This window comes from Stenella coeruleoalba (genome assembly GCF_951394435.1).
Source record: "Stenella coeruleoalba genome assembly, chromosome: 16".
Taxonomy (NCBI): domain Eukaryota; kingdom Metazoa; phylum Chordata; class Mammalia; order Artiodactyla; family Delphinidae; genus Stenella; species Stenella coeruleoalba.
The window spans coordinates 80,541,769-80,830,126 of record NC_137162.1 but is presented as its reverse complement, the minus strand read 5'-3'; the positions used below and the strand labels follow the sequence as shown (position 1 = coordinate 80,830,126).

The window sequence follows — 288,358 nt, the reverse complement described above, 5'->3', positions numbered from 1 at the left end:
TGACGTCACTCTGATGATTCCATCACACAGAAGTAAGAGCTTATCCGATTGGTGATTAAAAGGTGATACGTATTTCAGGCAAACCATCTTTAAGTAGATAAATCTACGAGTCAGTTGAAAATGGGATGAGATTGCATCATGTACATGACCTTTAAGAAGGTAGTTATACTTGAAACGAGGACTTTCTACACGCTATTCTTTCTTCCCCACCTTCTCCATCGTGAAATGCTACATAAACAGGAAACGATGTGCCTCTAACAAAAAGTGTACTCGCAGGAAAACCCGAGAAGTATATGTGTACGCGAGGGTCTGGGTGTATGCACGTAGACGGGCACATGCTTTTATATGAAAGAGAATGTTTATGGAATTTAAAACATGTAATATGAAAACACTCATCTAGACCATCGCTTTATACAGAGGTACAGAAAGTACATGCTTGTCTCCTCGTTTGGTCACAAATCTCCTCTTGAATTTTTTTAAACCCCAGCATCTCTAATATAAAATCTGACTCAAAAACACCAGTTTGGTCCAGATTTCTCTGACACAGGCTGTGAATCATCCTATGAAACGTCTGTGAAGTTCTGCAAATTTCCCCAGAAACAAATATATGTATTTATTGATAATAGTCCCAGGAAACGGAAGTCTCTATAAAACCAAAAGTGATTTGTTTCCTGTATGCCCAGTTTCTGTCTCTCCAATCTTCCGAGTCTCTTTGTGGGGATTATAAGAAGAAGCTGTCTCCAAACCCATCTACTGTTCCCCCGATAACTGTGCCCCACGAGTTCCGGGATTTGAGGGGAGTGGGCAGGGTACCACTTTGGTGGTTTGCAGATGCTGTCCGTGTGCTTTGACTCCCTCTCCCCCTGGCCTCCCCGAAGCCCAGGGGCACCTTTCTTTCTCCAGTGAAATGTTCACAGCCATCCCACTTGGCTTTCTGCCCGCTTCCACCTCCTGTCCCTTGCCCAACCACCTGACTATCCAGGACACACCCAGGTCTCCTGCAGCCCCACCTCTCCTGGGGTGTGACTCACCATGAGAGATGCAGCTCTTGAACGAGAGGTGCCCAGAGCACTCAGTGGCTCCCATCAGCATGTGGTGGTGGTGAGCACAGCAGGGAAGCATCAGAGAAATGACCGGTGTGGTTCGGACCACTCTCCCTCCTTCCTGAGTTCCAGACCAAATCCTGCATGATGCCAGCCAGTCCACAGTAGATACGAAGCAGGATGGATGTCCTGGATGCCAAACCATCTGCGAGGCAGCTGGTGTGGGCAGGAGAAGCCATCGTCAAAAATCAATATGACTAGGAAGCTTGTCATTTCTCTCTAAGAGTATTTTAACGTTTGAAATTATGTGTGTGGTGCTTGTTTGGGTTGGGTTGCTATTCTAGACACTCTTCCTCTCTCTTTCAACTGTACCTTTCAACCAAGTCTCTTTCTAAGAACCAAGAGACTTCCAACCCGTCTCCTTAAGGGGTCAGCTCTTTCTTGCAGAGGTGGAGGCAACTGGGATTGGTCTCATCTTGTCACAGCACTGAAGGAAATGCTCCAAAGAAACAAGGGCAAGAGGCAGGGCCTGCCTGATGGACTAGTCGATATTGACCAGCTGCCTTTCTCCTGTTTCACGCCTATAACTGAGAAACGGCACTGAGCCGGGCCTGGATAATATCTCTGCAAACTCTTTTGAAGCTAATGAAAACCGTCTACAGGACGTTTCCGGAAGAACTGTTTGCATGCATAGTTAATCCTCAGAGTTGTACGTTCTGAGGGTAGAGCTCCTGTCTGCTCCTTCTTTGAAACTCCCACGGTATCTAGTCAGTCTTGACTCAAAATTCACTTGACTGTGCTGCTCTTAATGCCCACCGAGGCCCATACTTACTTGAAACTCAACTTTGAGCATTTCCTTTTCTAGGGAACAAATTCCATTTCAAACCCCTCTTCTAATTCCTCGTCTGCAATATGTGAATGATAATAGTACTTACCGTATACGGTTACAGAGTGGATTGTGTAAATTCTGCACGTGAACTTCTCAGCACCATAGACAGCGTGGCGCAAGATGAGGACTCGGTAAGTTCAACTAGTATTACGGTTGCAGCTTCTGACTCCTGGCAGCCTTCTTGTAACAAGCCACTCACCTAATGCCCCTATTTCGTATTTCCATGAGACAGGTTTGACTGCACGTCATCTAAGTGAAGGACATGCATATATTAGAACTTCGGGGTCGGATCGTTCTTCCAGGGATATTTAAGATGGAAGTTTGGGGGAGGTGTCGTATCTCTGATGCGCTAAGAGCTGTGAAAGGAGAGCCCAGAGGGACCTTTGAGGCTGCTCCGAACAGCAGCTGTTCTTTGTTTGCTGGGTTTAAGAACATGGGCTCTGGTTCCTGGACCTCCTGTAGATCACAGGGCTGTGAATGATCTCCTTTCTCCAAATGTCACCACGAAATATGGTGTCCTGTCTTCTGGACATCCTGTCTTGAGGCAGCGTGGCTTTGTCATTTTAAGCTGTACTTTGGTACCAGCTGGTTGTTCCGTTCCTTTTGGGTAGAGTCAGAGTGTAAGGCTCAGCTCCCTGATGGACAATTATAATTTGTCTAACTACCTGCCTATGAGGAAACATTTGAGATTGTGTTCAAAGCAAGGACAGTTATCTTGTTGTTGGACTGGATGTATGGCCTGGAACTAATCAACCCCGCTCTGGAGGTCTCAGGTCTGAGTCATCCATCAGAGTGTTTTATATTCGAAGGCTGCCAGGCATGGCTTCGAATGGACAAGAGTCCTTGACGAGAGGCCTGGCTTCTCCTACTGCCTTCACTGCTAACTTGCTCTGGACCTAAGCCCTGGAGGACGCACCTGGAAAACTGAGGTCAGACTGCTTCCCCGGTGCGGATGTGCAGAGGGCCAAGAAAGACCAGGAGGGCTTCCCTGGTAGCGCAGTGGTTGAGAGTCTGCCTGCCGATGCAGGGGACACGGGTTCGTGCCCCGGTCCGGGAAGATCCCACATGCTGCGGAGTGGCTGGGCCCATGAGCCATGGCCGCTGAGCCTGCGCATCCGGAGCCTGTGCTCTGCAACGGGAGAGGCCACAACAGTGAGAGGCCCGCGTACTGCAAAAAAAAAAAAAGAAGGACCAGGAGCTCCATGGAGAAAGTAGAACTGAGAAGTTGTGGCTATGCAGGATTTTTCTTTTACAAAATCATCTTCTTCGCTTGGAAGTTTATAGTTAATCCTTGTTTTCCCCCAACATAGAGTTTCGTAAAAGGGAAAAAGTATCTGTAAAACAATCCCGATTTTCATTCTCCTGGGCTGAGCCACTCTAGTCCTAATTGTTGGCTATGAGGGGCCAGCCCCTGCCTGGGTCTCAGCCAGATTCCCAACAAGAAAGAAAAAGGGAAGAGAGTGAGGAGCCAAGGGCAGGACAGGCTCTTGCTAACGGGTTTGTTGCCTGCAGGTTCAGACCTGATTCCTCAAAGCCACCTGTCCCAAGGTGTTTCTCTTCAGTTACCGACGGGCTGTGATGAGGGCAAAGCCGTGTTGTTCCCTGGCTGCCCCTCCTTGGAGAGTGGGAGGGGCCAGGGTAGATGGGAGGGGCCCAGGGCAGTAGGAGAGGCCAGGACAGGTGTGAGGGGCCGCGGGGCAAGAGGGGCTGTGCCCTGGCAGCTGGAGCCCTGGTAGCTGTGGCATCAGCTCTCCTTTGTTTGACAAACCCTTCGGTGTCTTTGGAATAGACAACACGGAGAACTTCCGGCTGAGTTAGAAACCCCGCGTCAGGGTATGTGAGCAGCGGAACAGGCCTGCGTCTTGGGGGTCTTGGGAAAGATCTTGTCCGGGGAGGCAGTGCTGTGTCGATGTGTATAATTCATCCAACGTCTAAGTCAGCTGGAGCACGCTCCCGGGTGAGAATACTGGAGATAGTTAATAACCAGCAAAATCCTGGCAGATGACAGCAGCTGCAGCTGAGCTGATGAATTAAAATCTAAGTGACAGTGGCAGAAGCTGGAGAGAACGCTGCAAATGAAGCCGAAAGGGGAGCACGCTGAGGGAATAGACCCGCCTTTTATAACTGCAGCACTCTCAGAGGCGTGCCTGTCCAAGCCTGCAGGCTGCCGAAGGTTAGAGAGCCGTGGGCGGTGCACTGCAAGCTGCGGCCAGGCGTCTTAGGACGCAACCCTGGGCCTGAAACGTCCAGACCAGGTCGGGTCCTGCTTTTGCCTTGTAAGAGCTACATGACTTTCCACACCTACTTGACCTCTCTGGGCCTCGTGTTTACTATTTCCAAAGTGGGGGTAATAATACCTTCCAGACAAGACTATTGGGAGATTAAAATGAGATAAAGTGTGTGAAATCATCAGAGCTATTTTGGCTTCAAAAAACGGGACTCCCACTTTTAAGCAAAATGGGGAATTTTGTAAAAGGGTGCTGGAGGATCTCATGCACGCTAACTGAAGGGAGAGCAGCCACGCCCAAGAGCTCCTAGAACCAGAGGCTGAAACGCGGCCAGAACTTTCTCTTCATTTCTTACCTCTCTGCTGGGAGGCTTCATCTCTTTCTCTGGAGACTCATTTTCTGCACATGTTGGAACCCGAAGCCAATGACAACCCAGCTTTCACATCCACTGTTTCGTCAACAGAGAGAACTGACTCTGCTCCCCAAAATTACAAGGAAGGCCTCTGGTTGGCCCATCTTAGGTCAGGTGACCAGCCTTCACCCAATCAACTGTGGCCAGGAGGACAGGGACTGTGAACTATGGGCCCTCCTGCAGGAACCGCATGGTGGAGATGGGGGCGGAAAACATCCCAGAAGGTGGAGAAGTGGGGCCAGAGGGTGGTGGATGGACAGGCAATAGATGTCCACCCAGGGCTTTGTAAATTATAAAGGGCAGTTCCCATGTGAAGTCTTGGCAACGGCTACAGGACAAACACCCTCGATGCTGAGAAGCCCTTTAGAGTCTGTGTGCCCAGAGGCAGGCAAGCATCCGTCTCCATTTCCTGGCCCTAAGAAGATATCTGTTCCCTGCACTTGTGGACTCCTGCCTCGAAGCAGTAGCTTAAAACTTTCTGAGCTAGAGTTTGGCACCCATTGAATGCGAATACCCCTGGGAAAGAACTAGGAAGAAATCTATAGTCTGAAGGTCAATTAGCATTTGGACCGACACACTGAACTTGAACGTCAGTCAGAAAAGACTAGAGGTTTGTGCTTCAATGGGAGGAAAATGAACCTCTTAATAGACTACACTCTGCGGCCAGGGCAGATTACGAGAGCCGTGAGTCTGACTTATTTAGCTCTGGACACTTCACTGCCGTGGTTTATTATCTGGCTTTGCTGCTCCCCTTCCAAGAGCTTTGCCTACTCATGAAATAAACGGTCTGCTCTGCAAGCGGAGAAACAGGTGATGGGGCCGTTCTCGGCAGGGATGGGATGGGGGGAAGAACACCTTCTAACTGTAATTAAGGCTCAGGGAGCTGGGGTTCCCCTTCCACAGTGCACAAAGTGTTCTGCATTTCTCCCCGGTTCTAACTTCTCACCTGGCAGCGTTCGAGTTTCTCTGAGCTTTCAGAGTGTAAGTTGGCTTCTAGGTTGGCAGCGAGCCAGCCCCATCAACCTTGACCTCTGTTTCCTCTGGTGTGTGCTCGGCATCCCCTAGCAATAAATCCTTCGTAATTAAATAATAGGAGGCAATCCTTAAAATGCTAATCCTGTCTTCATCAGCGCTGGAGAGTCTGGGCCACTAAAACTGAGTAATTGTTTCCGTAGACCAAACGCAGCTGAATTAAAATCTCTGTTTGTGCCGATCTGGTATCTCTTTCTAGGCAGGAAAACACCAGGCGCAGACAATGCGTTTTGTAGGCCTGGCTGAGGATGAGCAACTGGGTTTCAACACCTCAAGTCTGAGGATTCCGTCTGTGGAGGAATTTGATAGGCCTTGGCTTCATAAAACCTCGGTCATTGCTTTAGAAGGAGCAAGTCTGGCATTCTGCCCATCTAACTCCTGCCCTGCAGCCTCAACAGACAACAGGAAATGGGATTCATGCCAAGGAGGGGCGAGGTGCTGTGACACTGACACCTGTTCCGTAGTAAGTGGACTGAAGCAGGAATTGGGAACTTTAGGTACCTGTGCCCATCCCACCCATCCACCGAGGCAAAAATCTGTCCCTAGGAGACTGTTTGGACTCTTTTGGACTTTATGTGATCACTGGAAAATATGAGTGACACGGGCATGGGAGTAAAGGAGAAGGAGTAAAATAAGAGAGAGCTTGGGGCACAGAGGGAGGCACCAAGGTCTAAAAACAAGACGTGGAGCCACCAGAGCACAGGAGAGAAAAGGCCCCATGGCCCTAGGCTTGACAGTCTGTGGACTGGGCTGGTGGTGCTGACTCTGACTTCCTAGAGAACTAACTTGCTTGCTACCCACATCCTTCCTAAAGGGCCACTTTTCTGCTCCGTGACTCACTGGACCTCTGCAGCTTGCTCTGCTGATGACTCTGGACCCTGGTCTGAGGTTCCGGAGTTCTCCAGATGGCAGGCATCCCAACAACACTCTCACTGGGACTTATCTGCATGTTTCCCTCAGTGATGCCTGTCTTGGTCTGTTTGGGCTGCTATAACAGAATATTATAAACTAGGTATCTTATAAATGACAGAAATTTGTTTCTCACAGTTCTGGAGGCTGGGAAGTCTAAGATCAAGGCTCTGGCAAATTCCATGTCTGGTGAGACCTTGCTTCCTGGTTCATAGATGGCTGACTTCTCACTGTGTCCTCGCAGGGTAGAAGAGGTGAGGGAGCTCTCTGGGGCCTCTTTTATAAGGGCACTAATCCCATTCATGAGGGCCCCACCTTCATGACCTCATCACCTCCAAAGTCTCCACCTCTAATATCTTCACGTTGGGCATTAGGATTTCAACATATGAATTTTGCAAGGACACAAACGTTCAGACCATTACAATGCCTAAAAGAATGCATATGTATCCAAGAAAGAACCATTGAGTTAATCTCAAAATCAGAGGCATCTGTGTTAAAACATAAATTATAAGTGGAGTTTAAGTACATTTTATTTTTAAAATTCAAATATATATTGTGAAATTTAGAAGACATATTGATGGTTAGGACCAGAAGCAGGCCTGGGTTGAGTGAGGAATTTTCTAGATGGGAAAATCAAGGGCAAAATGAGAACTAGGCAGCCAGAAAGCAAAGTTAATGCATCCATCACTTCAGAACTTCATAGTTAATTCTGCTTCTCCACGTCAAGCTCCACCGTCAGTACTCTAGGGCTTGGAACAAATGGGGGGTCGTATGCCACATCAAAATATTTACAAGTTTTAAATTAAACTAAAAAATGGATGAATAAAAAAAGTTCTCCCCTTCTAACTTGACCACTATTCTTTCAGAATGACTTGGAATTAGAAGAAAACATAGATATGACGTTAGATCAAGCAATGGTGTCTTAGATGTGGCACAAAAGCACAAGCAACAAAAGAAAAAAGAGATAAATTGGGCATCATCAAAATTAAAGGCTTTCATGCGTTGAAGGACACCATCAAAGAAGTGAAAAGACAACTCACAGCATGGGAGAATATATTTTCAAGTCACATATTTGACAAGGATCTAGTGTACAGAATTTATTTTTTAAAACTCTTATAATTCAAAAGTAAGAAAACAAATAACCCAGTTTTTAAATGGACAAAGAATCAGAATATATACTTGTACAAAGAACAAATACAAATGGGCCAAAAGTATGTTAAAAGAGGCTCAACATCATTAGCCCTTAAGGAAATACAAACAAAGCCACAGTGAGGTACTATTTCACACCCACTAGGTTGGTTCTGATAAAAATAACAGATAATAACAGATGTTGGTGAGGATGCAGAAAAATTGCACCCCTCGTATATTAGTGATGGGAATGGAAAATGGCTCAGCCACTTTGGAAAAACAGTCTTGAAATTCTTCAAAAGTCAAACTTAGAATTATCATATGACTCAGCAATTCCACTCGTAGGTATATGCCCAAGAGAAGTGAAATCACAAGTCTACCCCAAAAGTAATGAATGCTCCTGGTAGCATTATTCACACTAGCCAAGAGGTGGAAGAAGCCCAAATGCCCATCAATTGATGAGTGGATGAACAAAATGTGGTATAATGAAATGTTATTCAGCCACTGTTGAAGTACTGATACATGTTCCTACATGGATGAACCTTGAAGACATTATGCTAAAATAGAGACGCCAGTCCCCAAAAAACCACATGTTGTACAATTCCATTTGCATGAAATGTCCAGAACAGGCAAATCTGTGGAGACAGAAAGATTGGTGGAGACCAGGAGGGTGACTACTAAAGGGTTAGGGTTTCTTTTGGGGCTGACAAAATGTTCCGGAATTAGACAGTGATTATGGTTGTAAGACCTTGTAAATATAGTAAAAACTTCTGAATTGTACAGTTTGAGAGGGTGAATTTTACAGCATGTGAATTCAGTCTCCATTTTTAAAATGTCCTGGAAAGCTGGGTTCTAGTTTAGAATCTGCATCTCCATTCCCCTCCCCTCGTCCTCACATCTTCGCTTCTCTTCCCGTACGTGGCTCTTCCTCTATCACCAGCATCCTCACGTGCACCCAGGTGAACACCCCTGCCCACGTCCTGGTTCTGTCCACACCCCCAAAGCAGCCACAGCCTCTGACCTAGTGAGAGCACTGGCTGCAGAACCTGCCCAGGAGGATGGCCCTGGACGTGAGTCCAGAAAGGCCCTAAAGTAAGTGTCAGTGACATTGGAGCAGGGGATTCTGGTATTTGGGTACCTGGAGTGTGGTGAGTGATCGTGGGGTCCAGGTAGGCAGGCAGTTCTCTTGGTCCAGAAGACCCTTTCCCTGTGCAAAGGGCACAGGTGCGTTAAGTGATGACCCGCGTCCTTTTGTGCAATGGGCAGCGCCACTGGAGGCACTGAAGGGAGGTATTGGTGCTTTTGTTAATAACATGGCAGCAAGGGAAAAGGTGATGGAGAGTTTTCAAAAACTACAGAGCAAGGAAGGCAGCCATTCTCCAGAAGGGTCTACTGTACTGATGCCCTGGGAGCCAAGCTCAGCACATCCTGAGGAGCTGAGAGAAGGAAGCGCAACCCCTTACAAATAAAAGACCGGGGGCAGCACAGGGCCCAGGAGGGCGGGTCCAGGGTAGCAGCCGGGAGGTGGCAGGAGTGGAGGCCGAGAACTTGAAGGCATGGGCTGGAGCTTTGTGGGAAAATAGAGGGATGCAAGCCTGAGGATTCAAACATGTGCTGCTCGCCCCTCGCCTGTCCTGCCTGCCTGGGGACGGTTCCGCTTGCCCCCTGAGCCCTTCCTCTGGCCTTCACAGAGGTCCTACCCACCGCCTGATCAAAAGCCCAGACGGGCAGTCAGTTTCCCTGGGTGAGATAGAAGAAATGAGGGTGGGGTTGGAGGCAAGGCGCCCTGCATCAGCGCCACTCGGGCTTTTGGAGCAAGAGCCGTGGCAACCATCTTCAAGAGCGATCACAGACTCTTTATTGAGCAGAACACTTAGGGAGAGAAGAGATAAGAGCCGCATCCTGTCCAAAGCGTCCTTTTCTCCCCAGTTGTGTAGAGTGTGAGGGTCGTGGGAACGGTGCCCCTGCAAACTCGAGCTATACCTCCTGAGTTATAGGAAACGCATTCACACAGGAGCCCTGGAAGAGAGTGGCAGCCCTTCCTCTTAAAGACGGAGCCCGGCTTTCCCCGAACAGAGGGGACCAGGGCTTTCACTCTGGTTCTGTTCACATTGGCAGCCGCTGTGCTGGCCAGTGGGAGAGGGGTTGAAGGACTGTCCCAGGACTTCCATCAGCCCCCCAGCCACCAGGAGCAGAGGCTGGGAAGCTCCAGACCAGCCGGTTCTGTGGACGGTTCCTCGCTTTGCTTGGCGCCCCGGTTGTCTTCCATCCCGACGGTGTGCACGTCTGCTGAGGTTCATGCTGCTGCTGTGATGAACATCCAACCAACCTGAGTTTGAATTCGCGCCCAGCTACTTAGCGTCGATTTCCACATCCATAAAGCTGGGAAAAATAATGATTAACATAGGGGTGCTGTGAGCTTTCCGTGGGATTCTGAATGTAAATCTCTTAGCCCAACCTCTGGACAAGTGAAATACTGGAAAACTGATGAAGAGTACGACCATGTTGGTGATGGGGGCGGAGAGGTCGGGGCCAGGGCAGGCGTCCATAGGCTGAGCCCTGGCTGGACAGCCACAAGCAGAGTGGGGAGTGACTGCTAGGCTCCGCAGGTCTCATCCACTCGGGATGTGCCGGCTGTAATTACTTCTTGATGGGGAAGTTTCCTTTCCAAGGAAAAACCAATCCTCTCTTTAATTTAGTGCGAATTCATAGTATCAAGAGGGTTCGGGGGCCGATTTTAAAGTAGCTAATTGGGAGCATTGTTTCCAAGTACTCATTTCCAAATGGAAAGCTAAGAGTCTATAATCGTTCGAGGAGCTTCTGAAACGTCTCGGCTGCTGCGTCGGGCTACGGTACTACCTGCATTGCTCACAAAAGCTGTCTTCTCCAAGTATTGTGCTTTTCAGCGCCTTGTCTGTGTGGCCAACCCCCCTTGCCCCCTCCCCCAGCCCAAGCACGGATGTATTATAGCTCAGCTCCAGCCACGTACGCGCCACCTACTCAGTGTCTCCGCAGCACACACACACACACACACACATGCACACACACACTCACACGCACACACACACACTACAATGGGAAGCTAATGCTGATCCTGGGCTTTCTGGCTACGGTGCCACATGCAGGACAGACATAGAGGAATGTGCAGCAGACACTAACGCACACATCAGCTCTCCCACTAGACATCAGGTGTGCCCCCGCCCCACTTCTGTCGTTCTTGCTGTGTTTGCGTGAGCGCAGGGCAATGACGCCAGGTGTGTGGGGAGGTGGGACGGGGGACACTACAGAAAACGCAGGAATTCAGATGGTTCAACATCTTGCTATTCTTTCTAAACTATCTCCCATTCAAATTTGGGGCTAGGTGCTATTTTCGGAGCACTTAGCATGAAACAGGAATGATGAATTATTTGGTGCCAGGGACGGAAAAGAAAGCAGGACCGTGTAGGTAAAAATATTGCTGCTGTGAGTTACGGGGCTTCTTTATGCTTTTTCTCTTCTTTCAATATTCTTCCAACTTTTTCTCACTTCTCTTCAAGAATTTTTCTCACTCCTGGTACTTAGTCTTATTTTTATCTTTCCAAAGTTTGTTTCGTAATAAATAACTTTCCCTCCAATGGTGTGCTCTTAATGAGCCCATGACGACTCATGCAACAGAATTTCTTCAGCACCTACCATGTATCAAGTACTGTGGCCATCAACTGGCCCCAGGCCAAGGAGGCCACCCGGTTGTTGGGGGGACAGATGGTCATGGATCTGCCCTGGATCCGTGGCAGGTTGGAGGCCCCCCGCCCCAAACAGATCGACACAAGCACAGCCTAAGTCTGGGTAGGTGTTGGGCAAGGCTTCTGAAGATTCGCTTAGGGTGGTGTGGGTGAGTGATCCTTTCTTAGTAGGGAGCCCTTGGTCTAGCACCTAATAAAGAGTATTCGAGAAGCAGGGTAGTGGCTTTTGCAGCTAGGATGTCTGGATTTGAATCCTATCACTGCTACAGGCCACATGGGTGACCTGGGGTAATTTATTTCACCCCTCCAAACCCCCATATTTCTCCTCAATAATATGGGAATGATAATGGAGCCTGTCTGACAGGGTAATTGTGAAGATTAGTTGAACCACTCTATGCCAAGTGCTTAACAAAATTAGCTGCAATAATATTAATGACAAAGTGCTGTTATAACAGCAATAATAACAACTCAAACCCTATTCAGGATGAGGTCTGTGGTCAAAGATGGGTCTTTCAGGAGGGGAGCACTTGGGACTTCCAGAAAACTGTTACCAACCAGGGTTCTTGGCCTCCTTAATCAATAGAAATTGTTAAGAGGCCAGACAAGAAATTCAGGCAAAGCTTCACTGGGTCTGCGGCTGCAGCAGGGGGAGGGAGAACAAGTTACAGGTTCCCTGGTTTGCTTGCTCCCTGAGGCAGGGGGTGAGCTTGTTACTCATAGGGGGGTGAGGGTAGGGGTGCGTCCAGGGGTCGGGCTGGAGACGTGGCTTAGGTGTTTTGCCCACCCCTTAGGTGGTGTTGTGTGCAGGGGGCGTGCGCAGTGCCCTGCTTTTACTCCCAGCTCTTCAGAAGTGGCAGTTGGGTTTTTTAGTCTTTTTGTATTTTGTTGTCCATAATTTGCCCCACCTGTGCATGCCCGTAGCTATTTTTAGTCCCTTATAGTTTCTTTGTATTTTGTTGCTCAAGGAGACCTTTGTCCAGGTGCAAGCACCGCAGCAAAGGGTCCCAGGTCCCAGGTCCCAGCCTGTCTCCAAAGGAGGCCACTGGATCTGGGCGAGGAAGTCAGACCGTGAGGCTGACCAGCTGGCTCGCAGAGGCAGGTGTTCTGTTCCCAGAATGGTCGTGAGAGGGGACTGAGGATGCAGGTGGAAGATAGACACTCAAACCAGTGACCCAGGCAGAAGGCCCAGACGAGTGCACAGGCTACTCACAGAGGCCTGGAGCAGGGGTCCAGAGCTTTCGTTACGGATTCTACAGCAGAGACTCGCTGAGGATGTGTGAACAGGAGTGATCAAAGTGAGGACTTTAAGCTGAGAAGAAAGAAAGTGAGACTATGAAGAGCTTTCAAGATGGTAGAAGCTATAGAATGACAGTCCTCAGGGGACAGAGAGTGGTTGGCTTCCGGATATGAGAGGGAGTGAGCTTGAAACAGGGAGGTGGGGTCAGAAATCTGAATGCTTGGAACTGGATGCTGGAGGATCTGTGGTCAAGGGCAGTGGAGTGGGTGACTAGGGCGGGCTGGAAGGTGGACAGGGTCATTGTCAGGGAGAAGAACGTCGGATGAAGTGTGTGTGTGACGTTGGCGTCTCTAGGGCTGATGACAGGAGTGCTCGTGGGGGAAAGACGGAGACATGCTCACATTTTGGGTCCTCGGGAGAGGGCCAGGTCCGCATTAACTGGAAGCTAAGGGAATGTTCATTAGGAAGCCGAGGCTGGAGTGGGGATGCTGATGAATGGCCATGATTCCCGGAGTGCAGGGTTTGCGTGTCAGAAGCCTGGAAGCCTGAGTCAGATGGGGGGATGACCCAGCCACAGTGAGACAGTGAAGCTCAGGTTCTTACAGCAACTGTGGCCAAGGGAGCTGAAGGCCGGTTGAGATGAAGCATGGATGGAAAATCAGTTCTAACTTTATTCTCCTTCTTGGCACTGGTCTTTCTGCAGAGATGAGGAAGGAAAGTTGGAGATGGGAGAGCTGCAGAAAGGATGGGGGCAAGGTGGCCTGACTAAGAGCAGGAGAGTAAACTTCCTGTTGCAGGGATAGGGCCATCTTATCAGGACAACTGGGGCTCCAGGGTCAGCACAGACTTGCCGGGGGGCCACTGAGTGCCAAGACCTAGAGTGGGGACCATGTGTGCAAGGGCAGCTAGAAGATCCCAGGATGCCCCTGTCTAGGGAAGTCCCTGACCACTGTACATCTCGACAGGAGGAAGACTGGACCAGTTCTGCTAAGACTGCAAGAGGTGGGCAATGCCTGCCACCCACATATGCTCTGGTCCCTGTTATAGGAGGGACCAGAGCATATGTGGAGATGGGGACCTAGCATTCTGCTTCCCCATCTCCTCAGCACAGCCACTCGCGTCTGTCTGCATGTTGGAAACAACAATGAATTAAAACAAAAGATTAATGCTGCGGGCCTAGTGTATTTATATGCTCAACTTCTATGGAAACCCAGCAGGTAGTAAATCAGCCAAAAACCATACTGAATAACTCCTAGTAAAACCCAGTTTACTCACCTGCCAACCATGGAAAAGTTGGTCACGTTGTCACAGCAGCCCCATTCACTGCAGACCACTGTAACTGCCCTAGACGTAAGAAATACATTTCCCTTTCTTTGACAAGGATGGTGCTCTGAAAATAAGCCATGAAATAGCCTAGAAACAACATGCCTGTGGTTAATAATAGCGCTAGATTACTTTATCTGTCATATACTCCACATCCGTCTACTTGGTAGCTGGCATCACTCCTGAATTTTTAACCAGAGTCCTCATAGGGCAGAGAAAGGAGGCAAATGACGACCAGCTTGTAAAGGAAGATGTAAAGAGCAGTGCCCTTCCTTCCTGGTTGTTAAAAGCAAGTCATTTGGCCTTAGCCTTGGGGGGAGAGATTAGCTGTCTGGATCACATCTTCTCCAACACTGATTGTACTGTTAGGTTTCCTGGGGACCTTTCTATATCATGCCCAGCTAGCTCAGCGACTGGATTGATCTGACTGAAATGATGGGAAAGCATTCATTTCTACCTCATTGATTTCAGCACTCTATTGTCTGCCTAGCGTTTTCTCCAACTCTGCCCTCTTTCATCAATAAGTTGCTTGTTCCTGAGAAAATTCCCGATGCTCTCGCGCTGCTTTCTAGATACAAGTGCACTTTGATACAAGACGTGTGAACCGGAAGGGCTGAGCACTGGGGAAGAAGCCAATGATGCTGGTTACTGGGTAATTTAGTGCCTACTTCCCTGCCTCTTGCATCTTTTTCTTTGCTGTATAAGCATCAATTGTTTCAAGGGGGTGAAATGCTTTTTGCTTCCGATCAGAGCAGTAGAGCTGGTCTAACTTAAAAGTTCCCATATCTCTTGGGTGACAAAGAACTGGAAAAGTTGCACAGGGAAAACCCCAGAATCCAGGACTGTGAGAGGGGCAAGGAACTTGGGGTCTGCGTCCCACTCCATGACTGGCGTAAGTGTCCCAGGATCCAGACCCTTCCCTCGGGCTCCGATGATTCAGAGGTGTCAATGCTGGGTTTGAGCTTGTCTGCAAATAGGCCACACCTCACAATCAATTCACTCATCTAATTAGTTGCACGCTTTTGTTTGCTGCAGACTAGCCTTGTTTCCGGGGCTGAACTATGTCTCTTTAGAATCCTTTCACAGTCATAAACAAGAGGAGGTGAATTGTGCAGGCCTCCCCTTTAATGGGTGGGAGCCAAGGTTGGCTCGATATTTTAACAAATAACAGTTCTTTGCAGTATTTCTCAAATTAGGCTGGGAGGATATATTCTCAGAGATCAGAATGTTTGAGAATGAGTTGGTCCTACCGTTTTCTATTACTATTTAAAAAACTCAGCATGTACTTTCTGAGATCGTCAGCTCGTGACTCCAGCTTGGTTTCTATGTTTCGTGTGGTTCATACTTAGACACTAGCACTGCGTACATTTGTTTCCCTAACTGTCCACCAGGTGCCATTCCTCATATTTTCTAAGGTAGGCGCTCATTTTCTCCTCACAGCAACCCTGCGGGATGGCTATGATCATCTGCATTTTACAGATGCGAAACAGGCACAGAGGTGTTAAGTGACCTGCCCCATGTTACACAGCTGGGAAGGGCTGGAGCTGGACCCAGCTGGCAGTCAGGCCTCAGAGCCAGTAGCTCTTTTTTTTTTTTTAAGTTTTTTTTGTTTTTGTTTTTTTTGAAGATGTTGGGGGTAGGAGTTTATTAATTAATTAATTTATTTTTGCTGTGTTGGGTCATCGTTTCTGTGCGAGGGCTTTCTCTAGTTGTGGCATGCGGGGGGCCACTCTTCATCGCGGTGCGCGGGCCTCTCACTATCGCGGCCTCTCTTGTTGCGGAGCACAGGCTCCAGATGCGCAGGCTCAGCAGTTGTGGCTCACGGCACTAGTTGCTCCACGGCATGTGGGATCCTCCCAGACAAGGGCTCGAACCCGTGTCCCCTGCACCAGCAGGCAGACTCTCAACCACTGCGCCACCAGGGAAGACCCAGAGCCAGTAGCTCTTAACTGCTTTGTGATTTTGCCCTTCCCGCTGGTAGCACGTCACTTCTGATGTGGTGTTTCTCAAACTGGGCTCCACAGAAACCAGGAGATTTGTGGGTTCGTATCCAAAGTTATGGAAAATTGTTTTTCTCAGAGTATATCTGTACATTCTTTAAATTTGCAAAAGCACGAGCTTTGTGATAATACCGTTTGGGGTTCAAATTAGACAAAGGTCTTACTAGTTATCAGATCTTAGGCATGTTTCTTTATATCTCCAGCCTGTTCCCTTCTCTATTATAATGGGACACTGGTCTCCCTTGTGGGGTTATTCAGAGTTTGTGTCAGAGTTATGTCAGAGTTTGATGTGACAGCATGTGTAGAGTACCTGGCATACGATGTTCAGCGAGGCTCTTCCCTCTTCCTCTCCATTCCCCCACCCCGTCTTCCTCTTGTCAGCTGGGTGCAAGGTCTGTGCTAACAAACGTGTATCCTGAACTGGTAGGACTGCCAAAGGAGAACAATCATTAGCTTCAACAGTTACTGCTCTCAGTACGAAGGATGAACCATTTACAGTGGACCCCTGGTATCTGCAGGGGATTGGTTCCACAGATCCCAAACTCTGCAGATGCTCGAGTCCTGTATATAAAATGGCACGGTATTTGCATGTAACCTACGGGCATCCTCCCATATTCTTTAAATCATCTCTGGATTACTTATAATACCTACCACAACATAAGTGCTACGTAAAAAGTTGTAAACACAATGTGAATGCTCTGTAAATAGTTTCCGGCATGCTTCAAATTTAAATTTTGCTTTCTGAACTTTCTGGAATGTTTTCTTTTTAAAATATGTTAGATCCCTGGTTGACTGGGTCCACTGACGCAGAGCCCGTGGATGTGGAGGGCCACCTGTACACAGAGGCGAAAGCATTCGAGGTACCGGCCGGATCATTCCAAAGAGACACTTGTTTGCAGACAGCTGTAAAGATTAGCGAGGCTACCGACAAGAGGAAAGATGCCCTGTCCTATTCTTCCGGGAGATAAGAGACAATAACTCGTTTTGGTTTTTGCCGTAAAACTGTGGTGTGTCCTTGGACCGAGCCTTCATTTTATCTCTAAAATGAGAGAATTTTAGTAGATCGGTGGTTTCACACTTTTTTTTTACACCCAGAACACTTTCATCAAAAAACACTTATGCCCCTCAAAGCATTTTGTTTTCATGAAGCATGACGACTTTGACCAATTCACAGTGGCTCTCTGGTCCTAACGGAGAGAAGGATTCTCCGACAAGAGAGAACTCTGTGATGGATTAGCGATGTCTGCCAGGGGCGCCAAGGGCAGACAGGCCTCCCAGAGAGTATCATCCTGTCTGGGAGAAAACTATGATAAACAGGTAACAGGGAACATTTCAGGCTCGACCAGGCAGAGATGCCTGGCTCCAGTTTACTCTGTTTAGCAAACCATTTTGCTACATGAGCTTAGAATTCCTCCTAGCATCTATTAGAGTCTTTGGTGCTAAATCTTGGAGATAAAATACAAAAAGCTATACAACGGTTGAGACTTTGAGAAGAATTGGGTGGTTAATTACTAAAATTGTCCCAAACAAACTCAGCAGAGAAAGTGAGACTAATATCCTCTGCATCGGAACGTTCAGCCCAGCCAATACAATATCGTTTTCTGCCTAAAGCCTCACTTTAATTGAGAGACAAGTAATAAATTAGGCTTTCAGGAAACAGGAGTTACTACCAGATCATCATATCTGGCTGTGGAATGTTTAGTCTTCTCTTGCAGGCACCTGCTTCATGTAATTGAGTGTCTTGTGGGATGTTTTAATAGCCTTTTTCTAAGGGATGAATAATGTCCACTGTATTGCTCCAGGAGCAAAAGAGGCCACAGCTGGGCAAGATGCTTAGCAACTGTTACTGTGTTGAAGAGATTTGCCAAACTCAGCAATCTGAGGCAGTCGAAATCCATCATTGTGGTCACGAGGTGCCTCTGTACCAACTAGGATGGGGACGCTTCACCGACAGGAAAAGAAAAACCCTTCATTAAAGTCCTGGGGAGAGACCTGCCTACATTCTCAGCAAGCTACGGCACTCAGCACCCTCAGAATGAGGTACAAGCTCCTTGGCCTGTGTACAGAGTGTTTGTTTAAGAGGACTTGCAAAAGATGAAGGGGCGGTAACCCTCAGCAGCTATCCTCAGACGGCTGCAAATTGTATTTTAACAGAAAAGAAGAGAAACAAAAGCCCTCGGATGAAGACCAGTTCACGACATAAGTGCATGGTTTATAAGTATACGCCAAACTTAATGTTAGAGAATGCCACCTCCTTTATCGAGTTACTTGCAATGTTGATCCTAAAAAGATAGCTCCAAGCCAATGAAACTACTCATCTGAGGTGTGCTGGACTGGACAAATGTTTTGATCTCATGAGAGTATGTGGAACCATAAGACATTAAAATGCAAAAAAAAAAAAATAAAAAATGTCGTTCTTCCTGGATAATCCAGTATCTTAAGCAAGTTACTCTAGCAAAGCCAAGATTCTAGTTCTTATCTGTAAATTGAGAGGGAGGCAATGGGAAGTAAAAATGAATTAAGTGATTTAAGTCAGTGTTTTCAAGTATTTAGGTCACAGAGTATTTACAAAGGGCACACAAATATCTTGTGACCTTGAAGATTAAAAACAGGCCTCGCCTTGGAAATAGATGCCACTATTTTTTTTTCAAGTACATGTTAAGTGCCGTTGTTGTTAGGCAGATATGAAAGTCATCACGCTCCTCAGCTGTGCGTCTCCAATCTGATGTGTTTGTCCTCTTCCATCTAATGCCTACTCTCCCATCCTCTCAGTCAGCACATGGAAAGGTGCCCAGCATCCACAGCCTTGCTCAAGTCAAAACCACAGTGAAACACCACTTCACAACCATGAGAATGGCTGTAATAAAAAAGGCAACAGCAAATGTTGGCCAGGTGTGGAGGAATTGGGACCCTCACACCCTACTGGTAGAATTGTGAAATGGTGCAGTGCTGTGAAAAAACAGTCTGGAAGTGCCTCAGAAAGGTTAAACACAGCGTTACCACAAGACTTAGCAATTTCACTGTTAGTAATATACTCAAGAAAAATGAAAACACATGTCCGCTTTTACACAAATGTTTATAGCAGCAGTACTCATCATAGCCAAACCTGGAAATAACCCCAGCAGTCCATCAACCGATGAATGGATAAATAAAATGTAGTATATTCATATAATGCAATATTATTTGGCGATAAAAAGAGATGAAGTTAAAAAAGAGAAAACGCAATGAAGTTTGGATACATGCTACGTGTGGTATGGGTGAAGCTTGAAAACGTTATTCTAAGTGAAAGAAGCCAGACATAAAAGACCACATGTTGTATGATTCCGTTTATATGAAATGCCCAGAATAAGCAAATTTCTGTCTCTATGGAGACAGAAAGCAGAACAGTTACTGCCTAGGTCTGGGGAGCTCAGGGGAAATGGAAAGTGATTGCTACTGGGTGTGGGATTTAGGGGGGTAATGAAAATGTCCTAAAGTTAATTGTGCTGACAATTGCACAAGTCTATGAATACATTAAAAATCATTCAACTGTACACTTCAAATGGGTGAACTATATGGTATGTGAATTATATCTCAATAAAACTATTATATATGAAAAAGAAATAACCCAGAAAAAAACCCAGAATATTAATAGCCTAGACTAGATGATTAGAACGAGAAATCAATGGATTAAAAAAAGAGGCAAGAAACATACCATTAACTCAATATGTGATAAAATTTGTACTCCAAATCAGTAGTGAAATAATGAAATTATTTCATCAATTAGTTGAATAAATTATGACAAAGAAGTTGGCTAATCATCTGTGAAAGAGAAATAAAGTTAGATACTATGCTCACCGTATATATAAAAACAAATTCCAAATGGACAGAGGTAAATGGACAGCAAGTATTTAAAAACAGGCAAAAAAAACTCATCACATAGAAGGCCTTTCTAAACAAGAAATAGAACTTAAGTGTTCCAAAGAAAAAGGGGGGCAATTCTGATTACCTGAAAATCACAATTTATGACAAAAATGATAAAAAGTTTAAAAATAAGCAAGACTATTAAGAATATTGCTATGGACAAATGTTTAATGAACAAGATATAGAAGGAGTTTTTACAAGTCAATAAATAGAAGAAAAATAAAAAATTTTAGAAAAGATAGGAGCCGGTAATTAACTAACATAAAGAAATTCATATGACCAATAAGCACGTGAAAATGTATGCATGGAAGTTCAATATAAAATACAAATTTCTTTTTTTACCTATGTGACTGGCAAAAATTAAAAAGACTGAAAATACCTAATGTTGATGGAAAAAGATATTCACTCTCATACAATGTTCCTAGGAGATAAATTATTTATCTTTGAGGGATCAAAATTTGGCCATGTCTATATACTTTTGTATTTATGCCATCATTGTAGTTCCACTTTAAGAATCTAGTCAAAAAAAAAAAAATACCTGCACAGGTGCACAAAATGATAAGTAAAGATAATTGCAACACTGTTTGTACTAATAAAAAATTGGAAACAAACTAAAGGGACTATTGCTGGTGGATTATTGCATAAACTAGGGTACATCCCTACCACGGACTATCGTGCAATTGTTAAAGTAATGTATACTGAATGGAAAGACCTCCAAGACACATTCTTAAGGAATGAGAAGCAAGTCTGAAAACAATAAGCATGGAAAGGTTCCATTTATATAAAATGTCTATGTAAATATACAAAATGATTAGTAATGCTAACACAATTACTGTGGGGCATGTGATATAAGGGAAACAGTCCCCGTACTCAGTACTTGTTTGTTTTCAATGAATACATATTTATGTATCATTTAATTCATTTTAATTGATACTTAATGAGGGACGCTGGTTAGATTAATTCTCAGTTTCTTTCCAGCTCTCCCCATCTGTGACTCCATATAGGCGTCCGTGGCTGCTGCCTCAATCTGTGTTTGTCTCTGCAGAGGCAGGCAAGAGAGCCCTGCCAGCACTAGACTTTCTGACTTGAGGTCACCTCCGATCTGATAAAATACACAGGTGGTTAGCAATCTCGCTTTAACCAGTGCCTTCCAGAGTAAACGTATCCGGTTGTAGGTCAGACTGTGAGACAGTCATCTTACCTTGGCATCAGAATCAAGCTGCGTGTTGGACGGTATAAACCAGGAGATGGTCCACAACGTGGTGCCTGTAGGCTGAAGAGAGTGCTGGCTTTGGTTTTCTCTAGCTGGATCACCTGTGCAAAACTGGACACGCACGTGGACCTGCCAAAGAGGAAGCCATGGGCTGGGGGATGCGGGGTGCTGGTGGCCCTCCCCACCTGTCCGTTAGCCTTTTGCTGCTTCAGAGGACAGATGGATTTTAGCAAGAGAAAGCAGAGGGCCATCCTATCTGAGAGCATCAACTGTGTCCATGGAAGACTCTTGGGCGGTGTCGCCAGAAATCTAGGCGAGATGCAGAGACCCTGGACCCACGAGGTACACAGACCATCTTGGTTAGGAAACCGGTTGCAAAGAACAGAAAACTTCTCAAGATATCATTTCGCACTTCAATGCATAAAATGTAAAGTTACATCTGGGCCACACAGAGAAGAAAACTGAAACATGAAGGTTAGGTGTTGGGACCTACCTTGCCCTCCCCACCCCTTACTCTCTCCTCACTATCTCACAGACACACACACACACACACACACACACACACACACAGCCCTCTTATAGCTTCTGAGGGCCCAACTATTCTTTCTCCTTCATCCTTCCTCTTCCTGCCTTCTGTCTGTCCATCCATCTGTCTGTCTGACTCTCTCTTTCTCTCTCTCACTCAGTTGGCCTCTGCTTTCAAAAGTCCAAAGTAACCATTCATTTCAGGTACGCACCATGATCTCGGCTTTCGATATCCCAATTCTAAATCAGAAGTGAAAGGCCTGGTTGTCTCAGAGCAACCTAGGAGTCGGCCCCGACCTGGTCTTAGTAATTGCGCCTCGTCTTAGCAGTAAGAAAGCCAGAAGAAAGGCAGGGCAGCAAGAACCGCGGGCAGGCTGGACTCGGATTCTCTGGGAGGAAGGCCATCGTTGGAAAACGGCTGCATCAGGCAATACAATAGAGTCTCAGGGGTTGAAAGGGCACTTGGAGCAACACAGCCTCCTCCCCAGGGTCCCCTGCGTGACCCTCTTCATGTTTGCTGTTCAGCCTCTGCCGGAGCGTTCCAGAGACAGGGCCTCCCTGCTGTAGGTCATCCCGGTTTAGAGCAAGTCTGACCAGACCAGGGTCCTGGTGCGGATTCTGAGCCCCGCCTCTGTCTGCCCAGCAGCCCTTCACTGTACACTCCCTACTGGAGTTACACCAACTCTTGAGAGTTATGACCATCAACTCTTGGAAGACTCTGTAGGGGCATATGCCTAAAAGCTGTATTTCCGCAAATCAGTGTGAAATCAGTGAAGAAAAACCCCCCTTCTGTCTACGCAGTTCTTCCACCTCTCTGTTCTGACTCTTTGGGTCACTTGGTGGACTGTTGGTTTAGCTGCTGAACTGGAATTCATTAACTAACACAGTCATTCATTCATTCAACAAAGATTGACCACGTGTCTACTAGGTGGCAAGTGCTACAGGCAGGCATGCAGTGTGACCAGAGGACATGTCTCTGCCCTCAGGGAGCTTGTGGTTTATAAGGAGAAAGGGGTTAGAAAAAGAACTACACAGTGTCCATTGACAGAGGAATGGATAAAGAAGATGTGGTTCGTATATATACAATGGAATATTACTCAGCCATGTAAAAGAATGACATAATGCCATTTGCAGCAACATGGATGGACCTAGAGATTACCATACTAAGTGAAGTAAGACAGAGAAAGACAAATGTCATGTGATATCACTTATATGTGGAATCTAAGAAAAATGATACAAATCATTTACAAGATAGTAACAGACTCACAGACATAGAAAACAAACACAGTGACTGAAGGGGAAAGGCGGGGAGGGATAAATTAGGAGTTTGGGATTAACAGATATGCACTACTATATATAAAATAGATAAACAACAAGGACCTATTGTATAGCACAGGGAACTATATTCAAGACATTTTAATAACCTACAATGCAAAAGAATCTGAAAAAAGGCATATATATATATATATATATAATGTATAAGTGAATCACTTTGCTGTACATCAGAAACATTGTAAATCAACTATACATCAATAGAAGAAAAAAGAGAAAGAGCTGCACCATCATTCATGGGCTGAAAGGGTTGTGAAGGAAAACCCAGGGGCTGGGAATGGTAGAAGAGGGGGACCAGCCCTGTCTGAGCGATCAGAGCATCTTTTCTCAGGAAGTGGTGCTGAGGCTGCGCACAGCAGCAGGAGGGATAAGTCACGGCGGAAAGGGAGGCCTTTCGGGACAGGCTCGGGAGGGGCCTGTGCAGGGCCCAGAGGCAGAGGGAGTTTGACCAGCTTGAGGCGGGAGGAAGAGGCCGGTCTGGCTGGAGGTTAGTGAGTGACAGGACGGGCCGAGGGAGGAGGCCTCCAGCAAAGCCTGCAGGGCACGGGGCAGAGAAACGGGGAGGCCGCTGCCAGGCTCCAAGCAGGAGAGTGGAAAGGTCGTATTTTTATTTTTAAAAGCTCACTCTTGGGCTTCCCTGGTGGCGCAGTGGTTGAGAGTCCGCCTGCCGATGCAGGGGACACGGGTTCGTGCCCCGGTCTGGGAGGATGCCACATGCCGCGGAGCGGCTGGGCCCGTGAGCCATGGCCGCTGGGCCTGCGCGTCCGGAGCCTGTGCTCCGCAACGGGAGAGGCCACGACAGTGAGAGGCCTGCGTACCGCAAAAAAAAAGAAAAGAAAAAAAAAAAAAAAAAAAAACGCTCACTCTGCTGTGCAGAGAAAATCAGTAAGAAGGCAGGGTGGGTGGGAGAAGCGCAGGTAGGGGGTATCGTGCATCTCCAAAACGGAGACGGTGGCTGTTTGGACCAGGAGGGTTGGGAACAGGAGAGACCTCAGAGGTGGAAAAAAGTCAAAGTCAGTAGATTTTGTGGTTTTTTTTTTTTTTTTTTTTTTTTTTGGCCATACCGCACAGCATGTGGGATCTTAGTTCCCCAACCAGGGATCGAACCCGTGTCCCCTGCATTGGAAGGTGGAGTCTCAACCACGGGACCACCGGGAAGGTCCCCTTTAAGTTATTTTGAAGGCAGAGGACTCTGTGATTCTTTGGAAGGGGAGGGAGGGAGGTACGTCATATTTATTGACGCAGAGAACGATAACAGTGTAGATGTGTCATAAATTCACTGTGGGACCCAGTATGTGAGAGATACTCAGGAAACATCCAAATACAGGTGTCAGGACTCTAAAGGGAGAAGATGCCTAAGCTGAAGCCTGGGGTAGTTCTAACTAGAATTCTGCGGGCAGCCTTTACGGGATTGCTTGGAGCAAACTCCATCTCATTCAGGTTCTCGTAGATAGTGTCATTCTTCACTCTTCTGTAAACGTGGAACCATGACAATCAAAATGCAAACAATTGTTTAGTGAATAAACCATCTTGAGTAGATATGTTTCTCTTTGGCCTTTTGGGAAATTGAGACAGTTTCACAGCTCAGCCCTCATGTCACCATCACGCTACCATTTTATGACACTTTCCTCCTTTCTCACCAGCCTTTGCTTTCCGTAATCTGTCCATGCGAATGAGTTTCTGGGCTCTGGGGCCTCCTGGGGGAGTAGGCGGTGGTTCTGTGGCCGCGCCAGCAGGACTGATTTCTAATTAGAACCCAGTCTAGGAGTGAGGATGTATGCGAGCCTTGCTCTGATGATTAATAGGAACACCTTCAAAATCAGCTGATCAAAGCCCATCTGCTCAGAGCTGCAGCCTAGGACAAGGGCTGGTCCTCAAAGCCTCGTTCCCGTGGGTTGAACCTGAAGCCCTCCGCGGCAGGGTCAGGCCCCTGGGTTCAGGACTCTTCACCTCACACCACACTGCCCCTGCTCTCCTCTCATCTAAGCCCACAAGGGAAGGCAGGCTGGCTGCAGCCTGTCTCGAAGGTCCTAGAGCCACCAGGAGCTGATGCAGATCCCACCTGGGTGCGCCCAGGATTTTGCATTTACAGTGACTAAAGGGGATCCCCAGGCAGGGGACTCAGACTTGCAGGCTTGCCTTGGGCATGTCTCTATTTTCTTCCCTCACCATGCTAGCCGGGACTGGCCACCAAGGCTTAGATGAGTTGTCACACCCTCTCCTGTCCCACTGCACCCCTGGCTCCTACTCACCCTGTAATATTTTGTTCAGAAGGTCCCTGGCCCAAAGAAACCTCCACTCATCTCCATCCAGCCTCAGGCAGCCCCACTGTGGGATGAGCAGCTTCTCGGTGGCTGTGTCTGTATTTGTGCGCAAACAGACCTGGAGCCCTGGCCCTGGGGGTCTGTGCCACAGCCCAGCTTCACAAGGGAGGGCCCATGGGACTCAGAAGGTGGCTCCCAGGGCTACCCGCCAGCAAAGGGAGGAGTGAAGGTAGAAGCCGGCCCACAGGTCACGGTGGCGCTCAGATGGGCACTGCCAACATCTGTCTCTATGACTTTCCTTTTTTGGACTTTCTATGCCTGTCCTGACCATGTTCGGAAGGACATGGTCCTTGTTTAGGTACATTGATACATCTAATTAGGTCATAGACCTCTCTGGCCTGGTTTCCTTTCAGGTTCTTGTGAGAGACTTTACATAGTTCAGTTCTGGGCTGATTTCATGATTGGAAGAGCATTTCTCCAAGAGCCATCTTCAGGCTGATTTCACACATTCCAAGAAAGAAAACTCTGGGGACTGATTGCAATATGTGATTTCTTTGGCCAAGATGTCCCAGAATCATAACAATTTCCGCTGTCCTAGGAAACATCCCTCATCACTCTCTCCAAGTGTGGGTCCCAGAGGGGAGAGGAAAAAAAGATTGATCTAAAGCCCGTAGACTCCAGACCTGCCAGGGAGGCCATGTGTCTTCAAGGACCTCTGGCAGCCACGTTTGCGGTGTACACAGTCCCAAAAAGAGATTAGGAGAGAAGGTTAGCATGAAGCATGCTAAAACACACATTATTTTAGCAATTTCCACCTCACAATTAGGTCCAGTTGTACAACATGGTTTTGAGGTCAGTACTTTGCAACTCAAAACACGAACAATGTTATAAAAGTCACGCTACATAACTGTTCCCCCAAACCTACTTCCCTTTCCCTGGAAGATCCAGCTCCGGTGATGAGCAGCTCATGCAGGGATTACGCAATTATCAGAAAGATGAAAGCACCAGGGCAGAGCACAGCGGCCAGGCAAGTGGCACAGAGGCTCCAGGACCCTGGCAGCGAGGCTTCCTCCCGGTGCAATAAGAGGTCGAAACTGGCCCTATGCGCAAAATAAGGATGCAAAGGCGGGGTGTCTCCTGTGGCGTCAGCCCTCGCGCAGGTAGGCAAGTCTTGCCGTCATCGTTCCACCTCCAATGTCAGCGCCCAGGTTCTTCCTTCCCGGGCTCATACTGCCTGCTTGAATATCAGTTACAGAATCAGTCGGGATGAGTGTGGGGTCTACGTGGCAGAAACGCCTAACTAAGCTTAATCAGCTCTCGTGGAAGAGAAGTGCTGGCGGTTGCAGTGCAGACAGCGGGGGTCCCGCCAAGTCCCCCAGCACCCAGATCCCTTCAGCTCTTTGCTTATCCATCCCGAGCACGTGCTCCGGGTGGGGCGGGGGGAAGGGCATCTTCTCCCACACTGTCCACTCTGGCCACTTGCATCTCACTGGCCAGAGTACGGTCACACGGCCATAACTAACTCCAAGAGAAATGGAGAGGTAGGCTTGAAGCTGGGCACATTGCCACCCACGTGTGCCCAGGGTTCTGATCCTGCGGAGGAAGGGGAGAAGGGTTGATGTGAGCACCTAGCAACCTCTGCCACAGCAGACATGTGACTGTGAGCCCTTACGTGAACGTCACTGGCTACAAACGTGGTGATGATAACTCCTGGTGTTACCAAGTCCAAGCGCAGACTGCTCACTGCACAGAAGGCCAATAACTTGAGAGACGAGCCACTTTATTGGAATCCAGCAGACTGAGAAGGTGCTGGACCAGTGTCCCAAAGAACCATCTTACTGAGTTAGTATTCAGGCTTCTTTTATACCGGAAGGGGATGGGGTGTGGTAGGTTGTTGCAGACTTCTTGGCATTGGAATCCTTTGTTTTTGCAGCTGTCAAAGTGGGTCAGGTCAGGATGTTCCTGTAAACCTCCAACAAGGCAAGTGTTATTCTCTGTTGTGCAACTCTTTACCTCTATGTGAGTGGAAAGTGTTACACCTTTAAGGTCAGAGCCTTGAGAATGGGCTACCCTGTGTATTTCAGGCTACAGGCAACATTCTTAACTTGTAGCAAAAGAACAGAATACAAAAGTTAAAGAAACAGATCCAGTTTGGAGTCAGATTTGTTCTTCCCTGTTACGGTGCAGAGCTCCAGGCTAAGTGTTTAAGCACACGCTCTCTTAATTCTCATAGTGTTGCTGTGAATTAGACGGTTATTATCCCAGTTTAGTGATGTGGAAACCGAGGCCCGGAGAACACACCAGTAGATGGCAGAGCTGGGATTTGAATACTGCAGGTTTAACTTTTCTGCCCTGGGACCAGCAAAGGTCTGAATATGTAGTGGAGCCAGTCCGTGCAGGATTTGGGGCTGCCCCGGCCCATGGCCACAGATGTGTGGGCTTCCCATGGCTGCATTCACACGTGTCCGTGTTAACCCCAGGGATGGGGGCTTGCCCTTGTGCCAAGACACGCTGGATGGAGAATCTGACTTTCTTCAAGTCCCCTTGCTGCAATTTTGCTCTCATTACCTCACAAGGTGCCCCCGTCCATCCTGCTTTCTTTTAGTGTCGACATTGTTGGTTTCAATCATGTCATTCTAATGCCAGGCATAGAAAAGGCGCCCAGCGGAAGCACCTGCCAGATTAGGAAGGTGTTGCTTTGCCAGCAGATGTCAGAGGTCAGAGCTGAACACAGTAGACAGGAGGTGAGCTGCCGCGGAGGGCAGGGAAGCGAACATCCCTTCCACGGTGGTAGAGCCCTTACGTAGATAGTGTTGTAACCGGTCTAACCCCACATCACCCCTGTGCGGTGGGGCTATGACCATCCCCACCTCGGAGCAGAGGGTTGCCGCCGATTACTCAAGGCCACTCAAGTTAAAACACAGGAGAGCTGAGTCTTTCTACCACCCAGAGAATCCAAGATGGGGAGTCAGGGTCAGGAGAGGGGACAGGGGACAGGCCAGGGGTCACAGCGGAGCAAACACAGCCAAGTCAGAGCCAACAGCCAAGGTCAGAGTCCAAAGCTAGAGGCTAAGGCTGACCAGGTCACCAGGGCATGAGAACGAATGCTGTGGCCATGTGGGAAGGCTGACACTGGGCCCTCCGGCCACCTGCCTTGGGACAGAGCTGATCAATACACTGGCGTCTGGGGGGCAGACAAGCCCCTCCCCATCGCATGTGGTGCTGCAGTCTGGGACCAGGCTGAGTGGGCCCTGGAATCCAGTCCCGGTGCTGCTGGCCCAGCTGGGGCTCTGACCCGAGGAAGGGGCCTTTCCTAGCGGGACACGTTTCCTAATTCCTACAAAGATGCCTCGGAGGCCAGCGGCATCCTTGGAAGCAGGTGTGTCCACCAGAGGACACTGCGTTCCCCGAGGCCTCACCTCGGCACCTGGTTCCCACCCCAGCACGCACATAGATGTCTCCTGGGGATACGAGTCAGAGACTCTGAGTGAGAAGGGGCCTCACGGGACCTGTGCCGGGCGTGAGTCCCTCCCTAAATGCCACCTCCTGAGGGGGCCTCCTGAGGGGCTTAGACGCTCCCTCTGCTGGACTCCCAGCCCTTCACCTGCCCTCTGGTGCTACAGCCTCCGGTTACTTGTGCATGAGCCCTACCTTCCCAGCATCCTCATGGCCTGCCTGCCTCTGTACCCTGCAGCGCATCCAGCCCAGGCCTTGGAAGACGAGTACTGAGAATTCCCACTGCCCTTTCTCTGTGACCTTCGGCTTCTCTGGGGCTTCACTGATCTTCCCGGCCAGATGGAAAGGACTGAATCGACTCCCTCCAACCCCCTCCCACAACGATAACATGATGATCCTAAGAGACTTTAATCACAGAGCCAACGAGCTCCTACTACTGGCCAGACGTCGTGAAGACATCGTATCATTTAACCTCCACCACGGGACCATGCGTTTTGTGTTCCTATACTCACTGTGCAATGAGGGACCAAGAGCTCAGGGAGGGTAAGTGATTTGTCTAGAGACACACAGCAGAATTGAAACTCAGTTTTTATGCCAAATCCCAGTATTTCTCTCTTTTTCCCACATAGCATCATTATTTCAGTTCACAATAAACCTTTTCTTGAACATCTAGCATAATGCTAGGCACTGTGGGTCCAATGATAAATAAGATACGATCTCTGCCCTTAAAATAATTTTGCTTATGGATTCTAGCAGAGAAAGATCATCTGAGTGGAAATGATAGAATTTTATGAGTGTCAGCAAACGCACGATCAAGCGCGATGGCCTCTGGAAGTTCTCCGTTCGCTAACGGTTCACAGCCCATGATTACAAACGGCAGACTTCCCCCGCCGCGCCAGTGTCAGGAGTGCGGTCCCTGCCTGTCCAAAGGCACGGCCAATGCTCGCAGGCTGGGTCCTGCAGACAGGAGCTCGGTCAGAAGCGGGCGGGCCTGCGGGGCTGTGTGCACAGTTGCTTTGGAGCTGCCTGGGGCTGGGTGACGGAGGGAAGACGACGGATGTTCCAGGTCTATCCTCCTCTCCATCCCACCCGTTGCACCCCACCAGGGCTGGTCCCGGTGACAGCGTCGGTGGAACTTCTTCTGTAGACATTTCGCATCGTTCCAAACTTTACCCAGGGACTCTCTTTACAGAACAAATAGCAACTGGGCTGCTTTGTTCAGCGGGGGCAGGCAACAGAGAAAGAAATCGGAGCCAGGACTCTAATCCGCAAGGTTACACTGGAAGCAGCCCCAGGCCAGTTGTCAAGCAGTTTCATGGAGCTGAGACTCTAGTTGCTATGTGGCTGCACGGGGAGCTCGCCCTCTGCTCCACGCCTCGTTCTCACGGCCCCTGGAGCTCTGCAGAGACCTTGGCCGTGAGCAGCTAGCCCGCCAGTCTGGGGATGAGCTCCAGGAGGGGATGGCGGCAGAGTGTGCGCGTCCAGGAGGCTGTGGGCAGGTCTGAGGCTTGGGCACAGCTGCGCTCCTGCGGGGCGGGGGTGTGGACTGCTGGCTGCCCAGCTTCTGCAAGGCTGTTCCCTTGCTCAGACGTGGCCGCATGCATCTGTCCCAGGGGCTGGTCATGCGCTTTTCTGTCTTCTAGCAAACAGACAATACCTGGAAAGGGAAGTACTTTGGACGGCAGGGGAAAGGCTTGGGTGGGGCCTTGGGTCAAGCTGGGGCAAACTCCCCATTGACCAGCAGACAGGGGTCCAGGCTGTGAAACTTTGCCCCTGGTTAAATGTCTTTGAATGAGGGAAGGTACAGGACAAAATGACAGCGTCATCTGGGGAGGGGTTGAAAGAGAAAGTGGGCGTAGAGGGAGGCATGCGGAGGTGAAGTGGGAAGATGCATGGCAGACCCTGGGGGCCTGGAATCCGAGGGCACCAGCTTCCTGGGGGAAGAGGGGGACTCAGTAAGTGTGCAGCTGACAGTCAGCTTTTCCTGGACCTTGAGGACGCAGGAGGGGGCCTGGGAACTACCCTGCTCTTCACACCTGTGCACTCGAGCAGGTGCGCACAGACGCCCCGACACACACACCGACACGAGCACACACGGGTCCCCCTGGTTCCAGGGGTTGGTAAGCTATAGACCAGCATCTCCAACAGAAATAGGATGCCAGCCAGCTACGCAATTTTAAATTTTCTGGCACACATGTTAAAAAAGTAAAAAAAAACCCAGATACAATTCATTTTAATAATATATTTTGTTAATCAAATATATCTACAGTATGATCAGTTCACCATGTAATCAAAATAAAACTGATTAACGATCTATTGCATGTCTTTCCACGTCACAAAGTTGTGACTCTGACGAGCCCACTGAGAGAAGAGCTGAGTTCTGATGCTCTGCGGGTGTCACCAGGACAGATCACTCATCCATCTGCACCACGCTCCCTGTTTGTAAAACGAAGGGCTCAGGCCAAGGGGACACCTTGGGCGGGATGAATTAGCTCTAGAATTCGAGCAGCCCTCCCAGGGCTTCAGGAGCCTCCCACCGTCAGCGGTGGCTTCGGATGGTTGCATGGAGGGAAGAAAATTATGGGGAACACTCAGAATGTTCTGGAAAGCCAGGTTTCCTGGGGAAAAAAAGCCCCGATTTATCAATGCATGATGTAGATGCCCCCACCCTGGCCCATCTCAAGCTCATAACAGCCATCTTGCCGAATTCCCAGAAAGCCTCAGCTGGCTTGTAGGAGGCAAGGCAGAGCCCGGGGCACCGCGGTGAGCTCACTCCTGAGGCGGAAGCCCGTTGGTCACGGTGAGTGTCAGGGTCAGCTCCACGGGTGTGCGACCGTGAACGGCGTGGGGCGTTACTACCCTGTGGTCATGATCTTAAAATGCTTAATGACTTAAGTTTTGAATTTGTGTTTTGTAAGTGAAGTCTAGTGGGGCAATAAAGCATGTGCTCGCGTGGTTACCAGGGGATAAGGGTGGGAAGGGAGGGATACATTGGGAGATTGGGATCGACATATATGCACTACTATACATAAAATAGACAACCAACAAGGACCTGTTGTAGAGCACAGGGAACTCTACTCAATCGTCTGTAACGGCCCACATGGGGAAAAGATTCTAAAGAAAGAGTGGATATATGTATACGTATAAGTGAATCACTTTGCTGTACAGCAGAAACTAACACAACATTGTAAAGCAACTATACACCAAAAAAAATTTTTAAAACCTCAAAACCCATGTGTCCTCTTGACTCCAGTTGGTCCGTCTCTTGCTGCCTCCCTGCGATGGGGCTTCAGACACAAGCTCCCCCAGCCCCTGGCACCCCAGATGCCAGCTGGCCTCCCCCAGGTGCCCTCTCAACAGCCGCTGCCATCTTCCCACCCAGCGGGGACCTGAGCACAGCAGGGGGGAGGCGTGGCCTGAGACGGTGACAGCAGGGGACCCTGTGCAGGCGAGCCACCTTGATCCTGGCACCGAGCGTGTCTTGGCCCAGAGGTTGCAGTCCCTTGGGGGCTGCCGTGGGCTGGGCCATGGTCCCTCACTGCGGTGTCTGGCAGAAGGGGGGACCCTGCTGAGCCCCAGGATGGGGACCCCAGGAGCCTGTGAGGGTCTGCACTCACCCAGGGGATATCCCCCTGTTCAAGGGGGTGACACTCAATAGCAAATACAAAACAACATGGCAGGTAGTGAGAGAGGGAGAGGAGGGGGAAGGAAGGAAAAGTTCTCAATTGTAGTGTCTTCATCAGCACATTTTCCCTACTGTTTGAACAAGGAGACCTGCATTGCCACTGTGCACCGGGCCTGCCAGTTATGAAGCCAGCCCTGGTGAGCGCCGCTGGGCCCTGACCAGCAAGGGAAGAAGAATTCATTAGGCCGGCAGGTGCGTGGGATCGAGTGGCCACATGCCTACGTTCAAGGCCGAGTTCCAGCATGTAAGGCCCCTCTTTTGCCTTTTTATTTTCATGTACCTCCGTCCCCCACCTGCACTTCACATCCATGTCATGAAGTTCTCAGAGGTCCATCCAGTCCATTCTCCACCCATTAACCGACGCTTATTTATATCTATGAACAAGCATATTAAAACTCCTTTGTTGTTTTGTAGTGTTTGTTTCAAATTATACCCGAATGGTATTGTGATGTTCTGCTCTTCGTTTTTCTTCATTCTGCATTACTATTGTCCTTTTGAGGCCCAATTATTGGCTCTGCAGACCTAGGTTATGCCACCCGGTTGCTTTGATTGCTGGCGAGGCTGAAAACCTCTTCATAGACTCACTAGACTAGGGTTCCCCCGCTGTGATACGCCTACTCAGATACGTTGCCTCCTTTTCTATTCATCTTTTTCTCTGGTTAATTTGCCAGAGTTCTCTACATATTTAAAATACCAACGTTTATCTGTTATAGAAAATGGCTAGAACTTATCCCAGATAATATTTTCACCCGTCTTTTTTTTTTTTGTCTCAGATGCCGGTTACAGAACAGAAATCTTGACTTTCTTTCTTTTTAAATATATATATATATTTTATTGATGTGGAGTTGGTTAACAATGTGTGTTAGTTTCAGGTGTACAGCAAAGTGATATATATTCTTTTTCAGATTCTTTTTATTGGCCATGCCATGTGGCATGTGGGATCTTACTTCCCTGACCAGGGATCGAACCTGTGCCCCCTGTGATGGAAGCATGGAGTCTTAACCACTGGACCACCAGGGAGGTCTCTCTTTTTCAGATTCTTTTCCCTTATAGGTTATTACAAAACATTGAGTATAGTTCCCTGTGCTATACAGTAGGTCCTTGTTGTTTATCTATTTTATATATAGTAGTATGTATATGTTACTCCCAAATTCCTAATTTATCCCTCCCCCCTTGACTTTCAAATTAGTGAAATCAATCAAATTTTTCTCTTCTGGCTTTCCTTTTTGTATTTTGTTTAATAGAGCTTTTCCCAGTCAAGGTTATAAAGAGAGTCACCTACATTTCCTTCTGGCTTTATAGTTTTCTATAGTTTTCAATCTACTTTCTAGCTTTCTAGCTTCACCCATTATATTTAAATAGGTTCGTGAATCTGGAGTTTTTGAAATTTTAATTGTGTGAAGTCCAGGATTGGCCTTCTACAATTCTACAACTTTACACAAGGATAGAAAAAGTGGGCAGAGCTCCAAGGAGCCCACAGGGAGGGGGGCTGGGACTCAAATAATGAATCAGACTGAATGCCAAGTGAGGAGCTGTTAACAGCCTAGGATGTGGCAATTAGACGCTCCTACAGCATCCCTATGCAAGCTAAGAATTCCCAGATAGGATTACCTTTTTTTTTTTTTTTTTGCGGTATGCGGGCCTCTCACTGTTGTGGCCTCTCCCGTCGCGGAGCACAGGTTCCGGACGCGCAGGCTCAGTGGGCATGGCTCACGGGCCCAGCCACTCCGCGGCATGTGGGATCTTCCCGGACTGGGGCACGAACCCGCGTCCCCTGCATCAGCAGGTGGGATCTCAACCACTGCGCCACCAGGGAAGCCCAGGATTCCCTTTTATTCGAAGCTTCGCTTGTAACCAGGTCTTTGTCCCTTTGGGCTTATATTCTGTCATCCTCTGATGTGCTAAGCACTTGACGTGAGGCCCAGGGATGCCTGGCCTGCCTGTCCGCTCTCCACACACAGATACCCGTGGACACCCACTCGCTGTGAGCCCTGGAGGGCTGCCCCGTCCCTGGCACAGGCTGGATTGCCACTCCCCATTCCTCACCCTCCTGACTTTTGAGGACATTGGGATCTGCTTGTCTGCAGCGGCTCTGGACTCTGCCTTCAGTCAGGTTCCCTTTAGCCCCACAAAGGAGTCCCAGCAAAGAATTGTTACATGATTGAACCTGAACTCCAGGGGCCTCAGAGGGTCCTGGCTGGAACGCCGTGCACTTTCCATGGCCTTTCTGAGTTGTCCACTGACTGCCTTAGCTCCTCGCTCCTCTCCACAGACATCCACCCAGCACCTAATACTTGGTGACAGGATGCTAAGAAAGAGGCAAGAATTTGAAGAAGCAGCTCACATGCTGGTTGCAAAGGTTCACGCATGAAAATACGATCTGATAACGGTGACAGCCGCGGCAGTGCACCGTCAACGTGCATTTGCTAAGCCCCTGGCATATGCCGGGCAGGATTTTCGGCACTGAGACAGAGGATGGGGCAGGGGCCCCCCGTCTAGAAGGGGTGTGTAATGCTATTAATAGCTAGCTTTTATTGAGCGGTTCCTTGTGTGCCAGGTACTTTTCTAAGTGCTTCACTTGTCTGTACTCTTTCTATTATCATCCTTCTTTCGTATGTGGGGAAACTGAGGCCCAATGAGGCCAAGCAGCTGTTCCAAGGTCACACGGGTCCTGTATTTGAATCCAGGAAGCCTGGCGCCAGAAGCCCTGTGGGGTGGCCCGTCGGAAGAGACCTATGGTGAAGGAGCCCAGAGGGGAAGATATACTATTTTCTAGAATTCAAGTGTCTTCCTGGCAGCAGTGCCAAAGTAAAGGGGCACCCGGGACACATGTTAGCATGTGTTACACGCAAATGGGCATCCCATAATCTCATCTCAGTTTTTGGCGTGACAACCGTCAGTGAGGCACCTGGTCTGTGTCAAGGGACGTGCCAGTTGTAAGGGATAGAAAATGTGCTGCGAACTGGACAGTGGGCACTTAATAGCGTCTGTTGAAAGAACGAACGATTGAGGTAGTAACTGAATAAACGAGAGACAACGTCTCTTCTTCAGGTAGGCCAGCCAGGTGAGTGATATCACTGTGGTCCGTTTGATGGATAAAAGGCAGCGGAATTGCACAGAAGTGCTTGTGACTGGCGAAGTCGACAGAGGGATGTGTCAGGGGCACTCACGTGCAAAGTCATTCCTGGGCATGGCTTTGAAGGAGGAGCGTGAGGTCGTTGGGCGGAGAAGATGGGAGGGGACGTACGAATGACGTCGTGGTGGGTTTAGGAAGCCGGTGGGCACGTGAGGGGAGGGAGGCAGGGTTTTATGCTGAAGCCTTCCGGTTAGGTGCTGGGCGAGGCAAGACGGACGTTTCACAATTCCCTCCCGCCTGCAGCGTGGTGCTGGGGGCCACATGCGGGTGGGGGCAGAGCCCGGGACACCACTCAGGAGCTGGGGGCCGGATTCCAGGAAGGCAGTGGCGGCAGTGATGTTTGCGAGAGAAGATGGAAACGTGAGGACACACTTTCTGGGGTGGGACATTAGAACGACCACTACCACCGCAGCGTCTCTTGATGATGGGCTAGATGTAGCCAGCGAGGAGGTGCTGTGACCTAGGCTGACTCCCGGACTTCTGGCCCGGGTACCAGGCGGACGCTGTCACCCACTGAGATGAGGATGGGAATGCAGGGCGGAAGCTACTTGGGGAGGTGGTGGAGGGCAGTGCTGGGGCTCCTGTCTAGTGATGATTCTCTCCTCTCCTGCAAGACTGCAGCCACCCCTTCTCTTTCTCTGTGTGCTTTGGGGGAAGCTGACCCAGGGCCAAGTTCCAGGGGGCCCTGCAGGTCATAGCTCAGCCCTGCCTGCTGTGATGAGCCCTGAGACGAAGATGTGGCCCAAGTTGTGCAACTGAAGTAAACCTTCTGAGTCTTGCTTGATCCTCGGGGAAGACATGTGTCTTGCCTCTCTCTCTCTCTCTCTCTCCCTCTCTCGCTCTCTTTCTGGGGCAGCCACCCTGGGGGCAGGAGAAGAGTCAGCCTCACGAGGAGGTGGACCTCCTGAGCTAGACAGAGACACGTACAGGAGTCAGGGCCTTGGGAGCGTGGCTGTGGCACCAGACGAAAGCCCTTCAGAAACCTGTCCGACCTTGATTCCCTGTTCTGTGAGCCAAAAATTCCCTTAGGGTTCAAGTCTGTTTGAATTGGGTTTCTGTTAATTATAACTGAAAGCATCCTAATTGACACAGAAGAGCAGACTTCCGGTTGGGGAATCTGGAGCTCGGAGAGGGAATTGACGTAGAGATGGAGAACCAAGAAGCAAAGCCTCCGCTCTCAGCGAGAGGAGCCAGTGAGCTCGCGGAAGCAGAGGGTGGTTTGTAGAAGTGGCTTCCACACCACCGGAGGCTGCAGGGAAGGCAGTAGGGGAGCAGTGGGAAAGGTCTGGAAATCCTGTAAGGCTTATAAACCGCCCTGCACCAGGGGCTGGCACGTAGAAGGTCTATAACGCAAGGTGACTCTGCTTAGAAAAATGAAATGTCTATTTGTTTTGGTAGCTGGTAGGCCCCTGGTGGCCCTCATGAGAGCCGTCAGGGTCGAGGGTAGCGGTGGAAATGGAGGTTGGTTCCAGGGCACCTCGGGTGGACCTGTAGACAGCCAGGGAGACTGCCTCATCGTCAAATACAGATCAGACAAGGAGAGAAGAAAGGCAGCTATTAGCAAAGGAGTTTTTCAAGATGAGAGAAGGCAAGCGACGTGTACAAGCTGAGTGGAAGGAGACTGTAGCGAAAAAGAGGGAGAAGGTGGGGATGGAGGGTGCCCTTGAGAGAGGTGGTGGAAGCTGGGATGGGGCGCCTGGGAAGGGTGCTGGCCTTGGTGGGGCCAAGGGACCTCTCACCTTGCCAGGTGGGAGAAGGAGGAAGGTGGGTAGGAGTGAAGGGAGCTCAGGATGGCAGGGAGACGGGGAGGCCAAGGCCGGAGGGCGTGGCCAGAGGGGGCTGTCAGAGCTCACGGCTTCCAGGGGGAAGCAGGTACATCCAGGCGTGGCCTTGGCCGTGGGTAGCTGCCGTGGGGAGGAGATGAACCTCGCAGGAGGCAGAGGCAGAGATCATCCTCCACGCGCCTGCCGCAGCACCAAATACACCCCCCCACACACGCAAACACACACACGCCGTTCTCCCATCCTCCCGGCGTGCACCTGCCCGGTCTCACCTCTCACCCACCTCCCGCCCTCACGCAGGGAGGCAAAACACATTGAAAAGGGGTGGGTAGGAAGGGGAGCCCCTGAGGATGTCACACGTTACCTTCAAGTACTTGGGGTGGAGTGTTAGCCCCTTGGAGGGACAGTTCACTGCAGAGGCTCCGCAGCCCAGGTGGCCAGTCCGCAGTGGACAGACCGAGGAACGAGGAGGAGAGGGCAGTGGTCCAGGCCTGCCGGCCGCCATCCCCACCGAACGGAGCTCCTGTGGTTCGAGGGGCTTTTCACCCGGCTGCACGGCAGCAGGGTCCCTGGAAGAGTCGCCGCTGGCCGTACAAGCAGGAAGCCCCGGTCACGGCTCGACCTGCTCTAGACCACTGCTTCCTGCTGTCCTCGCGAAGTCCGGAGAGTCAACCTCAAAGCCAAGTGCACTGAGCACACAGCCCAGCTGATGTGTTAGATCCCACCTGGGGGGCAAGCCAGGAGCCCAGCCCCAGGAAGAGAACCCTGTCTCAGTTTCCCCGATATCCAGTACCCCTTCTGCTTCTCACCTGAGCGTGGACGCGTCAGGAGCTGGTCCCTGTAGCAGCTCCACCCATTCGGCTCCAGCTAGCAGAGGCGATCCCACGGAGGAAGCCTGGAAACGTCCCTGCAGAAGAGCTGGCTGAACTACAGTGCGGGGTATGCGGCCGGCCTGGTTGGCGCAAGGCCGAGCAGCGTGGAGGTGATCCAGTGGCCTTGCGTGGAGCGGCGCAAACAGGAAACAGCCTGCCTGTCATTCCTGGGTCCCTGGAGCAACACGGGAGCCTAGGGAAACCAGTGCTGGACACCTGCTGGAGCCAGGCACAGGCCCAGATCGCTTTTGTTTCGCCAGATTTAAAAATTTAAAACTTGGGGGAGGGGTGGGAGCGGGAAATGCTTTCACTGCAGGTGTTCACTTTGGCATGGGACACGGGCTGGCATCCCTTAAAATGAGTTGGCGCCTGGCTGGGAAAATGCATTGTTGCGTCTCTTTGCAGCCCCATTCCCGGCTCAGCGTGCCCCAGCCGGCCCTGCCCTGGGGCGGTTTGCAGGGAGCCTGGAGCTGGGGCTGGGAGCCGGGTCTCCACCCACGTCCTGGGTTCTGTATGGGGAGAGGGACGACCAGCCATCTGCAGTTTCCCAGGCCCAGCCTCCCTGTTTTAACCTGGCCCTGAGCGACTCAGGCTGGGCAGGGGCTGCGGGCACTCAGAGCTGGTACGCAGGGGGCGGCCCAGGTGAGTCTCACCTGCCCAGGAGTGGTGATGCGGCTCCCTGATGCTGGGCACTTGGGCTGCCTTGGGGTTCCCAGCTCAGTGGTGTGTCCTGCCTGCCTTCCACAGTCCCACTGGCTTTCTGCTGCTGCTGCTGCTGCCCAACAAGTCCCAGGAGACACACAGCTGGGCTGATTTACAACCATCTGCCCGAGAGCGTGGTTTCCACAGGGCCGCCCAGCCTGAAAGCAGCCGTCGCCAATATAGGTGTTTGTGGGTTTGAATTGAGAAATTAGTCCATCATCTTGGTGCACTCTGCCAGAAAACGAAAATGACTTTACAGCAACTGTACTTCAATGAACACACACACACACACACACACACACACACACACACACACGTATTCCTATTGGACAGCACTGGTATATAAGATGCATTTTCTTTCTTTTCTAAACATTATTGCTGCAGGATTGATTTTTATCTTACTTAAGTATCACTCATGCTCTCAATTATTCTTTAAAGATTGTCAATGATATTCTGGTAAATTCCTCTGTACATTGCCAACCACCTCGGTCCAGAGGACAGACATGATCTAGAAGAGTTGGATTAGGTCATAGGATCATTTCTAGAATTCTTAATTTGATGACCTCAAAAAGATGCTAATTCTATTACTTTCAATACCCTTGGTTATTCTGTTTGACAAATAAATCGTCAAAACAGGGACGAAAGGACTTTTTATGAAGTTCACCCCCATATTTTGTTTGTTTGATCTCTGGCGCCCACAGTGTAAGATGTTCTCCTATCATGCCTGGAAAGAAAGCCTACCGTTGTACTTCTCACAGCAGCAGGTGGGAGATGAAATGAGGACCAGACGAGTCGTGGGAATGAGGACTGACCAGCTGGCGTTCCTGGCATCCGTCTTTGCCCTCAGCCTCCTCTCGGCAGACAGCGCTCGGTCGGTCCTTGTGTTGTGAGAGACGTCACGGTGAGTCGTGAGTCCTCTACTGAGAAAGACGTCTCTCCTGAAGCACCACCCCCTAGACGCCAAGGCTGTCTGGAAATAGTCTGTGGCGGGGGAGGAAGAAGAAGGGGGAAGAGGGGCCATGGTCACGGGAGGTGGTTAGGAGTTCTATTTCAGTGGGATGAGCCATTCACGTCACTCATGGAACAAAGCTCCCACAAGTACTAGCACTGTACTTGAGAATATTATCCATACATTATCTAGATCCTAGATGTTGCTGACATTGTTCCTTCCAGGGTTTTCTGATATTTGACAACCCCTAGGCTCAGCTATCACCCTTAAAAAGCACAGGCTTGGGCTTCCCTGGTGGCGCAGTTGTTGAGAGTCCGCCTGCCGATGCAGGGGACGCGGGTTCGTGCCCCGGTCCGGGAGGATGCCACGTGCCACGGAGCGGCTGGGCCCGTGAGCCATGGTCACTGAGCCTGCGCGTCCGGAGCCTGTGCTCCGCAGCGGGAGAGGCCGCAACAGTGAGAGGCCCGTGTACCACAAAAAAAAAATTAAAAAAAAAGCACAGGCTCCTCCAGGTGGAAAATGGACAGAGGGCATCTTGAACAAGAACTCACTGGGAGTCTCAGCTTCCTCAGGCCAGGCTCTGCCCCTTCTCCTAACCTCAGTGTACGAACACTCCTGGTGAAGGACAGCGGGGTACGCCATCCGTGGGGTGACGTAGCCTGTCCAGGCAACTATTTAAGAGCATTGACCTCTTAACTTCAGAACTGAGTCACGCCCTAAGCAGTGGGCTCGGCCAGGGGCATGTGGACACTCCTCCTACTTTCTGTCCCTGCCAAGGCCGGTGAGCGGAAAGGAAGCAGAATCTGGGGGGAGTGCACATTAAAACTCTGCCCTCTGCTTGCGTAGCAGTCAAGGGCACTGACAGCTGTTCCGCGGCTCTCTCACAGCCAGCCAAGGCCGAGCACTGGACACAGAAGCTCTGTGAAAACAAAGACTACCTGATTAGCCCCTTGCTAACTGCCCACGGCACTGTTAACCATGACCTCTCCAGGTATAAGTGTCAGTAAGCGAGTCAACACGAAGTCCCAGAGGCTCAGAACAGAAGTGGTGGGCGGGGTGGGGTGGGGGCTGACCCCATGTCCTCCATGACCACAGATTCCATCTTCCTTTCTGGCTGGGCTCTGCCGGCTTGGGTGCAGGGCTGAGCTGGGTATTTCTCCTTTTGGAAGAACAGGAAACTGGGCAATGCTCCTACACCTCTGCAAGGGTGATGTGGGAAGCTGGAGAGCCTCGAATCTGACCTGTTCTACATCTGTGCCTTGATTTTGCTCAAGGGTTCAACGGTCAGGTTGGAAATCACCACGGGAGCCAAGCTGTTAGCGGGTTCGGTAGGATAGAGTTTATGATTTCAGGCAGTGTTGAAAAATTAGGATTTCCCCGAAGATTCCTCGTCTCAAAGCTATCCAGTGATGCTTCTTATTATTACTTCCTTGTCTTGACCGAACTTGACCGAGATTAATCAAATCTTGGGTACAGATATCCTTACCCAAAATGCAAACAGTGCCCCCAATTCACAAACACAGCACTTCCTTTGATACAGCTGAAGAATAACCTTACTGCAGACCGTGTTATAAAGCTGGCCTTTCCTGGGTTCCCAGCCCTCAGTCCATCCATCCAGCACGAGTCCTCTTTTCTATAAGGTGAAGCAGGTGGTTCCTTCCAGCTCTGTGGCTCTCCTTCCTTCCAGTTAGTACCAGGGCCTTCTCATAATGGCCTTTGTTGTTTCTTCCTTTGAGGCATGGTTTCCAGGCTTCGGAACCCTCAAGCGCCCCCGAAGCTGTTCATCTTTAATCCCTTCCCCTGCTGCCCTGGCATCTGATCTCACCCTTTAGCTCATCCAACCTCCTTATCCTACCAGATGCTCCAACGGCAGAGCTAACTGTGAACGTTTAGGGCCTGGAGCAAACCTTTCAGAATCATTCTTCCTCCGCTCTGCATTAATTACCAAATTAATCACTCTTTGGAGAGAGGGCTTCTTTCCTCGTTGCTTCTCCCGCGGGCCTCCGGAGCACAGCTTCTTGGAATGACGTCTGTCTGAATACATGGCAATCGATCAAACTCTGGCTGCTTCCTGACATCTAAAGAGCACCCTGGTAGTGTTTTATATTTTCCCGCATTTGTTCCAACAAGTCTTTATTTTTGGTGAGCCGGAGTTTTCTGGGTTCTCTGTGCTTATCCATCTCAAGTCCCTGCAAACTCACTCATTCATGTTCCCATCCCTAACCTTTTAAACAAATGTATTTCTTTTTAATTGTGGCGAAATACACATCAACTTGACCATTTGCACCATTTTTAAGTGTTCAGTGCCGTGGCATTAAGCGCATTCATAGTTTGTGTGATCGCTGTTATCCTCCATCCACAGAACTGTTTCCATCTTCCCAAACCGCAAGCCCATGTCCATGAACAACAGCTCTCCAGCCCCCTCCCCCAGCCCCTGGCACCCGCCGTCATTCTGCTTTCCCGTGTCTATGAATCTGACTTCTCTGGGTACCTCCTGTAAGTGCAATCACACAGTAGTTGTCTTTCTTTTGCTGGTTTATTTCACTTAGTGTGATGTCCTCAGGTTCATGCATGTTGCTCCCTGTGCCAGAATCTCTTTCCTTTTTTAGGCTAAATAAAATTCCGTAATAGGTATATACCATGTTATCCATTCAACCATCAGTGGGCACTTGGGTTGCTTCCCCCTTTGGTTCCGGTGAATCCTGCGGCTGTGAACACGGGTATGTAAATATCTGAGTTCCTGCTTTCAGGTTTTGGAGGTAATGACCAGAAGCGGAATTGCTGGACCACATGGTAATTCTGTTTAATGTTTTGAGGAACCACCATACAGTTTTCCATAGTGGCTGCACCGTTTTACATTTCCGTCAACTACAGGTAAGAGTTTCCATTCCTCCCCACCCTGGCCAACACTTGTCCCATCCCTATATCCTTTTCATTTACGATACAATTCATCACAAGGTGTAATTCAGGAGAGGGCAACGAAGTCTCAGAGAAGAATGAAGATAACGGGTTTCTGGAAGAGGCAACAGTTATTGCAGGAGGGCTGGCTGTGTCATATTTTCTAAGCAAGGTATTGCAAATGGTCATATACGTGGGCAACTATGTTTATAACTAAAATATACATCATAAGTTAGATGTTCACATCTATAAATGTAATGTATTTAGACGGTAGAACCAAGCTCATTCACCCAAGTAGTTCTTTGAACAAGTGAAGGTGGGAATCTTGGAGGCATCTTTCTGCACATGGCTACGTTCTTGGACAATATCTAAACAATATAATTTCACACTTGGAAATCAGTGTCACCGGCAGGAATAACCCTCATACAAACATGAGACAGTAGACAATTAGGGTGGCCAAGTTTATTTAGTTCAATTGTACATTTCAGGGCAAATCATTTAAGAGGTTCCTGCTTTGAAAGAACAGAACAAGAACCTGTTAAATTAAGAAGAAACACTGGATTTCAGAGTTCAGCTCGACAATGAAATTAGTACAAGCGGTGTGTCCCTCCTAGGCTTGTCTCTTGAACTAGGTCACTGCCATGCTTCCCTCTACTGACTCAGCAGCTCAGAGATGAAATGCTTTTAGAATGATGCTGGTTGAACAATGAATGGCCTTTGGATTGTTTAAGTAAGGCAACTATACTCCAAAAAAAAAAAAAAAAAAAAAGAGTAGCGACGGAAGAGAACCAAGTAGGAGTCAAGGGGTTAAACCCGCTGACCCCTGTGCCCTGCTATAGGCCGTGTCTCCTACTTCCCCGAACAACGCTATCTCGAGGTCTCGAGCGCTTAATTTACAGGGATGTAGAAGGCCCAGTCTTGGAATTCTCCATGCATAGAAATGGGCATTGTGGATTTCAGCCTGCTGTTTGGCAAGCCCTCAGCCCAGATGGGGTTCAGTAATGACTCCTGCAAGGTGTTTAATCAGATCCTAGAAGAGCCCATGACTGCCGTGTTTAATTATTCCGATTTAATGGAGCATTCAGCTGGATCCCACTTGGTTTGCGAGCAATGATTACGGTCACGGGGAAGAGGGGCCGAGGACCCAGACAGACACCCGGGACCCAGTGATGCGCTACGCAGAGATGGAGGAGCTCTGCCAGGGTCTGACATCTCCAGCTGCAGATGTGTATTTATAGCCGTTTTCTCCGAGTCAGCACCGATTTAGTCGAGGCAGATGATTTACTGAAACGCTACGGCTCTGAACCTCCTCCTGCACACGTCCTTCCTCCCGACTTCACTGCACAGGGAAAGGCTGGGGGAGCAGCCGATATTCAAACAACAGAACTTCTACTCCAGCACCTAACGGCCTGATCAATGGGTGCTGATGACCAGGACATTGGGAGTCTAACCCTTCATCGTGTTCTTTAATAAGCGGGCAAAGATACTTGCATGTCAAAGGGGCAGGTTATTTTTTATTTGCTCCTGTGAAAAACCAAGCTGCTCTGCAAATTTTAGGTAGGTCCCTGATATGAGGGCTGGAAAACAGAGGGTGGTATATTTCAGAGTCTGCAGACGCTAATGGTTGCATCAGAATTTCGATTGTAAGGATTGAATGGGGCAGTGAATTGTCTTATATTAAGATGAACTGGAGGGCGCTTAAAAGATTTTTTCTTAAAGTAACTTAAAGGCCCCGAATCTTATAAAAAATGCAAGAATGTCACCTTTGGAAGTGACGCTCATTTAAACCTTTTGTAAAATTCACGAGGAGATTTTCTTTGGGCTTAAGCTTCTGCCTAATTCCTGCTACTGAAAGTCAGGAAGCTTGGTCTTTGGGTTAACTTGGAGGTCATAGGTCAGAAACCCAACGCATTCCTTGGATTTTGCGGGTTTCTTACCATGTTCCCTCGCTAAGGAGCATAAACAAACACATTTCTCTCCCACCTGCCTCTAATCAGGTGTTCAATTAAATCCAGTCGACTGTGTCTACTCTCCTTTCTGCTAGTGACTAGCATGCCCAAACTGTGTCGGCTAGAACTAGGGAAATGCTTTTCAACTTGTAAGCGCCGAATCCACACACGCTCAAGTGAACTGGAACTCTTTCTTACTAACCAGTCACCCCAAAGAGCAAAGCGTCTGTAAAAATTTTCATCACCTCCTCCCGCACACCCCCAATCTTGGAAATTCTCAGGAAAAAACACTGGCTTGATTTCAGAGGATCTGAGATGACTTACTAACCTCCAGAGGTTGGGACTACAAGTGGTGGGCCTTTGCAGCTCAGGAAGGCGTGCGTGAGTGCAGTTCACAGTGACTGCGGCAGAGGCGTGGGTTTGCCATAGATGGCCGCTCCTTCTAGTGACCCACCATCCTTGTTGGAAAGAGAGTAGGGTCAGCTCTTCAAGAAGTCATATTCACAGCTTCTCCACAACTGGAGATTGTCGGTCCATCTAAATTTCAGGTCTGTTCTCTCCTTAAACTGCCGTCCAGGCTTCCCGGGCCAACAGTTTACATAATGTGGAGCAAGACACGTTAACGTCCACGTGCTCGACACCTAACCACAGTCACAGTTCCTGAAGAAATCTATCAAGAGCATGATTCTTGGGCTTCCCTGGTGGCGCAGTGGTTGAGAGTCCGCCTGCCGATGCAGGGGACGCGGGTTCGTGCCCCGGTCCGGGAAGATCCCACATGCCGCGGAGCGGCTGGGCCCGTGAGCCATGGCCGCTGAGCCTGCGCGTCCGGAGCCTGTGCTCCGCAACGGGAGAGGCCACAAGTGAGAGGCCCGTGTACCGCAAAGAAAAAAAAAACAAACAAGCGTTTTGAATAGATATCTCTTTGGTCTTGGGCTCTGCAGAGAAGCAGCTATGGTTTATGGCTTCATGAGTTTGACGGAGACTTCGGTTAATGACATGTCATCAGTTTCTGCATTTTAATGGGCTAGCAGGACAGCCGACTCCTGACATTTCAGAGATAATTGTGGTATCAGTAAAGGCAGGACTGTATTTTTACGCTCTCCACCCCTGCCCGATGTAAGTTATATTTTTAACGATAAACCTGCTCCTGGAGACTGAGAAGAGCAGGATAAAGCCTCTGAAATACGAATTAACTTTGTCACATATGAGAATGGCCTGAATACATAATAGATCACTGCCGATGGTTAGAAAAAACCTGCTTGATATCACTTATTATAAAATAGAAATGATTTCTAGTAGATACATTCTAATATTTAATTAGTTGGTACCCAGGAAGTCCTTGCAGAAAGTCAACATGTTTAGCTGCTAAGGGGGGTACCTTTTGTGATTAACAGTGTCTACGAGGACGCCAAGTTGCTCAAAACCACACGCACTAAGGGGAACACGACACAGGGATTTTCTACAGGTTGGCTGTTCACTGGAAACATACGTTTGAAAAAAGTCGAGCAGGCCAAAAGGCATGCGGCCATGTTCTCTGGCATGGCCACCGGCAGACTTGAGAGATGATTCATTCTCTGCTGGTACAGACTGAGAAGTATTTCTTCAAAAGAACCCTTCTGGTCTGTAGGTGTGCCCTAGGGAGGTGGGATGACTCTCCCTTCAGCTAGGTTTGGGCCAGGTTCCTTTGTTTTCTCGAAGCGACGTCAACCTTGGTATCCGCTTGGTTGCCCTCGGAAGCAAATGCTTCCATCCCTGCCCAGGGACGCAGAGCTGCACGCAGGCCCTGGCCAGGACACACAACTATCCGTCGTTCAGCTTTTACTGAAGGCAAGAGCTGTTTATGGCAAACTGTCTGGTGAACATGCAGTCCAGTGATTCCTCTGAAGTGTAGGGCTTATCCCTGAACCAAACCTTTCCCTCCAGTCTCCCACTCAGCAGCAGCTCCGTGGGTTCTATCTGCGAAGACGTTTTCAAGTGTGACCCAACTTCTTGCCCCCATCTCATCTGCTCGCATCATCTCTCACCTACATGGGTCTTCCTTCTCTACTCTTTCCCTTATCCCAGGCGTTGGTCAACGATGCTAGCGAGTCGCCTGCAAGCTACAATGGCTCTTCCATCTTTAAAGGGCAGTAAATGAGAACTAAACAGGCAACAGACAGTATGTGACTCTCAAAGTCTAAAATATCGACTGTATGCCTCATACAGAAAGTCTGCAGGCCCCTGTTCCATGTAACTCCTTCTGCTTTCGGAGTCAGAGTAAGCCTTTAAAACACAGGACGTATAATAAAATAAACAAACCAAACAAAAATAAAACACAGGACACATTACGGTGCTTTCCTGCTTCAACAGCTTCCTTTTGACTTAGAATAAAATCCAGACTCTACCATGGCCTAGAGTTAATGATCTGGCTTTTACCTGTCTTTTCTAACGTCTCCTTCTTTCCCCATCACTACCTATTTTCCCTATATCTTTTCTACAGACTCGGGGCCTTTGAACTTGTGTCCCCTCTGCCTGGAAAACTCCCGCCAGCTCCCTCTGGCCTGCTCCTTCCCCACCTTCAGAAGTTTCCTACCCACGGAGGTCTCCCCAAGCACACTGTCTACACCTCTGTTCCTCACCTGTAGAGCGGGGATGATCTAGGTAGCTGTCCTTTAGGGTTGCCGTATAGACACAACGGACACAGAACAGGGCCTGGCCCACGGTAACGAGTCAAACAATGTCAGTTATTACTATAGTTACTACAGTATAATTTTAATAATAATTAAGGGAGCCCATCCCAGGCACTGTTTATTTCTTTGAGTTTCAAATAATCGGACGCCTGTCTCCCCTATTAGACTGTATGCCCTGCGATGACAGGGCCCAGCTGGTCTTGATCACTGATGGCTCTTCCACTCCTGGCAAGTGCCTGGTTCACGGTGAGAGGGAGAGCGAGGAGGGAGGAAGATGCCTACCTGGCCCACGAAGCCCTGGCTTCCTGAGAACCCGCAGTCCCTGGACGTGTCCTGGAGGTGCGCCTGTATCTTCTGCAGGGGTGGCTTCAGGAAACGGCCTCATGAAGCCTCCCGCTCTATCCGCTGCAGGACCGTTTAGTTTTCAATACGCCGCTCATTTCTAACGCCCACGTGAGAAATCCCTCTGAAAGGTAAATTCTAGGAATCGCTCTGCTTCCTCCAAATTCTTGATACGGTTTCTGTTCTCGGAAGGTGGGGAACTTTGTACCGTGATTACTGTGGTTCCCTTCCCACTCTGGCTCACGTTCTGTCTTCTTTCTGTCTCACCTTTGATTCAAGTTTGCAGTTTACTCCTTCCTGATTATTTTTCAAATCCCTATTACTTTATTGCATTTATTTTCTTGTAAGCAAGACCAAATGCTTTGCTGAATTAAAAATTAAAAAAAAAATCAAAATGAAAGGCAATCTTGGGTAAATCACTTGACTTTAGCCTCCGTTTACTGAGCTGTAAAATGGGAATCCCGGCACCCACCTAGTAAGGATACTGTTAGGATTCAATGAGATCTATGAGAAGTGCAGAGGACAGTGTCTGGCACGTGGCAGCCGTTAGTCAGTACTAGTAACTTTTTACTTTAAATCAGGTTGGGATTCTGTAAGAAGGCTCAGTAGTACTCAGTACAGATTAAGGTTCTAAATTACCAGGAATAAATACTCATACAGTCAGATGGTGGACATATGAGAACCCCAACGTCTACATTCACCTGACAACACTGTTCCTTGTGTGGACTCTTTTAAACATTTATTAAAAAAGCAAAATGTACGTTCATCTCAAATAGAACAGTTAAAAATGGTAAAGCAATACAAACAACTTGTTACTAGCAGCATCCAGTTGTTAGAAGGAAGGTCCTGCCCCACTCCTCACTCTGCTTGGGCAAGCTCAGCCTTTGCTGAGCCCGCTGCTACCTACACCGCCCTCCAGAGTAGTGCAGGTGAAACCAACGTTTATAAAATTAACAATTTAAGGTTAAATAAGCTTAAATAAGGGTGTTAAATACAAGACACTTCATCGAGGCTTCTGTACAAAGATAAAACAAATTTGGCATCGTACAAGCGATTCTGCTGGCTCATGGCACACAGGGGAGCTCTCGTAAGTAAGCAGGTTGACTCTTTTTTTTCAACAGAGCATTAACTATACAAAAGTGAACTAAGAGTTGAAGTAACTACTCAGTGAGCCATTTACAAGGCATATGTATCTTTTCTTTTCTTTTCTTTTTTTAATCAGAACACTGTTAATATTCAGGCACCGTTTGCTCCTGCAAATAAATAAGTCTCTAAAGGAACGGCATTTGAACTCGTGTTAGACACATCAGTGCTTTTTCTGTCCCCCTCCCGACACGGCTTTTCCAACTATTTCCCCTGCCTCTTTCTTATTGCTATGATAATGTGGCTGTAGAAATAAAAACTACTGTACATCCAAAAAAATAGAGCACCTTTAACATTAAAGTATATGTCTGATTATTTGTTCTCATGTTTATTTTACAATTCTAAAGCCCAAGCTATGGTCAATTGTTTTAATATCTCTACCAAGTCACCTGATATATAGGACATAAAACCCAACCCTCGTCCCTCAGGAGGGAAGCCCACGCAGAGCTCCGTTTCAGCAGAGCCTCAGAGGGCCACACTGACACCAGAGTTTACATTCATCTCGACACCAGCGTTACATTCATCTTCACGAGCGTTGCTCTCCGCGGTCACACGGCGGCTCCCTGTGCTGCTGGGGGCGTGGTGCTAGACAGAGTGGGACAGCAAGCACAGCTACGGTGGGCTGGAAGCACAGCGAGAAACCACATGTTGGCGACTGTGAAGGGACCCCGGGCTTCCCCGGGGCCCCTGGTTGGGCGGCGCTCAGGTTACGGCTTTTTGTCGATGGTGTTGAAGAACCACTCCGTGAACTTGCGCAGCTGGGCCGTGGCCGTCTGCGACTCCTCCTGAAGCCGCAGGTTGTCCTGCCTCAGATGCTGCACCTCGGCCTGCAGCACGGCCTTGTCCTGCTTTTCCTGGGGGAAGGGGGTGGAAACAGATGGTCATGCATCTGCCGGACACGCTCTCTCCTCCCAGCTGCGGTCCGAACGCTTCTACCCTTTTTTTTTTTTTTTACTGATTTACTTATTTATTTCTTGAGGCGAGAGGGAATCTGATTGCCCGCTCTAGTTTCTGCCAAAAACAGGGGGGTGGGGACGAGTAACTCAGAATATTCTTTCCTTTCATCCCACTTTGTTCCCAGCAGGAAGCGAGACAGCTGTTATACGGGAAGGTGATTAACCACAGTCTATACTATCCTCTCTCTGAAAAAGGGGGCCTGGGAAAAGGTATAGCCTTGGACAGGAGGGCAGAGCTTCCCGGGTGCATCTCCTTACTGGACAAGTCGGAATCAGCATAGCCGCTGATCCTGGGCTTGTTTATCACGAGCTCATCTCATCTTAAAGCTTTCCTGGGACAGTGTATTTCCCTAATGACCTTCAAAGGGTGCCACTAAAAACTATGTACAAATTATCAAGATGTTTCAGGGGCTTCCCTGGTGGCGCAGTGATTAAGAATCCACCTGCCAACGCAGGGTACACGGGTTCGAGCCCTGGTCCGGGAAGATCCCTCATGCCTCGGAGCAACTAAGCCCGTGAGCCACAACTACTGAGCCTGCGCTCTAGAGCCTGCGAGCCACAACTACTGAGCCCACGTGCCACAACTACTGAAGCCCACGCGCCTAGAGCCCGTGCTCCACAACGAAGAGTAGCTCCCGCTCGCCGCAACTAGAAAAAGCCCGCACTCAGCAATGAAGACCCAACACAGCCGAAAATAAATCGTAATAAGAAAAAAAAAAGATTTTTCATAAGAATCAGACCTGGAGTTTCCAATAGACAGTAACAGAAAACGTACAACACAAGTTTGAGCTCCCAGACGCTGAAAGGGATGTCTTGCCCCAGACAGAGAGAGGGGGGTCACTGTCACAGTGGCGGTGGGAGATGACTTGATGGCTAACTCCACAGATGCACCTGCAGCCCTGTGCCCACGGCCGTGCGGGTGAGCCGGGGGCTAAGACTCTTCAGGAGACTGGCCCCCTCGGCATGTCTGGCCCTGCCCTCGAGCTTTGCTGCTATTTCCTGTCCCTTCTCACCTCTCGACCAAAGACACCGGTCCCAAGTGGAGGCTGGTGTTAGAACTCATTGCTGACTCAGCCCACTCCCCTCAGTCACAAGAGGTTCAAGCTCCTGGCCGCCCCAGGCCCCAGGGCTCTCATTCCCAACACGGCTCAGACATCCCCAGGGCCCTGCTGCGGCTCAGCTGCCCACCTCTCCTGACCCCTTGACCCTTTAACTCCACCCATGGAATGCATCCTGTGTCACCGAAACCTGCTAATCTCTCAAGCTTTTCCCTGGATATTCCCTTTATCTTCAGCTAGACATGAGTCTTGACTCTCTCCTGGGGACAAGGGCTTGTTCTGAAGAGCACAGGGCCTGGAGGCTGCCAGGTCAACACCTCGCCCCGGCTGCCCGGTGCAGGTAACTGCTCTCCCCTAAAATCCCAGCTCCCGTGAGAAGCCTGACATGGGCTGTAAGACCTGCCACCCCTGCTCTTTGCCATGGTTGACTATATCTCCACTCCCTCCCATCATGGAAGATTCTAGAATGTGGTTCACCTTTCGTCTTTCCTCCTCCATCCCTCATGCTTATTGATGATCTTAAGACGCCGTAGATGTTCCACCTGATTCAGTCTCTTTGTGACCTCGAAGACTGCCCTCCTCACCTCCCCTCCTGGGGCCATTTCCTGTACCTTGAAGCTATTACTGATAACCGCATATCTTCCTAAATGCTTCAAGCTCCCACTGCCTGACCACCACCTCCTGTCTTTCTAAAATAATTTCTCCAGTATCCACCCCTCCAAAAATGATCTAATCTACCAATCTTACCTTATTGTCAGCGTCCACTGACACCCCCGTGATGACATTATTCCTTCTCACCCACCTTAGACTCCGAGTCCCTCAGTTTAATCACATCCTATACACACTGAATGGTCCTTGTCTATCGCTGCTGGTCTTAATTCTTGTCTGAAATCGAATATTGGTTAAGTTCAACTCTCTAACTTTTCTACACCTACATCTGGAGACAGGGTGACCAGCTGGCCCAGCTGGTCTGGGACGTGCTTAGTGCCAGCTTTGAAAGTTCTGTGTCCTGGGAAACGCTCCGTGCCAAGCAAGCTGGGACAGCTGGTCACCCACACTGGAGGAAAACACCTAACTTATGCCGCAGTCTTACCAAATACATCTGGTCCAATTATCCTCCACTCTACACCTTACCCTCCATCCTTAAATCCCTCACCCTCCTTCCCATCGCTCACCCTCAGCTCTGGAATAAAGAAACAACCAGAGGGGAACTTTGCCAACTGTCTCTGTTTGGACTGCAGCCATACCTTGCTTTGCAGATACCAGTGTTTTACAAATTGAAGGTTTGTGGCAACCCTGCACCGAGCAAGTCCGTCGGCGCCATTTTGCCAACTGCATCTGCTCACTTCATGTTTCTGTGTCACGCTTGGTAATTCTCCCAATATCCCAGCCTTTTTCATTATTATTACATTTGTTATGCGATCTGTGATCTTCAACGTGCTGTAATTGTTTTGGCATTGTTTAGCATAAGAAGTATTTTTTAATTAAGGTATGTGCATTGTTCTTATAGACATAATGTTATTGCACACGTAACAGGCTACAGTATACCACAAACATAATTTTTATATGCCCAAAATATTCATGTGATCCAATGTATTGTGATATTCACTTTATTGCAGGGGTCTGGAACCAAACCTGCAATATCTCTGAGGTAGGCCTGTACTTGTATATGAATGCACGTGTGCACGCATGCACACGGACACACACACACAGACACGCACACACACACACAGACACGCACACACACTCTGCTCTGGTAACTATGTGTGGACGGTCCTTACTCCCATCCAGGCCAGCTCCCTCCTTGTTAGGCTCAGGACATTATTTCCCTCCCAAATGGATCATCTCCACCAGCGTTCATGCCAGCTGTCACCTCTCCCTTCTTCCACCAACAAAACCCTCCCCACGGCCCCTCCCGGCCTCACCATCACCCTCCAGCTACAGCACTCCATTCCATTTCCCCGGATAGCAAAGCGGCTACTGATAACACGGTGCTGATCCAAAAAGAGCTCAGCAAATGTCTGTGGAATGAATGACTTCACATCTTTTGAGGACCAAGCTCGCACAGGGTGATGGGCAGAGCGGACGCTGACTCAGTAGGAGGAAGCAGCTTGGGGAGCCCAGGCTTCCTGACAGCCACTAACTCTTCTTAGGTCAGCTCATAAATGTTGGTGCAACTGAAACTCACTGAACTGAAAAACGCTCGCCTGCTGCATTTCTGCCTCATCCTGAAGACTGGCCATCCAGGGCTCAACCTCATTCAGTCCTATCTACAGGACCTTGTGTCCCCTACAATGAAATACAGCAGCTGTGGGCAGGAAGATGGAATCAGACCTCAGGAGTCTCCGTTTCCATTTACTGTTGGGTTTTGACTAGGGCAGTTATCTTTCTTGAGTGTCTTTTTTTTTTTTTTTTAATTCCTAATCGTTAAAAATGGTTGATTGTGTGAGAGAAAGAGTTCGGAGCACGGGCTTCCAATCGACTGCTTTACCTTCCGAAGGTCGGTCTGCAGCTGCCGAAGAATCAGCTCCAGCTGGTTCACTTTCCCGGTCAGTGTGGATGGAGACCGCCCTCTAGCAAGGAAGGAAAGACTTAGAAAGACCCAAGCGCGCTGAAGTCGACACCGCAGTCGAGAGTTTTCGTTGGTAAAGTTTTCACGTAAAACATTCTATGGTGCGCTTAGAGCCCCGCAAGGAAATAAATAAGATTATGTCAGATGTCGAAAGTGAACGCACTGCTGCTTTGGTGGAAAAATCCCTCCTGGGTCGCTTTTGATTTAAAAGGGGATTCAGAATCTCTACAGGCATACACGTTGGTAAGAAAGCAAAAGATGGGTGATCGAAATGCAATTAGCAGCTGAGATTAGGCAGACCAGAACGACGTCCTGAGAACCAAATATAGACTCAATTTCCCCAAATCTGCCTTTCTCTGTTAAGGAAGTATCAAGAGGCTCATCACCAAGATGAACATGCAAGTTGTTGATAACTCGAGTTGACAGAGAGGTTGGAATTAGGCGTGGGTGACACTGAAAGAACATACGCTCTGTGGGTGACGAGCACGCCGAGAACACGGGTAGAGACGGCTCGCTCTCGGCACCCCTCAGTGGGAGCCGTGGGGCTGGGGGCGGGACCAGGGTTGGTGGGCGGGAGCGCGCCCTCGGCAGATGGAGGACGGTCAGCGAGGTACCCCCGTCTGATGCCGCTGCAGTGATCAGGCAGCAGATGCTGACCGGGTGTCACACCCTCCCACCCGGCCCGAGAGCCGCACCGCCAAGGGCACTGACTACACGTCTTGGCAGGACCCTCCCGCGGAGCACAGCAGTTATGCTGCCAAGCTCCATCCACCCGGCAGCGCCCGCTCGGTCCTTTCTCTGGGTCCTGAAGGGCTGGGGAAGGCAGGTGGAAATGGTTTCCTGGCTGTGGCCGGGGCTGAGCTGAATCCCTGTTAACAACTGGGGCCCGGGACACGGGAGGGAGGCGGTCCACAGGAGACACATACCCAGCGGCGTCCATGAAATCTTTGCCACTGCCAGGATCGACACATAAAGGCAGCTCCTGGGCCCCTTCCAGGTCCTGCTCGGGGTGCATATCTGTCAGGGTGCAGAAGGAGGCCACTCTCTGGTCTGGGGATGGGAGACACACACAGAAAGCAGCATTAGCAATAGCCGCCAGGCACCGTTTCTTCGTGGAAATGAATAGTTGCTAAATAAAACCTTCCCCTCCCCCCAGTCAGTTACTGCCCTGTGTGAAACAAAACAAAGAAGAACAAGCTCAGGCAAGCTGCTGACAGTCGCAAAGCATTCAGACCGGCCGTCCTTCTGGGCTGCACGGCACACTCACGTCACAGCCGGGGGAGCAAGGAGCAGACACTGGATTGGCTAGAGCCAGTCTTTCTTCTGTCCACGTCCCAAGAAATGCCCAAGCTGCTGGCTGGGCGTGAAAGAACGGCGTCAGGGGACGACATGACTGATTCACAGAACCAAGGAGAGGGACCTCTCCTCAAGCTCTCCGCGAAGCCGGAGAGCTTCCTCGAGACACAATGGCCCGGACACGTCACCCTGTGCGTCCCCGACCCTCCGTGCTTCCATAACCATGCAGACGTGCAGACAATGAAACAGAAAGAAAAGGTTACGGAGGACGGAGACCCCACGAACAGCCCCAGACAATCACCTAGATAGGACGTGTGGTGACAGAGTAGCCCAAGTTCTTCATCTGAGTCAAGACCTGAAATAAGATTTAGAATTTTCTTTTGAACAGTGATATCTCTCTTCACTTGAGAGCCTCTGGGGGCCCACATCAGGCTCAGGTGATGGAAATACAGCTGTGTGTGTGTGTGTGAGGGGCACGTGTGTACACGTGTACCAGTGTGCACATCTGCATGTAAGTGTGTGTACACATCTGCCTGTGTGCATGTGTTGTACCAAGCCAGGAACTGCCCCGAGAGACAGCATAGTATTATGCATCGCCAAAGAGTGTGGAGAGATGGTACGTTTCACGTGTCCTGGTCCTGGCCGGACGCACGGCTGCCGTGACACAACAACGGTAAGTGGCGTGCCACACACGTGCCAATCCAGCCGCAGGAAGGCGTGACCATTTGGGGTTTGCTTAAATGACCAGCTCCCTGAAGGTAAAGATAGTGGTGGTGAGAGAGATTAGCTGCACATTCTCACTAAAACCCTTAGAGGAAGACCTGCAGTGTTTACAGCAGCAAGAGCAACGATCGGCTCGACTAGCCCTCCTTAGCACGGGGCCATTTCTGTTCCTGGCACCAGTGACTTCACATCAAGTGTCTCAAGAGCTAGGCAGGAAAGGGAATGTGATGTTCTTCAGAACGGGAACCAGACTGGCCCAGCTCTGGATGCTGAGCTCTGACACAAGAACGCTGGCCCAGAAACGCTGAATGGCACGCAGAGAAATCCTGCTTTCAAGCAAAAGGTACAGGGGAGGACCAGGGACACATCTAGTCATCCACCACCCACCCCCCGCCCCCTGGTACCCGAGCGCAGCCACACTTGGGATCCGAGGGATCCGGCAGGTGCGTTAGTGCTGCAGTGGCTTTTTCATGTGATTTGATTAATGGCTGGGAGATCGCACCGGGGGCCGTGTCAGGGGCGCTCTGATCTTAATTTATCCCCCTCTGTCTCCCGCTGGCTGCTGGACGCCTCTCCTAATGAGGCTACCTGCTCGTCTGGATTCTGGAGGGTCACGCACATCCCGTTAATCAGAGAGGATGGCGGAGGGGCCGGGGGCACCCACAGAGTCCGGGCCCTCTCAGAGCCGTGCTGAGCACCCCGCCTGATCGACCGTACAGCACGCTCCCCAGCCATGTGTCCCTTTCCTCTGTCGTGACACCTCAACACCCGTGACAGGTACGCAGGTGTCCTCAACCGACATTCCTGTAACTTTAAGGGGCCCTTCTCCACGCTTCGCACCTTCTACAGGATGAGAGACCTTCTGTAACTATACATTCCTGAGACACAACCAAGCTCCCAACTTGGTACAGACTAGTAGGGGTTTTGCATCTGATGAAACAATTTGTAATTTAATTAAGATGAACAGCATAACTCGGGCACTGCCTACTTTTACACCTGATGGCAAGTGACCAGCAGAGGTGGGCAGGAAGGATGGGGCACACAGGCCGGGGGTGAGTGGCCCTGGGGAGGGGTAGAGGGTCTGGTCTACCGGAGTGTCCAAGATAACCCTCTGTTCTGTGATGGCCCCAAAGCAGGGAATGCTTCCCACTTAAAAAAAAAAATCAACAGCAGAGGCATTTTTTATTCCACAGTGAATTTAACTACGGACCAAAAGGAGTGAAAGAAAAGAACTTATTCTTCTCACTTTTTAAAGGAGTCTCATTGACTCATCCACATTTTATGCAACCCAGTAATAATCTGGTTAGCTTGTATCTTTCTTAATATACTTGGTTCTGATGGTCAAGTCTAAATATCTCAATGAAAACGTCTTAGCTCGCTTCATCTATTTTTACCTTAATTGACAGAGTACCCACATATTTGAAGAAACAGAACTTGCTACTGGCAGTAATTCAAACATTCTTTGGGGAGAAACAAGGTCCCACCGGTCAGGAGGCAAGAAGCCAGAAATAGTTTTGCCAACAATGTAATTTCACAAAGAGGATTTCACTTGGAATCTGAAAAGCCTGGGAGGTTGAAATGCAACCAGAAACCTACTTGATTAAGTACAGACACTAGACTCCTTTGTCAAGGAGCTAATCTTAGTGACAAGTTTCCAGTGGGCGCTTTCTTCCTCCACAGCTGACTTCTGTAATGATAAATATTCAGTAACCAAAGTGATCACTGACATGGAACCGAAAGGCACAGACAAAACTGTAAGAAAAGGGAGGCTCGGAGTATGAACTCCATGTAACTGGTGAGCAGTTTCCAGTCACCCACACTGCTTGGTTTTTCCCTTTCTGTTCTTTCCCGTGCAAGCAAATCTGGCTAAGAGGGGCCATAAGGGCATGGCTTACACGTGAAACAATCCTTCCCTTGAAAGAACCTTCAAAAAACCTGATTTCAATGTCCGTTTCTTTTTTAAAATTTATTTTTTTGATTAGTATAGTTGATGTACAATGCTGTGTACCAGAGTGATTCAGTTTTATATACATATTCTTCTCCATTATGGTTGATTATAGGACGTTGAATATAGTTCCCTGTGCTACACAGCAGGACCTTGCTGTTTACTGTCGGCTTCTTATTTTAGTGCATCTAGCGCTAAACGAGAGGGTGAACAGTCAGCAGACTATTCCGTATCAATCTAGAGCTGACAGGGCACAACAGTGGCCTGCAAATAACCCCTTCGACTCCAGGCAAGCTGCGTGGAGCAATGTCAGAGACCCGTAAGTCCAGGCCTGAATCGGGAGGGACGGGTGCTCTGATCAACTAGCCATGTCTGCCGAGGGTGCAGAACAGGAGAATGTATGCCCGATGTATGCCATACGAGACACGCGGGTGTGAGGCTAAATTAAACTAAACCCATTTCCACAAATGAAGCTGTTCTATTATGTCTTTGCTACAGCTACAAATTACAGAAGAGCTGGAGCTCTCTAGCTACAGGTAGAAAATCACAGGTTCTGTTTCTGACAACTGGGCTTATCCAATTGTAGCTTATTTAACTGACCGCCAGGAAAAAAAACATTTTTAAACATAAAGTACCTTGGTTTAGCCTTTTGCAGTCTACTGATGAACGACGCAAGGTAATGGTCTAGAATCTGAGTAATGAACAAAGAAAAGCTCTGGATTTATTCTTTAAGATACAAGTACTGTTGTCTGGTCCGCAACAATTTTCCTACTTTTGAGAGAATTTAAGTGAATTTACTATAGTAAATTAACGGTGCATTTTTCATCTAAGTAGCTGTCATTTTTCTTTTCTTTCCTGTTTTTTTAAACCTTAGGAGTCTTACCGTATGCACCATTTTGTTTATGCTTATATGCATGCAGTGATTAAATAACAGTAACTAACAACTTCATCAAATTTAAGCTGAAGCTTCAGAACCGAAAAAGTTCTCACCATAAACATGTAAGCTTATTGAGCTCTGTTTAAGAAACCAAGGGCAGTGTAAACTTCCATTTTTTCAGAAAATGCACTTATGTGGAATATTTCATTCCCATGGCAGTGCCTGACAAATGAGTTAATTCTGCACGTGTCACGAGCACACACATCCACTTGCAACAGTTACCACCAGCGGGAAAGAGCTGAAATCCCGAGGGGAGCAAAGGCCTGTGGGGACGCATGCAGGACGCTGACACGCAGAGTCTCCAATCACCAGTTTATAACGTTGCCTTTGACACCTGTTTCCACTTAAGACAACATCATCCACTCAACAAATGCCGGAGAACACACCAACTGGCAACCTCTGATATTTTGATAAGAGAACTACTTTAAATCCTAGAACTTTTAAAGACACTCCACTCTTCCCTTCCCCGGCTTCACTGTCCGCCCCAAAGCTACCTTTGCTAGTTGGGTTTGTTCACTTGACCATACTGGGGGCATGGGACCGCTCTCTGTCATTCGGTCCCTCTATACTTCACATTATTTTATGTCATGAGGGAAGTGACAGATGATGGTCTCAGTGCCTAACATTGATGACAGGTGTTGTGTAGGAGTTCTGATGGGCCGAAGGTCACATCTCACCCTTCCCACCTAAACATAACAACTGCCCAGTGACAACAAGCCAGAACTGGGACTCGGCCAGTTTTCCAACCTGTCACAGGAGAGGGCAGTGAGGGGCACGGGCTGTGGTGGGAATCGCACTTGGCACTTGAGTCACCTTCTCTCTCCCAAGCGTGCGAAGGAGTTCTCAATGTTTAGACACTGGTTTTTGGAGTAGAGCTGCGTTACCTGTCTATTCACTTACTAATTAATTTTGAACAATGCTGCAGAGCATTTCTCTGTTGGAAGCTTTTCTGTTCTTTTATGAGATTGCTGGTCAAAGGGGGGGTACATTTTCTGGCTCTAGTTACGTACTGTCATATTGCCTGAACACAAAGATGGATCCTTTTATAATCTTTATAACGATACCAGCTGTGAGCATTCTTCATAGCTCTCCAGAGCTGCTGCGTCGTTTTTCATACTCAAGAGATGTGAGCTGGTACCTCGTTACTGTTTGCATTTACATGTGTGGTTGAACACTTTTCAAGTCCTTATCTACTGTATGATCCATCTTTTGGACTGTGCGACACAGGACTTGACCGTTTGCTTATCGGGCGTTTGGCATTTCTGGGGGGTCATGTTCCTTCATTCACTGGAGATACTCCGGTTTCATCCATCACATTTATTACAAATCTTTCCCATGTTCCCCTACTTCCCCTTTTATGTTAATGTTCTCGTCCAGGTTCATAAAAGATCTAAATATTTAAATACTTTTATCTGGTCATAGGACGTTTTGTATGTTCTCTCATTACTCCATAATTACGGCACTGGCATGCTTCCAAAACATTAATCTTTCTGTCTTTACTTTTTCTAGAATTGACTTTTCTAATTCCTCAATCCAAACGGAGTACATAAATTCCACTCCCACTTCACTCTTAAATATACGCAGATTTCAGCCTGGGCTCTTTTTTTCCCTTCAAAAGGACTCATTGCTATCTTCTGAATCGTTGTCATGCTGCTGTACTGCTATTGATTTATAATAAACTTTTTTGTTGACCACTGTTCATCTGTTTTCCAAATGGAAGCAAATATCCTTTAGATATTTGAACTGAAATGGTATGAAGTCTGTGAATTAACTCAGGAAGGGCTCTCCTCTTTCCCATGTGCTTTCTCTCCATTCCTGTCCTTTCATATATTACGACTTTTCAGGTATCAAAGTGTCCAGGGCTTTTCTCTCATTATAATTCTAATGATGGCTAACTCCCAAGGAATTTATAATTTGATCTTGCTGATGTACCTAAGGTGTTCTTTATGACTGCTAAGTGGAAGGCTGTCTGCAAAGGTGGCTGTGCGCACATGCCACCCCTCGTACCAGAAGGAAGAGCCTACTTCCATCCTGGGATCTGGGCTGGCCTTGGAACTTTCTCTGCCCAATAGCATGTGGTGAATATAATGTTCTGGGTCTTGATACACCGTGTATCTCCTGCTTATGGTCTCCTGATTCCTTAAGCCACATGTGAAGAAGTATAATTACCCGCTGGAGACAAGGGTCCGGCTAGACCCCAGCTGTTCCAGGTACAGACACATGAGTGGAGTCCCTTAAGGCTCCAGACCCAGTTGAGCTCCAGCTGAATATACCCACATGTGTGACCTCAGCTGAAACCATAGGAAGCAGAGGAATCACTCAGCTGAGCCTAGCCAACCCATGGAATCATCAGACATAACAAACCATTGCTGTCTTCAGCCATAAATTTCTGGGTGGTTTGTTATACAGAAATAGATAACTGAAAAAATTAACAATGCTTTGAAATGAGGCTTATAAAAATATGAAATATATTTTAAAATATCTTACCTACTTTTTTTTTTTTTTTTTTTTTTGTGGTACGCGGACCTCTCACTGTTGTGGCCTCTCCCATTGCGGAGCACAGGCTCCGGACACGCAGGCTCAGCGGCCATGGCTCACGGGCCCAGCCGCTCCACGGCATGTGGGATCTTCCCAGATCGGGGCACGAACTCGTGTCCCCTGCATCGGCAGGCGGACTCTCAACCACTGCGCCACCAGGGAAGCCCTTACCTACTCTTTTATAATCTCTAGTAATCTCTTTTTGATTTTTAAAATATTTCCTAGATATAGAATCATATCTATAAATATTTCTTTACTTCCAAAATTTATTCTCTTTTTCTTTTCATTGCTTGTTTAAATGTCAAGGATTCCAATACGAAATCAGAGAACACGGTCTCAAAGGATACCCTTGTTTAGTTTCTGTACTTAAGGGATCTACTTAAAACATTAAAAACATTTTTTTCCATTAAGTATTATGTAACTATTTGGTATAGTATTATGTAACTATATATCTTGTAATAATCTATAAGGGAAAGGAATCTGAAAAAGAATCTATCTATCTATCTACCTATCTATCTCTATACACACGTAACTGGATCACTTTGCTGTATACCTAAACCTAACACAACATTGTAAATCAACTATCAATTATACTTCAATTAAAAAAAAAGTATTATGCAACTATTTGGAATAAAGTAGATATTCTTTGTTAAGCTTTGAAGGTATCTCTCAAATCTTTATTTTTATTAGAAATAGGTCCTAATTCTATTTTATATATATATATATATATATATATATATATATATATATACACACACTTTTAGGGAAGTCGATATGACAACTGTTAATGACTTCATCTACTATAACTTATTCTAATTAAGTGATATCACTTATATGTGGTATCTCAATCAAATAGGCAGACACATTCCACTTTTTAAAAGCCTGTTTTCAAATGTGCTAACTACTCATGTCAAAGTATGGGCACAGCCTTCTTCCAGAGGGCCCTGAGCTCAATAAGGCATCTTGAACTGCCTTTATTAGTTTGTAATGATTTAACAGGCTCATGGGGATTTTCTGGACTATCTTTTCTTCATGATGTTGAGTCTAGCTCAGAAATGGCTTTGAGAATTGGTACAAAAAGATCAATGTCACAGGCAGGGCAACTGGGTCATCTGGGTGAAGACCTTTCTCTTTAAAGTGCTAAGGGGATGTCTATGCTCACAGAGCAGTACTATTCACAATAGCCAAGATGGAAGCAACCTAAATGTCCACCGACAGGTGAATGGATAAAGAAGATGTGGTACATATATACAATGGAATATTACTCAGCCATAAAAAAGAATGAAATAATGCCATTTGCAGCAACATGGATGCAAGTAGAGACTACCATACTCAGTGGAGTAAGACAGACAGAGAAGGACAAATAGTGTATTATATAACTTATATGTTGAATCTAAAATAGGACACAGGGCTTCCCTGGTGGTGCAGTGGTTGGGGGTCTGCCTGCCGGTGCGGGGGACGTGGGTTCGTGCCCCGGTCTGGGGGGATCCCGCGTGCCGCGGGGCGGCTGGGCCCGTGGGCCATGGCCACTGGGCCTGCGCGTCTGGAGCCTGTGCTCTGCGGCGGGAGAGGCCACGGCAGTGAGAGGCCCGCGTACCGCAAAAAAACAAAAACAAAAATAAAATAGGACACAAATGAACATATCTACAGAACAGAAACAGACAGACAGAGAGAACAGACTTGTGGTTGTCAAGGGGCGGGGGTAGGAGATATGGACAGGGAGTTTGGGATTAGCAGATGCAAACTATTATATATAGAACGGATAAACAACAAGGTCCTAATGTACAGCACAAAGAACTATATTCGATATTCTGTGATAAACCATAATGGAGAAGAATATAGAAAAACGTGTATATATGTATAACTGAATCACTTTGCTGTACAGCAGAGATTAACACAACATTCTAAACCAACTATACTTCAATAAAATAAATTTTTTAAAAAAGTGCTAAGGGGATGGATCACGCCTGGTCACCACCATACCAACTTGCGTCACAGCGGAGCTGACACCGATACAAAAGAATCTGATTAGTCAAAGGTCTGGAGTTGCAGATTCTTGAATTTTCCTGAGCTGACTAATGTCTCAAGGTGGCATGCTACCCTATGGAGTAGAACAGAAAACAACTGAAATTTTTAAACATGACCTCAACTCTTTCCACATTTTCTATAAAATGTTGATTGGAAAGTTCAGAAAGGTCAGGTAACCAAAGTCCTCTCCCCTGCAAACAGAATCCCACATTCTTTCGGTTGAACTCGGGTACCCCTGCCCCTGAGGCACTGGCTAGCTGGGATGTCTGTGCTTCTTCCTCCTTTGTCTGACGATGCCAACTCCCAGCTAGCCTCTAACTCCAGCTCAGAAATACCCTGAAGAATGGAACTGCAGAACTGGAGGGTAGGGCTGGGAGAAGCCTTCCAGGTTCTCTGGAAAGGAATTCATTTCATAGACAAGCAGGCTGAAACCCAACACAAGCATGTACCTTAGAGGACTGGTGTCCAACACTCAGTGTCGGCACAAGGCGTGTAGCTAAATGACTTGTCCAAAGGCCAGCAGCCCAGCCGTAGGGCTGCGATCACAACCACAGCCCCCCAGGATGGACAATTCAGTCACTGCTGTCTGCACCGTTTTGCTTTCTCGCCCTCCCACCTGCAGCCCAGCTCCCTGAAAAACTCCACTTCACAGCAGCGATTTTATTCGGAAGGGGTGGAAGGGAGCCAGGCAAAGACACAAATGAGGGTGGAGACAAAGGGATATGTGTTGTTTTAAATCAGAAAAATGGACACAAAACGCAGAAGGACCTCAGAGGTTACAAATTATGCTATGAGCTGAGACAGCCCAAGGGTGCACAGGGCCCTGTGCATTCTGGACCTACTGGCTCCTTTGTACGAGCTCTCCTCATTCGGTTATCTTGATCTGCACTTGCTCAATAGAGATAAGACAAATTGAAGAAGCAGGCTTCCCTTGAGAAACTCATCATCTAATAGGAAGAGACAGAGAGGTGAATATGCAGAATTCAGTGTGGTAAGCACTACACTAATATCTATGCAGTGGGGGAACGGAGAAGACGGAATGGAAGTTCTTACACTCTCCTCGGGCAGTAAGACAACAGTGTGCATGGAACAGGCCAGAGACAATGCTGCTCCGTCTTGCCTGGGCCGCTCTGGACAGAGGGGAGACTGTGTTCGTGCCCTCTGGGGCTCGGTCACGTCGGGCCAGTGTTCGGAGGGCTGTTATAACGCACCCTAACCATCTTCTGGTTGAGAGGAATGAAGGCTGCGTTACCAAGCAGACGGGGGCATTCTCAAGTTTCCACACGGGACGAGTACTGTAAAGCAGCAAACCCCAAACCGTTGTACTCTGTCTAGAAAGGGAGCAGAAACAGCCCGTGCCTGCTGCAGGGGTTTCTTCCCAACACTTTCCCCGCCCCCCATCTACCAGAGCTAAACGTCCCTGTACTGAATTAACGTGTCCCTGAATTAGCTTGAGAGGAGCTTTCGACTCCCCCCTCCCCCAGACTCCCCCCCAAATGGTGCTTAGGACCCGCGGCACCGATCCCAACTGATGAGAGAAACGGCCTAGCAGGGCAGCTCGCTAGACAGGCAGTCAGGGCAGCTGACCTCCACAGCCTGCAGCAGCCTGACTGCAAAGTGCGCCTGCCCCTCCTGGGAAAGGAATCTGAATCCCTTTCCTGAAGCCTGCACGTCACAGGTGACGGGAACCGATGACCAGAGCAGGTGAGTCAAAGGAGAGGGAGAGAAAAGGGCCACTCAGGTGGCCGTGGCCATCCCTGGGGGGCGGCAGTGAGGACGCAGACACACGGGAGTCTCAGACAGGTCACCCAGGTGCAGAGGCTGTGGTCATGGAGAGAATGTAGCAACAAATGGCAGAAAGTCTGAATCCGGGTCGCCGGGGTCCCTGGACCCACGCGTAAGGTGCAGAGGGTGCCTGGGAGGCAAGCAGCTCCCTTGTCCGTGGCCCCCTTTACCTGCAGCCTGGAGAAAAGGTGCAGCTTCCCCTCCTAAATTCACAGAAACTTTCTCCAGAGATCGTGGAGGGCAGTGTGACAGCCAGAGGGCCCCAGGGATCAGCCAGCCCAGCGCCATCCTGACCACATGGTTAGAGGAGGAAGCCAGGGCCCGTGCAGGGTGACCCGTTGGGTCAAGGAGGCCACATCAGAGTCTGCAGGGACCCCAAGCCACCAGAGGCCTAGGCCTGTGCTTGTCTGGGTGGCTTGGACCTCTGAAAGGCTTTCTCCTCCTGTCTCACCTCGTCACGCTGGGAGGAAAGACAGAGTCTGTGTCCTAGATCCCCACCTCTACATTCCAGGTAAGAAAACACAGGTGTCAGAGGACAAGTGACACCTGCCAGGTCACAGCTGGCGCCTGACCTGGAAGCAGGTTTGGGGCCCTTTGCCCGGCGCTACTTCCCTGCGTGCCTGGTTCTCCCTAAGGAAAGGCCCTCAGTCTCAGCCCAAGCCATCCCCTGGTTTTCCTCTTGGAAGATGCTCAGAGCATCCAGACGTTAACCCGGACGATCCCTGTGTTGCTGCCCCGGCCCCAGAGGCTGTGAGTCGTTACCTTCAAACGCCCGGGCAGCATCCACGAGGTGGGACCAATCTAACCCCGTGGCCGTGTCCGGGAGGGGCATCAGGCCGGGATCTGCGCACTTGGACTTATCTGATAAGGACCCATCGGAGAACCAGAACTCATCTAGACAGAAACAAAACCAGAGTGTCAGTCAGATCACACAGCACGGGTACCGGCCGGGCCCTCAGAGGGGCCCAGGGAGCTTTCTGTAAAAGATCTCCTGTCCCAGTAAAGAAACAGACATCCCACCGCAGTTACCCAAGAGACACAGCGCTCGAGAGGAGGGGCTTTGTGAAAAAGCCGCGACCTCCAGGCTCACTGAGCGGTCACCAGCCGGCAGGGGCCGGGTGCAAGATCCGGACTGAGCCTTCCCACGAGTCAGAAAAGCAGAGGCGAGCTTCTCCCGGGTGGGCTTCTCCCGAGGACACCACCCCAGTCCGACCACCCTCAGGATCTCTTCCTGTTTCCCTTGGGGTGACTCCCCCCTGTGGGAAGAGTGTTGAAGCCTCTACTGTAAACACGGTTGGGTGCGATCTCTTTTGTACGTTTCGCTACGTACAAAAATGGTGGTGGGACGACTCTTTTGACCTAATGAGGCAGCTCGATCACTGGCTAAACCAAACCCCTCTCCCTAACTGGCACCGAATGTTTGCTAGTCTTCCTTTCTCTGTGCAAACAGACCTTTTACATTTCTTCTCTTTAAACTCTCATCACAGGACTTGAAGCGTTTTCGTCACTAGCCATACTGGTTGTTAGGAACTCATTATGCATCTGTGGACAAATTTCCCAAAGGCTGGACCTTCTCTAAGGTGCCTCTCCTGGCCCTGCCCAGAATGTGGTATGCAGCTGCTCGCGGACACATCTGACTAATTAGACCAATCAAAATAATGACCACCTGGCCGTCTGAGCCCGCAATTAAGGAGGGGATGTAATTAACCAAGTGCACCTGTAATTTTAGCGCCCACATCCTTTGGGGAAACTGTGAAATGCTCGCACCTGGACCAGGACAGAGGCTGCCTGTGATCTGGCCTTGAAGGACCCTAATGCTCTGTTTCCCAGCACCTTCCACATGCAGCCCTTAGCCTACCTCTAACAGCGGCTAGAGCTAACGATGAAGCCACTCTGTTTTTAACGTTAACCTGCTTAAAGGTGGAACCGTCACCCCCTCCATCTTGAAGGGAAACCAGTAACGGGTATTTTATCAATGCCGTTCCCACCACCCTCCCTCTCCAAGTGCTCCAGCGTGTTCTATGTGTGATGTCCTCTGTCCTTGTCTGCTTCTCTCCTGATGGACCCCTCTGAACCCAGGGAGGCACCGAAGGGCAGAGGCTGGGCTGACCCCGCCCAGGTCCCATCTTCACCCAGAATTTAAGGTTCAACCACCCCTGCCCCGCCCCAGAGAGAAAGGTCAGGAAGCCCAGGGACCCTCAATCACTTCCCGTCTCTCAAACACATCAGCTGCTTTGCTTAAAGCAGGTTTTCTGCACCAAGTGAAAAGAAACTATTTGACTAGGTGGGAATTACTTTTGCCACTGATTTCCCTGCGGCTGAGTTGGTCAGGAATAGGGGTGTGCGTGTCGCAGCGCTGGGAAGGGTGCCCTGGGCCAGCTGGAAGCCGGAGTGCATGGGGCACGTCCCTCACCCCCTGCCTCTCCTTCCCTCACTGGAGAGGAAAACATCATAGAGTGAAAAATTGTTCAGCTGAATGAACATTTTTACCGAAAGTACAGTCTCTTGGTCACGTATCGCTAAGAAATGTGAACCTGAGGATTTTCTTTGCCTTTATAAAGAAATAACCCTTCACCTGAGCTTCTGGTGTCGCCTAAAATCAAACCCGGTACGCATTCTGTGCGCCGTCTGCTTTCTCCCCAGCACCAGCAGACGACACCCTGACTGGCTCTAACAGGAGTCAAGGCAGACAGCAAAATAATAGAGGGCAAGAGGGGAAGAGGCAGCGAGAGAGGAGGGCTGGGCTACAGCCCCTTGTCCCCTCTTCCTGTCCCTCCTGCGTTCGTGAGCTCAAAGAGCATCTTCCCCAAACACCCAAAGGGGACTGACAAAGGAGCCCTGACCATCTTGGGTTAAAGATCGGAGCTCTCGGGCTTCCCTGGTGGCACAGGGGTTGAGAGTCTGCCTGCTGATGCAGGGAACACGGGTTCGTGCCCTGGTCCGGGAGGATCCCATGTGCCACAGAGCAGCTGGGCCCGTGAGCCGTGGCCGCTGAGCCTGCACATCTGGAGCCTGTGCTCCGCAACGGGAGAGGCCACAGCAGTGAGAGGCCCATGTACCGCAAAAAAAAAAAAAAAAAAAAATCGGAGCTCTCACTCTGTGTGGGACCAACCTGAAGTTTGGTGGCCGGGAAGCTCCTGCCCAGAGTGAGCGTGTGTGGAGTGAGTGGGCCTAGCGACCCACAGAGCAGGGGTGTGTCACAGTCAGAGGCAAACCCAGGGCGTCCTTCTAACCTCCTCCAACTTCTATGGAGAACCAGGAAGGAAAAGGAGGGATATTTCTTCTTTACTGTAAACAGTCACTCCTCTCCCCGAGTTGTCAATGGGACTTGCGTGTTTATTTGACACTACAGAACTGGCAAAGATGCTTAGTAAATTGGAGAAGATTCCCTCCCTCGAGAGTTTATTTGGAGTACTATCCACTCCACCATCTACGCTGTGTTTGTTAAATGCCTACTGTACGCCTAAGGATGGGGTGGAGCAGTGGGGAAGACAGGCAAGGCCACCCCCCCACAGAGCTTACACGGCAAGTGACACGGGGAGAGGGAAGAAACAAATGAACAAGATCATACAAGCCGCGGCATGTCGGAGGGAGGCCTGTCCGAGGAGGTGACAGTCACCAAGACATAGCCCAGCAGCAGCTGCCTGGGGAAGAGGAGTTCCGGGAGGAGAGCTCCGAGACAGCACGGATTGAGGTCCAAATGCATTGTCGCTCAGTAAGCAGGACGACACCAGTGTCAAGGAGTGTCACCATATATATATATATATATATATATATATATATATATATATATTTTTTTTTTTGTGGTACGCGAGCCTCTCACTGTTGTGGCCTCTCCCGCTGCGGAGCACAGGCTCCGGACGTGCAGGCTCAGCGGCCATGGCTCACGGGCCCAGCCGCTCTGCGGCATGTGGGATCTTCCTGGACCGGGGCACGAACCCGTGTCCCCTGCATCGGCAGGCGGACTCTCAACCACTGCGCCACCAGGGCAGCCCCAGGGAGTGTCACCTGAAATGAAGTAGGAGCCGCCTAAGTTCCTCTCTGTATTGTTTTTTTTGACTGCACCGTGCAGTTTGCGGGACCTTAGTTCCCTGACCAGGGATGGAACCTGGGCCCTCGGCAGTGAGAGAGCAGAGTCCTAACCACTGGACCATCAGGGAATTCCCCTAAGTTTCTCTCTGAATTATCAAAATGAAAAGCACCGTACACACTGCTATATTTAAAATAAATAATCAACAAGGACCTACTGTAAAAAAAAAAATTAAAAAATAAATTTTTTTTTTAAAAAGCACCTAAAATTTTTGCAATGCTTGGAAAATCGTATAATCGGGAAAAAAAATGACGTTTTTTTAAATTTTGGGGTCCAAGACTCCAAACCACCAAAAATTCTTTATAATACTTATAACTGACATTAGGTCTCACCCAGCTGACGTTTACCCTGCACCTGCTGTATTCTGGGTCCCACCAGGTACCGTATCGGTACCTGGGGATGGGATGACCACAGGCGCAGGTTCTGCCCTTGAGGGGCCGACAGGAGCAGGTGAGTCCTGCTGGTGCCGCTCTGGGGTCTGGGAAAGTACGTACAGGAACCAGCCCCTGCACTTGGCGTGACCACAGCAGCTGTAACTGGGCTGTTCCCTGAGCTTTCCAGATGGGGAGGAAAAGGCACGACTTAGGTACCAGAGCCTGTTATTTCAAGGCCAGTCCTCTCGAGCCACTGCTGTTCCAGAGCCCACGCTGCTCCTCCGGCCAACCCAGGAAAGAAAGCGACTCGCGGCTTCTGAAGGGCAGCCGGTGTCCAGGCACCGCTGCCGGGGTCTCTGCTCTCTGGCCTGGACATCGATCTTGGGGCTTCCTGTTTGTTTATCCCGACCCTGAAATCGCGGGGACCAGCTTTATTGAGTCTGACTTTCTCGCTGTTGTTCTAAATGCGGACGAGCCTTCCTGTTAGCATTTCCTGGTGGTCAGATAGCTGTGGTTTCACAATTACTCTCCAGAAACCAAGGGATGTTTATTACAGAGGAGACTGAGAACATTTGAAAAAAAGAGAAAGAAGTGCCGCATAGAGTCGGAGAATATGCTCTTCCTCCGACGGCCACGGATGCTGTCTGCGAGGCCGGCGGAAGCAAGGGCAACTCTTCTGCAGGCCGCACACCACTACGTCTGCACCTGGGGTCTGTGGCATCTTGGGTGGGTACTAAATTATAAGGAAAACACTAATTTCTTTTATTTCTGCTAAAACTCGCTTTTAAACTTCAAGGAGCATCCTTTGCGGGGGGCCTAGGTCACAACTATAGGATTTGGGAACATATAGAACCTAACACCTTGTTGGGCATTTTTAATTAATTAATTTTCTTTTATTATTTATTTTTGGTTGCGTTGGGTCTTCATCGCTGTGCGCGGGCTTTCTCTCTAGGCGCGTGGGCTTCAGAAGTTGTGGCACGTGGGCTCAGTAGTTGTGGCTCACGGGCTTAGTTATTCCACGGCATGCGGGATCTTCCTGGATCAGGGCTCGAACCCGTGTCCTCTGCACTGGCAGGCAGATTCTTAACCACTGCCACCACCAGGGTAGTCCTAATACCCTGTTTTATTTTTCAAAATTTAAGAACTCTTGTTCTAAAAGTCTACCCACATAGGAAGATTTCTACCATTCCTTGGAGTGTTTCATAAAACTCCATTTCGTAAAAAATCAGTAATTCTCTTTAAACATGCTTTAAACCTGCGAATGCTTGGGACTGCACTGAACAAAGCCAGGTAACCCCATGCCCAAGCAGACAAGGATACTATGAGAGCTTTTCAATATCACTGGTTTTCGGGCCTGTGAACTGTGTGTCAAAATGGCCACTCCCTATTCTTTTTTTCTACCTGGGCCTCAAAGGAAATTTTACTCTGAAATCCACCAATGATGGAAACAAAGGCCCTAAATGCAAGGCAGAAAGATCTCAGAATTGTTTCAATTGTTCGAGCTGGTCTTATTTTTATACCTCCAAGTTGAAGACATAATGATACAGCACATTCAGGGATCCCCAAACCGCCCCCAGGAAATATATATGAATCACGACGTGAGTCACATCTAAAGTGTGTTTGTTAAGTGTCATCTGTCTTCCAAGGCTGGATTAAGATCCTGGTCTCAGGAGAAGAGAGATTCTGAGATGGGCCCAAGTTTGAGACTTGGAAAAGCTAAAACTGTCTGAACGAGCAGCCTGTGACTGATAATTACATGGAGAAAAGGTGCGGCGATGAGGTCTCCAGAGGCTCACTGTGAAGAGATGGACTTGCCAACCCTCCCCCGTGCTGTCCTTGCTGCAGATTAGGAACAAGATCCAAATGAGCGTCTATGAGCGGAAGGTCAGATGCTTCCCGGGAAACTTTAGGAGGATACGTGTGCCTCAGCATATCCTTGCTCAACCTCTGTAGCTAACGAACCATCCAGGGTTACACGCTCTGGCAGAACTAACCTAACTGCCACTGCAAGTTCTCGTGAAGCTAAGTCTCTGAGAAACTAAGAGAAACCCCTGGGCGACCCCAAATAGTCCTCATTTCTCGCTCGCGGGCATCTGCTGGCCACAAACTCCCACCTGTCAACTCTCTGGCTTGTTCCAGGGTCAGACTGTTGCAGCTACTCTCCGAGCGAGATCTGCTCACAGGGGCTCTGCTGAGTGACCAGAAACCACAGAAAGCAAAAGATGACTGAAATCTGCCTTGAGCAGATACAGGAATAATAACCACACAGGTGAGTGTGGGCGTCAGGGGTCCCAGGGGCGAGCATCCTCCCAGGGACAACCAGATCCTTACAGTTGAGCCTCTTGGTGGGGAGGGAGGAGGGAATCAGAAGTGTCTTGGGGGAGACGCATTAATTCAAATTACTCCCAGCTCCCTTATTTATATTTTGTCATTTGATCCACCAAACCTAGAGAATTTTTTTTTCTGAGTAGGCTGTGAAGTTTAGAAATTGGAGGAGTCACGTGGCCAAATAAGAAGGTTTCATCTGAGAAGCGCAACAGCAAGGACCACTCTTACTGCTTTTCCCAGGAGGAGAGACAATGAAGGCAAGTCAGGCAGTTTTTAACCCGGATAGTGGAGAGTGTATCCTGCCTGTTTCCATTGTACCTCTGAACATACTAAGCAAGGACACAGGGACGTCCCTGGTGGCGCAGTGGTTAAGAATCCGCCTGCCGATGCAGGGGACACGGGTTCGAGCCCTGGTCTGGGAAGATCCCACATGCTGCGGAGCAACTAAGCCCGGGTGCCACAACTACTGAGCCTGCGCTCTAGAGCCCGCGAGCCACAACTACCGAGCCTGTGTTCCACAGCTACTGAAGCCTGAGTGCCTAGAGCCCGTGCTCCACAACGAGAGAAGCCACTGCAATGAGAAGCCCGCGCACTGCAATGAAGAGTAGCCCCTGCTCACCGCAACTAGAGAAAGCCCGCGCGCAGCAACGAAGACCCGACGCAGCCAAAGATAAATAAATAAATAAATATTTAAAAAAGGGTAACTCGGCATACCCAGACAATAGAACAGAAGTCAACACTAAAAAGAAGTGAGCTATCAAGCCACGGAGGAAAATTAAATGTATTTCTGGAAAGGCTACACCCTGTATGACTCCAACTATACGACACCTGGAAAGGACAACACTATGGAGACAGTAAAAAAAGAACCACTGATTTACCAGGGGTGAGGGGCAGAGAGGGATGAACAGGTGGGGCACAGAGGCTCTTTAGGGAGATGAAAATACTCTGTAAAATACTACAATGGTAGGTACGTCACCATGCATTTGCCCAAACATATAGAATGTACGACGCCGGGGGGGTGAACCCCAACGCAAACTACGCACTTTGGGTGATGAAGATGTGTTAGTATCCTCTAACAAGTGTTCCCTGTGGTCGGGGGCAGACTGAGCACCTGCAGGGGCAGTGGGTGTGTACCCGGGAAGTCTGCATACCTTCTGCTCACTTCTGCCGGGAACCTAAGACCGCTCTAAGTAAATGATGTTTATTAAGAAAAAAAAAGTGAAGCGAAAAAAAGGATAGAGAGTTTACCCTTAAGCAACGTGGCTGTTAGGGGCGTGGACCACCCACACAGTGGAAAATCTGCATGTACGTTACAGTTGGCCCCGTATCCGAGGTGCCACATCCCCTGATCCAACCAACCGTGGAGCATGTAGTACTGTGATATTTACATGGAAAAAAACCTGTGTGTAAGTCGATCTGCACAGTTCAAATCCCTGTTGTTCAAGGGTCAATTGTGCGTCTTCCACACGGAAGCACATGAAAGGTAGAATGTAAGAACTACCGTAACGTCTATACTGTGGATTTCACAATCATACCTCAAGCATTTTTAAGTGGAAGATATGACATCTGCAAGAAAATAGAGTTTTACTGGTTTTAGGAAAGCTTTAAGAGGCCATTAAAGTTACCTATTTACAAACAAGGACAAACATTTGGAGAAATATTAGGGTATTAGAATATGTCTGTCTGACCTTCATACCTTTATCAAGAGGGAGTATTTCTCCAATTTAGGCAAATGGACTTTTCATAACAGGCAGGATATTATGTTACTTAAAGAAATAGATGGGCTTCCCTGGTGGCGCAGTGGTTGGGAGTCCGCCTGCCGATGCAGGAGACATGGGTTCGTGCCCCGGTCTGGGAAGATACCACATGCCGCGGAGCGGCTGGGCCCGTGAGCCATGGCCACTAAGCCTGCGCGTCCGGAGCCTGTGCTCCGCAACGGGAGAGGCCACAACAGTGAGAGGCCCGCGTACCGCAAAAAAAAAAAAAAAAAAAAAAAAGAAATGGATTAAGAATTTTATGAGACAAGGTTCATTTCCAATTATGTTAAACATTAGAAAGATTATTAGAACTTTTATTTCATTTAGCCTGGGACTTATATGTGTATTATGAAGTTCAAATTGGTTCTAAAGATAATGCTTTCTACCATGAAATTTAAGAAAACCCTGACAAGGAACATATTTCTGATTTAATCCTCATTCTTCCTGTACAATAGAAATTAACTATGAAAAAAGGAAATAAAGCTAACTAATGTTAAAAAAAAAATCACGCTTCAACACCGACATGTTAATAGGAAACTAACACTATGTAAAAAGGAAAGATTTTAGGATTTGAAGGAAAATCATCTGGAAATTATCTAGTCAACCTGTGGCCAATAAATTGGAGTGAACTGGACACAGAATCTAAGTGATGGGACATGGTACCACGTGGGAAGAGCCAGGGCTGGGACCCAGGTGTCCCGATGCCCACCTGCCACCTTCGCCTTCACCAGATCTGGAAGATCAAGAAGAAACAGACACAGGAGGCAAGAAAACCAACCTTCCTCCCCGCGTGCTGCCCACCGGAACATCTACCACCGCGGCGCCCTTTTCTCTTTATCAGGTTTAGACACTTCTTTCTTTACGGATGTAATAGCTGAGCTGAGTATAAAGGTCACTATTTTACCTGCTCAAAACGTTTAATACGGGTTTTTCGATTTTCTGAAAAATTGGCAGTAGTGTTCAACTTTTAAAAAATGTCCACTTTGGGGCTTTTACCACCTTCAAAAATCACTAAGAGAGAAAACGCACCACCAGATGATATATAGTTTAAAGAATAAACAAGTCCCTCCAACCCCGGTAGGAGACCCACCCCAGAGAGCCCACGAGGACAGCTCGGGCCACCCCGGGCACTTACTCCGCAGGCTTCCCATGCTGGGTGCCGGCTGGGTCCGGGGTGGCAGGGTGCTGTGGTAGGGCGGGGTGGTGCTGAACAGGATGTCGCTGGGCAGGGCCTGGTCAAGGATGGAACTTCGGGAGCTTCCGAAGGAAGACCCCCTCCGGTGGCTGCAAATGCTCTCGTCCGAGAGCGTGCGGTACAGCGAGCGGCGCGGGGACAGGTTCCCATAGAACGAAAACTAGGGGTTGAGACAGGAGGAGGGAAGGGAAAACAGATGTCAGAAAGCTGACAGCGTGAAACTCATCTGACTGCCTTAGGGGGGGTCCCGTACCACCGTGGGAGCATCTCCGAGCAGCAGGTGCGTGCAAAGCCGCAGCCTAGGGATGCTACAACCAGGCACGCAGGTCACCGAGGCAAAGCACAAGGGCTTCCTGCAGTTCCTGGGTCTGGCTCTTTTCCTCCTTGGACGTTCTGTGAAATATCACCACGAATTAGACAGGCACAGCTCTGTTCTGAAATGTTAAATGGAGGTTCCATAACCTTTTAGCTGTGGCAGCTTCTGGAAATACAGAACGCTGCCATTTCAGGCAACAGTTATTCAAAACCACACCTAGTGCTGGCTTGATTTTCATCGGAAATGACTACATGTTAATATTAGGTGATTTCTGTACCAATCAACTACATGCGAGGTTCAACCTAATCTAGGTCACAATAATAATATTAATTTTTGAGCACTGCAGCTTTCTAAGCCACACACAGGTTCAAGAAAGACAGTATTGGTCCAGGAAAGTCTTACTGTCTACACACTAAAGTTTCACTCACAGAAGTCTAGTACAGTTGTTGAGAATTGAGTTATAGTAATCAATCGTAACCAGGTTTAAAGAAACCATTAAAATTATTGTGTTAAATCACAGATAGGGTAGGGAAAGTTCATACTAAAGAAGCAAGTAGTCCAAAACTCAAGAAAAATTAAATCAAATCTGAATTTCCAACTTCTTCTATATCCTGAACCACGTTCCTTTTACATCAATAATAGTAAAAGCCAGAACGTTTGCATCAAGCAAATACAGAAACGGTTATTTACGTTTGTGAATGTAAAGTGTTTCTATTTTATGTGTCCCTTTCATCCTGTCAAGTCTGTCCAGCTGATGAATGGGAACCAGAGTGTGTGCGAACTGCAAAGTTACGTTTGCACTACGAAAAGAAGGCGATTTGTCTTAGAAGAAAAAAAAAAACACATGTCAAGGAGAAGGTTGTTCCTATTAAAAGAAAAGCTATTTGCACTTTCGGTACAATAGCCCGCACCCAAGCTTGTACAGTACCATATACATGATTTGATACGAGTTAAAGAAAAAAAAAAGGACTCATTCTGTTGAGCTCTTCCGAGATTCCCTCTTCACACACAACCAGCAGGCTCTTCAGAACATGATTACAGGCCCATTAGATTAAAGCGGCTTTGAGGTAGCATCTCATGAGAGTGTTATTCTAAGAACACAATTAGGTTAATTGCAGCATCGTTTTATTATAGGGAAGACGGTAGCACAAAGCCTTGCCGTTTATCTTGATCACAGTCAAGATGGCCATGCCCGACTTTTTTCTTTTCATTTGGACAAGAGAACGCTGAATTAGAAGGGAGAAAGGCCTGCATTCCACGGCTGACTCTGCCCCCAAGTATTTATGCGAACGTCACACTTCATCAGTTGGGGCCTCAGTTACTTGCCAGAAGAGGAGATTGGGCTGGATTACCTGGGGGTCCTTTTTCACTTTCCATTACTTAACAAAGTGGTTTAAGAGACTGTAATGACACATAATAAAACGAAAACTAATAAGGACAGTGAAGTCATCTAACGGTAGTGAGGGTCTGCGCCCTGGTCATGAAGCTGTGCCCTCGAACGTGAGGTTGGTTTGTGAGACTGACGCGTGGCCTTTCCTTGTGGGTGGGCACGGCTTACAAGCACGGGGCAGGTGCCATCTGATTTACGATACCAGGCGGTACAGTACCTAAGTCCAGCCCATTTCTGGAACAGGATTACACCCTAGCAGGATGGCTTGGAGAACCCTATCCTTGGTACAAGTTCTGGAGCAAAAGCCAGGCGGTGTGAATTTTAACAGCTACTATTTCTGATGACCTGTTATATCCGGGTCCTCTGTGAAGTTGGTTCTTATCTTGGCTGTAACTCTGTATACATTTATCATTGCTTCCTTTTTTCAGAGGACGACGCTGGGCCAAGAGATTAAGTCACATGAACAAAATCACACGGCCGATGGTCACTGCAGCCAAGAACTGAGGCCAGGCCCGCCTGCCTCTAGCTTCCTCTGTCCGTCTAGAAAGCTGCCCTTCCTGACCTCTCCCAGGCTCACTCTGCTTCCTGGGGGAATAACAGTGAAAATGGCCAACCGGGCACAGAGCTGTAGGTAGGATCACGAGAGAGGCCACATGTGGGAGAACTCTGGAAGCCCCGGCGTCTCTTTACGCTTTTCCTTAGTGTTTCCGGTCACTTCAAAGCTACACAAAAGTCACTAACCTTTCTCCTCCCCTCCTCCACCGAGGGGCTGTCGGGAAGCATCAATTTCAGAAAGTCTTCTTTGGAGAGCACGTGCTGAGTTTCTGAGACATCATCTCCCACCACTGCCTGCTGCTGAGCTGAGGCGGACAGCAGACCCATCTCACCATACAGCCTGGTGAAACAAGGCAGAAGGAAAATGAAGGTGAGTCATCAGCCTATCTGTAAAACGCCGGTAGCCTTATGAATTAAAATCCAGTCACCAGCTTCACCCACCACGTTCATACACACAGAAACTCGCTGACTCACTTCTGCTGCATTTCTCCCAGATCCCCGTGCCATCCTACGTTTGTGAAATGAGTGCAAACTTAGGTTTCTGAATAATGCAGAACGAATCAGATCCCCAAAGCCCTGAATGAGAAAAACATAGAGCCAAATTTTCAAATAAGGCTGTGTCTTCCCTTTCCTAACCTGTGTCAGAAAACACAGTTTCAATAATTCATCGGAGATTATCTCGTGTTCTTCGAAGGAAGCCTGGTGCCTGTCCGGAATTTGAGAAAGCCCTTCTCTTGTGGCTGGGCAACCCCACGCACCGTCCACCCTGCAACACGGAGAGCCAGACCCCGGGGCACCTGATGTTGAACAGTAATCCATCCGGGTGCACGCCAAGCATTTTTATTATCAGCCATTTCGCAAAGCCGTTGGAATAAACGAAGCAGCTATCCCCCTTGATTATCAGTATACAGAAATGTATTTATGGACAACAGAAGACTGCCTAGCCGAATTACTGTTTTCAGCTCTTTTCCAGGGAGAAAACTGGGGAGTCGTTTTTAAAAGGTTTGGTCTGCAAATGTAATCTGAGCCACGGAACGTTCCTGAAGACACGGTGGGTGAGGAACCAGGGGCTGTACTGTCAGCCGAGGCGGACGGGGCGCACAACCTGAAACGTGATGCTCCAGGAACCACGGCCCAGGGCGGCAGCTTGCCGAGGATGACCTGTGTGTGACTGTCCTGCATCACCGAGATGACCCCATCTCCAAAGCCAGGCTACTGTGTTGCAGGGTGACGGCTCACTGGGGAATTATCAGGATATGAAACTCACATGAACATGCTCAAAATTAAGAACGATTTATCGGAACTCGCTACGTCTCTTGCTTTGTTCCTGAGGTAGGTCAGGTTTCCCGAACTTTTCGGCTCTGTAAGCAGCAGCAGCGCTGACGACATGAAAGCAGTGACTGGGGAAGAAGCTTTCAAAACTTTTAAATGTGACTGAAGATGTGGTTGGCTTGGGAGCTAAAAAAGAACCCAAGACCCGGGGGATGGGGGCTCTGCACGGAACCCCCGTGGGAAGACACACCATGGAGGGTTTGTGACGAGGCCGTCACACGTGCCCAGCTGTGGGCCCTGAGATTCGGGGGTAGACGTGCTCAAGAGCTCCAGGCCCTATCTGCTTTGGGAAAGACGTAGGGAAGAAAAAAACAAACCCAGGTCTCATCAGTAACTGCTGGGATAATAAGGTAACACCGAAAATCACTAATAAAATGCACTATTCCAGTTCCCTATGTGTTTGAGTAAAAATTGCTAGCCTTTTTTCCTGCTAACTTAGTGACTTTATTAAAATTGACAAATGATACGTCAATAAGTATGCTCCGAGGGTCTACTACGTGTGTCACGAGGACGTACAGAGGTGAGGAGGACATGGTACGTGAATATAAAAGCAAGGAACAGAAATTTGTTTTAGGGACTTCGCTGGCGGTGCAGTGGTTAAGAATCTGCCTGCCAACGCAGGGGACACGGGTTCGAGCCCTGGTCAGAAAAGATCCCATATGCCGCGGAGCAACTAAGCCCGTGTGCCACAACTACGGAGCCTGCGCTCTAGAGCCCACGAGCCACAACTACTGAGCCCACGAGCCACAACTACTAAAGCCCGTGTGCCTAGAGCCCGTGCTCCATGACAAGAGAAGCCACTGCAATGAGAAGCCCGCGCACTGCAACAAAGAGTAGCCCCTGCTCGCCACATCTAGAGAAAGCCCGCGTGCAGCAAAGACCCAATGCAGCCAAAAATAAATAAAATAAAGAAATTTATATAAAAAAAAAGAAATTTGTTTTAATTTTATATGAGAACATCAAAGAAAGGGAAGACTTCTCAAGAGAAATATAAATGCCAACATTTAAAGAGCTTTACCAAGATGTTTCTCGATTACTCTTTTTTAGAAAATCTGTTTCTACTGGGGGGAAAAATACATTAGCTTGGTCCATGCCCCAGATGCCCAAGGTTTGCCTAGAGAAGAGCCCCCCGGACACCTTACCCCTGACACTCAGCCACTTCGGGTTCCTCGGGTGGCGGGCTGTCTTCCGATTTCTTCCAGCCGATGACATATTTGTTCATGGCCCCTTGCCGGTGGTAGGCCTTGGACACGGACCCCGGGGCCTGTTGACTGCTGCTGTGAGACACGATGTACACTTTGGACGTATCCAGAGACCCACTAATTTTGGAACCGTGAGCTGAGGGGCTTCCTGAATGGCGTGAACCACTGGGGAGAAAAAGACAGAAGCCGCGATACAATCAGATCTCAGCGGTGCGGGCACGTTGCCAAACTCAGAGCCACCACGCACGACTCCTGTCCTTCTCTTGAGCAAAATCGGGCAGCGGGGGGCAGATGTGGCCGCCTCTCTGCCACGTGCCTTTGGAATGCCCTGCTTCCCACAGGCCAAGGGTGTTCATGTGCAAAGCTGTATGCCTGTGGCCAGAAGGATGTTCAAAGCCCAGTCAGGGGAAATCTAATAGAAAAATGGGCACCACAGTGATGCCTCAGAAGAAAAGAAACTCAAATGGTGAATAAACATAAGAGGAAGGGCTCAACCTCCGCCATCCCCAAGGAAACCAGTGCAAACCACTGCAGGATATCAGGGCACGCTCACCAGACTGGCAAAAATGGGAGCCTCTTACGATGAGAGTCCAGTGTTACCAGCACCTGGGGCAATGGTCACAAGCCCGGTGTGCTTTTCCATTTTCCTCATTCAGGCTTGATTAAAAATGCCTTTGACCCCAATAGTAAAATATTTTAAAGTTAAACTCTAAGAACAAATGCATGGAATCCATTTCACGAGCAACGTGGCGAGACCCCGTGTCTAGCAGCAGTAACGTGGCTCTAAAGGTTTCCTCTGAAGCAGATGAACATTCTAGAATGTTGGCAATAAGGTTTTCATGAATCCTTTCCTTCTAGACTCACGTTCTTATTTTAGAGTTTCACTGCCAACTCTCAACCCTTTACAAAGAGTAGAGTATGATGACATGAATAAGTGCAAACACCAGAGAATCACATGAGCCATTTACAGGAGAAGCCAGAACATGGGTTTTTCTGCTTTGTTTTTTTGGCAGTTGACTTGTTTCACTTTGCAAAAGCTTGGTTAGCCTCCTATGAATACTGCTTTGTATTCTGAGCTCTTATCTAAGTGCCCTGCCCTCGTAGGGGAAAAAGAAAACAACCAACCAACCAAAACGGGTTTGCTGAATTAAAAGCATGGAGTGGCAGGGGCGCCGTCTTAATGGGTGGTGATTCCTGCACACCCCTCCCTCCAGCCCCGTCTCGCCTCGCACCAGTGCAGCTTGTCTTCAGGGGTCGTAAGTCCCCGTTCCCAGTTCTCAGTGCAATCCCGGAATCGCACCACAAACATAATGGACGCTTGCTCTACTCCTGGATGGCTGTTGGGAATGTGCGTGTGTGTGGTGGAGCTGGCGGGGGTGGCAGTGATGCTGGTGGTGGAAAACCAGAATCAGAGTATTAAGAGTGTGTCATAGATGGTCTGGGAGCTGCGAAAAGCCGACCCTGGTGCCTCCTGTCTCCTTAGGCGACCCAAGGCACTGGGTTACTAACTCAATCAACGAGCATTTATCAACAGCCTTCTTAGACTTCCCTCCTTCACTCAACAAACATTCCAATGCTTGTCAAGTTCAAGGACCTGTATGTACCAAGTGCTGTGGCTACGGAGTGAAGGAGACAGGCCCAGGCTCTCTAGATGAGAGGAGGCAGCAGCCTGGGGTGAGATCCACACTGAGTACAAATCATGTCAACCACGGTTGAGCGCTGGGACGCAGCTAAGACATGGTGGGATACAGGAGTGCGTGGGCTGGAGGGGTGACTAGCCAGGGTGCTCGGCGCTGATGCCAGCCCCCAAGGGGCTCTCCTGCTCTCCTGTTCCCTGGACTGCGCCCAGTCACAACTGAGCCCCTGGGCAGCGGGCCTCAGCTCCGAGCTGACCACACACTCAGAGGCCGACGGTACTCATCAGCACAGGGAGTGTGCGTCCCGGTCTGGGTCCTGGCATTTCGGGATCTGCAGAGTCTCGGCACCACTGTGGTAGGTGGGTCCCTTGTGCACTAATGAGCCTTTTACCTCAACACGCTGACATTTCAAGTCTTATTTTACATGTAAAACTATTAATAGATAACACTTAAAAGTACTTGAATATTTTAAAATTAAAAAAAAAACTTTAAAATATTTGAAATCTTATTTTCTCTAGCTCTCCCATATGGGTGAGGGGACAGACAGGAGGAAGTGTTCAAAAGAGTTACTTTAATGATGAATTCCACAAAAGCCTGCAACTGGAGTTGAAATGTGGCTTTAAAGTCACTGTCAACTAGGAAGGGCAAGAAAAAGGCACCTGGATGGGAAAGGAGCGTCTCATTCAGCACATGGCCCTTCTGCAACCGCTGTGCTCATGTCCAGCGTAAAGGGGTGGAAAGAAGGAACATCGACCAGAAATGCAATCTAGCAGTTTCCTGTGCTTTCTACGAGTCTGACCCATTACATTAATGAATGCTTAAGGTGTTCCAGAAAATTGACTTCAAATCCCTATAAATATCCTGACTCTATTCATAAAAGAAGGTGCTCTGAAAGCGGTTTCCACTGAAATTCTCCTCAATGGTAATACAAAATTCTGTTTGTGATGCCAATTACATCTCTCTAATGAGGTATCAGGAAATCAGCCATTTTACAAAATCTTCTACACTCTGAACAAGACACCAGATTATAAAATCCCAAGACGGTTTTTACAGCCTGGCCAATTCAAAACTGTCTCTGAAAGTAAGACAGGAATAATTCAGGTAACCAAAGCCATTGATAACACTTAAATATTATTTTAGTTAGTACTAAACCTATTTAAAGTCAAATTATTAAAGAGAACTGGTCAAAAGTAATAGGTGTCTCTACTTTGAAATAGTTTCCATATCCTGCACTCCGTCTGCCCAGCGGAAGAAGACAGAGTCTATGGTGGGTGCTCAGGGCGCCCTGTCTGCATCTCCTCCCCCTTCTCCCAGGGACATGACCCTCTGATTTTCTTCTGAGGAAGTGGCTCTCTTCCCCAGTCTCCAGCTGCGTGGTTCGGCAGACTGACCTCCAGGCCCCCAGAGCACAGTGATTAAAGCCAAGAACACGTGAAGAGACACTGGTGGTAGGGCAGGGGGGCATGTCTGCAGAAACTTGAAAAGATCCGCACTTCCTTCCTGTGACGGGGAGCAGTAGCACGGGAGGCCTGCAGGTGACACAGCAGGTGACACAGCCATTCTCACTGCTGAGATTTCAGGGCCGTCCTGCCGAGCCCACGGACCGGGGGGACCTGGTCTCAGGTGACATCATGTGAGCTGCTGTGTCAAATACTACCTTCGCTGTGCGAGCTAATTCGTGTGCAGTTTTCTTTAACTTGTCACATAAATGCCCTCGAATGACACAAATGATGTAAATGTAAGACACAGACGACGACGTTAGCGACAGGAGAAGGAAAGCAGAAAGGCGGCAGTGAGCACGTGTGTGCAGGCAGGCTCGGCAGTGGCCGCGTGAGGACGGGCAGAAGGTCAGAGGGCAGCGGGCTCGGCCTGGGTGAAGGCGGCCGAGGAGAACAGAGGCCGGCGCTGGGAACCCCACGGCCAGCCTCAAGCACCATCGCTGGAGAAGTGTCTCTGCCACGGCCTTAGGGACCTGGAAGGATAATCCCATCCGTGTGCATCTGACTGCCCTCCGGCAGCTAGAAGAGTTCTGAGGAAAAGTCAGACAGTCACTCAGAGCTGAAGCAGGGAAGGCCTTGGAGGCAGCAAGGAAAACGAGAGCGGTCGTCGGTGTGCAGTAAGTTCTACGCGCGGCCAAACCTGAATGAAAGCGTTCCTCTGCCTGGTCTTTGAAGGGAGGAATCACCAATTATGAGTTTTCAAGTCTCTGTACAGACGTATGTCAAACAGGAGTTTAAAACTACTCATAGCTACATACTGCACATTCGTAGCTAGAATACAATTCCTTTACATTTAGCTAGTCTTTTTTTTTAATTGGACTGTCACTGTGAACATACTTCCATTGGTGCACACGCTGGTGAGAGGGGGCCCGCGGACCAGGGCAGAGCGGGGCACGGGCCTTCGGAGGGACGACGAGAGGCCACCCCCCCGCCCCGTCACTGCCCACTATCCCCTGAGCGCTGTCCAGCTTGCCGTCTCCTGAAAATCAGGGACCACAGGTTGAACTGGGAGAGAGAGATGAGTGGTCTGATAAGGGCCATGAGCATCTCTGTTTAGTTTTCTCTCAACTTTCAAGAGAAAGGAAGATAGAATCACAAATGTATTCGTGTGCACATTTCAAAGGAGACTCTGGAAGCAAGCATCTCCTCTGAAGTCAGGCCGCGTGGCACACAGGTGGCAATGACCTCAGGCGCCTGCTGGTCCTACTTCGGGCCCCTCTCCCACCCCAGCGCAGGCGACGGCGCCCAGGGTGCCCGGAGCGGGCGCCGGTGGCGGCGCGGGGACTTACCTGGAGTGGGATGAGATCTCGCTGAGGTCGCCCAGGCTGCCGTCGGCAGCATGGCCGGCGGAGATGCTGGGCGCATAGCCGTGGACCGCGTACATCTTGGCCTGCTCGTCGTCGGGCCCCGGGATGTCCGAGTCAGCCCACTGCTCCGCCTGCCCGTGGACCAGGGACCTGCTGCCCGCCAGGTGCACGGGGCCGAGGACCGTGGCGGGCATGCACGGGGCCGTGTCGATGCCACTGTCCGTGGAGGCGCCCTTGATGTACGTAAGCCCCGGCAACTCGGGGTCCATCAGGTCCCCGGACCCAAAGTGCTTGTCATCGCTGTTGCCAGAGGTGTCGCTGGAGAGTGTGTTGCTGCTGGAATGGCTGGGGCAGCTTTTCTCCCCAATCTTGAGAAGAAAGAGAAACGGAAAGGCTTCCAACAAATCCCACACTTTGCTTCTTCGTGAAGAGGTCATTCCCCGCCCCCACCAGACTCAGGAAGCTACAAACCAGATGATTTCACCCGAACCCCTTCTGCTCACTTGTCAGTGAGAGGCAAGGAAAGAACTTCCTTTTAAAAAATGTCCTGGTTTCATGCAAAAGTCCCTGAGGCATAATTCCTCCCATCATTCATCTTAATCTAAACGGGTATCTTTTCAAGTCTTTGTTCAATCACTTGTGCATGAAACGCCGAAGTATTGCCAGGGTGTCGCTAACCAGAAAGTAATCAACGAAGGTTACAGAAGCTGAGAAAGCACGTGGGGAATCAATAAAAGGAGGACAGCAGCCTTTCCTCCAGAAGATGCTCCTACGACGAATGACAGGGCCAGCCCTGCGTTTGGGGCTGAAGACCCAGGTCTGCATCACAGCGATGGGGCTTTGGACAGCCACTCGATCCCTCCCTCTGCTTATTACTCTAAGCCCAGCGATCACAGCATGGACCCAACCAGCTCACGTGCAGAAGCACGGTGTAAGCGTGAGCCACATGCCCCAGGGCCCAAGTCGGGGCAGCCCCGGGGGGCTGACGAGATGGGGTGCTCTCGGGAGTGCTCTGCGATCCCAAGAGAACAGGGTAAATGCCCCCGTCTGAGGATGTCCTGGTACAGACATGGCCCCTCTCCTCAGGCTGGGAAAACTAACGAGGCCCAAATCGTCAGTCGTGAGACCCAGCCGCGCCCCGATCTATTTGCGAGCGGTTTGGCCTTTCCTCCCTCCCTGTCACATCCTTAAGCAACTCCTCTTGCCCTTGGTTATCACACATGGATCTTCTGTGCAGGCGGCACTGAGCGGCTCCACGAGGCTCGAGACGAGCTGGGGATACAGCTGAGAGACGGAGGCCACGTGTTCGCAGGTAACACTCGGCCCGCTCTACAGCTGGCCGGTGACGCGCGGAGACGGAAAGGAACAACTCAGCTCAAGGCCTGATCAAGCGCCCACAGGTTCTGAAAAATCAGCTGCTTTGTAAGGTTGGCCTCATTTGGCAACAACTACAGCTCCTGTTTGCACGTTTAACTGGAAGTTTTATTTCACTGAGCTACAGTCACCGACATGGCCCGCTTTTTCATTTTTGCGGAAAGTAAACCAAACCACGCGGGCACTGTGGGAACGCCGGCTGCCTGTCAGTTGGCTGGGGCTGGCATTACTGCGCACCATCTGCGGCTGTCCACTGAGCCCCGGGCAGAGTGGCGCCCACCCCACACCCCGCTCCACAGGTTCCGCTTCTGTGCTGTGCCCACAAGTGGGTCAGAGTTAACAGATGAAAAATACCAAGGATCAAAGGCTGAGTCTATGATCTTGGCTCTGCCGATAATTTACGGTATGACCTTTCTTTGTGGTTCTTTATAACTCAAGGAGGAAAAAAGAAACAAAAAAACCCTTAGCTTTTCATTTCGTTTTTTTTTTTCCCCTCCACCCAAGAGCCTTGTGAGGTAAAAGACACCCCTGAGAACCCCTGGCAACAGCGGTACTAAACCGCGTGTGCTGAGATGATCACAAGGGCCGAAGGAACGCCAGTGCACGAGGAAAGGACTCACGTGAGAAAGCTTATTGGGGGAATCCTTGCAGCCTCCATCGTTCTGCAGGCCTCTTTCTTTATAGGAGCTCAGGACTTTGGGAGGTGGGCCGTGCCATTTGGTTTCTGCCACAAAGAGAGAGAAGACTTAACATTTCATTTCTCGTGTTAACGAAGGAGCGAAGAAATGCAGGAGCCCAACGAATGGTTCAGTGACCGCGAAGAGGACTGTGGTTCTAGGACCTTCTCCCGGTCCTGCCGATGGAGACACCCTGGAGCAGGCAGAACTGCCCACAACGCTCATGCTCTGTTCCCCAGGCACCACCCGCCGTGACCACGTCCCAGACGACGTCGCGAGGTCCAGCGGCCCACTCGCACAGGGCGGGATGCAGCTGACCAGATGTGCACGGCTGAAGGAACGAGTGACGGGGGAGGGAGGGGGCAGGAGGGAGGGGCGCCTCGGGGCAGGGGTCCTTGTTACCGGGGTGTCTGCTTCCTTCCATGGCGTCCTCCCGCTCCCTGGCCCCTTCACATTCCAAAGGGCCGGAGCCCTGGTGCTCAAGCAGCAGGGGAGACTGGCACCTGGAAAGAACACAGAGCTGAGCCCGCCTTGCCCCCCATCATCCCACCACTGTCCCGTGTGTGTGCTGGCTCCCCGAGGGGCGATCCCAGGGACCCCTAAACAGAGGCTGTCTCTGGCAGATGGAAATGCGGTCTGCCAGCCCAGCCCTGCCTGAGAGACTTAGAGCATCTGGAACCGGGGGCTCTCGTTTCACCACTGGGTCCATAGAGACACCTGGATGACACTGTTTACAGATAAAGGCGGTGGCCGACGCCAGGGGATGGAGGGACTGTCTGGGGTCGGACGGCTCGTCCCTGATGGGCTGAGGAGGGGCTCACTGCTCTTGCTGTCGCTCTTTCTCTTGTGCACTGATACTTTCTTATATCAAAGTTTTTAAGGAAAAAGAAAATCAGGTTGATTGGCGCTAGACTACATCCAGGTGGACTTTATTTTATGAAAACCCCCAAATAGGACAATTCACTCTTCCAAAAGAAACTGCAGAAAACTTATTCACGTTACAAAGGGACACTTACTTACAGAATCCCAGTTACAGACCCCGGTTTGCAGAAAAAGCCAGAAGTGGTTTTTCCATTGACAGAAAAGACTCCCCTCTACTTTAAAAATGCAACTCAACAGAGAAACATTTCTTGAAGTACCACTTTTAAGAACCCCCTCTAGGATCTAAGGTAGGAAATGCATGGAACTCGGACCGCAAAGCTCTACTTCTCAGCCCAAACCAGAAGGAAGGAGCGTGCCGGGGAGAGACGTTTCCCTGGGCACGTGCGAGAGCAGTAATGGAAGGTTCTCTGGTCCGGTGAAAAGCCTCCCCGGCTGACCTGGCCGTTCTCTTGTCTAATCAGTACAGCCAGCGCCTTTGAGCAGCAGAGACAACACTGGGCCCCAGCAGCACACAGAAACACTGCTGCCCTGAGCCAGGCCCGCATCTCCACGGGAAAGCACACCCGCCCCGCTGTTTCCCCTGACTGACTGTATCAGTAAATTCTGTGTCCTGTTCACAGGTGCCCTCAGGGTCCTAGATGCTCTGCTCACACACTACAAGGGACCTGCTAAATCTGCCTTCTCTGATTCTGGGCTGGGTTTGGGAGAGAAAACGCTTGCAAGAGAGGCTGTGAATTTATTCCTCGTCAGCAGTTCAAGTGAAGGGAAACTCCCAAGGGCCATCGCCCACAGGGTCTCCAAATCCTTAACTTTTACATATTCAGAAAGACTCTCCCTTATTTAAAAAAAAAAATCAGACAAGCTCAGAATACAGACAAATGAGTGCCACCTCCACAGAAATGGTGAGCTGTCCAGCCTGGATGCACCCGTCCTATCAAAGGTCTGTCTTCATTTCTCTGTCCCCCAGTGGCCTCGTGCACAGTAAGCGCTTCTGAATGTGCCCCGCAAACCAGTGCCCCCCAGGGGCCCGCAGAAAGGTGAAAGCGAGCGGTACCCGTCGTATCCAGCTTGTGGTCTCCAGGGTCCGCTCCCGCCGGGTCCGGGATCACTGGAGGAGGACTGGTTGCTGGGTGAACTTCTGAAAGGTTGACTAGAATCAGTAACCGGGCCCTGAGGGGTCTGCAGGCTGCCAACTTCCTGACCTGGCTTGTTTTGTTTTACAAGTGAATTTATTTTTCAGTGATGAAGAAAAGCAGAAACACGCATCGCAGTCGTGGACAAATAAACTAAGAATTGGTGATGCCATGAGATTTCAGGTGGTTTTCGGTTGGTAATTTATTATAAGAAAGAGATGTGGCGGAAACAAGGTTTCACCACCTAAAGAATTCAAGCACAGCTAATGACGCCAGTGAAACACGCGGAACCCCCAAGAACACAGAATTATGAAAACATCACTACTACTTGGTCTGTGAGACTTAATGCAAGGCACGTTGTGGTTCTATATTTAAAATCCATACAGAGAGAAAACCCTAAATTTCTGGCAAAGCCATGTATCTCCACACATCGATTGAATGCCATCCTATTTATTTCAGACACACAAAAATGATCGATCGTCGTGAGAATTCACTTGATGAAGATGTGCTCGCCAACTTCCCTGTTGCTATTAGAACCCTTCCTTATAATCTACTAACTTCTATGCTAATAAGGGACGTTCTGCAGACCCCTTTCCTTCCAGATGTCACCCTTTTCACCTGGGCTATGTACTATGTGCATTTCTCTGAATATGGGAAGTTTATAAACTCAGCAGACCTTTGAGAAGAGACCAAGAGCCCAGATGACTTAGTGTCAACTTGAAGTAACACCATTCCTGCACTCACTCTTAGAAGAACAGACTGGAGGAAGCAGAGGAAGACCACGTGTTTTCATCTTAGCAATTATTATTAATGCCTGTATAGGCTCCCTAGGTGCCAGGAATGGTTCTAGGCAGTTCACCTCTCTTGATTGACTCAATTGTCCTAATGCCCTGTGGAGGCCTCTATTATTGCTAAATTGATTTTTCAGACGAGGAAACTGGAGACTGGGAGAGGCCGAGTAACAGGCCAAGGTGATAACCCGTCAAGCAAACAGCCTGGCCCAGCGTCTGCTTACGGCATACGCTCTATTAGACGAGAGCCTGACAAGACATTCGGAGGAAACTCACAGTGTCTCCATGGCCCACAAGTTATGCGAAAGTTAAAACAAAAGGAGGAGGAATCAACAACCACAACAAAACAAATTGACTACGTTGTTCACTTAAAGCGACCTTTGCGAATTATGCAACCCCCGAAAATTCTCACCAGCTTCTAATGCTGTTGGATTTAACTTTTAAACGAGTGCGTTCTCTCAGGGAAAAACTTAATTTTAAACTCAACTCCCTTTGCTTAAAATGAGAGAGAAAAACAAACAGATGCTGATGATCCTAGGACCTCTGAAAATACTACACCCACGAGGGTGACGGGATTTCATCGCTGATTCTGCAGCTTTCTTTATACTCAAACTGTCCATATTTATCTAGACGCTCCTGCAAAATGGTTTCTCGGATATCTTTCCCGAGATGGTGTGGAGAGCGGGTTGATAGGAGGATCGCGGTGGAGAGGGATGGCCGTGGCCCTGGGGGGCAGCGTCCGTGGGGAGGACCTGCACGCCATCAGCATCATTGCTGGGCCAGGAACCCAAGCACCCCAGCATCTGGGGCCCGCCTGGCCACCCTGCCTGCCCACTTGGTCAGAACAAGCTAACTCAGAAATGATTAAGCCACATAAAAGTCCCCCGGACCCTCTGAAGTTCTAGCTGCAAGAGCTTCACAAGGGCCGCCCATGAGGAAGCGGTACCAGCCTTACCTGGTGCCGTCGGGCAGCTTCCGGTCAAAGGAGGTGCTGCGTGGGATGGCGGCCTGGGTCTGTGGGAGCAGCGGCTGGCACTGCAGCCTGTCAGGCGTGCCGGGCACCGGGGAGGCCCTGGGCAGGGGCTGCAGGGCGGGCGTGGGCACTCGGTGCCATGTGGTGTTCCTCCGGAAGGGGGTCTTGTACTCACAGGGGGTGCCCTCGCTGTCGAGCTTGTACTCCACCATGGGGATCCGGCAGAGCTCCGAACACCCTCTGTGAAGCCAAGAAGAGATGGTCGGGGGGTGCTCAGTGCCGAGCCCTCAGCACCGTCACCCGCAACCGCACACGTGCTTCTCGGGGCGCACAGGCAGTGGTGCAGAGCCACCACCCTCAGGAGCAGCCCGGGCGACGGTGACCGTGTCTGTTCACCCCCCAGCACGGGTCAGGAGGAGGCAGTCTCGCGCCCGTGGCTCTGATTAACCGACAGATACACCTGTCAGGTGTTTCATTCATAGGCTCTGTCTCTCCAGGTAGCCTGCAAACTTCGTGGACAGACTGCCATATACCTTTAACCACTTTGCATACACTGAATCATCTGCATTGAACATGGGTGATAGATAAACTTTAATCGATGAAAAACGCCTCATACATAATCTAAACAGATAGCTGCAAGTACAGTTGTATCATCGGGGATCAGAGTCACATGTTATACCAAGTCTGAGAAAAGTGAAAAACAAACTTCGCAAAAGCTGTCACAGTCAAGGGAAAGCTGGAGTGTCCATCCTGCCAAAGTCACGTGTGGTCTTAGTTACACGGTCACTCCCACGGGTCCTCACAAGGTCATCTCCTGTGGGCTCAAATGATCAGTCAGGGATGTAAGACCCTTTAGCCTGAAAAATGTGATCTCAGACATCCCTCAAGTTACACCGTGCACATAGGGCTACTGACGTGACCAAAGTGACCTGCAAAGCCAACTGGTGCTGTTTGGCCAGGACACAGGAAGCCTCGGTGAGTCTCAGATTTGAGTGTCAGGGTAAATCATCCCAAGTTACCACATGAATGAAGCCATGCCTCTACCTAGACGTTCCGGAGTCAGCGGAAAAACTTTCTCATATTCACTCTAAGAAATCTATTAAGGCGATAAGGTATCGCTCTTTAAACAGGAGACTTTCATCCTCAAGATGATGGAGTAAAACTTTTCAGAATCATTACAAAAGAACAAAACCAAAACCAAAGTGGACCATCAACAAAACTTGGAGACACCAAAACACAGTATGTAAAGATGGAAGGCAATATCGAGACTGGAAAATCTATGGAGAAGGACAGTAGATAAGCTGTCACCTAGGACTGGGGATGGGAATAGAGAGTGTCTCTAAGGCAGAACAAGGTTTCTTTTTCAGATGATTAGGATTTTCTAAAATTAGAATGGGGTGATGGTTGCACAACTCTGAAAATATTCTAAAAATGGGTAAATGCTATGGTGTGTTAACTAGATTTTAATAAATTTCATGAATTAAAAAAAAAAGATGCAAGGCAAATGGGAGAACGTCAATGGTGGAGCAGAGAAAGGCAAACCCAAGGGTGTCCAGAGGGGAAGACAAAGAGAAGCACGACCATCCCCTTGCACACTTAAACAGGTGCAGGAACAGAGATGCCACAGAGAGCGGAAGGGGAAGGGAAGGAGTGAGCAGAGAAAAGTGTGACGCTGGGGTCCAGGCGGCACTGGGCCCCGCCTGGCAATACCCACCCCCGCCTCTAGAGGGCAGGAGCAACGGTCTTGAGAACCCAACCTGAAAGGAGGGACTCAAGGTCACGAGGTATCCAGAAGAGCACAGCTGAAAACAAAAGGTGAAACAAAAGCTTCACTGGAAACGAGACCCGGAGTTGCTCCTTCCTCCAAACCCAGCTTCAGGGTCATGCCTCGAATAATAGGGACCTTTCTCTAGAGTAAAGACAAGCAGGTGTACACCACCTGATCACCCTGCCATGAGGCTCGCCACCCTCAGAGAAAGAGAAGCAACTTTTGAAATTTAAAAAGTGGATGGCTAAAATTCGAAATAAAAAATCCAGTAAGACAGGTGGAAGGTAAACTGAGGAACTCGCCCAACACGTTACAGGAGAGCAAACGCAAGAAAATTCAAGTTCAATCCCAGAAGTCTAACATCCACCTAACAGAGGAAGAGAAGAGAGAGAAAAAGGTGGGAAGAAACGATTAAGAAATAATACAAGAGGGCTTCCCTGGTGGCGCAGTGGTTGAGAGTCCACCTGCCGATGCAGGGGACACGGGTTCGTGCCCCGGTCCGGGAAGACCTCACATGCTGCAGAGCGGCTGGGCCTGTGAGCCATGGCTGCTGAGCCTGCGCGTCCGGAGCCTGTGCTCTGCAATGGGAGAGGCCACAACAGTGAGAGGCCCGCGTACCGCAAAAAAAAAAAAAAAAGAAATAATACAAGAAAATTTCCAGAACTAAAAGATAGGTAAAACCAGATTTGACGGTCTCTAGTAGAATGAATGGAAGAAAGGTCCGTATCAAGACGTATTACTGTGGAATTCAGAGTCCTGGGTTAAAGCAGAGAGCCTAAGTGTCTGGTGCAGAGCCCACACAAAGGCCTGGGTCACTGAACGGTCCGTTCTTCTCAACAGCAATGCTGGGTGAAAGGTTCTCACCTGTCAAATCAACAGTACTTGGAGCTTGGGACGGAGAGAGGGATAGAAACCAAAAACGATGCTCTGCCTTTTGGCTTGGGAAACCGAATGGATGGTGGTGCCACGCTTTGAGAACAGAAGAAATGAGCTGAATAAAGCATCCTAAGGAGATACGTATGCCTATTACACAGAATGGGGCAAGGGTTATCTCTTTACCAGTAAACTTGACTTCCTATCTCTTATTTTAACCCTCCTTCCCCCAAAGCAAAATTCACCTCTCTTTATCTAAGCAAGTTTAAATTACTCTTGATTTACTGAATGTGCTAAGTTACTGGTCAAATTTAATTAAGTCGAGATTTACATTGGATTGCATTTTTTTAAATAAAATGCCAAGACGCTACAATTTTTTGCTCACGGACATATTGTTTCCAAGTGTTTTTCTATTTAACTAGATACCACATCCCCTGGGACTACTGACTCGTGCATATGGCCAATGACGTAATCAGAAATCATAAAGGTGGGATTTTAGTATACATCAAAACATCAAGAAAACCGACTCTTGTAGTCCCCCGGAACTGATGCTGTAAGCAAGTCACTGGATGTTCAGGTGAGCCTCAGGCTTTGGTGTCTCAAAGGCTGAAGCTGTCTGAATCGTCCAAGTCAAGGAATCTCTAACAGAGACCAACCAAAGTGACAGGTCCTGGAGTTATGTTTTGAATGAAAGGCAAGTGAACCTTGAATCCTAGGGACTAAAGGGCACCTTGCATTTCCAGTGTTTGCTTGGGTTCCCAGTTTGGTTTAAAAAGATTGGGTTTGGTTTAAAAAGAAAGAATGAGGGGCTTCCCTGGTGGCGCAGTGGTTAAGAATCCACCTGCCAATGCAGGGGACACGGGTTCGAGCCCTGGTCCAGGAAGATCCCACATGCTGCGGAGCAACTGGGCCCGTGCGCCACAACTACTGTGCCTGCGCTCTAGAGCCTGTGAGCCACAACTACTGAAGCCCGCGTGCCTAGAGCCCGTGGTCTGCAATAAGAGAAGCCACCGCAATGAGAAGCCCACACACCACAACAAAAAGCAGCCCCCACATAGCAACGAAGACCCAACGCGGCCAAAAATAAAAAAAACAAATAAATGTATTAAAAAAATTAAAAGAAAGAATGAGAAAAGAGAAGACAGATGGCTGGGTAGTACGGGGTCTAATTCATGCTCATAGATTGTAGTCTTCAGTAAGATGCTGTAATTTAGCTTCAATCTTGGATGAAAAAAATGTTATATAAATGCATAATCATGAGTAATATTTGAGAGACCGCGGACAAAAACTCGCGCCATGCATTAGGCTGAAGCGAGAGTCACGGCTGAATATTTCATTTCCAACCTCTCGCACAAGGTCATATGTAAATGATCTTTTAATACTAAACACGGGCATTCTTTTGCCCTGATAAAAATCAGCTTAAAGAATGACTTTATTTTAAAATCAAAATTAATTGTTATGACACTTTTACAGTAACTACTCTTACAAAAGAGATTTTTGCTTTGTTTACTTCTATGACCAAGACATCCAATAAACATCACTAATTATAACATATCATCAAACCTAGTCAAACTCAGCTCTGCTCCAGAAGTATGAGGAAGTCCTTGAAGGATACATATGGAAATTCAACCAATTTTTAGGGAAATGGGAAGAGGTGTAGAATAAGAATTACTCATTAGTCTGCAGAGGGGCTCACGCTCCAGCAGGTGCCAGGAACTGCACCTGCCCTTGAGCACACTTCTCTCTCCCCCTGGGGTGGCCGGAGCACAGGACGCCAGGCAAGATCTCAGCTCATCTGAGCATCCAACCTGGCACTGCTGTGAAGGGCACACGGCACACATTTCTGGGAAGTAAAGGCCAATTCAAACCCAAGCTGACCAAGTGCAAAAAAGACAGCACAAGAAGTCATCTCCGAACGAGTGAGCTGCTAATCTTGTGTGCAACTGAACCATGTTCTGAAGAAAAGACTTAAGTCTTTTGCTTTCCCGTACTGGTGCAGAAATCCAGACCGCACTGATCAACGTGCTCCATCTCCTTTCGACACACCAAATCGAGTCAATGGATGTGAATGGCATTTCTAGCTTCTGGCACCGTTTTTTTTTTTTTGCGGTACGCGGGCCTCTCACTGTTGTGGCCTCTCCCGTTGCGGAGCACAGGCTCCGGACGCGCAGGCCCAGCGGCCATGGCTCACGGGCCCAGCTGCTCCGCGGCATGTGGGATCTTCCCGGACCGGGGCACGAACCCGTGTCCCCTGCATCGGCAGGCGGACTCTCAACCACTGCGCCACCAGGGAAGCGATAAACATAATTTTTAACACTGCTTGTCTAGCCAGTAACTTTTCTGAGGCTAATAATCTCTCTCAGTCATCTATCCTGGAAGGGAAGACATTCTGTAGACCAAGAACATCATAAAAAACGTGCCGGTTAAAAATGTGACACTACAAAACTGTAAGAATAACAAGTGGTTCCGTGAGTTGCAGCCCTCAGAGGACCTTACGTTTGACTGCTTTAATCTGACAAACAATCCCGTTGTCCCTCTAAACCTGGCACTGTGGACTCCACAGGATGGCTTATTCCTTCCTGTACGAGGGACACTCGGTAACTTCTTCACATCCACATGCATCTGTGCTCTCCTCCGCTTCCTGAAGCTCCCGAGACCAGGGTTTCCCACCTGTAGATGTCTAGTCTGTGGCTGCTCCCACATCCCGGCTTCTGGGCACGGCCAGCGCAAAGGTGGTGTCCTCTCTAGTCACAGCTAACAGGCACCCACGCTCACTGCCCAGCACTGTAGCTCTAGACGCACAACTTCAGAGACACCGGCAAGGTCCCCAAGATGGCATCATTCCTTTCAAATGACACCTCCAGTCTCCCAGAAACACCCTCCATTTAGCACCAATAAATGGGTGCTTGAAGCAGAATCGCTGCTGGTTGGCCAGGTTGTGGACTCAGCTCTTTCAAGGAGCCATTCAACCTCAGCAGCCTGGCCATCGGGACCATCACTGTCTGAGCCCAGCCAAGCTGCAGAGTGTTCTCTATTCACTTCCAGCAGGAACCCTCTACAGCAATCAAACTGTTCTCCACTGAAGAGAGAAGTCTATGCCCTGGGCTCAAAACCCAACGTGTAGCTCAGAAATGGGACAATCTCTTTGGACCCACGCTTCCCCTCCTGCAAGCGGAATGGAGACAGCAGAGGGTGTGTCGAGATTAAATTATATGAAGTACGCAAGCTTCCCAAAGCAACAGCTTCAAAGAAAGAAGTTAGTTTCAAACGGATACTATTAATTGTTGCTTCTATAGAGACAGTCAATATAAAACAGCAAAAGGCCCATACGCTTTCCTGAAAGTTCTTTTTAGATAATATATATTTATAGAATTATAGAATTGTAAAGTTTAACTTAATGTAACAATCGGAAGTACAGAAAAGTTTAGAGCTGTAAAGTTCCCTTCGTGTACATTCATCTGTAGAAGAATGCATCATTACCCCGTTACTTTCTTCTTTCATCTTATATCAAAGCAGGACCCGTGACTTTCAAAAACGATGAAAGGGGAAACGTCCTAGGGATAATAAATAGGGATAAATACTTTTGAAGAGTAACAACAACAATAACAAAAAAAATCCCCCAAACCTAGAGAACTGAGAAAAGTTTAAAGGAACAAGACGTATTCTTTTTGTTCAAAAAAGTTGAATAAATTAGCAGGACGTGGAGTGGGTAAACCATGGACCCACAGCACAGCTTAATCATGTAATTACAACTTGCAATTACTCTGAAATTGCCTGTTGGTTTCACTTTGTTTGGTGGCGTCACAGCAAACCTTCACCTGAACCCACTAATCTAGTGACGTCTTCCAACATACTGCGATGTTATCCGTTACTTCTAACCCACACTTCCCTTGTGTGACACTTTACAGGTTTCCACCTACACTACACCATTTCAATTTCACAAAAATGTCTGAGGCAGTACAAAGGACGTGTCCAATTTTCAGAAGGCTCAGAGACTTTGGAAAGGTGAGACAGCTTTCACCCTGGAACCAGGAAGCTGACTCCTAGCTCGGTACTCCTTCCGAAACACATGCCCATCTCCTTAGGAAACTATCAAAGAACAGTTAATGAGGCCCACATCCTGTCAGTTTCCACTAGGACCTGAAGGAGTCTTTGGAAACAAAGGCAGATAGATCCCCTCAAAGGAACTACCTGCTTCTTTTATATTATGCACTTTGTCAAAGAGCCCTCATAGCCCTAGGGATTGAAGTAATCACCGATATTTTAATCATTTTAATGTCTGTTATGCTAATAGCCTGCTAACTGCTAAAAGACTCTTCCCAAATTATACAACAAGGTGACAGGGATAATTGGGGCTCATTCACTCGCATCATAAACTCTTTCTGCTGCATAAAAAAATTAAACGCTTCCAAGAGGGAGATAACTTACTGTAAAGGTAAGGGCAGTGTCATATCTGAAATAGGCACTAAATGAAATATTAATTCACTTTTCTACCAATTTCCTTAATTTAAGATAAAAAAAGACACCTAGACTACAGACAGTAAAAGAGACATCCAGACCAGAAATCCCCTTGACCAAGCCCTTTGAATAAAGGTCTTTGCATTGAAAAGGTGCGTGTCTGTTACACGGGAAGTGAGGCTGGCTGGTACTGAATAATTCATCAGCTTCTCCAGGCCTTTCCTTCTCACCAGACACGGGGTGGAATGTGTCTTCACCCTCTGCACCCCAGTACCTAGCACAGCATTCGACTTAAAACAGGGCCAAACAGTTCTTTGTGAAGCCAACCACTTCCTTTTTTTTTTTTTTCTTAGTTTGTTGAGGAACAACATCCTATGACATTATATACTTCACAGTTCAACAGAGGACTCAACAGCTATGTGACGCCTGACTTTTAATGAATATATTTCCACGAGAGCGCATATTCACTGGCTGTCCATCACCACTGCCCAGTGTCACTAGTCAAGCATGAGACAGTTACTTGCCTAACGGACAGAAAGCTCGTGCTTTACTGTCCCCCTTGGCATCCTGGTCACTGTGTCAATGTCACAACATCTCAAACTGCCAAAAAAGCAGAGGTACTAAGGTGTAGATGACTGACGGGAGAGTGTGAGAGTGTTTGCAGCACTGCGATACTTATTCTCCAGATATAAGCTCTTGCTCTAGTTTGAGAAAGCCATTTTTAAGTAGCAAAGCTATAAATGGGAAGTCCTGTACTTTAGAATGCCACACAGACAAAAAGGAGCCCATGGATGGAAAGATTATGCCTGTCCTTTCCATTTTTAACAGCCCTGGTGCCCAGCAGCTTCTGGTACAAACTACTGCAGAGTGAAGGAATGAATGAAAGAAGTGAATGCATAGTAAACGTAAGGCAACCTACCTAACGTTCGTTCTGTAACTCAATGTTTATATTCTAGGAGGGATAAGATAATTCAAACATTATACTGGAGGACTGAGAATTGTGACCATGCTTCAGGTTACTTTGGGAACCTCAAGTTCCGTATTTTTTTCACAGTTCACATTAAAATTCATAACTTGAGGGCCCATGAGACAATACCAGATGGAACTGATTTTTCTTATCTATACACATAAATTGGAACCCTCATCTAAAACCTCACTTTAATCCAGATTACAACACACTATCTATCTATCTATCTATCTGTCTGTCTACCTACCTGTCTATCTATCTATCTATCAACTGCTCATCTGACAAAATTGAACTTTCCTTCCCACACTATCTATCTATCTATCTATCTGTCTGACTACCTACCTGTCTATCTATCTATCTATCAACTGCTCATCTGACAAAATTGAACTTTCCTTCCCATTCCCTATTTCCACGTCCCCTCTGGGTCCTTTGGGGAGTTGAACGGTCATGGCAACCGGCAGCCAAACAGAAGACAAGAACATACAGCTTCAATTTTATAGAATGATCAGAGAACAACAAATTAAAGTCATGACAACATGAGATAATTTCCACTGTTTTGCATTATATAGAAAAATATGTCTTGGACAGTATGTCAACAAAGTATGGAAAATCACACAAAACAGATGCGCCACAGCACAGAATTTCATTTCCATATTTATTGGACGTATTTACTAAATCACTCACATTGTATAACAACTCATGCATAACTCTGGTGAGTTGCTATTTCCTTTGTATCAGCCTTCTAAGTTGATGTGTTTTCCTTAAAATGACATTGATAAAATGTCAGTCACCTTTGAAGGCTAGGGGCTGGGGCCATGCCCTGCCTTGCGAAACCAAGGAAGGCTTAATTAAGAGTTCTGAAAACTGCTCTTCATCTTTGCCATAGAGACTGTCTGCCTGGGAAATGTCCTTGCTCCCTTTCAAACCTCATTTCCATTTGAAGACTGCTATTCCCTAACTGCTTCTGGCCACTCGTTCCCAATCGCTACGCAGCCTCTCCCGGATCCATTCCCAGCACGAGATCAGTTAATAAGCATCCCCAACGGGAACCTTCCCTGCTTGCTGTTCTCTGGGACTCCACAAGGAAATAAAATACGGCTCTGCTTTCCTTTCAAGCCAAGGGACAGCTGAGTTATCATCACTCTGAGGCTTGAGAATGGGACTTCAAAATGCGGGGGTGCCTTTTGATTCCACATAAATACTTCCCCAGCTAAAGACTTCATTTAATCCAGCAGCTTCTGAGTCATAAGCAAACACCTTCTGACCTGTGGACAACTAGGAGTGAGTCTATTAAATGGCAGGCCTCTCCCACTGCTGACAGGAGCGGACGGGCTCCGAGGAGAATTACCTCTCCCTGATGTCCTGCGGGACCAAAAAAAGCTGATCATGGAAAAACCGAATTGAAGCATTTTTCACTCTTTTATTCACAATGTTTATGAAGACTGAAATTATCTTCTAATTCATTAACTTGGCCATTTTGCTAGTCCTTATGGCTGTTATATTAAAGACAACTTAAAAGGAAAAATTACACACACACGTCCATTTAAACGAATGTTTTCTTTTGGCTGCCTCCCTGACAAGGCCTAAGGCCCAATCTGTGAAAGATGGGGCCATTTTCCACGCCACAAATCCAATGTGCAGTTTTACATGGAGGAATCCCTTTGTATATGTTGCTGCAGGAGTCATGGTACTAAGTGATATTTCATTTAAAAGGTTTGGACTTTATCAACAAGGACCCACTGTATAGCACAGGGAACTCTACTCAATAGTCTGTAATAACCTACATGGGAAAAGAATATGAAAAAGAATGGATATACATATATGTATAACTGAATCACCTTGCTGTACACCTGAAAGTAATACAACGTTGTAAATCAACTATACTCCAATATAAAATAAAATTTTTTTTAAAAAGTCTGTACTTTAATTTTCAAAAGGAGCAAAGTGCTGCTCATTTCTTCCTTTGCACCCTCCTCTACAATTTCTTTAAAAAATCTAATAGGGCTTCCCTGGTGGCGCAGTGGTTGAGAGTCTGCCTGCTGATGCAGGGGACGCAGGTTTGTGCCCCGGTCTGGGAAGATCCCTCATGCCGCGGAGCGGCTGGGCCCGTGAGCCATGGCCACTGAGCCTGCGTGTCTGGAGCCTGTGCTCCACAATGGGAGAGGCCACAACAGTGAGAGGCCCGTGTACTGCAAAAAAAAAAAAAAAAAAAAAAAATCTAATAATGCAGAAAGCTAAACTTGCTTAGAGTGGGGAGGAAACGTAAAACAACATTTCACATAAAAGACCCCAAAAAGCCAAAACAATCTTGAGAAAGAAAGACGGAGCTGAAAGAACCAGGCTCCTGGACTTCAGACTATTCTACAAAGCTACAGTAATCAAGACAGTATGGTACTGGCACAAAAACAGAAATATAGATCAATGGAACAGGATAGAAAGCCTAGAGATAAACCCGCACATATGGTTACCTTATCTTTGATAAAGGAGGCAAGAGTATACAATGGAGAAAAGACAGCCTCTTCAATAAATGGTGCTGGGAAAACTGGACAGCTACATGTAAAAGAATGAAATTACAACACTTCCTAATACCATACACAAAAATAAACTCAAAATGAATTGAAGATCTAAATGTAAGGCCAGACACTATAAAACTCTTAGAGGAAAACATAGGCAGAACACTGTATGACATAAATCACAGCAAGATCCTTTTTGACCCACCTCCTAGAGAAATGGAAACAAAAACAAAAATAAACAACTGGGACCTAATGAAACTTAAAAGCTTTTGCACAGCAAAGGAAACCATACACAAGATGAAAAGACAACCCTCAGAATGGGAGAAAATATTTGCAAACGAAGCAACGGACAAAGGATTAATCTCCGAAATATACAAGCAGCTCAATATCAAAAAAAACAAACGACCCAATCCAAAAATGGGCAGAAGACCTAAATAGACATTTCTCCAAAGAAGATATACAGACTCCCAACAAACACGTGAAAAGATGCTCAATATCACTAACCATTAGAGAAATGCAAATCAAAACTACAATGAGATATCATCTCACACCCGTCAGAATGGCCATCATCAAAAAATCTACAAACAATAAATGCTGGAGAGGGTGTGGAGAAAAGGGAACCCTCTTGCACTGCTGGTGGGAATGTAAATTGATACAGCCACTATGGAGAACAGTACAGAGGTTCCTTAAAAAACTAAAAATAGAACTACCATGCGACCCAGCAATCCCACTACTGGGCATATACCCTCAGAAAACTATAATCCAAAAAGAGTCATGTACCACAATGTTCATTGCAGCACTATTTACAGTAGCCTGGACATGGAAGCAACCTAAGTGTCCATCGACAGATGAATGGATAAAGAAAATGTGGCACATATATACAAGAACTATTACTCAGTCATAAAAAGAAATGAAATGGAGTTATTTGTAGTGAGGTGGATGGACCTAGAGTCTGTCATACAGAGTGAAGTAAGTCAGAAAGAGAAAAACAAATACCGTATGCTAACACATATATATGGAACCTAAAAAAAAAAGGTTCTGATGAACCTAGGCGCAGGACAGGAATAAAGACACAGATGTAAAGAATGGACTTGAGGACACGGGGAGGGGGAAGGGTAAGCTGAGACGAAGTGAGAGAGTAGCACAGACATATATACACTACCAAATGTAAGATAGATAGCTAGTGGGAAGCAGCTGCATGACACAGGGAGATCAGCTCGGTGCTTTGCGACCATCCAGAGGGGTGGGATACGGAGAGTGGGAGGGAGACGCAATAGGGAGGGGATACGGGGATGTATGTGTATGTATAGCTGATTCAGTCTGTGATACAGCAGAAACTAACACAACACTGTAAAGCAATTATACTCCAATAAAGATGCTAAAAATAACGAAACAAAAAAAAAAATGACGTTTCATACTCAACATCACAGTCTAAAGCAAACGGCTGTCACTGCACGGATAACTTCCTGTGTGTGATGCGAGGCTTCCTGTGTGAGCAGCGACCACTTTTATCCGGGTGCTCAGAGAGTCGCAGGCAGAACCAGGATCCAAAACTAACAAAAATGTGGGTTTGCAAATTTACAAATTCAAATTCTCAGAAAATTGGAAGGCTGAACCGAAAGCATTTCAAATGATACATGCTAGGCTTAAAAGCTTCCTGGCTTCTGGAAATGTGGGTGACAGGCAGGCCGATTCTGGAGTGTTTACTACCAGGCGATCAGCTAGTTCTAATCCTGGCTAAGGTTAAAAATATAGAAGACGGTTATTCCAGATTGAACGGGAGAAAAATCTGCATCTTCAGGGAATGACATTAAGGATACTCTGAGGAGACAAAGGCAAAATCTCTAAATATCTTGAATAGCTTCAATAAAAGAATTTGCATTTAAAACAAAGAAAGAATTAATTACATGCAGACCAAAGCAGACAACATGCCCTTGGATAAAAAAATAACAGGCGGGACTTTTTTTTTTTTTTTTTTTTTGCGGTACGCGGGCCTCTCACTGCTGTGGCCTCTCCCGTTGCGGAGCACAGGCTCCGGACGCGCAGGCTTAGCGGCCATGGCTCACGGGCCCAGCCGCTCCGCGGCATGTGGGATCTTCCCGGACCGGGGCACGAACCCGTGTCCCCTGCATCGGCAGGTGGACTCTCAACCACTGAGCCTCCAGGGAAGCCCGGGACTTTTAAATGGTAGTTTTTGTTTGTTTATTTGCTTTAGCTGAAAAACAATTCCGTATTTCTTAGGAGATTCTATTTTTCTAAATCATATGTTTTAAATATCAAATATAACGATAACTTTAACATTTTTATTAAACAGATCTCTTGAAAGCTTAAAAGAAATGTCTTATTGAGTAACAGTAGACCAAAACTAAAAATAGGAGAGAAATGTTGTTTTTTAATTTTGGGAGAACACGGTAACAGTTTTGTCTAATTCTATAGAAGTAATCAGCCTCTAAGACAGATGAAAAGACTTGATTCTCACCACAAAATTTACAAACCTATACCTCTAGCCAATGAAGAAAGAAATTTATATTATGGAAGAATTTCTAATAACTGGTTTAAAATTTATTTTAAAGGCTAACACTTACAAAATTATTTTAGTTTCCAAGTTTAAAGGATTTGTTTTCTGTTATTTCCAAAACTCATTTTTAAGAAAGTAATTTTTGTCTCTGATTTTCTTGTACGCATACCACCATGAGTGATTCATGGGATTCTTGGGGAGCAAATGGATTTAATGGGACAGAATCCTGCAAGGCAACAAGAAACACCTTGGGTATTTCCTGCGACATGCGGCTACTACTCTCGAGAAGAATTTCAGCTCGTTAACTTTTATTCTGTAAACTTACTGGGCAGATAGAGGAAACAGGACCATAAAAAGTCAGGCAGGAGGCAAATGGTTAGATAACCAATAGAAACACACTTTTGCAAAATTTTGCACATTAACCAGAGAGGAAGGTGGTACACCACTGGTTTGTTTTCTAAAAAAGACCATGGTTTAGAGCTCCTCTATCCAATATGGCAGCCACGAGCCAGATGCGGCTAACTGAATCTTAATTCGTTAGTTAAAGTGAAAATTCCTTTTCCTCAGTCACACTATCCACATTTCAAATGTGTGCTACCCATGTGGCTAGTGGCCACTGTTTGGTTGGTACAGATATGGAACATGTCATCAGAGAAAGTGCGACTGGACAGTGCTGGTTTGGAGGATGGGCAAAGGAGATGGACAGGGTAGAAAGAGTGACCTGAGTTACTACAGAAGATTAGAAGTGGGCACAGTCACCTTGCTATCTTTGAGTAAGGATTTCCTTTACAGCATGAAAAAATTCCAATGAATATCCTAAAGTTTTAGTTTATTTTTCTTTTAACTAAAATGAGTAAGGTGTTGATCATGCCAGAAGGTGTTAAGTGCCTTACACATTATCACCTTATTTAATCTTCATCACACAGTACGAGGCAGGTAATATTATAATGCCATCTTACAGATACTAAGGGAAACTTAGAGAGAGCATGTGACCCACCCAAGATCACACAGCTAACGTCTGGATTGCAAGCATGCTTCATCCCTCCAAAGCCAGGGCTCTTGGCCAGCCAGTAGGGAACTGCATTTGAGAGAGAGGCACAGAAAATGCACTCCAGATACCACTATAGACACTGCTGCGCAACAGGGGCCAAGGCCAGGTGGGTGGCTTGTTCTTAGTGAGAGTTCTTTCTCCCCTTGGCCTAACGCTTCCTTGATAGTGAGCATGAGAACTTTCTATTGACGATGGAATGGTATCACTTTCTAATCCCATTCTTGTCCCTAGCCCCCACCCATCCGCTCTGAGCTTTCCAAGTCCAGCCACTTCTTTTCCTAGGTGTCCCATGACAGCTTATGAGAAAGCCCTGGACCAGTTCAACCAGAATGGAGTGGTCACCAAACAGTGTATCTGATGTCCCAATATTCCTCCACACGTTGATATCCTAAATCAATGAGATCTCTTAAATATCCTGTTAACCAATGACTTCAACGTCCCAAAAAAATGCTTAGAAAATGACACTTTATCACTTATTATATACTAATGACTTTTTTAAAGCTCTCTGAAGTTGCCCAAATGGTTGACGTCCAGACAACTTAGGTGGAAGGTGCGTGTGACCACACTTTCTGAGGACCTTGCAGGACAGCACCTGCCACAGACGCCAAGAAGGAGCGAGCGTGGACGAGAGCCTACCTCCGAGGCGAGCCATCGTCATGGGGCTGGATGATGACCACCTTCACAGTCACTGAGGTCCGGAGAAGGTCGATCATCTGCTCATGCGTCAGCGTGGCCACGGCCACCTTGCAGATCTCCACGAGGCGGCTCCCCTGACGAAGGCCGGCCTTCCACGCAAAACCGAAAGGTTCCACGTCTGCGACGATTCCTTCGAAGTTCACATGGAAGCCCAGCTGGCCCAGCCCGTTCCTCCTCAGGGTCATTTCCACAGTCTCGCAGCCCCTGGTCACGATCTAAGGGGGAAGGGGACCGTGAGGGGTGGCGCTGCGGGGGGGCACACATCCCAGGGACAAGATGACAAGACAAGGACACGGTTCAATCCAGACTTTACCGTAATTACCCCTGGCATCAGGCACAATGAAAATAACAAAAGTAAAACGAAGGTTTCATTATTCGAAGGCAAACCAGGTACAGGTGTCCTGCTTTTTCCTAGAAGCCACTGACCCAGAGCCTGTGAGCTTAAGACGGGTTCTGATAACACCCCCCCACCCCGCCCCGTCTCCTTTCTACGTCACCTGACTCGGCTCTTAAGCATATAAATTCCATTGTTCCAGATGGACTGAAGCAACTGAAAACATGTGAAGCCTTTCACCCATCAAGCAATAAAACCTATTAATTTTTTTTTTTTGGCCGTATGGTGTGGCTTGTGGAATCTTAGTTCCCCAACCAGGGATGGAACCCGGGCCCCTGCCAGTGAGAGCACTGAGTCCTAACCACTGGAGAGCCAGGGAATTCCCTATTAGACAATTTTATTCAACTTAAAAAAATGGTCCAATGGTGCAGCAGCTATGGAAAGCAGCATGGCAGTTCCTCAAAAAATTAAAATGGAATTACCACGAGACTCAGCTATTCTACTTCTGGGTATATACCCAACAGAATTTAAAGCAGGGTCTCAAAGAGGTACACCCAGGTATTTGTACACCCACATTCTTAGCAGCGTTATTTACAATAGTCAAAAGGTGGAAGTAACTCAAGTGTCCATGGATGGTTGAATGGACATGTGAAGTGTACCATGTACAAACAAGGGAGAAAAAAATGGCCCAAAGCCTTTCCAAGCTAACAGTTAGCGCCCTGCCCACAGGATGGGCAGCAGCAGGAAGTCAGACTGTCAGGAAAACCTTAAGTGCTCTCTGTGCACCAGGCCTGCGGACATCCTGTTCTAGCCCCTAGGATCCCTCTCCTGGGGACAGCCTGCCCTTGCTTGCTTGGGTGGTAAGGACCATTCAGATCAAATGTGGCCAGTCAGCTGGCCTCCTTGGTGTCTGTAGACAAGCATCCCACTCAGTGAACTAAAGCACCAATAATTAGTTAATGCCACCCTCAGAAGTGCTTAATGACAATAGCCCACATGCACTGAAAGAAAAACATGGGCTCATTGAGAATATCATTTGATGACCACGGCATCACTCATCTGTGGGCAGCTGAAAGCTGGGAGGTATCATACCCGTATCCCCCAAAGCACAGAGTTTCCGTTTTAATAAATGCTTCATGTCCATGAAACACGCTCTGAATACACAGATTCCTATTTAAGAAGACCTACGACTGTAAGTACAGCTGCTGTGGGACCGGGGCTGGTTCATGGTTATCACCGGTGTGGCGGACGTTACCGTGGTTATTACCGCCACGGCGCCCACCCTGCTAATCAGGCACTCATGACAGTTTGGGGCTTAGGAAAATGGGGAAAGGGATTGCTGGTCTTAGTGGTGAAGTTTGGAAAGACTGAAGTTTCCAAAGTTACGAACTGAACTGATTTAAAATTGTTGAAAAGGCACTTCTGTAATATATACAACCTGAATAAATTTGTCCTTCACTTCTTTTTCAGCTTTGTTTCAACTGAGCTCTCTGACCAAAAGACTACATCTGACACGTGCCCGGCCTTCTCTCCAATATGGATGCAATTTTCAGCTGAAATTTAACATCCATATATCAGATTGAAGAGTGAAAGGGTTTTCCGAGACCTACTTGTTCTGTCTCTTATTTCTTCCAACCACCTGCCACGTCCCCTACTTTTTGCGATTTCTTTCTCACTTCTGTTCCTTACTTCTTAACATTTGCAAAGGCTGAAGGATCAAGCTCTCCATTTATTTGGAGTTCGTCACATAATTACTTGGCCTCAATGATCACATGGTGGCCTCCTATCCATGTACCCGCGACTGGCCACATAATCTGTGGAGTCTGGTCCAAAACAGAAATGCAGGCCCTTTAGTCAAAAATTATTGAGAATTTCCAGATGGCAACAGGAGAGCATTCAACCAAGCCTGGGCTCTGCTGAGAGTAACCGGCCCTACCTGACCCTTTAGGTGGGAGCTCTTTTTTTTTTTTTTTGTGCGGTACACGGGCCTCTCACTGTTGTGGCCTCTCCCGTTGCGGAGCACAGGCCCCGGACGCGCAGGCTCAGCAGCCATGCGTGGCATGTGGGATCTTCCCGGACCAGGGCACAAACCCGTGTCCCCTGCATCGGCAGGCGGACTCTCAACCACTGCGCCACCAGGGAAGCCCTAGGTGGGAGCTCTTATTCCCCACCTGTGTCTTTACCTGCATAGCAGACACCTTTGATTTCACTTCCCACCACTAGAAAATGCAGAGTTCACCATCTGCCCAGTAGCACCCCTTCCCCATCTCTCCACTACGACAGCTTCATCCTCTTCCTTTCCATTTCTGTTGCTCCTGTCCTGCACCAGCCTTTTGTTCTAACCCCCCAACAGTCTTTGGGTTGGTTTGTTTCCACCATCCCCTGTTACAAGTCATCCAAGATACAGGATATACTTCCTCAAATATATTCCAGATATCAGGCACCTTAGTCACATTAGCAATATAGTCATTTTTCTAGGAAAATGGTAGAATGGGGTCCACAGAACAGTGAACGTGTCAGAACCTATGGGACGTGCATTTTGGTGGTTGGTGAAGGGGGTGTGTTTATGTTGTATTTTCCGGAGCACAAATTATGATGACTCAGTAGGTCTCCTAAAAAGAAGTATTTGCAGTATTACTAAAAGCACAATGTGTCCTGACACTCACGAGATAACTCAATTCTCCAGATACGTAAACTGATCACACACTTAATCATCCCTGAATCACATCTCAGCTTGCGCACATACGCCCTCAATACTGTTGAACACACTGAGGCCCTTTCCTGTAAAGAGCGTCTGCAAATAATGACATTATTTCTCCAAGGCCAGCAGACACTGACATGATTGCATTGTCTCATCTATGTGGTCTGGAATAATAAAAGGTTTATGTTTGGTGGGAGGAAAGGGGGCAGGAAATGGGTATAATTTCTCTTTTTCTCATGATCCGTAACTGACTAAATCTTCTCTAATTAATGAAATATACATCCCCTTGGGGGAAGATTTACACATGAAAAATTCTTTTGTCAAAGCACGTTTTGTTCTTATATTTCATTCATTCTTAAAATTCTATTGTATATACTCAAACTAAAATCCGTATCTTCCTTTGTTAAAATATGAAGTAGAAATACAACTGTTAGATACCACGGACATCATGGTTTTGTACTGCAAATAACCATCTTTTTTATGACTTTTTTCTTAAAGTCTTTCTAACTTAATGGGTAATTCTATAAAACCTCTGTAAGAGACTGGCTGCAAGATTAATAACATATTTAATGTGGCAGACTAAACAAAAATACCTGTTGTGTAAGTACGCAGAGGTGAAACAGTGAAGAGGGCTTACTCTGACCATCAATATGGTCAATGGTGATTCTGTGCCTATTAATTTCCCCCTGGGAAGGTACTGTCGTGCCAGTCTCTACAAACAGACATAATATCTAGTAAATTCTTGTCCTTCCTTGAAACACTATGAAAATATATCCCGATGTTCCCTTTGGAAAGTTGGCTTCACTTTTCCTTTCCGATCAATTTGTAATGGGTGTTTCGCCACCATTCATGGATTCAGCAACAGCTCAAAAGGACACAGCATTGAAAATCAAACTCTATAACACAGCACTGTTAATCGACTATACTCCAATATAAAATAAAAATTTAAAAATTAAAAAAAATTAAATCAAACTCTACCCCTAAGAAATAGTAATTCACTTCCTAGGTGATGTAATTGGGGCGGAAGTTCCACAGCAGAAGCTACTACGAATCTGGGACTGAAGAGCTAAGGATGGTGGATAAACAGAAACCTGTACTTACCCCCAGTCGCTGGACAATTTCCCTGACGTCTTCGGCACAGTTGTCCACCGAGGACAGAAGGATGCATTCTCCTCGTTCGTAAAACACTTTGATACTCATTAACCCAGATGTCCACCCAATGACATCCCTGCAGGAACAGTTAAAGACCACGTTCTTGGAATCCTTCTCGATCAGCATTATGAACTCGTTGGAAATCCCAAGGAGACACTCAATGTCCGAGGACTGGCCGAAGTCCCGCGCCACAACGTGCCACATGATCGCTCCGACGCTGAAGAGGTGGGCGTCCTTCCTGGGCTTTACTTTCTCCTTCTTCTTGGCGCCCAGGGTAATGAAGCTGAATTTCGCGGACGTATCCACGGTGGCGGTCGTGACGAAGTTCTCCGCCAGGTCCTTCAAGTACTCCTGCCTCGTCCGAGTGGCCATCGCTCGAAACTTCTCTGATTTGTGGGCTGCGTTTTCTGCATTGATTACTTTTGCTAAAAGGAAGTCCCGGAATACTGCTGACTTTGGGAAAGTTACGCCTTTGGGAATCGGTGGACCAAACGGTGGCACATCTTTTGATCTAGAAACTCCAACACTGAGGGAGGAAAAGGAGAAACAAGATGAATTGTGAGGCTGTAATAGTTAGCTTCAGAAATGTGACATACACCCACACTTGCGACTGAAGCCAGCTACTCTGTAGCCTCTTGGTATGCTCATTTCTGGGTATCAAGTTTTTCTTTGTTTTTAGCAAAACTTTTCAAACTCAGTAGTTGAGGGGGTGTTAGGGGCTGAGTAGTGTCCCTCCAAAATTTGTACGCTGAAGTCCAAAACCCCAGTAACTGGGAATGTGGCTGTGTTTGGAGATCGGGTCTTTAGAGAGATGATTAAGTCAAAATGAGGCCATTAGGGTGGGTCTTAATCCAGTCTAACAGGTGTCCTTATAGAAGGAAACCTGGACACACAGGAAGATACCAGGGATGCACACACACAGAGGAGAGACCATGTGAGGACACAGCAGTTAATCTGTAGGCCAAGGAGAGAGGCCTCAGGAAAAACCAAACCTGCCAACCCCTTGATCTTGGACTTCCAGCCTCTGGAACTGTGAGAAGTAAGTGTCTGTTGTTTAAACCACTGGGTCTGTGGTCCTAGTCACGGCTGTGCGAGCTGACTAAGGTAGGGATGAGGGATCAGTAGCCAGGCTGGTGCTCTGTGGCTCTGTGGCCGGTCACCACTGAGAGGCAGTGACACTTTCAACAGCAGTGCGGTTAGCCCAGCCGGCTCTTCACGTTCTCACTGCTATTGGGCACAATGATCATGCTTGCAGGGCCCGAAGTTTTGAATGTCCCTTTTTTTAAGGAAATGCTCACTTGCTCACATTTTGAAAATCTAGATGAAGATTTTATAGGAACAAAGTTTTAAGAGATTCCAGAGACTGAAAAGATCAAACGTATAGTGACGGCAATAACCATCTTAATACGGCAAAACCAATAATGCTCTCCCCTGTATCAGACAGAAGCTTTCGTTGTCTCAAATCCTTTTTGAAATAAGAGTGAATTAATGAATGAGCAGGTGAAGGACTGGAGTGAGTGAATGAATGAACCCCACAGCACTCCCCAGTTACTGAGCAGCTACTGCAGACCAAGAATGGGAACCAACCCCACATCTGCCCAGGCTGGTATTTTCTGTGTTGGGATAAACAAAGGAAGCAACCTACGTTTCCTCTTCTTCATGGTAGAAAATCCTGAAAGAGGTGATTAAGGAATGAAAACATTAGGTGTGAATTCCTTTTCTGGAATGTGGCTGGTTAAACTCCAAATAGGCCACAGTCCCCAGGGATCTCTCCCCTTTGCTGTAATCTGCACACCCTTCAGCAGCGTTCATCATTTCTGGGGAAAGAGCTATAAGATGGAAGAGGGTCTGGGCGGGGCCTTAGCTGGCGTGAAAGGGGAGGGAAGGACTGCTTCCCTTTGGGACAGAAGACCAGACTCACTCACGTGCATGGTAGTAAAGGCGCTGAACCAGAGAGGGAGGTGGGGGGACTTGACTCACGTCCTCAAGGAAGGTCCTAGGAACATCGTGGAGGTTCCGAATGGCTGAGGGGCTGACACCATATATGACCCGTCTTCCCCTCACTACCATCCTTAGGAAGAACCTTCTAGACTGAGTAGGAATTAACTTGTCCTCAGGTGTTGTTTCGTAGAGAGCTGTCCCAAAGCTACCTGTCTGGCCTGTGGGTAGTGTAGCCACACCTGTTGCTTCCCCACCAGAACGATCAACCAGCTCAAGTGTCCTCTCAGTGCACTGGACCCTGCCCTCCCGACACTGGCCACGATCAACTCATGTGATCACCTCTCCTAAGCATGTTTTTCTCTTCCAGGGATGAGCACAGGTTCCTGGGAGTATTTTACCCCTGGAACGCTGAGGAGGTCAAATCCCACTTAACACCTTACAGGATTACTTTTTGCACTTAGCTCTGTGGATCTCAAGCTCCTGTCTGACTACAGCTTGGATGCACTTAAGTCGAAGCATCAGGGCAAACTTTTTCTATCTAAATGTGTTCCAAGACGGCTCTCACTGTGGAGCTCCAGAGTGGGCAGAGAGAGACACCTGTTAACAGGGCGATTCTTCTCGTTCCAAATTATTAAACCAAACGTCTAACTGGACACCTCCACTACAGTGTATGGTACAGTGTGGCTCGAAAAACCACTATCCTAGGCATCTCAGATCAAAGTTGTACCAAAAAAGAAGCAGAATCCAGGCACAGCTGTTACTATGATCACTACTACTACTATTACTAGTCCATGATCACCATGAGAGTCTGAGAATGGGGATCAATTAGAAACCCCTGGTTACCAAAGCTTATATAATCCGTAATGCTTTCAAGCAGAGTTAAGATGGAATATTCTTTTGCCACACTGGGATAATTCCCAGTGGGTGGAAACAAGAGTATGTTTTAGAATTTCTTATTTTACCCAAATAGCTTGATAGCATTTACTGATGATTTAGACATAAGACCCCTCCACTGAGGGCAACAGTACAAAGAAGAGCCTTCCTTCATGTGCCAGTTAAAGGGTTTTAGGAAAGCAACGTGGGGTACAGCAGATTCCAGGATCCGGTGTTCCTCGTAGGAGTCCAGCTCCACCACTTTCTGAGGGACTCTGAGTTACTTAATCCCTCAGTGCCTCATCTGTAAAACGGGGGTTAAAACAGTACCATCCTCAAAAGCACGCTACGAGGATTAAACAAAATAATGCATGCTAAGCTATTATTAACTCAAATAATTATCGTTTTCATCATCGATTTAACATTATCATCTAATGTTTGTAAGAAGGGGCTACATAGTAAGTTTTCTAAAATGGAAGTCATCGCTTTATATAGATAATACTTCCCTTTTAAGTGACAGTTAGCTACTAAGCCTCCAGACAGCAAGAAGTTTACTCATTCAGTTATTAAAGGATACATTTTGCAAAGAGTTTATCTTGAAAAGCACACAAACACAAATCCCTCGGAGTTAGCTCTACAATGGCTACAACCATTGAAGTGAAAGAATCCCGCATAAAGAAACAGGCCATCAGTTAAGTTTGCTTTTTAATAATTTTAGACTAAAATTACATAACATGGAGCTTTGTGGATGTTGCCCCATTATTTCTTTCTAGGTTCAAGTGGCCCCAGCATCACCGAGAGAGAGCCCTGCCGTATGCAGGGGGCTGGTTAGCCCTGGTTAGCAGCACGCTTTTATCAGAGGAGGGCATCTCGCCCCAGCAGTCTGCCGGGACCACGCCTCTGAGCTACGTGGTACTACAGGTCGTGATCCGCCAGAACGCACGGCCACTCAGCGCCTGTGCAAAGCTCACGGGGGTCACGGGAGCGTGTGCGACCAACGCAGGCTTCTATAAAACGCACCCGTGATTCAGACGGAGCAACCTAGAAAACGGCAGACCTGGGCTCTATTTTACCATTTCCTTGGAAATTATTTGAACGAATTTATTTTGTGACTGGTATGTTTTGAGGAAATCATAGGAAACAGACCTATGAGGTGTTTCTGGGAAACCTGGGCACTGTAACCTTATTCCCTGTGACAGAGTAAACACATCTTCCTAAAAACGTCATGGAATCGATTTGACTAGTTTTCCAGAAGATCACGATTGATTCTTCGAGGGACACTCATGAGGTGGTAAGTGTGATCATTACGAACGTTTATGAGGCACTTCCAGAACCTAGAGGCACGCCACTGCCTTACATTTGAATCTCATTAGTAAATGATAATTTAGTGATGGCAACGTGGTATCTGCAAAGGCAATGACCCCGTCTTTGAACCATTTGTACACGCTGGTTTCTACCACAGGAAACAGAATGCAAGCCACTTTGTTGACAGGTAAGATCTATATCAAAAGCATCCCTCCCCGGTCATTTAATTCAACACAGAAAACCTAAAAGAAATAAAAATAAAGAGGTATTACTTATCCTTAAGATTTTTTTGTGCTAATCAACCACCTCATGATAGAAGCATAAACTAAAGATAGAAAGGGATTAAAAATACTTGATCTGACCTAAGAATAGCAGCCTCTACAATAACACCAAATACAATAAAGCCCTAGGCTTATGTTTCCAATCCATCAGGAAGGCTCCTTTAAGATTACTCTGCGTAATTACCATTCATCAGGGGAGGTCCCAGAAGAATAAGCCGACTGAGCATGTTTGCACCAACGTCACCGGTTTTAAGCGTATCGTTTATACAGACTAGATGTCCTTTTTTTCAAATATCACTTTTTTTTTTCAATAAAAAGTCGTTCTGAGCATTCGGGCCAGGGGTCTTGAACTGAGGTGCATACAAGTATCACCACGGGGGGGAACCATGCCGATGGGGAGAGCGTGGGGTGGGGATGCAAGCTGGCGACACCAGCACACAGGCCGGTCTCCTTGCCCCTAGGAGGGCACGGCCGCAGTTCACAGGCCCCTCTGCCCCTCACACGTACCCAGGCCTGGGCCCCATCCAGGTCCGGGAGGCTGCTCAATCGGTAACCACTGCTTTAAGATGAGCGCCAGGAACGCTAACAGGGGTTTTGCATAATTCCTGCCATTCGTTCCTCATAACTACACACTGAAGTGGGTACTATTATCCCCAGTTTTCAGAAAAGGAAATGAAGGCTCCAAAAAATAAGCTAACTCGTTACAAAGCGCCATGAGGGGGCAGGAGAGCTGGATTCTCACTCAGGTCAGAGACCGGCTCTTTTACTGACACCCCACAAGGCAGGAGCCTTCGGGGACAGCTGCTTCCTAAGGAAGAGCATGGGTACAGGAAGGGCAGACCTCGTCAGTCTCGGGATTCCAAGGCACCTGGATGGCCTTTTGAAATCACCAAAGCGAGTGTCAAACCCCTATCTCGACACACCACCACACCACCGTGTGTGTGTGTTTCCAAGCTCTTAGACGGGAAAAAACATTTTACCACCAGAATGCGCTTCTTTCAGGGAAGCACTGAAATGGCCAGATCCTCCACTTCTGAGGCTGCTATCAATGAAGCGATGGTCTGGCAGGGACTGGAGGAAGTCTTTAACATTGAGGAAAGGTGAAACCTAGGACTGTGAACTGCTAGGAATTTCACTGTTTCAAAATGGGAAGAAGACAATTATTTCTTACAGAAAGTACCTGAGTGTAAGACTTCTCTGGTGGCGCAGTGGTTAAGAATCCGCCTGCCATTGCTGGGGACACGGGTTCGATCCCTGGTCTGGGAAGATCCCACCTGCCGCAGAACAACTAAGTCCGTGCGCCGCAACTACTGAGTCTGCGCTCTAGAGCCCGCGAGCCACAACTACTGAGCCCGCGTGCCACAACTACTGAAGCCCGCGTGCCGAGCGCCCGTGCTCCACAACAAGAGAAGCCACCGCAATGAGAAGCCCGCGCACCGCAAGGAAGAGTAGCCCCCGCTCGCCGCAACTAGAGAAAGCCCGCGCGCAGCAACGAAGACCCAACACAGGCAAAAATAAAATGAAAGAAAAGAAAGAAAAGAAAAGAAAGAAAGAAAAGAAAGAAAGTGCCTGAGTGAAGACTGTGGGAAATATAATTAGAAAAAAAAAAGGATAATTATGGGCATAGAAATAATAATTGGAAAACTAATTGGAAGACATTTTGGGGAATGAGGTCCTGTTGGAACAACCCTGGGAGCATGAAACGCCAGGGACTCACCTGTAACACACATTTTCAGTGCACGGATTATGCACTTTGACTATGACAAAGACATGTTGAAAGTGGGACCGGATGCTTTTTGGAGTAAAAGGAAGTGCTCCAGGCTCTTGGAAAACAATGGTCACGATGTCATTTCCTATGTGCCTTTTCCTCAGGAGCTGCAGTCAGGAAAGTGAACACACACACACACAGAGTTACAGACACGGTTTTCTGTAAAGACAAGATACGTAAATGTATACAGTTCACTCAGCATTCAATTTCAAGGAGTGTTTTAGAAAAGCAGAGTCATCCTTCGGAAGCTAGGGCTCCTTGACATGGCTGCGTCCAAAGACCTACGGAAAGAAAAGCCTCGATATTTAAGTTCATCTTTTGCTTTGAAAGGCAACTGGTGTTCTCTCTCCTTTTCATCTTTATCACTTTTTGCCCTGAAATCATAGCACATTAGAGCTAAAATCGCTTTAAGGAATCTTGTAGATTAAGCTCTTCGACTTAAAAGGAGGAGACGGCAGAGCGTCCAGGGGAAGGTACAGTGGCTGAAAGTCCTGCACGAGGGTGTCAGGGGCTTACATGACACGTGCATTTCTGCAACAAAAATACAGAAGACTGTTATTTTGGCGGCTGGTATATTCAAGCTAATTAACTGAAATCTAGCCTTTTCAATGTATTTCAGGAACAGAGAATTCCACCAGATTAACAGTTGGAAAACCCAATAAATTACAAATGCATCAGGAGAGAAGGAACCCCAGGTCAGTAACACCTGAACCCCTTTACTTGCGATGTTCCTTCTGCCGAGAATGCCCCCTTCCCCCCAAGTCTCTCCTAGACCACTCAGGTCTCTGCTGAGCTACCAACACACTGGAAAGAACGTCCTTGGAGGGACTGCACAGGCCCTGCACCCATACCCCAGGCCCATGGCGACCACATTAGCTGTCGTGTCCTGTTCTAAGTCTTGGTTTACTTCTCCTGCGTCAGGTCATAATCATGACGAGGGCAGGAGATGTATCTCGTTGACTTTTGGTTTCCCAGTTTCTAATGGGCTGCCCAGGACACAGCAGACACCCACACACACATTGGCTAAGTGAAATAACAAGCGTTACAAACACACAATCACAGCCACGTAACACCGCGCAAGAAAATTGTGACCAACTCCGAATACACACCAACAAATCCATACACTCCGTAAGCTTACGCACCTAAAGCCATCAGGACCTGTGCTCCCAGAGTCTGGGACCCTCAGTTTTCACAGAGACAGTAATCCTTACATGAGTTGGTGATGTCACTGCAGGAACGGGGTAATCTCGGGCAGTAAATCTCTCCTTACGAGCAATAACAGAGGCAACAAGCTCGCGCTTAAGGTAATCTCGGGCAGTAAATCTCTCCTTACGAGCAATAACAGAGGCAACAAGCTCGCGCTTCAATTTATTTGGCACTTACGGAACATACTTCACTGTAAAGAGCATTAATTTCAACTTTTAAAAACCTTTTAAACCCAGATACAAAAAGGATTTCATTGTCAGGCCCCTGACTTGTGATCTAGCATGACAAAAGGCCTAGAAAAGTGGGAACGAAATGTCCTTTCTTCCAGAGTTCCCTACTATGGGCCAGTTAAATCGCTGACTCATATGGTGGAAAACTGCTATTTAAATCCCGATGGTTAAAGTTATAAGCACACAAAAATCGTTTTACTGCCTGAGTGAAGTTTTGAAAGCTATACTAATATCCATGAATGAGCCAGCTGTCGTCTTAAAAATGTTCGCTAGATATTTAAGTAAAAGGTGACATTTTAAGATGCACGTAAAAAAATCAGTAGCAAACTAGTCATCTATTCACTGTGTTACTATTTACCCATCCTAGAGTGGACACAGATGTTAACCACAGTAAACATTTCATGAAAAGAAAAGAAAACAAGGCAAGCACACGTATCGAAAACAAGCATCATGGGACTTCCCCGGCCGGCCAGTGGTTACGACTCCTCGCTTCCACTACGGGGGGGGCGGGGTTTGATCCCTGGTCGGGGAACTAAGATCCGGCAAGCCGCACAGCGCGGCCAGAAACATAAATAAAAAAATAAAACAAGCATCATGACAAGCTGAAAACTGAGCGAGGCTAAGATATATTCTTCCCTCGTTTCCGCAATAACTGAAATACATGATTCACGTGTACTGTAACAGGACAACAAAATCCAGGAACAAATGAAAAATGGAAAGAAAAACTGAACTACCTAACAGTGTGTTCAATGTATTTGCTGAGCACGAACACAGTGGCCTACACTGTACTTTCCTCTATATCCTTGAAACGTGGGAATTCTCGAACTCCTTGAAACACGGGAATTCTCAGACTGACGAGAAGATAGATGGAGCTTGTGGGGGCCAAGGCCACGTATGGAATTCTAGGCCCCTCCTTCCCCAGTGACTAGGGCGTCCGCTGGCCACCCTCCTGGGTTAACCTCAGAGGGCAGCCCAGCCTCATTAGTCAGTGAAACGCGGACAGCTATTCCTACCCATTTCTCTTGCTCCTGAAGGAAGACCATGGGTCCAGTTCTACACTTCACCACGGGAACATTTAAAGCGCAAGTGAAAGGAAACTTTAAGGCTAGTTACCTCGACGACGTGCCAGCCCGCCTTTGCCCCTTTCTAAGCATATTCTTTTGCTTTGTAAAATGGGCTAGAAATAGTTTTAAAATTCTAGTTACTTTAACCACGGTCACAAAATGCACTTTGTAGAAAAAGTGCAGGGGAGGGCGGGGAACAAGGAGATTCATTAAGAAGAGGAAAATAGGGCTTCCCTGGTGGCGCAGTGGTTGAGAGTCCGCCTGCCGGTGCAGGGGACACGGGTTCGTGCCCCCGTCTGGGAAGATCCCACATGCCGCAGAGCAGCTGGGCCCGTGAGCCATGGCCGCTGAGCCTGCGCATCCGGGGCCTGTGCTCCGCAACAGGAGAGGCCGCAACAGTGAGAGGCCCGCGTACCGCAAAAAAAAAAAAAAAAAAAAAGAGGAAAATAAAATCTCAAGCTCTCTGTAGAGAATAAACAATGAAAAATGAACACCTGGCCCATCAATAGGATATCTGAATCTTTTTAGAGACTAAAGAAATACAGCATCTGGCAGGTTCACGGAAACATTCATTGTCAGACAGTGAACAACCTAAGTAATTCTTGGGCTTCTTATATAAAGGTTAGGGTTCTCTTCAGCAGTTAGTTATGTCTTGTTCTAACTCGTCAATGAAATTCTGTAGACGTCGACTCCGGAAATGGAAGCGGAAAGGGCACGGCAGCCCATAAACCAGGTCGGCCCAGCAAGACAGCAAGGCAAGTTCCTGGTCACCAAGACGCCGCCGGAGCTATTTCGGGGATTAAGGAACGACGTCTTCTAGGCCTTTCCAGACGTGAGAAGCTCCTAACACTTCTTCAGTGCCAAGAGGGCCAACTCAAGAGTCTTCAACCGCGAGAGTGAGTTAATAAATATTGTATTAGATTTACAGAGTCAATTCTGCTAACTTCCCGACACTTGATTCAAGCTGTGAGCCAGGAATAAGCTCTTGGTATGACAAGGAAAGTGAAACTGTGATTCTTCACCCAATTCCCTGAAAAAAACATACAGATGCTACAGAAATAGCAACCTGTGGGTTTATCTTCAATTCCTTAGACACACTTCAGGGTTTCACAGGTCCAGTTTTAACTTCATCCAAGAACTAAAAGCAAGTGAAAATCAACCAACCTCCAGGCGGCTGCATATGCATCGAAAATGGCATGAAGTTGAACTTGGTTAGAGCTGCCAGCCTCTGTGCAAATAGGATCGCTTGTTAAATTCTTTTTTAAAAAAACCTGGGAAGTTTAAAAAAAAAAAAAAAAAAAAAGCATGTCGCACCTGATTCTGGAGGAGAGGGGGAAAGAGGCTGCACCGTCACAAGAAGATGTGACGCGGCTGGGATGTCGTTCAGAAGAAGTCTCTCAGGGTCAGCGATGAGAAAGCTTAATTTGAAACTGGAGAAGGCGGATCTCCAGAGAGAGTTTCTTGTCTTAAGAAGCAAACATGTGAAAATGAGCATGATTTCAAAGAGAAAACTGCATCGTTTAATGATTACAAGTTCTGAAATTCAAAGAGATGAGTTCAGAAGTGAGGAAAAAAATTAAATGTATCCCGTTTTGAAAAAACAGTCATAAATTCTGGATCTCAGTCCTTGGGGTATCGTCGGAAAGCCCCAGCAGTAGGAGCAGGGCTGACAAAGACTGGTCTGTCCCGATCCTTCCCGGAGTCTGACCCCGTCACCCCCCCTCCCCTTCTGGACAGCCACCCTATCCCTGCAACACGCCCACCTGTCTCTGCAGCAGGCGCCTTGCGTTCGCCAACCCTTGCTTAGAAAGTGTCTCCCCTTTACACGGTGCGCTAGCTTCTCCTCCTTCAGGGACCGTCCTAACTTTGCACACTTGCACACAGAACATACACAAACACACAGGCATGCACACAACACAGCCCCCTCATATTCTCTGTACTCAGAAGAGCATGTACCAGTGGTCAGAATTTTGCTCTCATTTTTAAGAGACATCTATAAAGTTTCCTGTATAAAGACACAGAAAAAGTGAACATAGAATAGTAGTCTGACCAGCAAGAAAGAGGGGGAAAACCTACACACATTACCACATAAATACAAAAGATCTTGCCTCCTTTGCTTCCACAAAAAAGTGACCTCTAATTAACCACTGTGATCTCAGATCAGTAAGAAAAGTTCAAATTTAATCACCGTTTCAAGGATGCATTGTTGATTTACCATTCTATATAACCAATATAAAAATATTATATAAAATACTTTACCAATGGCAAGAGTAGAGGCACAAACCAGCTAAGAAAGACTGAATATTTTGGAAATGGAGAAACAGAAATAAACCAAGAATGCGGATTTTTAATGATTTAATAACAAAGTGAAGATAAGAAAAGATTATGACGATACAAATGTTTCTCTTCTGAAACTGGGCAATACCAGACCTTCTGCAAAGCAATAATTCTTATTATCTGGTATAAGTACACATTCTTCTTTCTGGCCTGGGAATAAAGCTAATCATGAAAAGCTGGATATGCCTTTGATGCTTCCAAAATATTCCAGATTACTATTTATAGGTGAACCCAAGAGCAGTCAGGACCTGGCTGTAGAGAGAGCACTTAATGAGATAGATTCCTCCAATATTTAAATGGCTCCTCAGCTGTACCAATTAGGGACTTACAGAAGTATGTACACAAACCTTTTAAGGCAGGGGCTGACCATCTGTGTAAATTATATGCAGAAGGGGTTCCAGCCTAGCCTAACAAGCTCTGTCCCTATTTCCTCTGTAGATATCAAGCCCATCCCTAGGCTAAGACCAGGATTCTTCAGATGGAATCTCAGAAACCCAGGGGTTTTGTCTTTTTCCTTAGGGACCTCCATGGAGCTCGGAAACCCCTTCCAAGCAGGGCAGTTCTAACATTACACATGCATTCACACACACACACAAAAGTTTACTGTGTGCCAGGAACCATGCTACCTTCATCTGTTTATATACTTAGTTTGTCTCTGCCAAAGTGAAGTCCCACTGATAACACCCCATGATGGCTTAACTACGATCTGTCTATAGGACAAGCAGGAGGGAAGCAGCCAGGGGACACAGTCCTGGGAAAAGTGGACTGACTGACTGCCAAGCAGACCCAGAGAGAGACCTGGGGGATTTGACTGAAAAGGGAAAACACTCCAAGAACGGGCTTCCTTATCTGGCTACGTTTTCTTTGTAAGAGTCCAGACATTCCAAAGATTGAACTCTCTTGCAACTGTCATGGACCCTCTGAAGACTTTTAATACATCTTGGAATCAGCTTTCAGCTTGATTTATTACAAGAACAAACACAAGAAATTGTATCTGCTGTGGATGCATCTAGAACAGTGAAAGAGTCACAAATACCACGGGGCTGATGAGGCCAAAGTCAGAGGCGCAATTCACGTACAGACCAGTTAACTTCGCTAAGCTGTGTGGCCTCAAACTGCAGTCATGAACCCGGATGGTCACTTCAGACACTATGCCCTTGGTATTACCATAATCTGTGGGCACGGGTGGGGTGGGTGCGAGAGACGGCAAAGTAGCACCGCCTGCAACAGATCTGGAAAGTCCGTGTTCCAAGACTGCACAGCGCCATCACTGATCTATGACCAGGATATTCTGGTCGTGATTAGCAAAGTATTAAATGTCAAAGTAAAAATGATTTCCTGAAATTATTGGTAAATTAGTCCCTTCCTTTCTTAACTATTCAGGCCTTAGCTTTTCATGATAGGTCTTTAGCACTGGGAACAGGAAGATAAAATGCAAATTAAGTCATCTAAAATACTTGTCCTCTCTATCTCATAAGTTCTAAATTATAATAACACCTAAAACTTATTGAGCACACTCTGTGCCAGCACTATTTAGAGTGCTTTATACATATTAACTCACCTAATTCTAACCACCATCTAAGAAAGGTTCATTCATTCATTCAACAAATGTTAATTGACTGCTCTCCACGTTCTGGGCAGTGGTTCTGTGTGCATACAACACGCCGTGAAGAAAGAGGTAACAGTCTCTACCTTCAGGGATAAAGGAAAATAAAGCACAGACAACTGTGCCCAAGGTCACAAAGCTAAGTAGCTGGGATTCATATCCAGGAAGGTTCTAGAATTCTTGCTCTTAAGAACTACATTTTTCTGCTGAAGCTTTTTGCCCACCTAGAAGGAGGAAGCCTCAAAGAAGGCCCTAGAATCACGGAATTCGAAACACTAAGAGGGAGATGCTATGCATCATCTTGTCCCAATACGCTCAGGTGTGCCACTCCTCCCCACTTCCAAACCCTCGGAAGGTATCTCAAAAATACAGCATTCTTCCCGCCTGAGCCGCGGCGTAGAGTTCTTTCTTCTCAGTACAGGGCTCCAAGCACGCACTGCTGGCCACCTAGACCACATCCTCATTATATAATTGTCCAATTTCTTGAGAGACTAAGAATCTTTTCCAAGGCCACAAGGCAAATGACTACAATAAGTTCAGAATACAAGTCCAATGACTCTTATCCCCCATCCTACACTCATCCCTTTTATACTGCGATTACTCGCCTACATCCTACGTTGAGTGTAGATTTCCCAATGAAACACATATAAGATCATATATATTCTACACATAGCAAGAGCAATTAAAGAAGCAAAACAAGCAGTTTTCTACCTCTAATGCGTCAGCATAACATTCAACGCCACGGATTCTCACTCAAGATAAAAAAGGAAAACAAAAATGGAACCAACAAGTCTTTAGGCTACGGAGTTTGTAATATACTATCTCAACTTACAGGGATTTTTGGTTTTTTAATCTCCCATTTGGGAAGTTGAAAACACCCATGTACCTCACTCCCCACCCCCATCCTTCCATCCACCTTTTTATGTGCAGGACTTTTCGGGGAGAGTTTCAGTGAAAGAAACTCTGGTACAAAGAACTCATAAAACCACACTTTTAATTACTGTTCAATAAAAAGGGGACGGGGGAAGCCAGCTTTGAGTTCTGGTAACAGCAAAGTCAAGGGACTTTGAAATTTCAGAGGTTGCCCTCTGAGCAACAACACAGTGGATTCGGAGTCCAGTGACTCGGGTAACTGGGGAGCTGGCAGGGCCTTGTGAGTTGAACGCTCCATGAGTGGGGTCCAAAGGCACTGGTTCTATTTCCACTAACCTACTGACTGGGTCTCTGGGCCTGAGTCAGCCCTATCAGGTTTCTCAGCAACAACTCACCCAGAGTTTAATTACTGGATGATCGCAAAAGTATCTGCAAGGACAACTGCATGGTCTAAAATCGAGCATCTTAACACTGAGTGAGTCTATATGGCATTATTCCAAATAAACGTTTGAAGAGCTAGAAATCCTTTAGTTTACAACGTGTGTAAAATTCATACGTGTGATCTAGGGATTGTAACTCCATGTCATAAAAAACATACAGACATGTGATCAAAAGACAGATCCTCTGAAGGTAATGGGCAGAACTCTGATTACTAGAAAACCCTGTAGAAAATACAGGAAGGACAAGGGATTGAGGTTAAGTATTAGGTAGAAAAAAACCATCCAGCAATTACCACGGGAAGAGGAATAAACAGAGGAGCTACAGCCCCAAATGTGACAAAGCCGGGCTGGGGGTCAGGGGCCTCTTCTTCCTCTTGGCTGGGGGATCTAAGGTGGTTCTTCCCACCGGGGAACAGGGCAAGTGGCCTCGCTGGGAAAATGCACCCCCTGACTACCTTCATTGCATTTCATGAGCATTCAGAAAACACGTAAAAAAGAAAGACAAAGTTCTCTGCAACAATTAAGTTTCATTCACGTGACAAATGCTTATTGAACAACTACTGTGTAGTCCCTGCTGCTTTAACTTACAGCAAAGGAGTGCGGTTACGTGACATCAGCAAAATTAAGTTTTCTAAGCGTGGAAACAAACCTTGCTTTAACTCTGCACTCACCCCAAATGTAATCAAACCCCTAAAATTAAAGAACGCCACGAGTGAGTTACAAGATTCTTTCTTACAATATTTTCTAGAAGTTATCTACCCACACGCAGAAACGGAAGGTCAGGTTACATTAGTTGACCTCTTCTGTAATTAATACAGTTGACGCTGCTTCCCATTAAGATTTTGCCTGGCAAGCAATCCAGGTGAGTGTGGAAGAGTTTCTAAGTTCTGTAAGAAAAGAGTGCAATAAAACATGTGCCGTAATAATCCCTTTAAAGCCCAAACACTTCCAGATGATAAAAGAGTCAAAGACTACGAATGCCATTCAAAGAGAAAAACCTACTGATGCTTTGCAAATTTGAAATACACTGACAGCATGGAAGGGCTGCCCTCGGAGGTGGCATCTGTTGTGGGGGTGGGGGTGGGAGGAGGCCGTACCTGCTGCCTGTTGTTGGGCGTGTGTGGGAGCATGGTGCACACATGGAACATAAGCTCGTAGTCTTTGTACGTCGTGTACAGGGAATGCGTTCCTGTAGAATCAGCTGAAAACAAAGATTAATTGCAAGAACAAGTTAGGCCACTGCAGATTAGCAATTCAACACTTAGAAGGTCATTATTACAAAAGGCAATTCAACCGAAAAGAACAGACCTCCCAACGATAAAGGACCAGTGTCTTGGGGGTGGCCCCGCTCTCTCACTAGGCCCTGTTGCTCCCACTTTCCAGCCCACGCCTGCGGCCTGAGTTTTGCCATCTGCTCTCGCCCAGGCGCTTTCTACTGAACGCGTGGCTTCCCCTCTCTTTTCTTCTCCACTCCTGCCTTCGCAGTGCTCACTCAGATGACCCACATGCGCGAGATGCTGCTACCACAAGAAGTACAGGTGAGCACAGGAGGAGGCGTGGCCTGGCGCCGGTCTGGGTGCAATTATTAGACGGGGCTGAGCTAACCAGAAGTTATCCTTGCCCCACTGTGTGTGTGTGCGCGTGCGTGCGCGTGTGTCTACAGTTAATTATCAGTTATTCTTGGGCACTTGACCCTCCAGAACCGAGAAAAATGAAACAGGATTGACTTCATATGGAAATGGGAACGAAAGACGTTAAGGATTTCTTCCCTGAATGATGGAAGTAATTTTCTTCTCTTTCTGACAGGCAACGCGATGATGCAGTCATGTGATTAAGACCAGGGAGGATGAATGTGATCTCTTACTGCATATTATGCTCTGATACATGTTAAAAAAACTATGACATCTGAATCCCTGTTAATCATGCAGCTATTCATCTTTTGAAAAGCAGAATGATTCTGTGCAAATTCGAAACCCATCTGTATTATCGACAGATTACCTCACTGAGAGTTTCAGACACCCAAACCAACAGTGACTATACAACGTTTAAGTAATAATTTTAGGACGGAGGTTTGAACCACTTTGCATATGGATAAAGACAAAGAGATAAATAGAAATTAAGATGTAAACAGAACTCAAGACTGCCCTTCTCAATCCTTGATCTATATACAGGTTTATCGTCTACCTTTTAAACAACAATAAACAATACTGTTCGATATTATTGAAAACGAAGTTTATTCCATTGTGTTTGTTGGGGAAACTCTACGTAGTGATCTTGGGCTAACCTTTTTTTAATCTGAAAATTAAAATGTTTACTTTAAGAACATTAAAACACTTAACCTTCATGGGCATTTATTATTTTCTTTCTAAATCATGCAACATATTCTTATTTCCAACATTTATATCCAACTCAGAAATAGTCCTGAAAATCCTCCAGGAAAAAGTATTGCATACAGTTTTGTGCTGAGAGGTACTCACAGAAGGAAATTTCACGCAGAAGGGGAGTATGTAGAATGTTAATCTATGGATACTGATAAATTAACTTGCAGACGGTCAGAGAGGATATTCATCTAATAAGCTCTATATTATCCAGCCCCCATTTTCTCTTTTAGCTATTCATTAACTGCGTATTTGTTATTTTTCTTAGGACTTCTTAGAGAGTAATCTTCCATTTCAACTGTCTTGTCTCAGGACCTTAAGGATGATACGTGGCTTTGGAAGTGAGCAGGTCGTGAGGGAATGACGACTGTTCCTCCCACGAAGAAGTAACACTGAAGGTCAGAGGACGAACTAACCCTGCAGGTTCAATGACTCCCCTCACAACACTGCTACCACGATGCTTAAAATTCAGTAAGAGAAATGCTGACAGATATTTCACAGTCTGGTCAATGGGCTTCAGATTCAGGAATTCATAATGAAAAAAGAAAAATGCACTTTTAGGGGGAAGGGGGAGAAACATTCCCAAAAACGTGGTCATAATTTGTCTATCCCAAGTAGTGCTAAAGGACGAATTTCTAAAATTAAGTATTCAATATTTTCAAAGTTTTTATTTTAAACATCAGAAGGGTAATGCAAAAGGTCAGCTCAAGCTTGTTCAAGGGTTTGCTGCAAATATTTCTGTTCAAAAGGAGATACGGGGGGCTTTCCTGGTGGCGCAGTGGTTAAGAATCCGCCTGCCAATGCAGGGGACACGGGTTCGAGCCCTGGTCCGAGAAGTTCCCACATGCCGTGGAGCAACTGAACCTGCATGCCACAACTACTGAGTCTGCGCTCTAGAGCCCGTGAGCCGCAACTACTGAGCCCGCATGCCACAACTACTGAAGCTCGTGCACCTAGAGCCTGTGCTCTGCAACAAGAGAAGCCACCGCAGTGAGAAGCCCGCACACTGTACCAAAGAGTAGCCCCTGCTCACCGCAACTAGAGAAAGCCTGCACGCAGCAACGAAGACCCAACGCAGCCAAAAATAAATAAATAAATATATTTAAAAAAAGAGAGAGAGAGAGATACAGGGCCATCACGGCAGTCTCCGGTTTTATCATTCTCTGCAGCCAACCAAAGAAAGGCTGGCCACGGCCTGGGGGTCTATATTCTACTGGATAGCAGAGCACCTTAGCGGCTCACAGCGCCTCTATTCCTACCCCATTTCATTCTGTACTTAAGAGAGGAACAACCCATTTTAAATCTGGAAGGGACATCTCAGATACTCTAGCCCGAAACTCTGACTTTTCTTTGTGAAGAAAATGAGGCCCAGATTTGCCCAAGGTCCTGTGGGCAGGCGGAATGAAAACTGCAACACAACTCTCCTGTATTTAAGAAGGAAGATATTTTTTTTTGCCCACTGCATGAAAGACATACTTTTTATTTGACCACTCCACGAAACGTAATTCTTAGAGACCTCCTCTCTAAAGGCATGCCATGATTTCTTTGCATCTCATAGAAGGTCCTGCTCATAAAAATAAAAGACTCGCTGATTATTAGAATGAACATATCAAAATCCTGTTCTGATGTTATCATTTCCTTGCACTAAAGTACATAGCACTACGTCTGTAATGTATTAAAGACATCTCTTAAGTCATGAAAACTCCAAGCTGATGTCAATTCTATACATAGGAAAATATCTGCATTACCTCTGCTTTAGTTTTATAGAACGTACAGCTCAGAAGCTCTTAAAATGCTTCCCCAATCCACCCCACAGCAGAGGGACGGCAGGCATGCATAGCAATGAGTCCACGTTGGCAGTGGTTCTCCTGGAAGGACGTCCCTAAGGCTGGCACGCCAGCACCTCTAGGGGGTATGTGGCGGTCTGTGGGTAAGGGGAGTTTGCACAGGAAACAGAGGAGAAAATCAGAAAAGGTCTCCCTGATCCTTCTTAAAAGATGTGGATACTTGCAATGGCTGTCACAAATTATTTTCTAACCTTAACATTTCTGAGGCATGAGCTATCCACATTCAGCCTAATAGTCAAACTCCAACCTTGGCGTGTGTGGAGGACACACAGGGCCCGCATGTGAGCCAACACCGTGTCCAGGTCTTGCGATCTACCCTCTAAGTGTAACGTTCAAAAACAGATCAGAACCCCAGAACTGATGACAGGCCATGCGCACTAAGAGTGGTACCACCGGCGATCTAGGCAAGTATCTCTGATGGTCGCGAGGTGAGCGGGCCGGGGGCCGCAGGGGCTCAGGTGGCCTCCATGCCAACCCTGGCTCGGCCACACGTTGACCCTCCCCCAGGGAAGAGTCCCCACCGGCCCCTCCTCTAGGGCTAGATGCCCCCCCAGATCCTCCAAGTTCAGAATCTATCTGCTCATCTTCATTAAAAGAGCAAGCGCTTAACTGCTTCACAATAAGCAGAATTTCCCCAGATACACAAAATTACCCTGCCCGGTATTTTTACCAGGTGTGCTGAGAGCAACTAAAGGACAACACAAATACGAAGGTGAACCGCTTAGAATTTATGAGGGCCGTAAGGAACACGGTTACCTAAATGGAGAGGCAAGACCAATTCGCACATCCTAGGAGGGGACCTGACTAAGGTTCTTGGAAAGCAGGATGCGTCAGCTTTTTCATCACTGCTTCAGCTCCCCAGGTAACATCGTGAAAACGGAAACGAGCAAAGATAAGGCCGTGAGCACGGCCTGAGTGGATGTGGTGATGTTTAGACTTTCAGAAATGAATGCGGGGCTCATCCTTGCTGCAGTGGGACAGGGTGTAACGGACAGGTGAGGTAAAAAGAAAGAACATATTAAAAGATTATTCACCGAACACCGGGGAATCTCTGCTCTCGTTACATGGGAACAAGAATTGACCCGTTGAGCTTGTGAGAGACACAGAGCTCTTGAGAAATGTGCCCCCTCTGCTCATCTGAGGAAATCTCAACCCCATCCCAAATAAGCCAGCTCGGCCGCTGCAGGGGGTCAAGAAGGGGAGGGCTCGGGATCGCTGGCTTAGATGTCTGGGGTGCGCCTACCTTTGGGGCATTAAATCTGTGCACACACAAGCAAGTCTGAAGCTTACTTTTATTGTCCAGCTGAGCCCGGTATTTACTAAATCCTTTCAGCCGCACCCTCTGGCCCAGCAGGTCGAGGAATTCTTCAAAGGCTGGTCCGGCCGTCTCGTTGTTGTACATCTCCTCCTCGGTGCTCTGGCCGGCTCTGCAATACAGGATCCCGATCTTGTGCTGAAAGCTCAGCTGAAATGGGGCAGAAAGGGAATTACTCGGCAAAGAGTATCAGACAAGGACGCCTGAGACTAAGCAACATTGCAAATCAACTCTATTCCAATATAAAATAAAAATCAAATTAAAAAATAAAACGGGGGCTTCCCTAGTGGCGCAGTGGTTGAGAGTCCGCCTGCCGATGCAGGGGACACGGGTTCGTGCCCCGGTCCGGGAATATCCCACATGCCGCGGAGCGGCTGGGCCCGTGAGCCATGGCCGCTGAGCCTGCGCGTCCGGAGCCTGTGCTCCGCAACGGGAGAGGCCACAACAGTGAGAGGCCCGCGCGTCAACAGAAAAATAAAAATAAAAATAAAAATAAAAATAAATTAAAATAAAATGAAAACAGAAAGTATCAGACGAGCTAACTTCCAGTAAAATTAAAATGACAGGAGCTGAGAATTCTGTTCTCAGGAAAGCACGTCAGGACAATTCCCATAAGCTAAGAAGCAAAAGAATAAGCAGCTGTCACTGTACACAATACTCCAAATACATAACAAACCCAGAAACCCGAACATAACAGCTGGAGAAACGTCAGACACCCTAAGAAATATAATGAATGGCCTTGCCCATGTGGGAGCTGCCAGGTTTCCAAAATGGAGAGCCAGGTTCAAGCATTTATTTAAAAATACAACTGTGGAAATATTTAATCTCATACCCTCTATACAGTCATGAGCATTATCTTCCAAGTGAGAAAGAGAAAAAGGCTGCACACTTTAAAAAGTTTTCCCTCTCTGGTTCCTCATGCTTTTCTGTTGTCGTTATTTGAACATTCATGGAAATACGAAAGACTGTAGTTAAAAAAAGCAAATCAAATTCAGGTCTGGTAAGGAAACTGTGATATACGTATAGTGATAGAATAATGTTTTGTTTCCACAAAAGTAACTCTGACTCAACAATTACAGTCATTTCTCCATTTTTGACTGGCTTGAAAACATCTGCTAGATATACAATAGGCCATAAAGAATTTTAATAGGAATTGAAGATTTCCTGCTGTAGCTCTATCTCCCTGTCTATCCCGTATCGTGCTGGAAGCTACCACACTGCTTTCTCCCAAGGCCAGGGAGAAACTGGATCCACCTTCACAGCTTTCGTATTTTCCCTAAGGAGGAACTGCTTGTCACTCAGGAAATCAGGGCACTTCATCTTCCTAGCAGCGATCTCAGCCTCCAGAGGCTGGCAGGTTATCAGTCCTCTCTGATTCCCTAAAGGCATCCATCCGGAACACTGTTCACTGTTATTATCAGCTGTAAAACAGAGCCTTTAATCAAAACTCATAGCTGACTAGATCAGTACAATAAGGTAAAATGGTACTCATTTCCCTTGAGTGGCAAAGTGATCACAGCAGTCTCATCCGGGTGACCAATGACAACGGACAGTCCAAGCCAGGGAGGGATCCGCCTGCTTGGGGCATCTCGGCAGAGATGCTAGGGGAAGCTCAGAGCTGGGCGGGCAGCCGACCGCCGGTACATTCTACACGCGCTCCACCTCCTGAGTGCTACGGGGGAGGGGGGAGGAACCAAACGAGACATCAATCACCTGTTCCTAACTGGACCGGATAAGCTACCTACAGGGATGGCTCCCACGGTGAGGGGTTTGGGGGGCGGGTGGAGAGCGCACAGGCCCCAATCACACAGTGAAGACAAGGATCCAGGCCCTGAATGTGGGGCTATGAGATGCTGGCCGTAAGCTGTTAGTGTTATGAGCTGTGCGGTACTAGTCCTTGAGCGGCGTCAAGACAGAAAAATCATTTCTATTTGCCCAGGGATTGAGGAATAAATGTTTCTGATCAACTCAACTATCCAAATAAATGAGACACCACACTTACTGCAAACAGACCATCATCCTCCAAAAACACGAAGTAGAATACAAATGTCTCATATTATTTCACCAATTGTTTCAGAACACTAATTGTTCTGAGGGACCCAGAAGACACTGCAGGATCTTAGAGTACTTTAGGAAACACTTGGGATTGGCAATTGTCACCACAGATGTGGATCGCCTTGGTGACTGCCAGAACTGGACAAATCCCCTAACGGGACCTCTACGGGACTGCTGTACCTCCCGGCACCGTGATGCTTGGACCTCCCGCCTGCTGTCAGAAGCGGATTCCCGCTCTCCCTAGCTGTCCGGTCCTGGCCTCGTGGATAGTCCCCCAGAGATCCTGTGGAGTGATCAGCAGGCACCGGTACCCAGGGCCCCACGGGCCCCCGCCCACACATCCTCCGCAGCCAGCAGGGGCGGCCGTACCACCACCCGCATCCTGGGAGCTCACTGTCCCAGGGCTGCCACCCTGTCTGTCCCCCTGCCTGCCGCCCCCCCTAGAGCCCTGCCACCTCTCCTGGTGCCACCTCACGTCGCGCCCCTGCCACACCTGCAGCTTGTCCCAGGCAGCCCCGCCATCCCCAGCAGGAAACCCTTCCTCTGCCTCTTTGTGGAGCAGGCCCGGAGCAAAGCTGTCTGGGGCCCCAGGGGTGGGGCCGCAGCGGCCCCATGCGGGTGGAGCAGAGCCTCCCCGGACCAGCACAGGTTCTCTCTGATTCCTGACTCTTGCGGACCTGATGCTCCCTGTGGACTCAGGCAAAGGCCAAATACCTGGAGAGCTGAAGCCCCCGGGGCTTCCCTGCTGAGCGCAGTACCATCCGCTCACACCCCTCTCCTTCCAGCCATCGCAGACCAGCCTGTGTCTACATCCCCGCTGGGAACAGGACTTGCTTTCTACCCAAACAGCCCTGGGCCCATGGGAATCGGGGGTGGGGCTAAATTAGACTTCAAAGCCCCCAGGTGTCTTGCCCCAGCTCCTAGAGCTCTGCTCCAGCGACTGAGAATAAACCACTGTGGCCTGTTTACTACGAGGCCTGTGATTCCACTAAAACAGTAAGAGGATGAGACACGGTGTGAAGGAAGAGACCTCTCTCGCTCCAATCTCTTATAAACCGCATGAAATCAATGGAAATGCAACACCAAGGCTGACCCCCTCCTGCCCGTGGTTCACCAGAAAGCTTGCACACCTCTTCAGCCTGATCGCGGTACCAAGGGGAGGACAGACTCCAGGTCCCCATGAACTAAAACCCCCAATTCTCTCGGAACAAGGCTCTGTTTCTAAGCCCTCTACACCTCAGGCTGGGGCTAACCACGCCCCCATCCCACTGACCTTCCTTTAACTGTTCTGATGCGAATCACAGCCAGTTCCACTGTCCTGGGGTGAACAAGGCCGGCACTTGGGCGTCCCCACGGTCAAAAACTAAAAACACCCACTTGCCCAAACTCTATACTGCTCCCGTGCCCAGAGCTGGACACACAGACCCTGCACGGACAGGCAGACGATCCCTTGCCTCCTGGGACTGGATAAAAACGGAGTGCTCTGTTCCAAAGGCCAGAAGCCCCGTCATTATTGACGAGAAATTTAAATTTAAAGGAAGGTGACAGAAAACAGAGCCTCAGAATGGCCTTGAAAATAAATTCAGGTGTGCAGGAAAGTCCTTCCACTGCATCCTCCCAACTCAACCACCTGCTCTAAGCGTGTAGTATCATGGATTTAGACCCGCTTGACTTCGTGTCAAGTAAACCTGGTATGTGAGTGAACATACATCTGGGTGAGGAGACAAGAGCAGAAGGGGTGATTGGCTTGTGAACAAATTAATCCAAAGATGCTCTAATATTCTAAGTTAGTGAGCTGTCATAATGTATCTGAATTAATTTTTTAAGAAGTCAACCTAGTGGGTAAAGATAAATTAGGAGTTTGGGATTAACAGATACACACTACTATATATAAAATAAACACAGGGAACTATATTCAATATACTGTAATAACCTAAATGGAAAAGAATCTGAAAAGGAATACATATCTATGCATAACTGAATCACTTTACTGTACACCTGAAACTGACACATTGTAGATCGACCACACTTCAATTAAAAAAAAAAAAAGTCAACGTACATAATCTTAGGAATTCACCTGTTATACAAACTAGGATAGTCCTATAAAAAAGGAAAAATGGTATCTTAGAGGTTGGGAGGTGAATTTATGTAGATAAAGTAGCAAAACTTTCAAAGTCCTGATTGATAATTACTTCCCTTATGATTCTCCATGGCATGGAGTCTTCCTGTTCAAAACATCTTACCAAAAGTAAAGAATGGAATGAATGACCCGATACCCACCATATCTCCCACTGATACAACATGTCTTGCGCAGAGCAGATAAACACAGTGACTGTCAAACCAGGAATGGATCCCAAACTCCAAGAAAGCAGAAAACGACAATATGTCCTTTAAAGTATTTTTTCAAGATTAAAACCCCTTAAGACCAGCAACATAAAACTGGCCCATCCCCTCCCTGGGAAGATTTTCTATCAGGAAAGTAGATAAAGACAGCACTACCCAGAAGTGACTCACAACACCCAGACAGGTTAGGGCAGCTTTTAAGGATCCTTTGGAAACCAGGATGTTAGAAAAGCTGTCTACTATCTTTCAGAGATGAGATACCACTAGGAGTTGGGGGGCGTTAAAATGTCATATTGTACACCATTATGAAAGTATACCAGAGTCAAATAAATATAATCTCAAAAGAAAAAACACATGAATACAGCTAGAGCTCTAATTGTACTGGTGTGCTTAAAACAAGCACCCAGTTCTCAAAATTCATTCATTGACGTCCGATTGTAAACAGGTGTCCATTCAAAGTACCTGAAGGCTTAGTTTAAGAGAAATTCCCTGCAGAGCCATTTTTATAACCTTCACTGCCTCCCACCGGCGTAGCTGCTGGACCTATTCTGCCGGACGGACATCCCAAGAAGTGCCTGCTTCATTCTGTGAGGAGACAGTCACCTGCGGCTGCTGTAACGTCTCTCAGGGCTTGGGCGTCAGGATCCAGGCTGGGGAACACAGGGCCACCTGTGGACTCCTCCACAGCAGGCTGAGGGACCAAGCACCTCATCCGCCAGGCACCTGCTACCCAGCAGGTGAGGGACGTGTAATCAAGGGAGAAGCAACACACACCAGAAACATAAAGGGATGAAGACCACGGGGGTCGGCACCTCTCTTCCGGACTCTTCCACGACACGGAAGTGAATGTGTAACAGAGCAGGACCCTATGGGGCCTTCCCAGGACAGACCCCTCCCCCATACCCTCTGCTGTAGCTGCTCTCTGAAGTACCCAGATAATAGACCAGATAACAGTATCTGACGCCTATTTCCTGAGTTGTTTTTCAGATGCTAAAACCACCCCCAAATGAAAGAAATTACTTGATGATCATGAGCACGTAGCTCCCAGACCTTCTGGTGCCTAAGGACTGACCACCATCAGCCAATCAGAGAACTGTGCACGAGCTGATCACAGACCCTGGGGTTCCCCTCCCTCACCTGGCCTTTAAAATTGCTCTGCTGATCAAAACTGCAATGAGGTATCACCTCACAGCGGTCAGAATGGCCATCATCAAAAAATCTACAAACAATAAGTGTTGGAGAGGGTGTGGAGAAAAGGGAACCCTCTTGCACTGCTGGTGGGAATGTAAACTGATACAGCCACTATGGAGAACAGTATGGAGGTTCCTTAAAAAGCTAAAAATAGAACTACCATAGACCCAGCAATCCCACTACTGGGCATATACCCTGAGAAAACTATAATTCTAAAAGAGTCATGTACCACAATGTTCACTGCAGCTCTATTTACAATAGCCAGGACATGGAAGCAACCTAAGTGTCCACTGACAGACAAATGGATAAATAAGACGTGGCCCATATATACAATGGAATATTACTCAGCCATAAAAAGAAACAAAACTGAGTTATTTGTAGTGAGGTGGACGGACCTAGCGTCTTTCATACAGAGTGAAGTAAGTCAGAAAGGGAAAAACAAATACCGTACGCTAACATATATATATATGGAATCTAGAAAAAAATGCTTCTGAAGAACCTAGGGGCAGGACAGGAATAAAGACGCAGATGTAGAGAATGGACTTGAGGACACAGTGAGGGGGAAGGGTATGCTGGGACGAAGTGAGAGAGTGGCATGGACTTATATATACACTACCAAATATAAAATAGATAGCTAGTGGGAAGCAGCCGCATAGCACAGGAGATCAGCTCAGTACTCTGCGACCATCCAGAGGGGTGGGAGAGGGAGGGTGGGAGGGAGACGCAAGAGGGAGGGGATATAGGGATATATGTATACGTATAGCTGATTCACTTTGTTATACAACAGAAACTAACACACCATTGAAAAGCAATTATACTCCAATAAAGAGGTTAAAAAAGAAAAAAAAATTGCTCTGCTGAAACCCTTCGGGGAGTTTGGGGTTTTCGAGCACAAGCCACCCATTCTCCCTGGACTGGTGACTTTACAATAAACGCTGCACTTTCCTTCACCCAAACCCGGTGTCAGGAGATTGACTTTACTGCACCTACCTGCAGGTGAGTGGACTCAGGTTTGGTTCGGTGACAAATGCTGTCCTTCCCACCAAGCCCTCCTGAACTCTGAGTCCCTGGACCAGCAGCGACACACCCGCTCTGTCCCTCCATGACAACAGGATTTCCTCAACTGCCTCATGACATGACCATTCTCAGAGCACTTTACCAGCGATGACCATGATGAACTCTTCTGTGGGATTTTAGAAGCCAATTGTTCAAGTTCAAGTTTTGGTTTGGTTTAGTTGTTGTTTTTAATAGATCAGCCTTCATTCTTGAGAAAGAAAGACTGCAGGATTATCCACTCTGAATGTCACAGTGCCTGCTTCCTCTGGCTGAGAATGCAGTGTTAATTTGCTAGCGCAATTACAACTTCATCTCTTAGAATTCCAGCCATCTGAGTATCAAATACTCCACCAATATACCACAGGGAGTGTGTTACTGGGTCCACCAAGAAATCCCGCATACTCCCTCCAAAACATGAGAAAGAATTGTCCTTGGAACGTTCTGGAAAGATATCACAATTGTCTTTTTCTTTCTGCAAAGCATGTATTTAAAAACAAATCCACACATTTAAAATAAATTGCATACCTTGGGCACCGACCACTCAGTTTCGCCTCCAAATTATCTTGCATCTGAAGTTAAAAGGCTTCTTTCCATCTTCTGGGCCACCACCTAAATCCTGTCCATCATTAATTCTCTCCCGGATGCTATTAATGATCACATAATTGAGCTCCAGGCCATCATCAGGCTCTACCTTCACCAGCCTGTCCAGTACGCTTCTACCAGAATAATCGTCCTAAATTACGGCTACGAGCATGTCACATCCTACCGGCAAACCTTCAATGTTCCCTACCACCTCCTGGATCCAGTGCTAACTCCTTAGCCCAGCATTCACTCCAGCCTCAAGATATTTCGTAACTGTTGTTGTTTTAACTCCTAACCTCTCTGCGTGTGCCCTTCTCTTGTAAAGAAACTGGCCATAGTTTCTAAAAGAGCCAACTGCTCGTATCTCCCTGTTAGAATTCTACTCAAGTCTAAAGGCCCAGTTACAACACCACCTCCTTCAGATGTTACTTTCTCTTTTCCCAGAGCACACACTGCATTTCTATGTCTCCATGACCCATGACCACACTAACGGCCATGGCGTTCTTCGTCTTAATGGCCCCAAGGGTAGGGACCAAGTCTTAGCTTCAAGCCTCCTGATACGTGCTGTTCACTGCCATCTGTCAGCATGACACTTTGCACATAGCAGACAAGAATAAACGTTAGTTCAGGGAAAGGCCCAACGTGAGCTCTTTACACGCTGGGAAAATACACCAGCAGTCTCTAATAGTCATGAATCATATCTGCTCCTGCTGGCTGGGACATACCAAAACCCTGGTAAAAACAATGCAAGTCACAACTCAGCAGGAGGTGCACTGCACTTATTGTTAAAGGCATCATGTTACTTAACTAGTATAGAGGCATATTCGAGAAAAACTGGAGGAAAATGCTTTAAGGCATTAAAAATAAATGATCTCCAAAGGCAGATGGATGGGAAAACTCCAAAACATTCAGAAACATGGACACAAAGTCCCGCACACTTACAGTCTCCCACGTGATACACACCCCTTGCTCATCAAGCTTGAGGAGCTGCTCCGAGACCTTGGGCGAGCTCGAGGCCTGCCTCAGGCACTGGATGCTCAGCTCTGGAACGACGCACTCCAGGACTTCTTTGAGAGGGAGTCCCCGCGCAGTCCCATGCCTGGCGGTAGAGGGTATGGCATCTTCCAAAATCGCTCCTCTCAGGGTTGTCAGCTGCAGGGGCGAATACAACGTTCCAGTTAACACTTATTCCTGGTTACCTCTTTAAAGCGTAACTTTTTAGTTGCCTTAAAAAAAGAGGAAGAGAGAATGGACTTGAGGATATGGGGAGGGGGAAGGGTAAGCTGGGACGAAGTGAGAGAGAGGCATGGACATATATACACTACCAAACGTAAAATAGATGGCTAGTGGGAAGCAGCCGCATAGCACAGGGAGAAGAGCTCGGTGCTTTGTGACCACCTAGAGGAGTGGAATAGGGAGGGTGGGAGGGAGGGAGATGCAAGAGGGAAGAGATATGGGGACATATGTATATGTATAACTGATTCACTGTTATAAAGCAGAAACTAACACATCATTGTAAAGCAATTATACTCCAATAAAGATGTAAAAAAAAAAAAGAGGAAGAAAGCTAAGGCTCTTTTTGGAGTGGGGCAAAAGAGGCTAAAAGTTCTCAATCTGAAAAAGCAAATTCAACACTCAACAGTCAGTCTTTAAACAACCGAAGGACTCGTGGGTCAGGAAGGAGCCAGGCGGGGCTGATATAACCAGACGTGCGTGAAACACGAGGAGGAGTGAGACAAAGCCCCGCCCGGCGACTTTAAGTCACTCCCACCACAATCGGAACCGACACCAGAGGGATGCCGAGGACGAGCCGGGGGTCCTAGGGCCGGGCTAGCCACAACGACCTCCTCCATCCTTCCGTTTTCTTTTTCCCATTTTTCTCTACATCATCTTCTTTTCTTCCACTTTTCCTATTTAACTTTCCATGGCTGGCAATTCCCAAGGCTGAGTGGGGCGATCCCGTGACCCCCGTGGGCAGGTGACCCAGGGCTGGGAAGACCACCATCGGACTCTGCCTCCTGATCTGTGATATGTCCTCAAACACATCGTGAAAGCCTGGAGCCACTATTCTGACACGTGTCATCTAAGCCCAGGTCAAATACGCGGAGAGAGGAGGCCCAGCACGGCCAGCCGAGAGGTCTGGCTCTAATCCCACCCCTCCGACAAAGCAGCCGTAGTGACGTGGTAACAACGGCGCCTAGCATTTGCACAGAGCTCCGGGGCACCGCTGTGCAACAGGGCTTTCTGCGGTGATGAGACCGCCCTCCATCTGCACTGGCTGATACGGGAGCCACCAGCCCCGAGTGGCTGCGGAGCGCCTGACCCGTGACAGGTGTGACGGAACCACAGGTGACAGGTGTGACGCGGAACCACGTTTTTTATTTTATTCAATTATCTTAAATAGTCACACGTGGTTAGTGGCTACTGAATGGGACGCTGCAGGTCCGTAACTTACAATATGTCACCTCCAGAGAGGGCTTCCTTTCCTCTTTACGGCACAGAGCCCAGTTCACGGGAGCACCGATGCACAGGCAGTGGGCACCAAAGTGCCAGGCTTGGGCAGGGCCGGCGAGGGGCTCTCTGTACTCTGATCCAGAAGGGATCACATTCTGGACTGTGTGGACGACACATTCCCACCTAATTACAATGGTCAAGAGGATAAAACCTGGAGTGCAGGCCAGATCTAGTTCTTCATATAAATCAACATCCCCGCCTACAGGGCTCCACGCATTGGCCATATGGTGTATAACAGTCGCACTTTTCACCCAAAGCAAGACCAGCGGGGAAGTAGCCTGGGTGCTGGCGGGACGAAGTGCAGGGCCACGGAGCTGCTGCACCTACAGACACGCTAAGCCAACACCCACCCCACGGGCGGCCTCCTGGTTTTCTGCATCCGACGCTGAAGTCGTCGTTCAACTCTGACATGAATCATAGAGTTCAAGTTTGTCCTCTGCTTCAGGCCGAAAACCTTGCATTTTGATCATTTTATCCTTTCTGTCATGTAAGGTGGCAGTCAAATCACTGCCACATCCACCACAGGTCTTCACATTTTCTACTTTGAACAAAACAGTCTAAGCCCTTTTGGTCACCGGAACTGCTGGGATCACAGCACTGACAATGAAAGCAACACCTTAACCAAGCGGTGACCCTGAGGCCCAGCCCAGGACACACCCCATGAGCGCCCAGTACCTCGCTCGTCCTGAAAGCCACCCGGTAGTTGAACTGGGACCCTTCTTTCTCCTTGGGGTCTTCCACCTTCTCCCTCCGGATGCTGACTGCCACAGGGCCGAGGTTCTCATCGATTCCAAAGTAGTTCTGGTGCTCTGCAATGGAAGAGAGCAGTGGCATGAGGAGAAGGGAACAAAGAACAGGGTGGGTGTCTTTCAGCGTGTGTATCTTATCCTTGAAGAGGTACCAGTGGCTCTGGTGCAGGATTCCCCCAGATGTGATCCATTTATTTGCCTCCAAATCAGATGCACTTTTTTTTCTTTTTTTTTTTTGCGGTACACGGGCCTCTCACTGCTGTGGCCTCTCCCGTTGCGGAGCACAGGCTCCGGACGCACAGGCCCAGTGGCCGTGGCTCACGGGCCCAGCCGCTCCGCGGCATGTGGGATCTTCCCGGACCGGGGCACGAACCCACGTCCCCTGCATCGGCAGGCGGACTCCCAACCACTGCGCCACCGGGGAAGCCCCAGGTGCACTTTTAACCTGTCATTTTCTACTACTTCATCCTCCCATTCTGCTTCTCACTAGTTCATAAGCTGCTCAGGAGCCCCAAAGTTGAGTTTGGCATCACTGGAAAGCGTTTTGCCATCTTAGAAACTGTTAAAAAAGGAACGTGGCAACTTGAAGAACCGAGCCTGAACAGTTTTCCTCCAGCTGGGAAGGTCACCTCCTCTGACTGATTAAAGGCAGTGGAGGTGAGCTTATCAGCCACTCAGAAGAGCCGGATTCATCTCGGAGAACAGGGCAGCGGCAAAGACCACCCTGTCACGATGACGTCATGAAAGCACCTGAGAGTCTAAAGCAAAGTGGATCAGCGGACAAAAAGTCGATAAAAGGTCATTAAGCTGCTGAGTCCAAATTATATCTCCTAAAATACCACAACTTAGTTTACTGTGTTATCAGCTCATCATTTCTTTCACATAAAGTCAGGGTCCCATAGAGACCTAAACGCACACAATCTCACTAGAGGAATGCACTCTGGGGCCCTCCTGTCCACCTAGCACAGGGACCCCGAGGACATTCTTCCTAAGAGACGGTCGTTAGGCTTTTATTTACACACTCAACAAGTGTGCGCCAGGCACCGTCTCAGGAGCGGGGTCATAATGCAGAAAAGCTCCCCGCTCACGAAGCGCGTGTTCTAGTCTGAGCGCTGCCAGTGACAGCAAGCTCACTGCTTTGCGAGACTCCCTTCTGGACGCGTGAGTGAGCGCTGCTAAAAGAAGTAAACACGCTTCACTGCAACCAGACTTGGTAAGTGTTGTCTTCTGTAAGGACCCAAACTGAACACTCAGGTGCGGTCCGACCCATACAGAACAGAGGGTGCAGTCAGCCAAACGTTTATTCGAAGCCTTCACACCAGTAATCCGTGCAGAGCAAGCGGTCCACGCAAAGCCCCTGGGTATTCACTTATTTCCTATTGAGCTGCTGCCTGGGCCGTTCTCCAAGATGTACACTTAAAACATTGATTTGTTTCACCCCACAGGCAAAACTGCTTCTACCCCTTTTCAATGTCACCTTAGTGGTTCTGGCCAATCTTTCTGACTGAACAGTTTTCAGTTAAAGAGAAACATACTATATCAAACGTGTGTAAGCTTGAAAGGAAACCCATAGGTGTTCCAAAGGCTCTGGGTTATGGTAACGTTTTCTGCCACAGTAATTTCTGAAGGAATAGAGAATGTTATTCAGAATGTGGAAAACAGGTGAAGTTCAACAAAGAGCAATGGTACTTGTATCACTCAAGGGAAATATTACCGAAAGCCGCTAATGAATACTGGCTACATCCTAAAAGGCAGATCATTTGCGTTTTACTTCTTGCAACCAAACGAGATAAATACGGACATAATTTCCCTTTTAGGCCAGGCAGGGCTAGAAGAGCAAGTCGACTCTTTTAGGGACTAAAAGGTGAAGTACTGACTTAGTTCTAGACTCATATGATAGGAAACGAGCCTTTGTTTTTCATGGATAACTCTGGTAACAGTCTGGTTAACTATTACAAACCTGTAGGAGTCCAGTGAAATTAAGCATACATTGAAAAAGAAGCGTTATTTACCCCGAGGGGTTATTTATCATCAGCTTGATACATTTAAGAACCCACTTCAAGAAGATACCGGACGAAGTGAGAGAGTGGCATGGACATATATACACTACCAAACGTAAAATAGATAGCTAGTGGGAAGCAGCCGCATGGCACAGGGAGATCAGCTGGTGCTTTGTGACCACCTAGAGGGGTGGGATAGGGAGGGTGGGAGGGAGGGAGACGCAAGAGGGAAGGGATAGGGGGATTATGTGTATGTACAGCCGATTCACCTTGTTATACAGCAGAAACTAACACAACATTATAAAGCAATTATACTCCAATAAAGATGTTAAAAAGAAAAAAAAAGTGACTGGCAAAAAATGCTCAAATCGGTTCCTTGTTAGGCATCTGATGAAACCTGTGACATAAATCAAAAGAGCTTCAAATTATTTTAGGGAGAAATAGTGAACAAACAAACAAAACCCCTTTTCAGGATAAAACTGAGAGCCCAGATTAAGTGCACCCAATTATTAATTCTAATACGTGACAACTAAAAATCCCGAAGTGTGTGTGTGCTGCTCTCACACTTAGTAGGTGCTCTAGGGACAGATGACAGAGCAGTGACGGCAGGGGCAGGGGCTGTCTACAGGGGTGCACGGGGGAGTTTTCTGGGGTGATGGAGCTATCCCACATCTTGATTGTGGTGGTGGTTACGTAACACACGCATTTGTCAAAACTCTGAGAACTGTACACCTTTTAAAAGGGGTGAATTTCACTGTATGTGAAGTATATTTTTTTAAAACTGGGGAGGAAACAGAAGGTCAGTGAGAGGAAGAGCTGGTAGTCCTCGGAAGTGGACGGGTCTCTGGCACGGATACAAGTCATGACCGTTTCACTCACCCCAGCAGTTTCACCCCACTGCCTCCAGGGAGGAGAATTACTATTCCTCAAGTAATCACCCTCTCTCTTCCCATTTTCTCAACTATCAGTGGTCCTCAACCGCCGCTCACTTCCTTCCACACTACCGCTCTGCTCAGCACTCCACGGCGTCTGCCAGCAAAGCCAGCACCCACCTTCCAGTCTCTGCCTTAGCAGTCCGCCATGGTGCACCACTGGCCACCCACGTTGGGCTGGGACCCTCTACTTCCTAGACCGCTGGAACGACCCCATTCAGAATGAGGCATCTCCCAGCTCTTTGCTTCTGGGTTTCTTGTGTCGCTCCTCCCCGGCGTCTTCTCAGCCAGGCTGTCCTCTCTGATTCTGCCTCTGTCTTCATGCTTACATGTTTGAAAGCCTATCCTTCTGTCTCCCCTTCCGTCCATCAAACCATCTTCTCCTTTGAAGTCCTCAGTGCTGTCATCCAATCTCTGTCTAGGCTCTTCTCTCATAAATCTCCTCACTCACACGCCTTTGCCCCCTCTGCCTGTCACCCCTCCCACTTTTCTTCGCTTGACGTTCCTATTCATCGTTCCAGACTCAATGCAAACATCACGCCCAGCGGGAATATTCACCGCCTCTCCAGACGAGGCTAAGTCCTTCAAACATTTTTTTTTAAGTATAGTTGATTTACAGTATATTAGTTCCAGGTATACAGCATAGTGATTCAGTATTTTTACAGATTTCACTCCATTAAAAGTTATTACAAGATAATGGCTATAATTTCTGTACAATATAATTGCTGTACAATATATCCTTGTTGCTTATCTATTTCATACAAAATAATTTGTATCTCTTAATCCCCTACTCTGACCCTCCCTGCTTTCCTCTCCCCACTGGTTACCAGTAGTTTGTTTTCTATGGCAATGAGTCTGCTTTTTTTCTTTTATTTTTTAGATTCCACATATATCATACAGTATTTGTCTTTCTCCGTCTGACCTATTTCATTAAGCATAACATTCTCTAGGTACAAACACATTGCTGCAAATGGCAGAATTTCATTCATTTTTATGGCTGAGTAATATTCCATTATATATATGTACCAATTCTTTATCCATTCATCTGTTGATGGACACTCGGGTTGCTTCCATGTCTTGGCTACTGTAAACAGTGCTGTTATGAACATTGGGGTGTGGGTATCTTTTCTAATTAGTGTTTTTGTTTTTTCTGGATATACAGCCAGGAGTGGAATTGCTGGACGATATGGTGGTTCTATTTTTTGTTTTTTTAGGAACCTCCATACTGTTCTCCATAATAGCTGCACCAGTTTACATTCCCACCAACAGTGTAGGAGGGTTCCTTTTTGCCCACATCCTCGCCAACGTGTGTTATTTGTGGACTTTTAGGTGATGGCCATCCTGACTGGTGTGAGGTGATCTATCATTGTTGTTCTGATTTCTATTTCTCTAATAATTAGTGATGTTGAGCATTTTTTTCATATGCTGGTTAGCCATCTGTATATCTTCTTTGGAAAAATGTCTATTCAGGTCTTCTGCCCATTTTTTAATTGGGTTGTTTGGTTTGTGATATTGAGTTGGATAAGCTGTTTATATGTTTTCATTATTAACCCCTCATCAGTCATATCATTTGCAGATATTTTATCCCATTCGGTAGAATGTCTTTTTGTTTTGTCACTGGTTTCCTTTGCTGTGCAAAAGCTTTTAGGTTTAATTAGGTTCCACTTGATTATATTTGCTTTTATTTCTTTTGCCTCAGGAGACAGATCCAAAAAAAATATTTCTATGACTTACATCAAAGAGTGTTCTGCCTATGTTCTCTTCAATGAATTTTATGGTCTACAGGATTTAGGTCTTTAATCCATTTTGACATTATTTTTGCATATAGTGTGAGGAAATGTTCTAATCTCACTCTTTTACATGTAGCTGTCCAGTTTTCCAAGCACCACTTATTGAAGAGACTGTCTTTTCTCCACTGTATATTGTCTCCTTTGTCATAAATTAATTGACCATAAATGTGCGGGTTTACTTCTCAGCTCTTTATTCTGTTCCATTGATCTATATGTCTGTTTTCATGTCAGTACCATGCTGTTTTGATTAGTGTAGCTTTGTAGCACAGTCTGAAGTCTGAGAGGGTGATACCTCCAGGTTTGTTCTTTATTCTCAAGACTGTTTTGATAATTTTGGTGTTTTGTGGATCCACAGGAATTTTAAGATTATTTGTTCTAGTTCTATGAAAAACATCATGGGTATTCTGATAAGGACTGCATTTGATCTGTAGATTGCTTTGGGTAGTATGACCATTTTAACAATATTCTTCCAATCCAAGAGCACCGGATATCTTTCCATTTCTTTGTATCATCTTCAATTTCCTTCTTCAGTGTTTTATAATTTTCAGAGTATAGGTCTTTTACCTCCTGTTTATTCCTAAATGTTTTATTCTTTCAGATGCAATTTTAAACGGGATTGTTATTTTTTGGTCTCTCTTTATAGTAGTTCATTATCAGTCTATGAAAAAGCAACTGATTTCTGTATATTAATCTTGTATCCTGAAACTTTGCTGATTTCATTTATTAATTCTAAGATGTTTTGGTGGGTGTGGGGTGGCCACGACTGGGGAGAAGACTCAGCTACAGGACACAGAGGAGACCCAGTCCAGGGGCAGAGCCTGGGTGGGGTGGCGGCGGCCACTGTGGGCGTTTAGTCAAAAGCAGTATCTCGGGGGCTTTCCTGGTGGCGCAGTGGTTGAAAGTCCGCCTGTCAATGCAGGGGACGTGGGTTCGTGCCCCGGTCCGGGAAGATCCCACATGCCGCGGAGCAGCTGGGCCCGTGGGCCATGGCCGCTGAGCCTGCGCGTCCGGAGCCCGTGCTCCGCAACGAGAGAGGCCACAACAGCGAGAGGCCCGCGTACCGGAAAAAAAAAAAAAAAAGCAGTATCTCAGAAGCATCCCAGATCTCTGAAGATGGCTGCTCCACCACAGCTCACCCCACCAGCCCTTCTTCAAAGGTACCTGCTCTGTGGTTGTGGGCTGGCTAGCTTCTGATGGCCTGTCCCTGCCGCACACCGCCCTCCAACGCTGGCTGGGGGTGGCGCCCTCTAATCTGCAGAACCATCCCGTTCCTCTCTCAGCTTTGGCATTTCTTTGGCTTCTTCCTAGTTTTCTGCTCCTTTGTGGTTTTATGCCCCTTTTGTATTCCTTCATTATCATTTTCTTGTGGTGTTTGAAACGGGGAGAGATAACATGTGTGTTGAAACTGTCACGTATAACTAGCAGTCCTAAACTCACTTACTCCTAAATATCTATAATTCGAATGAGCCTGATAATGGGTTTCTGAATCTGAGCTTTCCTACTTACCACCTGCTTAACCTTGGGTTGGTTACATAACCTTTCTTAACCTCAGCATCCCCACCTCATCCCCCCCTAAAATATATATAATACATTTATCATCATTAACCTGAGAGAGACGATATAGTTGAAGGCAGGCATATTAATGAAAACAACAACAAAAAAAACTCAATGAAAGACAAAAAGGGAGTCAACATCAAATAAACAGCATTATGGGGCATTTTCCTTTTAAGCCCAACAGTCTGATAGTTCAAGAGTCATCTATAGGAGATTCATACTTTTCATCTCAAAAGTTGATCTGTAATCAGAGGTTACGTCGCATTCAGGGTAGTCTTTTAAAGAAAGCAGTGGCATATATAATATTTTACTGAATAATTTCTACCAGTAACGAATTTCTTTTTAAATGAGGGGAACCCAAAATATGTATATTACCCTATCCACCAAAGATGGCAGGCAAATTGGTGAGAAAAACAATTTTTTCCTTAGTGTCTACCTCTCCAAGCCATGACCCACACTTGTTTTTGATTTTCCTGTCTCTCACACAGACACACACCTTTTGAACGCAAGTAGAGAAGACATTTCTGCTACGTACAAACCATCACACCTTTGGTCTTGCCAGTTCTAAGGCCCCGTAGCTATTTTCTAAGGGATCTCTCTGTGCTTTCAGTCTCACCAAGAAATCCAGCAGGTTACCTGCACGTGTTTCTAAAGAAACCACAGTCTTAGGCTGCGCACTGTAACGTTCTGTCTAGCTTTCATATGGGGCGTTCCGCACACGGTGGAGGTTAGAGCAGGCAAGGTGCTCCCTATGGCCTCCAGGACGGAGCCTAGGGGACCCTCTCAGATGACACCTGGTCCCCTTCAGGACAGCTCAGCCTGTTCATCTGCATCACAAGAGCCTTCCCCTCTATGGGCACAGGACAGTGAGCCCCTCACCCACTTGAGCCCATCATTATCCCAAGCCCTTGATTTCCATACAGTTGCTTCAAGGGGGAATCAAATAAAATCCTTCCTTGGCAGAACGGAAGCTCTGAAAAGACTGGAAAAGCTGAATGAAAATCTACATATTGTGCAAATACAACAGGGCCAGATTAAAAGAAAAAAATTGGTTAACAAGATTTCAGCGTAGGAAATGAGATTCAGTTTATCTCTGTGGTGCACTTTGGCTGCTCAGTAAAGAAAAGAAAAAATTCTAACTCAGAGGAGTTTTAGAAAAGAAAAGGGGTACGTTGAACCTTAGCCCAAAGGCTGTTTCCAGGTACTGTCGTATCTTGGAAGGGAGAGGTATTGGGTCCGTCACTCTTGGAATGAACAGGTGAGGATCTCAACTCTACACGCCTCCCGAGGCCAGTATGTAAAAGAGAAGCCCCGTGGCTCTGCCTCACGTGATTTCTCAGAGGTGTCAGCACCATATGGGCCACGGCACCATCAACAAGTCCACAAGAGCCACTAGCAGCTGTGGACTATGCCCCATCGCCCTGCATTGGTTAGTACTCACAGCAGAAGCTTTCCTTCAATGCTTCTTTGTTCTTTCAATAGTCAGTTGATCATTTAATTGTCAGCTCACTGCCTATCTGGGTTAAACCCAAGGCTGCAGGTGGCTGCTGTCTAAGCTCCTACCTATGATGTATCTTCTGTCACTTTCTCCTCCAAACAACTGTTAAATCACCTCCCCCATTCCAGGAGTTATAAAGACGTGAACAGGGAATGGTGAATACATAAATGGACGAATGAAAAAAAACAACAGGACATGCTTTTGCAGATACTAACATTAAGAGTCATCAGAGAACCTCAAGGAATCTCAAACTCCCTGCTAATGTTTCATGGATTAAATTACCTAATTTGATGGGGAAAATGATGCATTTTTGCTATGTGAATTCTCCTTTGACCAAAATTTAACCAAAGCATTAGCTAAGCTTGAAAAATCTGAGGTATTACAGTGAAAATAACAATATTAAACATACCTTATGTAAATTAACTCATTCATCTCCCTACCTATGAGTAGGTATCCCCATTTTACAGATGGTAATACTGACGCTGAGAAGTGAATGATGCGCTCAAGGTCACAAGCCCCTGTGACAGAGTCAGGATGCAAACCTTGGCAGTCTGGCTTTAGAGCTCTCTCATGTAAAGCAACTCAAGGGTGATGAGGTTACCGTGAAGACTTAAATTATAAGAATCAACTCATGCACAGTAAAACGAACACAACATAAAGATGAGACAACAAATCTGTCCTGAACATAAGGACGGTATCTTGGAAGATGCAATTTTAAGAAAACCTTGAATAAAAAGCGCAAGTCTGGGGACTTCCCTGTTGGCGCCGTGGTTAAGAATCTGCCTGCCAATGCAGGGGACATGGGTTTGAGCCCTGGTCCGGGAAGATCCGACATGCTGCGGATCAACTAAGCCCATGCACCACAACTACTGAGCCTGCGCTCTAGAGCCCACAAGCCACAACTACTGAGCCCACGTGCCACAACCACTGAAGTCCGTGCACCTAGAGCCCGTGCTCCACAACAAGAGAAGCCACCACAATGAGAAGCCCGCGCACGAGGAGTGGCCCCTGCTCACCGCAACTAGAGAAAGCCCACGCACAGCAACGAAGACCCAACACAGCCAAAAATAAATAAATGAATGAATAAATTTATTAAAAAAAAACCCTGCAAGTCTGGAGAAGTAAGGCAGCTATCAAAGACTTCCTTTGATAATGCATAATTTTTAGTGTCATTTTGCTACAAGAATGGGAAGGAGAAAGAAAACACTACGAGAGCAAAGAAAGGGTTCACTGCGTAAAAGCTGAGAGGCCCAGATCATTATTGAGCCGAGTAGTCGTCCAGCTTTCCTTTTATTTCCTAAGTGAGACAAAGAGCGAAATAAATTTTGGATCTGAACAAATGCAAGGTAGGTGGGTTTTAGTAAGTTCTAGGTGCTCTGAGACCTTACCTTCCAGAGACCTTGACTTCCAGCTACACTGGACCAGTGTTACCAAATGCCAAGTTCGTGTGCTCAATGCACAGTGAGGCCAAACAGACCCAAACGTCGGAGTTTGGAGCAGAGAAAGGTTTATTGCAGGACCATGCGAGAAGACGAGTGGCTTGTGCCCCAAAAGCCCCGGAACTCCTTGAAGGGCTTCAGAGCAAAGCACTTTTAAAGGCAAGGTGAGGGAGGAGTGTGGTTAGTTGTTGCGAACTTCTTGGGGTCAGAATCCTTTGTTCTTGCAGCTGTCCACATAGGTCAGGTCACCATGTTCCCATAAACCTCCAACAAGACAAATGTTATTCTCTGTTCTGCAACTTTTTATCTCTATATGAATGCGAAAGTGCTATACCTTTAAAGGTCACAGCCTTGAGAACGGGCTCTCCTGTATATTTCAGGCTATAGGCAACATTCTTAACTTGTAGCCAAAGCAATAAAATACAAAGGCTAAAGTCAAAGAAACAGATCTAATATGGAGGCAGATTTGTTCTTCCTTATTACACCAGTAGCAAAATGCAAGCAAGTTTTCCCAGTTAACTGCCGTAGGAGTCAAACTATACAGAAATATTAGAGTATTAATAACTCTTCCTAGAGAAATATGAGAGCATCAGTCCCTCCTCAGTAACTGACTGAGAACACATCTGAGGACGAAGGATGAATAGGATGAACTAGCATACAGTCCTAAAATGCTGCAGGGGATGGGAACTGTGACCTCCCAGCACAGCATACATGTTTCCCAGCCCCCACTACCCTCTGTCCCCTCAGCCACATGGAACCCATATGACTATAACCCACAGGCTGAACCCCCCTGTGCAGCTGGGTGATTCCTCCGTGCTAAGAGCCCCCCTGGACCTCCACAGGAGTTCTGTTTGTGGAGGTACTGGCCAGGCGCTATGGTTAAGAACTGAGTTGATTGTGTCCACTAAAGGAAGAATTTGCATCCCAGAACAGTACAATTGTTAGGTGGTACTCAGTTCCCCCATGTGAATTTAATAGTGTCCAATTCGCTATTAATTTTCTGCAGTGACTGTATAAAACCAGAGGGGGAAAAAAAAAAGGAGCCACCAGGCATGAAATTCAAAGCAAATGCAGCCATGCATCGCTCAGCAATGGGGTTCATTTGATATGTAAAAGTATCCTCCTGCCCACAACCGCCGCATTAGTGAAACTTAAGTGAATGTGTTTGCAATGGAGTGGCAGACTTCACCAGACACCTTTCCCCCGGGGCCCACCCTGCCATATGGTTCTCTCTACTATTTTCTCGCTTCATCTTTTTAACCATGAAAATAAAGTCCTGCCCTTTAAATGCTGCACCGGTGGTGGGGACACTAGTTTCTTTTTCGAGAGAAGTCTCATACAGTTATTGAAGAACTCCTGGGAGGACCAGGATATATACTATGTAACAGGCACTGTTCTAAGCCCTTTACAGGAGATATTTTTATATTTTTATTATGATCCCATTTTTAGATGATGAACTGAGGCACAAAGAAGTTCAAGAAGTTGTCCAAAACTGAGCTGGGATGTAAACCCAAGAGTCTGATTTCAGAACAGTCTATGCTCATTACATCAAGATACGCTGCCCTGCCTGCCAGTAACAGGCCTCCAACTACAATGAGAATGGACAGACACCGCTGCCCACTGGCAAAAAGACAATTCCCCAGCCACTAAAGAGTTGGTTGGTATCAAGAGGGGCAAGAGTTATTAGACATATTCTAGAAGAATTCTTTGCTTTTATTTGTTAATTTAGCAGATGTATGTACGAATAAGACGTTTCAGTTAAAATATTAAGGACAAAGATTACCACTGGAGAAAAGGATAAATTTACATAGAGCTGGGTAACAGTAGTTAAAAAAATTAGTGAACTTAAAGATTTTTACAGAAAAGAGGCCCTGGAGAGAATGCCTGGAGGTGCTGCATACCCAGCAGCCAGGGCTGGGCCAGACACAGGAAGGGCCTTCAAGGCTTAAGGGCTGGCATCTTGGGGTGTAATAAGGGAACAACAAATCTGACTCCATACTGGATGTTTCTTTTACTTTCACCTTTGTATTAATACTCTAATATTTCTGTATAGTTTGACTGATGTGGCAGTTAACTGGGAAAACTTGCTTGCATTTTGCTACTGGTGTAATAAGGAAGAACAAATCTGCCTCCATATTAGATCTGTTTCTTTGACTTTAGCCTTTGTATTTTATTGCTTTGGCTACAAGTTAAGAATGTTGCCTGCAGCCTGAAATATACAGGAGAGCCCGTTCTCAAGGCTGACCTTTAAGGGTCTAACACTTTTCTATTCATAGGGCGATAAAAAGTTACAGAACAGAGAATAACAATTGTCTTGCTGGAGATTTCCGGGGAACATGGTGACTTGACCTATGTGGAGAGCTGCAAGAACAAAGGATTCCGAGACCAAGAAGTCTGCAACAACCAGCCACAACCCTTCCCCCTTCGGGGATAAAAGACGCCTCAGTTCTAACTCAAGTTAAGATGGTTCTTTGGGACACTAGTCCACCTTCTTCTCAGTCGGCTGGCTTTCCAAATAAAGTGGCCATTCCTTGCCCCAACAAGTTGTTTCTTGATTTATTGGCTGGTCACGTGGTCAGCCGTCTGACCTTGGACTCGGTAATAGGGGCAGAAATGGACCTTGGAAAGGCCAGTCTTACGCCCTACGCTGTGGTACGGATATGGCTTCTGTTGGACACCCAGTCTGCTCAGAAGCAGCTAAACACTCTTTTCTGAAAAATTCCAACCTTTTCAAAAAGAATTCCAATCTGCCCACACCTAAGAAGTCTTGTAAAGCTACGATGGGAAGGGGAAATCAAAGAAGTTCTCTGTCCTATTCATGGACACATGACGGAACTGTAAACACTAGGGCCCCTAAGCACCAGGCAGTGGGGACAGAAGAGGGCAAACTAAGACTCTCTTTCATACACACTACAGAGTCTGCCCCATAAAACCAATTCAGCTCTTTACAAAGGATTTCTACTAGATACATACTTCTTTTGTTGTACTTGTCATAGAAAATTCCAAGAAAAAAATGAGCTGGGCACAAAGGCCTCCTTCACAGAGTTCAGTGAAGATTTGGGAACCCCAGAGTGCCAAGGACATCCCAAACAGCCCCTCACAGCCACTTCACCTTAACCTGCAGATTTCAGGGGAAATTCAAAGAGAATGTCTCTGTGCATTTCAATACAGATAGCAAAAACAGTAAATTCTAGGGCTTCCCCGGTGGCACAATGGTTAAGAATCTGCCTGCCAAGGCAGGGGACATGGGTTCGAGCCCTGGTCTGGGAAGATCCCACATGCCGTGGAGCAACTAAGCCCACGCGCCACAACTACTGAGCCTGCACTCTAGAGCCCACGAGCCACAACTACTGAGCCCGTATACCACAACTACTGAAGCCCGCGCGCCTAGAGCCCGTGCTCCCCAACAAGAGAAGCCACTGCAATGAGAAGCCCGCGCACCGCAACGAAGAGTAGCCCCTGCTCGCTGCAACTAGAGAAAGCCCGTGCACAGCAACAAGGACCCAATGCAACCAAAATAAATAAATTTAAAAAAAAACAACTAAAGCTAGCTTACAAAAAAAAAAAAAGTAAATTCTAAAGCTTAACAATTCCCCTGCCCCTCAAGGTAAGTTTGAGAACGATACTCATGGCAAGTGTGTACAGGAAGGGCCCTGGAGGTTTGCTAGTTTTAAGAACTGTATCCATTTTTTTCTTTCTTATTATTTTAAAGATTCTCATTTTAAATATATCATGAAAATTTACAACTTACATTTTTAAAAAAATTAAGTAAATGATTTTTAAACTGTTTTTGATTTATAGAAAAGCTGCAAGGATAGCAGAGTTCTTTTATACCGCTCACCCAGTTTCCTAGCTGTTACCAGCATACATACTTTGGTATATTGGTTCAATTAATGCACCAATATTGGTATATTATTATTAACTGAAGTCCATAGTTTACTCAGATTTTTTTAGTTTTTACCTAGTGTCCTTTTTCTGTTTGAGGATCCCATCCAGGACACCACATGACATTGTCATAGTGTCTCTTTAGGGTCCTCTAGACTGACAGTTTCTCAGACTTCCCCTTTTTTGATGACCGTGGCAGTTTTGAGGAGTACGGGGCAGGGATTTTGTAGAATGTGCCTCAGTTGGGATGTGTCTAACGTTTTCCCCTAAACAGACTGAGGTTATGTTTTTTGGAGAGGAAGACCACAGAAACGCCACTCCCATCACATCAAGGGTACAAACCATCCACATGATTTGCCCCTGTTGATGCTGACCTGGTTCACCTGGCTGGGGCCATGCTCGCCAGGCTTCTCCCCTCTTCCCACACTCCATCCTTCGGAGGTGAGTCACTAAGCACAGCCCACTTTCAAGTGGAGAAGGGGAAGGCCATGACTGAAATTTCTATAATTTTTCAAGGTTTATGAATTTTCAACTTTATAGCAATTTGCTTTTCAAGTAAAGATCTGTTGTTAAAATGAACGTTCATTAATATATTTGTCATGAGTAGTGTTGCAGGTGGAGGAAATATAGGTGTCTTTATCACTATGTTTCTGTCAAGCTGAAAGATTTTTCTTTGAAGTAAAGCAAATACAGTCATTAACTCTTCTGCCCAGATCACGGCTGGCAAATACCTGGCATCTCCCCATGTGCCCGCGGCGGACGATGATATTGCTAATGGCTCTTAGAGCACTGACGCAGCTGTGTACACAATGACAGAAGTACCAATGAAGGAAGCATGAGCGCCCAAAGCAAGCTCCACATACATCCATTTACCTGCATCAGGAAGAGTCTAGCAGGATAACGATGAAACTATTCATGGGAATTGTCTCTTTCTTATGGATTCGAGGGGTTTTCTTTCTCTTTCTTTTGCTTCCCTACCTTTCCTTATTTTCCCATAATGATTATATAGTATTTACACGCCATTTAAAAATCCTAAACCAAAAAAAAAAAAAAAGATAAATATTGTCAATCTTAGTATTCCCTCCACTCTCCACGTCCACAGGAACATACATCATGCTCCCAAAGGCTCAGACACAGTTCAGCCACTTTTCATCCCCCCCCCCGAGTTATCAAAGAGGCGCAGCTGTATCCTTCTCTCTGGTTTGACCTCCGTTTACCCCAAAGTGACTTACTTCGTCTTCAGGAGCCATTCTTGTGTGCGTGACCTGAAGCAAGGCATCGGGCAGCTTCAGAACTCCTGAGCAACTCTCAGGTACACTATTGCCTAAAAAGTGCAAGACACACAGAAACCCACGGCATCCCTCCGCTGTCCGCGTGGCTCCGGCCCCAGTCACACTCGGGACAGTCAGTTGCTGGCCAGCGGCTCTAAGTGGCTGTAAGCCCCAGGAGGTCTGCTGTGCTGCAAGGGAAGCTAAAGGCAATTCAAACCAAGACCACAGGTGGAATCCTCATCTAGGGGGCCCTAGCTCCCAGGAGGGAACCGCAGTTTCACTAGAGTTCCATGAGGGACAGAGCGGCCTGGCACACAGCACCAGGGTCATCGCCAGTGAAAGGAAGGGACATTCGAGAGCATTCACTAAGCTTGCTACAATCCGGCTCTTTTAAAAAGCCGTTTCACTGAAGGCTACAGAGGGATTTGCCCAGACAAGCAACGCTGCCCACAGGGCACCGTGGCAGGCCACTCCCCTCCATAAATCCCTTTGCAAAGTTATTCAAAGCCGTTCAAAGACTACGTGTCACAGGAATACACCTCAACATAAGGACAGCCTTTCACGTTAGCTACCCAATAAAGAGTCAACCAGTGTGATGAACTGGGCGATTGGGGTTGACATGTATACATACACTGATGTGTATAAAACTGATGACTAATAAGAACCTGCTGTATAAAAAATAAATAAAATGAAATTAAAAAAAAATAGTCAACCACCTTATTAAAGCTGAAAAGGTTTACCTATGACAATCGATGTAGGACATCGTCACTTGAAAGAAGGGAAAGAAAGAGAGAGAGATTCAGAGAGCTGGGTCTTTTAAACCTTTCCCAGCGATTGCGAGCCATGTCATTCTTTTGAAAATGAAGTTTCACACAGAACAATGAAGAATGGAGGAAAAGAAAAGGCATTCTGGAAAGTATCAAAAGATTCCTTGAAAGCCTGCTTCCAAAGAGAAGAACTGAGTGAAGGGGAAAGAGAAAAAGGGAAAGAAAAAAATCTGCAGAAATGCTCTGTGACAGTCTGCCCAGGGCCTCTGTTTTTAAACACAATGCTGTCCCTGCAACTCGTGATGTGTTGGCAGATATGAACTCCAGCGGTTGAAGCTGGCGTGAAAAATGGGGGGGAAATCATTAATTTAATCATCGCACTTTATCTGGCAGACACATGCTTTTGTGATCCTTGGGAAAGAGCTGGGCTCCAGTCCCACATGGAGGAGGCCTCGGCCACCTGGCCGCTGGGAATCCGGGCTGCTGCCTCTGCCTTTAGTCCTTAATGGCTCTACAGAGAGACCAGCAAAAGCAGCAGCAGCTTCCATTGTAGCCAATTGCAGTCTGAAGCCACACAGGCCCACGGGGGAAGAGCGGAATCGCTAAATATAGGAGGAAGCAGGCATAGTCCCGGGCTGCAGGGAGAGAGCGCAGAGTGGCGGGGCTGGGCTGGGTCTGATTCTATCTCCTCCTGCTCTGTCCTGGCCCCGAGTCCCATTAGCCACACAACAGTCACCGTGCCCAGCACAGAACTGCAGCACACAAGACAAAGGACCCCGGGGACGGCTGTCCCGCACCTTCATCGTGCAGGCTTAGCGCAGGAGTCTAGAATTTGGCTGTCTGCCTCATTCACAGACCCAGAGTGCGCCCAGCACCCCGGAACTGTCAAACCGCACGTCTACACCCACTTACAACTCACCACAGGGCATCTACTCTCGGGTTTTTCTTATTTATGTTTTATTGCACATTCAAAATCTACCAAGTTTGATGGTGTCATTTCTAAAGCCCTGGGAAATCCTCAGTAGCAAATCAGGAAAAGTGGAGGAAATAAACCACTCACAGACAACTCTTTACAATTATCAGGAAGTGACAGAGTTCAGGAGAAAAACTACGAAAACCAGTCAAGAGAATTAAGAGAATCTAGCAACCTAAAACTATCTCGTGGAACAGACCTTAAGGACATTAAATGGATCAGAGGGCGGCAGCCCTGCCTGGGCCCAGAAAACATCAGTCCTTTATTCCATATACACTGTGTAGACTTACTACACTAAGCTATGCAAAGGAGTACAACAAATGAGATGCTGGCACGAAGCATTTGCATAAATGCACATGTATACAGATACATACACACATACAATTTTTACATTCTGGTGTTTTACAGGGTGAATCGCAAACCACTTACAAAACTCAGCCAGGATGACTCATCGCGCCTAAGGATGTCGGGGTACAACAATCCCAACAGGCTATTTTATTGCTAGCATTGACAGCCATGGCTTCAGTCGATGAAAAAATCTCTTAAGCAGGAAGCCTATTTCTCCATGGTCTCCCTTTCCAAAAATAACTAAGTTCCACCTCGAGAGCATCCGTGAGCAGAGTTTATAATCCTCTGCCCCTGGATGAACAGTCCTGCGTTATTTCCGGCACAGATTAAATAGAAGACCCGAGATTCTGTGCGCTCACTGGCCGGAAGGCCGTAACATCACAATGGGTGATGCTGACTCCCACCAGCAGCCAGGGCTGAGACGGGAGCGTTGGGGACACAGCCAGGCACTCAAGATGTTGACAAAGTTATTTCAGTCCCGTCATGTCGTCCGTAGACCAGAAAGACAACTCAAGCTACGTGACCAGTCGCAACTCAAACGCCTGCTTATCTAGCTACGTCGCTTATCAACGTTCTTTTCATTCCATTGATTAATATGATTTCATAATATTATGATTATGGATGACTGGTTAAATCTGGAATGATGCAAAAGGGGGGGGATGATTAATTTAATAATTGCACTTGGTCCAGCTTGTAGTCCAGGGGAAAAAGCACTAAGAAGGCTCCAGGGACTGAAGTGGATGGAGTGACCTCCTGAGGTTAGAGCCACAGCCCGACCAACCCCAAAAAGAAACAGCTGGAGTCAAAGGTTGCAGGCAAGCATTCTGAAGACAGAAACCAATACTAAAATGAATTCTAAGTACAGTCAGCTGGAATTTATCCACAGCAGAAGGCACAGAAGGAGGAGAGGCCCCCCGAGACTGACTGGGCCACCTCTGCCTCCTTCGTGCTCTAAGAGGTGACACCTGGGAATGGAGGGGGGTGGCAGGTGAAACCGCAAACAGAAAACTAAGCCCCAAAGAGTATGCTGTCCTAGAAGGAAGGGGCCACGGAAGCAAGTCATACCCACTAAGAAGACAGGGCGAGAGTCCCTGGGTGTTCTGTTTGGCGTGTTACTGACGTGCGCGTGGTACACGTTTCTCTGTGGGCCTGTAAGACAGAGTGGCGTCTCATGTCCCTGGCATGACTAACGACACATTGAAAGGCTGAGGATTCAACTACATGACTTCTGAGGGATGCATCCTTCGAGGCTAAGCATACAAATAAAATAAACATCATTTATTCTACGCGTACTTGAAGAATTTCTGAAATAACAATACCAAGGAAATATCTGTATCTGAACCTTTAAGCCTATGTGTAAAACTGCAAGAAGACTAAATCTGTCTATCCTACTAATTTATACATTCATACATTCTTTCCACAAAGATTCACTTAACACTTCCACTATGTACAACAAGGCAGAAGGAGCTGTGAAGACATAAAATTAAAAAGATGAAGCAAAGGTGTAGGAGAAAAGTACAGAAAAAACGAGAGGGAAAAGAACTAGAACCAGAACTGTACCCAGTGTAAGATTATTCAGAGCAATGAAAGAGCAATGGAGTTCATCAGCGAAGACTTCCTAAAAGGGGTAAACCTAAGTGGAGTCCGACATCTGTGACACTCACACGTGGGCAGAGAGAAGGAAAGAGCAGACGTTTCCACATCAGGGACTAGGGATCAGCAAAGGCAGGGAACTGGGGATTTCTAAAGAAGGGATCTGGGACCTCCCTGGTGGTCCAGAGGCCAGGACTCCGCGCTTCCACCGCAGGGGGCACGGGTTCCATCCCTGGTTGGGGAACTAAGATCCTGCGTGCTGCACGGCGTGGCCCAAAAAATTAAAAAAATAAAAAATAAATAAAGAAGGGATCAGTCCGGCAGCAGTGGAGGCTCTGTGACACAGAACAAGCTCCAACCCAGCGGACAACGGCCTCGGACAGGCTCCGACCCAAAGCCGCGTACCACAAGGGGCCCCAGGGAAGCGGCCCCGGGACACACAGGGCCCCTTACCTTTGCCGTAGAAGAACCTGCGGTAGTAATAGGCCCCCAGGTCGATGTGCTCGATGACGTAGCGCCTGACCTTCTCCCTGTGGATTGGCTGGTTCTCCCTGGGCACCTCCAGGACCGAGACGCCCGCGTTGGTGCAGTGAGAGCTGAGGGAGGCCTCAAAGGAGCAGCCTTCCCCGGAACTGAAGGAGGACGAGTTGGCCCTGGACAGCGCGATCCTCCGGTCGCCCTCCCCGCCTGTCTCATTCCGAAAGTAGGGACAGCTGAGGACCAGGTCGTTGCTCTTCCCATCCCCGTCGTCCGTGTCCAGGTTCTCTTTGGAGTTGAGGTCCTCTTTGCTCCCCAGCGGGGAGTCACAGCCGCCCGTCGGGCCCATGGGCATCTGGGTCTGGGATGCCGCCGAGGCCCCGGTGGTGATGTTTTTCCTCTTCCCCACGTTCGCCCTCGTGGCCATGGCTTCGTTGATATTAAACAAGATGCTCTGGACGTCATAATGTGCAAAGCAGCGCTGGCAGTTCCAAGGGCGGACGCCCCTCTCCAGACGCCCGTCCTCCAGCTCAGAGGCGAACTTGAACGTCTCGTGCTCACTTTTCACGGTCCGCAGCTTGCGGAAGAGGGACGTCTCCATGGACTCCGACTTCAACCTCCGTTGGAAAGGCTTGTCCCTGTCTCTCCCCAGGAGGAGGGCACTGTCCATATAGTCTAATCCTGAGATGTGCACGAATTCGCCTCTAGAAATCTGTGCTGCGGCGTGAAGGCTGGGGGAGATTGCAGGGTCGCAGGGGAAAAACTCGGGGAACCCGAACGGGGCCATCACCCTGTGGTCGTAGTTCTCTAGCCGGTAGCCTCGGAGCATAGCAAAGAAGTTCTCCCCCGACAGGCCCTGCCGGTCGATGGAAGACGTGCTCCCGTACTCCCGGTGCAGGGCGGCCCCGGTATTGGGGTTCACTGCATTTTGGTCTAGGACGTCTTCCGCGTCGATGTCACTGATGGTAACATCACTGTTGCTCCTCTGTCTTATGGGGTGCAGTCCTCTTTGCGGAGAGTGAACGAAGATGTCTCCGACGGTAGACTTCGCCTCCACGAAGTCGAGGTCGAGCGGCTCCTCTTGCTGGCGGTCACTCTGGTTGTTCTGCCCGTTGTGCATAATGGACGTGACACTTTCGTAGCTGGGCTGTGACCGGCTTTCCCACAGGGCCTTGCAGGTCAGCTCCTTGGAGCAGTCCTTTTTAGGAGGCCACTCAGACACCCTTGCTCTGACACCCATCTTGGGCACGGCCGGGGTACCGTTAGCCGGACCACCGTTCTCATTGGAACTGGAAGCATTTAAGGAAGGGGTGGGTCCCATGTTGCCATTGATGGCTTTAAATTTTCGAGCAAAATAATCATCGGACTGCATGATTCTGGGAGGACCCTTGAACTTCGACGAGGCTCTGCCGACCTTTTGCTGCTCTTCCTGTGACTGCCTGGGGTCACTCATGTCTACCGATGACGCAGGAAGCTCCAAGCCTCGCCGGAAAGACTGATGTAAATCCAATGACACTGTTATTTACAAAGGCTTCTTCTATACTTGTATAGAAGCAAACATCCTCAGAGTACAGTTCCTCCAAAACCAACTTGCTTCTCAGTTGCTGTAATAATTTTGAACACCTCTGTCCTTTTCAAAAGCATCCCTTAAGACATCTGGCCAGTTCCTTTACCTGAATTAAAAAACAGAAAATAGCCATTAACAATCACTGTAGCTCCAGGTCAATACATTCCCCACGTGGTTTCTCATCTGCCCTTCTCGCCAATTCCCCGTAAACTGTCGTGATGTTTCATGGTTCCCTGTTCACACTCTCCTTCTCTCCGGAACACTCTGCCTACCCACTGTACCTGGCTGCTTAAAATTTACACCACACAATCGAGCAGTCCCCTCCCACGCTCAGCCCACATCTGAGCAAGGACCGCTTCCTCTATGTTTCCATGGCATCTGCACCTACCCCAATCACAGCACTTTCCCTGATACTCTTACTGCTGCCGTACTGATCTGTCTCCACCACCAGCTAACTGTAAGCTCCTCTAAGCCAGGAGCTATGCCCTTCATCTCAGTATCAACGTTATCTATTGATGTAACCTGGCTTAAATCAGGTAATCAAGCAACATTTCAATTAGTTGTAAGAGTAACACAATGGTCATGCAATTGTTTGAGTATTCTTAAACTTTCTTTCAAACCAGTTAAACTCAAAATGTCCAGCAGCACCAAGGTCAATACAAGGCATTAACAATGAGTTTCCAGAATGCTCTCTCGCAAGCAAATAAGAACTCACAGAGATGCCCTGACAGTGAGAAGGCGTCTTCAAGAATCTGGTGTCTGAACAAATACAACTTTCTAGTTCATTACGCCACTAGCAAGTTGACAAACGTGCAGGGAAGCTTAGAGATTTAAGACACAATTTACCTTTGTGTCTGGCAGAAACTTGACTTCACCAACTCTCCTCTTTAATTACAAATAATTTTTCCATTTGTTCTATCTTTAATTAGACAGAAATATTTTCCAGGTATTACTATTTCCCGAACTCATGGCTGTCATAACTGAGGAAATAATGATGTTTTAGGGTGTGGCAAACAGAGAGGGAAGGTGCAGTCAGATGCTTCCGTGCACTCGGCAGGCCAGGATATGGCCAGAGTTCTCAGAGAGAGACCAGAGCTGACGGCATCTTATCTATTTCACTTAGAAGTATTGTATTGAAAAGAACCAGAGACGATTCTGAATCATAGTGATTTCCTCTATAATTTAGGTTATCATCAAATCCTTTCCCGGAAACTGAAACAAAATGACGACCGAGATACGAAGGAAAACAACTTCTCGCCTAACAGCTCTCTGTTGAAATGGTATTGGATTCACTGTAGTAGGCTTCTGCATAACCTATACATGCTATTAAGTCTCCTGCTTACAGAACACTCAACACAATTTGAAAGGGTAAGAAAAGCTTCTCATGGTTGGTTCAGAGCTATGTGAATTCTCAAGAGGCATTAATCTGATACGTATTTTCATTATCTAATACTGATCTGTATCCTTGTTACCGAAGAAAGAAACATACCCTACCGAGCACCCCGTTCCAAACACTGAACTGTGACGTTTCTAGAAATATAATCAGGAGCTAAGTGCTCACCACCCCAAGGAATTAGCAAAAGAACAACAAAATGTACCGAAAGAAACCACGAAAGAAGGAATGAAGAAAGATACAAGCTGGAATTAATGGAATGGCAGGGGGTAGGGGATAAAAGAAGAGACAAATCCAAAAGGTGGATTTTTTTTTTGAAGAATAAGAAAATAGATACACTCCTTCCCAAACCTGAAAAAGGGAAAGAAAGAAAGAAAGGGAGAATAATATTACATAAGTTTGGAAAGGAGAAAGGAGAAATGACCACACGTATAGGAGGTATTGAAATAAATATAAGTGTAAAAGAATTATACCACAAGCAACTCTACAGCAACAAACTTAGAAACATAGAAGAAACTAAGGTTTCCTGGCAAAACACAAACTCCCCAAACCCATCCAAGAATGGAAAATTTAAACAGAGTGATTAGCACCAGAGAGAGTAGAAATAGAACAATCCCTCACTAAATATATGACCGATATATGCACAAAATGCAAAGAGCTACCTCAACCACGACTTTGAAACCCCTGCATCCTCTCATTTATGGGACCAAATGCTATCTAAAAATGTAGCTTGTACCTTGCTTTTCTTCCTTTTCCCTGTCGTGGCACACACTGAAATACCAATGTTCCCACAGCACGTGGCAGTCAAAGCAGGAAGGTGCTCAAGGCTCGGGGCACAGGTGAGACTCTGGTCCCCCTCCCCGACTCCACCACCAGCAAACCAGCACCCCCCCCTTACCAGCAGCCCGCTCACACACCCCAGAAGGATGCTCTGAGTTCAAGCCACCTGCCAGGAATGTGTAAAACACAGAAACCTGAAAACTAGGATTAACGTGGACAACACAGACACTGAGTAACTTGTTCTGGAAAAACTAACCATAAAGTTATCAGAGGTCACTGGGCTTGGACTCATATCTGAAAACTGGTCTTCCAAGCTTTCACAGCCGTTTACATTTACAATAGCATCATTGTTTGCAACAGACAGCATTAAAACTACAAAATCTTTATTCCATAGATCTATTATAGAAATGGAAGGGCTTCCCTGGTGGCGCAGTGGTTAAGAATCCGCCTGCCAATGCAGGAGACACAGGTTCAAGCCCTGGTCCGGGAAGATCCCACGTGCCACGGAGCAACTAAGCCTGTGCGCCACAACTACTGACCCTGCGCTCTAGAGCCCGTGAGCCACAGCTACTGAAGACCATGTGCCTAGAGCCCGTGCTCTACAAGAGAAGCCATTGCAATGAGAAGCCCACGTGCTGCAACTAGAGAAAAGCCCGTGCACAGCAACGAAGACCCAATGCAGCCATAAATAAATAAATAAATTTATTAAAAAAAAAAAAGAAATGGAAGACACCGACAACTGTCAAAAAGTAAGGATGATTACTTTAAAACATGAATGAATAATAGCAACAAATAAAAATAGATGAACTAGTGTTGAATTTTACTACTAGGCTTGCCAAAAACCACAAAAACTGTAGCACACTCAGAGCACACAGACCCTTTGCCAAAGAAATCTTCTGAAAATATTCCTTCAGTTATGATCTTTTCATTTTGTGCGTGCGATAAGAACATTAGCTGTATCAGACGGCCACTGGTTTTTCCTGTCTCAGATGTATTCCTCTTTCATGTGGTAATGGGTACCATACCTCTAACTAAAACCATTTTAGTTATGTGGGGCTAACTCCACCCGTAACATGTGACCCAGGTTTGACCAATGAAAGTGCTGCATCTTCAGGCCACAGTGACTGGTCCAGGGAGGAGCCCAGGGGCCAAGGCAGGAAGGGTACCCCAACACTGGTGCTCTGACCCTTGGCAATGCCCAAGCGGCAGAGGGCTCACCTTGCCAATGTGACTGAGAATGGAAACAGCAGCACGAAGCTGGGCCAAGCGAAAGAAATGACGACTCCTCAGGATGCGGCTCCGGAACCAGTTCCAGAATTTTCCAGCTGCTTGAGCCAACTGATCACCTTTTTTGGTTTATTCAGTTTGACTTAGATTTCTGTGTTTTCCAGACTAATTTTAAATGTCCTAAGAGACCCAGCTTCTATTCAGTGAAAGATCAAAGACAGGAAATTTGACGAACACAGCTACTGTGCACAGTGTTGCCCAGATCGCCTGGTCAATGAATGAATGGACGGAAAGCCACAGTTCTGGCACCAGCGTCCAAATCAAAACCAGAGCCTTCTGGGCAAGATCCCTGCTCTAATTCCATAATTATATATCTTTTAACACCTTTTATGTGTGCCACTAACAATTCAAAGTGTTCAAAGCCAAAAAATTCTTGACACAGTAGCTGATTAATAAACAATCTACAGTTGCAACAGAACTCCTGCAAATCCCTTCCGGCCACCTTTTACTCCTAGACACATTTTCTAGCTTGTTGTAGCTCCTCGAATAAATCTCTAACAACAGAATGATAGAGGGCACCTTCCTTTTAAAGATATTACTAAAATACTTATATATTTGAACACTGTCATAAAAATAAAATACCTCAAAACAATTATAGCATTTGTTCTCTCAGGAAGATAAATTAGAAATAATAACATCATCCAATTTAAAAAGTATTACAGTTCATGGGGAAGAACTGAAATCAATGTCTTTGAAAAGCAGATGTCAAGAGGGGTGGGATAGGGAGGGTGGGAGGGAGGGAGACGCAAGAGGGAAGAGATACGGGAACATATGTACATGTATAACTGATTCACTTTGTTATAAAGCAGAAACTAACACACCATTGTAAAGCAATTATACTCCAATAAAGATGTAAAAACAACAACAATAAAAGAAGGAATGGTACAGGCTCTGAACAGAGAGAAATGCAGAAAGGAAACAATGGAGGGAATGAAAATCTAACGCATGAGCTGGAATGACCTCTGGAACAATCCAGAACCTAGAGGTCAGACTGTGGATGAGACAGAGAGACAGAGACAGGCACATACATGCGTGAGGGCACACGTGCGCGCACACACACGCACGCGCGCACACGAGACACCCTACGCCAGTAATTAATCCTGTTTGCCCTGTAGGGCCACAGATGAAAAGTGGGGATCCGGGGCAAATATGCCTGCATACAGGCATCTGGAACATAAGATCCCTTTGTATCTCTCACTATCTTTAGTTTTTCCCCAAGTTGTAACGTTCTGCCTGTTTCCATGAAGCAATCAGTTGAGAAATTTCTAAAAGACCGGGATTTGCACTCTTAGTAGCATGTACAGGCATGCAATGAAGCTGTAATCTAGGAAGCATCTGCAAAATACCCCCAAATTATTCTTTATACTCATCAGGTACATATACATCTTCTATGTTCAAATCCACCATGAACGTCAAGAGCAGGCAGGGAGCCGTGCAGCTGACTGATGTCCATGGGTCCCAAAATGATGGAAGGGACAGGAAAAGGATGACATTTCAGAGAAGCATCTCGAAAGAGCAGCCTGCAGAAATTAGGGGGCTGTGACTGGCCCCCAAACAAAGCACAGAACACACAGTTACGGGTGGGCACCCCGACAGAACAGGGAAAATGCAATTTGCAAAGCACAGAATGCTCTTTACCCGAAGTCTCGAAGGGGTTTGGTGAGTCTGTGACACGACCGAGAAATAAGGGCCAATTATCCAGGTTGGTCCCGTCCTTGTCATCTCCTGCCCCGCTCCCCGCAGCAGCCACTGAAAGACCTTCCTGCCCCAGCATCTCAGCAGAGACGGCAGCTTCTTACTTCTCGGAGGACAAAGAAGCCAACGCATTTCTTTCAGCTCTTATCATCACCTAACGAAGGTACCCTCTTCTGACCCTGTCCTTCCATGTTACCCTTTGTTGACAACCTTTGAGACTTGCCATCTTTCCCAAGATAAAAACCCGCATTATGGCTCACCAGCCTCTTCCCGACCACCCTGGCTCCATAGGAAGCATCTGCTCTCCTCCCTCCACGCTGGGGCCCAGCCGTCCTCAGCGTCTTCAGGCTGCGCCCTCTCCAGGCCTCCGTCTGAGCTGCTTCCTGTAAACGCAGCATTACCTGCCAACCCTTCATCGTCATCCTGTTCATTCCACCCACCCGCCCCCCGCCCCGGGTGCCCCTCCACCTGCTCCGTGGCGTCCTCTACTTGCTCGTGGAAACACCCCTGTCCACACCTTACCACGTGTGCCTGTTTCTCTCTCTCCAGCTCTCTGCAAGGCCCCAGGGCTGTGACTGTTTTGTTCCCCACTTGATCTGCAGTGCCTCGCACGGTTTCCAGTACATGGTTGATGGTCCATAAATATTATTAAGTGAATTAACAGATTACTAAACAAATACGGCAGGCAGTAATCCTTCATAATATAAAACGTTTACTATCGAAATGGCAAGCTCTCGTAGTTACAGAATCTACTACAAATCAGAAGTTTAATCATTTTGCAAAAACATGAGAATTATAGAAATAGGGCCAGGTGTTAACTCTTTGCAGGACACTCATACCCAAATCCTCACGACAACAGGCTACCCTGAACCTACATTCAGCAACTGCTCCACTCTGAGAGAGAGCTTCCCACCCCCACTTCTGTACCAGCCAAATGCAGTGATGGCAGACAGGTCTTCCAACTGTACAGAAAGAAAGAATGCCGTACTTCTCCTTCTAACCGTCTCAGCAGCATCTCAGGCTAAAGGCCCGTCCCCAAACACGAAGTGCATAAGGAAGCCTGCGTGACCGATCCTGTCCCCTCCTGAGTCGGGCAGGGCAGCCGATGGGGTGCAGAGCTCCATTTTGCTGTAGGTGGCTGGTGGCCGCGTCCTGGAGATCTGGAAGTATGCCCGCGAGTGGGACCACTCCAAAACAGGATGGCAAGAGGAAACCGTGCGATCAGAGGTCCTGGTCGAAAGGGTACCTGGGCCTCACGTCCCAGTTAGAGAGGAAGGTGTATGAAGCCAAGAGCCCCGCACGTCATGTTTTGAATGCACAGCTGTGAGTCTGCTCCTGACTTTCCTCTGCGATTTGACACCATTTCGTCGTTCCAACAGGTTGCAAAACACTGGTTAGGATAGCTTTCAACAGGCCAATGCAGAGTTCTCCAACGGAAATGCCATGCATTTTTCCATGAAAAGCGAAAGTGCTATTTCATGAAATATTAAGAAAGCATTAAAATAAAGCGGACCCTCATACTTGCAATTATGGGGGTCACCATTCCACCCGCTCCTTCCTGCCTTAATTCTACTTCAGAGTATCTTCAATGTACTACTTTCTTAACTTCATGGATAAATGATTCACGCTGCTACCTTGGTGTGGCTACAAAAAACTTAATCAAAGAAAATGAAGAGTCACTGAATTTCTTCCTGAGGATTTTATAAAGGGAACAGAATGCTAATCTGCAGTGAGGGCCTCAGTAGCATGAATAGGTCCTCTCCAGGTAACTCCCCAAACCTGAACACTGACCATTTGCTGGGACAGAAGACACAGGGTTCATCTTAGACTCATCACCAATTAAAAGGGATCTCCAACCTGTTTTTCCAGACAGTGTTCTCCCTTTCTTTCAGTTCATCTGTAATGTCAAGGACATCCCCCTCTAATAGTTTCCAAGTATTCTTACATTTCATCAAATTCGACGGCTCTCACTCCCCAGGGGGTAAAAAAAAAATCAAAAATTGTCACCAGCACTCGGTGGGCACTTTAAAATCTACATGTGGACCTGTGTGATCTCACGGGTGGCAGGGCAGCCTTGAGAGAGGACGGGCTGGAAGAGGCAGGGAAAGACCCCTCAGAGAAATTCAAGAATTGCAGAGCTGGAAGGACTGATCTGTTCTCATGCTAATGGTCTTGGTAATAATTTTTCAAGGACAGAACAGAAACGGCGGAAATGTGATATTTCAGCATAATTGTGTTTAAATAGAATGTTGTTCCAAGTTTTCCATAAGACATCAGTGAGTCTTCAAGAGCAATGTTATAGTTGAGCCACTTACCAGGACTGCAGCTGTAGCAAAAGGATTGAAAACCACAAAATGCACAAATTATGAGCCTCATTCAAGGGAAAAAATGGTTAAAGTTATATGACAGATTTATAATAAAAGTATAACTACCACAAAAACATTTATTTTTCATACGCATATTCCATCAGCTCAAATACTAACATGCATAACTGAGCAGGGAATAAAAAGAGGAACAAACGTTCCCCAGGTTCACCCTCTCTGTGGCCGGGAAGGTGACAGAGCTGAGGTGTGCTCCGCGCACAAGGTCTCATCACCTGAAGTGCATTTCCCATAACATCACTAAGTTCAGGTCCATTCAGCCAGGTATTCAATGAAGTTATGACTAAAGACCTATAAAGCAATCCAGTAGCTCAGTTTCTTACCATAGTAGACCATGAACATCAAGGATAGAAACAATTCGACAAATGGGCTATTATTCAATAATAATGGTCATGAATGGATATAGATGGTCCATAATAATCATACTCTGCTAAGTTTTTGGTAGATCTGAACATGAAAATTTGTTCTTAGCCATTTATCTTGAATTAAACATTGGGTTGGGGCTTCCCTGGTGACGCAGTGGTTGGGAGTCCGCCTGCCGAAGCAGGGGACGCGGGTTCATGCCCCGGTCCGGGAAGATCCCACATGCCGCGGAGCGGCTGGGCCCGTGAGCCATGGCCTCTGAGCCTGCGCGTCTGGAGCCTGTGCTCCGCAGCGGGAGAGGCCGCAGCAGTGAGAGGCCCGCGCACCGCAAAAAAATAACAAAAAAAAAACCAAAAAAACATTGGGATGGTACCAAAGATAAATGTTTGGAGCATGAGAATATTAAAAAAAAAGAGAAAAATTCGTCTCCTTGAGGTTTTATAACATAGAGGTAATGTATGACTTGTGAAGAATAATTCTTTTTGCAGGGAGTGGAATGTTCACGCTGGTGTTAGACCATTTTTCAAAGCACTCCATGTTGCTCTTTGGAAGAATTTCTCAAGTGATGTCCCCAGAAAACCTGATGCCCTTGGTGTCGTTAAGGACTTTTTCATCCAAGTAAAGCAGAGACCCCAGTAAAAAGTGTCTAAAGGATTCCGTCTCCACTGGAACCCTGTATTATGACTCTACATTATCCTGAATCATAATCCGAGCTGAAAAAAGGGCCAAAGCCAAGGTTTGTTAGATGGAGCCCTCGTGTGACTTTCTAAGTGAAGCGCCTATATGCTTCGCCAGAGCAGGATCCCGGTGCCCCCTATTCACTGGTGTCCCCCCGGCCCCTAGAGGCGGGCGGGCCACTTCGTTGGCACTCAGCGTTAGCTTACATCCATCCGTCTAAACTGAAATAGCTGCAAACCAAACTACCCCAAAGCACTGGCTCAACATACTATCGCTACACACGCAGAACACGATGGTTCCTGATGCTCTCTTTTTGGTTTCTTTGCAGGCTCCTCCTCTGCTCTTTAAGTGCTGGTGCTCCTTGGGGCTTATTCTAGGCTGCCTTCGCTTTTAATTCCACCTACCTCCTTGTGCAGTTCTAGCAGGGTCACGTGAATCTCCACGCCGACGACTCTGAGATCTACCCAGAGCCCAAAGGTGTCTCCCATGCCACACAGCCACGCTGCGCTATGACAGCGGACGCCCTCCAGCCCAGGCCCTGGGCACCTGCTCTCCCACTGCCCAGCTCAGGAGCGGCGTTCCCATCTCCCTGCCGCCCAAGCCCAGCACCCGGGGCCCATCCTGCCCTCCCCTGACAGACAGTCCACGCGCAATCTGAGACAGTCCACTTGACTTTCTGAATGTTCTCAGATCCATGCAGACCTTGCTGTCTCGACTGCCGTGAACACTGTCTGTTTCGCCTAGATTACCCCCAAAGCCTTCACTACTTCCCCGTGTCCCCAGAACAGAGCCTGAGTGCTTTACGCGGCACAGGTCACTCAGGCTTTGGTCCATGAGTAGCTGTCCAGCCCCTTGTCCTGCGGCCCAGACCCCACCCCATGCCCGCACGTGCTGCCCTTCGTTCTCCTTTGCTCAAGGGGGTCTGCACAGGCTGCTCCCCTGCCCCAATACTCTTCAAGACTTCTTCCCTCCACTTTGCTAACAGGTGTTATTAGTGCAACCTCAGCTCACAGATTGGGTTGTCCAGAAGCCTTCTCAAATCTTACCTCTGGTTCTACGTTATCTTAATGCAGGCTCCCCTACCATCCTGCCCCTTTTTTCTCACCATATGTTAAACACCACACTATTTTATCCCAGCCCGTTTACATGGCGCTAACCTCCTCTGCACTCCTCTAGTTCCGGGCAGGCTTTGCTCGCGGCACTCAGCAAGCCTCCGGGCTCTGACCATGCTTGCTGAGACCACAGCAAAGTGACTCATCCTCTCTGTCCTACCTGTAAAATGGGAATAATCCTATCGATGTCAAAGGATTATTCTAAAGATTCGACAAGATCCAGATGCCAAGTGCTTATCTCCATGTTTCCTATAGCCAAAGTTCAAAAAAAATTAGCTGGAAAAATTGATTTATATATGAACGAATATTGATTGATAAACTGACTTCCAACTGGGAACTAAAATGAGTAAGACACATACTAGACCCAAGGAGCACAGTCATGTTTACAAAACCTAAGATGGTAACTGCTAATGGATTTCTGTACAAAGACTAACAGGAACACACAGCTGATTGAACTTTGTAACCGAACTGCAATAGCTAAGCTGATTCGCCAAGAGGCAAACAGAAGCTTTCAGAAGGTGAGGGCAAGTCCCCAGTCTCCAGTCAGGTGCTACCAGCTTCCCAGCTACAACTTCTAATTAAAGTTATTTTAGGGACTGCACTGTATTGTAACGAGATGATCTGGGAGTTTGAAATTTCAGTGTGTCCACAAAAAACAGGAACCCATTTCTGGTAGTAAGCTACTCTCAGCTACCTTCCACATGTGTGTGTGTCAAAGAGGATAAACCAAGAGCCATTTTCTGAGATGGAATATTTTGATCGTGGAATTTTTCCAGGGAGACAGAAGAACAGTTGTGGGTATTGACAGTTTCCCGTTAAATCTTTTAAATCAGAAAAAGATAAAAAGAGATAGCCCTGCACCTCCTTCCCTCAGGAGGTTATTAGTTATGGCATTTTTTCAGCCATGTGGCCACTGACTTACAGATGACACAGTAGGAAATCAGACGTTCCAATTAATAATTTAAGTGGAGGCATTTGTGTCTTAGGAAAACACAGCAAAAGAAAAAAAGAACTTCTATATGGTGCCAAGCGATTTAGACTGTACCTCTCTTATTTGCGTTTAAATATCATAGAAGATAATCTGTTTTATTCTTTCAATGAAGGTTGAGTGACACTAGGTGACCAAGAAGGGAACCTGAGCATTTTATAATAAAAACCTGGGAGGCTGGAGCCTTAACAAATACTTTTAGGGGTCCTTCCTGTTGTTTACCTCAAAGAGAAGCAATTCTCTCACTTTCTTCTCACGCCTGGTATCTTCCAGTGAATCCACAGCGAAAACTCTTGCAGAGTGAAGGATCTGTCTCACCTCGCTCTACAAAACTAAAATCGATCAATACTATCGAAAACTGAACTAAACGGACAAAGCAGCTACCTTCAACGCGTTCTGCGTTAAAACCCAACGAGTGGACCGGAGAGCTGTCGATCTGAAGATGCTTCCCTTCCACTGAGCATGAAGGGCACGAAAAGACAACCCCGCCAATCTACACAACAGTCTAGTATTTGATTTTTTTAAAATAGTAATTTCAGCAGCAAACACACAGCAAACCGCATTCACTAATCGCACACTGTCCAAGCCATCTCTGCGCTGTTCTCACGTTTATTTGAATTACAGGATACTGAGTTTTGCTGAACAGCATTATGAGGTTTATTATGTGATACAAAAACCCTTTGGTGGGCTTCCCTGGTGGCGCAGTGGTTGCGAGTCCGCCTGCCGATGCAGGGGACACGGGTTCGTGCCCCGGTCCGGGAAGATCCCACATGCCGCGGAGCGGCTGGGCCCGTGAGCCATGGCCGCTGAGCCTGCGCGTCCGCAGCCTGTGCTCCGCAACGGGAGAGGCCGCAACAGTGAGAGGCCCGCGTACCGCAAAAAAAAAAAAAAAAATCTATAGACACAGAAATACTGCGAAGAAACACCCCCATATTATGATACTAAGTATCTATTACAGGAAGGCTAATACTTAGTTTTTGCTTTCTTCCTTGTATTTTTCTCTAAAGTTCCAAATTACTAACTATATATGAACATGTAAATCCGCACATACATATATAAATAGTTTAAATTCGATAAATAGAAAAATTTAAAAACTAATCCTCCGTAAAAGCAATGCGTGTTTCCCTTAGAGAGCATATTACCCTTATTACATAAACTGAGACGACCGTCAACTTCCTCTCCTTCAAGTCCCACGGTAAGATATTTAAACACGGAAACAGAGACTAGTGTTAGATGAGCCACACCTATTGCTGCTCACCTTAAAGAGTATACGGTTTTTTATAGCAAGTATTCACAAAGCTGGTGCCCTCCACTCCCATGCACTGGAAATGACACTGGTTAGAATAATAACGTCTTACATTTGCACCTGTTTTCCTGTGACCCTGGGTACACCACAAGGCAGCAGTGTGGAAGACAGCATAAAGGGCTCAAGATTAACAGATCGGTGTCTCCCTCTGAGGACATGATTAACTGTGGGCTCTTCAGCCATCCAGGCATCCACTATGACTCAGTGTCGCGTGTACGATGGGGAACCAGTCTGCTGGCACACCTCAGACAGGCGCCGGGGGACCAAGTTGAGAGCTGACATAAGATGCTGAACCAGACAAATGCACAACGTGAACGTTACCGCCTTGCGGGAAGGAACCAGGAGGACAGCCCATGCTGCTTGCTCGATTCTACTGCAGGGCAGCCTCTCGGGGCTCACAAAGGCAGAGGGAGGGCCAGCTTCAGGAAGGTGGCCCACCTACTGGGGACCATCCCCGACAGAAAACAATCCGGCTTTCAGAAGGCCGGGCCACGATAAACCCAGGACCTAGAGGGTGAGGAAAAACACTGCACGTACTCAATATAAAAGCTACCATGGTGTCCAGTCCGAATTCTCCATCCCTATCTGGCAATAAACCTGTCCTAAGAGAAAACTGGAACCCTGCAGCACAGACACTGATGTCAGCAAAACAGAGAAGGGGAGGGACACAGTGGGGGCTTCGTTCACGCCCCTCACCATCTGATTTTAACCCGAAGTGTCCTAGTGTCGTTGTCTTGCGTTCAGGAAGCGCACTCAATACTCTAGAAAATAAAGTTTCCTGCAAACTCAAAGTCAGGGGTGATGTCAGAACGACTCCTTCAGGAAGTTTTCCCCATAATGTACCTCTTCAATAACGCACCGGCTTCCAGGGCAACACATTCCATTTCACTAGTCACAGAGAATGAATTCCAGTGCACTCAGGGGGAAACACTTCCTCAACACACTTTATTTGGAATTTTTAAAGTATGAACTGAATGCCAGTTATATAAACCACTTTCGATTATGGATGCATACTAATTAATTTGAGCTGAGTATTTCTTTAATAAAGTTCCTAACACCAAAGATCTTTACCTGAAGAAGAAAAATAAAAGAATGACCACCTAACACATACACACTACTACATATAAAATACATAAATAATAAGAGCCTACGGTATAGCACAGGGAACTCTACTCAATATTCTGTAATGGTCTATGGAATCAAAAAAAAAGAGTGGACATATGTATATGTATAACTGATTCACTTTGTGGTACAGGAGAAACTAACACAGCATTGAAAATCAACTATAGTCCAAGAAAAATTAATTTAAATAAATAAATAAAATATCTTAAAAAAAAAGAATGACCACCTAATTACATGATATATAACCGTTTATTAAAATAAAAAGAACTCTAAGAACCCTATTTCCTTATAAAAACGATGGTCATGGAAATCACTGCTTTCTCTGAATTTCTAGGGTAATGAGTAAGAGAGAGATGCAGATGCTGCAATTCTGATGACTACTTGTCCCGAGACATAAACAGAGCGCTAGCCAAGGAAGACTGACCTCATGTCGGCAAGTAAGGAAATCATCTGTGTCACCAGAGACTCCCTAAGCATCATGGGTAGACCGAGAGAGCTTGTTTGACTAATCAGTATCCTTTATCATAAAATGTCAATATTAATGCATTACATTTATTTGGGGATTTACCATTTCCAAAACCCTCTTCTGTTCACTTGATCCTAGGAAGACCTCTGAAGAGACAAAAGAGAGAGACTGCTCTCCCATTTCACAGGTCAGGAAGGAACTCTTAGGGCAGCTAAGTCAGTAATTTGCTACAATCAAATGCAGCAGAGGAATCAATCAAAAGGATCAGAATGGGAATCCAGGTGGCTTCATGCTTTCCACCATTGCTGGTAGCGTCTCAAAGTTACACATGGCCTTTGAAACTGAGGACTAAAAACACAACGAAATGACTACTCTGGCCAAAAGAAGCCAACCTAAGGCAAATCCGCTAACTTCAAATAAAATAAAAGTGCCTATCTCCACTGCTCTGAGGCCTAAGGAAAGGTACAGTATTGGGGGGCGGGGCGGGGACACAGGGGATGGTCCCTGAGGGAGACGGCAGCTTCCCCAGCCCAGCTGTACCACAGAGACCTGTGCATGGGCCCAGCTCATAAGCCAGTGGTCCCAGCTGGTTCCTGCCAGTTCAGTGTTTGTTGGGCAGGGCAGATTCGACATCATCCCTACCCACAGAATAACACCGCCAAGACTTCCACGACACCACTAACAGCAGCATTTTTACTGGTCCTTTTGGTTTTGCTTCAAAGAAACATCCTCTCTTCCTTCATACTAAAGACCACTGTCTAGTGTTTTCACTATTAATTACCCACTCAGACTCAACAATCACAACGGAAAAACTATTCTGACACCAGCGCTTCATAAACCCTGAAGCCAACTGATTTGCTTAAGGTCGCATGACTAGTTACGAGCAAAATGGATTTCCAACTGGGGTGCCCGAACACTCATTGCTAGCAACTGTTTGTTTTCCTTTTTTATATGACTGTGATATTAATGGAAATCATCAATTTCGATTCACACATCTCACGACGGCTGAGAAGATCTGCACAACATCCCCGGACCCTCCCGCCTCTATGCTTTTGCTTATCAGATTCCCCTTGCTGGGCTTCCCTGGTGGCGCAGTGGTTGAGAGTCCGCCTGCCGATGCAGGGGACACGGGTTCGTGCCCCTGCCTGGGAAGATCCCACATGCCACGGAGCGGCTGGGCCCGTGAGCCATGGCCACTGAGCCTGCGCGTCCAGAGCCTGTGCTCCGCAACGGGAGAGGCCACAACGGTGAGAGGCCCGCGCACAGAAAAAAAAAAAAATTCCCCTTGCTTGCAAAGTCTTTCTCCTTCCATCAGAAGTGAACAAAATCTAGTGCATTCAAAGCTATCACGACTCTCTCCCCCTGCAACTCACTCTTATTTACCCTGAAACTTTACCTTGACAGGACTCTCTGTTCCTTTATTGTATCCCAGTCTCTATCAGGTGACAAACACCTATCTATCTACCTACTAAGTGCCAAGCTGGGCAGGGAAGGATGGATGATTCGGTTCTTGGCTCAGAGGAGACAAACGAAAGCTTCCAGGCAAAGCAACTGATGAGCCAGGGCTCAGGCGCACAGCCAAGAGAATGCCCCGCTGAGGACTTCCTGCTTCTGTTCCTCGTTCAGGTGATTTCAAATCACGTTCAGAGCTGGGCACCTTCCCTTCCTTACTCCAGATTAAAAACTCACCCATCCCTAAAACTGGAGGTGTGACCCCAGAATGGTGGTAAGGCATCACTTCTCTCTTTGCTCAGAGACAAGGAGTAAAGAGCTGCAAACTTTACTTTTCTCATGGGAAAAAATATAGGTGTTGCCATCTCTGGCCAAAAGAAGGCAAGAGTGAGCCCCAAGAGGCCCGTTTCACGTGTTGAGGGCCGCCCTGTCTCTCGCAGGGCAGTGTGCAGGAGCTGCACTGCACTAGCAGACGGGGTGATCTGGGGGAGAAGCGCTGGTTCCCAGACACTGGGATGAGTCATCTCGCCAAGGTGATGAAAGCAGAACTCCTCTGACCCCTTTGTCACTGAAGGGGCACCAACCTGTTTTTCCTGCGCTCTGTCCTGTTTAACCAGAACTCTCATCATGAATCACCATTTATTCTACTTGCATTTACAGTTCCCTTCTTATTTTAGCCACAGACTTTTTTTTTCTTTAAACGAAGGCCCGAGTCTCTCCATAAAGATACAGTGTAACTAGAAAGGTATCTTCAAATTTCAGAACCAATTTCTAAGCAAAAAGGGAAATATTCCTTCTCTCTAAGAACATGGTGGGGGTAGTTTTGAGCAGTAGTTCCCAATTTTCCAAATTACCTAAGAGATATTGAAACCTGGATTCCCTAGCCCTGAGACTCAGGTTCAGAGGGCCTGGGGGGAGCCCTGGAGTCTGTACCTTGAAAAGGTGATTCTCATGAACAACCGGGATCGGAAGCTACTGGTTTAAACACAATAAAAGGTGAAAAATGAAGCTGAATGCGTGCTTCTCAAATCTTCCTATTTTCCCGTTTCTCAAGTACGAAAATATCTTACTCAGATTAACAGCTGAATCCCTGGCAATTTTATTTATTCACAATGTTTTTTAGTTAACTTTAAGGAAGATAAATGAAATCTGAAGTTGAGAAAGCTCTAGAAACCATTTACATGACTCCAAAGGACTAGAAGTTTCTACTCTGGCGACCAGAGTCCAGGTTTGCTCTGCTGACAAGATATACTTGGGGTGGGGGGATGGGGGGAAGATAAAACAGGAGTGTTTTATACACTGCTATGTATAAAATAGGTAAACAACAAGGACCTACTGAATAGCACAGGGAACTGCACTCAATATCTTGTGATAACCTATGATGGAAAAGAACCTGAAAAAGTGTGTGTGTGTGTGTGTGTGTATATATATATATATAAACTGAATTGCTTTGCTGTACACTTGAAGCTAACACAACATTGTAAATTAACTATACGTCAATAAAAAAATAATAACGATATCATGTAACATTAAAAAAAAGATATACTACAATTGCAATATTTATCGAGTATTTTCTAAGTACCAAGCACTTTCCACGTACTTGTCCAGTATTAACTCCAATAGCCTTATGTGGTAGGATCACTACTCTCCCCAGTTTAAAGTAAAACTTCTGGGGCTTCCCTGGTGGCGCAGCAGTTAAGAATCTGCCTGCCAATGCAAAGGACACAGGTTCGAGCCCTGGCCCGGGAAGATCCCACATGCCGCGGAGCAACTAAGCCCGTGCGCCACATCTACTGAGCCTGCGCGCTAGAGCCCGCAAGCCACAACTACTGAAGCCTGCATGCAGCGAGGAAGACAAAACACAGCCAAAAATAAAAATCAATAAAATAAATAAACTTTAAAAATAAATAAATAAATAAAGCAAAACTTCTCAAGCCCCCCAGTATGGCATTTAAGGCCCTTCCCAAACTGAGTTCCATTCGACCAAGACAGCCCTTAGTATCTCCTCGCTGTCTACTCAAACACCAGCCCGTTCCCACCTCTGTACTTTCTTCTTGGAGTTCCCTCCCCAGAACGTCCTTTCTGTTCCATCATGACGACTTCTCTGTGACATTAAGAACTCAGACGCTGACATCAGACCTAAGTTCAACCTGGCTTGGTCACTTACTTTTGGTGTTTCCCCTGGGCAAACTCCCTGAACCCCTAGAAGCATCTATAAAAGAATTCTATACGTATTCCACAGAGACTTGAGTTCCTGCTCGTTCCAGACACCATTCTAGGATTGAGGATCCGGTAATGAATGGACCGGAAAAGGCCCTGCTTTCACAGAACGTCTAGCCTGGCAGAAGAAGTCACATAATAATGAGGACAGATAAACACATAAGCTGTCACGGGTGAGTGTCATAAAGAGACAGGATCAAAAAAGGTCGGGATGTTTAGGCGTGGGTGTGGTGTTAACAGAAGGGTCAGGTGGCTACAGGGAAGACGAAGGGGAAGGAGGGAAGGATGAGGGCCTGGGTCACACAGGTGGACAGGAGGACGCTGGGGAGAGGGGCTCCTATCAGGGAAACCACGACTGGAGTTGGGAGCAAGCCTGGCAGATTCAAGAAGACCAAGGATCCCAGGAAAGGGGTTGGATCACAGAGGGCTTTTATTCCAGAAGGTTCTGAGCAGAGGAGTGAAGATAACCTTGTTGCTGCAGTGAGAGTAGGCTCTAGTGGGCACAGGTGGGCAAAGGGATATGGTCAGGCCAGTGTGATCATCCAGGCGGGAGAGGGTGACGGGGGCTGGAAGTGGCTGGTGAGAAGGACGGGTTCCGGAAGGGAGGATCTGGATCTCGATGAGAAGGTAGAACTGGCAGCACAGCCGACGACTGCGCTGAGCAAGGGTGAGTCTGCCAGCGGGGGCCTGACTGACAGGAAGGCTGAAGTTGGCCCTTATTAAGATGGGGAAGATTACAGGAGGAGCAGGGGTTTCAGGGTCAAACACGATCACGTGCGCAAGATGCTTATTAGTACAGGACTGAAACACACGAAGAACCTGATACACAGGTGGTTGTCAGCAGCATTCCAGGCCGAACCTTGAACTCCCAGCCCAGGCTGATCCCTCCTTTCTGTGAACCAGTTATGTGTTCCGTTCATCTGGGCACATGATAAATACTGACCTGCCTTGCGTTTTTTGTGCAGTTTTCCTGGGGATAGGGGAATGAAAAGAAAATTTAGCTTCCAAAATCGTCCCCGCACTCTTTCAGGGTGCTTTTTTTTTTTTTTAAAGAATGAACATTTTTGATTTACCCAAAGTTTCAGTCCCACAATACTTGTTAAAATGAACTGCAATGTCTAGGGAACTGGGATGTATATTTTGAAAAAAGGATTCTGAGGCTTAGCTGCTACATGATCCAATCTGAACAAATACCCAGGCTTCATGTCCGTGTTAAAAACTCTGAGGTAGGGCTTCCCTGGTGGCGCAGTGGTTGAGAGTCCGCCTGCCGATGCAGGGGACACGGGTTCGTGCCCCGGTCTGGGAGGATCCCACGTGCCGCAGAGTGGCTGGGCCCGTGAGCCATGGCCGCTGAGCCTGCATGTCCGGAGCCTGTGCTCCACAACGGGAGAGGCCACAACACTGAGAGGCCCGCGTACAGCAAAAAAAACGAAACAAAACAAAACAAAAAAACCTCTGAGGTAGAGCAAGGCCAGGGGCCTCCTGTTTCCATCGCAGGGGGAACACTAGGGAGGACTTTGGGAGTAAGGTCCCGAGAGTAGAATACAGGAAATGAGCCCAGTCAAGGCCAACCCTGCCTTTGGGCGCAGGGCCCTCTCTGCCATTAGCTGCGTCCAGGTCTGGCCTGTCAGTTTTTGAATTCGAGATTCTGGAACTGGCAGCGTGAATGGGTCAGGGGTTCCCAAAGGCCTGTCCATGGACCAGTGCCAGGCCAGTCGCCAGAAAAGTGGCTGAGGAGAGTCTGTTAAAAACACAAATTCCTTAGCCACTCTCCCAGAATTCTGGCTCAGGAGATTGGGCGTGGGCCCCCAGACTGTTTTTAACAAGTTCCTCAGGTGTTTCTCGTGTTGATTCATCTTTGAGATGCATGGGGTAGGAAAGTATTTTGCAAAATCTAAAACATGACACAAGCATATGGTGTAACTAAGCCATTAATTCAAAAGCAGTGCTAGCAGCTGCCCTTTAAAGTCATCCCCACATTCCCTTCCCCATGGTGACGGCATTCACCTAAGCCCATACTTCTCCAAGGGCTGGATCCCAGCTGGCCCAGGCTTACAGACCAAAGAGCATGGAAGGGCAGTGATCTCTACAGAAAGCCGGAGTCAGACTCTGAGATGAGAAAAGCAAAGAAGAAAACGGAAACAGGTTTTAAACCAGAGTAGGTGTCCTGGGGTCAGTGTTCAGTCTAAAATATGAGAGGGAACAAGCAAAGTGGTGGGTAGAACACAGAGGACAAAGCTGGTGCACATACAGATGTCCAAGGTAGGCAGAAAGGCACAAAGGGAAGAAAAAGATGTCACACGCACTCTGCTAGACCCTTGATACATAATATTTACACAACCTCCACTTAAAGAAAGGAAATCACAGCTCGGAGACCCCAAAGAGATTCATTTGAAGTCAAACAATGCGTTAAGTGGCAGAGCAAGAATCTAATCAGGTCTGCCTGGCTACACCCAAATCTGTACTATTGACAATAAAGAATATATATTTAAAAGTATTAGACTCAAATAAATGGAAAAACATGCTTCATGAATCGGAAGACTTAATTGGTAAAATGTCAATTCTACCCAAAGTCATCTACAGATACAATCCAATCCCTACTGAAATCCCAATGATGTGCCTTGTGAAAACAGAAAAATCCACCCCAAAATTCATATGGAATAGCAAGGGACCATGCATAGCTGAAACAATCTTGAAAAAGAAGAAAGCTGGAGGCCTCTCGTATTGATACAATATCAAAACTTATTACAAAGCTACAGTAATCAAAACAGTGTGGTTCTGGTATAAAGACAGACACATGGATCCATAGACCAGAATACAGAGCCCGGAAATAAACTCTCATGTATGTGGTCAAATGATCTTCCACAAGAAGACTATTCAAGAGGGAAAGCGCAGTCTTCTCAACAAACGGTGCTGGGACAACTGGACATCCACATGCAAAGAAATGAAGTTGCATCCTTACCTCACACCATGTACCCAAATTAACTCAAACTGGCTCAGAGACCTAAACGTAAGAGCCGTAACTATAAAATTCACTGAATTTTCTAAGAAAACATGGGGCAAAAACTTCACGACACTGGATTTAGCCATTTCTTGGATAGGACATCAAAAGCAGAGGCAATGAAAGCAAAATGATGAAGTTGGACTTCATCAAAATCAAAAGCTTTTGTGTCTCAAAGGACACTATCAATAGAGTGAGGCGAAAAGGCAACCCAGGAGAAAGTATTTGCAAATCCTGTATCTGACGAGGGGGAGACAAGAGCACACAGCATCCCCGCTGACCCCAGATGCTGGTGTTAGGCTCTGCTGTCACCACCACAGAGGGGTCCTGCTCTTCTGGCAGGGCAGAGTCCAGGGGTGTGGACCTTTCAGAAAGAAGACCCTCTGTCCCAGCATTTACATGCAGCCATTCAATGAACCCTCCCATTATGTGCTCCCCAACCCGGCTTCTAGCTTCTCACAACTTCAAGTCCTTCCCCCTCTATCTGAACGGTATATGAAAATAAATTAGTTGCGCAGAGTATCTGTTGAGCTTTGAAAAATGGAATACATCAGTTGTAACTGGTAGCTTTATACTCACAATCTACAATGGCAATTGACACTCATAAATATAATACAATATGACAGGACGGAATTACTTCCACCGACAACACCAGGTTTTGATTCTACAGGAATGTGTACGATACAGTTCCAATCGTCAGACTCTAAGCTGTTGAGTTTTGGGTCCACTAGTCCACAGATAGATAAAAGAGAATTTAATAAATGGCTGGAACATCAAGAAGCTAGGTTCCAAATCTGCTGCGGAGAGTACACTCAGAGCCTGGGGAATATCCACATCATATGTTTTGTTAAAGCTGTCATAATTTAAAGTCTCTCTAAACATCTACTGTTTAATCTAATTTTCCTTCATGAACGTTTGGCTTCGGCTCAAATCGAATCAACATTTCCATTATAAATCTCTATTTTCACATTTTCCTGGTTTGATTGTAAAATGTCTTTAGCCTGAAATATGACACGAGCAGAAGCCTGCATTTTAATGCTCTTCATTGGCAAAACAGTTTTACTACAGAACCACAGTCACAGTTTTCTGCAAGCCAAGTCTGAAAGTTAGTCTAAGCAGAATGAAAAATAAAATTCTATAAAATATTCCTCAATTGCACATTTTCTCTCCCTTCTTTTTTTTTCCCCAGCTCCCCCCTCCCCGTCCTTAAAAAAAGAAAACCAAAAAACAAAACAAAACTTCTGCTGGTGTTTCATCACCATGGAAAGGTGGCCCAATGCTGTCAGGTGCCAATCATGATATTCACATCAAACACATCCCTAGTAGTAAGGAATTCAGCACCACAGCATCGTGACAGTTCTTTTAGCAAGAACTCCGTAGTGTGTGCGTTGTAACTGTTGAAAAGCAACAACAACAAAAACTCTACTAGTCATTTTTATCAGGGTTACCGATTTTATACATATTAAAACAGAAAAATAAGTGAGGCACACTCCACTTAAAAGCGATTTAACGTTCAGCCAGTTATAAATGCTGGCGTGTCGAGCGCCTTCCTCCTTAGGGCTGTGCTGTGTAGCTCAAACAGGAGAGGATGCTCTGACACTCACACCCAGAGTCTGACAGCAGCCAAGGCCAAGGGCACACACGTACTGCCTGGACCTGTGGAGGAGGCCGGTGCTCTCCAGGGCCAGAGGACAGGCCTCCATTGGAGAGATGGGGGCTGGAAAGGGGAGAAACCACACAGCAGGACCCAGGAACCACGTGCCACCAGTCCAGCTGCTGCCGCCAGGCTTCCCACCATCCCCCCACAATCCTTCTTTCCATTGGCAACACAGCTTTGCTTCGATACTCATGAAGTAGGATATTCTTACCAACGTCTTACATACATGGGTGATTTTCACATACAAAAGAGACTCTTTCAGGAAAACTGAAGGGAACCCAATAAACAGCTAGGAATTCACAGATGCTCAAGGCCATGTACTCATTCCAAGGGACCAAAACAAAGGCCCCCCTTGCGTCTGTCACTGCCCCTGAAGATCCACTCTCCTCTCACTCTGCTTCAAACAGTATTTGACGCCAGTTACGAAAGCCCAGGGACTGAAAGGAGAAGTTGCACCTAAGAGGAATCGGGCTACAAAATAAATGAGCCATTGGACTGCACTAAAAGATAGCTCTCAACACCGACAGGATCTGTACACAGAGACCGGTGAAAAGTTACCAAAACAAAACCCCGAAACCTAAGTTCTGAGTCTGTAAGTCCCTTCTTCTCTCATAACTGCAGTATTCCTGGGAATGATTTCACGTTAAGAAATAAAATAAAAAGCTCTTTTGCCTAAAAAAAACTTGAGCTGACTGACAGCAGCAATAGCTGATGTGACATAGATGGAAACATGAAAAACCAATTTCTCTTGTGTGCAAATCTTTGAGAAACTGAATGGCTTAAGATGCTTGTGTTTCAAAGAAGGTGCTTTGGTGGTACCCAAGCAATTTGCAATTTTACAATGTCCTGGTTTTTGGAAGAAATCCTGATCAACAGAATTAAGAAATATTCATGTGTATACAAACACGTAACTAAACCAATCGTGAAACAGCAAAAACACTTGAGTTGCTTGAAAAGAACAAAAGCAGCAATTCATCCTGCCTTAAAGTTCCCACAGTAAATACACACTGACATTCACGGGTCCAAAACATGAAGGAAAAAGGGATACTTCACAAAGTAGGAAGTTACTTTTCCTAACTTAAAAATTCCTAAAACTGTAATTTTCTGCCCATCATCCTTGTCTGACAGGAGATGTGGTGTAACGGTGGCTGTGGAGCTGGACAGAGGTTAGAACCCCAGCTACCCACTCAGTGATCATGTGGCTTAGGCAGGTAACCTAAGTTATTGAGCCTCAGTTTTCTCATCTGTAAAACGGAGAGAATGACAGCGCCTACCTCGCAGGAGCGCTGTGAGGATTAAACGTGGTGAGGCAGGTGGAGCTCAGAACAGCGCTTCCCTGGGCAATGAGTTCAACAGTTCTCATCACTGCTGCCTCCTGAGCCTTGCACACCCGCCTAACACGTAACATGCTCTCTCTCTAAGGAAGGTAGTAATTTCCTTACAGTCGTCTTGAATGACAACAGCATTCTGGGTGGAACCCTTTTTTGTAACAAATATCACTAAAGCTATCTGTGACAGTCTCCCAGAAAAGTGCTATACCCCTGTCAGTGACTGAATGCTGGGTTCAAGCCTCATTAACGCTCGTTAAGTAGAAACCAAAAAAAGCCTCAGGAATGTCAAGGGCAGTAGTGCAAGCTCAAATACCCCATTCCAGCACTGGCGGGTCATGGTCACCAGGAAGGGCTCAGCACACCTGTCTGTTGAGGGGGTGACAGGACAGACTCCACAGGTGAGGAAGGAGAGGAGGGGGCTCGGAGGAGGTTCTGGATGTTTCTAACACAGCTAGACCAGGACGGCCTAGGACCATCTCTGAACCTTACAAGTTGGCGCTACCTTCTCAAAGGTGGCAGAGGGCAGGAACCGACCCGGTAAGGGGTCACACCTGGAGAATGACTCGATACACGAGCGCCTGCTGCCACCGCGATTTCTGCTTCTGTCAGAGCACCTTTTTACAGGAGAACAAGCCTCTGGGAAGCACAGACTCCCTTTCCAGAGAACCTACAGCCACTTTCCACCAATGGTACTCAAACAGCATAACCTAAAACTCAGTATCCAGTCTTGCTGGCTTCAAGCTACCCAGACAGAGAGAAACACTCTACAAAATCTTTAAGCGCTTTCACTGTGCTAATTTCTACTCTGTATAATCTTGAAATCCCCTACGTCTAGCGTGTTATTACTACACATACCCCCGAAAAGATACGAAAACACACATACACTCACACGCACACGCACAAAACTGAGAAGAAAAGAAAAAACTATTTCCAGATCCCTGTGGCCATGGTGAGGTACCCAGGTGCTGCCTAAATTTGGGGGGAAGAGCTCAGTCACCCTCCCCCCGGCTTATACTACCGGTCCGCCAAGAACACGACAGTTGGGGGGCTGACTCACCAGTCATGAGAAAGACAAGATCTGACCTTGGCATCTAAATCGGCATCTAAATCAGCAAGGGTGTATAATATGCTGTTCTTTTTCCTACTCCTGTCACCTACTCAGACCAGCCGATGGATATTCCAGGGATGCAAGTTTTGTCTACGTTGTTTTTTCAACGTATCCTAAAAGCGTCTGACCTCGGATGCAGGCACTAGCTACACAGTCGTGTCTATGGTACCCCGGAAGGAGCCACCTCTCCTGGGTTCCTCTGTGGGGCAAACAGGAAGCTCGTTCCTTTGGCATCTTCCGTTGGCAGTCTCCAGCCCTGTACCATGTTCATCGCTGTAAGTAAAGCAGCAGAAGCCCTGGGCTGGGGTCCCAGCTGTGAATCTGATCTCTCGTCCTGGGTGACCAGCTGCCTCCTGAGGGTGTGAGAAGAGTCCTTCCCAGTACTTGCAGGGGCTGAAGTTGGAGGGTCAAAGGTGAGGCCAGAATATTCAAACTCAGTTTAACTTCCTCATTTTATAGATGAGGTGAAAGACCAACAGAAACTAAGTGGTTTCCTTAGTCACCCTGAGCCTGGAAAGCCCTGTTTGTTACAAGGAGCTGTGAAGACCTGAGAAGAGATCACCCCTTCTGCATCTCTTAGGAAGGAACTTTTTTTTTTCCCTCGGGGTACACGGGCCTCTCACTGTTGTGGCCTCTCCCGTTGCGGAGCACAGGCTCCGGACACGCAGGCTCAGCGGCCATGGCTCACGGGCTCAGCCGCTCCGCGGCACGTGGGATCTTCCCGGACCGGGGCACGAACCCGCGTCCCTTGCATCGGCAGGCGGACTCTCAGCCACTGCGCCACCAGGGAAGCCCGGAAGGAACTTTTTGGTTGATTCTGTACTTCCCACAGAGGAAATCTGGGCCCAGATGGCCTTGCCCTTGAAGCACAACCTCAGAAAGTCTGTACACAGCAACACCGTGCTCAGCTCTGAGCTGCCAGTGAGTAGAACAATCTCGTTCTATGTGCAGGAGAGGAGCTGAAAGGACTGAAGGGGGCAGCTCTTCCCGAGCTCTGCAGGCCCCGCCCCCTAATTCTGAAGCAGAGCCAGGAGGGCTCTGAGCTGCACCGCGGGGCCCGGCGCCTGTCCACCAGGAGCCTGAGGATGGTGTTCAGACATCAGAAGGCCCCAGGGACCTGGCAATCCAGAACTGGCTTGACGCTACCCGTTTCTGTTACTAATTCCTGTTTTTGTGCCGAGGGGAAGGCCCCAAGAGGAGCGGGAGGCCTGTGGTGTACCTGGGGGCCTACGTGCCTTCCCTGGAGGCCAGACGGCAGAGGAGGCCCGCACAAGCCCCAGAGCCAAGGCCAGTGCTGGGCGGTCCACAGGGTCGGCCTGTGTTCCCCCTGTAACTCACAAGGTCAGGTCAACAGCAGCAGTCAGGAGAGCCAGGGAGCGATGCAATGGCACCTTCACACTGGAGTCTAAATTCGCTTGACCCTTTTTCCACACCTCCACTTGCCCAGCTTCAGCCCTGCCCTGCCTGCTTCCCGCACCACCTATTCCCTCCCCGACGACAGAAACCCACGGGCAGAGGGTCCTAAAGTGAGTGAGGAAAGGAAATCTGAGGACAGAGGACAGCCAGGGTGTCTCCGGCTAACGCACAGAAGTGTTCCAAGAAAACGGCTCTGGAGGCCACCAGGTACCCTTAACAAAAATACATCAGAAAATAAAGAACATGTAAGACCCTCAACAGTTTCCTGTATTCTAAGGTCCCTGTGCCAAAATGATTTTCTTTAAGAAATGAAATCAAATATTGATTTTTTTCCTTCTAAGCTTCAGGTTTATCGACAGTGGACACATGTCCTAAGTTATTTTCTTGCCAGTATCTGCATTTATGAGTTAAGATAATAAGTTAACACAATAACTCTTATACGATTAAAGTGCTCAGTTCAGATTTAGCCTTCATCACCCATTCACTTTACCTGCTCCTTTGATGATTTTTATTGCTGTTGATGGAATTTAGGGCAGGCTGCCCCCAAATACGCCACTTTGGCATATTCATTATTTAGAATTAAAGTTACTTGAACAACAGCCATGGCAAGAAGGACACTTTGACCCTCCTTTGTTCCCCTGAAAGCAGGAAACAAAGCTCCCGTGGGAAGGCATCCTCCCTGTGCCGGGGAGGATGGAGGGCTTCCTTATTGCTGGAGAGACGGAATTCGGGGCAGAGGGAGTTGTATAAACAAACCGTGTTAGGGAATTCCCTGGCGGCCCAGTGGTTAAGACTCCAGCTCCCACTGCTGGGGGCATGGGTTCAATCCCTGGTCTGGTTGGGAACTAAGGTCCCACATGCCGCCCGGCGGAGCAAAAAAAAAAACTGTTACTTCTTCATTAATTTGCTACTCCAAGCCCAAACCCTTTTTATGTGTCAAATCTTCACAAATAATTGTTTATTTGTCTAAAAAGGCACGTACATTTGCAGCAATATGGATGGACCAAGATGTTAAAATTAAAAAAAAAAAAAAAAAGTCTGACCTCAGAGCAGCTCTTCAGAAAACACGCTCAACTTTTCCAACTCAGCCTCCTCTTTTGGAGCTTGTTTTTATAAACATCTTTTTTTGAAATAAATTGATGTATAACATTGTGTAAGTTTAAGGTGTACAATGGGATGACTGGATGCAAGTATATATCGCATAGCGATTAGCATAATAAAAGTTGGTTAACATCTCAAAAAAAAATATGGATGGACCTAGAGATTATCCTACTAAGCGAAGTAACTCAGAAAGAGAAAGACAAATACCATATGATATCACTTATATGTGGAATCTAAACTACGATACAAAGCAACTCATCTACGAAACACAGACTCACAGACATAGAGAACAGACTTGTGGTTGCCAAGGGGGAGGGGTTTGGGGGAGGGAAAGACTGGGAGTTTGGGATTAGCAGATGCTAATATATATATAGGATGGATAAACAACAAGGTCCTACTGGATAGCACAGGGAACTACATTCAGTATCCTGTGATAAACCATAATGGAAACAAATATAAAAAAAGAAAGCATATGTATCTATGTATAACTGGATCACTTTGCCGTACAGCAGCAATGAACACAACCTTGACAATCAACTGTACCGCAGTAACATCTGAACCCCAGTTTTCAGTACAGCCTCGCAAAATGCTGTCTCCGGGAGCCTTTTCTATATAAGCAGGGCACATCTGCGTGACCTAGAGGCAAGGACAAGCTTGATCCTATAGATAAGTAAAAAGCAAATGGGGGCAGGGAAAGAATGTGAAGGCTTCAGCTGAGCCTCAAATCTCTCTTTCTTTGTATATTGTTTAAAAAATACCTACCGAAACCCATAACACAAGACACAAAATATTGTCATTCCTTTTTTTTAAATCACACTGAATCGAAGAAAATATCCTCTGAATATTTAGCATTTGTAGCTAAAGATGTAGTAATTTGGGACTTCCCTGGTGGTCCAGTGGTTACAGCTCCGCGCTTCCACTGCAGGGGGTGTGGGTTGGATCCCTGGTCAGGGAACTAAGATCCCACAAGCCCCACAGTGTGGCCGAAAACAGAAACAAAACCAAAACCAAGATGTAATCATTTAAATCTATTATGATATATATAAATAGCACTGCCCTGCTACCACCTACTTATAGAATCTTGGGAAAGTCTCTCTGGGCTATTTAGTAATCTCTCTATTGTCTGAAAAGGGCAAATTTCATTTTATAATTAGTTAATCCGCAATAAAACCATTTCAAAGATACCCAATGTAAACAGAGATACTGCAGTTATCAATTCAACCTCCTGCCTACGGGCAGAGGTGTATCTAGGCCATGCTTGCAAATGTGGGCGTTTCATCCATCAGGAATTATTCATTTCTAGTAGGTCCAATCATATGATGAGTCTTTGGAAGGAAAGTGCACCTTTAAAGAGCTTCTCGTATGTATGGTGCATAATTATTTTGTCATAAAATTCTAAAATGCATCCACCTGTAATCCTAAACACAGGACCAGAATAACCTTCATGAAGCACATGCCTGATCACATCCAGTCCCTCAGAACCTTTTAAAACCTTCGGTTGGGGCTTCCCCGGTGGCGCAGTGGTTGACAGTCCGCCTGCCGATGCAGGGGACGCGGGTTCGTGCCCCGGTCCGGGAAGATCCCACATGCCGCGGAGCGGCTGGGCCCGTAAGCCATGGCCACTGGGCCTGCACATCCGGAGCCGCAACGGGAGAGGCCACAACAGTGAGAGGCCCGTGTACCGCAAAAAAAAAAAAACCTTCGGTTGTTTCCCTCTGTCACAGATTAAATGCAAATTTCTCCGCCTGGCTCTCCAGCCGTCCCTCCGCTTTACAACCTGACCCTAGCTCATTCCTCACTGTCCAAGAAGCCAGAGCCTCACTCAAAGGAGCTTAGGCCACACCCGCCAGAGGGATGGGGAGAAAAACAGCATTGTAAAGCAATTATACTCCAATAAAGATGTTTAAAAACAATAAGCAATTAAATTAAAAAAAAATTGTTCCACCCCATAGACAACAGACTCCTGGTTGCCAAGGCGGAAGCGGGTGGGAGAGGGACGGCTTAGGAGTTTGGGGTTAGCAGATGCAAACTAGCATATATAGGATGGATAAATAAGGTCCTACTGTAGAGCACAGGGAACTAGATTCGATATCCTGGAAAAGAATATGAGAAAGAATGTATATATATATGTATAACTGAATCACTTTGCTGTATAGCAGAAATTAACACAACATTGTAAATCAACTCTACTTCAATAAAAAAATTTTTAAATTGTCTCAAAAAAAAAAAAAAACCAAAAACACAGTTACCTCACGTCTGTGGCAGACTTAGGTCCTATCAAGGTGTCTGCATTTACATTATCTCATTTAATTCTCACAGCAATCGAATGCAAAAAGAATTAACATCACTTGTACAAAGGAAGAAACAGACTATCACCACCCGGAACAAACAGCTAAAAATCACATGACTAGGAAATGATCAAGCCGGTGTCCAGCAGTCTGGGTACACCCACGTCATCTCCAGGAAGTCGCTGAGCCCCCCACGAACTGCCCCTTTCTTGTGCTCCAAAGCAGTCCTCCCTAAGCGTATGCAAACAGCCTGCGGCTGAGAACAGAACAGGCTTGTTTGTACACACTGGCATTTGCACACGACAAAAATCAGGCTTTGCCACCTACTAATTCCCTGGGCGACAGCAAAACAGCTACATTTTCCAAGAATCTGCAAGAAGCTATTTTAAGTACATTTCATAAATGTATGCTCCTCCAGGAAGCTAACTGCACTCCCGGCAACCCTGTTGCAGGATCTCTGTCCAGCACCAGCCCACCGCCACTGTCGTCCAGAGGAGAGCCTGCGTTCAGCTGCTGGGTGAGCAGAATGTAGGGAACAGGGCAAAGCCACAATAGCCAACCTCTGTTTTCACCTGAGGTCTATCTAATCAACAAGAGCAAAATGTACCGTATACGAACAGAACTTGAATGGTTTACTGAAAGATATTTTTTTATCACGATATAAGAGAATCAACATTCCAAAAGATTGGAACTTCTAACTTTGCCGTTAATATTTTCATAACAAATGTTTTACACGTGGCCATGCACGTATAGGGATACAGAAAAACATATGCATGCATTTATGGAAACCCAGCCCCCATCACAAACCTTCCTTTTTTCTGATATAAAAATTAAATTTTTATCCTCTTCTACATGGAAGAGGCATTGAACTGCTTCCACGTTCTGGGACATCCTGGGACACAGGGAATGTTTTACAGGTGCTTAAAGGAAGAGAGATACAAGCACCCAAGGGCCTGGAATATCCTCATTACGCTCTTATCTCAATCAAAAAAGCTCCTAAAACACACCCCCTTTCTCTCAGGCTGTCGCGTACACACTCCCTGTGTGTGGGTGTGCAGTTCCCGCATCCTTTTTAAAGGAATTTACCAGGATTCACACATTTGTAAACAGGCCAGGCCCAGCCACAAGACTGTCTGCTCCTTTTCATACCTTTTCCTTCCAGAGAAAAAGCTCCCCAACTTAAGAAGATGGTTACAGGAGCACCAAAGCAGCCAACTGCTTATAAAAACACTTGCAAGAATGTGTTAAAATCACAAGAAGCCTGCAGCAATTTTGAAGCCCAGTGATTCTGATCAGACAACTCAGCAATTCCAGAAGCATGAACGGTTACAAAGCTCCCTGCAGGGGAACACTGAGCATCTTTCACAGGGACTTAAATGTGGGACCGCAAACTGATTTCCAACTCCGCATACACATTTCTTGCTTGATTTTGGTATGTGATGTAAATTTTTAAATTAAAGCACTTGACTCAAATATCTAACAGCCTCCGTGTGGGAGCTAAGTGCCCTAGGAGAACCATAGTGGGCTTTGGTTTAATTATGAATAATCTGCTTACCTTAATAAAATATGGGGAAAGACAGAAAAATAAATAACCATACACAAGATCACCACCCTTACAGAAGCTGTGACTTTTTATTTTTTTTGTCCAGTTTCTTCTAACCTCTTGTCTTCCCTACCAAAAAAATCGAAAAGCCATTAATGCCTTTTCATTCTGATAAAGCGTGATAATTATTTCTAAAAAATTTTAAACGGTCCAGAAAAAAGAAAAACTTCCCTTAACTTTTATTAAGATATCCTTCTAGTTTTCTAATTGACATATAATTATTTACACACTTACAATGTAAAAGTCGTGGAATTACACCACAGTATAGATACAATAGTATATAGGCACATGGATACAATACTGTTCTCTCTCTTTTTTTTCTTAATTGGGGAATAGTTGCTTTACAATGCTGCGTTAGTTTCTGCTGTACAGCAAAGTGAATCAGCTATACGTATACACATATCCCCTCTTTGTTGGATTTCTTTCCCATTTAATCATCACGGAGCACTGAGTACAGTCAATCAGTGTGTCAATGACTTCTTTCCATGTCAATAAATATCTATATTACTCCTTTTAATAAGTCATTGTTGGCTTCCTTTAAGAGCTGAAGTTATGAGGCCGAATTGCTAGGTAACATTTCAGAATGTAAATTATTTACAGGCCGAGCAGAAGTTCCCTTCCTCCTTCCTTCTTGCGGTGTCACTGACAGAGACAAAATCAGCAACCTTGTCGTCATTATGCTGCAAACGGTAGCTCTGTTAGGAACACTCAGATCCCAAAAGTGGAAAAGCCCTTTTCATCTTCCAGCAGACCCAGAGCCCTGTCTAAATCCTGAGGCTGACGGAAGCTGGAGGGATCTGGACACACAGAATGCAGTAGACCATCTGAGGACCAGAAAAGCGCAGGCTGCCTCCCCCAGGCTCCCGGCCGTCAGCCGATGCACAACATAACCCCATTTTTGCATGTAAAGATGCCCCTTTCACTTCAAAAAGGGTCTCAGCTCTTGATGAAAGACCTTCCCAACTGCCCTGAGAAGAGAGGGAGAGAGCACAGTCTAAACGGCCACGACTGTTCTGAGATGTCCTCCCTCATTGACTTATTTTTCATCTGCTTTAACCGAAGGATTTTTATGGCCCACTCCTCCTTTGTAAGAGTCAATACGCTTTATGAACCTGCCTTCCGTCCAGTAAAAGTTTTAGCGGGCAGTCTGCCCAGCCAGCGTCAATGACATGACTGGTCACACGGCTCCAGGCAGCCCAGCGCCTGGCTCTGCAGGCGGGTGGCAGGCGTGACCAGGTGTGACCAGGTGCGACCACACACATGCTTCAACCTGCTCCACGCGGGGCAATGGAGGGCCCGGTGGAATTACACTCTGAGGAACACGGGTCACTCCACTCACGGAGTGCCATCTCCTCTGTGCCAGGGACTGTTCCAGGCAGTGGGCATTCTGCAAGACCAAAACTCAGTTCCCCAAATCAGTACGCAGTCTAATAAAGGAAGAGACACGCAAATAGTTTAACGTGTTGCTGTAGGTATTAGGAGCGCGAGCTGCAGGGCGCTAGGGGAGCATCGGGAAGAAAACTGACACCAGAAAATAGACGTGGGGCTGGTCAGAAAAGCTGCTCAGAAGCAATGAAACCTCATTCACATCCTAAAGGACGAGCCAGAGGGAGGTGTGACCGGAGAGGAAAAGGAAGGGCCTTCCGGGCGGCGGGAACGGCTGTCCACACCGAGGCAGGACAGAGCAGCAGGGAAATGGCCAGGGCTGCGGGATGGCTGCGACCGAGAAGACCAGGGTTCTCGAGAGAGAGGGTCAAACGAGGACGGAAAGGGCTCTACGTCACGTTGGCGCTCTGCTTTCACAGGCGGTGGGGAATCAATGGAGACAGTCTGTTAGGAACACAGTGGGATTGGATATTTCCTCAAAGGAGGTCTGTGGCAGTGTATCAGTCAGGGCTCCACCAGGGAAAGAGCCAGCAATGCCTGGGTGTACACACACAGCGAGGGGAGGGGGGCTGCTTCACACCACTGCGGCGGCTGGTGAGTGTGAAATCCCTGGGACTGGCTGAAACTGGAGACCAGAGCCCAGGGTGTAGTCCACACACACAATGTATTCTTGCTCCGGCAAGCCACAGTTTTGCTCTGAAAGCCTTTGAACTGATGGGACGAGGCCCACCCAGATCACCTCCTTGACTTAAGACTGTAGAAGTCAGTCACATGTACAGAATAGCTACTCAGCAGCACCAGACCAGTGCCCTTGACTGGATAACCGGGCATCACAGCCTAACCAGGGTGACACATAAAACTGACCTTCGCAAGGTCTGCGCTACCTGCTGAACGAACGAACGAACGTGTGTCTGAGTAAAGCACAGAAGGAGACAGGAGAGGCCAGAGACAAGGAACCGGGAAGAGGAAGCCGCCCGGGACCCTCAGGAGAGGGAAGTGTGCACTAGGGGTTAGAAGGGGTCACGGAAGGCGGGGACTGGAGCCTTCACACGGGTACCCGAGGAATGTTCAGGAAGAGTCATCCGTAGGGAGTTACAGACAGGAGACTAGATTCCATTACAGCTTTACTGACAAACTATCACTTACCCTAACATCACCCAACCCTAAAATGTGTAAGCCGGGGTTTCGATCTGTAAGCTCACAGTCTAGTTCTGATGAGTCAGATGACAATACAGGACCATACAAAGTTAGATGCTAAGTCTGGGCCAACACACTGTGTAAGGTCGGCGTGGTCACAGGATGAGTGGGCAGTCGGCAGGTGCAAGGACACACTGAGTGGAGGGTGCTTTAGCTCACCACACCTCGGGGTAATGCCAACAGAAAAAATTGTCTGGAACTTTCTGTCAGCTTGCCAGTGAATCATACAATGTCTGAGGAAATGGACAGAAAGAGAACAAGAATTTTGGTTAGTCAAGAAGGTTTCCTGGGGGCTTCCCTGGTGGCACAGGGGTTAAGAATCCGCCTGCCCATGCAGGGGACACGGGTTCGATCCCTGGTCCGGGAAGATCCCACATGCCATGGAGTAACTAAGCCCGTGTGCCACAACTACTGAGCCTGCTCTCTAGAGCCCGTGAGCCACAACTACTGAGCCCACACACAACTACTGAGCCCGCGTGCCACAACTACTGAGCCCGTGTGCCTAGAGCCCGCAAGCCACAACTACTGAGGCCCACGTGCCACAATTCCTGAAGCCCGCGTGCCTAGAGCCCGTGCTCCACAATGAGAGGAGCCACCGCAATGAGAAGCCCGCACACCACAACGAAGAGCAGCCCCCGCTCGCCACAACTAGAGAACGCCTGTGCGCAGCAACGAAGACCCAATGCAGCCTAGATAAATAAATAAATAAATTTATCAAAAGAAAAAAAGAAAAGGTTTCCTGCACTTGATGTCACATCAGGTTCCAAGATTGTCTCAAGCCCTGAGGAGTGCGGGGTATTCTTCCAGGCAAGCAGCCACCCTTCCTTCCAGAATTACGTCAGCAGAAGGCCAACAAATGCCATATTCCAAATCTACTTACTTTCCACGTAAAGCTAACGAATTTAAGAAACATTCACACGGTATACGTAAAGATGCAAGGAATCTGTACGTGGGCTACCATTTTAGGACCGGGCATAAAGAACATGGGTATCTGCGTGAATATGCCTAACACACCCCTGGAAGGATGTACGAGATGCTGTGAGGGGGGGAAGTGGATGGCAGGGCAGAGGGTGAGAGAAAAACTTCTCACCAAACATGCTTTGGGACCACGGGAATAGCGTTCTCCAAGTAAATAAAATGTGGAATAAATAAGTAATAAATAAACTCTTGCCCCAAATCTCGCCTGCCCCAAAAGAAGACGGATTTTTATATGCAGGACCCACCGCTGGAATAAAGAACAGCAGGAGGTTAGTACCCACAGGTAAGCAAGAGGCCAGCTCCTCTGAGTCACGTCCAAGGGAGCCCGGGATACAGCAACGGCCCGGATGAAATGCAAGCCCTTTCTGGATGTGGGGTCACTGTGTGGCAATCGGTCATTGCTGGGGACAGAAACACAGGTCTCACTCTAGTCACGTGTGAGGATCCCTTTGATGGGGGGTGGGCAGAGCAGAGCGATGAAACATAGAAACGCTGAAAACGACCCATCTGGGAAAGAAGACCAGCAACGCCATCATCCGAGTCACGTGATTCTGGAGACTTTCTTGGAGGCCTTCTACAGGGTTTACTGAAGCAATTCCTGTTGATAAGTGATGAACCGACAGTACACATTTTAGTTTCAGATTCCTCAGTCTTCAGGCAGTTTTCTCCAAAACACTACAGATCTGGGAGCGATCTCTCCCCTGCAGGGGCCCTGGCTGGCTGCGAATCAGCCGAAAGCACAAGGCGCTCTGCTCCCGGCGGGGTCAGCATCTGTGCCGTGCAAAGGTCACACAGAACGGCCCGGGCCAGGGCCTGACCCACGACTGGCGGTCCCCAAATGCGATTCCCATTCGCCTCAAACCCTCCTAAGAGTCAGTAAGAAGCCAGTTTTCTAGAGAAGTCATCACATAACCTACTTTTTACAGACAAGCTTTCCTGCAGGACAATTACTCGAGCAAAAGGAAAATAAATATCAGCATGAATACTGCTATTAGTAACCACGCACACACTGACGGCAGAGCCCGAATCACAAGGGTTCTCACAGAGTCTATAAACCACAGACTGGAGAACGGGATGCTTTTCCTTCTGCAGCTGCCTTGCCAGCAGGCTCGCAAGGTTGGGGTTTGGTATACCAAGCAAACACAGCTAAGGAGCCCCCCGCCCCCCCAGGGGATATTCTCAGAGACGCCACAAACAACGTCATCCACCACCTCAATTTGCTTCCCACCCCGTGTACCCTTTCCTCGATTCATAACCAGCATGGAACCCAGAATATCTGTATTATGGGGCGATTGCCTTTCCACAACAGCAAGACTCACAGAAGACGAAACATTGGCTTTATAACCCCCAACGGTGATGAGCTCGATCAATACACTGCATTCATTTATTATTTATACAAACACTCTGCATCTAGTGTAAGGCAGGTTGTAGCTCAGCACTGCAGGGGCAGTGAGGAGAGGGACGCAGACAGGCCTCCCCGTCTAGTGATGATGGGGACGCACGCTGTCCCCCAGGATCCCAGCTCCCAGAACAGGTCTGGGTGGCACCCCAGCCAGCTCCCGGTGAGGGCACTCACGTCCCCGGGGCCAGGTGCGAAGCAAGGGCACTGGCTGCAGGCAGAAGCAGCGGTGCGTGCAAAGGCAGGAAGGAAGAGCCTGGTCCACGCAAGGGCTGAGGAAGAAAACGTGGCAGATGAAGGGGAGGAGAAGAAAGATGCATCCATCGTATCAACAAGCACAAGCCTCTGGAGATACCAAGGGGCCAGAGGGATAAATAGCAGAGTATGCAGAGGCTTGAATAGAACTGACCAAAGGGGGTTCTTCAAGAAAGGATACAGGAAACAGAAGAAGCTTTCTCTCACTGGCCGGGATCTGCACACCAAACAGAACAAGGGGCCTAACATGGCTGGGCCTGCAAGGCCAGCACCCTTCATGCCACACGAACCCCCAGAGATGGACGCAGCCACTCCACACGTCCCCCAATCACAAGGGACAAGAGGAGCCGCTGCCCCCAGTGCTAGCCTGCCTGACTCACGTCCCATCTCCCCCACTCCAGTGACCTAGAGGAACCCCCGCCACTCCCTTTCTTTCTCTTATTAGAGCTCCACTGCAAATATTTCTAGTCTCAAACTGCCCTCCTCTCTAACTCACTTTCCCTCTTCCCGATGTCTTTTTGTAATTATTCCCGAAAGGAGAGATTTGGAACCAAAATCCTCAAGGTTGTGGAAAAGTGTGAATTAAAGCCGACCCCATCAGAGGACAAGCAGTCGGTGAGGGGGTTACTGAGAACGACTGAAGGAGCATGGCTGGTCTTAGAAACAGTTAAAAATCTCTAGGGCAGGACCTCCCTGGTGGCGCAGAGGTTAACAATCCACCTGCCAATGCAGGGGTTGTGGGTTCGGTCCCCGGTCTGGGAAGATCCCACGTGCTGCGGAGCAACTAAAACTGTGCGCCACAGCTACTGAGCCTGTGCTCTAGAGCCCGTGAGCCACAACTACTGAGCCCACGGGCCACAACTACTGAAGCCCGCTTGCCTACAGCCCGCGCACCGCAACAAAGAGTAGCCCCTGCTCACCACCACTAGAGAAAGCCTGCGCGCAGCAGCATAGACCCAATGCGGCCAAAATAAAATTCATTAATTAATTAATTAAAAAAAGGGAAAAAATCTTAAAAAAAAAATCTCTAGGGCAACCTATCTGGATCGAGGTTGGTCCAAAGTGAAGGAAAATGTGCTTTAATCAGTTCTGCTGTCCTGCTGGATGGAGCTCTGACCTGCCTTGTTTTGCAGCATTTGCTGAAGACTGCAAATAAGGCGACGTGGGGAGAGAGGAGTAGCCTCACCTAACTTCTTTCCAGTTAACACTTAGTGCGTTGGGTCCTCTATTTGGCAGGGAGAGTTGGTAAAGGGAGTAACACACTATTTTTGGAAAAGCCTGGACAGTTTGAAAATGTTTAGTTTTGTCGCAATGTTTAACTCTGGAACTGCACCTTAAAAACCAGCAGAGTAACAGGACGTTCTGCTAGCCAGCTGCCCACTGAAATTTATAAGGAATTCCAGACGGCACTTGAGTGTGGGCAGGTCTGTGAACACGGTAAAGTCTCTTGACCCGGGAGGCCCAGAGACGCTTCCAGGTTTCCTCTGAGGTGCAAACTTGTCACAATGATACTAAGATATGACTTGGCCTTTTTTAACCCTTCTCAAGTAAGCGGTGGATTTTCTAACCGCACGACAGTGGAAAGCAGATGCCCTTGAGAACCAAGATGTCTGATTAAAGAGATGCATGTCAGTTTCTAATGTATTCATGAATTATAATGAAGATGACGATATACATTTAAAAACTATGCTAAGTGATTAGGATGGGCGTGGTATTTGATGAGAGCTTCTGTTATCTGGGAAACTCACTTAAGTGGGACACTTTTTCCTAATGATTACAAGTCACTGAGGTCCTGCATGTGCCTAAAACTGGGGGATTCAGGGAAGGGGCTCGGGCACAAATATGGAGAGTAAAACTAAGCTTCTTTTTTTTTTTTTTAACTGAAAATCAAGCTTACATTTTAAGGTTAAATATACAGAAACAACGGTCCCTATTATTTTTCTTCTTGACCATTTTAATTTTGTTTCTCTATGTCCCTAACTCACTACATCCTGTTGCCTTATTATAATACCCAGCAGGGAGGAAGGAAGACTCTTGGTGATTGTGAAGCCCGGCCACACACAGGCCAAGAGACTCTTACTAAACACAGTTTGATGACAGTATCTATGACAGTGATTCTCTATCTTCATTCCTGCGCAGAAACAGAGAATAGCTGTTGAAATGCTTGCAAATGCCTAGCTATCGATAAGACGGAGTTTAGGATTTTTCGACTCTGCAGCTACCCACTGTCACATTGGATCTTTTGAAGCATAAAATATTTATTAATAATGCCCCTTCGTCCGTTTACCAAATGGCATCTTGCTGTATTCAAAGGAGTGTTCATTACTCAAAAGACCATCTGTCTAAGAGCTCAACAGAAGGTTTAAATAATCACAATCTAGTGAAGAATGTATGGCCACATTATATCAAGTCAAATATTTACATTTCTCAGTATTTAAAATATGAACGTTCCTACCCAGCCGTCTACCACAAGTCAGCCTTAATTACTATGCCTTTCCTTTCTTTTTTGCTATTTTCATCTTCTGTATTTTCAAACCAGTTTAGAAATGACAAGGATAGCTTTAACTTAAGCCAACAGGATGGCCAATCACAGGCGTCTGTGCAGCACCTTCATGTAGACAGGAAATAATCCTGACAGCAGCAGAATTTTCAACCAGAAAAGCAGTTAAACAGTATTACACAAAAGCAGAAAAAACATTTGGAAAAACCGCTGATTCTGCCTTTCTGAGCATTAATGACTGTGGCCATTGTTGCTGCTGCTACGAGCAAAAATCAGTTGTCGCCACAGCTCCGCCGGTCCCAGTTCAAGGCATCCGACACCCCTGCCATCTTCGCAACGCAGACAATAGAACCCGCGGCTGGGCAAACTCTCTTCCACTGGGGGAAGTGATACAGCAAGAAAACTCAAGAGGTGTATGGGTTAAAACACACAAACGCCAGTAAAAAAACACACCAAACACCTGTTTTCAAAATGTTCTTTAAAATATTCAAGCATATGGAAAGAGGAAGGAAAAGGAAAATAGGGGGAAATGGGCAACATGAAGGGATATTGTTAAATCAATTCACCAGGTACCAGCTTGAAGTCAACAGCAAGTGCAGACGAGGAACAGCTGAACAAAAGCAGCAAACGGGGCTTCCCTGGTGGTGCAGTGGTTGAGAGTCTGCCTGCCGATGCAGGGGACGCGGGTTCGTGCCCTGGTCCGGGAAGATCCCACACGCCGCGGAGCGGCTGGGCCCGTGAGCCATGGCCGCTGAGCCTGCGCGTCCGGAGCCTGTGCTCTGCAACGGGAGAGGCCACAACAGTGAGAGGCCCGCGTACCACAAAAAAAAAAAAAAAAAAAGGCAGCAAACTGAGAGGCAGGGAAAGACATGTGGAAACAGCAAGGACTTCGGAGAACAAGAGCCTGAGAAAAAGGGGAACCCTGCTTCCTCCACCTATTAGCTGGGTGGCCCTGCCCCTTTGAGCTGGCTTCCCATCCCTAAAGAGATCATAAAGTATGTGGTAGGACTGGCAAGAAGATTACATGAGATAATATGATGCTTGTGTTAGGCCCTCCAAAAAAACAAACACGAAGTTGATGCCTTCTCTCATGTTCCCTTGAATATGTTCTGTGGGATTTTTTGTTTTTTTTTTTTTTTGCGGTACGCGGGCCTCTCACTGCTGTGGCCTCTCCCGTTGCGGAGCACAGGCTCCGGACGCACAGGCTCAGCGGCCATGGCTCACGGGCCCAGCCGCTCCGCGGCATGTGGGATCTTCCCGGACCGGGGCACGAACCCGTGTCGCTTGCATCGTCAGGCGGACTCTCAACCACTGCGCCACCAGGGGAAGCCCTGTTCTGTTTTTTAAGTGACCCAGAACTAAGCTTTTCTCCATCTACAAAGATGAAAAGGTTAGATCTGAAACACTACACAATTGAAGGATTCTTTTAACATCCAAAGACTGGAAGGAACGCTGGGTGAGGGTACCAAACAGCACGTTTACTGCTCCACGCGACACTGGGGGTGGACCACAGACCGAAGGCGCCGAGCGGCAAGCATCTGAGCAGTCCGTGCAAACAGAGGCCCTGTGCCAGAGCGGACAGACAGGCGGTCCTCACAGCATGAGCTGCGGGAATTTAGAGGAAGGAGAAAAAGGGCCTGGGGGACGGGTTGGGGGGGGGGGGTTGCCTCAAAGAACGGTTCCACTCTATCTTCAAAGAGAGAAAAAGGGCAGCGCACTCCGGGCTGTGCAAAGCCTCACGGAGGATGATGGATAAACAGGTATGGCTGGAGCAAATGATTCATGTTTACGTGAACAGTAAAAGCTACAGCTGGAAAGACTAGTTATTTAGCAGAAGTGCTGAGCATGAAAAGCCCAGGCCGAGGAATTTTAACTTTATCTTGAAAGCCCGAGGTTTTCAAGTTAGAGAAGGGTTTAATTTACAGACAGTATTTAGCCCCGTGCCTCAAAAAGAGGAATCAGTGATTAAAAGACAGCTTTCATCAGTATCAATAACAACAACATGCTTACACATGGCACATGTTTTCCAGACTCTTTGAGGTATAAAGTTGAAACCGTGAGATTTGTGGCTCTCGCTGACTTACGGAGTTGGTATCTGACACAGAGCAGGTAACCAATAAGTATTTGCTGAATGAAAGAATGCACAAGTGAATGGATTACCCCAGGAAATACGGTGTCGGGAAGAAAACGGGAGAAGGAAAAGGGGAAGAGAGAGGCAGGACCAATGGAATGAAAAGCGGATTCCTGTAATTAACACACTCAAGCCGACACTACAGTGCAAGTCGTCGCCCCTGGCCCGGCTACAGATGGGAGGTGGCCACAGTGTCCAGGGCAAGAAGCCTGCCCTGGACCCAGACAGAGGCGGTGTCCCACCTGCTACCATGTTTACACTCTTCCCCACTCCGGCATCTATGGAATGTTTCACTCCCCTTACAAATATATAGGTCTAAATCCTCTTCTACTATAAAACTCATTTTAAAATTTGACCTTTTCTGTAGTTTGCGAATATTTCCTCTCTCTGTTGTCAGACTCTAAATTCCTAGAGTACAAATAACATTTCCATCGACTGTGGAGCTGGAGCCATCAATGAGTGACCAATAAAAATTTTCTGATTAAGAACAGATACGGCATCAACAAAAATCAATCTTCTGCTAGGCCGTCTTCATTCCTGCATTTGGGCGTTCATTAAACATTTACTGATGGGCCGTGGCAAGGGGTGAAAGATACCGAAGGCAAGAGCTCTGACTTAAGGAAGCTTACAATACACCCAAGGAGACAAGATGAACAAACGAAATCTTCCCACGACACTGCTTTCAACTTCTTCTCTAAGAGAATATGGTTTTTTTCCAACAGAACAACTATTGAGGACCAAAATGGATACATTCTGTTTTTGTTTGTTTGGGGTTTTTTCGTTTGTTTGTTTTTAAAGTTTTATTGGAGCATAGTTGATTTGCAACGTTGTGTTAGTTTCAGGTGTACAGCACAGTGAATCGGTTATATATATCCATATAGCCACTCTTTTTTAGATTCTTTTCCCATATAGGCCATTACAGGGTATTGAGTAGAGTTCCCTGTGCTATACAGTAGGTCCTTATTAGTTATCTATTTTATATATAGTAGTGTGTATATGTCAATCCTCTATTTTAAATTTCTACCTTGATCTCCTGTCCGTGACTCCGAGCGACAGATGTTAACAAGTGGTAAAATTATTTAAATGCAGTTATCAGAGAAAGTCAGAAAAGAAGGGAAAGGAGGAGAGATCTCTAAGTTAGATGTAAGATACAGCACATCAGTGGCAAGACTGTCTGGAACTTCAGTAACAGGACAGAGATGTTCCAGTGGGAGTGGCTCACACAGGAGAAGATACAGGAAGGGGCTACGCTAAAAGAGGGGATTCTGAAATAGAATATTTACAGGCAAAGTTCTGTTTTTCACGAATTTACTTTAATCCAACCTCTCAAGTAATGAAGGCTTCAACAGGAAAAACCTTTCCAACAACGACTCCGTCGAATCAGTTTCCTCTATTCTTTCTCAGGATACCGCTCAGGTTCCTCTTCAGTTTGCTTTTGCAAGAACCCTGGTGTAACGAAGAATGAAACAATGGCTTATTTTAAGCAGCGCGCGCTATTTATGTAACGCAGATGGATCTTGACGCTACGGCACACGCAGGGATGTTTTCTTTCTAGAAATGGGATCCGCAGCCAGCCGTGTTTGGGGTACACCCTGGCCCTGCAGCTGTCGAGGCAAGCTGGACACTGTCCCCAGGCATGCCACAGAGTTTGTCAGTTTAATTTTATCTAACAGGCTAAAAGAGGTTCAATTATTTTTATTAAACGAACAACAGAAAAATAATTTCCAACAATGAACGTCTAAGTGAGCGATCTGCACACCATACGCCTAGTCTGTAATTAACAAAACCAAATGTCCTCTTTTCTCTCCCTATTAAGTATTGGACTTGCGTCCTTATAATAAGTGCCTCTGGAAGAAAAGCAAGTAAGTTAAACCAGAAATTGCATTTACAAATGGATGTACATTCATTAGTCAATTCTGGCCGAGGCTCTTACTTGAAAATCAGATACAACCCACACTCGAGAACTCGAGGCTCCAAATGGCAGGGCATGTGCGCAGCAACACTGAGGACACAGGCGGCACTTGCCCCGAACAGATGAAATCACCCGGAGAAGACTGTTGTCTTGCAGTCGTGTTACCCCCAACCCAAACCTAAAAGGGAAGGTGATTCAGACTCAGCGACTCACCTCCCGGGTGTTTAGGCCAGAGCGGGAAAGCAGGTATTCACGAAGGCAAGTCTGGGGGTAACCCAAGCCACGGTGACACGCTCCACTCACTGCCTGACACTCACCTGGGGCCACAGAGGCCATACAGCCCCTCTCAACTTAACACCCCTACGAGGGTGAGCGTGGACACACCCACTTTTCCCAAGTCCTGAAGACAGGCTCTAACCACGTGCCACACAACACAGATTCCAAAACTACTCTGCCACAAACAGGCCCTCACCAAAGTATCATCGCCAAGCCCGAGACAAAGCAGACAGCCGCTACATGAGCCACCTTTCTCAACCCCACTGACAAAGCCCCCAACTGCCAGTGTAATCTAATAATTAGCATATGTAAGGGTAAAGGTCCAGACCATGACGTCAGCTTCAGAGCAAATCAGCAGATTCAAAAAAGGACCAACCAGCACACTCGGTCTTTGGAAATTCCAAATAAATGAAAGGATGAAAAGGACAGAACAGCAGGAGAGAGTGGACTGCATTTTCAGTCCTAGCAAGCACACACACAAAACACATTTCTAAACCAAGCCATTTGGTGAATTCTCCATCATAGAAAAGTGCGGGTTGCGGGGGGGCACGGGGTGGGGAGGGCGGAATCACCCATCACAAGGGTATTAACTCACAAGAGCGTTAACTAAAAAGCTGCTTCTCTGGCAACAATGTTCTCGAACAGCATTTTGAAGTAAAGACAAGCCAAAGTTAGCCCGGAGGACTGTCGACAGTTCAGGGATCACCAACACTTGGCGATAGCCCCCGAAGAGCTAACGCAGAATTCCTTAGACGTGACATTCCGGCCAAAGATAGCACAAGTGTTCAGTCTGAAATATCGGCCTCAGGAATTCAGGGTCCACTGAGCTGTTCAAAGATGTTTAATGTGTGGACTGTGATTACAGCTGTATCAGGGTACCTCTGCCTGTTCTAGAAACTAACAGGGGAATAAACTCACCTAAACTGAGCCTCCATCATCAAGGGTTGGGCTGGCAGCCGAGACCCTCCAATTTCCCCACATCGATGTCATCTACTGGGGCTCCAGGCTTTTCGTTGGCGTGTCGCTCAAGCAGAGGTGCCCAACTGGCGATCGCCATTTCCGTTTTAAAAGAAAGACCGAAATCCAAAACTTCTCTTCCCTCCTTCAAGTGGCAGGGAGGGCCACGGTGCAGTCTTAACACACCAGGTGAAAATTGATTCCGTAAATGTCCTTTAACTGCTGCGGACCCTGATAGGAATACGACCCCTGTCACTCAGGAGACAGTTACTAATGGAACATAACCTTCAGATATGGAGAAACCAGATAGGTAAGTCTGTAGTCCAAAGACAGAAACAAGATAAAGTCCAAAGAAACGATGTGTCATCAGGAGCTATTTTCAATCACACTTGAGAATCTTTGAACTTGAGCTTTGGAAAACTAGGCATCTTACCCCTCTCTTCTACCAAGTTTAAAAAAGAAGAAGACTGAAGGGCTCCAAGTTAATGCACACTGGGGTCAGGCTTAGGTCTGCAAAACAAGAGATGAGATGATTTACCCAGAAAAAGTTAAAGTACACTTCTTTTAGAAAGTTCATTTCATTTCCGTTTTTTTTAGACCCAGGTACCCAAATCTCAATGAGTACAGAAAAGAGAAAATCAGGATGGCCAAGAGAGACACAAGCCAGCACTTGTGACAGTTCTGGGACCACGGTCAAGAAGGGAGAGAAAACCCTACACCCAGCAAAGGTAAATTTTCACCTGTGCTCCATCAGCAAAAGATGGAACAAATACTAAAGTGGACCGCTCAATAAAGGAAAGGAACGAAGGAGGTGAGGGGCTCATGTGGTCAGTGCCTGTCAAATCTACCGGAGGTGCTGGTGCAAACGTCTGTTGAACAGAATCAGGAGGTGTATAGGACGGACAGGAGGACATAACGCGTTGAATGCCAGCTTTGGTCCAGGCTCCATTGAAGGCATTCTATTTTAGGTAAGATGCCCAATGACGTCATTATCAGCATCCTTATTAAATGTGAGATAAGGGGCTCACAGAGTTTAGTTAGCTCTTCAACCGAGGAAGCCACATACTCCAGGGGTAGGTGTTTAATTTTAGTCACAGGTTTAGAAAAAATGTTCTTGTGTGTTTCTTCAATATGCACACCATTGACTCTCCCAACCCCACAGGATGAGAGGCCCTACCAGACGATGACCTCCACCAGAATTTCCATTCCCTACCACTGAACCCTGGTCACCCCAAACCCTAGGCGCTACGGACTTCCTGAAATTCCCCAAGAACATTTTCTTTCCAGCCAACGAGTCCTCCACGTGTTCTCACCGCCTTTGGGAGCTGTGGCTCTCACCTCCTTCTGTATTCTGACAAACATTACTCAATAGCATCATTACGTTATTTATTTACATGTTTCTCTGTCCCACTAGACTAAGAATCTAGAAAGCAGAGAAAGCTATTCAATTTCATATTCTCTCACTCTGCCTAACAAGGTACCTGGCACAGTGAAAAGGCAAAACAAAAACAAAAACCAACCAACAAACAAAAAATGTCAGCTAAGTGAAACATTGCCAGGCAGCCCAGAGCTGGAGAGTGTCACCAAGCCAAACATCCTGTACCATCATGACACGAACTGCTATGTGACCAGATGACAGATAAATCCCACGTTTAAAACATTTAGGCAGAATGTTTTTATATAAATTGTTATATCCACACCAACAAAGCAATGTTGGTATGGAGAGTAAACCAAAACAAAGACACAGCCCTCCTGGAAAAAGCGACAAGTCGTAACAGCATCATTTAAACAGAACCCTACCTGGAAACTGGCCATCATAGGCCTTCGTCTTGAACAGTGAACCTTCCCCAGAGAGCTTAGAAGCAAGGGGAACCATCACCCCCTTGAGATTCAAATTCTAAAGAGCAAGAAGCCTAGAGGCCTGTAAAATCTGACTGTTCAAGGCCTAATTCGTGACAAAATATAATTAAAGAGAGAGTTTTGGTCAGGGAATGTGGGGATGTAGAGAAAGAAGAATCCCGTAGCAAATGCTGACGTCCAGAGCAGAAGGACCCTCAGCCACTAGAAGGGGCGTCTCCACTCCTGTTGTCCGTACCAAGATCTAGCAGTCGTTCAATTCACCGATCTCCCTTGTTCCACTGCAGAGACGCCAGCAACCCTCTGACCTCTGCCCACCTGCAGGGGCCGAGACGAGGTCGCCACTTAGGGCCCCATGATGGTTATATTTATTTTTGTAAATTACTAATTGGGTGTCCCTGATACATACTCAGTTTAGTAAGCACGGTTAGTCTGAGAGATGCTGAAAACCATGGGTCTGAGAGTGCGCTGGGAGAAACAAAGTTTCTTTCCTGAATGCCGAATAGTGACTATTACCTGCAAAAGTCTTCTGAAGGAGTTGGCTGGCGCCTCTGCTGGCTGACACACCATCCTTCACATTCACACATGTTCTCCTCCAACTGCTACACTGTGTGAATCGAGTTTTACTGAAGGTAATCGCTCTTGGTCAACAGCAGTTTTTACTAAAGAGACAATGATTTACTCAGCAAGACTCACTGTCCTAATGGAAACCAGACTCATAACCTCTCAGGGTAGAAACGTCATGGAAACACCTTGGCTACACCAGTACGAAATTAATACTGCCTGGACAGGGCTGAGGCTCGTTTCTGCCAAACTTAATTTGCAAAAACCAGCCCAAGGCTACCGTGATATAAATTCCCTTCATGTGTTAATTTCACACAGGGAGTCCTCATCCCACCAGTAGGGTGATGACCTCCAGTATGTAAAGTAGGCGAGTGTCTGGACATCAGCCTTCCAAGGCCCTCGGGGAGCCAGAGCCCAGCTTCCCCCCCTCCACCCCCCACCCCCAGCCAGCCCACAGGAAAGAAGGATGACACTGGAAATCAGCCTGGAGGAGGAAAGTATTTCAACTATGCAGAGCACAGTCACTGGGCACCAGCATCTGATCTGATAAACTTTTCTTCCACATCTTCATACAGAAGAGATTCTGTGGATATGGGCAAATAATAAGATAAACTCAATCAGCTCAGCTGGATCCAACGGGCACAGAGTGCTTTGCTTTCCACAGCCAAAGGCACAAGGCTGGTGAGAAGTGCAACCCATGGGACTTCCCTGGTGGTCCAGTGGTTAGGACTCTGCGCTTCCGCTGCAAGAGGCACGGGTTCGATCCCCGGCTGGGGAACTAAGGATCCTGCATGCCATGTGGCGTGGCCAAAAAAAATTAAAAAAATAAAGAAGCGCAACCCCTCCCTGCCCAGGTCTGTGTCCTCGAGGGAACTGTGCCAGGTTCTGTAAAATAAATACATCCGAGGTCTCAGCTTAAAGATACTGTTTATAAAGACCACGAAATCATGAGCTGTGCCGTGTTAGAATGCATGAATAAAAGCACCCCGAAATATATATACAGTATGTTCACAGCACTGTAACTCAACCACACATGGACACATCTATTCACTGAAGAAAAAGATGAAGAAAATTCTCCAAAAATGTCATCAGTCTTTATAGTTGGGTTTTGGCGTGATTTTATTTTCTTCCTTCTACCCAAATACTGCATATGTAGTACACATGCTTTTAATGGGGAGAGCCCCATGAAGCAAAGAAGTCTTTCGATACAAATATAACTGTCTTCTGATTTATCAGTAACACCTGTATATAGTACCTGAAATCAGGAAATTGCTCTATCAGAGTGAGTGACAGTGTTTCTACTAAAGGCTAATTTGATGCAGATATAAGTTGACTGCATCTGTTCATCAGGGGCACAAAAGTCGTCTGATTCAGGAAGAGTAAAACCTACATGTTGGCAAGTCATTCTGGAAAAAAGTGTCCTCCTGTTGGCTCCCCCTGATTCGTTTCTTGACTTTATCCCTGTTACCTCTATCACACAAAGTACTGTTGGACTTTGAGGACCCACAAAAGAATTAGCTCAGTACAGAATTATCCCTTGGTCGGTCCTGGATTGCCAGCAAAGAAACTTAGTTTGAGTTTTTATTTATTTATTTATTCTTATAAATTTATTTACTTATTTATTTATTTTTATTTTTGGCTGCATTGGGTCTTCGCTGCTGCACGCGGGTTTCTCTAGTTGTGGCGAGCGGGGGCTACTCTTCGTTGCGGTGTGCGGGCTTCTCATTGCGGTGGCTTCTCTTGTTGCGGAGCACGGGCTCTAGGCACGTGGGCTTCAGTAGTTGCAGCACACAGGCTCAGTAGTTGTGGCTCGTGGACTCAGTAGCTGTGGCTCGCAGGCTCTAGAGCGCAGGCTCAGTAGTTGTGGCACGTGGGCTTAGTTGCTCTGCGGCACGTGGGATCTTCCCGGACCAGGGATCGAACCCACGTCCCCTGCGTTGGCAGGCGGATTCTTAATGACTGCACCACCAGGGAAGTCCCTTAGTTTGAGTTTTTTTTAAAAAAAGAAAAAGTTCTCCCTGTGATGATGCAGCAGCAGGGAAGCCAGCAATTTCCTACCCATCAGACTATTAGGTAGAACCACTTAAATACCTCCCAAGCCAACCTCATCCCAGATCAAGCAGTCAGTAGGTAATCAGCCATCTGCTCATTGGTAATTTATTTACCCAAATCCTAACATTCGAAAGAAGCTGCTATTCCCTGGCAATCACGTGCCCGCTGGTCCTTAATAAAATCTTTGGGAATATAAAATTCAATTCAGTACTGTTTTTCGGATCATCTATCGGGTTAATTAGTACTCACAGATCCCTTTATAAAGTTGTAATTCCTCCCATACAGGAAGGTTTTCCAATGATTGCTTAGTCCTCATGGAAACAAAGTGACTGCTTTTTGGTTAACTCGGTCAGCAGGAAGGGCCTCCAACTCTCAGCCGCCTGGGCACCTGGCAGGTGTGGGCAGGAGGGCACCGAGGAGTAGGCAGGCCCGGGCTCGGGCCAGGGCGAGGCCTCCAGCCTTCGGGAGACTGCGGATCAGGCCAGGAACCCTTGTGCAAAGCCTCTCCCACAGAAGACCCAGGCCCTGGTTTGGGTTGGTTCTGAGTTCTACCAATGAGCCGGAATGTAAGCTTCTAAGTGGATATAATTCCTGACAGGGAACAGAATCATGAGAGGGACCATTACAGGAAAAATACCAAAAACAGAAAGTCTGGATAATAAGAAATGTAAATTATCCCACTCAAGATAACAGATTTTAGAGCCCAGAAATTTATGAGAAAAACGGGTAAATAAAACACTGCTTTATCCTGAGCTAGAATTGTAGTAGATGGCAAAGGAACCTTTTTTAAAGCATTAAGCTTGCATTCACTGAGTATTTTATTAAGCACCTACCATGTGTCAGACAAGTACATCGTGACTCTTACACATCTGTTCACACATGAGTCAGCAGATACAGACATTCCCTACATGGACCAGGTCCCTAGGAGCTAGACCGCGATCTCCACGTCACCAAGGTCAAGTCAGACAAATAGTATGAATTCCTGGACCTTTCTGATCCATGACATAAATGACCACCTCATTCTCCTACATTCTCTTCCCAACTCCACATCATCATCTATCAGGGTAAAGGAAAGTGAGGTTTCACGTTAATTTCAAGAAGTCAGCTTCCCTTATTTTAAATGAATTTGCAAATACATGTTTGGTCTGTCACTAAGTGATCAGAATAAGTACTACATCTTAGGCCTTGGCTTGCCAGACTCCGAGGGGCCCCTGTTAGGAAGCTGCTCTGTCGACTGAAACTTGCTGATGAATCCATCAGCGTGCAAAGCTAACCAGAGCCCCACTTGACACAAACATGAGACCACGACAATGGATGGCAAAGGGAATACACTTAACAATAAGTCTTTCGATATAAGTCGTTCAAACCAGGGGCTTCCCTGGCGGCACAGCGGTTAAGAATCCGCCTGCCAGTGCAGGGGACACGGGTTCGATCCCTGGTCCGGGAAGATCCCACGTGCCGCGGAGCAACGAACCCTGTGCACCACAACTACTGAGCCTGCGCTCTAGAGCCTGTGTGCCACAACTACTGAAGCCCGTGCACCTAGAGCCCGTGCTCCGTAACAAGAGAAGCCACTGCAATGAGAAGCCCACACTCGCCACAACTAGAGAAAGCCTGCGCGCAGCAACCAAGACCCAACGCAGCCAAAAATACATAAACAAATAAATAAAAAAGAATTCAAACCGGATCTCATACTAGTTACCTCTGAGTTTGGTCCTGGCTTGGGAGACTGCAGAGATCACATGCTCAGTCCATGTCCCTCTCTGTCACAGGGACACACACACAGTCTCCAGGACAAGGAGATGGAAAACAAATGAGCAGAACAGCAGTCTGCCTGCGTCCAGGAGAAACAGCCCAGGGAATCTGCTGGTTGTTTCTGCCTCATCTACAGACGTGATACAAAAGGAGGAGACAGACTTCTTGACTGGCAGGTCTCAGGTGGGACCCTGCCGAAGTTCCTTATCACTGCAGGGCTTGGAATGCCTCTATACAATGGACCTCTAAACGACGGGACAGCTCCCAAAGGTCCACACAGACAACTGCAGGAGAACAGATCTTGATGGAAATCCCGTTTACTAGCCTCCATCTTAACCTTCTGAATCAAGATCCCAGGGCAGGAGAGAAGGGGACGGGGACGTAGGGCAGTTCAAAAAACGGCTAGCTCAAAAAAGACCTCGGGGGGGCCTCCCTGGTGGCGCAGTGGTTGGGAGTCCGCCTGCCGATGCAGGGGACACGGGTTCGTGCGCCGGTCCGGGAAGATCCCACATGCCGCGGAGCGGCTGGGCCCGTGAGCCATGGCCGCTGAGCCTGCGCGTCCGGAGCCTGTGCTCCGCAACGGGAGAGGCCACAGCAGTGAGAGGCCCGCGTACCGCAAAAAAAAAAAAAAAAAAAGTGGGGGAAATGGCCCACATGTAGCTGGGAAAACCAAAATGTTCCCCTTAACAAGACAGGCCAGGCTTGTCCTTACAGAGTGACACAGATCCTAATAGCGCAGTTCAAACGCCAAGGAGAATCACACATTTTTAGCACCAACACACAGGGGTTAACACCGTCCCTATTAATCACGCATGTTGTCACAGGTAAGCTGGAGTCTACCCGTCACCAAACACCGGGGAAGGGGATCTTCACTTGGCTAATTGCCTGGTTGAAAATCAGTGTGGGAGTGATCGTTATGAAGATTCGTACTTCAAAAAGTCAAAGCTATCTAGCAGTAACTCTAACACACACTGCCTGTTATAGCATCTTAATGGAGGGAGATATAGTAAAGAAAGAAAAGAATCACAGATAACGTCCAGTCTCTCCTGTGGACACGTTAAGGGCATCCCATTATTTCACAATGAGCGATTGTTTTTCCATTACGACTGCTGCTAACGCATGTTTCCGCCTCCTAATGGATGGATGCATATTCCTGAGAATGGATTAGAACCCAGTAAGGCCTGACTGCCGTTTTAAAAACGAATTTAAAATAACATCAGTACTGGCTTTATCTGTTTAATCTACTTGCTAAGCAGACCCAGACAAGGGGATCCCCTCAGTGGAGGAAAACACATCTTTTTAGACAGAGGGCAGAGATTCAAGACCAAGAAAATGCTCCATGGGTTCACTTTTTCCCCCAGCACTATGAACTATACATATTTTATTAGCACATTTTAAAAGGGAAAGGAGGGCTTCCCTAGTAGCGCAGTGGTTAAGAATCCGCCTGCCAATGCAGGAGACACGAGTTCAAGCCCTGGTCCGGGAAGATCCCACATGCCGCGGAGCAACTGAGCCCGTGCGCCACAACGACTGAGCCCGCGCTCTAGAGCCCGCGAGCCACACTATTGAAGCCCGTGTGCCTAGAGCCCGTGCTCCGCACCAAGAGAAGCCACCGCAATGAGAAGTTGGTGCACCGCAACGAAGGGTAGCCCCCGCTTGCCACAACTAGAGAAAGCCCGCGCGCAGCAACGAAGACCCAATGCAGCCAAAAACAGTAAATAAATAAATGTTTTAAAATGTTAAAAAAAAAAAAAAAAAGGGAATGGAGAAGAAAGAAAAATTAGCAACCTGACATACACCTGCAAAGTTCTGTGTCTGGAGAGCCAGGATACAGAGGAGAGCTACGCAGACATCTGGCATCACCTGTCAGGCTGCCAAACCACTGTATTTTGAAGCTATTCAGACGCTTTCTAAAGAAGAAACAGAAAAATCCTATGTGCCTGAACTGGGAGGTGGGAGAGCCTCCTTGTAACTCAGCCCTTGTCAGACAAAATCCACCAGCCTCAAAAGGTTCCATAGCCTTTTAATAAACCTATTGTGTGGGTTAGTGCCTAAAAATAGTACAGTTCCGCAGGCAGATCACACAAGGAATCGTCCCTACACACTCAACTTCCCAACAACAGACAAAGGGATGGAAGGAACACCAAAATGTATTCACAGGCAGCATGCAAGCCCCTGCGGTCATCTCCCCGCCTGGACTCCTCACCTTGTCTGAACACCCAGCAAACCAGTTTAGCCCAACAGTCTATACAGGAAAATCAGGGTGGGGATGCAGGGACTGAGCGCCACGATTCACTACCACCTTTAGGAGACTTTTTCCTCCCCACTTAAATAGACATGAAAGTGATGACTGCATCTTAGTGGTTACTGACTTTGCACGGCTCCCTTACACTAAGAGGAGTTCTCAGCCTTCACTGTGTACCAGGATCACCTGGGGAAGTTTTTAAAGATACAGATGTCAGAAATGTAGTTTCCAAGTCAGTTTTTAAGTATCAATTTTAAATATCAGCATTGGTACTTTTTAAAAGCTTCTTGGGCGATTCGTACGGATGGCTAGGGCTGAGAACCACTGCTTAAGATAACAAAGCTTTTAGGTCAAGTCAGGTCCACTGCCCAAGCTGAGGGGCGGCCAAGAAAAACCTGGAGGGCGGGGATAAGTGTTACCAGAAAACTGGGTTCGCCTCTCGGTGGGTGTCGAACCAACAGACACAACCAAGCCAAAGCGCAGGCGAAGGAAGGATGTATCAGTACTTGCGGCAAGTAAGGAGACCTCTGCGGGTCTTTCCCAAAGCCTTGTCTCCCCCAACAGCGAAACTGGAGAAGTTTTAAGCTAAGGGTGCATGCATGTTCATGAGAGGACTTGAGCAGAGGAGAATTCAGCACAGAATTGGGGCAAAGGTCAACAGAGTCCAAGCTTTAATTGACTGAAGTCTGGAGGGTCAACGTCATCATTCCATCCTCCACCTGCGGGGGGTGGGGGGGGGGACGCTTAGTTTCTGCAGAACTCAAAGGTATATTATTACGCGTATCCCTTTAGGAACCAGGACCTGTCCCAAGGCTGCACTATTGTTTCTTGACTCTCCTCCCTTGTCTCTGCATCCCCTCCCTTAAGATCATTAATTACTGAGACCTGTTCAATAGCGAGCACTCTGGCCAGGCTTAGATCACAAAATGGCTTAGACCAAGATGGGTTCTTATGTAGAGAAAGCCATTCCTGGTTCTCTTTCTCCAGGGACCCCCCGCCCCCACCACCAACCTATCTGCTTACATAAGCACCTGGGACAAAGCCTGCAAAGGCTGGGCCACCCAGAGGTCACGAGTGCTACTCTTCTAGAAACCACCGCTGGACGGAATAAAAATCAAGTCACAACAGGCGGCTATGAAAAAAAGTCAGATAAGATCATAAGAAAGTGAAAAATGAAAACCCACATTTTAATACTCCTTAATTCCCGATTTTAATTTAGCCTTTGCCTTTTCCTTCCATTTTCTCAATATATTTATAAAAAAGGGATTCTACCATGGATTTTGACTGTGCGAACAATAAAGTTGAGATGGGAAAATAACTGTGTTTTACAAACGGACTTCAGTACATTTATCAGATAAAACCGAAAGCCAACGAATAAAATAGCTAGATGAGTTGTAATAAGCATTACCTCACTGAATGCATATAAAAATCTTACCATAGGTTATCATCTCTATTTTGCCAATATCCAAACTGTGACACATAAAAGATTAAGTAAATTGCCCAAGGTGACATTAAGTTAATAATCTGTCAATGTGGATAGCACACCCTGTTGTTGTCCAAGCTTAAAATGAAAGTCCTTTCACGTTCTTGTCACTAAATCATACTATTTCCACCAAGCCCATTTGCTAGATGTTTGTCTCTGCAAATATATGCGACGCCAGCCCAGGCAGCTAAGAGCTAAACTCTCCTTCCGAAGTCTCTGGAGCAGCTCTGTCCTCGGAGTGCCTTCATGTGCAGGGTGGGAAGACAGCCCAGGAGCTGTTCCCGCCAAAGGAAAGGACAGCTTGGAAGAGAAAGGGCTCGTAACTACCAGCTGGTGTCACCACTACGTTGAGGGGAAGAGAGAATCAAAGAATCTGACCTTAGAAATATGTTCACATTTGTTAGCAGGTTATTAAATATAAAAAGTTGGTTCACTTCACCAAACAGGTAGACTCTGTTCCTCTCTCGAGACAAACAACCTTCTAGAAGGGAAGGCTGCCGCCCCCTGACTCCTACTGTGCCTCAAGGTGTGAAGGGGACCAAAGGACCCTGAGACTACAGCCTCCCAGATCACAGAAACCTGGTGCAGAAGGACTGCGGAGTTTGGAAGGACTCTCGGAGGACACAGTTCCTTTTCTTCTCAGCTTCTATACGGCACTCTGCTAATTACCAAGGCAAGTTGCTTTTATCAAGGAAAAACAATGATTTTACTTCAGAACCAACATCTTAACCCCAAGCAGTGTTCTTCACTGAACTCTTCCTTTATGAAATCTTAAACTGATCTTTCCTCCAAAGAGAAATGTTTAATAAAGACAAACAAACAAAGGAGAGAAAACTTACAAAACTCCAATGTGTTCTCTGAAAAAGCCAGGCTGGCTCTCAGGTCTGTCTTTACAGCACAAAACTGTGGGTGTTTTCCGAATAATAATGCTGTAGAAGGCGTACGCGATATTTGACAGGGCATTTTAAACGTTTCGTAATGATAACCCCAAATACACTGACTTTCTTATTGGTTATGTTCACCCTTCAGAAATCACGCAGGATTATCATTTCAACTAAGAAGCCCCTGCAGAGTCAATACAGCTGTCAACGACCTGGCGTTCATAACCCTTAGGGACAAGCGTGCTTTGAGAGGCTTGATACCTCAAGTGGGTCTTCAGGCCGTGGGTGGGTCGTTCGTATTATTCTATCAGAGCCAACAGTGGTTGTCCCATATTATTCCAGCACACATCCTTAAAGCGCTGCTGGGATTCCATCTGGTTTTACAGGATATCAGTATGTTTATCTTTTTTTTTTTAATAAATTTATTTATTTTTGGCTGCGTTGGGTCTTCGTTGCTGCGCACGGGCTTTCTCTAGTTGCGGCAAGCGGGGGCTACTCTTCGTTGCGGTGCACGGGCGTCTCATTGCGGTGGCTTCTCTCGTTGTGCAGCACAGGCTCTAGGCGCACGGACTCAATAGTTGTGGCTCGCGGGCTCTAGAGTGCAGGCTCAGTAGTTGTGGCTCACGGGCTTAGTTGCTCCGTGGCATGTGGGATCTTCCCGGACCAGGGAACAAACCCATGTCCCCTGCATTGGCAGGCGGGTTCTCAACCACTGTGCCACCAGGGAAGTCCCAGTCCCCTCATTTCTAAAAGGGGGATGATAATACCTACTTCAAAGTACTGTTGGGAGATGAAATGAGACAGGTGAAGTACTAAATAGTACCTACCACATAGTAAAGAGTAAGCAAGTAAAGCTGCAATACTGTACAATCGTAATTATTAGAAGAGGAAACGGCCTGCAAATATATTGTGAATGCTACTAAAAGCGTCTGCACATTCGATCATAAGGTCCCTCTCGTGTGTGATCAGACTGACCAGGGTTACATTTTGGGGAAAAAATTCCTTGTAATACAATGGGCATAAAGTACACTGTCACGTATCCAACCAGATAGAAACTAACAGGAAGCACAAGAAATTGGAAAAAGAGAATTAAAAGAAAGAATTCCCTAGTTATCAAAAAACACATATCTCACTTTGTCCATCCAGAAAAATAATTCCAAGTACAAAGCAGGTTTGGTTTTGTGTTTTAAATCTGACTAGCATGAATCAGTCCACAAGAAACCAAGGTGCTGGACCCATCAAATTAAGGGCCAAATCCTACTTGGTTCAAGTGATGGATTCAGGGGGACCAGAAAACTAAGAGTTCTCCCAGGCTCAGGAGGAGGGGGCCGAGGAACCAGTAGGACTGCCTCTGGGACACAAGGAGAAAGGGTGGTTTATGTGGTGGAATTTGCCCCGCCTGCCCTAAGCCCTTCGTGACCTCAACAGATTCTCATACCCTCTGGGGCCATATAAAATCCCACAAACCATCTCTTTCTACACATCTTTTTTTGCTATGAATAAAGTACACCAAAATGTACATGTCTAAACGCATTCATTTATCCACTGAAATGTGTGTATTAAGTGCCTAGAATGTGCCAGGCATCCTGGAGGGGGCAGAGTTCCACAGTCATCTCAGCTCACTAGTATTACAGTAAACGAACCTTGTATTAGAGCTACTTGTATGTACTTTTTTCCTCTCCCATTAGATTACAAACTCCTGAAGGGGAAGGGCTGCATTTTAATCATCTCGTTTTCCTTGGCACCTACCAGAGGGCTCCACATACAGAAATTACCCAATAAACATTTACTGAACCAAATCACCCTCCAGGACACCTGGGACAGGGGAACTCACGGTCTCTCTCCCCTGAGGTCTTCAGATTTTAAGACTGCCTGCCTGAGGTGCCTAAACCTTTCTAAATCTGGCTGCTATATTTAGATGTGGAATGAAATGTTTTTAAACATAACCTGGAAAATATTAACCTACCGTTAAATGCTATGAAGATAAGCAGCAAAAAAGACAAACTTGAGGAAGAGATGTGAGACCACCTGAACGTTTTCTGCATAGGCTAATGCATTTCTCGATGTCCCAGCCACTTCAGAGTTCCAACTCGCTCTTGACATCCTGGTCCTGACACATCATATGGCAATGCTGCTGTCAGCAAGCAAATGACCTCCCCCCAGCGCTGTTCCCCTACTAGAGAGATCTAACCTAGAAACCAGGATGCTTCTTTAGAAACTTGGGCAGGACGATGAGGAACTTACCAGTCTGAGAACATTTTAAGTAAATGGAGATAAACAATGGCCCCTCCAGAGGTCCATAGAGTCCTAGGATTCTACTGGCCGTAACAAAATTGGCCAAGAAGGAAAAAGGACAGGATCACAAGGAAGCCTAGCACCCCCCTGCCTATATTTATTTTCATTTCAGAAAGGTACAAGGTTGAAGGTGAAGCTGAGAGCAGAGAGGGGAAGAACAAGATGGTCCCGGCATCAAAACAGCAGCTTTCTGATGCCGGAGGAGTTAAAAACTCTTACCAGAAATCTGAAAGATGAACGAAATGCACACCACTATCACACTATGGTACCGGCTGTCCTGGAAAATTTTATTCATCTTTGGAAGAGTAAGAATCTGGAGCTCAGCTCCAATTTTTCTGCGTAATCCCCTAAGGATAATAACTGACTTATTTAATTGAGTCTTCTAATCATCTGATAAACAAGCTTCTAAGTCTGTATGAAGGTCAAATAAGTCCTAACTTCATCAATGAGAAATGAGGACATGGAAAGATAAAAGCATCTATACAGGATTATGCAAGGAGTACAGCATCTCCTCTGTTCTGATGCTATGACAGAGTTCACAGATTACAGGGTTCTCATTACGTATAAATTTGTGCGAGAATAAAGGGCCTTGCAAAAGGGAAAATAAAAGAAACAAAGCAAATGAACTCCACTTATATATATATTTTTAACAACACGTATGTTGTACAGATTTGTGATATCACCTTTAACTGGGGTATAATTATAACCATGTTAAAACAGCCCTAAAAGGATTTTCAACTCAGGATTTTCTAATGGGATCCGCATCATAAACAACTAAACAGTTGAAAGAAAAAGAAAGAAGAGGGGAGGGGAGGAGAGGGGAGGAGAGGGGAGGGGAGGAGAGGGGAGGAGAGGGGAGGGGAGGGGAGGGGAGGAGAGGAGAGGAAGAAAACTAAGAATTGGCAAAAACAGTTGTTTGATTTATGTGACAAAGAGCTAATATCTGAATAAAGAAGTTTGAAAAAAAATCAGTACATGTCATAATTCAAAAGTGGGCCAATGAAATACAAGGGGCCAATAAACATGTAAAGGTGTCTAACTTCAGCATTCATTTTCTGAAGAAATAGTTGTACAAGTCTACATACAAACATTTTGTTAGGAATAACTAACAAGCACCTCAATGTCCTCCAACAGGGATTAGTTAAACAAATTATAGTCTTATCTACACAATGAAAAACAATTCACCATTAAAAAGAATAGGCAGGAACTACCTGACAATGAAACGATGTCTACAAAATACTGGTAAGTGACCAAAAGCAACCAGAAAAACAGTACGTATTGACTAATCCCATTTTTGTTTTTCTGTTTCTGTTTTTTAAAAAGTGTGCATGGAGATTTCAAAGCTCTATCCATAGAGATGCCTCTGGCGAGTGAGATTACAGGGGGGATCTCTGTGTTGTTGGAACCGAATACATCTATAAATCTACAAACTAAAGCATATAACTTTTGACAAAATGAAGTATGCTTAAAATTATATCATAAGCATGTGTCACAAACGTTTATACGGTCGCATATTCTATAATAAACCCACGCCATCGCTCATCAGAATTAACTGTAAAGAAATTAACCTAGAGACCACGCCCTCTAGGTTAGCCGCTGTACACACCAACTAGAGAAAACCCAGAAAGGGTTCGTTCCAGGCAGCAGCCATCTCCCCAGGGTACTGGAAAGCGCAGTAAAGGACAGAGGAGAGTCAGAGCCGCGTCCAGGCAGCAGGAGGTGCCCCTGGCTGGCGGGAGGCTGGTGTCAGAATGAACTCATCACCGGCTTCCGCAGGGACCGAGGAACCAGCAGGGACAAGTCCAGCTGAACAAAGGGAGGGTCTTTTCCTTAAAACAAACCGAGGTAACACTTCCTGTGCTGAAATGTAAGTTATCTCCCTCTATCGTTGACCCCCCTCAGGATTTACTCTGGCTCCAGAGCGTTCATTAGCACTCAGCAAAGTCACCGAAGCCACATTTAAGAGGGAACAGCCTTTTCAGGCTAAGAGGCACTAGTATCGGTTCCCTGATTCCTCCTCTTCTCTCTCCTACCAGTGCTTTCACAATTTCACCATTCAACATACATACATACATACATATTACGTATTTATAATCTGTGAGAAGGAAGCATGTGATGTATATCTACTCTCTCCTCCAATAACACCTTGCCACCGTTTAAGTTCTTGTCCACTTATCCACTGAAAAACATCTTTAAATGCAGGCTCTCAGACTTCAAAATGCACCACCACACATAAATGACAGAGGCTGCAGAAATAAAGATGATCAAGAGATGTGACAACTAAATGCAGGACCTGACCCTAGACTGGACCCGTGTGGAGGGCGAGCACCGTGCAGGACGCCTGGCGTCAGATGACGACCCTGGAACACAAATTATAGATTAGGTGTAAATAACGAATCAACATTAAATGATCCGAAGTGGATCACTGAACTATTAACTAAGGGAATCTCTCTATTTCTAGGAAACACACACAAGTACTTGGAGGGTAAAGGGCTGTGATGGATGTAACTCATTCTTAAACAGTGTAGAAGAAAACTGTGTGTGTGTGTGTGTGTGTGTGTGTGTGTGTGTACGCTCACGTGTAGACAGACAGAGAAGAATGGTAGTCCACTTTTGGTAATCCAGGGTCAGAGACCAAACGTGCCAGGGGATGGTTCCTTCTGACAGCTCTTTCACAAACCCACCTTATCTCCTGCTGTTACAGAAAACACAGTATTTGTGAGCACACACACACAGGAAGGGAGCCCCGGCTCTGCCTTTATTCTGTGTCTGAGGGACGCATCTAGGTGACCCCAGGCAGAGACAGCTGGAGCTCAGGCAGGAAGCCCTGGTCCTCTTCACCTCACCCTCCGCCGCCTCCTGGACTCTCCCTCCATCACCGTCTTCTCCGTGCAGGTCTCCCCTCCCCTCACCATATGCCACACAGCTCCACCAGGAGAGCAGCCCTCTACCCACCATTAAGCTCACACTGTCCCTTTGATCTCAGGGACACTCACAGGAACTTGCTATTTCTTGCGCAATTTCTAAATAACTTGCGCAATTTCTAAAACCACATCCTCTTACACACATCAAGGGACACTCACAGGAACTTGCTAGCGACCCCTTCTGAGGCCTGAAGTTGAGGCAACTCCAAGCCAAGCGGGCCTTCTAAAGCAATGCTCACCCCTGTCCGCTGAGGAGGAACAAATCAGAACATTCCATCTGCAGGCTTCCCTGGTGGCACAGTGGTTAAGAATCTGCCTGCCAATGCAGGGGACACGGGTTGGAGCCCTGGTCCAGGAAGATCCCACGTGCCGCGGAGCAACTAAGCCAGTGCGCCACAACTACTGAGCCTGCGCTCTAGAGCCCGCGAGCCACAACTACTGAGCCCACGTGCCACAACGGCTGAAGCCCGCGCGCCTAGAGCCCGTGCTCCGCGACAAGAGAAGCCATCGCAGCGAGAAGCCTGCACACAGCAACGAAGAGTAGCCTCCGCTCGCCGCAACTGGAGAAAGCCTGTGCATAGCAATGAAGACCCAATGCAGCCAAAAATAAATAAATAAAAAATAAATTATAGAATCTTAAAAAAAAAAAAAAAGAACATTCAATCCGCAAGCTGAGGGGAACAGAAACAATCTTTTTTGAAAAGCCCATGCACGGGACACATAAGCCCATTTTCAAGCTGGAGGCAGCGCTGGGGTAAGGATGGCTCTGCAGGTCCGGCCTTCCTGGTTGGCTTACCTCGGCGGCGGCAGCAAGTTCCTGCACACACGGCCAAGAGCAAGATTCTACAGGAGAGGAAAGAGACCTAGCTCAGACCCACAGGAAAACTCCTTCTCAGCGGCTTTCAGAGCATGATCTGAGGGCCCCGGGGTGTTCCCAAGACCCTTCCGGGGGTCCACAGGTCAAAGCCATCTTCACCAGGACACCAAGTGCAGCAGAGTCTCCCAGAGGCTGACACATCATGGTGTAAAGAGAGAGAGGGATCTAGCTTATACTCTGACACCAGATATTTAAGAGATTTGCAAAAAGCCATTCTGTTCATTAATTCCTCTGGTTTTGGAAACAGTGATTTTCATAAGGTATTTATTTATGATAAGATGTACATGGCTTATTGCCATTTTAAATGAATTAAGAAATATTTTAAAACGTCTCAATTTTAGTTCTAATATTGTAAGTATCAGTAGAGATAAGCTACATAATCAAAAGCTCCTTGGGATCCTGAGTAATTTTTAAGTGTCCAGGGGGCCCAAGACCAAAACGTTGAGCACTGCTGCTCCAGGCGGCTATTCCGGTACTGACTTCTATTAGACGGCATCTGCTTGGAAGAACAGGAGTGGCCAGTATTCGGCACACAGCACTATGTGCCAGGCGCCCTACTAAATACTTTACGTGTGTCATTTCCAAACTCACAATCATCTTAAAAAAAAAAAAAATCCAAGAGAACTATATTCACCATCCTGTGATAAGCCATAATGGAAAAGAACATAAAAAAAAGAATGAATATATATGTACAACTGAGTCACGTGGCCATACAGCAGAAATTAACACAACACTGTAAATCAACTATACTTCAATAAAAAAAAAAAAGAGGAAAGAAAAAAAAATCCAGCCTTTCTGCCCTCCTGGAGTGGAGACTGGTGCTCTAAGGACTAAGGTTACTTGCCCAAAGTCAGCAAGTCACAAAGAGCGGGGCATGAACTCAAGTTGGCCTGGCTCCTAAGATCATGATCTTTCACTACATCCTTTTTTTTTTTTTGTGGTACGCAGGCCTCTCACTGTTGTGGCCTCTCCCGTTGCGGAGCACAGGCTCCGGATGCGCAGGCTCAGCGGCCATGGCTCACGGGCCCAGACGCTCCGCGGCATGTGGGATCTTCCCGGACCGGGGCATGAACCCGTGTCCCCTGCCTCGGCAGGTGGACTCTCAACCACTGCGCCACTAGGGAAGCCCTACATTCTTTTTTTAAAATAGGAATCATGAGAATTTCTGCAAACTAAACTGGAGCAAAGTGGCTGGGGCCCACTCTCCCACGTGACACTGGATAGACTCAGGATGCAACGATGCTAGTGCACAGCTTGGATGAAACGTCACAGACTGGGCTTCTCTGCTGCCTGCAAAAGACACACCCCTCCAAGTCCAGTTTACCTCTCTTGTCCCCCTCACAGTATTACCGGTGTCCCTGATACACCATAGGGTGACCTATCAAGGCTATACTTGGCCTTGGCTTTAGAAAGCCCACCTTTCGCAATCTCTCTCAATTTTTATGGAACATTGAAACAGTGGGTGAAGATGTACTACTATTAGTCCTTCAGCTGTAGCTGAATTTAAGATTATGTGCAGGGGGGAGGGAGTGGAAAGAAATTCTCACTGACAAAACTTGTGCAGCCAATACAAGCCATTCTGAGCTTAAAAATCTAAAGCATGGTACGGTGGGTTCCTCAAAAAATAAAAAATTAAACCGAGAATTACCATATGATCCAGCAATTCTGCTTCCGGATATATACCCCAAAGAACTGCAAGCAGGGACTGAAACAGATATTTGTACCCCCTTGTTCATTGCAGCACTATTTGCAATAGCTAAAAGGTAAAAACAACCCAAGTGTCCATCAGATTATGGTTTATCCATACAACAGAGTATCATTAAGCCTTTTAAAGGAAGGGAATTGGGACACATACTAAAACATGGGTGTACCTTGAGGACATTATGCTAAGTAAAAGAAGTCAGTCACAAAAGGACAAATACTGTAGGATTCCACTTATATGAGGTCCCCAGAGGAGTCAAATTCATAGAGACAGAAAGTAGAATGGTGGTTGCCAGAAGCTGGGGAGGGGGGGACGGGGAGTTATTGTTTAATGAGTACAAAGTTTCTATTTGGGAAGAGGAAAATGCTCCAGATAGAGGGTGGTGACGGCTGCACAACAACGTGAACATAACTTAATGCCACTGAACTGTACACTTAAAATGGTTAAAATGGTAAAACGCATGTTATATATATCTTACGACAATTCAAAACTAGCATTCATCAAAAAGGTTCCTAACATCAAGCAATCAGAAAATAATATATTAATGGGTATCTTATGTTACGCTTTCAACCTTCACTAAATGCATTAAACCCACCCAAGCATTCGTCCATGCAGCAGATGTCCACCGACTGTGTCCTGGTCATTAGCTCCTGTGTTAGGAGCTAGTGAAGGAGACAGTCAAGTCTCTACCTTGGGGCACACCCACCAGGGCACCCAGGCATAGTACTCCATACACCAAAAAGCACCCTGGGGCAGCCTACAGGGCAGACGCAACCCCGCACTACAAATGATAAATGTTTCTTGCTGACAAAGCATGCACTTGTACAATTAAAAAAGAAAAATTCAAGTCCTCTAAGCATCACTATTTTTCAAAGTTTTAGGCATCATCTTTTCTTCTCTGAAGAGGCTGTTTTCTACAGTTTTTTTTTATGCTGATCTACTATAAAACCCTCAACTTTAGTTTACGAAATAAGTCTTTAAAAATCCTACTGATTGGGGGTGGCGGGGTGGGATGAACTGGGAGATTGGGATTGACATATATACACCAATATGTATAAAATGAATAACTAAGAAGAACCTGCTGTATAAAAAAATAAATTAAATTAAAAAAAAATTTTTTTTAAATCCTACTGATTAAACAGTCTGTGTTTCATGACTAAATATCGTGTAGTTAATTTCTCTTCTCCAGCAGAGAGGCTTTAACTTTTGTGGTAATACCCCTCACACAATGAATGCAACTCTGTAAAAGGCACTTTTCCTTCCTTTGTTACAGCAAACATCCTGGAAACAATTAATGCCCTGCTCCTTTAACCAACGGCTTTTGTTTATCGACAGGAAGGGAAACCACAAATCCTCCGAGTGGCATTGGGGACTCCAGAGTTTTGCTTCATTTCCTACCAAGCAGGGGGTTTATATGAGGCAACTAGCTATTGTTTTGGCTTTGGAGGAAAAAAAGAGAGCATTTTCTGCAGAGCAGGCTTCCCAAGCAGCAGACCTGGGGCTGGGGCCGTCGCAGAGTGTTAAGGAAGAGGGACCACCCTCCTCCACCCGCCTCCGCCCCGCTGTTCAGAGAGGCACCTCGCACCTCAACAGGAAGCTCTGCGGGAAAACCAGATCTGCAGACACACAGAGGCCTGGCCCTCTGTCCCGACCAGCAGGTTCTTCAGCTGTTTCCCCAGTGAGTCCAGGTTCTGAGAAGGTGAAGGCAAGTATCTTCTTTCCACTGAGAAGAATACAAATACTCCCTCCAGCTCAAAAACTCACCGTTTCTCCGTCGACTCTTAGGACAGGCCTGCTAGTACTCAGGGCAGGCAAGAAAGGCGAAGTTTTAGTCTCGTTTTTTTGTCCTAAAAATAAAAATTCCTTTCAAAATGATGAGATGTCTCCGAGGGGCCAAAGCGGTCGGCGCTGATTTCTGTCCGTGCACCTGTGACCTTTGGCGACGTGCACAAGGGGTACCACCTCTCCCCGCATCCGGGCCAGCAGGAAGGAGCACCTCCCCCAAATTCATGAGGCAAAGTCACACCTCCCCACCAGCGTTAGGCCAGGAACCCGATCCCAGACCTCAGCCACTCCAGAAGCACAGTCCACGCGGATATGCGCCCAGGGCCAGACTCAAGGAGCTTATCGTATCAGGAGAGAACTTCTGAATCACGGGGGATTCTGTACATCGTGCCACTTGCTCCAGGAAATGCATTCTGGAGACCAGCTCACCTGTCAACGCCCAATGTTCAACACCAGCGACCACTCACCAGCGCCAGCAACCGGGCTTAACTGCTTCAAATAGTTGTACTCAGACAGACAGATGCGCACACACACACACACACACACACACACACACACACACACACACACACACACACACACACACACACACACCCCCACGGAGCCCCGGCGGTCTCTGAAAGCAGTGTCCAATCTATTTGAAGGTCTACTTCTACGCTGCTGTCTAAATCGTGGACAAGATGTCAGCTCAGCTTTAAACTATGTTACAAACCTTGATGTCTGCCCACTAGGAGGGGTCTGTTTTCACTGCCAATCAGGTCAGCGCCATGAGACTCTCAACATGGGTGGGACTGCCTCTCAACGGAGATATTTCCCTCTGTGATTTCAGTTTGGCCCAACATAAAGCACTGCTGTCACTCAAGTATTGTTTGTTTTTTTCTTTGGTGGCTGTTGTGTGTGTATATATATATATATATTTTTTTTTTTTTTTTAATTGTGTTAAGACCACTTAACATGAGATCTACTGTCTCAACAAATGTTTAAGAGCACAATACAATACTGTGAACTACAGGCAGGACGCTGTAAAGCAGGCTTTAGAACTTATTCCTTGTACATAACTGAAACTTTATACCCATTGGACAGTGACCCCCGCACCCCAGTTCCCCACCTGCCCAGCCCGTGGTAAGCACCATTCTACTCTGTACTCTGAGTTTGATGATTTTAAGCGGAATCACGCAATGCTTGTCCTCCTGTGTCTGGCTTATTTCACTGAGCATAATGTCCTCCAAGTTCATTCACGCTGTCACACAGGACAGGATGCCCTACTTTTTTAAGGCTGAATAATATTCCACTGTATGTGTACTCTGGTGGTTTTTTTAAGTTGGGTAGAGGTAAGAAGGGAGAAAGAAACTGGAAACAGAGCCCCTTCGAAGGTACTTTAACATTTAACAATATTTACTTAGCACCTCCGGCGCCCAACCCTTCCCTAAACGCTGTCCCTGTAGGAGTTGCTGCCACCTGAAGCTTTCTGCCTAACAGAGGGAGCCAACCTCTCCACAGAAGATGGGGACCAAGTGTCCAAAGAATATCAAGGAAGATGTCTCCAGTAGGTACTGTGAGGAGTCCAAGGAGGAGGCCACATTGTATCTGGGAGGAGAGAAACGGGGAAGAAAAGGGTAGAGCAGGTAGCACTGAGCAGCTGGACCACAGCGAAGGGGTGGAGAGTCAGCAGGCAGGGCGAGCTCTGTCCCTCCACCCCTCAGTTTTGTCAGGAAGGTACAAACCTATCCAACTCTCAGGCAGGCCTTCCTCTCCTCCCAAGGGGGAGTCAGGAAGCATCTAGGATTGGATGCCTCCCCACACCTCACAGAGAACTCCACCAGCCCTGTAACACCGCTCCTCCGAGAGAATTCCATCAGGCCCTAAACACGGTGCTTTTGTGTCTAGACTCTAGACTCCAGGAGGGCAGGGACCAGGTCTGGTTCATGACTGCATAGCCAGTACCAAGCACTGTGCTTTGCGCTTCAAAAGCACCTGAAGAATATTTCCCAAAAAGAGAAGAGAGAAGGGAGGGGTAGCGGGAGGGGAAAGAAGGGAAAAGTTAGGCGAGGAAAAAGAAAAGAAAAAGCCGTCCTCAGAGACTTGAGAGCCGCTGAGAGCAGGAACGGGGGTAGGTGTGTGCCTAAAGGAGGAACACTGGGCGTTTCCAAACGGAATTCCACGGCACAGGCTGAGCCACAGGAAATCACCAGTACTCTGAATCGCTGACCTGAAAAAGCAGCTCGCGATTCAACCTAATATCCGTCTCCTCCTCCATGGGCTGGCCTATTCCTCGCCTACCTCTATCATCAATGGCTTGTTTGGGGACAAGGCCAGCCTTACCCATCTCTCTGTACCCCATCAGCCAACGGCCACGTGAATGACCCGCCGGCACCTCTCACTCAACGTACAGAAGAGAGTTCACATCCTTCCCGCAATCCGCCCCGCCCACCCCTGCTCCCAACCTGGGTACCAGCCCCGTCCTGCCTCACGTGCCCTCCTGTGCCACCTGAGCCATGGAGCCGCGGGGTCTGTCTGCTCAGAACCACCTCTTCTGGCTCTGGGCGGAACCCCCTGCCCCTGGGCCGCTCAGGGCACCTCCCTGCCACCGCATCAGTGGCTAGATCAGGGTGCAGGACCAAAGCGAGCCGCCTCCATCTTTTCTAGGATGATGCGGGGATCTCGGGAGATGCAAGTCGGTTGCCGCTGAGGATGCTAGGCCAGGAGGATGTAAGCTGCTGGCCGCCATCCTGCTGACCCCATGGGAAGGGCTGAAGAACTCAGCAAAGCAGAGAAAGGGAGTCAAGGTACAAGACAGAAAGGGTCTCCGGGCCAATGCTGGAGGCCCTGGATCCAACAGTGTCTAAAGCATGCTACTCCCAGACATCCCAGTCACTGGACCTTTCGTTTTCTGCCTAAGAAGGTTTAAGTTGGGTTTCTGTCGCGCATAACCAACGGCCCAGGTGAATACACCTATTCAAAACTGCACCGTGCATAACTTCAATCTTGAAATAGCCTTCAAATGAGTCCATAAGGTGGAGACAAGCATGTTTGACCTGACAAGCACAGCATGTAGTAAATGACCTTTCCTAAATACATATACCACCACCACCCCCCACCCGCCAAGGTCTCCTGGTTTGGTCCCTTTTATCAAGATGTTCCCATCACCCGAGATACCCAGCAGCCTTCACTGTCACGAAGCTTTCTCAGACATTTCCAGGGGGAAAACATTTTCGAGAAAAACTTCCTAGACAGTATCTTCCTTCCTCTCTATGCCTCCCAAAGACCATTACTTGTACCTTTTGCTTTTGCTGTAAACTAACATTTTTCAGCCTGCCTCGTATGCGATTTCTTTACAAATAATTCACTTGTGAGCTTTTAATGAGCAGAAGCCTTAGGCATAACAGGTAATCAATGAATAGTTGGGGAAACGAGTAATCACAAGCAGGAGAGCTTACATTTGCTGACGACGATGGTACAATTAATTCAAAGCCTGTATCCCTTCCCCGTAAGTTTATGACATTAATTTTTCTCTGAACTTTGAAGAGGAAATAACTAAATTACCATGACTATTGGGATGGCCTTGATGTGGTGGAGGAAGTACTCTGGGCTCTTTCAGTATTTTCCACTAATAAGATAAATAAGGAAGGCTCTTGGGAGCCAATACACCCGTGCTCATTAAAGCTAAAAAGCTCGACCTGCCCCACAAACACCACAGAGTCCAAACTCTCAGCCATGGTAACCAAGCCACCGGCAATCTCTCCAGCCATCCTTCCAGGTCTCTGTCCTGCCGCCCCTGCAGAGAGTAGTTTTTCAGATTGCTTAGGGAGATGGTGGACCACAAAAAAGTCTTGCCGTGGTTTGGTGAACACCCCTCTCCTCGACCCAGTGTGTAAAACGTAACGAATAATAATATAAGTTTAATGTGGGAGCCAGGAACAATGTTACTGGCAGAAAGACGTACGTGATGAATGCATGTGCATCCCCACAAGCACACCTATCCGGCAAGAAAATAAATAAAAAGGACGTTGAACTTGGCGCGCACACCTGCACAGGTTCTTCCATATCACTGGCTAGTTTGCTTTATCATCTGCATGTAGACAAGGAAGACATTACAAATAAGAAAATGTCATTCCTTAAAGGGGTGATTTATGTTCGCTATCTTTTTTAAAATTTATACTTTATTGAAGTACAGCTGATTTACAATGTTGTGTTATTTCTGCTGCAGAGCAAAGTGATTCATTTATACATATATGTACATACTCTTTTCCATTATGGTTTATCATAGGATATTGAATCTAGTTCCCTGTGCTATACAGTAGGACCTTGTTGTTTATCCATTCTATATATAAGGGTCTGCATCTGCTAACCCCAAACTCTCAATCCATCCCTCTCCCTCTCCCCCTCCCCCTCGGCAACCACAAGTCTGTTCTCTATGTCTGTGAGTCTGTTTCTGTTTCATAGATAAGGTTCACTTGTGTCACATTTTAGATTCCACATATAAATGGTATCATATGGTATTTGTCTTTCTCTTTCTGACTTAGCTTCGCTCAGTATAATAATCTCAGGTCCATCCATGTTGCCGCAAATGGCACTATCTCATTCTTTTTTATGTCCGAGTAATATTCCGTTGTGTATATATTCCGCACCTTCTTTATCCATTCATCTGTTGGTGAACATTTACGGTTGTTTCCATGTCTTGGCTATTGTAAACAGTGCTGCTATGAATTATGTTCGTTATCTTAAGAGCTGAACATTGATCCGACCTTGGGAGCACCTGTGACCAAATGGAGCCCATGCACAGTCCTGTGGTTTCCTACACTCTCTACAGGTTGAACACAGTTCTAATGTAACGATGTAATGATGTCATTTTAAGACTGGGGGATCCTTTATTATGAAATAGTAGTTATTAAATCAATGAAGAAAGGAAAGAATAAAACAAATTTGTGAAATTCAAGTACCTTCTCTATTTTGAAAACAAGTACAATTAGCCATCATAATAAGCTAAGAAAGTCTACTGGAATTCCCTGGAGGTCCAGGACCCCTCGCTTTCACTGCCGAGGGCCTGGGTTCAATCCCTGGTCGGGGAACTAAGATCCCGCAAGCCATGTGGCGTGACCAAAAAAAAAAAAAGTCTAACTTCAAACAAAAGACTACTGGTGTCCATACAAGGTGAAAGTGCCCCAAGTGATAACTTTGCTAGTAGTGCTGTCTCTGTTTTCCTACACTGAAAGGGCTAGAACCCAGTGACAGATGAATTTCTTGAATCATACTTAAATTATTACTAACACAATATACAAGATGGAAATCTATGATGAGCTGGGCAAACCAGACAGAAAATGAGGGACGGAAAATAAATCGGTATAGATTTGTCTATTATAGGCTTGACCACATCTAGAACAAAAGAAATGAATCTGACAGCGAGCGCAAAGCCACACAATACCTATGTTGTCACGTTTGGGGGGGAAGGAAAGTATGACGGCTGATACATATCGAATGTTTACTAAGCGGTAAGGATGTATTTCATTTAAGCCCCATTACTTCAAATTGTTCAGATTTTAAACAATTCTTTACCTACTCAACGGAGATGCAGCGCTTTATTTTATATAGATAAAAACAGAAAATACAAAGCTAACTCCTGTAACTGGTACACAATTTGGAGAAAAAATACAGTGAAGCCATTTGAAATGTAATAAAAGGGAATACCCTCTACCCATCCATTTAGGTTATCCCCTGTACTCACGAAAACGTAACTTGTGTCAATTTTCTCAGTCCAATGTATCGGATCTCTAGATGACAGTTCTTACGAATACAGTCGGCAAAGTAGACTTTTCTAGAGGCTGAGGCTTATTTTCTAGCTAAGTCTCTGTACTTTCCCCAATAAAAAATGGTATTTTACAAACTTACCTATGGAAGTGGTCATCATAGCGCCACAGAACAACCCAGGCCGTATTATACAAGCACAAGTGAAGAGGTACAGTTTCTGTCTAAGTAAAGCGGGGCGCCGGTTAGAAGGGGTGGGTGGGAGACAGGTCAAAGGTTGAGAATTTTGCATAAATGGAAAGTGATGCAAGAGGAATAATCTTTTTTCTTTCATATCCCTCCTCCTCCTCTCTCTTCCGTACTATTTCTCTCACCTCCAAAAGGTCCTTCCACTCCAAAGGGGCCAACAGCTTGACACCTGAGGCCCTGCTCACAAGTAAAAGAGTAAATAAGTACTACCGTGAAACAACACAAAGAGAACAAAGGCAGAAAACCCGTCCTGGGAAACTCTTTCTCCATCACAAGGTTCCCTTCATCTTAATAACCTGACGAGGGAAAAAAGCAGAGAGGAGAGGACGCTGGTACAGACCATGCCAATCACAGGGTCTGTGGAAATGGCAGCGAGCAAAGATGCGGGCTTGGTAGTAAGACAGCTATTGACTGTCACACACCTCTCACCGGCCTGCTGAATTGAATGAGATATTTCACGGGCTCAAAGTAAGAAAAATGTAGTGAGGGAGATTGGAAAAGGTGGTACCTCTACTCTGCAAAAATAATAATAGTACTAAAAAGAAAACTATGGAGGGAATAGAACTGGAATGATATTTCAAAACAAAAGGCCAACAGGAAACGAAGATAATATTTACTGAGCTTGGCTTCATCAGCTAATCCAGAAAAATCCCACATGAAAGCAAAACGCAAGACTCAGTTCCTGCTCAAAACCTTGTCTGTTTGCTCAGAACAGTGATGCGGCTGCGACAGGGGCTGCAGTTTTGCCCACACCGTCCTCTGCTATTCGCTCGATCATGTGGGTCCTGTCTTTATCACCGCGAAATCAACTCAAAAGACACTTGTAAAACAGAATGTCCAGGTTTCTCTCATCCACATCTTCAGGAGCAGACATCCAATAAGGTATTTATTAATATTTCGTCAGACATTTTCATTTTATGTAGACATTATCATTTTATCTCCACGATGCCTCTATGACTGGGGATCCCCAATGGGACGAGCAGGGGGAGGAAATCAGTTCTCATCTCAGCAGGCTCTAAAAGACTTACTCCAATCTGAGTCTCCCCAGTTCAAAGGAAGAGCACCCTAAATCGTCACACAAAATCAGAGAACTGAAGAGAAAAATAAAACGGAGCGAAATACAAACTCACAAGTAACCAGCCATCCTGAATGACTTAAATTTATTTATTTATATATACATACATATATATCGTGCGTGTGTGTGTGTGTGTGTGTACACACACACACACAACTGAAGGCAGTAATTCTAACCCATAAAAGTATAAATTAGTCCTCACTATTACCAAGATAAATTTCTTTTAAGGTAGAACAAAGAAAAGCACTGATCGACACGACAAGGTATTCTTCTAGGCAGAGGAACCTCCCTCTTCTGGAAACACCCAAGAACAACACACTTCTGAAACCTCACACACAGAAAGCAGAGTAAACTGCCTAACCACTAACCACAAAGCAAAAGCACTGGGAACACGGGAGTGAATGACACTGTCACACACAGCAGAATTAATCTCATTACCAACTTGACGCTGTCCTTTACGCTGGGGCGCATCTCCCCATCAGGAAAAACACCTGTCGGCTTTTGAAGCTAAAACTGACAAATGTTGCAATTACTACTGCTGGAGTGACTCTGCACAGCTGGGACAGGGACCTCGATGGAACGGGAAACAGACCTACAAAGGCCAGGGGACCAAGGAAGGCTATGGTATCGCAGGAGAGCCTGGGACGGTAGGGGCTACGCGACTGGTATTTGTCAACGTTTCTGTTACCTTTATAATACAAGAAAAAAATAGACTTTGATGAATTTGATCTTTTAAAACTCCACTGAATTTATAAACCCATGACTCTCAGTCTAATTATTCCAAGTACCACCTATATTTCTCGAGTAACGTACCAGGCACTGATTTAGATGTTCAGGATGCGTGAGCTGACGTCCCCAGTGAAAGTTCCACTCTCCAGCAACGTGAACGCCTCGCCTACCCGCACACTGCCCAGCGCGACATCTGTGATCTATCTCGTTTCTGGACTCCTCAATTAGGACAAATCAGGTCTAGCTCCTGCTGCATTCAGCACCTTTCCCAAAGGTCATAAAGCAACGGTTCTCAAAAGTGTAAACTGTGGCCCTGCTGGCATCCTGAAGGCTCTTCAATGGGATGTGTCAAGTAAAATAGTTGACTGGTGGGAAGCAGCCGCATAGCACAGGGAGATCGGCTCGGTGCTTTGCGATGACCTAGAGGGGCGGGGTAGGGAGGATGGGAGGGAGGCTCGAGAGGGAGGGGATATGGGGACGTGTGTATGCCTATGGCTGATTCACTTTGCTGTGCAACAGAAACTAACACGGTATTGTGAAGCGATTATACTCCAATAAAAATCCATTAAAAAAAAACTTTCATAATAACTCTAAGACACTATTTGCCTGTTTGCATCCATGGCACAGAAGTAACAACATGCAAAACCGCTGGCACCTTAGCAAGGCAGTGGCACCAAACTGTACTAGTAACCATATCGCATAACCGCCGTTAAAATGAACCAACAGATGGACGGAGGGTCTCGCTCAATGTCCTTGATGAAGAAGTCAAATAATTTTATCAAAGCACGGTCCCAGAGCGCGTGCTTGTCAACATCCTGTGTGGTGAAAGGGGAGCGCACAGCAAAAGCCCCACGCTGCACGCAGCTGGGGTTTCCAGGGAAAGCACCTGTGAGACCAAGCTGTGGGGTGAATGAGCCACTTTTTCAAGAAACACCACCCTTTACTTGAAAGCACGATATACAAACTGGGATTATTCAGATATGGCTCTCCGGAAGACATTTTATAGAAAAGAAACAAAACGGGCCTGTTTTCAAGGAAAACACTGACAAAATAAGAGTCAAGATTTTCATGCAGAAACTGGGCTTTTGGAACACTGGTGTGTCCACATCCACTGTGAAGCTGACAACTTCCCTATGTGGTCTTTAGACTTTTCTCATTGGTGATACAATTTTTTTTTATATTGCACAATGAAATGTATCAACATTTGTGAGATTTTCCAAATCACCAATGCATGATATTCAAAATCATGAACAGAGTTTTAAGAGTTCATAGCTAGGGTTTTGGAATCTACACCTCAACCAACCTTTAAGAAACTACCATTTGTTTAGCATAGTATCGAAGAAGAATCCACATTTATCTAAAAAGAAATTAAAACACTCCCTCCTTTCAGCTACATTATCCGTGTGAGTCTGTACTTTCTTCATACATGGGAACCAAAACAATGTGATAGCAGAATGAATGCAGATGCCAGATGAGACACCAGCTGTCTTCCACTAAGCCAGATATTAGCAATATTTGCAAAAAATTATAAAACATTCTTCTCAATAAGGTTTCTTTCGTTTTGGAAAACGGATACTTTTCATAAAAATGGTATTTATATGAACATGCAATAGATTTATTATTTTTTAAATTCAATAATGATTTTTTCAATCTCTTGGGGTTTATTTCTAATGGGATAAATATCAATAGATATAAGTTACATAAATAAAAGCTCTTTGGAGTCCTCAATAATTTTCAAGAGTATAAAAAGGTTCTGATAGTAAAACATTTTAGAAGGAACTTTTAGATGGCAACTCCCACAAGGAAACAAACTTGAGAAACAAAGAAAGCAGGTAAACTAACATTTCTTAGTCATCCGATGATAATGTAAAAAGAGCAGCTCCGTTTTAACTCATTAGCCACATACACATTTATTGAGGTTTCCCTTTAGAGACAGGCAAACGGGTAAAGGATTTAAACATCTGGGTCTCCGTTAATCTCTTATAAAACTTCCCAAATGACTAGTCTTGTGTGACAATACAGTCACAATGTAAATTCACGCAATTAGCTCACTGATACTTGTACGTTCTCCCAAATTCGCCAACATTCACTGCATTGTCTTTTGCCACCACTGGCTGAGACTTCTCACTGAATTATTGATTTTCTGCCAATTAATTACCATAGTAAGATTCAGTTGGGCTGATCTCTGTAGAACTTGTGTTTTTCCAGTCTTATTTCTCTTGTATCCTTTAGCGTCTGTTGGGGAATCAAAATAATTGGAAACCTAAGGATGAGATAGACCCTGAATTCTAACAATACCCTTGGCATAACTAACAAATAACCCAGTTGTCAGATACTTAATTGGGCAAAGATCTATTTTCCACTGGATTCCAGACTTTGCTGTTTTTCACTTAGATCTTCCCTCTGTTCTCTGACGATTCCACAACTTCACTAGGTGATCTTAAAATAAATCAGTTTTACTGAACCCAGCCCGAGACTGGTAAGAATGCTCATATACCCTCACTCATAAAAGTGGAATGCTTGAGTTACCAGAATAGGAAGACAGAAAATTCATTATCTTAGGAAAGCATGAGTCTCAGAGAAGGAAAAAGAGTTTCTAATTCCTGAAACAATACTTGCGCAGCTAAGTGGACACTCTTGCAGCAGCTCAAAACTCACCTACTCTACGATTGGGACCCCCAAGCAAAAGAGGAAGTTCACCTCTGCACAAGCAATGGCTTCCTCTGCAGGCCTCTACGGCCCGCCTGAAAGTACCCACAGTCCAGGGACGCAAGACCCGTGCAGGCCTGGAACATCGTCTGTTCATCCCCCCGGGAAAGAGGATCCCCGGACAACTTATGGGACCACACAATGGGTCAGGACGCCGTCCTCGTGTCCCCATTCCCACACTCTCCCATCCCTATCTCGGAGGTTCTATCAGGACGGCTATTCAGAGCCTCAAGAATTTATCTTAAGAATGCCCATCATGATGCGCTTTTTTGGTGGGGGTGGGGGGGCTGCATTGGGTCTTCATTGCTGTGAGCGGGTTTCTCTAGTTGTGGCGAGCGGGGGCCACTCTTTGTTGCGGTGCGTGGGCTTCTCACTGCGGTGGCTTCTGCTGTCGCGGAGCACAGGATCTAGGTGGGAGGGCTTCAGTAGTTGTGGCACGTGGGCTCAGTAGTTGTGGCTCGCGGGCTTAGTTGCTCCGTGGCACGTGAGATCTTCCCGGACCAGGGCTCGAACCCATGTCCCCTGCATTGGCAGGCAGATTCTTAACCACTGCGCCACCAGGGAAGTCCCATGACTCTTCTGGATTTCTCTAAAATGTGGCTGTCACCAGTGTGAGCAGTGAGATTCCATAAGGCTCCATTTATTTTTGTGCACAACTGGAGGGTGGAGAAAGTAACCAATTTAAGCTGAAGTTTAAAAACTGAAGAAGGAGAAAGAGAAGAAAGAAATGTAACTCAGTAAAAGCATCAACATTAACACAGTTGCTAGAGGAAGAGGGACATTGAGTTCATACACATTCTTCTCCGGAAAGAGGAAGGTAGAGAGAAAAAGCACAAAGAACTTGATGTGGGAGGCTCACTCAGACCCCAGCCCTACCTACTTCCTGAAAAGGAGCCTGGCTCCGTGGAGCTGGCAGCATCGGGCCCAGGCCACAGAAGCTGTCCCACACAAGGTCACTGCTGCCTTTCTCCTGTACGTGCCCCACCATAAAAAAGATAAAATGGTCCTCCAGTGGAAGAGGCTGAGCTCTTCCAACTAACGGCAGGCCGAAGTCACAGTATCAAACAGCAAATTCATTACCAGGCACTAGAGGAAGCAAACTGGAGTGAGAAGTAACCCCTGAAAGAGAGAACTGAAATCCACCCATTGAAAACACAGTAACACAAACAGGAACGGCTGTGCTTTGTGAGGGTTTCCTCAATACAGTTTAGCACAAACAAGAGGCACTAACCCTTGATCAAGCCGAAGGGCTACTTAAAGGCAAAGCGGGTAAGTCAGGTTCACCTAGAGGAGTGGGTTGTTTTCTGGGGACGAGGACAGAGAGCTCGCCCGCCCTCTCGGCCCTGCTGGACCCTCCGGCGCCCTGTGTAAAGGTTTCATCCCAAATAGGAAGGATGAGAAAATAGCCAAGGGTATTTGAATGGAAAGACTTAGTAAAACAAAAATGAGTAACTCTGCCTACTACCAAAATATTTCGCATGTGATTCTCTACTTCCCTGACCAAACTGGAAAATAATTCAACTGTTTACAATTTCAGGGATGTGGTTTAAAAAAAAAAAAAAAAATTGAAAATTTCCACGTTGGTCGGCAGGCGGTTGGAATCAGTCCTGAGCACGGGGACCAGCAGGTCCTGTGCTGCCTGTCACCTCCTCCTCTACCCCAGATCTGCCCGGGTGCAGGGGACCAGGTGGGCTGGGGAGGTGCTGGAGAGGGGCCAGGTGTTCCCACTGGACCAGACAGGACAGCAGGGAGCACGGGGACCTGCCACAAAGGCCTTCCCAGGCCAGCTACCCCTCATCGGGGCGCAGGGATGCGGCCACCTCCCGCTGGGTCTTCAGGCAGACGCGGGCTTAACCTCTAACCTGGCCCTGTTTGGCTTAGCACCTCCGCCTCTTGGCATTAAGTCCTCTCAGTGCAATCTATCCACTAGCGGCTTTCTCTCAGCCCTCTAGTCTCCCCAGTGAGGCCACGACAGGACAGAGTCTAAGCAAGTCAAAAAGGTACGGTCCCTGATAGACACGAGAGAGGCAAATGTTTCAGGGCGCTTGTGACAAAAAACTCCAAGCTTACCGGGCAGTCAGTGAACAGAGGTTATTTCTCCTTAAACGATTGATGGGCTCTGGCTACAAAACCAACGGATCCTAACTCCAAAGTCATGGAGAATTTAATTTACTAGAATATGCTAAGTAAAACTCTTCTTTAAGAAAATAAACACAGTTGCAATGGTAACAGCCAAGGCCTCTGAGCCCCGCCTGCCAGGAAGGGCCACTCCCCTGGGTGCTTGTAGAGGGACTGTCCTGATTCAGTGCACTGAGCCCTTTCCCACTAATCAGTGCTGGAAAGGGGGTCACCAGAAACAGGGGGGAAAGATGACGGAATTATCTGTTTCCACGAACTTAACTACCGAAAATAAACCACCAGAGAAAAGAGAAGGGAAAGAAGTGAAATTATCAATTCTTAGACACAGACGCGCGCACACGCTCTTAGAGGCTGTCTGATAGCGAGAGAATATTTAGCACAGACATTTGCAGACACTTACTGTCTGAATTAAAATGGGAAGCTGCATAGATGGAAGTCAGTGAATAATTAGTAGTGAAGACAATCTGACTCTGCTCTCTGCCAGATACAATTACTTTCACTCCATCTCGGGAGGTAAACACCACATCTAAACTGGTAAAGCTGAATGGGACCACCTGCCACTTATTTTCCAAAACAATCGTGGCCACCTAAAATGCTCACATCTAAAAAAAAACAGTCATATTCTATTATGAGTCAAGACTGCTGGTCTTAAATCAAAATAGCCTCTGGTTCATATATGAAAATAAAACAAAAGCTGATTTATCATGCTGTCTGTACACTCCTGGCCCTAAGGCATCGGAAGGCTAAGAAAAACCTGGTGAATCATCAAAGAAAGGAATGTTTATTGTTGACCAAAAGCTTGGTCAGCTGATAAGCCTTCTAGAATTTAGAAAAAAAAAAGTTCTTTTTCAGAACCTTTTCAACCATTCCTTAAAGAACCTTGGGAAATTGGCAACAGGATTAATTTCTTATATAAAATAAAAATGAGCACGAATATTTCAGACTTCAGTTTATCCTTTCCATGTGTTCAGAGAAAAAGAAAAAAAAACTGAAGTGAAAATGCTGTTCTCTCCTTAAATCCTGTATTTCAGACTCTTCTGTTGTACAACTTAGAAAAAGAGAAGAGGAGACAAAGTTAGTTGCAAGTAATGAAGAAAATCAGTTCCTTGTAATTCTTAACCTCAAGAGTCTCTGTTTTAAGAGGCCCAACGCTAGAGCTGAACTTAACGCAAGTAAATAAATCCAAATGACTTAGGAAACTCAGATGCCAGCTCCGAAATGACTCTGAAGACGTGTCTCCTCTGGGGCTGCATAAACTATCACATTCCATCTCACACGCTTATAACAACCACAAAGACAACGCGTTTAAGAAGAATAAGGAGATGGTTTTCTAAAAAGTTCAAAATCCAATATTCTACTCTCTCACAAAGACGTCTTTAAAATGTTACACTGAGTTATCTGGTCAAACTCCCCTCTTGAGGGTCAAGAAATACCCATTTGCTTAACAGGAGCACTAATGATGGGGCATGTTCATGGGGTCCTTGCTGTGGCCTGGGCCAGGCTGCGCGCGTCCAGCCTGTGGCTAAAACATTAGCTCACCTTTCCAGATATTCTGAGCATCAGCGGGACATTAACTAGGGATGTTCCTTCTAAGGCCTGACCCATAGACTACATTACATTTTTTAAAAAAGTACCTCTGTAAACTAAGGAATTCTGAAAAAAACTCTTTGGAAAGATTGACTGTCTCTAGGGTGCTTTTCATAAAACCATTTATTATGGTTTCACTAAACTGATCAGAGAGAAACGTTCCAAACTATCTATAAAACGTTGCTAGGCATCTTGAAAGTTAGCAGAGTGGCAAGAGTTTTCCAACAAGTTGTCTAAATAAAAGGAAAAGAGAGAAATTCTCAGCCAAACAGAGAACAACATAAAGATATTCCATTTTTTAAAAAAATACCCTCTCGTGAAATAAGCAATATTCGCAGAGCTAGAATGCCGAGCTTTAGAAAAGCTGACCTTTAGCATTTTAGCAAGCAAATATCTGGACCACCTGACCTAAGGGGTGTCTCTTCTCCGTGGACACGTCAAGGGCAGAGACCCTGCCTGGACAGGCACGTCCAGCTCGTGTGAACCGTCAGTGCCAGCCCACACGGGGAAGCTCAGGCCCCTCTGTCAGCCCCGCTCAGCTGCTGCCCTGACCTCCTGCTGAAGGGTGGGACCTCTGACCCCCTAGCCCCTACCTCCCATCAACCGCGGGGCTGGCCCCAGTCCCATTACTTCTCAAGGCCCGCTCCCCTCTGGTCTTCACCACCTCACTCCATCATCCCCTCCCACGACGTCCACATAACTACACAAATAGTGGGTACAAAACATGAACCAGAGGAAAGGGAAAAGGAAAACGCAGCTAGCGTCCCAAAGTGGCGAAGGCCCACGAAGCAGGCTATGGGGAGGGGAAAGTGAATGAATAAAAATGAGTAGTTGGTGCTGGGAAGAGGATGAAAACAAAGAAGTTGAGTCCGGGGGTCTGGTGTCCAAGATCAAACATCAGGGGAGACGCGGCCAACGCCCCGAGGACCAGGGCAGGGATCCCTACCGTAACTCCATTCTGGGCTCCTGGCCACACATCCCAACAGCTCTGTCTGGAGAGACTGTGTGATATAACTAACCGTTTTTCCCAAAAGTTCCGTCCTCATCCTCCTCCCGGGAGAACCGTCACGGACCAGCGCCAAAGGGAGCGGAGTTCAATTCTCCCGTCCCCAGCCTTGTTCTAACTAGCCATTGGGGTACCGGTTCCAGGGCCGAGCCCCCCCCTGCAAGGATACCTAAATCCACGGGTGCTCAAGGCCTTCACAACTGGCCCTCCATGTCCACAGAACCCACGGACACTCAGCCTGCTGTATCCCCTTGGAGCTTTCAGGAACGTCAGCAGCTCCAATGTTCTCACCAAAGTTTCTCCCAGGCCGACGACCCTAAATGGCCCGAGTCTCCTCAGTTTAATAAGCTCTCTCTTAGATCTAGTCAGAATCTCTCCTGAAATTACCTAATACCATTTAACTTTTGAAAAACGTCAAGTCCAGGAGTCAGGAAGAGTAGTCACGAGCTGAAAGGCTCACAGCGGAAGGACCGCAATCCTGATGCGGCATGGGTCCCGTCCAATTCAATCAGGATCTCTGGGTTGGGGCGCAAGCATCCCACCCGTGATTCCAATGGGCAGCCAAGTTCGATCAGACTATAGAAACACTAGCAAAGCCCTGATTCTGACCTGAGAACAGCCGGTTCCTGCTGGGCACTTACACTGCCCTTTGCTGCATCATCTCAGTGATCACCTTTCAGCTGCCCTCTCACTTCATATAAATCCACCTGCTGGTGGAAATCACTGGTTGACCGGCTAGGGAGGGGTCGAGCTGGGTCTCGGGGTCATTCCTGGCAGCGCTCCCTTTCATGCGTACAAAGGATACTACCCTATCGCATCTAATTTCCAGAGAGCACATCCTTGGGGCAGTGAGGGTCTTACTCTTATCAACTGGCCAAGAACATTAAAGCATCTAAGAGGAAAATGTCGAAGTCTGGGACCCCAAGCACAACTGAAGATCTAGCGGAAAGTTTCAACCCGAAACAACCGCCCTCCACTCCATCCTTCCCTACTCGTCGATGCAGGAGCAGGGACCAAGGACAGGCAGAGGTCACTGGGAGCACACCACTCTTTGTGCTCAACTGTCACTGCTGTCGCTGGGCGGATCCTGGCTCTTTTCAGCTGTCACCTTCCTCACAAAGGAGAGAGGGCCGGTGGTCTGGACAGTCTCTCCCTGCGAGCTAACTAATCTCATTCTCTCCAGCTCAAACTGGGCTTGAGGGCTGCAGAAACATTTATTGTGCTTCCCCCGCAATAAGGGTTTTCAGAATCCTGACTTTCATACAAACGGTCTAAAGTAACGTTTCAGTGGGGGGCGGGGGGAGGGACTATGTTCGTATATATTTCCATCCTTAGGATTAGAGTCTGTGCAGCAATGACCTTTTTCTTTTCCCCCAATTAATATGCTCTCAAAAAAAAAAAAAAAAAGGAACATCTGACATTCAGAGACATTTGAAATTTGAGTTTTATTCTTTTAAAAATTTCAAAGGAAAAATCCTAGTTTCATTACGAATGGATCCACAAATCCTAAACGTTGACTAAGTCAGTGTAAATATTAACACTGCCCCCCATCGGGGCTGGTAAGTTCCATCACCTGCAAGTCCCACTGGTTGGGAAAGAAGTTGAGTGATCTCCCTCGCTGTTTTCAAAACTGCTCTGATTCCCTAATGATGCTTTCAGAATACTACCTTTACAAAGAAAAGTTAAGCTGGGTATGGGGATGAGGATGGTGGCTGCACACAGAGGAAGGTGGGGTAGAAAACCAGACTCCAGCAAGTCAAGGGGCGAGTCTGGAAGTAGAGCTACTCATGTTCAATTCAATTCAGGCAACTCTGGAACACAGCGTCACATTCCCACTTCACTTCTCTCTCTCTCACTCTCTCTCTCTCTCTCTCACCCATCTTCCCTCATCAGATAGCACCAAACCTAGAGAGCATTCATGGGAAGAGTTCTCCAACATTCACAGGGCTCCAGGAAACCTGCCCCACGGTTTACCTATTTGGAGAAACATAAGCTGAACAATTGTGGATATTAAAACAATCACTGGAGGGAAGGAGGGCTTCTTCCCATGTCTTCCTGGCTGGGGCTTGATTAGTGAACTCCGGAACTCTTTCACTCCCAAGGTGGAGGGGCCAGCCTGATGGGACAGCGGCTCCCCAGGACCCAGGCCCCCAGGTGGGCCCCGTGCTGCCCGGGGCTGGGTGGAGACACGGCCTAACCCTGAGACTCTGTCGGCATTTGGTCTTCACCCCAAGCTGAGCCCTCCAACTTAACCTCTACCAATGACAGATGAGTATTTTGGCCTCTACTCTTACTTTGTTTATATAGTTTCCAACTCTGTCAAAGCCTGGGCAGGAAAAGAAGGCTCTACTTATTGGGCCTGCCTGAGACCCCGACATCTTTGAATGGGCGTCAGCATCAATTTCATTTCCCAAAAGGACAGCGCCGTCTAATATCCTTGAGTGTTTGAACGCAGCTAAAATTAAAATGTTCTATCTATAAACACACACACCGCCCCCAGTCAGGATACCTGAATTTGCATCACGGCTGGTTTACTTGAAAGGTAGCTATTAAAATACATTAGAAACGCTTGCAATTGAAAAGAAAGCCTTATACCCTCATTCATTCCACAAAACTTTGCTGACTGCCTGTTATGTCTCGGAACTGTCCTGGAAACCGCGGCTCTAGTGGTCAGGAAGGTGGTCCCTTGGTCTCTGGCCCCAGAGCGTGTGGCCCGCCCAGGAAGAGAGGTGAGCCCCAGGCAGACACCGTGAGCTGTAGTTATGTGCCAGGTGGAGAAGATGAGGATGCTCGGGGCGGGCAGAGCTGAGTCCAGAACCAGCAAGCGGGGCAGGAAAGTGTTCTCAGTGGTGAGAACGCTTTTAGCAAACTATGCAGCAGTGGCGGTGTAAGTTTGGAATTCATTTCACTGGTGTCTCAGTGGAGAACTGAAGGATGAGCAGAGCTGCCCAATCAAGCAAGGAGTGGAAAGGGCTGGGAGGAGGGCACAGGGCAGAGGCGGCGTCCCCAGGAAGAAGTGCTACAGGACCAAGGGTCTGGGTGGGAAGGTGCAGGTACAGATGGTGAATCCAGCAGAAGCCAGGCGACGACAGCCTCCGTGGTGGCACTTAGGGGTCTGGACTCCAAGATTTGATCTGGGCGTCGGAAGAATCACTCAGGCCACTGCTGTAATCCAGGCAAGAGAGGCAGCTCTTGGCCTTGCAGTTAACAGTGAAGACTTCAGAAATTTCAGAGGAGAGCCAAACTGAATGCCTTTTGGACAGGATGAGTCTGAGGCATCTGAAAGAACCCCTCTGCGATGCAAATAAACACCTCATTTTAAAATCTGTTCTCCGCAGTTAAGATCTTCACACCTCCATCTTCTGAAAGCCAGACACAGTTGCATGGGAAATGCAGCCGGTCCTGAAACCGACAGGGCTTGCTTGTCTCTGTGGCTTTATCCTCAGCCTGGCCCTGAGCTCTTTTATTTCTTTCTTTCTTTTAAATCTTTTGGCCGTGCCGCACGTGGGATCTTAGCTCCCCCACCAGGGATCAAACCCGCGCCCCCTGCATCATCAGAAGCACGGACTCTTAACCACTGGACCACCAGGGAAGTCCCACCCCGAGCTCTTAATTGTTCTTACCTGGCTCTCCAAGGCACACTTGCTCTGTTTGGTCGCTGTTCCTTTAAAAAGACAGCTTGTGCCCAACTCCAAGACACCTGTTGTCCTTTGATTCACCCAGAAGGCCTTAGAGACTGGTGAGCCAGGCTCCGAGATGACCCAAGACAGCCAGGCCTCAGAAGCATCTCAACTCTGAGAGCGTCCCTGGCCTCACGGGGTGAAGGCAGTCACTGAGACGCCTTCCGTGGCACAAGCTTATTCTCCGGCTCGAAGCTGCTCCCTGAATTATGTGATACCCCCTGCGCCGAGTAAAATGCTTCCAAACCTTGAGATTTTTAGCCTGTTCATTTAAACTTAATTCAACAATTGCTGACTGAGCAATTTCCTGGACGACCTGAAATCCATTAGATCCAGTAACATCCCTTGCCTGAGCAAATCAGGGGTACCCACTGGGCAAACAGAACTGGGTCACAGGCTTTAATACCTAGACCACGACAGAATGGGGGTGGGAGTCCCAGATGTGGATTACAGATCCGTTCTTTTTTTAAGTAAACCACGGAGCTGCTGCTGGTCATCTGGAACACAGCAGCTGCTGCGAAGCTACCCACTCTGCCCAAGCCAGTAGGCACCGAGTCTCCCGATGGACCTCATCCAATGGCTGTCTCCTGACATCTTGTTTCTCCCAGTAACTGTGCCACTGGGCTGGAGGATTCAGGACAAGAGAACAGCAGGCAGCTTTTCAGTGAAGCCCTGCCAGAAGAATTTTGGCCAAGGGCAAATTTTTACCTGTTGCAGGAAATTGCATCACTTGCTGTACATCACCAGTTCACAATGTGTTACCAATTCTGGGGAAACCCACAATCCATGGTGTGCGCCCTTGCGTGCCCACCCTGAGGGACTCGCTGGCAGGACGCAGCCATGATGGCCTCTGAGAGTTTAGCGAGGGAGGCTGCACTGGCCCCTTTGGGCTCTGAGACAGTCTCCCTCCCGGACGCCCTGCTGGAGCACCCAGCAGAGCCAAGTAAATGGCTTGGTGCAAGGCCTGAGCCTCCCACGAAAATGACTGTCACCACACACTGCAAGGCTAGAGGGAAGCCACAACACAATCTTAGCAGGCTCTGCAGGAACGCATTGCTCCAAGGTACTCCCCAGGGACTTCCCTGGTGGTCGAGTGGTTAAGACTCTGCCCTTCCACTGCAGGGGGGCACGGGTTCGCTCCCTGGTCGGGGAACTGAGATCCCACATGCTGCGTGGCCAAAACCAAAAACAAACAATGAAAAAAATCAAAACACAAAAGCACTCCCCAAACCATACGTTAATCCCGTCTCTACCTTGGCATCTCCTGTCCAAGATTAAGAAGCACCTTCCTGAAGGTGTGTTAGACTTAACCGGATAAAACATTTAGCAACGAACTGTACTAGCGATTAGAAAGCAAACACTTGGGCTTTGCTCGCATATGTGCAGGGCTCTTGCCAGAACCACGGGCAGTAATCCAGGTCAGAGTTTATCGCCTTCCCTTGGCCTGAACAGGCTCTGAAAGCAAGACTTGGCCTTTGCTGGGTGCTTTTGCCAGGGATGCTTGAGAACTTTAAGCTCAGCTCTGGAAGGAGCTATAAGCACGAAAGACACTTTGAGTTTTCAAATGAAGGGACCGTGTTGGTGACAGTTATCCCTCCCCTCCCAAAACACAGCCAACATTTCTTTGCCTATCTGGGCTGTGCTGTATTAAGCAGAATTAGAAAACACATTCTGAAAACAGAAAGCATAACATCAACTTTACCCTCCCTAATAAGTTAGGGCCAAAATCAACACGCCCTTTTACTTCCAGTCAAGCACTTCTAACTTATTCTGGTTACTTCAAGCTTGGAAGGGCAGGATGGCCTCACCGGGGCCCACTCCTGACCCCCTGTGAAGCTGGAGCTGAGTGTGAAGGCATGATAGGATGAGCTGCTAGGATGACAGCAACTGAAACCGGCTTTTTCTTTTTCTTTCTTTTTTTCTGCCTGGGGGTGTCTGTTTATGTAATCTCCTAAAAGAGATGACAAACTATGTTAAAGAGAGCATCTGCTGGAAGGCACGGCCCGGTCCACCTCGTGGATCCGGGACTCCTGGTTCCAGAGCCGGAGGAATGCAGCCGCTCCAGGAAGGAACGGAAGCCTCAGGACACACTGCAGCCCTGCAGCCAGCAGGGGGTAACGCGATCATCTTCCCCGGCCGCTCACACTGGTTATGTAATGTTCCACAAAATCACGCAGGCCTCTATAAACACAGTTGTTTTTCACGACAAAAATACTTCCACTCCTCCCCAAGCATAAGGCAAGGAACCTGCTTCCTGGGGCCGGCGGTGGCCGAGACAAATCTACAGGGAGAGAAAAGGCTGAAGCAGTGGTCCCCGGCCGCCCCCTAAGGAAAGCAGTGAACCCCAGGGGAGGCTGTAGCCAGTTACAACGGGAGACAGACCTACTCATTCATTCAGCCACATCTGAACACCAGGCCGGGCATGATGGGGACCAACGCGTCCCACAGCCGCAGCGTCCAGCCAAGGCAGGCAGCCCCGAGGGCCCCAAACACTCCCAGGAGCCCACGGACAAAAGTTCAAGGAGTCGTTTGAAGGGTAATTTAAGGAATCAATTTCCGGATCCCCACCTCGCCCTTGCACTCCTTCCTGAAAACGCAAGGACACTCCTATCTTCCCAGCAGCTCCCCTCTCACTGAAAGCTTACCTGGGTGCATTGTTTCAAAGTTCAGAAAGCTGTGGGACCCCAAAAAAAGGGGGTAAGTCAAAGTGATGATTATCAGGGAGGTATCCTTTAATGATTAATCATGGCCCCTTGAACTCAGAGAGATTCCTCATTTTATGTGTCTTAAACATATTTCTGTTAGGGGTAAAAGTTGGCCCATTTGGGGATGTCCTGGATTCAGGGGGAAGAGAAAGAAGAAGAGACGTACGTTAATGATATGAATTCTCTTAAATATACCTGGAATTTTTCCCCAAGATGCCAAAATGTTCAAGCCAAGCTAGAGACACGCCACAGATTACAAATAGACTTGAACTATTTACAAGTGCATTTCTCAACTACGTGGTTAAAATCAAAATGTGAAAATTCTTTCAAATCATACTGTCAAAGATTCATTCCAACTAAGTCAATCCTCGTATTATTTTCATCTTATAAGATGTTTAATATTTTCGACTTCTTTTTCCCAAAAATAAATCATTTGAACTTGTGATTTACAAAACGAAAAAAGGTCAGATGTCAACTTAAAATGTAAGTTGACATTACATTGCATAAAATGTAAGAGACATACGTGTACTCCCATGGGAGGGAGTACATAGTTTATAAAAGATTATTTCAGAAGGTACAGAGACAACAACATTGGAAGACAAGGCCCTAGAGACACCCCTCAGATGGGGAGGCCAGGGGAGCAAACCCAGGTTGCAAGGCAGTGGGGAAGCGTCACTACCAGAGACGGATGACGAGCTTCCTCTGAAGAAGACGAGGAAGGGTCACTGCAAGCAGAGAGGAATGGCGCCAAAGGGGAGCGGCCCGTGTGGCTTAGAGGGGCAGGGGTCTCCGAGCTCGGAGGGCAGGCGGAATGGGCAGTGAAGGACCTGTGTGCCATGCTGAGGGGCACAGAACACATGCCAGCGTCCAACAGAAGTTTTTAAGCAGGGGCGTGGCATAACTGGGTCGCTGCTTCTGCGAAGAAAACGCTGGAGGCCATACGAAGGATGAGATGGAGAGGGTGAGAAAGTGGCAGCAGGGAGCTGAGCTGGGCAGCGACGTCCAGCAGAGCAGAGCCATCTGTGGGGATGGGGGTGCCGCATCGTGCTCTCCAGTACGGCAGCCCCCAGCCACGTGCGGCTCATTTTCAGGTCTAATTCAGTTCAATGTGAATGGCCACATGTGGCTGTGTGTACCGTATCGGACACAGGGGCTAAAGGGCTATTTCAAAGTTCTAAGAGGCACGATTTCTCCTGAAGTGAGGCAGGGGCAGTGGAGATGATAGATACTCAAAAGCATTTCTGAAGCAGAACTGGAAGACGATGGCGACCAACTGGACACACCGCTGTGAGGACTGAGTTAAGGAGGACAGCAAGCCTGGTCTAACTGGCAGGCTAGGTGGCTCCTGACATTACAGTACTAGGAAGAAGAGAGTGTGCCAGGGATTTGTGGGGAAGATGAAAGGTCCAGAATGGACGCATTTACTTTGGAATGTATCAAGACTACCCAAGGAAGACGGCAAGAAGGCGGCTAGAGAAAGGTCAGACAGGTAGCGATGTGGAGGTCACCACCACAGAGGTAGCGAGAGAGGCCACTAGGAGGGTAGGGTCACCCTGAGGGAGAAGACCAAGGGAACTCCAACATTTCAAAGGTATTGAGGGCAGGAGGGTCCAGCGACAGCAGAGAGAAAATGACCAGAGGTACCCAGAGAACCAGGCGAAGAGAGGACTGCCAAGGAAGCCGAGGGGAGGGAGATGGGGGTGTTGAAATGGGTGGGGTGTTCACTGGGGTCAAAGCAGTGGAAGCACGAAGGGTGGGCCTGAGGGCAAGCCGGGGATATTCTCTCGAGACCAGGAGCTGCACAGCGTGGGCGGAAGGACAGGCGAAGGGCAGGAGCCCAGCAGTGAGTGTGGGCCAGGAGGTACCAGAGGGGTGGGGGCGCTGGTGGATGCTGCGAGCAGGCAGGTCCTGGGCACTGACCGCTCATTGGGTGACAGGGGAGGGCACAGTGACATTTAGATGCAGCTGGGGCCCTCAGGCCCCGCTCTAACGCCAGCTACAAGACTACGTCGCCACTCTTACCAAGATAGTTTCTTTTTCTAGGCCCCAACACAAACTATCAGAAAGGTAGGTAGTTTACCTATTTGTGCCTAAGTAAAAGGGTATCTGGCAAAAAGACATCCTTTGACATCCAGGAAATGAACTGACCAGGAAGCTTAACAGGAATGGACATGATACTCAATCCACAAAAAGCGTCTTGTCATCCCACACCTGTCTGTCACCTACATACTCACTCTTTAACACCTGATGAGTGGTACTCTTCAAGCAAACTGACTTAATTCCGCATGGGGCTTAATCACAGCCAGCAGAGGAACACAAGGCACGCAGGATCTTCCCCACCCCAGGGTAAGACTCTTCAGAGGCTCCAGCAGGCTGGTAAGCTTGAGGGAAACTCCCCTGCGAGAATCCAGCCAAGTTTCTTCCAATCACCTTGGTCTCTGACTTTCACGATCACTCATGAGAGGAACAGTGATCCTCGAAGAGAACCCTGGTTTCCTTTGTGTTTTGGCTTTAACTGTCAGGCAGTGGTATTCGTTTCCTCACCAGCGCATCCTCTCCTGTGCTCTGGGGTGTCGGTATATGAGCCCCGCAGCTCAGTAAGGCCAATGAGGAATAGTAACTTGGGGCCACTGGGTACCCACTGCGTGCCAGGTGCCGAGCAAAGCCCTTCCACAAGCATCCTCAGAGATCTCACAACCAGCTTTCACAACCGGCATCACGTCCCATCACACTTAAGAGATGGGGAAACCGAGTTGCAACTCACCAACGTGGTCGTGAGCTCTGATTCAAACCCGGGGCTGCCCAAGTGTCCAAACCACCACGGTAGGTGCTCGAGAGACAGGCTGATTAAAGGTGGCTCCAAACCTCTCATTCATGCCACTAAAATTACGCTGACTTGTGAATATAATTTCAAAAACTAAAAAAATTTTTTTAAAATATGGGATTTCTGATTCTCCACCAATCCACCACCCCTTCCTACACACATCACACACACGCACTGGCTGTCCTCACAGCTTTCTGACCATCGGGCAGGGCTGCTCGGGACACAGTGCATTCGGACCATGCATCTGTGCCTCAGACGTGGGAGGCTCGCAAGTGAAGTAAGTTCAAGGGCGCTAACACTGCAGGTATTTAAGAGGCATCTTTTGTAACAGCAGGAGAACGGACTTCATAATCTATTAATACTCTTCATCTCTGATCAGTACAATTTGATAGATACTAAAAGCTGACTTCGGAGTTCCTATTCAAACATAATCCTTAAATCATGCTTTCATAAGTCACATAGACTAATTCACAGAGAGACAATTAGCCTTTGACACTGCACTTAATTTAATAAGCCATTTCAGAGTTTTAATAGAAGCACTAACAGGCTTGAAAGAAGAATGAACTCTTTTTTTGAGACCTTATAACTTACAAATTAACTAATTTTTATTTGTAATGTAAATGTCAAAGAGCATTGTATCAAAGGGCCAGCAATTATAACGCTAAGAAGACACGGGTATTATCTGAGTCGAGGTATCACTGCTCTCACAAATAAGCAAAGAGTATTAATGGTACTTTTAAAGTAAATGCCAAAGTCTCTAACTTAACTCTCTATACCAACTGAGAAAGATGCCCCCACTGTTAAGGAAAGACAGCTGTGAGAATTAAATGAAATAATAGATTCAAACGCAAGTCATTCAATGCGTTACCAATAAACTACATTATTAATAGCAAAAAGTAAATTCCCGAAAATAAATTCAATCCCTTAAAAGTATACATATATGTATGTATTTTTTGCTATGCAACAAGCTTAAATGAAAGAAGGTAGTCAAAAGGTTAAAACAATATAATGCTTAAACCCTTACATACAAGATCAGCAAATAATTTTCAAAGGATATCTACCTACATGACATTAAACTTAAATTATAAATACTTTGATGGTAAAGAACATGTACCAAAAATATATTTATTAGACATAATAGGTGCCTAATAAATGCTTGCTAATTACTTGCCTTGAAAACTTGTTTTATAACTCAAAAATACAAATCAAGCAAGATTATATAGTAAAATAAAACAAATTTACATATTGAGCCAAAAAATTATATTGAAACAGACAAATAGTTTTAAAGGATACATATACCCGGCATATAATTCAAATTTTTTTAAAATAGATCTTTGTTGCAGTATAATTGCTTCACAATACTGTGTTAGTTTCTGCTGTACAACAAAGTGAATCAGTCATATGCATACATATGTCCCCATATCCCCTCCCTCTTGAGCCTCCCTCCCACCCTCCCTATCCCACCCCTCTAGGTGGTCACAAAGCACCGAGCTGATCTCCCTGTGCTATGGGGCTGCTTCCCACTAGCTATCTATTTTACATTCCTAAGTATATATATGTCGATGCTACTCACTTCAACCCAGCTTCCCCCCATCCCCGGGTCCTCAAGTCCATTCTCTATGTCTACTTCTTTATTCCTGCCCTGCCACTACGTTCATCAGTACCAATTTTTTTTTTTTTTTTTTTAGATTCCGTATATACGTGTTAGCATACAGTATCTGCTTTTCTGACTCAAATATTTTAATATCATGTTTTTTCCTGTTACAAAATTAACATGTTCATTTTAGAAAAAACTGGAAAACAAATGCAAAAAGAAGAGAATACGATAATTAGACATAACGCAACCACAAGTGATAACCACCATAAATTTTTTAATGTATCCTATTCTGTTAATGCATATGCGTGTTTAATTTTCCTGTAAAATGGGGATCTATTATATATATTGCCTAGCAAGAAAATTTTTTCATTTAATATTCTGTGCACATTTTCCCATGTCATTAAGAGACCTTATAAAACAAGCTATTTAATTGATTTAGATTACTTGATCGTATGGAGAACCATAATTTAATGTCTTACTGCCAATATTTTTCCAGTTTCTCACAGTATAACTAATACTGCATGAGCATCTTTATATAAAAATCTTTTGGACTGTGATTATGTCATGGGGTAAATTCCTCAGCCCAAATCCCTACACAGTTATTAACCTTCTACTTCACTAAAAACTGCACAGAGCTTGGCCTAGCAGACTGGAGTGGCCAGAGCACAGAGCATCAAGGAAACCTACACCGTCCCTTCCTTCCTCCTGCCTATTAACCTTTGACCCAGTGCCCTGGAAGAGCAGCTTTGTTTGACATCTTCAAGCACAGGTATAGATAGGGTTACCTGTCCCCACCTTTCACCTTTGGAGGGGAATGGACAGAGAATCTTAGGTACAGCTTCACACAAGGGGGCAAATGTCCAGCAAGAGACTGGGGCAGAGCACAGACCACCTGCAACAGATACAAAAGACTCTGAAATAATAGAAAACAAATAAATGTGTTGGAATCCACAGGCATGTGCCCTGCTTTCAATATTATCTCTTCTTCTACCCTCTGAACACCACACCTCAGCCAATGATATGGTCCTCCTCTCACTGGAAGAATTATCTTTGCACTTTGCTATTGTCAGGTGACTCAAGTTAATAAAGGTTTTCTGTACCTGCTGCATACCCATATCTCCCTGCACATATCACAAACACCAGGTGGCCTGTGTGCAGTCGGGGGGTGACCAGCACTCCAGGTAGGATAGACACGTGGGCCAGAAATACCCACCAAGTGCCAGGTAGACCAACCTGGCCAGAGGGGCTATATGACCTTCCTCTACCCCATCTTCAATTCCCAGCGTGAAAGAACTCTTCCAAAGATTCCCCGTCCCCTAGCTACTTCCTCACTATAGGCCAGCCTTCATAAAGTTAGACGTTACCTAACGCTACTCCCTATCTCCCATTTTCAAAAAGGGGAAGCTGATTTTAAGAGGTGACCTCTTTTCTAATGGTTTGTATTCCACAATTTTAACCTCATTCTTCTGAAAGCCAACTCAAGATAATCACCCACATCAAACTACCTGCAGAGCAGTTTGGAAGCTGTTAGACCGGTATGGGGAATCACAGGACTACTCACGACCATTAGGAGAGTATTATGACTGTGATATCTTATAGTTGCTTGTCAACTGTGACACGAAAGTACACAAAATCTGGAAGGCCTTCTGTTCACCAAAAGGCAAACGAACTATACTTTACAGAATAAACTGGCCACCGAAGATAAAAAACTGTGAAACACATTATCTGCTTACTTTTTACATAACAAGTTGAAAGTGAATACACTGCGCTTACTGAAAGTGCTTTAAAATCTCTTCTTCATTTCTATCCATTTACGTCCTCCATGAGAGGGTCTCTCTACAACCAGTGTTACTAAAACAAAACGTAGAAATTATTTAGCTATACGTTATCCCCTGCAAATAGCATGTCATCAATCTGACGCTGATTAGATAAATTAAGGAGCAAGCATTACATTTCAACCTTTCAATACTGATCCACGTGGTATTTGCTCAGAACTAATAGCATTTAACATGGGAAACTGCTCCTTTTTGCGTTACTTCTGTTTGGTCACAGTCGCAGAACAAGAAAATGTTATGTGTATGATTGTGACTCATTAATCTCCTCAATGCACAGTCTTAGTGAATAAACTGCACAATTCGTTAAATGCCTTTCTTTCTTCCTACGTGTGTTGTGATCCCGTTCATAGGAGTGTCATCTTCTGGGTTGTCTAAGGACTACTGAAAACAACAGGAAGGAAACAGCCTTGCTTATTTCTGTAGTCTTTTTTTTAAAATGAAATATATGAGAAAGTCTACCACGAGATCTTGATAAACAATAAAATATTTGTAAGCTCTCCAGTATCTGCCTTCAAGTCTTACAAACGCAACTCCACACGCAACACTGACAAGGACCAACCCTGGCAAACGGACGGGAACCCAGGTCCCAGGACTGGCTCAGGGCTCAGGCCCCCTCAGCATGCGGTGGTGAGGGGAGGGAACTTCAACACCAGTCTCCACGAGCTTGAACTCGGCGGAACACCAGGGCAGGTGTCTGATAAAAGCAGAATAAAGTGAATACATAGAATGAAATAAATAAAGGCACTACCATAGTGGGAAGCACCTATGTCCAGGCAGTAACTCTGACTTATGCTCCCAAAATGAGTTTAAAAAAGATCTGTATGTGCTAACAACAAGGCCCAAAGCACAGAGAGCCACAGATGCTCTCTGACCTTCAGCTAGAACTTCAGCTCCTCACCCAGAATGAGCGGAACACTAAGCAAGCCTTTTTCAGTGAACTCAACCACGTTTCTATTCCAAAAGGTATTATTGAAAATATTGGTATTTTTATAAGACCCTTCAGACTAGATTTTTTTTTTCAAAGGTATGCTGATGGCCAAGCTGCAGAAATCCCAGACCAGAATTAAAAAGCAAAGTTATCGATGGTCTCTAACAATCATCCTATTACGCTGTCAAGGGGATTATCTCCAGGTACCAACAAGGTTCTACGTATTCTCCAAAGGCGTCAAACATGCAACTGTCTCCCAACCATTCTGGAAATTACCTGTAATCTAAACATTCAGAAGAAAGCAACAAGGATTAAAAACTGTGAACAAAATAGAGATACTACTTTAGAGACAAAAACAGAAGGTTCTGGAAACCTCCAACGAAGTTGTGTTTTGAGAACAGAAAAGATATAATGGCGAAAAAATTCTTGATGTGGACTGCACTAGTTCATCTCGATCGAGGGAGTGCAGGATAGAATCTTTCGGGCGCTGTGTGCCTTTTCAATCCACAGCGTCTGAACAACAGGACGCCGGAATGGTTTTGGACACCGGAATGGTTTTGGACACAACAACGTAAGAAACGCCCCCGGGGTTCAAGGCAGGGCCCAGCAGGTCTTTATTCTGAGTCCAATAATAACAGAGACACTGAGTGGGAGGTGCTGGGTGAAAACCACTTCTGTGAGGATTATTAGGATATTTGCAATTTCTCTGGCATCTCCTCCCCCCTCTCCCCACGAAGACATGACCCCTGAGAACCCGTCCCCCCTCCAGAAGCAGTCCCTTCTCAAACCATTCCACCAACAAATCAAAGCAACTTAATGTATGAAATACTAGGCCCACGCTCCCTGAAGAGGCTGACAAATACTTCGTGCAACAGCCCAGGCAGAAAAAGATAAAGGGTTTGGGTGGCTGGAACAGTGAGTTATAAGGGCAAAGTCCAATGCGAATGTTGACCCATTGATGTAAAGTCCAAGCGCACACACCTTCGACGCGTGTAATGCAGGGTGTAGTCAGACACCAATCACCAGGCCAGTTTTCCTCCCTTGCAGATAAGTTTAACATTTCAGTTGAGACAGAGACACAGTCCTCGGAATTGATATACACGTGATCAGCTGATGAGGTTCCACGCGGCTCTTTTGTTCACTACAAACAAAACGATGTAAAACACTCCCAAACTTCCCACAGTGTGAACTGCAAACACCACTGGCAGCTGCTCAGCCGCGGCTACTGCCCCCAAACCAACTGAAAGGCTCGAGGCGCGCTCCTCTTCGCTCCAAGTTATCCTTGGCGTCTGTGCTCTCATCGCTCGGGAGGTTCCCTGCATCCTTCCGCGCTTAAGATATTGGCAAAAATTAGCAACCTTGGGGCTCCCCTGGTGGCGCAGTGGTTGAGAGTCCGCCTGCCGATGCAGGGGACGCGGGTTCGTGCCCCGGTCCGGGAAGGTCCCACATGCCGCGGAGCGGCTGGGCCCGTGAGCCATGGCCGCGGAGCCTGTGCTCCGCAACGGGAGACGCCACAACAGTGAGAGGCCCGCGTACCGCAAAAAACAAACAAACAAACAAAAATCAGCAAACTCCGCACAACCCATCTGCGTAGTCTCCTGAGCAGCCAGCAGCCAGCAAGAGGAAACCAAGGCAACTTCCAGATTATCAAGAGGCCGTGACGCTCCTGCTGAAATAAAAACCACTCGGGCCTCTCCGTCCTTAAAAAAACGTCAAGCGTCATTTATTTCAACCAGGAGTTTCTCTTCCCCCCTTTTCACTGGTTAGTGGGGAATGACACAGGCAACGCTCTCACTCAGTTTGACCACCTGGAAGGAACATCTACGTTTGGGGATCACTCTGCACATCCTTGGAAGCCCCCGGGGTGACTGGAGAACACAGAACTCAGAGCCCGCGCACGGTGGCCACTCCCCCGCGCCGCACCACCCTCGGCATCCAGGGGGCACTGACCTTGGCCCCTCAAGCCTGGACAGACTCACATCTGCTCCCCTGGGTCCCCCAGGCAGCCAATCCCATCGATCAGACTATCACTTCACGAGCCTTTCAAGCGGCTGGCAAACAGTCTATTCAGAGTTGCTTGTGGGGGAAAAGCAGTGTAATGTTAGCTCATTAGAGGAGGGGGAATCACATGCACAACCGCTTCCTTAGGCTTCGCCCGTGACCCTGTGACAGCTCGTCTCTGAGTGGGAGAGACCCCAGGACCCAAGGGCACTTCCTTCTGAATGACACGCAAGCCAGAGCCCCTGCCATCTCTGGGGAGGTTTCTGCTCCCCAGAAACCCTCTGGCTCCCGAATAAATGATTACTGGGATTCCATTCATCAAGTGTCTCTTAAGCCTTCTATTATGAGTCTGAATTTTAAACAGGGGACGAGGTCCTTTTATTACATTCCCTAATCCACGTCCCCAGGAACATTTTTTTCAAAGTTACAGAGTCTGCCTGCAACCTCGTTATTATTAGACTTTACTCTCCCTTCCACCACCCAGAACTAAGCTGCACTTTAAGAAGACAGCACTGCCTCCACTTAAAAAAAAAAAAATCCACTGAGAGCAATATTATTAGGAGAGCGACTCTATTTCCAGAATGAAAGTGCTGTAAGAGCAATACCCCTTTCTGCCTACCGACCCTTGTAACCTGAGTCCCTCCCTGAGATGGCACCTGGCAGGACAGACCAGGCAGGAAGCATTTGACAAGCGAGCTACTCCATCGGAGCACCCACATGGCCACAGGCAAGGCCAATTCCATAGCATAAGCACAGAAGCACGTGGAGGGGCGGCTCCATGACACTGCTCAGCACCGCCTTGAAGTCAGCTGTGGTCAGGTCATTGCGTTCTCCAGAGGATGAGAGCACAAGTGATGCAGACCCTTTCTGGGGTCTTCGGGTGACCACCACCTGGGTGCCCCCTCCCTTTCCAGCCAGCCAGAGCGCAGACATGCCCAGTGGGCTCCCTCCAAGCAGTGAGGCCCAGGCCCAGTGGTGGAGAAACAAGATGGAAGGAACCTGGGTCCCTGAGTGTCAGGTGGAGGACAGCAGCCCACCTGCCCAGATCTCAGGCTGTCACACAAGAAAGGAGTCAGCCTGTCTCTTGTCTGGACACTGTAGTCTGGAGTCTCTTTTAGAGCAGGGAGAATTACCCTAGCCAATACAGCCCTAAGGCAAAGTCTTCGCACACCGTGTGTGTGTGTGTGTGTGTGTGTGTGTGTGTGTGTGTGTGTGTGTGCGCACCTTATATATAAATGTTAAACTAGTACTGATGAGAACATTTTTCCTGGTTCTGATCATGGATGGAGAGGTTTAGCAACTCAGAACTCCAGTAATAGTGGGTATAGCAAAGGGGGCAGTTAATTAAGTCTAGAATTAGATTTTTTTAATTTTTATTTTTAAATATGTATTTATTTAGGCTGCACCGGGTCTTAGTTACGGCACGAGGGATCTTTTTGTTTCTTTTTAGTTGCAGTATGCAGACTTCTTAGTGGCGGCATGTGGACTCTCAGTTGCAGCATGTGGACTCTTAGTTGCGGCATGCGGGATCTAGTTCCCCGACCATGGATCGAACCTGGGCCCCCTGCATTGGGAGCACAGAGTTGTAACCACTGGACTGCCAGGGAGGTTCTTAGAATTTTATTTTTTAAGTCAACGAGGACTTTATTTTACTAGCCAATATCTCAACACAGGTGACTTAAAAATCTCCTAACAGTTCAGGTTTATTTTCTTAGTCTCCATATAGTGTCATAAAACAAGAGTCAGGAAATTTTAGTCTTCCAAATTGTTGCATTTGAACTAGAAATTACAGTCAGCCCTGTACATCCCCAGGTTTCACATCTGCAGATTCAACCAACCGTAGATTGAAAATATTTTTTTTTTTAAACTCCAAAAGTTTCAAAAAGCAACACTTGAGTTTGCCATGGACCAGCAACTATTTACATTGTATTAGGAAGTATAAGTAATCTAGACATGACTTAAAGTATATGGGAGGATGTGCGTAGACTATATGCAAACACTACACCATTTTATATGAGTGTCCCCGGCTTTTGGTATCTTGAGGGAGGTCCCGGAAACAATCCCTGCGGATACAGAAGATTAACTGTATTCCTCAAAGATGCCTTATTAAAAACAAACAAAAAAAAAACTTGTTTAAGAAGTTAATCACAAAGCTAAGAATAAGCTTTGCAAAAATAGATATATTTTCCTTTTCCTGAAGTTTTCCAAGTAGCAGACACAATAAGTGAATAATGTGTCAGGATCCATCGCTTCAGGAGCAAGAGAACTCAGCTGAATGCCCCGAGCTGGCCCTGCAGCACGTGTTAGCAAACTTACAAAAGAAGCACCTGGTGGGACTTCCCTGGTGGTCCAGTGGTTAAGACTCTGCACTCCCAATGCAGCGGTCACAGGTTCGATCCCTGATTGGGGAACTAAGATCCCACATGCCACACGTCGAGCCCCCCCGCCCCCCCCCCCCGCCAACAAAAAGAAGCACCTGGTTTTCAGAATACATAGGAGAAACTCAGGCAGAAAATGGCCCAATCAAATATGAAAATCACACCTCTGTTGGGAAAGGGGAAGATGAGACTTAATAAAAATACACAAATACCTAAAACAAAATTGTTTCTAATATCACTTGATAATATGATCTTTGAAAAGAGCTTGTGACCAAGGTGGAGGTAAGCCAGGCTGGCGTAATATATTTAAAAATATATGGCAAAGCAGAAATCGCTATGGTGAGTGAAAGAAGCCTTACACAAGAGTATACACTGCAGGATTCCACTTATATGAAGTTCAAGAGCTGGCAGAACTTACCATTGGGGTTGGAGGGGGGAGGGACAGTGGTTGCCTAGGACGGAGACTGGCGTGGCAGACTGGGAAGGGGCCTGAGAGAACTTTCTGGGGTGGCAGGTGTAACTTAATAGAAGTATGGCTTACATAGGTATATACATTTGTCTAAGCTCATGGATTGATACACTTAAAACGTATACATTTCACTCTACAAACTTTGCCTCAAAACAGAATGTGAGTTTTAAACTCATTTATGGTATGTATGCTGAAGTGCTTAGCAGTGACGTGTACGGATGTGTGTACTTATTTTGAAATGCTTCCAAAAAAAAAAAAAAAAAGAGGGACTGATGGGTAGATCGAGGTGGATAGATCCGTATAAGGCAAACACAGTAAAATGCTAACACTGTGGGGCTTCCCTGGTGGCGCAGTGGTTGAGAGTCCGCCTGCCGATGCAGGGGACACGGGGTCGTGCCCCGGTCTGGGAGGATCCCACATGCCGCGGAGCGGCTGGGCCTGTGAGCCATGGCCGCTGAGCCTGCGCGTCCAGAGCCTGTGCTCCGCAACGGGAGAGGCCACAACAGTGAGAGGCCCAAGTACCACAAAAAAAAAAAAAAAAAAAAATGCTAACACTGTGGAATCTAGGCAGTGGGTATATGGGTGTCCACTACACTAAGTAATTCTTTCAACTTACCTGTATGCGTGAAATTTTGCAGGATAAAAAGCTCAGGGCAAGTATATGCTAATATGCTGAGATGTCTTGTTTTAGAATCTAAAGGAGAATGCGAATCTTACCCAGCATTTACTACTACTTCCTGCGACATAAAAAGAGCATGTGGACAGCAAATGAACACATGTTCCAGGGAGGCCAGGGTGGTGGACAAGGTGCTCGGCCTACCTAAGCTCTCACTGTCCAAAGCCATGCTTCCTAAGGCTGCCTCAGTTTAAAACTTTGATTATTCAAAATAATTTTAAAGTAAATCACTTCGGTACATCAATTACCAAAAGTTATAAATTCCTAAATAGAAAGTCTTAAAACAAAACAATGTGACCTTGAATCCCAAATATAATACTCTGTGTGGTATTCTCTGGACAAATAACTGAAGCAGATTCAGTGATTTTATACCAAAACATTACGGTCAAAAGGTACAAACTTCCAGTTAATTAGATGAACAAGTCCTGGGGGTGTCATGTACAGCATGATGCCTATAATTAATAATAGCATAAGGCATATTTGAAAGTTGCCGGGCTTCCCTGGTGGTGCAGTGGTTGAGAATCCGCCTGTCGGTGCAAGGGACACAGGTTCGAGCCCTGGTCCGGGAAGATCCCCCATGCCGCAGAGCAACTGGGCCCATGCACCACAACTACTGAGCCTGCACTCTGAAGCCCTCGAGCCACAACTACTGAGCCTGCGTGCCACAACTACTGAAGCCCGCGCTCCTAGAGCCCGTGCTCCGCAACAAGAGAAGCCACCACAATGAGAAGCCCACGCACCGCAGCAACGAGTAGCTCCCGCTCACCACAACTAGAGAGAGCCGCGCACAGCAACGAAGACCCAACGCAGCCAAAAATAAATAAATAAATAATTAATTAAAAAAAAAAAAAGAAAGCTGCTAAGACAGTAGATCTTAAAAAGTTCTCATCACAAGAGAAAGACAAAACTTTGTAACTATGTGTGGCGGTGTTAACTAGACTTCGTTAGCTAGACTTATCGTGATGATCATTTGACAATACATACAAGTATGGAATCATTATGTTGTATGCCCGAAACCAACATAATGTTATATGTCAATTACATCTCAGATCAAAAAAATGTTCACTTTCTATCTCTGATGAGTCCAAAATATTTTCCCCTTTAGGTTTACAGACACATTCTATAACCTTTAGCAAATTACAATGGGGAAAAAATTGAACTGACTACCTTACGTGATAGACAAGTTAATCATCATTCCAAAAATAATGTCCATCACTTCTCTTGAAGTTGCTTTTGTTAATAAAGTTCAGTTTGGGGGTTGAAAAACCCAAACCAGGCTAGGATCTGAGTTTGGTTTTAGGCCTCTGAGTAAGTTCATGGAGACAGTACTACGATCAGGCGAAGGGCTAAGAGACAGAGAGTTTGATTTGTAGTTGCTGGTCCCCTGCAGAGCCAGGAGTGTCCTTGCATACAAGAGCCCTTCAACAAAAATTAAAACCCTGACCATTTTCCAAAGCCTAACTCGGGTCCTCCCTTTTCCTTGAATGTTCTCCTGACTATGCCCACCCACCAGGCCCTCTGCCACCCACAGGGTCTTTCCTCTGAAAGAAGCTGTAGTGCCCATCTTACACAGGAGTCTTCTAACATACATCACGTGTGGCCATCAGCTAGGCCAGGACACTTACAGTTCATCAACTACCAGGGCAAGCCACTCTACCAAAATCAGCAGACCTAGGACGTAAACCGTTCTCTCACATTCTCGTACTTGGGAACCAGCACCATGAGGAAGACTGATTCCAGCATCACCCTAAGGCTCCCCTGAGGCCTGAAACACTGAGTTGGTTCCTTTGCTGACTGTGCCAGACACTTCCCTGGGCCAGAGCACTGGGACACAGTGACCAGGTCCCTGCCCCCAGGGTCTCACACCCTAAGTAAGGGCACCCTCTGCTAACCTGGAAATCTTAGCACACCAAAGTTTAAAGAGACCTCAAGACTGTGTGGCCCCGAGTCCCCACTTGAAAACTGGCTCCTACTCACTGCCCTGGAAGCAAAGGACGTTAGACACGGACGCCGCAGCACCCCCGCAAGCCCTCACCCCACCTCCGTCTTCTGCGACAGCAAAGAAATGCTACTTTGCTCTTCCACGGGATGTTCCAAATGCTTTTTTAAAAATTCTCATCTTTCTCGTTAGTTTTACCTTCCCAGAAAGTTCAGTGTTGGGTTGTCTGTTTCTTTGGGTTTGGCCACGCCATGTAGTTTGTGGGCTCTTACTTCCCCGATCAGGGACGGAAGTCGGGGCCCTCGGCAGTGAATTCCCTGGACCGCCAGGGAATTCCCCAGGAAGGTCAGTTTTTAAATTTATTTTAGTATTTTTGGCTGTGTTGGGTCTTCGTTGCTGCGCGCGGGCTTTCTCTAGTTGCGGCGAGCGGGGCTACTCTTCGTTGCAGCGCGGTGGCTTCTCTTGTTGCGGAGCACGGGCTCTAGGCGCACGGGCTTCAGTAGTTGTGGCACGCGGGCTCAGCAGTTGTGGCTCGCGGGCTCTAGAGCTCAAGCTCAGTAGTTGTGGCGCGCAGGCTTAGTTGCTCCGCGGCATGAGGGATCTTCCCGGACCAGGGCTCGAACCCATGTCCCCTGCGTTGGCAGGCAGATTCTCAACCACTGCACCACCAGGGAAGCCCAGGAAGGTCTGTTCTGAACAGGTGAAAGCTTGCAGGGATGGATGGAAAAGGAGTGAATGCTGTCACGAGGCTGCTCCCTGGAGGCTGAGCCTGTCTGCGTCCTCCTCCAGGCCCTCCCACGGCAGGAGGTACAGCGGGATAAGTGTTTGTGGACCTAGTGGCAAAGAAAATAGGAAGATGAAAGGCAGTGCCTCCTAAAACCCTCCCGGGGGGCCTGTTCCTCACTCCTTCCACGTATCCTAGGCTGACTCCACGTCCCCTGTGCGCTTCAGCTCGTCTGGGAAAGAACTGTGAGATGTGATGCCAGGCTGGGAGGATGGATTTAGAAAGCCCCACATAGCCAGACGCACAGCAACAGCAGCCATCAGACATCACCCAGATTTAACCGGCCTAAAATTAGCAGTCGGAGCAGAGTAGTTACTGCACGGATGGCGTCAGAGCTCTTCTGACGGGCTGACTGCCAGTTTTCAACAAATTGTCCTGCTTTCTCTACCAGGGAAACAATATTTTGGAACAGAGCCAGCCAAGCATTTCCGTGGCTGTTCCCATTCTCGATTCACTATTAATGTCTGATAATTCAGTGACAAGGTGAGCAGAGCCATTGTTTTGCTGCAAGCCCTTATTCTTTGGGTGAGTAAAGTATGGTGGAGGAATCCTTTTAAATATTTAAATGCCTGAAATTTATTTAGGGCTTCACATGCAACTGACTTAAACAAAGATGATGCAAAGCTAGCGAAGTATAAAGGCAAAACGAAAATTGGTTTCCTCTGCTCTTTCTTTTCATCCTGGCGAAGACTCGGGAGCAAAAGAAATGTTCTCTGCAGGATCACAGCAGCGCCCTCTCACTTCCCAGCAAAGACGAGAGAACCCGGCTCAATCATCAGAACTGCTACCTCACCGCAAACTACAAAATTTCTCCCGAATAACAGAGGATCCACTGGCTGACAGAACAAGGCATTTGGAGGCTAGAACAATGGCTCAGTAGCCTGCCCCCTGGCCACCACTTCCCGCTTGCAGGGACAGTAGTGGGATAATTCTGGCATTTTCCTCTGCATGCACTTTCTTTACCACCACCCCCCATTTCTTCTATGATTTATTGAGATCAACAGAACCTCACAAAGCATCTAGGCTGCCACAGTGGGCAGAGAGATGGGTTTAGACTCTAAGAACTAAGATTCATAAAGCCATGTGTGTTCTCGCCTTAAATCTTAGTTTTCACATCAGTACAGGGGGATAATCCCATCAGCCTTGCAAGGTTCTCGTTCAGTCTGCAAGAGACCATAAATGAAAGTTCAAGCACAACTGCTGTTTTGAAGTCTACCTTCAGGAATCTCTCTCCCCAGTTCTTTATCCTGTTCCTAAGTCAAAAACATCAGCCTCTCTCTCTCATTCCTCTCATCATTTAAGACTTTTTAAATAGGAAAACAGATCCATTATTCCAAGCAAATGACTTACGATGACCCTCAAATAAACAAAATGGCTGGTAAATTCGGTGATTTTCGTATTATTTAGGCTAATCTCTCAGCCTCACCCGCAGCTCTCATCATAGCATACCTTAATACACACATTTAAACAAGCAGGAGTCAGAATGAGATCCCCCTGAATTCATGCAACATAGGAATTAGTAGTAGGTCAGGATATTAGGATAAAAGACTTCTACCTGTAAAATTAAAGCTATGCTTACGGAGCACCAACTATACGTAAGGCGTAAGTAATGTTCCAACATACTCTGCAATCCTCAAATTAAAAGGACTAAATTAACAGAAGGTATACAATATACTACTGATCGGTTTTAAACAATCATTATTTCCTGTAGAAATTATCACGGATTGAGAGAGAACAGAGAACGTTGCACAATTCAGAAATCCTCTCTTTCCAGTTATCTTTATTAAGGAGTCCAAACCAGGCTTGTAAGTGAACTGCAGCTTCATCTGATTCCAAAAAGGCCAGGCAGTGTGCTTATCAGTTGGGATCAGACTTTGAAACCTGGGAAAGGTGTAAAGCACACCCTCTCACCCCAGGGTGCCCACCCTCCCCAAACCACAGCCCTCAGAACCGGGCAATAAAGGTCCTGATATAACAGATGGAACTCTGCTGTTACCCTCTTCAGAAACTACTTCTCCATTTCTACCAGTTTGATATCAGAGTTCAATTACAGGTCATTTCAAGTGACCCAGAAAAGATATAAAGTGAGGCATAAAAGGTTGTTTCGGTAGATCATTTACAATAGAAATAATGAGAACCTTAAGGCAACACTTACTTAGTTCAACAAAAGCCAAGACACACAGCTCTTTCATGCTTAAACCCTGGGCTTTCAATCCTGCCTTTATCAAACATTTGCTAAGTGCCTATTATGTGGCAGAAACCAGGGCAGTACAGGGATTACAGCAGTAATGACCAGAAATGTCCCTGCCCATATGGCACGTATATTCTATTGAGGCGACGCAGAAGACAAACAGAAAAATCAATACACAATATCATGTCAGGCAATGATAAATGCTATAGATTAAAATCGCCCAGCACACGCGGAGGCTGGGTGGCGTGCGGATGCCCTGCCCTCCCATCATCCCTTCCAGCCCACCTGCCCTCCAGAGGCTGGGACACTGGTCTCCCTTGCACGAGGGGTGACCGTGTGCTACCGTTCTAGCCAACATTAATCTGCACTTTCAAAGTTGTTCTTACTCTTTAGAAGTTTCTGGATGAGCAAATGATGAGTTACGTCCTTCTATCCTGATTCTGGGTCTGGTGTCAGCTGTGTGTCGATAGTACAATGCTTCCCAAACAGTTGAGGTCAACCAGAAACATTGCAAGGAGGATGGTATCCTCCATCACACTATCATTCTCCCCACACCCCCAAAAAATTCAAACCTCAAGCTAAGCAACCCACAACCAACTCTGGAAGAAAACTGGCCAAAGTAAAAACTGTCCTCAGGAAAAAGAATAAATACAGTAAGTAGAGGGTCCATGAAGGGTAGAATCTGTCTTAAGCTTCCCTCACAAGACCCTTCAGGCCCCCTAGAAATTGTTCCCAAACAGCTGTGAACTCTAACCAGAGAGGGTGGGAGAGCAGTGGTCTCGGGACCCGGCCCACACATTTCAAAGGGTAACAAGCAAGCCTTTAAGATGCAAAAGAAAATACTCCAACATTCATTTTTGTTTATTATCAGCCTTCTTAAAATTTATATCATTATGTTTTATAGTGTCCATATCTTAGCATGGTAAAGTTTTACGCGTATACATATATATATATATATATATATATATATACACACACACACACACACTATACTGTACATATACACACATGCACAAACACATATAGACAGACATGTGTATGTGCACATATGGACACTAAACACAGGAAATTCTGTATAGATGCGATGCACACTGGAAAAAGTTTAGAGACCCTACTACAGAGAAATAATTGTTCTTGGATTAGGGCATTAAACACTCCAAACAACAGCGTGTGTCCTGTATGAAGAATCCAAAGTGTGATTCCTAAAATTTCTTATTAGAAGCTTCACTATGAAGAGGACTGTATCCCCACCCTATTTCTGAACCATGTGAATATCCACTGTTCCACAGGGAACCGAACGATTATCAAAACCCCCCTGAAGACAGTGAAAGCAATCATTATGCAGACTGCACCCGCTACTGTGCCCTAAACATACAGTCTGAGATTTTTTTTTTAACGTCTACACAATAGTTTGTCTCAGCATACATAATTTTGTGTTCACCCAAGACTTCTTACTTTCCACAGTAACCATTTTTTTTTTTTTTTTTTTTTTTTTGTGGTACGCGGGCCTCTCACTGTTGTGGCCTCTCCCGTTGCGGAGCACAGGCTCCGGACGCGCAGGCTCAGTGGCCATGGCTCACGGGCCTAGCCGCTCTGCAGCACGTGGGGTCTTCCCGGACCGGGGCACGAACTCGCGTCCCCTGCATCGGCAGGCAGACTCTCAACCACTGCGCCACCAGGGAAGCCTCCAGTAACCATTTTTAACACTAGCTCTTTACCTAGATTTTTTTGTTTTGTTTTGTTTTGTTTTGTTTTACCTCAGAGTAATTGAATACACCACTCAACAGCCTGCTCTGGACTACTCTGATCTCCTCAACAGCTCAACTAACTGGGAGCTGCTTCTGGCGGATGTAGCAACTACACAACAGTGAAAAATAGGGAGTAATCCAATCGGTGGCACTCAAGACACCCCTTATGGCTGAATGCTTATTTCTGAAATAGGAAAAAAAAGAGTACCAACTAATGAAAACACTGGGAAATTGGGAAAAGGTGGTTCTCGTCCCCAACTATCTGAAAGCAATTCAAAAGAAGACAATACCAAACTGCAAGGTGAGTTTAGGGAAGTGCACAACATTCTGCTTCTTCCCACCATCTTTTTAGTGCCTGAAGCCTCCAGGGGTCACAGTTCACAGTGTGGTCCCCGCTTCTCAGTCACTCAGTCAGTCACTGAACATCTATTTCTTAATCTCCCACCACGTAGAGCACAGTTCAAGTTACTAGGGACACACTGAAAATGAACTCAGGTCTTAGAGTTCCTTGGTCGGTAGGACCAGCAAAGATGGCCTGACGTGCTCTTTCGGGATATCTGTGTGGAAGAGGCATTCAGCAATGGGCTAGTTATAAGAAATTAAGAGCATTAGTACTTAACTATAACCAAACCTAGAAGGAAACTTCCGGAGGTACCATTCGTAGTTCAGCCAGTTTAACAATTCTATCAGCAACTTAGGTAAAATATAAAAAACAATTTGATCTAATGTGCAGACAGCATTTGTTCGAGAGGGCAGGCAAAGGTGCTAAGTAATAGTATCAAACTCCCAAAAGCATCATGGGAAGGACAAGCTAAAATAAAGTTAGACAAAGTCCGATAAATGTTAGGTCTTGCAGTGACATTAGGACAGGACGGGAAGACGTGGCTTCAAGACGGCATGTGATTAGGACCCAGAGGCTTGAGTGAACAGGAAACTCACTAAGTCTGGGTAGGAAAGTGAATGTGAACTTGGACTGTATCAGTGCAGGCAGGACACGCAAGCTGAAGGAAGGGCACCCGTATTCTACTCTGCGCAGGTCAAGGTGAGTGGGAAGACTTTGGCTCTGAGCCCCACTTGGACAGGTATTGTCCAGTGAGCAACTGGAACATCTCTACAGAAGGATTAGTCTGCAGGCCACCAAGCGGGGGGGAATTCAAATAAATAGGTAGAATTAGATTTCGACTCTACAGGTAAAAAACCCCTCCTAGTGGTCAAAACATGAGAAAGGTGGAATTCTCCACCCCTTACTAGATCACGTGCAGAGTATATAAAGGGATCCAAGCATCAAAGAAGGGTTAGTTGAGCTGGTCATTGATTTCCAAACCCTGGTTCTTAGCAAAGTTTTCACTGGTCTGTGCAAAAGGAATAGTGTCTGTGTATGGGTGAGTATATAAGCACATGGGGGTAATTTTAACCAATGCCCTCTCTGGATGGCAAGACCTTTCCTTAAGTCAGCATGCATACTCTTCCCCCTTTTTTTTTTCTTTTCTTTTTAGCGTATCAGTGTGAAATGCATTGATAGTAGACAGTAACCGCTGTTGTAAACCTTCAATACATCTATACCACAACATAGTGACAAATCTGACAGTCCCTAAAATTTGATTTTTGTTTCCGATTTTTAATTTACAGGTAGATAAAAACAAAAAGTAAAGGAACGACATAAAGGGACCTTATGGACTTTGTGGTACAGAGAGGCTGTGACAACTAGACTCAAATTACTGCATCTCTTCTTTGCTATCACCCAAGTTGGCTATACAATGTTGTACAGGGAGAAAAAAAAATCTATCTATAGCTATAGCTATAGCTATATATCTATATATATGTGTGCGTGTGTACATATACACATATCTCAAGGAATTAGGTTGTGCTAAATGTGAAACCTCGCAAGAAACAGAACCTCTACTGTGGGTAACATCCGGCTCCTCTGGACCACTCTTTGGAACCAAAGCTTATGAATCAAGTTCAGAAAGGATCAAAATAATTTACCTCTGAAGTTCTGAAGCATTTAAATTCCTATCACACTGTTACCCTTCTTTTAAAAGGGGTCACAGCTAGATATGATTGCAACAGAAAAGCAATTTCGGAGTCATTGATTTTCAGGTAAACTAAGTAAGCTATAACTCTCGTGAATGTTCACATACAAACTTATCATAAACCAAAGAAAGAAAAGACACGATCGTGAAAAAATATAAACTATCCCAATCAGTCATTTTCATTAATCCATACATTTATTTGAAACATTAAAGAAACCTAAAATCTTGGTGCTGAAAGGGATCATGAGAAAACTTTATCCAAACTCATTGGTGCCACAGGCACTAGAGGCAGGAAGCTAGAGGTTCCTGTCTCTCCTGCCTGATGCTCTTTCTATCCCATCACTCTGCAAGGGAACCAAGTACATTAATAGAAGGAGAAAATCTGCAACACGTTCCCTATATTCTTTAGGCCTGTACTTCATATTTCATGCAAGTTCAAAACAGATTAAAAAAAAAAAAAAAACCCTTTGCTTTTCAGCTAACAATAACAGTCTGAATTTTCTTCAAATTCGGCATGTCTTTGAAGGGATTTGTAATCCTAAACCGTCACCTTAAGTAGATCATAAGTTCAAAGGCTCACTGCCTTCCTCAATCTCCCAAAAACAAACAAACAAACAAACAAAACACCTTTGCATCTACCAATCATGACTGGGGTTTGGGGGCTATATCAACATAAACACAGTTCTTTGCAAAGTATGCAGTAAATTCAACCCCTTTTAAACTAGTTTTCATGACCAAACACAGCACTTTCCAACCAGTTTCAATTACCAGACAATTGCCCTTTCAAGGTAGCTCACTATTATTTCCTCACTTTGAAGAAGAGACAGATTTTCAAAATGAATAACCCAATAACCCTTTTGCCTCAGGTAAAGAGATCCCCCAAGGTGCACAGGTGTTTACCAAGCTCAGGTATCAGGGAACCCTTCTAAATACCATTCCAGTCTCAAGAGAAACAAAATAAAACAAAACGTACAAACCCTGTTACACAGCTTTAACTACAATAAGTATCATAATAGTCAAATCCTGATACTGATAATTTCCCTCCTACATTCCAGAAAATTAAAGCTCTTTGAGAAAGACTAAGATTTAAAAACATCAAAAGTATGTGATGGAAAATATACACTTAAATCAACTAGGGAAAATCTGCAGCCCATACTCTAAAGCCAGAAGCTCCACTTCCATTTATCTCTTGTTTTATTTTCCAGACCAAATGCTTACACTGCTTCTTACCCAAGTTCATTTCACCCCATCTATAGGTAGCATATGGGTACTGATAAAAGCTGTTTCTGATTTCATTTCATTCCCAACTTCCCAGATGTTTGCGAGAGAGGTTGTGTTTTTTTTCCCCCTTCAGCTATTTGCGAATATGCTCTGATTTAGAACCAACAAATTTAACATATCGTATTTTAGGCTGGGCATGACACAATAAATAACAGCTATAATGAATGTCGAGATATTTCACCAGCTTATAAATAAGTTTGCCTACGTTGGCAAGACTTCGACAGGCTGCCATGATCTTGTTTTAGAGAAAAAGTACTGAAAACACATAATTGAGAACCTGATGCTACCAAAATGGCCAACTACAGGCCATTGTACTTTAGAAATGAAACACGCGATATCAATTGGGGAGAATAAAGACGGCCCCAACACAATCCTTGGTATGACTCATGCATGTATACTTCAACGCATCTCAACAGAGGCTTTAGGAAGAATCAATGTTATGTGTACCGAAAACTCAAGAAAGACTGCACTTTCTCATGAATAATATTCTTTTATACTTCTCTGAATCAAGCAATGAACTACTAAATTAAGCAGAAAACATCCTTAGCAGAAATGTTATATAAATATAATTACAAATCTCACTGCAGCACTTTGAATTACTCAAGTCAAAACAGACATCCTTAAATTTCTGACTAAAAACAGTAACCAAGTTGTCCCTTCAAATCCATCTTTAGGAACGCCAGAAATAATAGGCCACCTTTTGATGTCTGCCTAAATATTGGTTTTATAGGGAAGTAATGTATTTCAAGGAAAGCAACAGTTTTGGAGATTTTTTTTTTCTCCCATTACTAACTGGAAAACTGGAAAAAATTACAACCTGGATTGCAGACAGGCAACTCAAAAGCGCAGTTTACTAAATGCCTGTCATAAGAAAGCCATCTAGTGTTAACATTTAGAAATGAAAACTGCAGACAAAAGAGGCAAAGAAAAGAAACATCTAAGTGACTATTTTGAACTTACTGAGCAAACCTATGAGAATCCCCAAGATTCTTTGTTTACAAAAAAAAAAAAAAAGTCCATCCTTATTAAAAACCGTGTCTAAATCTAAACAAAATCCCAAGACTGTGCAATTGCAATTTTTACCAAAATCAGGTTTTGGTGACCACCATTCTGTGACCAATGCACTTGATGTTTCCAATACTCACGCTGGAGTCATCCTGGGCTGAATTAATTTAACCGAAGCAGGTTAATGATGACAAATATCTCCCAGAGGGGTCATGCCAACTTGTTTTCTCTTCCCGAGAAGGATCGGCTCTCGCTGGCAGACGATGAACCGAGACTGATTCTTTGGGTTTGTGGCGCGGTTGAAAATTAATCCGTAGGTGCTCGTGGGGATACTCCCGGGATCTGGCCAAACGAGCTTCCACGAAACGGGGGCCCGAGCAGGACCGCGAGCCGAGGATGGAGCGAGACGCGGAGCCGGGGAAGCCGGGGAGCCGTCGGGCCCCGAGGAAGGGCGCTCGCCGGCCGCTGGGACCTTACAAAGAGGGGCGGGCGCCGCGAGGGCTCGCGCCCCGGGCACACGCCTTACCGGGGAATAAACCCCGCAGCAAGTTCAGCAAGTGACCCCGCCCGGCGCGCTGGGGAACCGCGCCGGGCAACCTTCTTCTCTCGGGTTAGTCACGGAGGAGTCGCTGCGCGCCCGGAGAGTCCTCCTTAGTGCTCGCGTCTACGAGACGGGAATAACCTTTCAGCCGATCGATAAGTTTGAGAACGAGCGGCGGCGGCTCTTCTCCCACCCCTGGCTCGGGAGCGCGGGCGCATCTGCCGGCCGGACCCTCGCCCCGCGCCCCGGCCCCCCGTCAAACCCCGAGGCGCCCCCGAGGGCGGCCCCTTCACCTCGGGACAGTCCCCGGACACGACCCGGAGGCTCCCGAGCGGAACCCTCCTCGCCGCGAACGCACCTCGGAGACGCAGTCCGCCGGGACCTGCTACAGCCCGCGAGCGCGCGGCGGCGCGTACCGGGGTCGCCGCCTCGCCGCCCGCCGCTGCCCGGGGCTGCCCATCGGCCCGGACCCTGCCCGCACCGGGCTCCGGCGGGAGGCGGCCGGGACCCGCCGGCTGCGGCTGGAGCGGTCGGCCTGCGCTCTGGCGGGCGGGCGGGCGGCCGGGGCGGGGGCGCGGCGCTGCTCCTCCTCCTCCTCCGTCCTCCTCCCGCTCCGCCGGCTCCTCCCGGACTCCCGCTCTGCCGCGCCGGCTCCCGACACCTCCGCCCGCCCGCCCGGCGGCACCGCCCCCCGCCCGCCCCGCGGCCTCCCATTGGTAGCCGCCTGCCGGCCCCCCCGGCCCCGCCCCGCGATTGGGCGCGGGCGCCGTCCGTCCCGCCGCCCCGCGGGGCTCGGGGCGCAGCCGGTGCGCGGTTCCCAGGCCCCGAGGCGCGCTGGAGCTGGGCGGCCGGGAGGGGCTCGGCGGTCTTCCTGCGGAGGGCACTGCGCGGGGGCGCAGCCTACCTGAACCCGCAGTCCGGGGGCGCTGTCGCCGTCCTCCTCGGGACTCGTTTTCACCCCTCCCTCTGGCACCGATAAGTTAAAAACCCCGAATCTGTTTCAGGGATGTCGTAATTGGTGTCTTCCTGCGTTCTGAGGCACAGTTGCCGAAAATTCTTACTGAGCAAGACATAATCTTTTTTTAATTCCTACAGTTTGAGAAATGTGATTCTTAACTGGGGAAATAGATGTGTCTTGGGTTCGCACGTTGAGCCAACCAAACCTGGCACGTTGGCCCCGCAGTGACGTGCCATCTGCTCTGCCCTGGCTGCCTCGGCCTTACCGGCGCTGGTCGTGGCTAAAGGTCACTGTACTGAGGAAGTCCTGGACTTCCTTTGGTGCTTGAAGATAACGTTGAAGGCTACGAGACGAACAAGGGGGCTGTTGCGCTTCTTAAGAAACTGAAGGCCTGGAATAATATCAAGAAGGTCTGTGCCTCTGAGCAAATGCGCGCTGGCAAAGGGCAAAGTGAGACACCGCGGGGTGTGCACGGCAGGGGACCCTGCATCATCTATCACGGGGACGATGGCATCGAGGCCTTGAGGAACATCCCTGGCTCCCTAATTCTCCTCTCCCTTTAAAAGGAATGATTCTGCTTAATGTAAGCAAAACTGGACGTTTGGGAACTTGCTCCTGGTGGACAGCGTTTCTGATTTGCTTTCAGCAAAGTCAGATGATCTGTAGGGCACTTGAGTCCTTCAAGAGTAACTACCACCTTCCCATGCACAAGATGCTCAACACAGACCTCGGCAGAACCCTGGAAAACCCCAGAGCACCGCACAAGAAGAGTCATCGCAGCGTCCTGAAGAAGAATCCGCTGAAATACCTGAGGGTCATGTTGGATATAACTAAACCCACGTGCAAAGACCGTGCAGCTGGGCATCATTCTTCGCCAGGCTGAGAATCACAAACTCCAGGTGAAAAGGGCAGCGGCGGCGGTAGAAGCCGGATCCGATGGGGAGGGGTTCCAGGCAAGAAGCCTTTTGTAGAGAAGAAAGGAAAGGAAACCGTTGGCATAAAGAAGCAGAAGAAGCCTTCTGTGGGGGGCTAGGGGAGGAGGCCGCAGCTACCAAGAAACCGGCCACTGGGGAGCCCGCAGAAAAGGAAACCCACCACAGAGGAGAAGAATCCTGCCGCATAAACTTAGATGTGTGTATCCCTTGAAGGTCAAATCATTTTGGACAGCTCACTTTGAATAAAGACCTGATCAAAGAGGCAGTGAGAAACACACGCACGCACGCACGCACGCACACACACACGCACACACGCCCTCGAATCTGGCTCCGCGCCGCCCCCCTGCCAGTGTCCCTGCCCGGCCTCCACTCTATGGAGTGGAGAGAATCGCGCCCGCCGGCGCTTGGTCCCCGCGCCTCCCCCCATCCCACCCCAAAGAGCCTGAACGTCGCCACAGCTGCCGGGCGCTGCGCAGGCACCTGCCACAGGACGCCGCAAGATCGCCGCATCGCTGTGTTCACAGGAAGACAGAGGGGAGGGGCAAGCCCTACTGTGTGCCGACCCCCGAGGGCGCCCCGGATCGCCCAGGCGGTCCCCTGACCCCAGGAGCTGTGGTGGGAGGATGCACGGAGCATCGCGCAAGAAGTCAGGCAGTGCCAGCGCGCAGGAGTGCTGCGGAGCCTGGAAGGAGGCTGGGAGAGGCGTGCAGTCCTGGCATCCCCGGCCCAGCCCCTGGGCCCGCCCACCCCGCCTCCAGGCAGCCCTCCACCCAAGGGAGAAATGCTGTTGGATCTTGATCTTGACGAGGAGAAAGAAAATGAACTTTTGTTACCCTCCTTTTCTACTTTGCTAGGAGATCTCGATCACCCAGGAGGAAGCTTTACCTGAAACTGTTCATGTAAATTGCTTGACACTTGAATTGGGTGCTGAAACATTAAAGGATCTCAGAGGACTTTTTTAAGCTATACAGGAGTTGACTCTGCCTTAAGGGATCAGTAGCAGGAATAGACTCTACCTTACCTTCCAGTCCCACCGTAGGATTTCCTGAGCCGGCTTTACTGTGGGAGAGCTGCTAGGGCTGTGTTTCCTGAGACTGGCTTCAGAGTTTTCAGTTCCTCCTTTTCTGCAAGCAGAATTCTTCCTGGAGAGATAATGTTGTCTGTACCTCCCTATCCCAAAAACATGCCCTAAAACATAACCCTCTTACAAGTTAGAGGTGGTCCCTCCCATGTTATATTTCTTTGTGATCCAAAGCCTATAAATATTGTACAGCCTTTTCTATCTCTGTAAAATAGGGGCATACGATATGGGAATGCGTATAATAAAATGCATCAGAGAGCAACGTTCTGACACGACCAAACTCCTGAGTTCTCCCAGCTGTCACCTCATTAACAGCATTTACCAAGATTGTCATTTATTCATTCAACAAACATGTATGGAGACCCTGTGGTGATCCAGAGGTGCCAGGTGCTGGGGATATAAACCTGCAGAGGACATGGGCCCTGCTTTTCATCATCGCTCCATCTCACCTGTGCCCATCCCCATATCTGGCAGATGCTCTACGAGAGGTATGGACACAGGAGCAGCCTTGGAGGGACACTTCCTGCAGAAGCCAACAGAGGATAAACGCCCCCCTTCACAGCACTTTGTCACAGTACTTCTCACTCTTCATGTAACTGCACATGTCATTATCTTTTCCACTATTCTGTAAGGGCCATGAAGAAAAGAGCCACTTCCCCCTTAGAGTTTGGACTCCTAAAGCAGTGACGATGTGAGTCCATGGGTTCTCACCAAGGTGCTGAGGCTGTATTTTTTTAAACGCTTGTAGTTGACAGTAAAGAGTTGTGTGCATTTATGAAAGTCCCTGAGAGTTTCTGGCGCTCCCAGAACCACAGGTCACATGCAGCCCTCCGGAACGTTCTAGGCCTCAGCAAACATAACCAGGCCTCTTGGCCGGGCCTGGCCAATTCTCGTTGGTGGTGATCCGACCCAGGGCCAGACCTACAAAGTGTCCGCCTTCTGGCAGACTGTGAGATCTTCAAGAGGCCAAGCTGAGGGATGATTTGGGACCTTCTTCACCAAATAACGTATTCTGGAAAAATCCTATTAGATGTAATGCGTGTGTCCTCCCTCGCTGGTCTTCTTTCCTGCAGCCCTCTTGTTTCCTGCTCTTTCAGAGAAGGGAAACTTAGACCGGAGTCTGTGGAATTGCAGCATCTGTTAAGATATCAGTTCATCATTTTGGCCTTAGAATATCTTACAGAAAAAAATTCTTTTTTCTATTAAAGCTATAAACTTCCCTAAAGTTTTAAAGAAGAATATTACTCTGAAGTGTGAAGATGTATTTGCCTAAAAGCCAGGGTGAACGATCCTGCGTTTTATCACCTTCACCTTCCCTCAGGTCAAGACTCTCTTGTTCTCAGGCAGAAATAGAGACACAGATGTAGAGAATGAACAAACGTATGGACACCACCAAGAGGGGAAAGCGGGGGTGGTGGTGGGATGCATTGGGAGATCGGGATTGACATATATACACTAATATGTATAAAATAGAGAACTAATAAGCACCTGCTGTATAAAAAAATAAATAAAACAAGATTCAGGAAAAAAAAAGACTCCCTTGTTCTCTAAACCTCACTTTCTGTCTCTCAAGTCTTTTTTTCCTCCTATGAATTTCATCATGCTCTAAGAGCTCCTAAAGCAACAAACTCAAGGGAGTAATGCTGTTTCCACTTCTGAATCATCACATCCACTCCCGCTGAAATAATTCCAACATCAATCTTACCTATCTTCCTCTAAAAGGTGTAAAGTTCAAAGACATACCAGCTGTCTACCCCATTCCAAGATTCTGAGCTTGTCGGCTGACCTTGGCTCGTACTTGTATCTATTTACCTTTGAACGGAGCAGAACGGGAGCTTGATTTCCTAGACACACTCCAGAAAGCTTCTACTCACAGACGACATGCATCTACTGTAATAAACCTGAAGAGCAAGTTAAGTAAGTGCTTAGATTCCCACCCTCGTTTCTTCTTTCCCTTCTCTACTATCAACTCACTTTTTGAAAGTAGTTCTTTTAAGTCAAATGAATATTCATAATCTGCCACAAATATATATTGATCGCGTGCTACATTCAGGGCATTATGTTAGACTCGGAGCATTTGGGAATTTCATGAGAAGGTGCACCAGGACCATCAATGAGTGGTGCCCACAGGGAGAGTAGGAGAGCCAGCTGTCTGCAGGCAAAAAGCTTGGGCCTCGTGGTAAAGGCTTCACCAAGGACATCAGACTGGCCGAGCCAGGAGGAAAGAGCATTCCAAGCAAGAGGAAACACAGTGGGCAAACCCACAGGAGCTGACGGTGTGATGCATGTTTGGGAAACAGCTGTGCCCTTTAGTCAAGCATGGGCTTATTCACTTATGTAACAAACAGTTATGTGGTGCCTTGTCCATGCCAGGTCCTGTTTTCTTGGAGGAGAAATACTCCCATGTGGAAGAGTACCGGGCACTCCTTCACCTTTTCTCTCAAAATGGAAACAGAAACTTGGTAGGATATGGCCTTGTGAAGCAAACTAAGAAGCGCCAAGCTCTGCTACAATTAAAGGGAAAATGGAGAAGCTCAGAAAGCTGGGTTCCCGGTCCTTGTCAACAGTATGACAATATTGATGAGATACGACATATCAATATGCAAATGTTCCTGATAAAAAGAAAGCACATGTTCCTCTTCAAGTGGAACCCAGTAGAATAATGTCAGAGTTATTAAAGAGTGTGCTAGGGGCTTCCCTGGTGGCGCAGTGGTTGAGAGTCCGCCTGCCGATGCAGGGGACGCGGGTTCGTGCCCCGGTCCGGGAAGATCCCACATGCCGCGGAGCGGCTGGGCCCGTGAGCCATGGCCGCTGAGCCTGCGTGTCCGGAGCCTGTGCTCCGCAACGGGAGAGGCCGCAGCGGTGAGAGGCCCGCGTCCCACAGAAAAAAAAAAAAAAGAGTGTGCTACATGTCACGTACTATCCACAGGAGCTAAGAAGAAACCCATCTAATAATTTTTTAAAAACCCTCAATTCTGCAAGTATACTTGGAGGCCTACTGTGTTCTGCCCTGTGGCATACAGAAGATTATTACGTAGAAATAATGAGACCATCCTCAAGGAAGTACGAGAGAGCTGAGCTAGGATTTTTACATAGGAAATAATTTGAAGAACAGTGCAGAGGCAACACATTAAAAATGTCCTGTTGTATAGACATGTGCTGTAGAGATCTGGAAAGGCAATATTGGATGGAGTGATCAAAGATCAGTGACCAACATGCTTCCTATATGTTGGTCTTTGCTCTAATGTTCCCAATCCAATGTATCTCCAAGAATCGTCCAAGACAGATGGATTATTCCTTTTCTGATGATCCAAACTTTTGGCCATACCTATTCATATTTCTACCCCTTACCTTCTCCAGTCCAGACCCACAGCTAAATGACTTGTGCAAACTTAACCACCCTTAAAATTGTCTTCTGCCCTCTCGCTTCATCTCACGTCCAAAAAAAAGGCCTAGACTGTATGTAATTGAAAAGCATCTACCTCCTCTGCCCTTGCTTTTGTAGCCCAAAGAGCGGATTTTTAGGAGCTCACACATTTTGATGTCAGACCCTGGCTCTGAACTGGTTTGCATGCTTCTTAGATACAGGACTATAGACAAGTTATATGTCCAAGTTCCATTTTCCTCATCTGAAAAACGGGGACAATCATACCTCAGAGGGCTGTGGTGATGATTCCAGATGATTTAGGTTGGGGTACGAAGTGTGTGGCACAGAGCCTGGCATAGCATGAGTGCCAAAAACACAGTGGGCCACCAACGTTTACCATTTCCTCTTACCATTCAAGGTAGGCACTGGGATTTTATTTCAAGTCCCTCACACCAAACCTAGCACAGGGTAGGGGCTTGATAAATATCTGATGAATGAGTAAAAGAGCGGGTGGATGGATTACGCTGAGAGATAAAGTCCTGTACTTGTTTTTCAATTTTCTGCCATAGGAGACTTAAAGTTTATATCTTTTTTAAAAATATAAATTTATTTGTTCATATTTATTTTTGGCTGCATTGGGTCTTCATTGCTGTGTGGGCTTTCCTCTAGTTGCAGCGAGCGGGGGCTACTCTTCATTGCAGTGCATGGGCTTCTCATTGCGGTGGCTTCTCTTGTTGCGGAGCACGGGCTCTAGGCACGTGGGCTCAGTAGTTGTGGCTCGCGGGCTCTAGAGCACAGGCTCAGTAGCTGTGGCACGTGGCTTAGTTGCTCCGCGGGATCTTCCCGGACCGGGGCTTGAACCCGTGTCCCCTGCATTGGCAGGCAGATTCTTAACCACGGCGCCACCAGGGAAGCCCCCTAAAGTTTATATCTTAATCCTCCAAATTTTATTCCTACTTGGGACTTACAGTATTCTTTAAACAGTGTTTTTGGTTCTACTTTTAAGAAATAACAGAGTAATAATAATAATGATAAGAACTTAGAAGTTGAATGGCTCTAAGAACAGATGCTATTCTACACCACTAGATGGCATCTACCAATAATAACACCAAAAACACCACACATACTCTGATAGGAAATAATTCTAAAGAAATGAATACAGAAAAAGCATATATACACACACATATATGCATATATATTTACCCTTGACATATGGTTTCTTTTCCATATTGGTTATGAATTTAGAGCTGCCAACAGTTTGGCAAACCCTTGCTTTCTTGTCTCCTATAACATTTTTAGTTGTTAAACTCTAAGCACCCTCAATGTGTAAGACATTTTGTAGTACCTGGTGATGACTCTCCAAATCTTTCTATTGTGTTGATGCGACAACTTACCCCTGGTTAAAAGAAAAAGTTAGAAAAAGCTGAAAGCCTAGATAAAAAGGCAGACGGACCCTTCTGCCACACTTAATCATCCCTTTATTCATTCAACAGCTGGGGGCCGGGCTCCAGAGCTGTACCAGGGTTATAGTGGTAAATAAGACTCACTTCTGAGGAGGTGCTTGCTCTCCCATAAAGGAAAACTGTCAGAATATTAAGAGACAGATGTTTATAAGACGACATTTAAATCATATAAGAGGACAGGTGTTTCTTAGAAACTGTTAGGAGTTACAAGGGAGAAATAGAAGTGGATTCCAAATGTCTGATCAAGACCAGAGAGTTTCTGCTTTCCAGTTCCTAGGGGGATTAGCAAGGCTGTGCTTCCTCGTTCTGACATTTGGTTGTCTGTGGCATTTAGGCCGAGAATAGTTGCACTTGAGCATTCTTGGGGGAGACCTAAGCTAAGAGAGAATAAAGGGAGAGAGACAGGAACGTAAAGGAACAATGGGCGAGGAGACAACGAGACAGAAATATGAGAAGAGTGGCCAAGAATAAACCATGTAAATTCTTTCCACAAATTCAGAACATTCAGTTTTTGATACGGAGAGAATAAGCCCACATGTTAAGATTGAAAAGTAAGGCCAAAAGGATGATAAAACGAAATCAAAACACCATAGTATTCCTAAATCCAGTGTTTCCAGGAATTGTAAATGCAGGTGCAGAGGTTGCAAAAATGAACTTTGACTACCGAGAAAGTTTACTCCCTTCTTTCTGGAAAGGCAGAGATGTGATGGAGCAGAGAGCCTGTAGCAACGCCATTTTCATTTGCCTTCAAAAAACCTCCATCAGTATTTTGCAATACTGACTACATCTCCACACACCTAAAGCCAAATTTACCGGTTTCCCCAAAGGCTGGCTCCTCTTGTCAACCTTGACCTCTGTGACCACAGTGCTGTCACTCTGCTAAACAGCGGACACAGCAGGGTGTCTCTTTCTCTGCCCTCCGTGATGCAACACGGAAGTACTCTGGTTTCCCCAAAGGTCGCTCACACCAGTCTCCTTTGTCACCCCTCCCCCAGTGTAACCCCCTCCCCCAGATGCTTTTCTCCCCAAGGATAGACAACTCTGCTAAATGAGCTCTTTGTTTTCTGCCCCTCAACTTCCAAATCACTGGATATACAGTACTTTACATGTACAGGTTCCGGCTCAAAGTCCTTCCTGAGCTACCTGGGGCCTACCGGATACTGTCCAAATTCCCCTCCCCTTCCTAACATTCAGACCTTCCACAATCTGGCCCCCACACAAGCTTCCTGGACCTCTTGGTAATGTTTTCTCACCCATTTCCCTTTGCCCCACGTGCTGCCTTCTCCTGGAACCCCTGCTCCCTCTCTGCCCACACCCTCTGAAGCTCCTGTTCTCCTCTACCACTTCACACTTGGTGCTCCATGGGGTTACCGCCTACGCTTCCTCTTTCCCTAGGAAATCCCATCCGTCCGGTGTCTACAGTCACCCTCTTCACACTCTTCACCCTGAACCTCAGGGCTGAGTCTACCTCTACCTATATGCCTCAAAGGTAGCTGCAACTCAATATGCCGCAAACAAAATATACCCCCAAATTTCACCATCCTATGAGCTCCCCAATCCCTTCTTTTCCTGTGATCTCTATTTCAGTAATGCCATCTCTACCCATGTATTTCTCATGTCAGAAACCTGGGGCTTCTCCAGAACTCCTCCTCTCTCGTCCACTCATCTAGTCAATGACCCGGCCTTCAACTCCCCCCGCCCCGGGTCTCTCCTGCATATATGTGCCTCTCCTGTCCTAACGCACCATCATATCTTGCCAAGACAATAGCAACAACCTCGTAAGCCATCTGTCTTCCTGTCTCCCGTCTGGTTATCTCCCATCCATCTGCCCCACAGCAGTCTTTCACCCACATGAGTCAAATCACTCCCCTCCCTGCTTCATACACACTGCTGAATTTCACATAGATAACCAACAAGGACCTACTGTAGAGCCCAGGGAACTCTGCTCAACATTCTGTAATAAGCTACATGGGAAAAGAATTTGATAAAGAACAGATACATGTATATGTATAACTGAATCACTTTGCTGTACACCTGAAACGAACACAACATTGTTCACCAACTATGCCCCAGTATAAAATAAAAATTAAAAAAAATAACTTCAGAGTCTTCCTATTGCCCTCCAGATAAAACCTTAACTCCTCGCAAGTAAAAAAATTTAAAAGACAATAGACATATATATATGTAAAACTCAATCACTTTGCTGTACAGCTGAAACTAACACAACGTTGTTCATCAACTATATTCCAATCCATTTTTTTTAATTTAAAAAATAAAATAAAACCTTAACTCCTTGGTCTGGCCCCCTGCCCTCTGCAACCTCCCACCTTGCTCTCTACCAAGCACCTTTCAGTTCATTCTGCTTCTCACACCTGACCTCGGAGCCCCCAGCCGACTTTTCTCTCTGCCACCAGCTCCCCTCTCTCCCCGCCTTTGTCTGGCTAAATTCTATCCATCCTTAGGGTCTCAAAAAGCACTGCCTCGGGGGGACCCTCCTCGACCCTGCACTAAGTTACGTCACCGCTGTCTTCTCGTGGCATCCCGAGCTGGCCCATCACAAACCTGCCCTGCTTCCTTGTGTGTGTGGCCCTTGTCTTCCCCACTAGAATGGAAACTCTGTGACTGCAGGAAGTTTCTAGGGCCTCGATCACCTCCTCTAGGAAGTACTCTGTCACAGCCTGATCTACATCTGAATTCCCAGTCACTGTTGCCAAAGATCCCAACCTGAACCCCAGACAGTCCTCTGCTGGTGCATCTGGGGAAAATGGGCCCAGGGGTGATTTGTCGCCTCGCCAGGGGTTCGAACGTGCCTACTGGGAACCAATTCATCCAAGGGAAAAGGACGTATTTGGCCACTTACAGAATCTCAGAGTTGAAGGGGAGGTGTGATTCTTAGGGCAAAATGATGTCTATCACTCATATCAATTTATCTTGGAACCAGCCTCCATGTACCCATAGCCACATTCTAGGGAAGAATAGGGTTACACTTTAAAATTATCATTTGAAATCCAGCGTGGCACTAGGGCACAAGCAAGTTGCATTTGTCTTCTTCTATTACAGTGTGACCCTACACAGTGGGCTTGTGCCTAGATTCAGCCCTGACCTCCCGAACAGCCCTGACCTCCCAAACAAACAGCACTGGCACATCTGAAGCAATGCCCTGCAGAAGCAGCAGCAGGGTGTCAGGGACTGGGGCCAGGAGGGAGAGGACAAAAAAAGCCCACGGAGGTGGCGGTGTCTGGCTGTGTGGCTTTACCCAGTAAAGGAAGCTGCAGCTCTTACCAGCTGCAGTGACCCAGAAGCCACAATACACCTGGTAGAAGATACAGGAAAGAATCAGTCATGTGTACTTGAGACTCAGCCCTGAAGATGCCCAGAAACCTGTGAGCCGGCCCATGATTTTGTACAGAGGTGGTGTTCTGTATTAGCAGAAAGGCCAATGAAAGACCAATGATTACACTGAATATGGTCCCTTCCATACCTGAACCCAGACTAGGGAATCTTCGGTCACGTCCAAACTGAGTGTATGTGTCACTGGGTTTTATAGATATTATCTCGAACTCCTTGTTATTATTGTAATAGGGACAATCTATGTCTTGTCTCTCTAACCGCATTTGATTAGAGATGGAGATAAATCTGTCTTGTAACTTGGCCACTGTTCAAGGAGCTTTGAGGAATGCTATGGGTGTATGGTATTATTTCGAGAATATAATACAGAGGGAGGCAGGACTCATAGGTTTTTGCCCCTCTAAGGGTGTAAAACCTGGAAACTGTACAGGCCTACCTCGGTGGCACTGTGGCTTCCATTCCAGACCATGGCAATAAACCAAATAACCCGATAAAGCAAGTCACATGACCTTTTTTGTTTCCCAGTTACCTTATATAAAAATCACGTTTACACTCTACGGTACTCTATTATAAAGTGTGCAGTAGCATTGTGTCTAAAAGAAACAAGGTACAGACCTTAATTAAAAAATACTTTGCTGCTAAAAAATGCTAACCATCATCTGAGCCTTCAGCAAATCATAGTAGCAACATCAAAGATCACAGGTCACGATAACAAGTAGAATAATAATGAAAACGTTTGAAATAGTGCAATAATTACCAAAATGTGACACAGAACCACAAAGTGAGCAAATGCTGTTGGAAAAATGGTGCTGATAGAATTGCTAGATGCAGAGCTGCCACAAACCTTCAGTTTGTCAAAAACGCAATATTTGAGACGTACAATAAAGCGAAGCGTGATAAAACAAGGTATGTCTGAAGATGGGCTTTTGTCTCTTAAGTACATAGGGCCAGAATGCCAATGTTTTCAGTATCTTCTTATGTTTTAAACATGGTCGTTTCTTCATTATATCTTTTCTCTCCATTATCTACCCGGCTGTTTCCCATAGGAAATTAGAGGAGAAGGGTGTCAAGAGTGAGTGTAGAAGGTATATGTGGGCGAATAATTATGATAAAGTGCTCTCTCCAACTCTATTCTAACAAAAAGCAATTGCGCTAGGGTTCCTATTAGGTTCATTATTCACTTTTCTTCTCCATGCAATAACACAAGTCATCAATAATAGACGATGATTGCTTCTTCCCATAAGACAAGTTATATGAGATAAAGCACAAAGCAACAAAGTCTCAGACAAGATTTTTTTACGTTAATGTGTTGTTCAAGACAGTTTCTGATTGCCTGGTAATTACCCACCAGGGACCAGCTCTGGTAGCCTGTGTTCCCCAGGAAGGGAACGGAAGGGACTCCTCAAGACTTGCGGCACCAGCGAGGGCATCATACAACATCTAACAGTCAAGATAGTCAGTCAAGTGCTCCAAATGTGCGATCTGATCATTTATTATCATGCATTCCATTGGCTATTACTCAGTATACTTCCTGAGTAAAGCCTGCCCTAGAGGAAAAAAATGATACCTCTGTCTATTCCTTTCCATATGTCTGTACACACATTAGTGATACCCTTCAAACAGGAGGCTCACATTAGCTCAAAGAATAGACCACATTACATTTCATTTGCTCTTGTTCTGATCCTTTCATGCTTTCAGTGGTTTACCAGTGGGAAGCCACTAGAGGGGACCCATCCCGACAAGATTAGACAACATACAATTATCATCTTTAGTATTCCCACTTGGAAAATTGACTGGTATTCATGGGGAACAATAAAATCAAATTTGCTTGCACTTTACGCCCAATTCATGGTTATAAAGAGCGGATCCGGTGAGGCGGGGGGTGTCACCGTGTACCAGTGGAAGACACCAAAGAGGAAAGTGCATCTGTATCGATTGTAAACATATAGTTAAAGCACTGAGATCATTCATTCCAAACAATCTGTTTTCCCTCTTTCCTGTAAAGAAATATCAATGCTTTTGGTTTCTTACTTGCTATTTGGAGGTCAGAGACTCTCCCTTTAGCATGGGCACTTATCAAGTCAGTATGTATTGAGCTCTTACCGTATGCTGAGCACCGTCCTGGGGGTAGTGGTGCTACACCACAGGTCCATCTCACAGGTGAAACTGGTTCATATCTAGTTTGGGGCTGTAAAACCCCGAAAGAGGATAGGGCACATGACAAGGATATTAAAAAACAAAACGACCCTAGAATACATGCCTATTCATTCATGTTTTTCCATTCATCCACCCACCTCAATATCCATCAAACAGTCTTTGTGTGCCGTTGTGTGCCAAGCATTGTGTTAGGCACGGTGGTTCCAAAGATAAATCAGCTACAACTCAGTCACTATGGAAGAGAAAATAAGTAGATTAGTAATTTATTAACAAGTAGGATAGTTTCTAGGATTTGAATGCACTCCAGCAGTCAGGAAGAGACACGATGTGAAAGTCAGCCCCCCAAAATGCCAAATACTTAACCAGGTGCGGAAGAAGCCTGTTTTGGATTAAGATGCCTTTCCCAGTTCCTTTTTAGCTATCACTTTTCTCTGATTTTCACCTATTCACTCCTTAACTCTGGTCAAGGCAATAGTTCCCTGTATTTTAACTTTGTTACTGGCTTCTACTCAAGGTTATAATATATCAAGGTTATGTTTGAACAAAATCCAGGGAAATATTTTCCAGTTTAGAGATAATGTGAAAAGAATTCTTTTACTCTTTAAGATGAAATCTCCTGGATCTGAATTGACATTTACTCCCTAAAGATTTTAAGCTGGTCTTTTTATCTGAAATTATTGCTTTGCTAAGGTTACCTCTTTTTGTATTATCATTTCATCCATTTTTACATTCTGGCTGGGAAGGTAAGCAAAAAAATCAAATTTAATTGACAGATATGAGGAAATGTAAAAGTCTAAGTCTCCGAGTCCTGTATATACCCATCCGTGTGGCATGGCCATAATTTTTAATACTCCTTAAATTCTTTTTTTTTTTTTTTTTTGCGGTACGTGGGCCTCTCACTGTCGTGGCCTCTCCCGTTACGGAGCACAGGCTCCGGACGCGCAGGCCCAGCGGCCACGGCTCACGGGCCCAGCCGCTCCGCGGCACGCGGGATCCTCCCGGACCGGGGCACGAACCCGCGCCCCCTGCGTCGGCAGGCGGACTCTCAACCACTGTGCCGCCAGGGAAGCCCCACTCCTTAAATTCTTAAATACCATATGATCCATTCAGTGATTTCAATCTGAATGAGTATTTTTTAATAAAAAATAACAACCTTAGCATAACCTCTTGTTCTTGACATTTTCAGTCAGGATTTGTACTAACAGAGATATTGAACTTTATAGGGATATTCCATTTTAGTTTGAGAGAATATAGATTTTATCTCTATTGCCATGTGTAGGTTCGACTATTGTGTACTTAACTGAACTTTAACCTGCTGTTGCATCATCCTTCAGTACCTAAAACTTGGCTAACTAACCCTTTTTGGCTCTTTCTAAAGGAAACAAGACATAGAACATGATACCGTGTTCCTTTTTGTAGCTGCTCTTAAAGTTTATCCCATTTATAAGCAGGAAAATAAATAAGGCTAATTAAAAGGGCAATAAACACATCAAGGAAAGAGACTGCAATCTGGCTTCCAGCTTGGGAACTGTTCAGAGAATATGACGGTATTATTCATCTCTGTTGCAACCCAATGATTCACCTGTGACCATTTTCACTCCCATGATTATTCTCTTTGTGACAGAACTTCTGTCATTCAAGTAAGACAGGTCCTACTACCCAAATGTGACAACTGAAACTCTCCTATGTAGAGTCCTGAATTTGCCTCTAAGGGAAGATACAGGTACTGAGGCAACCTTGCCTGTAAGTGCTATATTTGCAGGCAATGATCTTTCTTCTCCCATTGAACTTGGAGCCAGGAGGTCTGAGGTCTAGCCTGGCTCTGCCACAGACGAACTATGAGATTTAGGGATTTCACTCCATCACTGAGCACCTCAGTTTGTTTGACTGTCAGTGACGGAGTGGGAATTAATAATGTCTAAGATTCCTCCTGGCTCTTACCTTGTAAGAATATGTAAGGAAGGGATGGGGCGTATGCAATCCTTCAAGCTTAGCAGAAGCTACTGTACTCTGAGAGGTTTCTGCTCCGGGACAGAAGAGGAATATTTCTGATTCTTCAACACAATGCCACTTTCTAAATACAATCGGTTGTGTTTCTGCATTTGCTCTGCTAAAGGCATATTCAAGGCAGGACGTTTCTAAAAACCAATGATTCAAAAGAGTTGGGTTGGCCTCCTTTAGACTTGCTATTTTCTACAAACTAAAGCAGTTACAGCTAGAATATGTAATCATTTTTATTTCCTTTTAAAGATCCACTAAGTGGAGTGGAAATCATTTCTGAGCCGTGGAGTCGGCTCACAGAATCTGAAAGTCTAAAAGAAAACTACAAATGTTTCCTGGTCTCTCTAGGAATCAATCCAAGACAACAAGAACCTTTACTGTCGTTATTTTATTGTTGTCGTTTTTAAAAGTACTTTAAAATATTATTTTTTCTTAAAGAATTTTGACGTGGTAGCTGTGCGTCTTTTCATTATTATTTTTTCATCAGCACTGATTGGTGTTAATCTCTCACTCACCTGTGCCTGAGCAGGAATCTTCTCTTTCAAAGTATTGGACTCAGCAGATAGTATCTCCCAGCCTTGTCTGTCACTAATAAAGTGATTGTCACATGGAAGTTTCTTCTAGAATGACTTCTACGTTTCCCCAGGGAGCAGTACTGACTCTCACTCATTCTTCTTTCATTAGTTACCAACCTCTTCCTAAAGGTCAAAGATTTTAACTAGGAATCAGACCTGCTACGTGACAAGTAAGAAAAGATTTGTGGACCTGCTCCTCTGAGCAACAGGCTATAAGTTTGGTCATCCAAAGAAAATGCCTAACTTTATGAGTTTATCCCCTGCAACAAAAGTTAATCCTGTTGATCTTTATGTTGTGATGTGCTTCTTTTCAAGACCAACTCAAATGGGGAAAAGAGGAAAATAAAAAAGAGCCAAAGCTTTCGGCAAGAGACAGTAAAATATTTATTCTAGATTTTTTTTCTAATTAAAGTGCTGTTTTAATTGGATTAAATAGATTTTTTAGGCCTTCAACGGTTTGGGTATCCAATGTGTTTGAACCAGGAGGACAGACACAGGTTTATGGGAAAAGAAGCTTAAATAAATGTGGGTGCTCCCTTTAAGAAAAATATTACAAAATTAGGTATGAAAGTGTACTCCCTTCTCTGCCACTACCTACCTGCTTCTGGTGCTGTATACCATGGGACTCACTCCTACTGGGATACAAACCCTGGCCCAGCACCTTCAAGCCTCTGACTTTTATGGAAATAGATAAAGCCTCATGGATGCAAAAGAGAGGCATTTCACCACATTCGTGAGCTGTAACCTCTTCAGTCAGGATTCACCTAGAAAAACAAAAACTATTCGGGGTGGGACATTATACAGGAGATAAGGGACCTGAAAACCTAAACAGAAGACAGGGAGACAACATAGCAATTAGCAAGAGCAGACACCTGTCCCCAGGGCAGGAGTGACAATGGGTAAAGCCACCAGAGCCCAGGCCCTGTCCGATCTGCCGATAACAGAGGAAGAAGCTGCTGGTGGGAACTTGAAATACTCACCCCAAACATTACGGCTTAAAAGTACATGTATTATCTCACAGTTCCCGTGGATGAGGAATCCAGGCCTGGCCATAGTGGGGTCCCCAGGCTGTGACCCCTCGAGGCTGTCACCTAGGTATTGGCCAGGACTACCAGCATCTGAAGACCTGATGTAAGTGACTGTTGGCAGCGCTCAGCTCTTCCTGCGCTATTGCCCACAGGTTTCCGTCAGTTTCTTGCCACACAGGGCAACTCACAACGTGGCAGCTGGCTTCATCAGAGCAAACAGGTGTGAACAAGACAGAAGTCAGTCTTTTATTTTCACCTAATCTTGGACGTGACATCCTGTCATTCTTGCCACGCTCTGTTCATTAGAAATGTCCAGCTCACACTCAAGGGGAAGGGATCATACAGGAGCATGGATACGAGGAGGGTGGGGTCCTCAGGGGCCATGGCAGAAGGTGCCTACCACGCAGGGAGACACAGACCCCGCAGAAGACGGCAGAAGAAGCAGAGCGGGGCGGAGAAATATCCTAGCTCTTCCTTTCTCTCACCTTCTCATCTCTTACAGGCCCCCAACAGGCAGGAGAGTCGTGGAAATGCAGTTCCGTGGAAATGCAGTTCTACGTACAGCAGAGCAGGGCAAGGGCAGGGGTGGGTCTCAGATCAGACTGGTTACTGACCGGCATAGTATGCTTTTATATTTTCTGATGTAACTAGACAAACTGCACAAAGGGATTTTTATCTTAAAGAGAACTATTTAATGGTAAGTGTGGCTCTTTCTGGGACCAAAGGGTATTACTTTTACTCTCCTATGAGATGGCCCTGTGCTATATTCCAACCTTCCTACTCACCAAAGAACCCCCAACACACACACACGCACGCACACACACACGCATACACACGCACACACACACGCACACACACACGCACGCACACCCCACCCAATTCTCGCCCTCTCAGTAGAGTTTTCTTACCTGGCTGGGGGCAGGTAGGACATACCTGCCGCCTGCACCGCTCTAGCCCAACTATAACCTTTAACTGAATATGATCCAGCTCTGACTCTATAGACTGCATTTCATCACCAAGACAAGTCTTGGGATGCCCAGTTAATACTTTCACAGAAACAGAGGAATGACTAAAGAAGCTGTGGTATATATATATATATACACACACACACACACACACACACACACACACACACAATGGAATACTACTCAGCTATAAAAAAGAATGAAATTATGCCATTTGTAGCAACTTGGATGAACATGGATGAAGCTGGAGGGCATTATGCTAAGTGAAATAAGTCAGACAAAGACACAGACACATATAAGTATGACATCACTTATATGTGGAATCTAAAAATAAACAACAACAAAAAAGCAGACTCACAGACGCAGAGGACAAACTAGTGGTTACCGGTAGGGAGAGGGAAGGGGCGAGGGGCATGATGCGGGAGGGGATTAAGAGATAAAAATTATTAGGTATAAGATAAGCTACAAGGATATATTGTACAAAACTGGGAGTATAGCCAACATTTTATAATAACTATAAATGGAGTATAACCTTAAAAATTGTGAGTCACTATACTGTACACCTGTAACTTATGTACTATTAGACATCAAGTATGCTTCAATTAAAAAAAAATACCTCAGAGAAAAGGCGGGGGGTCTCTGAGGTCATTGTGACTTCTCTTATTCAAAAACTTTGGCAGGATTTTTGCAATAAATCAATACTCTGATATTGACCTATTTCTCTTTTCTATAGTATAAATAGCCAAAGATGAATCTCTAGACTGTGACCATAAAAGTAACAATAAGCAACGGCCCTCTGATGTTGTAAGACACCTTCCAGCAGATTGCATTTTCCAAAGATGGCTGCAGCAATATCTCTTGTCTCTCACGCTCTAAGCTCTCGTTACACCCCCATTAAGAGATGGTATTTATGTCTACTCCCCGTGAACCTGGACCAGCGTGTGTGACCGCCTCAACCAATAGGGTGTGGTGGAAGTGATACTACATGACATCTAAGGCTAGGTCATAAAAATCCCACACACGTGCACCTTGTTCTCTCGCTACACTCACTCTTGGAGTCTAGCCACCATGTTGTAAGGAAGCCCAGGCAGCTGCAGAGAGGCTCACAGGGTGGGGGAACAGCGGCCTCTGGTTCCAAACCCAATGTTTGCCCAAACAGCAGCCAAGACCAAGACCAACAACCAAGACCAACCAATAGTTACATGAGTGAACCATCTTGAAATGCATTCTCCAGTCTCCCATTGAGCCCCTCCACCTGACGCCACTTGGAACAGAAACAAACCATCCCCACTGAGCCTTGTCCAAATTACAGATTTGTGAGCAAAATAAACGGTGTTGTTGCTGTTTAAGCCTCTAGGCTTTGAGGTGGCTTCTTACACAGCAGTAGGAAACCCAAGCACACCCTTTGGGGAATCCCCCCAAAGCCGAGGTAGAGTACATCAATTAGGAATGGACTTGGCTAGAAGGAATAGCAACGCTGACTTAGGCTGGCTTACACAGACAGGGATTTTCTTTGCTCACATAGCGGGAAAACTGGAGTAGAAGGCTGCTGGCATGGGTTTAGAGGCTCAGCTCCATCAGGGTGATTGCCTCTGAAATTCCCCCATCCTTTCCCTCCTGCCTCATTGTAACAGGACTGCAGTCCTGGCTCCGGTGCAGTGTCTGTGTTCAAGGTAGGATGAAGCAGAAGGGAAAGAGGCCAAGTCAGCCCATTTGCAACTTCAAGCTTCTCCTCAAGCTCTCTCAGCCTATGGGTCTTTTTTTTTCTAATTTTTTTAAACTTTTATTGAAATATATAGTTGATTTACAATGTTGTGTTAGTTTCGGTGTACAGCAAAATGATTCCATTTTATATATATATTCTTTTGTTCGATTCTTTTCCATTGTAGAATATCTTGTATATCTTCCAATATTACAAGGTATTGAATATAGTTCCCTGTGCTATACAGGAGGTCCTTGTTGCTTACCTATTTTACATACAGTGGTGTGTATATGTTAA

General features: G+C 46.9%; 1 protein-coding gene across 2 annotated transcripts; it reads right to left on the bottom strand.

The window, feature by feature from the left end:
• Positions 1-48,014: 48,014 nt before the first annotated feature.
• On the bottom strand, positions 48,015-269,114 carry SIPA1L2 (signal induced proliferation associated 1 like 2). 2 transcript variants are annotated; one of them, XM_079901080.1, is made up of 21 exons: positions 268,840-269,114; positions 156,881-158,577; positions 138,304-138,437; positions 136,078-136,266; positions 127,863-128,037; positions 123,445-123,548; positions 114,541-114,698; positions 108,373-108,949; positions 104,177-104,451; positions 89,375-89,632; positions 87,550-87,633; positions 86,016-86,116; positions 85,557-85,660; positions 83,545-83,930; positions 79,060-79,284; positions 76,772-76,925; positions 74,265-74,484; positions 65,343-65,474; positions 54,255-54,378; positions 53,248-53,329; positions 48,015-49,596 (listed from the first exon to the last, which is right to left on the bottom strand). In XM_079901080.1, the coding sequence occupies exons 2-21, from the start codon at positions 158,355-158,357 to the stop codon at positions 49,450-49,452; spliced, it is 5,106 nt and encodes a 1,701-aa protein (XP_079757206.1). In that variant the 5' UTR covers positions 158,358-158,577; positions 268,840-269,114; the 3' UTR covers positions 48,015-49,449. The 2 variants fall into 2 exon arrangements, with proteins under 2 accessions (XP_079757206.1, XP_079757207.1); XM_079901081.1 differs by lacking the exon at positions 65,343-65,474.
• Between the last annotated feature and the right edge of the window lie 19,244 nt (positions 269,115-288,358).

Excerpts from the sequence above, each read along its gene's own strand:
- SIPA1L2 (XM_079901080.1), bottom strand. The coding sequence starts at position 158,357 with ATGAGTGACCCCAGGCAGTCACAGGAAGAGCAGCAAAAGGTCGGCAGA. Across the intron at positions 136,267-138,303 it reads TGGCTTTCAGGACGAGCGAG|CTGACAACCCTGAGAGGAGC; the intron begins GTACTGGGCGCT and ends TCGCCCCTGCAG. Across the intron at positions 49,597-53,247 it reads TGCAGACCGACCTTCGGAAG|GAAAAGCAGGACAAGGCCGT; the intron begins GTAAAGCAGTCG and ends CCCTTCCCCCAG.